Here is a 288,358-nt window from a genome sequence, read left to right on the forward strand (position 1 = left end):
GGCAGGGACAAACTATCTCTCCAGGAGCTGAGCAAAGGCACTTTAGTTTACAGTCGAGCAGAGGGGCAGGGTCCTCCAGGCAAGCCATTGAGTATGATTATAATAATAAAAGCAAATCAAAGAAACAGTTTCCAACATGGAGTCAGAACGGGCTTCCTCCCTGCAACAATATTTCAAAGACAGAATGGTTATGAAGAAGGAATTCATGGGGCCTGGACTCCATCTTAGGCCTGTTCGCGCTGATCACGCTCGGCCCCCTCTCTAATGGACTCTGAACTCTGTGCTTTGTGCCTGTGGAAACGACAATAGAAGGATAAGACCCCCTCCGGGCAGGGGAACCTTGAAGATCGTATCCAGGTTACTCATCGCCTAAGAGAAAACATACACTAATCACCCCTGTCTCTGGACAGGCCATAAATTTTTCTGTACCTATCGGAGTGTAACCTCGGGCTTATTGATTATTGGCCAATTGTTTAACTGTTTGAACACATAACACCTAAATGATGAGATTATTGTGATTGTATTTACCCTTCCTTTGTTTATGTAAGTCTCAAGGAATTTGGGGTGGTGAGTTTGGACACGTACACACGGGGTATAAAAGATTTTCACAAATGCTGGTCAGGGTACTTGGCTAAGAGGAGACTCTGCCTTGGGCCCGCCGGTGTAATAAACTGCCCTCCATTACCTGCATTGTCCTTCTGAGTGAGTTTGTTTCCCAAAACACGTGGCTATAACAGTTGTTCACTGGTCTCTTCACTTAAGTGCACAACCAACAACCAGAGTCCTATCCTATATGTGAAGCACTGTACTGCAGACTTTACATACATTTTCTTATTCACTTATGAACTCAGAGCTGAACTAGGAGGAAGACTAGAGGCCAGGACAGCAACGCAAACTATAGGAACTGTTGTAACTTCTTCATGTGCTTATCAGATTTCTTGTTACCTTTGCAACAGCCTACCCTTCCTAAAAATGACAACATCCTGTTCTTTTTCGGGGCACAAGAAAATTTTGGAAGGTTTGTGTAGAACAGAGTTCAGGGTTAGAGAATATGGTGGAAGCAAGAAGGGACTCCCTGAGGCAGTGGTGAGCTACTAAATGCTTTAAAGCTGACTGGGAAGCCCTGAGTTGTAACATTTGCTGGTTTGTTGGTTCCCTTGTTGTTAATTTTCTCACCACTTTCTCGTCAACCGATAAACGACATAGTGTCACTGAACATGGAATTGGGAAGAGAGGCTTTGTGAGCTGGTTGAGAGCCAGTTCCAGCATTCCCCCAAAAGAGAAGTGCTGGGAATTCCCCTGGGCCCAGAGATTGGAGCCACCTGGGGTCCATTTTATGTTCCTGTCTTAGCTTCATGCTTCTTAAAGCTAAGACTGTGACTATTCATCTTAACGTCCTAAGTTCTAGCACAGCATGTGACCCAGCATGCTTGTGAAGGGTCTGAAAAGCAAGAGCCTAGATCCCAAATTTGACCTTTATTACTGTTAGAGTGTTTGTCCTAGAGGATGTCACTTAAACCTCATTTTCCTTATGTGAAATATTGGAATTTAAAATAATTCTGTTCCCATGTCATTTCTGGCTCTGAGACAGTATGAAAAAAAGTATTAATTTTCTTCAATTAAGATGCATGTAAAATCACTATTGGGCTTCCCTGGTGGCTCAGCTGGTGAAGAATCCACCTGCAATGCAGGAGACCTGGCTTCAGTCTCTGGGTTGGGAAGATCCCCTGGAGAAGGGACCAGCTACCCACTCCAGTATGCTGGCCTGGAGAATTCCATGGACTTGTATAGTCCATGGGGTCACAAAGGGTCAGACACGACTGAGTGACTTTCACTTTCACTTTCAAACTCACTACTGTATATAAAATAGATAACCAAAAAGTGCCTACTGTATAGCACAAGGAACTATGCTCAATGTTTTACAATAATGTATAAAGAAAAAGAATCTGAAAAGTATGCATATATATAAAGAATAATATATAAGAATATATTATATTCTGAATACATATATATATATCTGAATCACTTTGTTGTACACCTGCAACTAACACAACATTATAAATCAACTATACTTCAGTTTTTTAAAAAAAGTTGCATGTGTACAGTGTTTCCCAGATTTTTCAGATTTTTTTTTCAAATTGAGAACAGTGGTTAGTTTGATAGAAATTATAATTAGTAGACTCATGCGGGCTCTGGAATGATAAATGCTTCCTTTTCTGGTGCTTAAAGGACACTGGATGTTTTGTCAGGTAGAGATTTTATAAGCCACATCTTTGTTGTACAAAAACAGCACATTTGTCTTTAAAAACTAAGCTTCACTTCATTCTTAAACTCCCATTCTTAAACTCTCTCTAAAAGCAAATGTAATTGTACAAAATCAAAGAAAACTCCACTGAATTCTGCAATTTCCCAAGCAATTCAGGGCCTTTCTCTCATTTTGGCTCAGCCAGGTTTGTGAACTTTCATTTTCACTTCTGCAAATGGAGGATTCAGAATTCATAGGAGCAGCATCAATTTGCTCTGAAGGCTGTTTGCAAACACATATGGGAATGGAACAGATTATCCTGAAATGACTAAGTTAGCAACGCCTGTCATCTCTCTGAGAAGAGACCCTGGGCCTTGGTCACATGTCAGGCTGAAATTGATGGGGGCTTCCTAGACTCCAGTTAGCAACCTATGTCTCTCCACATGGATGAGGTTGCTCTTGGAGAGGGTAGTGTCCCTTGTCTGCCCCAAGGACCTTTTGCAAGGATTTATATTTGAAGCAGGAGCCTCACACAGGATGTAGTCAGACAGAGTGGACTCAAATAGAACCAGCTCCTCCTGATTAGAAGAGACAACGTGGAAATTTCTAAAGTGCTCCTTAGGGCTTAGGATCAACCTCAAGGAGGAAGAAAGAGAAAAAAGCCTGAGAGAGTCTTTCTGAATCATCATAAACCTGAATGAGAAAATGGCTGCATTTCATACAGTTTAACTTAGAAACAAGTAGATTTTCTTTTCTTTTTTTGGCTGCACGATGTGGCATGTGCGATCTTAGTTTCCTCAACCAGGAATCAGTGGTGAGGACACGAGCCCTAACCACTGGACCGCCAGGGAATCCCTTACATTGTTTTCCTTATAGTCTAGAATTGTGGCTGATCGCCAGAAATCAACCTTGATTATTGAGTTGGTAATTCCTACTTGATAAAATAATAATTTATTTTAGCATTTTGTTAGAAATTTTCACCGAATATGTCTAGTTCCTCTTTTTTTGAAGTGGGCAACTTTTCCATTTCTAGATTCTCAATATTGCCTCTGTTTTCTGCAATTATGCAATGATTACAAAAATGAGCAATAGTCACATTTGCAGTTCTCAGTTCTTTGGGAAGGAATTCATCTGTCTGGAGATTTGTGTTTATTTAAAGCCACTAAGAGCTTTATTGCCAATTGTCTTCTATGTATCCTGAGTTTCCATTCCTTTGCCCTCATGTTGTCAAGCCTTTCCAGCTTGAAGATGACTGCTCCTTGTGGATTATGATGCCCTTTATACTGAATGGGCTTCCCTGGTAGCTCAAATGGTAAAGAATCTGCCTTCAATGCAGGAGACCTGGGTTCAGTCACTGAGTCAGGAAGATCCCCTGGAGAAGGAATGGTTACCCACTCCCGTATTCCTGCCTGGAGAATTCCGTGGACAGAGGAGCCTGGTGAGCAATAATTGTCCATGGGGCCCCAAAGAGTCAGACATGACTGAGCCACTAACACTTTTACACTTTATACTGAATAAATAGATAACATTAACACAGTTAGCATGAGTTGTGATTGGTAAATGAAGGGTTATAATTGAATGCAGTCCTGTAGATCATACAATCCAAGTGAAGTGGGAAATTAATATAAATATGCAAATTAACCTGACCAAGAACACTTAAATTGCTCTAAGTTTTATAGTTTTGCAGTTTCAATTATTTGGATACATTAAGTGCTCTAGTTTGTCCCTTTACAGTTCAATGTAGATGTTTATCTGCAAAGAAAAGACAGTGTGGTCAGATCCTTAGTTAGAATTTTGATTCCCTGCTAACTGGCCAAAAATGTCCAAATCAAAGAATTAAGGGAAGCTTTTATTTTTTCCTATTTGAATTTTCTTGTATTAAGGACAAACTTCATAGGTTCTAATGTTTAAAAATATATAGAGTGAATTTAAAAATTTTTTTCTATTATAAAAATGATACATGCTCATTATAAAAAATTGATACAAGTATAAAGTGTTAAGAAAAGCAGTTCCAACAAGGTCCTCCTGTAGAGCACAGGGAACTCTGCTCAATGTTATGTGGCAGCCTGGATGGGAAGGGAGCTGAGGGGAGAATGGATACGTGTATGTGTATGGTTGAATTCCTTCTTTGTTCACCTGAAATTATTACAACATTGTTGGTTAATCTTCTATACCCCAATACAAAATAAAAATTTAAAAAAAGCATTTAATTAAACATTTGCTGCACTGATACTACCAGAAACAAATAAACAAAATATTAATTTAAAATACAAAAAGAAGACAGTCCCCCTACCAACCCTTAGTGGATAAAAATGGCCTTGACAGTCTGTACTGTCTTCTCTAAAGTTTGTCAGAGGGTTTCAGTTAGTTTTTTTAGCATCAAATCTCCAGAGAAACCAATATGATCATCCTTATAAAATATAATTACAAATTGTTGTCAATTGTCAATAGACAATGCTGTAAACAGCCATTTTAAATAATTTTACGTTTATTTTCTATCCACAAACACTTTCCACAAAGAATTACAGGAAGCTTTTGAAGTCCTAATAAATTTTCAATCTTCCTGCCTCCCTAGAACCCTTTTCCTGAGGGCAGAGGTAGTTCACCAGGACACTAGGACACTAGGAAGCCTAAACTTCAAGGTCTTGGAGCAGCCCAAGCAATGTCTTCCCACAGCCACGTTCACAAAAGGATAACAGTTAACTGCAATCTTCCCAGACCACTGAGTTGTTTCTCTCTGACCATCTGTTTTCACATTTATTCTCCTGTCAGGAGGCCTTGGAGTGTCTGTGAACATTTTGGGGATCTTGAGAGCAGATGTAGGTCGGTACCGTTGTCTATGAACCTTTCAATCAGTTGAACGATAGCTGGCTTTTGCTATGTGGTGTGATTTCAGGTATGGTGTGTGACACAAAGCTGCAGTATTGCAGGTGTGCTGTGATACACCAGTACTCAGTGCAGGAAGCAGGTGGGTCCTAAGGAGAAACATGGCTTGAAATTATAGACTTGAAAGCTAATTTGTGGAAGATTATTTCAATCATTGAATGTGTACAGTTTTAAGCAGAGGATTTCATTCTTGTTGATTCCTCAAAGTATAAGCTCTTACAGGTCCAGAATAGACTCAATAAAACAGCATATACAGTTATAAACCTACCATACGTTTGATAGGAACTACTGAAGTAGAATCTGTCAGAGTTAATCTGCATTTGCTGGACAAAAAGCTGCAGTCGCTTTACAAACAGGAAGAAAGCCTGTGGTGGGGGCATAGGGGTGGTGGTGGTTTATCCCTCTCAGTCATTAATTAAAGAAAACATTTCAACTGGTCTTATTAGAAAAATGAATTATCTCTTTGTTCTTTCTATAGATTGCTATTTTAAAAAATTATCACCATATAAAAAGCTGATTGGAGAAGGAAATGGCAACCCACTCCAGTATTCTTGCCTGGAGAATCCCAGGGATGGGGTGGGCTGCCGTCTATGGGGTCGCACCGAGTCAGACACAGCTGAAGCGACTTAGCAGATAAAGGAACATGCAACCAAAAAATGTAGAGGAAAGCTATTACAGAACTATGTTAGTATTTATTTCCAAAAATCTTTTTGTTATTTTCTGGATTTTTGCAACGTCCTAGGTATTTTTCAGCTTCTTATAATTTGTAATTTGCGGTGATTTATTGTCTCATTCTGAACAAATATTCACTTTGTTACCTTTGGTATTGTGATCTTTTATTCTTTTTCTTAAAAACATCTCCCACAAACCCCAAATCTCTCTTCACAGCCCACTTTATTTCTAACTGGGGCATTCTTTATTATTCTCACAGAGGAACACATATCAAGTATTATTTATTGAGAAGTTATGATGTACAAAAGTGTTTCATAGCTATGGTTTGACTTGAGGAAATTTGCTCAGATTCCCTGAGCTGAAGATTATCTAAAAAACAAAGTACACTTTGGCTTATAGCACTGCTTTCCAGATTCAGCGAGGTTAAATGATACACATGGGAATATGTTCTAAATCAAGTGCTATTTAAATAGTTGACCTGGCATATAGGCCACTATGAGAATGGACCACCCTTTCTTGTGTTCTGGCTCTGTCTTACTAGTGACATTTTCTTGGATCTACTCATTTCTTCACTTGTAAAAAGGGAGAAAATGTATCCAATTCATAAGATTGTTTGTTATCAGCATTAAATGGGTAATCGACATTGCCATTATTATTAATATTATTGAATTGGAGCTCTTATTCATTGCCAAAATCAATGCCAAATAATGCCTCTAAAGAACTTCAGAGAGTTATAGAGCCCTTTCAAAATTAGCGTATTGCTTTTTATTAAAATGTATTAATTATTACTTTTGTACTTTTCATTTGTATGAGATTCACTTATTTTGGCAGCCATGAATATTATACTAGCTTTTAGTTTTGTAATTGATGGTGTTCTGACTTTTTAGCTTGAGCAATATGAATAAGAAATATAGTAATACAGCATGTAGCAGAGTCTTAAATATTTTGTCACATCACTTATATTGTGAAGACATGTCAGGTCAAAGAGACAATAGCAGGCGCTATTAAATATCCAGGGCCTTGTAGGCATCAAAAAATTTTGCAGACAATTTGGCAAGACAAATTAATAAACCATCTTTCTTTTCTACCAAGTTTTTAAAAATGTTTTTTCTTATTTTTTCTTAACTCACTGATTTCAAAAGAATAGAATTCAAGAGTAACCCTTATAAAAAGAGGTTTCCCAAATTTATGCTCTTTTTCTTTCTTACCCCGTAGGAGAGATTTCTCTTACTGTCAATTAAAATTCTCCCCACTGATAGCTGTATTTCACATATAGTTAACCAGGGAAATTGTCTGAGAGCTATCTTTGGGGTGTCTAGTGTAGTCCGTGGGGTCGCTAAGAGTCGGACACCACTGAGCGACTTCACTTTCACTTTTCACTTTCACGCATTGGAGAAGGAAATGGCAACCCACTCCAGTGTTCTTGCCTGGAGAATCCCAGGGATGGGGGAGCCTGGTGGGCTGCTGTCTGTGGGGTCGCACAGAGTTGAACATGACTGAAGCGACTTAGCAGCAGTGTAGCATCAGAGATGAGACAACAAGATAGAGGCAGAGGATTAGGAGAAGATGACCACATTTGCTAGCACTAAAAAAATAAGGATAGGAGATGCTGCGTACCTGTACAGTAAGCACTTGAGTCTGGTTTCCTGGTAACAGCATCCTTCCATGCTTCTCCCTCATACGGTATGTTTCTTTTTTGCAGTGAATTTCCACCTCTATGGCTTCATGTTAAATGGTCCAGTTACTACTACTGGAAAACAAAGCACCTCTAATTCAGTGGTATGAAACTACTGTTTTACCATGCCCACAGGTTCTGGAGGCCACGAATTTTGACTGAGTACAGCAGAGATACTTTTATCTGTTCCATAAATATAAGGCCTTTATTGGGAAGAGTAGAACAGCTAGTGATGATCTGCATGGTTGAGAGGAGGAGTCATCTGGAAGCTTTTTCACTCACACGTCGACTTCTGGGCTGGAGGAATTCAAGTTTGGCTTCACCTGGAACCACTGACCAGAAAGTCTGTTTCTGGCCTCTGCATATGGCTGGGGTCTCCTCTTAACAAGGTTGCCGTGAGAATTCAGGACTCCAAAAATGTGTTCTCCGGGGAGTAAGGTGAAAGATGCGAGGACTTTTATCACCAAACTCAGAAGCGACATAGTGTCACTTCTGTCATACTCTATTGGTCAGAGCAGTTATAAGCCCACCCAGATGCCAAGAAAGGAAACATAGACCCCACTTCTTAATTGAAAAGGTGTCAAAATTTTTTCAGCTATTTTTTTAAAAGCTGTCTCAGGATACAGCTTCACTTTAACAACTGGGGATCAGGGGTAAATGCACATAATTGACTTTCCTGGGCCACCCATAGCAAGATAGCAAACTTGGTGAGACAAGTGAGATGTGATCTCTTAAATTATTTACTTATTTATTTTTATTTTTTATGTTTTGGTTGGGCTGTGCAGCATGTGAGATTTTAGCTGTCTGACCAGGGATTGAACCTGCGTCCTCTGCATTGGAAGCATGGAGTCTTAAACACTGGATCACCAGGGATCTGATGCAATCTAAGAGAGGCAATAGTCTGTACTAGAAAGGGCTTTGTGTGGAAGGGACTGATGAGTCAAAATCTTGTATTTTATGCTTGATGTTTTGCCTTAAAGGATCTTTTCTCTGGTCAGGGTAAATAAAACGTGTTAACATCCATGGTTGGCATGAAGGTCCACTGAGACAATGTGAAGACCAATGTGTGGCTTTTATTAGCATGCCTGATCTCCAAGGCAAATCTAAGGCAGAAAAAGATCAAAATTCACTAGTCCCTGAATATCCAGTCTGAGTTAGGTTAATTAATCACAGATTACACCTAGAAGGGAAATGATGACATTAAAAATTCAGCTTTAGGAGAAGCTTTGTGACTGGCAGTTGGGGGTATGATTCACTTAAAGACTTAAGTTACCCTTTCGGCCTGTCGTGCATTATGACCACATATCAGATTGATCAGTGACATAAAGGCATAATAATACAAAAAAAAATTTATTAAGAGCTTTCGTGTTCCAAGTATCATGTTAAATACTTCACAACAGATTTAATCCTAACAACTGTATTATTCATATCTACGTGTTAGAATGGAGAAACTGAGATTTATGGGAATTATGTATTTGATGAAGTTCTGGAAGCATGTAAGATATGGAGATAGGATTTGAACCCAAATAGCATATATTGTACTGGCCAATGATTGGCTTCCCTTGTGGCTCAGTTGATAAAGAATCTACCTGCATTGCAGGAGACCTGGGTTTGATCCCAGAAGATACACTGGAGAAGGAAATGGCAACTCACTCCAGTATTCTTGTCTGGAGAATCCCATGGACAAAGGAGCCTGGCGGGCTACAGTCCATGGGGCCAACAAGCGTCAGACATGACTGAGCGACTAAACCACCACCATACTGACTAAAGATACAAAGTGAAAGTGAAAGTCGTTCAGTCGTGTTGGACTCTGCAATCCCACGGACTGTAGCCCTCCTTTCTCCAGGGCATCTTTCTGACTCAGGGATTGAATCCAGGTCTCTTGTGTTGGCAGGCAGATTCTTTACCATCTGAGCCACCAGGGAAGCCCGATGATACAAAGTCTTGCTTATTTGATAGCCCTTTTTGAAATATGCCAACATGACATTCAATTATCTAATTAACTTAATTCAATAAATATTTATTAGTAAAATATCTTTTTTAAAGTTTAGGATTTGTAACAGAATGATTTTTAAGACTGAGATATAATTGATCTATAAAATTTTACAACTTGTTGATCTGATACATATATGCTACAATATAATTACCATTTTTGTGTTAGCTAATACCTCCATTATCACATAATTATCACTTTTATTTGGGCAGGACATTTTGTGATACAGTCTCTTATCAACTTAGATATACAACACAGTCTTGCTAACTATAACCTCCATGATTCTAGATGGAGGATTTTCAGATTTAGGTACTGATTTCCAGAACTTAGGTATCTTGTCAGTTTGTACCCCTGGACCAACAAACAATATAAGAAACAATATTCTTAAAATCCATCCTGTAAAATGACTTCAGACACCAAGATACCAATCTTGTATTGTATTTTAACTGCTCCAAAATGATTAATTTTTACTTTAATCTTTTTCAAATAGAAAATAATTTACATTAACTTCCCTGATAGCTCAGTTGGTGAAGAATCCACTGCAATGCAGGAGACCCTGGTTCAATTCCTGGGTCAGGAAGATCCACTGGAGAAGGGATAGGCTACCCACTCCAGTATTCTTGGTCTTCCCTTGTGGCTCAGCTGGTAAAGAATCTGCCTGCAGTGTGGGAGACCTGGGCTCAATCTCTGGGTTGGGAAAATCCCCCGGAGAAGGGAAATTCTACCCAATACAGTATTCTGGTCTGGAGAATTCCATGGACTGTATAGTCCTTGGGGTCACAAAGAGTCGGACACAGCTGAGCGACTTTCACTTTCATTTTACTTTATGTTTGTAGCTAATGATGATTTCAAAAAATTACTTGTAAACGTATGTCCCTTCAAATTTACAAGCAAATGTTTACTACAGTGAGTACCTAAAATTCCACAAGCCATCTTCATCTGCATTTGATTCTAGAATTTAATGTTGAAAGTATTTTCTCTTGGAATTTTGAAGGCACTTGGCCTTTGTCATCAACAAGTTCATGTTGCTATTAGGGTGTCTGCTTTCTTTCTTTTTTAAAAAATAATTTACCGATTAATTTGTTTTTGGTTGCATTGGTCTTCCTGCTTACCTGCGCTTTTTCTAGTTTGTGGGGAGTGGGGGCTCCTCTCTAGTGGTGGTGCTCAGGTTTCTCTTGTTGCGGAACTTGGGCCCTAGGTGCACGGGTTTCATTAATTGTGGCACGTGGGCTCTAGAACGCAGCTTCAGTGGTTGTGGTGCATGGGCTTAGTTGCTCCACAGCACGTGGAATCTTCCCAGACCAGGGATCGAACCTGTGTCTCCTACATTGGCAGATGGATTCTTATCCACTGTACCATCAGGGAAGTCCTTGGGATGTCTGCTTTCTTATCTTTGTTTTTGATCTTCTTTTCCTCTCTGGAAATGTTTTGAATTTCTTCTTTATTCCTGATGTTCTAAAATTTCAAAATAATTTTGCTTTGTGTGTTTATTTTCAATTCAACGTGCTGGACACTCACTAAATCTTTCATTTTCCTTTAGCTTTGTTACAAGAGTTTCTTGACTTTGTCAGCCAAGCATGTTATTTACTGTTATTATATTTCAAGAATGATATTTTTAAATTTATGAAATGTGTTTCCAAACCACTTTGTTTTAAATGTACCGTAACAGCACTTAGTGGATTTTAGTTAATACCCAGAATGAGAATCTTTTTGTTATTATAGTTGACTTCGAACCATTTGTTCATTGATGAGACATATATATTCTGATCCTAAATTTACTCTTTTATTTAATGTTATGCTCTTTGCTTTTCATTTATTTTGCTAGGTATGTGATGGGATTCTTTAAGCTGAAAGTCAGAGTGTCATGGGCAAATACAGCATGATATTGGAGTTTGTTAATTTCATAACCTAAGGACTAAATCATCCTTTATTTAGGATCCACCTTTCCCATCAATCCTACAGTCGTAGAATAATGCTGAGTTTCTGTTATGTATTAATAGATATTGTTTATTTGACATTTCACAGTTGGTTACTATATAGAGCCTGTCAGGGATCAAATTTATTTAATTCTCTCCAATGCTTAATGTTATTAGGCTTTATAAAAAATATTTTTATTGAGTGAATAAGTGGTAAGAGTAACCCATTCAGAGAATAGTTTTTTAAAAAAATAACATATTTTCTCCAAATTAATTTTTATTTGTGCGCTATATGGTGCAAATACATTAGAAAACTCAAATACAATCTACAGAATAGGGAGGAGAAAGACAGCTGCAAGCACTTCTTGGGTTATGGATCTTTTAAAGAATATGCACTCCTCATAGTTGAATTACACTACTATTTTTCTCTGCGAGTCCTCCAATTTGTGATAGAAATCAGTAAGGGAAATTTTCCTTATAGAAACTTACTCTATGATCTCAATTGAGCCCATCTGTTCCATAAATAACAAAATGCCTATAAAAAAAATAACATAAATGTCCCTTACCCAATTGTCATACTTGTCACATTATTAGATCTCTTTTAAACACTTGAGACTTCCCAGGTGGTGCTACTGGAAAAGAATCCACCTGCCAATGCAGTGACACAAGAGACGTGAGTTTGATCCCTGGGTCAGGAAGATCTCCTGAAGGAAGAAATGGCACCCCAATCCAGTATTCTTGCCTGGAAAAATTCCATGGACAAAGGAGCCTAGTGGGTTACAGTCCATGGGGTCACATGACTGAGCACATTCATATCATATCTGTTACACAATTTTCATACTTACCACATTATTAGATCTCTTTTAAACAAGACAGGTATTTAAATAGTTAAATGACACAGCTTAAAGTATAACCTAAGATTTTCCCAACTTAACCTTGCTTTGTTTTTCTTTCTGTCTCCCTTTAATTAGCCTGGTGGCGTGAGTTCAAGATCTTAAGTCCCCTGTGAGCCTCGACCAAGGTCCTGGCTCATTAATGTTGAAGTCTATCCAAGTTTCTCACAATTTCCTCCTTAAATGTAATGCATATCGAACTCTTTAGAAAGGAGAGATCTAAGATGATTTAGATCTGGCTTTTCATGAATCCAAAATAACATGCTCTGTAGAGTTTATTAACACTTCTTATATGAAAGTTGATTAGCACTTGTCACTAGACAGTTTCTGGGCAACCACTCCATTGCCTCAGGTTCACTCTAGAGAGTTCTCCCTCTCCCCCTCTCCCTCTCCTTAATCTCTTGCTTCCTTTTTTCACATTTTCTTCCTTCATGTTTAGATGAGAAGGAACAAATTCACCGTGTGTTAGTCCTTGACAATACTTCTATTAGCCTTTCCTGGGTCTCCTGGGTTTCTGATGAGCAGCAGAGAGGCAGGGAAGTTGGCCAGGAGGTAAAAGTGAAGAGAGTGGGGTACATGTGTGCCAGTCCTTAAAAGACATCAATAGCCTGTGCCAAGCCTGGGATAGTTTATTAGTCATTTAAGTGGATATTTCAGTCATGGGATCACCATTTGGTTCTAACAATAGAATAGAAGAGCTCTGAGAAGATCACATAGCTGATCACTCTGTCTGCTTTCTTCTTTCCCTTGCACCACCACTCTGGCCAGACACCGCTCTGGTGAACAAATCACATGGGAGGAGACTGTCAAAGAAACAATATACACACTAGATAATTTACTTATCTCAGATTCCTGGTGACTCAGACTGTAAAGAATCTGCCTGCAATGCAAGAAACCCGAGTTCAAACCCTGGATCCGGAAGATGCCCTGGAGAAGGGAATGGCCACCTACTCCAGTATTCTTCCCTGGGAAATCCCACTGACAGAGGAGCCTGGTGGGCTACAGTCCATGGGGTCGCAAAGAGTCGAACATAACTGAGCAACTAACACTTTCACTTTCAGGATCTTAAAAGGTGCTAAGTGCCAGGAAGAAAAGTTAAAGCAGGGAAGGTGACAAGGAGTGCTAAAAAAAAAGGAGCAAAATTATAGACTTTACCCAAACCTACTGAATCAGAATATCCAAGGGTGTGAGGAGCAGGTATCTGAATTATGAACAAGCTCCCCACAGATTCATGTTGCATTCCAAACTTTGAGCATCACTGATCTAAATAAAATTCTTTGTGTTGCACAATATGTTATAAGAAAGAATAAATACAAACCTTCTTCTCCAAAAGTTTCACAGATTTTGTAGTTTTTTGAAATTTTTTTTGGTTTTGGCTGCAATGAGTCTTTGTTGCAGTGCATGGGCTTAGTTGCTCCCTCTGTATGTGGGATCACACAGTTCCCTGACCAAGGATTGAACCCACATCCCTGTACTGGGAGGTGGATTGTTAGCCACCAGGGAAGTCCCCATTGAAGCTTTCTTCATTTGCTTTTCTGCTAAACAATTTTTGAAAATTACAGCATCCTCGTGATCTTTTCCATGGGTCTCCTGAAGGTTGGTTTTCAGAGGAAATGGTGAAGTCAAGAATACTAGCAATCTCTGTCAGTAAGTAAGATATCCAGTCCCATTACTTCATGGCAAGTAGATGGGGAAAAAGTGGGAAAAAAAGTGGAGACAGTGACAGATTTTTTTGGGCTATAAAACACTGCAGATGGTGACTGCAGACATGAAATTAAAAGACACTTGCTCCTTGGAAGGAAAGCTATGACAAACCTAGACAATGTATTAAAAAGCAGAGACATCACTTAGCTGACAAAAGTTGTATAGTTACAGCTATGATTTTTCCAGTAGTCATGTATGGATTTAAGAGTTGGACCATAAAGAAGGCTGAGGGTGAAAAATTAAAGCTTTTGAATTGTGATGCTAGAGAAAATTCTGGAGAGTCCCTTGGACAGCAAAGAGATCAAACCATTCAATCCTAAAGGAAATCAATCCTGAATATTTATTGGAAGGACTGATGCTGAAGCTGAAACTCCAGTACTTTGGCCACTTGATGGGAAGAGCCCACTCATTGGAAAAGACCCTGGTGATGTGAAGGATTGAGGGCAGGAGGAGAAGAGAATGACAGAGATTGACAGATTGACAGAGAATGACAGAGGATGAGATGATTGGATGGCATCATGGACCCAATGGACCTGAGTTTGAGCAAACTCCAGGAGATGATGAAGGATAGGGAAGCCTGTCATGCTGCATTCCATGGGGTTGCAAAGAGTTGGACACGATTTGATTACTGAACAACAAAGTAAGACACACTGATTGGTTTTGATAAAACAACCCAGATAAGACGATACTTAGACAACAATGAGTTATCATAACAAAATAATTAACTGTCATATTACTTTATTCAATTACATAGAAGTGCTTTTCTTTGGACTCGAGGATGCAATTCAATTTCCTTTTGCTAAATGCACGGATGGTCATAAATTTTTATTATCTTTATCTATGGAAACAGACTACTCTGGATAATTCTAACATCATATGACTTGTTGACTAAACATTTGGACAGCCCAGTAAATCTTGATGAACTTTGTCCAGTGTTCTTATTAGTGAAAGATTAAAAACTGAGGTATACAGCGAATGATTTAATAAGTAACCCCTGCTCTTTGGAGACAGTAGGATTAGGGCTTGCTGTAGGGAAACATGGTGGAAGCATAACTCTTTTCTTTCAGCTGCCCTTAGCAACCTCGGGTTTTTGTTTAAGTGGGTCCTAGCATATTCATATGAGCTGGATGTTTGTGCAGGACATGCGGAAGCATTTTTCTCCTGACTGCTATCTGAGCTATGGGAAATAAGATAAAATGAAGACAGGAAATGAGTAGGACATTTACCATTAGTTTTACAGTAAGAGTGGGTTATCAGTTTAACTCTTTTCTTAAAAAATTATTGAACACCAACATTACTTTTAGATTTTAAGCATACAACTTGAATACATTCTGCTTTAACTTTGGGTCCAAGCAAAGAGGGCAGACTAGGATTTTAACTGATGAAATAAATATATTCTCTTTTCTGTCTAGAGAATCTGGCTCTTCAGTGAATGATTCTTAACTTTGAATTTGCTGGTATTTTGTTATAGAACTTGGGAAGCTAAATAAGTGAGAGGCATTTTGATATAGTTGAAAAAAATCTGGAGCTAGGTTTAGAAAACCTGAGTTTGAAGTAATATTACTACCAATTACCTCCGTAGCATTCATTTTTCATTGGCAAAAGCTGGAGTAATATCTAAATCCTAGAACTATTGGGAGGATTAAATAAAATAATATGCAAAGGCAGCTGGCATAGTAGCTAGCATATAGAAGAAGCTCAACTGATACTAGTTCATAAAACATGATATGACATGGCATGAAGTTTCATCCAATAACCAATGCATATTATTCAGTTGGTGAAACTTTCTATACCTACCTGGAGGAGGACTTTCATATGGGAAATGAAGGGAATTTATTACCAATGATTTTAGCAGAGATTTTATACTTACTTCTAACTTTTGAAAGCTGCAATTTCTGGACATAATCATACCAACTAAATACAAAGACCTCTGGGGCAACGTGTCACAAAATAGCATCCATGCATTTTAATAATGCTCTTCATAAAGGGCAAATCTGCTTCATAAGACAAACCCAACACTCTGTATGCTTGATTCTACTAGTTCCCAAGAGAAAAGAAAATGCTGGTCAGTGTGTGCGGGTAGGTAGCAGAAGAGGCTGGTGTGTGTATGTGTGCGCGTGCGCATGCGTGTGTGTATAGGGGTGGAGTGTTTATCAAGACTCTGGGTTTAAAGCTTTATAAATGCATGGATAACAAGAGCAAGGTCACAATGTTGACCATTAGAACTTAACTGCTCCGTGTTAACTCACTTTTTCAAGTCTGGGAGACTGTTAGCAACTTGGGGCCCTGCCCTAGAGAATGGGAGGATTGCTGTTATTAGATCTTTTTAGTTTCTGGCTGTCAGGGTACATATGAAAGCAGCAATGAAGTTTATCACTTTCAAACAACATAGAATAGACATGTGCCCTGGCTTTTCCTCATTATTTGGTAATATACTTGATCCTGTGATAGAACACTTGTTTGCCTGTGAGGCAGAAAAATGAAATACTCACCTTCCAGACCAACAGGGCCTTCATGTCACTGTGACTATCCAGCTGTGATGCATGCCCTTCCAGGCTACAGATTGCTAAGCTTGGCACCGCACTTAGACTAAGAAGACAGAGTTTGGAGTATGAGATCAATTTTCAGACTGTCTCCTTGTACAAAAAACAATCTTAGAGGGTCTTTTATAAAACACAGTTCCTTTTTTAAAAGTCCTGTGTTGATATAGAATTGAGCTTGCAAACCTCTTTTAAAATCAGTCTTTACTTATTAAATATTTCATCAACTCTTTCCAATGTGAGGATATAAACTTCAAAAGATTAGAAGTGGAAAATGAAGGAGTTCAGTTCTAACACAGTAACATTATTCCCAAATCAGATCATTTTTAAGACATCACTATTGTCTTTAGCCCATTAGTAAGAATGTTTTATACATTTCAGTTTGGTTTTTAATTGCTCCTCAGGGGAAAAGTTTGTTAGATTTGGACCGTTTTATGAAAAATTTACCCATAGGTATGGAATATAAACCGCTAGTGTCACAGAATCAGTTTGTCTTAAGGCATTTTTCCCTATAAAGGAATATAGATCTATTCAGCGAAGTGATTTATTTCAAGGCAATTCACTCAAATTGTATACAGGGTAAGACACTGTGGGAAGGATGATGAAGAGGGGTAAACAAAATAGTCCAAGGTCTTCTCCATAATTGACAGGCTCTCAGAAAAGATGATGCTGTGAAAATGCTACACTCAACATGTCAGCAAATTTGGAAAACTCAGCAATGGCCATATGACTGGAAAATGTCAGTTTTCATTCCAATCCCAAAGAAAGGCAATGCCAAAGAATGCTCAAACTACCGCACAATTGCACTTGTCTCACACACTAGTAAAATGCTCAAAATTCTCCAAGCCAGGCTTCAGCAATACGTGAACCGTGAACTTCCAGATGTTCAAGCTGGTTTTAGAAAAGGCAGAGGAACCAGAGATCAAATTGCCAATATCTGCTGGATCATCGAAAAAACAAGAGAGTTTCAGAAAAACATCTACCTCTACTTTATTGACTGTGCCAAAGCCTTTGACTGTGTGGATCACAATTAACTGTGGAAAATTCTGAAGGAGATGGGAATACCAGACCACCTGATCTGCCTCTTGAAAAACCTGTATGCAGGTCAGGAAGCAACAGTTAGAACTGGACATGGAACAACAGACTGGTTCCAAATAGGAAAAGGAGTCCGTCAAGGCTGTATATTGTCACCCTGCTTATTTAACTTATATGCAGAGTACATCATGAGAAACGCTGGGCTGGAGGAAGCACAAGCTGGAATCAAGATTGCTGGGAGAAATATCAATAACCTCAGATATGCAGATGACACCACCATTATGGCAGAAAGTGAAGAAGAACTAGAGAGCCTCTTGATGAAAGTGAAAGAGGAGAGTGAAAAAGTTGGCTTAAAGCTCAACATTCAGAAAACTAAGATCATGGCATCTGGTCCCATCACTTCATGGCAAATAGATGGGGAAACAGTGGAAACAGTGGCTGACTTTATTTTTCTGGGCTTCAAAATCACTGCTGATGGTGACTGCAGCCATGAAATTAAAAGACACTTACTACTTGGAGGGAAAGTTATGACCAACCTAGACAGCATATTAAAAAGCAGAGACTTTACTTTGCCGACAAAGGTCCGTCTAGTCAAGGCTATGGTTTTTCCAGTGGTCATGTATGGATGTGAGATTTGGACTATATAGAAAGCTGAGTGCCGAAGAATTAATGCTTTTGAACTGTGGTGTTGGATAAGACTCTTGAGAGTCCCTTGGACTGCAAGGAGATCCAACCAGTCCATCCTAAAGGAGATCAGTCCTGGGTATTCATTGGAAGGACTGATGTTGAAGCTGAGACTCCAATAGTTTGGCCACCTGATGGGAAGAGCTGACTCATTGGAAAAGACCCTGATGCTGGGAAAGATTGAGGGCAGGAGGAGAAGGGGACAGTAGAGGATGAGGTGGCTGGATGGCATCATCAACTCGATGGACATGGGTTTGGTTGGACTCCGGGAGTTGGTGATGGACAGGGAGGCCTGGCATGCTGCGATTCATGGGGTCACAAAAAGTCAGACACGACTGAGCGACTGAACTGAACTGAACTGAATGGGTAAATAGGTTACAGTTAAATGGCTAAAAGTTCACACTGCCCATACAGGGGCCCAGGTTCCATCTCTGGTCAGGGAAGTAGACTCTACATGCTGCAACCAAGGGTTTGCATGCTGCAACTATTAATAAAATGATCCTACATGCTGCAATGAGGATTGAAGATCCCAAATGCCACAACTAAGGCCCAGTGCAGCCATATAAATAGATAAAAATTTTAAAATGGTAAAGCGGTGCAACATTGTAGGATTCTGTGCCAGATGAAATGTACAAGCAGAAAGTGTTCTAGGAATGGAAGTCCAGCCAGCCAGATCAGGTTTCTGGGATGAGCAAAGATTATATTACTCTCCTTGAGGCCTATGGACATTGCTTAAAAGGAAAGAAGGATGGACCGAAGCAGGTGGAAAGTGGTGTGAGTTTTATAGACTTGAACTTGGCATAGCAACAAGTAGGGCTTATAGATCCAAAATGCCATGGTGGAAGTTTTTCTTCAGCTGGGCTCAACAGTCCTGAGTCTCCCAGTTATCTGATACAATCCCTCCATCTACCTAAGTGGGGATCTTTCTTCTTTAGGTAAAGTCAAGTTGGTATCAGTGATGAACAGAATAGCCCAGTGACTTTGTTTCTCTGCTCCATATTATTAACGTTTTCATGCTTAGTTGCTTCAGTCTTGTCCACATCTTTAAGACCTCATGGACTGTAGCCTGCCAGGCTCCTCTGTCCATGGGATTTCTCAGGCAAGAATACTGGAGTGGGTTGCCATTTCCTTCTCCACATATTAATAGGGTGAAATTAAGTCTGAGTCGTCAGGCAGATAGGCTTTATTTAATGTCCCAGTAAGGATTTTGGATGTAATGTAGGCTCTGTCATTGATGACCATCCATATTCTCTCTTTCCACAGATGATGCTTATTGTTGGGGCCAAAGCACATACTGGAGACTTGTGTCTGGCCCTCATTAGAATTAAGTGTTACAGGCTTTGGGGTGGATGTGGGTTTAGAGCTAAGGATGACTTGAGTTAAAGGGGATTCTTAGAGCAAGCAGGGCAAACAAAATCTTCAGTCTCAACTCTTTTCACTAATGTTCTCTTCACCTATTAAGATTTCTCTTTCAGAAACAATGTGTAATTACAAAATATGAAAATGAGTCTTCAGCATGTTCCTCCTGTGCCAGTCATCTGGCAGTACTATTCTTGGTAACAGAAGCATATTTTTGCTATTATTTGTTAGTGTTGTGGCCACATGTCACTATCTTCCAGCATTTTGGGGGGTGGGTACAAGAGTGAAACAGAACTGAGTTTCTTTTCCTTCCATCTCAGGCATAAAAGCGAGGATGTGAAACAATACAGGGCAGGAGGATGCAAACTTGGCAAAGTAATGCTCTGGGAGAGTCCTTTAAAAAAAAAATAAATCAACCCAAATGACTCTCAAGGTAAAAAGGAAACTTCTCTCACTTCATCTCTTGTTCAAAGAAGTTTCTGCAACCAAATCTGGAAGAGATGCATCATTTCTTCAACTTTAAGTCAGAAAAAATAAAGATCTATGGTTAGATCCATTTCATTATTAGAAGTTAAAACAAATGGATAAGGCCCATGGGACCTAAACAAAGTCAAGAATCCGAGGTTCGAACACTTGTGGTTCTCAGAAGACGGCTTCTGCACGTGCCCTTTCAGCAAGGGAGCATCTGGTGTTGACACTGTTGAAAGTTCATTCCTTTTGGTATCTGCACCTCAGAGCAGCAAGAAAACCAGGGGCCCCAAATGCTTGGTCAGCTGGAGTCGGATGGTTATGTATAGGGTCCCCTGACCCCAGGTGCAGCTGCATGGCTTTCCCCTGTGATTCAGTCATGCACACAGCGGTTGGGGATCTGAAGAGGTATCACTTCTATTTCAGCCCTCCTGACTCTTCCTTCTCACCAGCTCTGCCCATAGCCTGGCACTCCACCACTTGGCCGGCCATCTTGCCTGGTGTTTTTGATAATATTAATAGAATTTATTATTCAAACGCCATCTAAAACAAAACATTTTCTGAGATGATTTTGTGACTCTAGATCCTTATAAAGATGGCTTCTGCTGAAAGGAATGGGCAAGAGTCCTTTTTACCTAACTTAAGAGTGTTTGCCTTCACCTCAACTCAGGAAAAGGCCACAAGTGTTTTGTTTTGTTTTTTTTTAAATAATGTAGGGTAATGTGCTGCAAATGTCATTCTGGAATGACAAAATAAGGTGACAATGCTCCTAGTCACTAAATCACAACTGAAATGAAGGAAGAGTGACTTTAAATAAGCTACTTCCTGCGTCCATGTGTGCTCAGTTGCTTCAGTCATGTCCAGCTCTTTGTGACCCCATGGACTGTAGCCCACCAGGCTCCTCTGCCCATAGGATTCTCCAGGAAAGACTACTGGAGTGGGTTGCCAAGCCCTCCTCCAGGGGATCTTCCTGACCCAGAGATCGAACCTGCATATCCTGTGTCTCCTGCATTGCAGACAGATTCTTTTACCACTGAGCCACCTGGGAAGCCCAAGCTACCTTTTACAGTAACGTAAAACTTTTAAACAGAGAAGTCACTATCCCCCTAACAGAGTCTGAAACGCTCTGTAGTTGTTTTGCATTCAGAACTTTTATTTAAATTCTTCTTTTGTTAGACATGTTTTTTTGTTTTTTTTTTTAATTAATTTACATATTTTTATCCTTGGATGCACTGGGTCTTCGTTGCTGCACTTGGGCTTTCTCTAGTTGTGGCTAGCAGAGGCTACTCTAGTTGTGGTGTGCAGCCTTCTCACTGCGATGGCTTCTCTTGTTGCGGAGCGCAGGCTCTAGGTGTGTGGCCTTCTGTAGTTGAAGGCCCTGACATCTGGGATCTTCTTGGACCGGGGATTGAACTTGTGTATCCTGCATTGGCAGGCAGATTCTTAATCACTGGATCACCAGGGAAGTCCCTAGACATGATTTCTATTAGAAAACAGGCCACTCTGATTTATATTCATATAAAACTTGGTCCAGAGTATAGTAAAGAAAATGCTTCACTTTCCTATATTTAAATAAAGAGATTTTTCCCCCAAAAAAGAAAACTGAATAGAATTCAGTGTTCCATTCGATAGAAATTTAAACATACATATATGTATTTTATATATATATGTGTAGAAATTAAAAAAATATATATATATGTATTAGAATTTAGAAAGTGGTTTCCTGCAAGTGCATTCCAGTGCCAAGTTCTAAATGTTTTATTTTGCTCACAAGATTTTTGGATTCTTTAACATGTAACAGATTTGAAAAAATCAAAAACAAAGAAGGGAGAGAGAGAGAGAAATGTCATTCAGTAAACTGTTGAAAGAAAAATCCATATTTCACATCTAGTTATGTGAAAAAACACCGATTTTCCCCTGTGGCCTATTGAAACAAATGGTTGGGAACAGGACCTTGCTTTTGTATTCAGAAAATATATATTTCACACTTTAGGTAGACGCTGAACATGATAAACAATGTGTCTGGGGAAGAAGTGGGAAAGATTTTGCTGCTTCAGTAAGAAAGGCATGCATGTCCACATCAGAACAGATTGGAGGAGGGAAGAGGGAAGTATTGATACAAAAAGAAAAGAATTCCCTTAATAGGAGGAGTGAGAGAGGCCCACGGGGTTAGAGGCATTCCCTGGATTTCTCTCTAAAGACACTTACTAACACATATAGTGATGATGGACATGCTGATTCTGAGCTATGCTTCCTAGTGAGCTTAGTGAATGGAGCATTTTTGTGTGCATTTGCCTGTAAACTTCTGGAAAGTTTACATCCAGACTTTGATGATGTATCACATACTCTGTCAGACCAATGCATTTGTCTTTTAGAGACCTGCTAGATGATCCTGATTGAAGTCATTTGTCTAAAATTCCTATTCAAAGCCCCAGGCTGACAATGAAGACAACCACTTGCATCCTCAAATGGCTTCATTGGTATCTCCAAGAGAACCCCAGTAAGATCCTTTTCTCTGTCTTTGCTTTCCTCCACTGGAATCTCTAAGTGCCCTTTCCAGGCCTTCCAAGGACTGAGGCTCTCTCACACTGATACACAGTCCAACAGACTCAAGGGGGTGTGATATCTCAAACCCATACCTGTCAGTTTTATATTAATAATATTAGAATTACTAGTCATTCTATATTATTAGCAATCTTAGTAATTACTAATATTATTAATAACTTTAGTATGTTAAAATTAAAGGGAGCAGGAACGTTAGTGTTAGTAGCTCAGTCATGTACAACTCTTTGTGACCCCATGGACTACTGTCAGGCTCCTGTGGCATGTTAGATTTATTAGTAATATATTACCAATATAAAAATATATAATATACAATATTTATTTTAGTGAATATATTATATTTACTGAATGAATGACTAATCTATTGCTAATCAGTCATGTCTGACTCTTTGAGATTCCATGGACCACCAGGCTCCGACTCTTTGAGATTCCATGGCCCACGAGGCTCTTTGTCCATGGGATTTCCCAAGCAAGAAGACTGGAATGGGTAGGCATTCCCTTCTCCAGGATATCTTCTTGACCCAGGGATTGAACCCAGGTCTCCTGCATTGCAGGCAGATTCTTCACAGTCTGTGAGCTTTCAAGGAAGCCCAATATAAATAGTAGTAATTATAAAATAAAAATATTAGTAACAGATTAGTTTTTTGTTCAGTAAATAATTTTTGAATGCTCATTTGGCAGACATTCTTTTAGATCTGTGAACAAACTGTTAATAAAAGAGTCACACGTTATGAATGCAGAAGGTTCCATTTTACTGCAGAAAAACAAAATGAACAATAACCATAATACATAAGCAAATTAAGTAGTTGATGACTGTGATGGAAAAATAAAAAGTGGAGCAGGACAAGGGAAATAAGTAGCCCTGGGGGGATGAGGGGCAGGGTGTAATTTTAAATGAGGCAAGCATCATTGCAAAGTTGACGCTGAGCAAGGCTTGAAGGAGAAGAAGGAATAACTGGTGGACAATAGATCCAGGTAGTGGAAGCAGCCAGTGCAAAAGGGCAGAAGGCAAAGAGCTAGCTGGTGTCTTCACCAAACAGCAAAGAGGCTACTGCAGCTGGCACAGAGGAACCAGGGAAGAGGGAAAGAAGGTGAGGTCAGGACTTCCCTGGTGGTTCAGTGGTTAAGACTCCAAGCTCCCCAGGTAAGAGGCTCAGGTTCAGTCCCTGGTCAGAGAACCAGATCCCATGTGCTGCAACTAAGACCCAGCCCAGCTAAATAAAAAAAAAAAGTATATTAAAAAAAAGGAAGAAGATGAGGTTAAGAACCAGAAAACAAGGGGTGCAGAGTAGTCAAACTGATCATAGTGCCCCATAGGACGTTACAAGGATTGGGGGGTCTTCTTGTGAGTGAAATTGGAAGCTACAATAGGGTTTTAGTAAAGGGAGGCATGGTCTCATTTATGTTTTAAAAGGATTTCTCTGCCTAATGGGGACAGAGTATAAGGGGGAGAGAAGAGAGACTGAAAAAGCAGTCAGGAGGCTGCTCCAATCATCGGGTACAGGATGAGGTGGCCTGGACCTAGTGGTAGCAGTGATGGTGAGAGCGATTCTGAAGTGACTGCCAACAGGATTTCCACATTAATTTGATTACATCAAACCCTGCAGGACTCCTGAATGGCATCCTTTGAGGACCACTCCTCTAGTGCTATTTGGTTTGGGGAATGTCTGTCTGTGGACTTCCTCGATGGCTCAATGGTACAGAATCCTCCTACAATGCAGGAGTCACAGGAGATGTAGTTTCGATCTCTGGGTCGGGAAGATCCCCTGGAGGAGGAAGTGGCAACCCACTCCCATGGACAGAGGAGCCTGTCAGGCTACGGTCCACGGACCTTAGCAACTGAACAACAACAACAATTGAGTGCTTACTAAATGCCAGGTGTTGTGTTAAACACTTTTACACAGATCATCCTATTAAACCGTCTCAACAACCATGTAAAGCTACTATTATTATCCCTTCTTACTAGACGAGGATATTGAGGCTAATAAAAGGGGAATTACCTACCTAAGTTTATCTCATAAGCAGCAGAACAAGGAGTCAAGCCCAAGTTTGTCTGGAGCTCTGAAGTACTTTGCTTTCCATTTAATCCTCACTCCCAATCCCCCAATCGTGGTGTTAGAGAAGACTCTTTAGAGTCCCTTGGATAGCAAGGAAATCAAGCCAGTCAATCCTAAAGGAAATCCACCTTGAATATTCATTGGAAGGACTGACGCTGAAGCTCCAATACTTTTGGCTACCTGGTGCAAAGAGTTGGAAAAAACCATCATTGGAAAAAACCCTGATACTGAGAAAGATTGAGGACAGGAGGAGAAGAAGGTGGCAGAGAATGAGATGGCTAGATACCATCCCCGACTCAAGGGACATGAATTTGAGCAAAGTGGGAGATAGTGAAGGATAGGAGAACCTGGCATGCTGCAGTCCACGGGGTCCCAAAGAGTCAGACAGCTTAGAGACTGAACAACAGCAACAACCCCATCCTCCAAAAAGCTGTGTGGAAAGAATTACTGTCTCCATGTAAGTTTAACAGCTTTCCATTCGATTTACTGTTATTTTTTATTGCTAGTATGTATGTGTGTGTACTTGCATGTAGAGAAATTGAGTGTATGCCATAGTATCAAGTATGATGCCATGAGCATAGCTAGGGTGGAATAAATACAAGTTGATTGATTTTGTGCTGTGCTGCTTTATGAGGGCATCTTATACCACATCCAGGGTCAGATTCCACTTCTTGATGCCCCCAGAGTGTCCATTGTATACTGTGTGCTCCAGAAATCTTATCCACAGTGTATGCTGGTTAATCTATTTCTATCTTTGTGATTCTGCTATGACTCTTTCAGTTCTCACCCAGACCCAGCTATTTTGTCTGCTGTGACTCTTATGAGAAGAAACAAACATTATTTTTTGTCTAGAACATTTTTATTGTATTCCCAGCTGGGCGGATAAAAATGAATCTGACATCAGGGTTCAAACAACAGCAGTGTTCACATGGACTTGCTTTCCCTATCTTCAGCAATTTCATGAGATTTGTAAATGTATAGTACCCTCAGCAGCTTCAACAGGTCCTGCATGGGAACTGGAAAGAGCAATTTGAGCTAGATCAAGGAAACAAGGCCAGAGGTTACTGGATAATGTAAATAAGAGACATATGCTTAGCTGCTAATCTAGGGGTCAGAAGCACAGGTTGGACTTCTCAAGAACTTAGGCGATCTTGTAAAGAGTTATATGTCAGTTACATACTAGCTTCTTGCTTTCTATTGAATAATCTACTCTTGGCCCATACTGAGAGCTCTACTTCTGAAAAAAAAAAAACAAGTAAACAATAAGAGCAAGAAGACACTAAAAACCATACATTCACCTACTACTTTATGAAATATTCTTCTCTTATCCTAATTTAAAAATGTTGATTTTCTTGACCCATGATAGAGTCTATATTAGTCAGCTCAGGCTGCAATAACAAAATGCCATTGACTGGGTGGTTTAAACAATAGAAATGTATCTCTTACATTTCTGGAGGCTGGAAGTCAGGATCCAGATGCTGGCTGATTCAGTTCTCGGTGAGGACTCTCTTCCTGGGTTACAGTCTTGCTATGTCTTCACAGGCAGAGAGAGAGAGAGACAGAGAGAAAGAGAGAGAGAGAGAGAAAGAGAAAGAATCTGAACCTGAATTTCTCTCTTCCTCTTCTTACAAGGACACCAGTCCTATTCAATCAGGGCCCTAACCATATAATATCATTTAATCTTACTTATTTCAGCAAAGGTCCTATCTTTAAATACAGTATCATTGAGACCTTGAGCCTCAACATATGAATTTTGGATGGCCAGAATTCAGCCCGTTGTAGGGTCTATCTTTGTGATTTATCTTAAGACTGGGGTCTATTTATTGAATAGTTAAATATAAATTTTCTTTATCTGTAGAATAGTGCTCTCACTAGTGATTGTTTAGGAGTAATAGATCTATTTCTGAAATGGCAGAGCATTGTATTATTCCTATTTTAAGATGATACGAACAGTAACTTTAACAGTGAAAGCAGATGTTTTAAACCTGCCTTGGGAGCCTGAATGCTACTGTTATTATTGAGTCATGAGAAAATCTCGTAAACAATTTAAAAAATCCCTAAAATGATGAGAGATCGTGACGGATAGGGAAGCCTGGTGTGCTGCAGTTCATGGAGTCGCAGTCAGACAACTGAAAAACAACAACAAAAATGATGAGACAAATCTATTCTACTATTAGCTCTGGGATACAGACCATCTTTTTCAGGTATACTAATTTCCTTCATTGATCACTGATCATAAAGTAATACTATTCCAAGCTAACTTTTAATATCCATATTATTAAAAACCACTATATCCTTGGCTTTATACTGTAGTCAAAATAAAATCATGTCATTAAAACAACAGTGACAGGAGGAAAAAGAATTCTGTTGATTCTTGTTTAGGCACTAACTTACTAAAGCCATCTTCATCTTCATAAAGCCATCCTCACCCCAAAGATGTCTTCACCTACCCTATGTCTACACGAATTCCTAGACACCAGACAGGTTTAGGGAAATAGCTGGTCAATATAATCAGAGAGAAAATGAGAGTAGTCACATTTATTTTTTGGATCACATATATGTAGTCACGATTGTACTGTATATTATCCCACTTGAGTCAAACATACAAATTGTGATTTTTAAAGGCACTTTGAGCTGCCAAGTTTGGATTCTTTTGAAACAACTTTGAAAAAAAGGAAGCTTTTTAAAAGAGATTTTTCCAGCTCAACCTCTTTTTGGTGACTGAAACAGTTATTGTAGAAGGAAGGTAAAAATAAGAAAGAACCCACATTCTGCAGGATCTGGGCTAGAATGAGATGCCAAGTTTTATCATGTTGTTTCAAGCTTCTCACCAATATCACCCCATTCTAGGTTTAGATTATTTTTGAAATATACTTCATGTTCTTTCTCTACCCAATAAAACATTCCTCCACCAGTGATACTGGAAACATTTGCTGATGAAAGTTTGAGATCCATAAGTAGAGTAAGTCCCCTACATACGAACCTTCAAAATATGAACTTTCAAAGATGTTAACCATGTGGATGCCACATAACACATGTTAACACATGTGGATGCCAGCCCCCATGTGCCAGCTATTGCACTGGACTACTATAATTTTCAAGGTTCTGTACTGTAAGATTAAAAATGACTTTTTCATGTTTCTTTGTTTTTATGTATGTATTATTAGTGTGAAAAGTACAGTATAGTACTATTACATTACAGTACTATGTAGACAATGGTGTTAGTTGGGTACCTAGGTTAACTTTGTTGGATTTGAGAACAAATTGGACTTGAGAACAAGCTTTTGGAAATGGACTCTTCCACATGTAGGGGGACTTACTGTATTCTAAAGAGAAAATGAGAATTTGCTTTTCCTTGATTTACTGAGAACTGTGTGGGCATTATGTTTGAAATTACTGTATTCAGTTTTTTTTTTTCTTATAAACTTATAGCTTTTAATTTTTAAGTTATAACTTGGTGGGGAGGGGGGTTAAAGAATGTTCCTAAGCATCTTAAGTTTTTACGTATTAGTTCCATTCCTCCATCACAACTATTTTGCTTTATGTTCCTGTCTTGAAATTGTGAAACTGCATTTCCCTCACTCACTAGCCCAGAAGAATCTGTCTCTAACTAGATTTAGTGATCGCTGTTAGTGAGAAAATCATATGTGCCTATGCGTGTATCTTCAGAAAGGAATTGGTGAGCTGTCACTATTTGTTTTGAAGGCTCTAGAAACCCAAAAATATATTTGCATATCATATTTTAAAAAACATATTGCAATCATTTTCTATTTCTAAGTGGCATGTGATGTAAAACAGCTCAGATGTTTCAAAAATGGGGCAGATGTATAAGAAAACATGTGTATGTGAAAGACTTAAATTTAGTTTTGAGTTTTGATAAATAGCATGAGATCTTCAGAGAATCTGAATATTTCCCAATGTGTGATAAACTGAGGGTGCTGTCATATTTATGTGGCTGTATGGTCAAACTCAAGCCTGAGAAATAGCTTGGTTTTCTCATGCAGAGTGAGCAGAGTCAGATCATTGTGTTGTTGAACTGAATTAAGATATTGTGGATACTATATATATATATACATATGTGTATATACACACACACATATATACATGGGTTTCCCAGGTGGCTCAGTGGTGAGGAATCCCCCTGTCAATGCAGGAGACCTGGGTTTGATCCCTGGGTTGGGAAGATCCCCTGCATAAGGAAATGGCAACCCACTCAAGTATTCTTATCTGAGAATCCCATGGATAGCAGAGCCTGGTGGGCTACAGTCTATGGGGTAGCAAAAATTTGGACATGACTTAGGCACTAAACGCTTCCCTGGTGGCTCAGATGGTAAAGCGTCTGCCTACAATGCGGGAAACCCGGGTTCAATCCCTGGGTCGGGAAGATCTCCTGGAGAAGGAAATGGCAACCCACTCCAGTATTCTTGCCTGGAAAATCCCATGGACGGAGGAGCCTGGTAGGCTATAGTCCATGGGATCACAGAGTCGGACATGACTGAGCGACTTCACTTTCTTTTCTTTCTTTAGCCACTAAACAACAACAACATATATATATATATGTATATATATATATATATATATGTGTGTGTATATATATACACATATATATGCATGCATCTGCATTATATAACTATAAAAATAAGTATAATATAAAATCACATATTAATATATAAATAAGATAATATGTATACAAATTGAGGTGCTCAATTCTGTGAGAACTACAAAGATGAATAAGAGAGTGTGCTGGGGGAGGGAAGCAGGTAAATACTTAAATAACTCTGATTAGAAAATGACCAGGACTTTTACAAAGAATCAGAAGACTTTAGATTCTAGGTAAGAAAGTCCTTACCTAGAAAAGGTAAAGAGACACTGAGATCCATGTTCCCAAAACAACAAACAGATACTCCGAACAAAACACAGCAAGGCAAAAATGAATCCACTTTGCCTCCTTCACCGTTGTTTCTAGGACCCTTGATGAGCCTAGAGAGGGACAGCTCCTAAGAGTCTTGAATTTCAGAACCAAGTTGCATGGGTTCAAATACCTGCTCCATGTCTTCCTTATTGTGCTACCTGGAGAAATGACTTACCTTCTCTGTGTCTTTGTTTCTACTTCTGTAAATTGGAGGTGAGAATAGTGCATACCTCGTGGAATGTCATGAGGATTAAGGGAGTAAATATATGTAAAATATTCAGAAACAGGTAAGTGACATAATTCAGATGGTAGACCTTGTCCTAAATACAGATGTTGGGGAGAATGGGGGCGAGGAGAGGAACAGAAAGGACTTTCTTTTGATTCTCCAGCTTTAAACTCTTTAAAAAAATAGAGGGACTTCCCTGGTGGTCCAGTGGTTAAGACTCTGCACTTCCAATGCAGGGAGGGAGGAAGAGTTCAATCCCTGATCGGGGAACTGAGATACCACATGCTGCATAGTACAGCCAAAAAATAAATAAACAAAATCTTTAAAAAATTGGGTGATACTACGTTAGTAAAACATCAAGCTTGCAACTTCAGCACTAATAGCCCCAAGAAATGCAAGCGTGATTGTCATAGTCACATCACAGAGGCTCCAAGATGGCTTTACTGAGGATGAAAATTCATTTTCTGAATCAAATTGCAGAGGAACAGATGAGTTAACATTGTTTTATGGACCTTTGACGTTCTGACATTTGAGTCAGAAAGGAGAAAACACCCAGCCTCTACTTTATATGTTATTTTCTCCCTTTTATCTGAGAACCACAATATTTCTTCTTGAGTCAGTAGGGATTTCAGAATGTGCAAAATGCTCCCTAGGCTATTGGGTACTTTTCGAAGCAGCATTTAGGTTATTATAGCAAAACACAACGAAACTTAAAAAAAAAAAAATAGATGTGCTTTATAAGTAACTGTCAAAAAATTACTTTCTTTTTAAGATGTAAATTAGACATCTTGGACTGTTTTCAAGATTTTTCTATAGAGTACTTTGAAAGATACAACAAAAACAACTCAAAACCCTCTCGGTAATTTCCAGATAAATGCCTCCAATAAAGTGTGTGTTTAGGCCTTTCAGGCTATGTTATTAAACTGGCAACTCTTCTCTCCTTCAAATATGCTAGGGTTTTATTTCTCTGTCTCTCTCTCTGACTCTCTCTGATCTCTTCCTCCCACTCCCCACCTTAACATTTTAGAGTGAAGCAAGAGATATCTTTGTGCCTTTTAGGTATTCAAAAGGCATATATTATTTCTTTCCTTAGGATGACACATTTTGTTTTTATTGATTAACATTTCCCTGGAAGAAGTTGTTGGGAAGGAGAAAATTTACCTCTTGAGTAATGATAAAATCAACCCAAGACAGACTAATAGGAGAAAAAGAAACAAATTTTAATTCATGGGGGTGGAAATCTCAAAAAAATGGCACCTAAGAAGTGGCAGGGGCTTCCCTGGTGGCTCAGAGGTGAAGAATCTGCCTGAAGGGCAAGAGGCCTTCTGCAACAAATGAGACTCTGTTTCGAAGCCTGGGTCAGGAAGATCCCCTGGAGAAGGAAATGGCAACCCACTCCAGTATCCTTGCCTGGGAAATCTCATGGACAGAGGAGCCTGGTGGGCTACCAGTCAAGAGTCTGACACGACTTAGTGACTAAACAACCACCACCAAGAAGTGGCCAAAGTAAGCAACTTTTATACTTTTTCGACGAAGAAAAAAAATTTAAAAATTTGTAAGAAAAGTGACAAGACAAAGAATTGTAGGTTTTGAGTGCTCAATTAATGAAAAATCTAAACAGAGTTTGTGCTTGAGGTAATAAATTTTAAAAGTAACAATGCACATATAAACATTTATGTATAGCCTTTAATGTGAATATATGTTTTATATTGGGATTGCAAAAGAGTCAGACACGACTTAGCCACTAATAAAAAAAAAAAACAACAAATGTTTTTAATACACATGTACACATGGAGTAGGAGTAGGTCCTTGAATTGCTAGGTCATATGGTAAGGTTATGCTTAAATTTAGGGGGAACTGATAGATTGTTTTCAAAAGTCGCTGCCACTGCCCTATTTTAAAATACTACCAATTAAACTGACTTCAATAGTTGTTGTTCCATTGTGTCCGTCTCTTTGAGACCCAATAGATTGCAGCATGCCAGGCTTCCCTGTCCTTTACTATCTCCTGGAATTTGCTCAAATTCATGTTCATTGAGTCGATGATGCCATCCAACAATCTCATCCTCTGTCGCCCCCTTCTCCTCCGGCTCTCAATCTTTCCCAGCATCAGGGTCTTTTCCAATGAGTCAGCTCTTTGCATTAGGTGGCCAAAGTATTGGAGCTTCAACTTCAGCATCAGTTCTTCTAATGAATATTCTGGGTTAATTTTCTTTAGGATTGACTGGTTTTATCTCCCCGTTGTCCAAGGGACTCTCAAAAGTCTTGTCCGGCACCACAGTTTGAAAGCATCAATTCTTTGGTACCAACTTTCTTTATGGTCCAAGTCTTATATTGGTACATGTCTACTGGAAAAACCATAGCTTTGACTGGATGGACATTTGTCAGCCAAATGATGTCTCTGTTTTTGAATATGCTGTCTGTGTTTGTCATAGCTTTTCTTCCAAGGAACAAGCGTCTTTTAATTTCATGACTACAGTCACCATCTGCAGTGATTTTGGAGCCCAAGAAAAATTAAAAGTCTGTTATTGTTTCCGTTTGTTCCCTATCTATTTGCCATGAAGTGATAGGACCAGATGCCATGATTTTAGTTTTTTGAATATTGAGTTTTAAGCCAGCTTTTTCACTCTCTTCTTTCTCCTTCATCAAGAGGCTCTTTAATTCCTCTTTGCTGTATGCCATTAGGGTGGTGTTATCTGCATAACTGAGGTTACTGATATTTCTCCCATCAATTTTGATTCCAGCTTGTGATTCATCCAGCCAGCATTTTGCATGATGTACTCTGCATATAAGTTAGATAACTGGAGTGACAATAAACAGCCTTGAAGAAAAAAGAAAATGAATAAATATAATTTACTATTTTACAAAATAAAGTAGTAAAATAAAATAGTGCCAACTATGCATGAGGCTTTATAATTTCTCTAAATTCATTCCAAATTTTTGTCTTTTAAAAATTTTAGCCTTTGTACTGGGTGTGATGTGTACCAAATTTTAGTTTTGATTTGTGTTCCTTGAACAACTAATGACATTGAGCTTCCTTTGGTCTTTTGTGTATTTTCTTTGCAAGAAATGCCTGCTTAAATGCTATGTCCATTTTCAATTATATTATTTGTTTTTCTATTGTTTTTATTGAAATATAATGCTTTATGCATTATTTGTAATATCTAAAGAGTAAAAAAGCCAAAATATTCATCAATTGATGAATAGATAAGCAATTATTCATTGAAATATTATTCAAAAATAAGAAAGAATGAGTAATGATACATGCTAAATATGCATAACTCTTGAAAGCAGTATGCTATGTGAAAGAAGCCAGTCACAAAATACCAGATATTGTATAACACCATTCATATTAAACGTTAACATGAATGTTAACACGCAAATTCATTGAGACAGAAGACAGATTAGTAGTCACCAGAGGCTTAGAAGAAGGGAGAAAGGAGGAGCTGTTAATGGGTACAGTGCTTATTTTGGGGGTGGTAGAAATGTTTCAAAATAACGGTGATGACTGCACACATTTGTAAGTACAGTTGACCCTAGAACAACATGGATTCAAATTTCATGGGTCCTAAGTTGGGAAGATCCTCCGGAGGAGAGCATGGCAACCCACTTCAGTATTCTTGCCTGGAGAATCTCATGGACAGAGAAGCCTGGCAGGCTACAGTCCATAGGATTTCAAAGAGTTCTACTCCACGGAAGCGACTTAGCACACACGCACTTATCCATGGATGTTTTTTGGTGATACGAAAGAACTACATGATCGTAATTAGTTGAATTCACAGATGCAGGACTGTGGACACGAAGGACTAACTGTGTAGTTATATCTGTATTTTTAGTGGCAGTGGGTCGACTTCCCTAACCATTGCATTGTTTAAGGATCAACTGGATATGAAAAGTCACTGAACTATACAATTTTAAAAGGTGAACTTTGTGGTTGTGAATTATATTAAAAAGTTAAAAAAGTAACAGTGTTTATTTATCTAGACTTCTTAGACCTAATTCCCTATCTCCGTATCATCCAATTAAGGGTGACCTTCAAGACTTCCCTGGCAGCCCAGTGGTTGAGACTCCGTGTCTCCACTGCAAGGGGCACAAGTTCGATCTCCACATGCCACGCAGCGTGGCCAAAAAAAAAAAAAAGGTGTCCTTCTACCTCCAGATGGGGACGGTGCCTCTTTCATATGAGAGATTTACTTCTGTTTCAGGAAGACAGAAAGGAGGGTTAAAGTGTGCCTTTTGCTTTGGCCATTTCTTAACCTACTTTAATTTAAAACAATTAATATGCCATTGTGGCACATTTGGGGTGCCCAAACTACATTTGGGACTTGCCCAAAGTGCCAGCAAAGTCTTGGAGGGAGGCAAGGTTAGGTGGACATTTGTACTTTAACTATTGGCCGAAATGTAATAGTTGATGTGAATCAGTAGTGCTATCTTTCTAAAGTCACAGGACACATAAAATCATTTATCCCATCAGCAAAGAAAAAAAAAAAAGGCAAGATTTGAAGCAACAATCTTTTAGTTATGAAGAAATAGGAATTCAGAGGTTTTACATATCAGACTTAGAAAATCTGATTACTTGATGTTTAAGCGCACTAAAAGGCTTTGTGATTAAAATCGATAGGAAGAGAAAAATGTTTGTATGTACTTAAGTGGTTCAAATACTTTGCCTCTTTGATTGATTACCGAATGGTTATTGCAACTAAGTGAGTTAAATTGAATAACTTAACAGGGAAACAGCAACAGTCATGTTTTCAAAGTGGACATGGCTCAGTCAGTAAGTCGTGTCCAACTCTTTGTGACCCGATAGACTGTAGCCTGCCCGGTTCCTCAGTCCATGGGATTTTCCTGACAAGATTATTGGAGTGAGTTGCCATTTCCTCCTCCACCATATCTTTCTGACCCAGGGATCAAACACATGTCTCTTGCATTGCAGGTGGGTTCTTTACCACAGAGCCACCAGGGAAGCCCTTCAAAGTGGTTGAAGGTGAAAATGAAAGTCGCTCAGTCGTGTCCAGCTCTTTGTGACCCCATGGACTGTCCATGGAATTCTCCAGGCCTGAATACGGGAGTGGGTAGCCTTTCCCTTCTCCAGGGGATCTTCCCAACCCAGGAATCGAACCCAGGTCTCCCGCATTACAGGCAGATTCTTTACTAGGAGACACAAGGGAAGCCCCTCAAAGTGGTTGATTGCTGCCAAAATTTATTAAAATATGTATGCTTATGAAGAAACTACATTTCTATTAGAAAATCTCCATGTGATATCTAACTACATCCCAAACTCCTAACAGCATCCAACACGGGTAGAAAAGTACACGGAAGAGACTGACAGACCTATGCAACAGTGCAGGTAAGTTTGCCTGAATGATCAGGTAGACAAGTGAGCCTCGGCTCTTCTAGAAAGAGACAGTGAACTAGAAGAACTAGAGGGATCTGGAAAAGAGCCCACCTATAAAGGAAGGTGAAAAAGGAAGCTGTCAGGAAAGACAGAAATTGACTTTTGTAGTAAACAAGTTACTATTTCCACACGCCCGGTCCTAACTTCTAACTGTTGGCATCAGCCTCCCCTGCGGGCTTTCTGACTGCCAGGGGAGGCTGGAAGTCAAGGGGAATTAACTGTCCCTAAGACAGGGGAGTTATTGCCCTCAACCAATCACTAATGGGAGTTTGTGGACAAAACACCCAGCTCCCTACAAGTATAACTCTGAGGAGCAACCTGCACTGAGTCCTAGACCTCCCAGTGGGGTAAGAGCCTCTTGCTTGAAGTGGTAACGGGCTAGATCTTTTTCCTCTTCACTGACTTCCTTCTCCTGGTTGTTCTCTTCTCTGCACTCGGCAGGGTTTCCTGGCACCATCTCCTAGCTAAACTGCTTACACTGGACTCTTGTCTCAGGGTTGGCCTCAGGAAGAACACAGACTAAGACAACTCTGCCCAGCAAAGTACTTGGAGAAGAGGAGGACGCTTCTTGTCAAAAGAAGGAAAACGGACATATTTATACATTTCCTTCTTTCTCTCCACAAAGGCTGCCTATGGACACAGATTGTTGTTCAGTCACTAAGTAGTGTCCGACTCTTTGTGACCCCGTGGACTGAAGCACACCAGGCTTCCCTGTCCATCACCATCTCGCAAAGCTTGCTCAAACTCATGTCCATTGAGTCAGTGATGCCATCCAACCATCTCATCCTCTGTCATCCCCTTCTCCTCCTGCCCTCAATCTTTCCCAGCATCAAAGTCGTTTCCAAAGAGTCGGCTCTTGGCATCAGGTGGCCAAAATATTGGAACTTCAGCTTCAGCATCAGTCCTTCCAATGAATATTCAGGGTTGATTTCCTTTAGGATTGACTGGTTTGATCTCCTTGCTGTCCAAGGGACTCTCAGGGTCTCTCCTAAGATTGCAGTCACAAGGCTGCTGTCATCTGAAGGCTTGACTGGGGCTATAGGATCCCTTCCAAGCCTACATCCCAAACTCCTAACAGTGTCCAACAGGGGTAGCCGTATGACTCTTGGCTGGAGGCTGGAGGCCTCAGTCTCTTGCCACCTGGGCCTTTCCATAGGAAGGCTCATAACTGCTTATGGAGGAAGCCATAAGCAGTCATCCAAGAGGGACAAAGGAAAAGCAGAGAGCTGTGTGGTAGCTTTTATGTTGTTTCCATTTTCAGCAGTTATAAAATAGACTGTGATGAACATCTACACAATTATATATTTTAGACATTCATAGTTTCTTTAACATATAGTTTTAGAAGTAGAATTGTGTTCACACTGTCATCATGAGCCAAATCTCATCTCCTCTGAGGGGCCTACCACAGCCAGTGTCAAGTAGACCATTCTGCTCTCACTCTTTATCCAATTGTTCTATTTCATGTTCTATAAAATTATTTTTGTCTCAAAGAATTTTAATCATTTACAAATTTCTTCTGATGAACTGTAAGCTCCATGAAGATAAAGACTTTGCTTGATTCAACGGTTACTTTACTGTATTTCTGGAATTCAGAATAGTACTTGGCATGTGTAATCTGTTCAATAAATTTCTGATTCTTAAATTAACACGTGTGTTTCTTGTTTTCCTGCCATCTGTCTATCACTATTGTTAAGAAAAAAATCTTTAAAAAAGTAGAAACTGACATCTTGCTGATAGTATCTTTCATGTCTTTGATCAATGTTTAGGTTGAAGCTTTTTAAAAAAAATGTGTTGATTGATGCCTGTAGTTCTAATTTTAAAAGTTGTTCTTTCATATTCTTTTCCTAGCTCAAAACATGGAGGCATTGTTTATTTTTCTATTGATCTTTTCCAATTGATTCTTTTCCATCTCTTTATATTTTGACTCTTTGCCTGCCATTTATTTTGCCAGGGCAAATTGTTCTGAATTAATTTCTCTAGGCAGGTCATTGCAGGCACTGACTTTTCAATTCCAAGACGACAGTGACAGAGACTGATAGTTAAATTAGAATGGCTGAAAGGGCTCTTCCTGTTCTTGGAAGAGCAGTTACAGCTGCTATTTGCAGAATCAGAGCCTTTTGCTCACTTGGAGTTTCATGAGTGAGCCTGAGGTCTTTAAAATTTCTTCCCCATCTGACCAACGTGACAAAGCTGGGCCTCATCATTTGAAGCTGTGCTTCAGGGAATCCTTAAAATAGTCCTCCTGCCCCATCCTGCTGGTGGCTGCCCTACTTTAACTCACAATTATGAAAGTTCCTTGGGTGTCTGGTGGTCATCTGTTTCCCAGACGGGGTCAGTTCCATAAAGCTGTGCCAAGATGCATGTCACTTTACTGCTGGAGTCCTTGGCAGGCCATTTCCTGTTCAGTAGGCTCACAGGGAATTCCACTGGAAATGCTCATGTAAGAAGAGACTTCCAAGGTTGGTATACCTCCCAACAAGTTCAGAGCTGGGCTTTAAGTCTTGAAGTCATGCTGTCTGCTGGTATCTCAAAGGACTTAGCCTTCTTTGTTCAGGCTTCTTCTTCATCAATCTATGCAATATTGGACTGACAACTTGCTGACACATCCTGGGGATTGATTTTCCCTCTGCATGGCTGAAGAAACTCTTGAAAATATGAGTATATTCTTCTGAGGCAGTTTCAGTTCAGTTCAGTGGCTCATGGACTTTGCAACCCTATGGACTACAACACACCAGGCCTCCCTGTCCATTGCCAACTCCCAAAGTTTACTCAAACTCATGTCCATTGAGTCGTGTTATCCAACCATCTCGTCTTCTGTCGTCCCCTTCTCCTCCTGCCTTCAATCTTTCCCAGCATCAGGGTCTTTTCAAATTAGTCAGCTCCTCGCATCAGGTGGCCAAAGTATTGGAGTTTCAGCTTCAGCATCAGTCTTTCCAATGAATATTCAGGACTGATTTCCTTTAGGATGGACTGGTTTGATCTCCTTGCAGTCCAACAGTCCTTGCAGTCTGAGGCAGTTTAGCCTATCTTGATATGCTCTATTATTCTCTTTCTCTTTTTCTCTTTCTCTCTCTTCTATCTTTCTCTGAAGAAAAGGAGAATGGATTATGACAAGTGGCAAAATACAAGTAAATATGGTCAGTAACTCTGACCTATTCTTTAGGTGATGAGGAATTATGGAGAAGGAAATGGCAACCCACTCTAGTATTCTTGCCTGGAAAATCCTGTGGATAGAAGAGCTTGGCAGGCTACAGTCCATGGGGTTGCAGAGTCGGACTGAAGCATCTTAGCAGCAGCAGAATAGATTTTAAATGAAACCATCACAACAGCTTCCTCTTTGAATTAAAAAAAAAAAAAAGCAGGGAAATAGTAAGACGTTTAAACTTCAGCTCCATGCTAATTTTCCAGTTATTATAAAATGAGATAATTAGAGTTGGGCAAGGATGGACCAGCAAGTAAACAAAGATCTTCATGTTGCCATTTAATTGGGCTGACCTCATGATGCTCAGTGAACTTTATAAGGGCATAACTGGAATGTGTAAATGGAGCATTTCAAAATCAAACTGAGTCTTCTATAAAAGTTGTGTTAAAAATTCAAAAACTCTTCACTATGCTTTTATTTTTATTGACTTGGCCTTGGTTTAACTATAATTGAATCAGGCCAGTGATAGACTCTTCTACTCATAGAAGATTGCCAAATTGTTCTTCTTGAATTGTTAATACAGATGTGAAATTGAGGTCAAGCCGTTAATTTTCTTTTTGTTTTTAATTGAAAACAGTATGGCTTTGGGTGTTTCTTTCTAAGAAAAAGCAGTATGAGCCATAATCTTTTGGTTTCCTTTTCTGAGAGAGCACCTTAACTGGGGCCATGGTCATGGTTATTTTCATCTCCACTTGGGCTACAGCTGAGAATCTGAATGGATGTAGAGTATAACTTCACCACATCTGACGTTTTTTGGGACCCCATGGACTGTAGCCCACCAGGCTCCTCTGTTCATGGGATTCTCCAGGCAAGAACACTGAATGGGTTGCCATTTCCTCCTGCTGGGTATCTTCCTGACCCGGGGATCAAACCTGTGTCTCTTGCATCTCCTGCACTGGCAGCCAGATTCTTTACCACTAGCACCACCTGGGAAGCCCATAGCTTCAGAGGTCCTGGTAGAAACTTTGTGTGGGAAATTACTGGCTATAAAGGATGCCTGGGCTTATGTGGTTTACTGCTAGTATACCCCTCCATCTGCCTGAGGGAAACAACTTCTGTTTTAAAAATTAACTCTACTAACTTTTTGAGTCTGATCTTTTCTGCTTTGCAGAGAGCAAAGAGCTGTGCCTCCAAGCGTAGCTGAAGAGCTGATACCCCACAGTGTCAAGGTATAGGGTCAAGGTATACAACACTGTAGCTTATCCATCAAAAGACCTATGCTTTAAGACGTGCTGCAGTAGGGGCCATTACAGCAAGAATCTAAAACCAGCGGGACTATTGTTCTGTCTTCTTAAAAATGGGATTGTTGGGACTTCCCTAGTGGTTCAATGGTTAAGACTCTCAGCGCTTCCAAGGCCGGGGACTTGGGTTCTATCCCTGGTCATGGAACTAAGATCCCACATGACACTGGGAGCAACCAGAGGAAAAAAAAAAGAAATGGGATTGTTACCTACCATGCTACAAACAATTAGCTCCTTCATCTAGGAAGACTTCTTTGAAAAGCTGATGGTTTTCGTGTCATTCTTAGTTGTACTTGAGTACTACAATTATTCTTTCTATATGATTTGGAATTGTTGGAGGCAGGACATTTAATATAAAGTGGAATATAACAGCACAGCATTTTAATTGGACCAGTGGTACAGACTGCATGGCTCTTACCATCATACCACTTCAGCAGTGACCTGGAGATGACTGATACTGCCTTCGGAGAGCTAATTTGCTCTTCCCAACCCTACATTCAGTGGTGTCATCTTGGTAGCTTGAAATGAACCACAGTGGTGAGTCAGGTGTGAGTCAGTGCTTAGTGGCTGAGTCATGTCTGACTCTTTGCGACCCCAAGGACTGTGGCCCACCAGGCTCCTCTGTCCATGGGGTTCTCCAGGTACGAATACTGGAGTGGGTTGCCATTTCCTCTTCCAGGGGATCTTCCTGACCCAGGAATCAAACCCACAACTCTTGTGTCTCCTGTATTGGCAGGAGGGTTCTTTAGCACTGAGTCACCTGGGAGCAAGTTTACAAATCAGTAGTACCTCTCTCCTTCCCCCACCACAAGAGGCCCAATGGTTAAACATTTCTCAGCATATCTCGGTTTCTGGTTCACAGATGAAAGCAGGAGGACAAAGGTAAATCGTGAAAATCCACCACCGGAAGCCTTCATGAAGGTGAAAATGATGCAACTTTTTGCATTTGATGCAACGTGATGCAACAGCTGCTTCAGTGATGCCACAACTCACGGAAGCTGAGATATAAGGGCTGAGAAGTGCTTTTGAACAAGCACAAGAAAACAGGCAGATCTAACTGGGTTTTTTTGCAAAATTACTACAGTGAAAAATGACACATTTGTGTGCTTAGTTGTCACCACTCAAATTAGTCCTGAAGCCTCTTCTTGAAATCAGTTCCAGATAAATGTTTATGAAGCACGTACACATTTTATTATTTCATAGTCTGAGACATAAGTAAGATGCAAAATGCTAAAATATCTCAGTCCTCACCACACTCTGACAAGTGGCTGGTGATGTCAGCTGGCATTCCTCCATGAACTCCTCGGTCCCTCTGCTGCTGGGGTTCCCAGCAAGACTGCCAACGTTCCATTATCTTCACTTGAGTGGCATTGGGAAGATGAGCCATCTCGGTTCCCAATCATATACGTAACCAAAAAATGAATCATCCGTCTCCACTTGCAGCAGTCTCCCAAAACCTAATCAGAATTCCTGTGGGGCTGCCCTTTATGGGATCCAGGGAGGAGAAGTCCTCTCTGCACGGTAGGGGGCGCTGAAGGGAACACATGGTTTCTTTCCCTGACACTCTGTGCTCCCCTAAGAGATGAAGTCTTTCTTGCTCCTATTTCTCCTCTTCCATTGTTGAGGGGTGAGTAGAGGGGGAGTAGAAATGCCTTGTCTTAACACCTCAGGCCTTGGAGAGGTAATTGGATCCGGCTTCTCACAGTTCTCTTAGGAACTTAGCACTTCTTTTCTCAGCCAGGGCCAGAACTGTTTAAAAAAACCAGAGTCTCTCCGAGCACCTAATACCAAGAATCTTGTTGCAAAAATTGTTTGTTTGTTTGTTTTACAGCTTTTATGCTTGGAAATCCAGTGTGTGAAAGAAATGGAAGCAATGCAACACATCAGATTTTTAAATGCTATGACAGAAGAGTAAGAGGTGAGGTGGGGGGGTGTGTTTGTGTGTGTGGGGGTGTGTATGTACATGCTTGCATATGGAGGAATCAGGACTTGCCTCTTTTCAGCAGCTCTCAGAAGTCTCCTCAGGGCTGCTTGTATTACTGTTCATTCATTGTTCGATCTATGATTTTATCATCTACTCCCTAATCTTTTGAGGGGGATCTATGATTTTGTCTACTATGTTTTATTGAATACGTTTAATCTATGATTTGATCTACTCCCTAATCTCTATCATATTTTACACACTTCTCTCTTAGTAGTCCTCTGGCATTTGGAAAGTAAATGTAGAAGTTCAAGGAGAGAAGAAAAGCTTTGAGAAACTGTGTGGTAAGTAACATCGACTCATTTTTATCCTGTTGGGAGAATCACATTCACATAATGGCTGCCACCGATATAAAACAGATGGACACAGTTTTAGAAAAATGGTAGGAATGTTAGAAATTTGGTTCTTATCACAATTTCCCTCTTTCTGTGGGGTCAGTGACAGCGTCTGAGGTGCCAGAAACATTTTACTTAGAACTGGCTTTAATTGCGGAGAAGGCAATGGCACCCCACTCCAGTACTCTTGCCTGGAAAATCCCATGGACGGAGGAGCCTGGTAGGCTGCAGTCCATGGGGTCGCTAAGAGTCGGACACGACTGAGCGGCTTCACTTTCACTTTTCCCTTTCATGCGCTGGAGAAGGAAATGGCACCCCACTCCAGTATTCTTGCCTGGAGAATCTAGGGACGGCGGAGCCTGGTGGGCTGCCATCTATAGGGTCGCACAGAGTCGGACACGACTGAAGCAACTTAGCAGTAGCAGCAGCAGGCTTTAATTGAGGGATAAGATCAGAGCTTCACGTAGAAAGACTGGAGTCAGGAAAGACCGGGAAAGAAGGGAGACAGAACTCCAGAGGATGGCAGTGGTGAAAGCAAGGGCAGGAGAGATGGACTTGAGGCTGATCTGGATTAAAAGGCAGGATGAGTGGAAGAAAGGGCACTGTTGGGAGGAAGATATCTAATTAAACTGAGTTCTACCATACGAAGCCAGCCCCTGGGAAGTGCTGACCCAGACTACAAAATGATTGGCTTGGGGATGCAAACCACTGCATAAATTATATTCAATGAACAACACATGGGAAAGGTCTTAGACGCATACCTGATGCATAATGGAAATTCAACTAGTATTAGTTTTCCTTCCCTTTCTGCTCTTGATGATGCTACCAGGTGGCACAGAAAACACATTGTGTGAGTTTGGGTCAAGACATCACCGACAATATTGTCTCAGCAGCATTTCTAATGGGGGTAAAATTTGAACTTAACGTGTGAAATGCCGAGTGAGAAAAATAGCAGTCATGTATCAGGAGAGAAATAAAACCACAGCCTCAGCTGGAGCTGAGAAAGAAGTACTAGGGGTCTAGTTTCCCTTGGGGGAAGTGGGACGATCTAATATCCCTAGGGGCCCATCCATGAGCTCATGACCATGACTCTGAGAGGCAAGCCAAGCCTGGGAAAGAATGTTGGGAAGTCATAAAACAATCAGGTGATGTGGGAGTCCATAGATAAGGAATCTTAGCATTTGGAGGCATTCAGGAATTAAATCCAGTTTCTAGCTAAGGAGGCAAGGATTCACAGGACAATGAAAGGGGCAGAGATAGGAAGCTGCCTGCTTTTAGGTGCCCTCTCAGTAGGGTTTAGGAGTACTGAGCTTGGGCTCTTGGAATCTTCTGCTACGTCACGGGGTCTAGAGTGTTTCAATTGTTTGCATTGCCTTTTTAGGGTTCCTTCCAATTATGAAATTTACACCTATCAGAGAAAAAAAGCTTAAAATGAAACTTTCCTCTTTACTCTTTAACCACTCCCTCAATCTATATTTAGATATTTAGATACACTCACACACACACACCAAATCCTGATGCTGGGAAAGACTGAAGCAAAAAGAGAAGAGGGTGGCGGAGGATGACATGGTTAGATAGCACCACGGACTCAACGGACATGAACTTGAGCAAACTCCTGGAGACAGTAGAGGACAGGGAAGCCTGGTGTGCTGCAGTCCATGGGGTCGCAAAGAGCCGGACATGACTGAGCAACTTGACAACAATCTAGTTATTGATTTCCCACTACCTTGAAAACCCTTCATACCTGCTTGATCAGATGTCACTTTATGAAGCCTTCTCTGACTAATGCCTGTAGGACAGTTAAGCTTTCATACTGCATTGGAACAATTTAAGACTTCAGAAAACTGGTTTGTGTAATGGACCTGCAACACACTTTTGAAATAATGTTGAATCCATTATCTTCCTATTCATTCGCAAAATAGTTGTTTGTTGTTTTCTGCCGCTCACATTCCACTCCTCTTTTTTTTTTTGATAACGATGCCTTATTTAATTTGGAGAGAATTCTCTCCCTTCCTTTGTGTATGCTATCATTTGGTGATGCCAATCAACATGTCTTGCTACCTTCTAGTCTCGAGGTGGGTGTGTGAACCACAGCAGCCAAGTAGACAATAATGGAACTCTCTCTAGCTATTGAAGCAGAAGGGGATTTATTACAGGCAACCAGCCTTCCAGGAAGCACTGCCAGGATAAGACTGGAGTGCAGAAAGAATGTCTCCCACCAGGAAGCTGAGGAATTAGGAAGCCACCATGCCAACTTCTGGTGCCCACTGCCACTGTGAGCTCCAGGAATACGCCTCCTTAGCTGTGACCTGCCAGAATAGAAGCCACTGCCAGAGGTGTTGGTTCTAGAGCTGTGACACCTGCTGGGATTGCACCAACAATACAGAGGGACCATGCCTCCCTTAATAAGGGAGTGGTTGGATATTGGGACCCTGGCCAGGGCTATTGCAGAAAAATCAAACCCCCTGATATTCATGCTCTGGAGTAGAAATTGCAGAAGCTGCACAAATGTGGGCTCCACCTCACTTCTGCCTTTCCAGGCACACACAAGTGTGTGTGACTGGCTGAGTAATAATTATCTTCTGGAACACTGGCTGCAAGAGAGACTGCAGAATAGAGTTTTTAGCATTCTAGCCTCTACTATGAATGAAGGGACCTTGAAATGGGGCAGAATGAATAGCGAACATCGATCCATCATGTGAGCAATGTTCCCTGCCCTCACACTTGGACTCTGGAGCCTAGTGACTAAAGGACAGAAGAGTGCTTGGAGCCAGTTAGTGCCAGTGCAGTGTCCTGGAGATCTGCCAGTTAGATCCCCCCCAAGACCCTGGTTCCTGTCTTTCCAGGCTTCTGCTTCTGTAGGTTTCCCGTTGGGAGCCCCACTCTGACCTCAGTACCATTTCCCTTTTGCCTGCAGTGAGCCAAACACGAGTTCTGGTATTTATATAATCAAGGCTAAGCACCGAAGAATTGGATGCTTTCGAACTGTGGTGCTGGACAAGACTCTGGAGAGTCCCCTGGACAGCAAGGAGTCCAAACCAGTTAATCCTAAAGGAAATCAACCCTGAGTATTCATTGGAAGGATTGATGCTGAAGGTAGAGCTCCATTACTTGGCTACCTGATTTGAAGAGCCGACTCATTGGAAAAGACCCTGATGCTGGGAAAGATTGAAGGCAAAAGGAGAAGGCGGTGGCAGAGGATGAGATGGTTGGATGGCACTATCGATTCAATGCATATGAGTTTGAGCAAACTCTGGGAGATAGTGAAGGACAGGGAAGCCTGATGTGCTGTAGTCCATGGGGTTGCAAAGAGTCGGACACTACTGAACAACAACAACAATATATTTATACTCAAAGACCTTAACTGATACATGATTGGACATTGTTTTGCAGTGTCAGCAATCCCCAAATTCTTGCTGAATGCACGTGTCAAGCTCTGCATTTAGATCTGGCTCTTGGAATTCTAGTGTCCTAGAACTCAAAAGCCAGAGAAGTCCTCAGTGATAAGCTTATTCAAACTTTTTTGTTAAGAGATGAATTTGAAGTACAGAGAGCAGCTAAACTCATTTCTTTTCTTAACAGACACATTTCTTTATTAACATTATAAGGATTCTTCCTGAAATATTTTATCTTTATAACAGCACAGTCCTAATTTTAATAACATAGAAATATCCTTAGAGGAAAAAGGTAGATAAACAACACTTTAACAAAATTTAAAGTAACATAGGCTTTGGTTTGTTCTTGTCATTAGCTAATAATTTTATTATAGGATTTGTAGCCAGACTTGTGAAAATCTATAAACATCTTACAGAAATTTCTTTGATAAAGAAAACCATGCTCAGTGGAAAGCTTTTGGGGTTTTTAACCCTCAGTGGAAAGGGCTTTTGGGGTTTTTAATGCAGCCATTGATCTCCTATTCTTAAATTTGAAAACTACAAGGAGCCCATCTGTCAAAACTTACTGTAATATAAACTTTGCAAATGGTCCAGCCACAATCTTACATCCCATGAAGACTGCAAAACAGGCTCCATGTCCTCCCTGCAAAAATGCTTTTGGATGAAAAATGTTTAACCAGGATTTTTATAGTAGTGGCCCAAAGACTTTGAAAAACATCCTCAAGAAGCTACTACAGGAACTTCCAATTTAATGAATTTTAACAGCTGTTCTGCCACTAGACTTCCAAGTGGAATTTGATTTCCCTCGAGGCAATTCTATTAATTTGTTTTTATTATTTTAGGATAGCTAATACGGGTTAGCTGGCTGGGTTCTGACACTAGGTACAGTGTGGGTGGCAAGGCAATTCTGGTACTAATCAGTACTCCTCTGAGCCCTTCCCCACAAGACCACCCAGACGGTGGACTGTGCTAGGCTGCAGCGTGAGCAGTGCCAAGTTACCCTGTCTGGTACCAAGGAGTGTAGCAGTTCTGCCAAGCACTCTGGAGAGGTACTCAGGAAGATGGGACACTCAGCAGTGTCAGGAGATGATGGTGAAGGAATATTATTTCATCTCTGCTTCTAATGTGCCCGCCATCCCTCAAGCGTTCAAGCCTTGACCTGTTGCAGTGTGCTTGTAACACAAGGACCACAGAGCCGTGCTTGAATCCAACTCGGCCTGAGGACTGAACTGTGGCTTCCGAGTCTGTATCAGAAAATTAAGGGTAATGATAATTGCCCTTCTGATTCTCAGTGCTATTGTATATGTAGGAAATAAAGGTGAACACATTTTTATCTTTTAAATTCATTCGTTCAGTTTTTTGAGGGCCAAGACTTTATTTATATATCTTTATGAGCTTTCCTCATAGCTCAGTCGGTCAAGAATCTCCCTGCAATGCAAGAGACCCGGGTTCGATTCCTGAGTGGGGAAGATCCCCTGGAGAAAGAAATGGCAACCCACTCCAGTATTCTTGCCTGCGGAATCCCATGGGCAGAGCTGGCAGGCTACAGTCCATGGTGTCGCAAGAGTCAGACACGACTCAGCGACTAAACCAAACTACCATTTTTAACTGGAGGATAATTGCTTTATAATGTTGTGTTGGTTTTTGCAGTACAACAACATGAGTCAGCCATAAGTACATTTATATACCCCCTGCCTCTTGAGCCTCCCTTCCTTCCACTGCCCTGCCTCTACCCCATCCAACCCTGCTAAGTCATCACAGAGTGTGGGGCTGGGCTTGCTGTCTTCTACGGCAGCTTCTCACTAGCTATCTATTTTACACGTGGTACTGTATGTACATCAGTGCTACTCTCTCAGTTCATCCCACCCACTCGTTCCCCCACTGTGTCCGCAAGTCCTTTCTCTTTGTCTGCATCTCTGTTCTTGCTCTGCAAATAGGCTGAATACATTTTGAAAAGAAATGCTTCTATCACACTTCACAAAAGTTTTCCTTAAACAGCGATCTAATTTGAAGATTACCTAAGAACTTTCTGTCTTAAAGATCACTTCCTTCTCCATACAATAAGGTTGAGATCACGGTTCTTTTTTTTTTTTTCTTTTTTAACAATGTAATTGTCAAAGGTGAAAAGGAAAGAAGTTAGCATATTTGGATATTTTCTCCCTTTTTTCTTTCTCTGCTGTATCACAAGGTTTGCAGAATCTTAGTTCCCTGACCAGGGATAGAACCCGTGACCCCTGCAGTGGAAGCAAAGAGTCCTAGCCACTGGACTACCAGGAAAGTCCCAGAATATTTCTTTGAAGAATCTGAACAGTCAATAGGAATTCTCTGAGTGACTAATTTAATACTTTAAGTTCATTAAAAAAGTCTTTACATGACGATATAAAGCATAGTTTAGTTTTCTTAGCCAAATTTACCTGTTAGCTTCTAACAATCAAAGTAAGAATGATGAATGTGAATTGTTAACTAAATGTTCAAATGGTTGAAATAATGCATTCTGGCATAATAACATGGGCTTTGTGTGTAAAGTATATACATACATGAGAGTGTGTAAAGAAAGAATCATATTGTACAGTTGAACTTGTTCCTTGTGTTTGTGTTGGGTTACATCTCTATCATACCAAGTCATTTCTTAGGTTTCCCAGACTCAGCATCAAGCTTTACGCTACAATTAATTGAATCATAAATGATTTCTCAGTGAATAAAACAACTCTGATATTTTTGTTTTTATTGCCCTCTTTGTAAACCCAAGCTTTTATTTGATTATTGTTGCTGATTTTTGGAGTAGGGAGTCCTGAAAAGATATGGATGTGGCTAGAGACTTTTAAAAACATATTTGTTTTTTAATTTCAAAAAGTGTGCATATTTGCTATAAAAAAAGTAAAAAATTCAGCAAAGCATCATCAAGGAAGTAGAAATCAGCCAAAATAGTACTATTTAGAGCCAGCCATTTCTAACATTCTGGTATAATTTTTTTCTTTTTATTTCCTTGTATAAATACATTTTTGGTTTTTTAAATATGTACTACTTTGTGACTGTTGTCATTAAATAATATTTACCAGTCAATCCTAAAGGAAATCAACCCTGAATATTCATTGGAAGGACTGATGCTGAAGCTGAAGCTCCAATATTCTGGCCACCTGATGCAAAGAGCCAACTCACTAGAAAAGACCCTGATGCTGGCAAAGACTGAAAGCAAAAGGAGAAAAGGGCAGCAGAGGATGAGATAGTTAAGCATCATTGATTCAATGGACGTGAGTTTGAGCAAACTCCTGGATATAGTGAAAGACAGGGAAGCCTGGCATACTGCAGTCTCTGGGGTTGCAAAGAGTTGGACACAACTGAGTGACTAATAAGGACTGAAACTACTAAGAATCAAAGGGAGCAGGACAAGGAAGAGAAAGAAGCCAAGCAGGAATTCGGGAAAAGTCTGACAACAGGTAGCTTCAGCCTGCTACTTCAGGGGACTCAGGAGTGTGTTTGACCTCAGAGATGGCCTGAGTCGGAGAGCTGGGTTTTCATGCTCATGCCCGGTCAGTGAGAGTGAGAGTGATGCCCTGAGGATGAGGGTGGGGAGGTGAAGCAGGGCATAAACTCCCAAGCTCTCTGACCTCTTCCCCTTTATGCACAACGGCTCCAGTAGTTTCAGGAAAGTGCTCTGAAGTCATGAGTACAGGCTATTAGAAGCAAAAGCTGAGAGGCACACAGAAGCAGTCAAAGGGGCCTGAGAGGCTCTGGGTGGAATGTTGATGGTATTCACTATAGTGTTAAACACCCAAAAGAAAGATGCAAAGTTTCAACAGATTTGGAAATAGGGAAGAACATTCTAGACCTGTGCTGTTGAAAGGCTGTTGCTGAACCCACGAAAAGACGCCAGGATTCTTGGCCTCCGGAAGAGAAGAATTCAACCTGGGGCCAGAGACGAGGCTTGATCGCTCAGAGCTTTTGTGCAATAGAGTTTATTAAAGTATAAAAGGGATAGAGAAAGCTTCTGACATAGACATCAGAAGGGGGCAGAAAGAGTACCCACTTGCTAGTGTCGGAGAAGGCAATGGCACCCCACTCCAGTACTCTTGCCTGGGAAACCTCATGGATGGAGGAGCCTGGTAGGCTGCAGCCCATGGGGTCGTGAAGAGTCGGACACGACTGAGCGACTTCACTTTCACTTTTCACTTTCATGCACTGGAGGAGGAAATGGCAACCGACTCCAGTATTCTTGCCTGGAGAATCCCAGGGACAGAGGAGCCTGGTGGGCTGCCGTCTATGGGGTCGCACATAGTCGGACACGACTGACGCGACTTAGCAGCAGCAGCAGTGTTAGCAATGGAATTATATACTCTCAAATTAGTTATTACAGTGAATCAAAAGAATGTCTGGAGGTTGTAAAGACCTCACCAGACTTACTGCCATAATTTACATTTTAAGATAACAGAATTAGCCAGAAGGTTTTTTCAGAGACTGTCCTCAAGCAGGATACATTATTGTTATATAATCCAAAGGAATAGCAACCCACTCCGGTGTTCTTGCTTGGAGAATCCCAGGAACGGCGGAGCCTGGTGGGCTGCCGTCCATGGGGTCGCACAGAGTCGGACACGACTGAAGTGACTTAGCAGTTAGCAGCTTAGCAGCAAGGAATGTAGAGGGAAAAAAAGTTTGTCCTTTCTTCCTCCTTGAGAATTCCGGACCTGTCTCTCCTTGGGGACCCCTAGACTTCCTATCAACCTGCCTAGGAATTGACTCTCTCACTGTTCTATATATCAGCCTTTAGTCACATGTGGCTAGGGGCTACTGTACTGGTTCAGGTACATACAGAACATTTTTACCAACAGAAAAAGTTCTATTGGACTGTACTGTATCTAGAATGAGAATAGTATGAATAAAATCATGGAAACACAGATAAGCAACTAGTTTAACAGGGTCATAATGAAGACAGATGACTGGAATAGAGGATGTGGTCAAATTTTAAAAAGCTTTGGAAGCATTGATCCTATACCATCTCTATACCTGGTGTTATGCTAGATCTCTTTGTGCCCCTAGCTGAAAATTTGGTCTCTAATTTGGTCTTTCTTCTCCTTTGGCTCCTTCTCCAACCATTTATCTATCTATTGTGCCACTGCCTCCTTTCAGCTCCAGGCTTGAATCTTAAATCCTGATTCAATGGTTTAGACTTTCTATCTAGCATTTTAAATTTCCTTCCCTCTCATATCAACTACTTCCTATTTAGCTCCAATTTGTATATAAAGCCAGCCAATTTGTATATAAAACTATATATATATATATATAAACTATATATATATAACACACACTAGGAAAGATAGGAGGTATGTGTATGTGCTCAGTCACTCAGTCATCCATGCAGTCATAAAAATAGGAGGTAGACTGAATCAAATCAGGTGAAAGGATTCAGGAGTCACAAGCATGTTGGATAGACTGTGTGAAAGATGCTCTTGAATTAGCATCATTAAAGTGGCCATACTCCCTAAAGCACTCTACAGATTTAATGCAATACTTTTCAAAATACCCATGACATATTTCACAGAAATAGAACAAATAATCCTAAAATTTATATGAAGCCAATAAAAGACCCAGAATTGCCAAAGCAATCCTGAGGAAAAAGAACAGAGGAGGTGGCATTACCCTCCTAGACTCCAGACAATACTACAAAGCTACAAGAATCAAAACAGCATAGTATTGGCATGAAAACTGGCATATGAATCAGTGGAACAGAATAGAAAACCCAGAAATAAACCCACACACCTATGGACAATTAATCTTTGATAAATGAGGAGAGAATATATACAATTTGGAAGAGACAGTCGCTTTAGCAAGTGGTGTTGGGAAAGTTGGACCTCTGCATATAAATCAATGAAGCTAGGACACATCTTCACACCATATAAAAAAATAAACTCAAAATGGCTTGAAGACTGAAATACAAGACATGACACCATAAAACTAGAAGAAAAAATTCTCTGACATAAATCATACCAATGTTTTCTGAGATCAGTCTCCCAAAGCAATGCATGTAAAAGCAAAAATAAACAAATAGGATCTAATCAAACTTATAAGCTTTTGCACAGTAATGGAAACCATAAACAAAATGAAAAGACAATATATGGAATGGGAGATAATATTTGCAAATAATGTGACTTACAAGGGCTTTAGTTTCAAAATATACAAACAGCTCCTACAACTCAATAATAAAGCAAAATAGAACAAAAACAACGGAACTGAAAAATGGGTAGCAGTCCTAAATGCACATTTTCCAAAGAAGACATACAGAAGGTCAATAGGCACATGAAAAGATGCTCATCATTGCTAACTGTTAGAGAAATGCAAATCAAAACAACAATGAAGTATTACCTCATACCTGTCAGAATGGTCATCATTAAAAAGTCTACAAATAGTAAGTGCTGGAGAGGATGTGGAGAAAAGAGAACACTTTTACACTGTTGATGGGAATGCAAACTGGTGCAGCCACTATGGAAAACAGTGTGGAGATTCCTCAAAAACTAAAAATAGAGCTTCCATATGATCCAGCAATCCAACTCCTTAACATATATCCAGATAAAACTATAGTTTGAAAAGATACACGCAGCCCAACGTTCATAGCAGCACTATTTACAATAACCAAGACATGGAAACAACCTATGCTCAGTTGTTCAGTTGTGTCTGACTCTTTGCGACCACATGGATTGCAGACCACCAGCCTCCTCTGTCCATGAGATTTTTCAGGCAAGAATACTGGAGTGGGTTGCATTTCCTTTTCCAGGGGATCTTCCCAACCCAGGGATCAATCTGGCATCTCCTCTATCTCCTGCATTGCAGGTGGATTCTTTACTACTGAGCCAACAGGGAAGTCAATAAGTAAGACATGGAAACAACCTAAATGTCTATCAATAGAAGGCACAGTGGTAAAGAATCTGCCTCTAATGCAGGAGACACAAGAGATGCACTTTCAATCTCTGGGTCGGGAAGATCCCCTGAGTAGGAATGGCAACCCACTCCAGTATTCTTGTCTGGAAATTCAATGGACAGAGGAGCCTGGATGGCTTCACTCCATGAGGGCACAAAGAGTCAGACATGATTGAGCACAGCACAGCAGATGAATGGATGAAAATGCGGTATACGCACGTGCACGTGCACACACACACACACACACACACACACACACACACAAGACGGAATATTGCTCGGCCACAAAAAGGAATGAAATAATGCCATTTGCAGCAACAAGGATGAACCTAGAGATTATCATACTAAGTTAAGTGAGGAGGAAAAAGGCAAATATCATAAGATATCACTTATATGTGAAATCTAAAATATGACACAAATGAACTTATCTATGAAACATAAACAATATCATGGACAAAGGGAACAGACTTGTAATTGCCAAGGGTGGGTAGGGGAGTGAGGGAGGGATGGATTGGAATTTTAGAATTAGTAGATGCAAACCATTATATATATAATGGATAAACAACAAGGTTCTACTGTATAGCATACGTAACTAATTTCAATATCCTGTGATAAATAATAATGAAAAAGAATATAAAAAAGAATATGTATGTATAACTGAGTCACTTGGCTGTATAGCAGAAATTAAACACAGTATTGTAAATCAACTATATCTCAACAAAATTTAAAAAATGAGTCAGTGGGGATGGAGAAATGAAAGAAACAAATCAGACAGGAGATAATTAATGGAAAAAAGAAAACTTTAGGGAAAATAATCTCTTCCTTAATTTCTAGTAGATTTATTTCCTCTCAACACTATCTGCTATAAAAGGAGACCAAGGCTACTGTATCACTAAGTCCTTGTTGTTCCATATGCTTCCCGTAGAGTAAAATCTTAACTCCATGCTTTCCTCAACCTACATTTTTTTCTACATGTGAATTTATAAGAGAAGAAAATGAGAAGACAACAAGCTTCAATCATGGAATATTTTATCTTTAAAAATTTAATTGTGGTAATATGCATGTAGCAAAATGTACAGTCTTGACCATTTTTAGGTGTACCTATGGTTCAATATGTCATTTACGTTGTTGTGCATAATTTTTCATCTGGCAAAATGGAAACTCTGTACCAAGTAAACAGCAATTTCCAATCAAACCCCACTCCTACTCCTGGAAATCACTCTTTCTCTTTCAGTAAAATTGACTGTGTACTCTCAGTATCTCATGTAAGTAGAAGCATATAGTATTTGTCTTTTTGTGACTGGCTTATTTCACTTAGATTAGTGTCTTCACAGTTCATCCATATTGTAGCTTGTGACAGAATTTCCTTCCTTTTTAAGGCTAGATAAAATTCCACTGGATGAATAAGCTGAGTAATATTTCATTGTATGTATATATCACATTTTGTTTATCCAATTATCTGTCAATAGGTATTAATATGTGGTTTGCATCCATATTCTAGCTATTATGAATTAAACTGCTATATTCCTAAATCATGGAATTTTTACAAATAGATCTTTTAGAATATAGCCTTAGCTTGGTACCAGTGGGGCTTCCCTGAGAGCTCAGTTGGTAAAGAATCAGCCTGCAAGGCAGGAGACCCAGGTTCCATTCCTGCATCAGAAAGATCCTCTGGAGAAGGGACAGGCTACCCACTCCAGTATTCTTGGGCTTCCCTCGTGGCTCAGCTGGTAAAGAATCCGCCTGCAATGCAGGAGATCTGGGTTCAATCCGTGGGTTGGGAAGATCCCCTGGAGAAGGGAAAGGCTACCCACTCCAGTATTCTGGCCTGAAGAATTCCATGGACTGTATAGTCCATGGGGTCACAAAGAGTCAGACACAACTGAGAGACTTTCACTTTCACTTTTTCACTTGATACCAGTAACCGTCTTCTTTAACATCACTCAATATATATATATACTAATAATCATAATGGTTGGGCTTCCCTGATGGCTCAGTGGGTAAAGAATCCACCTGCAATGCAGGAGACTCAGGAGATTCAGGTTCAATCCCTGGATTGGGAAGATACCATGGAGGAGGAAAATGGCAACCCACTCCAGTATTCTTGCCTGAAAAATCCCAGGGATGGAGGAGCCTGGTGGGTTACGGTCCATGGGGTTGCAAAGAGTCAGACAGGACTGAGTGACTAAACACACAATCATAATGGTAACCTAAAAGCTGGTCAAGATATTTAAAGCTACTAACAGCATTGTCTTGGAGGTCAGATTCCTTATTCAGATATTTCTGTTTTTGTGTTAAATTTCCAAGGCCCTACATTCACAGTGATTACAAATTCAAAAGGCTATTTTTAAGATATTTAATAGCTTACTCTCTTTTAGGTTACCATTTTTAAAGAAATAATGAAATTGTGTTCAGTATACTATGAGTCCCAAAGCAGAGAACACTAGTTTAACATGTTAGCATGATTCTCAAGAAATAAGCATTGAAATAAAAATCGATTATGGGTAACATTTTAACTTACCAGAATATTCACTTAATCAGAACATAGTAAGTATGCCAATGCTTATTGACAATACTGCAACTGTGAAGATCTGTGCTTCAAAGGATGTGAACCCTTGTTTTAATCAAATGTTGAAAGACTAAAAATGGCATTTGAGTGTGGTTAATTATGTCCTCAGTCACATGCAAGAACAACATGATTTCAAATAGGTCCTTTCAGGACTGAACTTAATACGGGGGGGGGGCGAATCTTTTTAGAAAGATGAAGCGTTCCTCAGGCAATTCAGCCAAGTTTCACCAACCGTAATTTTTACTGTTATGAATGCCTTCTCTCAGGATTTTTGTTCCTTTTTTTGGACTCTGTGAAATTGCATGGCAAGGTCTTTTTTGCACCACACACTCACTTGTGGTCCCAAGCCAACCAAAGGCCTTGCAGTGCATCTGTGTAGCTGATAAACAAGCTCACGGCACAGTCACAGGGGACAACAGAAAGCCCTGACTTTCTAAATGACAGTGTTCTCTTCAGCGTGGATGAAGGAATGTTTGATAGTGAATGAAACAGAAAATATCCAGGCATGTAAGTGCATCATTTGGGGAAAAAAAATGTAGTCCATCTATTAGTTTCATTGAACAAAACTGAATGACAGTACAGCTTGATTCACAGTCTTAATTTTTCAGTCCTTTTTGGCTTGTCAAGGTATTTATATTCGACCTGTAAAGCCCCCGTAAATTCTTCTCCATTAAAGAGCAAGTGCTTATTATCATATACTGATCTTCTACTTCTCCGTTTAAACTTCTCAGTGTGAGAATCAGCAGAGCTGCCTTCCTGGATAAAAAAGACTTGATTTTATATTTTCTGTATGTCAGCACTCTTTAAAAAGAGGCATGACAAATACAAGGGACCAAGATGCAAAAATTGGAGCCTGCTGGCAAAGCTTGTGCTCATGGCCAGCAAGCGTCCATGATTTCCTACTAAACCCATCTCTGAGTGGGTAATATCTGTTCTCTTTCATTCCAGTTCCTTTCTAAGGGATATAATTTTGTCACATGGGCACTGTCCACTAAACCAGCCTGAACAGACGGTGAGTTGTACAACTGTGTACATGGGCAAGGGCCTTGGGAGGAATTTGAGGCTGTGGTACACAGTGACCCCAAATGGGGAGGGATTTCCTGGAAACTGAACTTTAGCTGAAACCCAGGAGTTTAAAAAAGGTAAGAAAGTAAATGTCAGTTTATACCACTGGAATAAGTTATTGACAGTGGATTAGGGGGTAAAAATCATAGTAATTATCTACACATCCCTATCAACTATGTCTTTTTTGTAATTTAATAATATTTCCACTGGGTTTTGAAATGGTTTCTCAATGTTCACATTTGTGTGTGTATGAAAACAGAATATATTTTTAAAAATAAGTGAAAACATAAAACATAAAATGTTTGGTTGTCTGTCCAGTTTATTTTCCTGACTACTTTTTTTGGGTTCACAAATCTCAATGGGAACTCTGTAGACTAATTAGTCACATGATTCTTACTGACTTGAAAACCATAAAGATATTTGCAAAAGATGAAGCATGTCATTGTGTTCCTTTCTTCTTTTATCTACTCTGAAGCCATCTACGTGCTTTTAGGAAAGACTTTCTTCCCTTCACTTTGGCCAGTGTAACATACAGGGTAGGTGCATGTGCAACTCTGGGTCTACATCTTAAATTTTTTTGCCCTGAGAACATTCAGAAGGAAGTAGAGGAAATATGAAAAACTATCATAGATGTCTTTCTCAGAAGATCTGGATTCAAGTTCTAGCTCAATTACTCAGCAGCCCTGTGATCTTGAGTCTGTAGTCTAAGGATAAAAATACCTGCCTCACAAAGTTATTTACTGGATTAAGTGAGATGGTAGATGTGAAGCACTGAGTAAGCTGAAACATACCACACAAATGTAAGACATTACCAATAAAATTTCTGGGTTTTCTTTGTGTTAGTCATTCAGTCGAGTACAACTCTTTGTGACCCCATGGAGTGTAGCCCACCAGGCTCCTCTGTCCATGGGATTCTCCAGGCAAGAATACTGGAGTGGGTTGCCACTTCCTTCTCCAAGATCTGGGTAGGCAGGCTCAAAGGACATCAAGCTAAAGAATTCATATTCTGGCCTTAAAAGTACTGCACTGAAATGATGAAAATACACATATATACTCACCTAGAGCCAGACATCCTGGAATGTGAAGTCAAGTGGGCCTTAGGAAGCATCGCTACAAAGCTAGTGGAGGTGATGAATTCCAGTTGAGCTATTTCAAATTCCAAAAGATGATGCTGTGAAAGTGCTGCACTCAATATGCCAGCAAATTTGGAAAATTCAGCAGTGGCCACAGGACTGGAAAAGGTCAGTTTTCATCCCAATCCCAAAGAAAGGCAATGCCAAAGAATGCTCAAACTACTGCACAATTGCACTCATCTCACACGCTAGTAAAGTAATGCTCAAAATTCTCCAAGCCAGGCTTCAGCAATATGTGAACCGTGAACTTCCAGATGTTCAAGCTGGTTTTAGAAAAGGCAGAGGAACCAGAGATCAAATTGCCAACATCCGATGGATCATTGTAAAAGCAAGAGTACCAGAAAAACATCTATTTCTGCTTTATTGACTATGCCAAAGCCTTTGACTGTGTGGATCACAATAAACTGGAAAATTCTGAAAAAGATGGGAATACCAGACCACCCGACCTGCCTCTTGAAAACTCTGTATGCAGGTCAGGAAGCAACAGTTAGAACTGGACATGAAACAACAGACTGGTTCCAAATAGGAAAAGGAGTATGTCAAGGGTGTATATTGTCACCCGGCTTATTTAACTTATATGCAGAGTACATCATGAGAAACGCTGGGCTGGAAGAAGCATAAGCTGGAATCAAGATCACTGGGAGAAATATCAATAACCTCAGATATGCAGATGACACCACCCTTATGGCAGAAAGTGAAGAAGAACTAAAGAGCCTCTTGATGAAAGTGAAAGAGGAGAGTGAAAAAGTTGACTTAAAGCTCAACATTCAGAAAACTAAGATCGTGGCATCTGGTCCCATCACCTCATGGCAAGATGGGGAATCAGTGAAAACAGTGAGAGACTTTATTTTTGGGGCTCCAAAATCACTGCAGATGGTGATCGCAGCCATGAAATTAAAAGACGCTTACTCCTTGGAAGGAAAGTTATGACCAATCTAGACAGCAGCATATTAAAAAGCAGAGACATTACTTGGTCAACAAAGTTCTGTCTAGTCAAGGCTATGGTTTTTCCAGTGGTCATGTTTGGATGTGAGAGTTGGACTATAAAGAAAGCTGAGCACCGAAGAATTGATGCTTTTGAACTGTGGTGTTGGAGAAGACTCTTGAGAGTCCCTTAGACTGCAAGGGATCCAAGCAGTCCATCCTAAAGGAGATCAGTCCTGGGTGTTCATTGGAGGGTCTGATGTTGAAGCTGGAACTCCAATACTTTGGCCACCTGATGTGAAGAGCTGACTCATTTGAAAAGACCCTGATGCTGGGAAAGATTGAGGGCAGGAGGAGAAGGGGATGACAGAAGATGAGATGGTTGGATGGCATCACCGACTCAATGGAGATGAATTTGGGTGGGCTCCGGGAGTTGGTGTTGGACAGGGAGGCCTGGCGTGCAGCAGCTCATGGGGTTGCAAAGTGTCGGAAATGACTGAGTGACTGAACTGATACACACACATATAAATAATTTCTTGACTAGATACTGTTCAAATCATGACTTGATTAATCTCCTCTAAATCCTCCAAGGTAGTCAATATTATCCTATTGTAAAGATATGGAAAAATGCTTGACTGGGTTACCTTGGTTGTATTCCTTTTCTTTTATTTTTTTGGCCTCACAGCACAGCCCGCAGGATGGATCCCCAACCAGGGATTGAATCCGAGCGTCCACCACAGGGGTGGAAGCATGAATTATTATTTTTTTAACTTTTTATTTTGTATTGGACTATAGATAATTAACAGTGTTATGATAGTTTCAGGTGGACAGCAAAGGGACTCAGCCATACATATACATGTATCTGTTCTCCCCACAAATTCCCCTCCTCTTCAGGCTCCAAATAACATTGAGCAGAGTTCCATGTGGTAGGAACTCTACAGTAGGTCTTTGCTGGTTCCATTTTAACTATGGCAGTGTGTACATGTCTATCTCAAACACCCTAACTATCCCTTCTACTCTGGCAACCATAGCTTTTTTCTCTAAGTCTGTGAGTCTGTTTCTGTTTTATAAATAAGTTCATTTGTATCATTTCTTTTTAGATTTCCCATGTAAGAAATGTCATATGATATTTCTCCTTCTCTGACTTACTATGCTCAGTTTAACAATCTCTAGGTCCATCCATGCTGCTCACCACAGGAACAGGGCACTGGAAGTGTTGATTCTTAACCTCTGGACCGCCAGGGAAGTTTCTGTATTTCTAATCAGTGGTAAAATGAGGATTCAACCACTGGTCTTGATGGCCTGCTGCCTAGGGCATTCTACCAGCTACGTTATGATACAGACTGTGTTCCCAAGAACTCTATGCAATATTTTAAGAACTCCAGAAACAGTCTAATGATACTACCGTAGATTCTGATGGCTCATGTTTGTGACAGATGTTCATAGGATTTTTGAGATTCAGAGCAGAAGATAATCAGGGGGCATTTGAGTACTTACTGTAAGCCAGACACAGCTCTAAATAATGTTTACATATTGCTCATTTAATTCTTTTAACCCCCCAAAATAAGCTGTCTATCCACACTTTACTAAGGGCTGAGCTTCCCAGGTGGCTCAGCGATAAAGAATCTGCCTGCCAATGCAGGTGACGCCAGAGATGTGGGTTCTATCCCTGGGTCGGGAAGATCCCCTGGAGAAGAAAGTGGCAGCCCACTCCAGTATTCTTGCCTGGAGAATCCAGTGGACAGAGACAGCAGATTCTGAGGGTGAAAGCATTTTTACCTATACTTAAAACACACACACATCCCAAATTTATGTGAATTTCTGAGGATATCTGAAGCCTAAACAGATTTTCAAGCCATTTTCAAATATAAGTGATCTTCATGTATCTAGTGATACAGGCAGTCACAGATGGTATTTGATGCCCCAAAGAGTGGCCCCAGGACAAAACCTACCTTAGAATTATTCTGACCCTCACAATGACTGATTAGTTTAGCTGAGATGAGTTACATTTATCATTATAACTGTCAAAATCATTCATTTGAATTAATGTTCTATGTCTCGGCCCCTGGAATCCTAGTGCTCACAGACTGAGAAAGCTATTTTCCAAATAACAAAACAGGGAAAGGTAAAACTACAATTCTGGCTGCTGTTACTGAGTGCACATTTTATTTGTTTGTTTTTAGACAAACTGAAATTTCTGGACAGAGAAACATTTCTCTCCAGATTTCTGGAAAATCTGTTGAGTGGGAAAGAAGTGTTTTCTGAACAGGAAAGACTGCTGGGACTCTTAAACAGGGGGTGATTTTTGCAAGAATGTAGACATCAAAGTCTCTTCAACCTAGAAAGCTCTGGAGAAAAAAACTGTCTAATATGGTCTGGTACCTAGACTTTCTGCTCAGGAAGGATGGCATCAAGAAATGCTTCCTTGTTGGTTCTGGCAAAAATCAAGGAAATTAGATAAGAAAGAGACCTCTGAGGGAGTGAGAGCATTTCCAGAATAAGGATGAAAGTAAAATGAAGCTGGAGAAACTCTCATGTCCTCCAATGCACAAAGATAAAAAGAAACTTAAAAAAAGAAGAAGAAAAAGAGCAGTTATTACACTACCAGGGATGAAGGACAGAAATGGCCCCAATCAAAGTGATAGTTATATACCAAAGCAACATTCCTCAGCTACAGATTATTAAGACTAAAGGTCAAAGCACAAGAGAATTTCTGGGCAGCCTGATGCTGACAGTAAGGCTCTTATCTGGTGTAGTCAATTGGCGAGCATAGATGAAATTATCTAAGGTTACTCCACATCCATAAACCAGATAAATATTGTATATTAACAAACTGAATTGGAGTCAGGTAGAAAGCAGCAGGCTTCCTGGAACATAGGAAATAACAGACACCCAGGGAAAGCCAATGCAGGAAGGAAAGCCATGTAACCCTCAAGGAGTGGCAAAACCTAGCCAAGTACTCAGACAGCCACAAGGGGAAAATGTCGATCCTTTGAATCTGAATGGGCTTCCCTGGTGGCTCAGACAGTAAATAATCTACCTACAATTTAGGAGACTGGGATTGGGTTCCTAGATTGGGAAGATGCCCTGGAGAAGGGCATGGCAACCCACTCCAGTATTCTCGCCTTGAGAATTCCATGGACAGAGGAACCTGGAGGGCTACAGGCCATGGGGTCGCAAAGAGCTGGACATAACTGAGCAACTAACACCTTCACTTTCTTGAAGCTGAACAGTTACTAGCCCTCAACGGAGTGAGAAACTGTGGTGGTAGGAACACAATAATACCTTTGAGAGCAGGAGTGTTTGTGATTTTTCGCTAAAGTATCCCCAAGAAACTACATTTTTGCAAAAATACTTTCAAAATAAAAATTAAGTGGCATATATCATTGACTCAGTTTAAATTGCATGTTAGAGCATGAGTAATGCTCCTTTGACAGCAAAAACATCTCAAGTCTCAACACTTCTCATATATGCGAATGAGATTAATTCAGTTTAAATCAGAATCACAAATGATCAGTTTCCAGCATGAGAGTAGTAAGGTTTCTTAACCAAGTAAAACTTTTAAAACATTTCTTGGTCACATTTTTAGCTACGCTTAAATATGTAGGAAATATTAAAACAAGAAAATATGGAACTCTAAGTAAAGGCAAATTAACTAGAAAAACTTCCTCCTAGGTGAAGAAACTGCCCTTCAAAGCAACAGCTGGCTGGGAGATTCACAAGAGCTTTGAGATATTGCCAAAAATATTAGGATACCCTGGGGAATACTAAGTCAAATTTGATGCCCAAACACATTTAACACTTTCTGTCAAAAAGGAGAATTGCTCACTTCAATATTTACTCAGTTGGGGAAACATTTCTGACATGCATGAAATTTAACTTCACAAGGCTGAGTTTCCTCTTGTGAAAATATTGGTATTTAGAGATGAACATAACACATAAACCTAAATAAACCATGCTTTCCACCTATGTAAGGTTGCTGTGAGATGTGCTTGATGTGATTTTTAAGAAAATAGGCCCCGTCAAACTCAGATAAGAACACACCTTGAAGAACATACTTTTGGCAGAGATATTGATTCAGTTCAGTTCAGTCGCTCAGTCCTGTCCGACTCTTTGCGACCCCATGAACTGCAGCACATCAGGCCTCCCTGTCCACCTCTAACACCCTGAGTCCACTCAAACCCATGTCCATCGAGTCAATGATGCCATCCAACCATCTCATCCTCTGTCGTCCCCTTCTCCTCCTGCCCTCAATCTTTCCCAGCATCAGGGCCTTTCCCAATGAGTCAGCTCTTCGCATCAGGTGGCCAAAGTATTAGAGTTTCAGCTTCAACATCAGTTCTTCCAATGAATACCCAGGACTGATCTCCTTTAGGATGGACTGGTTGGATCTCCTTGCAATCCAAGGGACTCTCAAGAGTCTTCTCCAACACCATAGTTCAAAAGCATCAATTCTTCGGCGCTCAGCTTTCTTTCTTTCTTTTTTAGTAGGATTTATTTATTTATTTTAATTTTAAATTAGTTTATTTATCTATCTTTAAACTTTACAATATTGCATTTGTTTTGCCATACATTGACATGAATCCACCATGCGTGTACATGTTTTCCCATTCCAGAACTCCCCTCCCTCTTCCCTCCCCATCCCATCCCTCCAGGTCATCCTGGTGCACCAGCCCTGAGCGCCCTGTATCATGCATCGAATCTGGACAGGCGATTCGGCTTTCTTTATAGTCCAACTCTCACATCCAAACATGACCACTGGAAAAACCATAGCCTTGACTAGACGGACCTTTGTTGACAAAGTAATGTCTCTGCTTTTTAATATGTCTATGTTGGTCATAACTTTCCTTCCAAGGAGTAAGCGTCTTTTAATTTCATGGCTGCAGTCACCATCTGCAGTGATTTTGGAGCCCAGAAAAATAAAGTCTCTCACTGTTTCCACTGTTTCCCCATCTATCTGCCATGAAGTGATGGAACTGGATGCCATGATCTTAGTTTTCTGAATGTTGAGCTTTAAGCCAACTTTTTCACTCTCCTCTTTCACTTTCATCAAGAGGCTCTTTAGTTCTTCTTTGCTTTCTGCCATAAGGGTGATGTCATCTGCATATCTGAGGTTATTGATATTTCTCCCAGTGATCTTGATTCCAGCTTGTGCTTCTTCTAGCCCAGAATTTCTCATGATGTACTATGCATATAAGTTAAATAAGCCGGGTGACAATATACACCCTTGACATACTCCTTTTCCTATTTGGAACCAGTCTGTTGTTTCATGTCCAGTTCTAACTGTTGCTTCCTGACCTGCATACAGGTTTTTCAAGAGGCAGGTCGGGTGGTCTGGTATTCCCATCTCTTTCAGAATTTTCCACAGTTTATTGTGATCCACACAGTCAAAGGCTTTGGCATAGACAATGAAGCAGAAATAGATGTTTTTCTGGTACTCTCTTGCTTTTTCAATGATTCATCGGATGTTGGCAATTTGATCTCTGGTTCCTCTGCCTTTTCTAAAACCAGCTTGAACATCTGGAAGTTCACGGTTCACGTATTGCTGAAGCCTGGCCTGGAGAATTTTAAGCATTACTTTACTAGCGTGTGAGATGAGTGCCGTTGTGTGGTAGTTTGAGCATTCTTTGGCATTGCCTTTCTTTGGGATTGGGATGAAAACTGACCTTTTCCAGTCCTGTGGCCACTGCTGAGTTTTCCAGATTTGCTGGCCTATCGAGTGTAGCACTTTCACAGCGTCATCTTTTAGGATTTGAAATAGCTCAATTGGAATTCCATCACCTCTACTAGCTTTGCTCACAGTGACGCTTCCTAAGGCCCACTTGACTTCCCATTCTAGGATGTCTGGCTCTAGGTGAGTGATAACACCATCGTGATTGTCTGGGTCATGAAGATCTTTTTTGTACAATTCTTCTGTGTATTCTTGCCACCTCTTCTTAATAGCTTCTGCATTGGTTAGGTCCCTACCATTTCTGTCCTTTATTGAGCCCACCTTTGCATGAAATGTTCCCTTGGTATCTCTAATTTTCTTGAAAAGATCTCTAGTCTTTCCCATTCTATTGTTTTCCTCTATTTCTTTGCACTGATCACTGGGGAAGGCTTTCTTATCTCTCCTTGCTATTCTTTGGAACTCTGCATTCAATTGGGTATATCTTTCCTTTTCTCCTTTGCTTTTCACTTCCCATCTTTTCACAGCTATTTGTAAGGCTTCCTCAGACAGCCATTTTGCTTTTTTGCATGTCTTTTTCTTGAGGATGGTCTTGTTCCTGTCTCCTGTACAATGTCACAAACCTCCATCCATAGTTCATCTGGTATTCTATCAGATCTAGTCCTTTAAATCTATTTCTCATTTCTACTGTATAGTCATACGGGATTTGATGTAGTTCATACCTGAATGGTCTAGTGGTTTTCCCTACTTTCTTCAATTTCAGTCTGAATTTGACAATAAGGAGTTCATGATCTGAGCCACAGTCCGCTCCTGGTCTTGTTTTTGCTGACTATATAGAGCTTCTCCATCTTTGGCTACAAAGAATATAATCGATCTGATTTTGGTGTTGACCATCTGGTGATGTCCATGTGTAGAGTCTTCTCTTGTGTTGTTGGAAGAGGGTGTTTGCTATTACCAGTGCTTTCTCTTGGCAAAACTCTATTATCCTTTGCCTTGCTTCATTCTGTACTCCAAGGCCAAATTTTCCTGTTATTCCAGATGTTTCTTGACTTCCTACTTTTGCATTCCAGTCCCCTATAATGAAAAGGGTATCTTTTTGGGGTGTTAGTTCTAGAAGATCTTGTAGGTCTTCATAGAACTGTTCAACTTCAGCTTCCTCGGTGTTATTGGTCATGACATAGACTTGAATTACCGTGATATTGAATGGTTTGCCTTGGAAACGAACAAAGATCATTCTGTTGTTTTTGAGATTGCATCCAAGTACTGCATTTCGGACTCTTTTGTTGACTATGATGGCTACTCCATTTCTTCTAAGGTATTCCTGCCCACAGTAGTAGATCAAATGGTCATTTGAGTTAAATTCACCCATTCCAATACATCTTAGTTCACCGATTCCTAGAATGTCGATGTTCACTCTTGTCATCTCCTGTTTGACCACTTCCAATTTGCCCTGATTCATAGACCTAACATTCCAGGTTCCTATGCAATATTGCTCTTTATAGCATCGAATCTTGCTTCTATCACCAGTCCCATCCACAACTGGGTGTTGTTTTTGCTTTGGCTCCATCCCTTCATTCTTTCTGGAGTTATTTCTCCACTGATCTCCAGTAGCATATTGGGCACCTACTGACCTGGGGAGCTCATCTTTCAGTGTCCTATCTTTTTGCCTTTTCATACTGTTCATGGGGTTCTCAAGGCAAGAATACTGAAGTGGTTTGCATTCCCTTCTCCAGTGGACCACGTTCTGTCAGACCTCTCCACCATGACCCGTCTGTCTTGGGTGGCCCCACACGGCATGGCTTAGTTTCCTTGAGTTAGACACGGCTGTGGTCCATGTGATCAGATTGACTAGTTGTCCGTGACTGTAGTTTCAGCCTGTCTGCCCCCTGGTCCGCTCTCTCAGTGCCTACTGTCTTACCTGGGTTTCTCTTACCTTGGAGGCGGGGTTTCTCTTCAGGGCTGGTCCGATAAAGCGCAGCCGCCGCCCCGTATCTCGGACTCGCAGTAGCTCCTCTCGGCCGCCGCCCCTGACCTCCGGCCCGGGGTAGCTCCTGTCGGCCATGCTCAGTGTGTGCCGCAATCTGGGTTTGAAGTGATCGCTGCTATTGGAGCTCCCAAAGGAAAAACCTGAAAGAAAGAGTTCAACAGTTGTGGTAGTTGTGGCACGCTATCACTCTTGCTATCTTCTATTGAGCAAAACAGAGCCAGTGCAGATTCAACAGTTAAGAAAATAGACTCCACTTCTTCCTGGAAGGAGATACAGGGTATTGTGGTCTTGTTTGCCATCTATCACCATAGCCATCTGACATTATGGCACCAAAGCTTCCCACAGATCAGACATGTAGGTCAACATTATGTTTCAATATCAATTCTGGAAACCTCTTGAACAGACTCCATCAAAATTATATTGAGGCCAATGTCCAAAAAGTAAGGACTAGGTTGTTAAACATCATAGATGCTTTTAAGTACATTCTATCCCTATAAACAAAGTTTGTTTCAAGTAGATGCTAATGTACAAGGCTGGATTCCCTGATTGAAGAAACAAAGAAAATGAAATCTCTATTCAATAGTCTGGTTATATCTTAATTTTTACAGATAGAATTAAGCAATTAGAGTAGCACTGACAATATATGCACTTCCTTGTGTAAACTAGATAGCTATTGGGAGCTGCCATATAGCACAGGGAGCTCAACTCTGTGCTCTGTGGTGACCTAGATGGGTGGGCTGGAGGGGTCAGAGGGAGGCTCAAGAGGGTGGTGAATATATGCATACATACGGCTAATTCACGCTGTTGAACAGCAGAAACTAATACAATATTATAAAACAGTTATATTCCAATAAAAATAAAAGAAGCAATTAAAGAGCTATTGTAAGTCATTGGATTTCCCAGGTGGTACTAGTGGTAAAGAATCTGCCTGCCAATGCAGGAGACACAAGAAACACAGGTTCAGTCCCTGGGATGGGAAGATCTCCTAGAGGAGGGCATGGTGACCCACTTCAGTATTCTTGCCTGGAGGATCCCATGGACAGAGGAGCTTGGCAGGCTATAGTCCATGGGGTTGCAAAGAGTCGGACATGTCTGAAGTGACTTAGCGTGCATGTGGTAAGTCATTACTTGTTGAAGCTTGCCTTTCCCTTTCAGATTATTGAAAGCAGAGTTTATCTGCATTGTTTTAACACAACGGACTGTCTGGACCCTTTAATAATGACTTCTTAAAGTGTCCTCCATTGATCGCTAATTCTTTAATGCACTTACTTATTGTATAAATAAGAGTAAGGGTCTTATTACTTGCAGGCTCCCAGTAACACATCAGTGAACAAAATGACCTTGATCTTTGCTCTTACAGAACTTTAGTAAAGAAGAAGAAATTAAGTCAATAAAAGAACACATACAAATATAATTAAACTTGTAAAATTTTATGTGACTATTACATAAAGTGTGTAATAAAGGATTAATCATTCAATAAATGTATGTCTATTGGCTTATTAGCCAGTTAATGTGCCAGGCACAGGGAATACCAAAGTGAATGAGTCAGAGATACCTCTTTTTTTTATCTTTTTTTGAAAAAAAATTATTTTTTTAATTGGTGGAAAATTGCTTTACAATTTTGTGTTGGTTTCTTCTGAGCCACCTGGGAAGTCCCAGTACAACAATGCAAATCAGTCAATTATGCATGTTTGCTCAGTTACTCAATTGTGTCCAACTCTTTGAGACCCCATGGACTGTAGCCCAGCAGACTTCTCTATCCAAGTTCATTCTTAACTAGGTTTTACCATTTTTCTAGATTCCATATACACGCATTAATATATGATACTTGACTTTCTCTTTCTGACTTACTTCACTTCGTATAAGAGGCTCTAGGTTCATCCAACTCACTATGACTGAGTCAAATTCATTCCTTTTTATGGCTGAGTAATATTCCATTGTATAAATGTACCACAACTTCTTTATCCATTCATCTATCAGTGGACATCTAGGTTGCTTCCTTGCTCTGGCTGTTGTAAATATTGCTTCAATGAACATTGAGGTACCTGTGTATTTTAATAATTATGGTTTTCTCAGGGTATGTACTCAGTAGTGGGATTGCTAGGTCCTATGGTAGATTTATTCCTAGTTTTTTAAGGAAAGAGATGCCTCTTTTTTTATGGAGCTCACTTTCTAGTATGAGAGAGAGTCCCAAGGACCAATTATTTAATTAATTACAAATGAACAAAGACTTAACAGTAACTCATGATGCATGTTGTAGGAAATCAAAGAAGGGGAAAAAAGTGAGGACATCTTTAGAGGTTGTGAGCTGGTAAGATTTCCTAGAGAAGGTGATATTTAAGCCGAGATCTGAAGATGAAAGAAGCTGTCATTTTAGGAAGAGGTAGAAAATGTTCAAGCAGAGAAAACAGGAAGTGCAAAGTCCCCAGGGTGAAAGATCATGACAGGATGAAGAAGGAATCTTAGTGGAAATCTAATGACCAGTGCTGTTGAGGGCAGGGCAAAAGCTGGGTCATGGGGCTTTCATGGAACAGTGAGAGAAGTGTGGATTTTATTCTAAAGAAGTGGAAAGCCACAGAAGATTTTTAAGTAGAGAGTGATCTGACCTATTCTGAGAACTGTCTGCTGCGGTGTGGAGGATGGACTGAAAAGACCTGAAGTAGGAGGAGTGATACCAGTGATGAAGGTGCTGCAGGAGTTTAGGTAAAGGGTGATGGAGCCCAGAACTGGGCCACGGAATGGAGGAATAGAGGAACAAGTGGGACATTAACAAGAAGGAGTGATAAAGAGGAGGAGGGTCAAGAAGTCATCCCTAAGGAAGGTAAACAGAAGAGGAAACATACAGGTGGAAGGTTAGGATACACCTTCATTCACACAGTGAAGGCAAGATTAAATTAAGACCTATGGAAGACTTAGATTCTGAAAAGGCTACTGTTTTCTTCTTCCCTAAGAAACATGTAATACTGATGTAATTCAAAAGCAAAACAGAAACTAAACCACAAAATAAGTGGAAGTAATTCTACCAGACTCAAAAATTTCCCACTATGACTATGGGCTTTCCAGGTGTGCTAGTGGTAAAGAACCCACCTGCCAATGCAGGAGACATAAGAGATTCGGGTTTGATCCTTGGGTCTGGAAGATCCCTTGGAGGAGGGCATGGCAACTTACCCCAGTATTCTTGCCTGGATATTCTCGTGGACAGAGGAACCTGGCAGGCTACAGTCCATAGGATCTCAAAGAGTCACAACTGAAGTGACTTAGCACACACATGACTATGTTGATGCTTTCACTTTTAACATTTCAAATGTCAACTAATTTCAAGGTAGCTTTGTTGATCGAGATCTGCTGAGTCTTTTTGTTTAATCTATGCTTTAAAAAAGACCCTGGGAAGGATAAGTGTTTGGAGGGTTTTTGACTGCCTCCAGAGAACCTCCAAATCGCTCAGTCGTGTCCGACTCTTTGCCACCCCATGGACTGTAGCCTACCGGGCTCTTCCGTCCATGGGATTTTCCAGGCAAGAATACTGGAGTGGGTTGCCATAAAGGCAATACAAAAGAATGCTCGACCTACCACACAGTTGCACTCATCTCATACACTAGCAGAGTAATGCTCAAAATTCTCCAAGCCAGGCTTTAACAGTATGTGAACTGTGAAATTCCAGATGTTCAAGCTGGATTTAGAAAAGGTAGAGGAACCAGAGATCAAATTGCCAACATTTGTTGAATCATCGAAAAGGCAAGAGAGCTCCAGAAAAACATCTACTTCTGCTTTATTGACTATGCCAAAGCGTTTGACTGTGTGGATCACAACAAACTGTGGGGAATTCTTCAAGAGATAGGAATACCAGACCACCTGATCTGCCTCCCGAGAAATCTGTATGCAGGTCATGAAGCAATAGTTAGAACTGGACATGGAACAACAGACTGGTTCCAAATCAGGAAGGGAGTATGTCAAGGTTGTATACTGTCACCCTGCTTATTTAACTTATATGCAGAGTACATCACGAGAAATGCTGGACTGGATGAGGCACAAGCTGGAATCAAGATTGCTGGGAGAAATATCAATAACCTCAGATATGCGGATGACACCACCCTTATGGCAGAAAGCAAAGAAGAACTAAAGAGCCTTGTGATGAAAGTGAAAGAGGAGAGTAAAAAAGTTGGCTTAAAACTCACCATTCAGAAAACTAAGATCATGGCATCTAGTCCCATCACTTCATGGAAAATAGATGGGAAAACAAAGGAAACAGTGAGAGACTTTATTTTTCTGGGCTCCAAAATCACTGCAGATGGTGACTGCAGCCATGAAATTAAAAGACGCTTGCTCCTTGGAAGAAAAGTTATGACCAACCTAGACAGCATATTAAAAAGCAGAGACATTACTTTGTCAACAAAGGTCCGTCTAGTCAAGGCTATGGTTTTTCCAGTGGTCATGTTTGGATGTGAGAGTTGGACTATAAAGAAAGCTGAGCGCTGAAGAATTGATGCTTTTGAACTGTGGTGTTGGACAAGACTCTTAAGAGTCCCTCAGACTGCAAGGAGATCAAACCAGTTAATCCTAAAGGAAATCAGTCCTGAATATTCATTGGAAGGACTGATGCTGAAGCTGAAACTCCAATACTTTGGCCACCTGATGTGAAGAATTGATTCATCTGAAAAGACCCTGATTCTGGAAATGATTGAAGGTGAGAGGAGAAGGGGACGACAGAGGATGAGATGGTTGATGACATCCCTGACTCAATGGACATGAGTTTGAGTAAGGTCTGGGAGTTGGTGATGGACAGGGAAGCCTGGTGTGCTGCAGTCCGTGGGGTTGCAGAGAGTCAGACATGACTGAATGATTGAACTGAACTGAACTTAGGCTGCCTCCTACTGATGGAGGGATATCAGCCTAGAGCAGACCATGCAGTGACCTGCAGGCTAAATTGGGGACTAGAATTTAAGAACAAAAAAGGAGGAGGTGACTCACTGTGGGGTCCTGAACCAGGCTAACAGCAGGATGGAGATGACCTTGGAGCAGCACCCGGACAATGCAATGAAGAAGCCATCCACTGCTGAAGTCCTGTGAATAGGCTCACAGGGACTCAGTCTGGGCTGCTTGGGACCCTGTAAGATGAGCGTGCCAAGTAATACCTGTTCTAGCCCAGCAAGCAGCTAAACTAACCTCAGATCTCACTGGTATTCCAATGGTGTATGAGAATCAGGGAACACTGTGATGCAGAACACAACGGCAATGCAGTGACAATGCACAAAATGCCCTCTTGATGTCTCTTATCCGTTCCCCAGCAGCCTGTCACGGGGGTCCAATCATACCTTATGTTAAATATCTTACAGAACTATTAAGAGTTCCAGCAGTTGGGCCATTCATGGAATGTGTGTTGGACACTTCTCCATTAATTTTAGAGTAACCTGCTTTTGACTATGGATTGACTTCTCAAAATACTAGTTAAGAAAAGATCATGTTTTGAAGGTTCAGGTCATGTTGTAAAGAGAATTTTGTTACGTTTAATAAATTTGGTTAGCGACCCCATGGATTGTAGCCCACCAGGCTCCTCTGTCCATGGGAATTTCCAGGCAAGAACATTGGCGTGAGTTGCCATTTCCTTCTCCAGGGGATCTTCCTGACACAGGGATCGAGCCCATGTCTCTTGCATCTCCTGCATTGGCAGGCGGATTCTTTACCATTATACCACCTGGGAAGCCCCAACACACAATGCACAAGAGGAGGGGAGGGAAGAACAAAGAAGGCTATTAGACAGCAAGAGGGGAGCAGGAGTTCAGCCTGGACGTGACTGCTCTGACCCCTGGTCGGGGGGCATGGGTGTGGCTGGATTACAGGGGCTGACGGTAGTGGAACAAAGTTTTCCATCAGTCAGAAGCCAGGTCAGAGGATTCTGAAGGCCAGTTCTGATGAGAAAATGAATACCCTACCTACTCTACTATTTTTGAAAATACATTAATTTTTCTACCATTTCTCTATTTTGTCCGGAGCAAAGCAGAGTTGTGAGTTACTTTAGTTGGTGTGAATAAAATGTCAGAGGCAATGTATCGGTCTAATGACTTCTTCAAAAGAACTGAAAAATGTCATCATTTTTATATTTGAAAATTCACTCCTCACTTTGTTCTGTATGGTTTGTTCTGTATGGTTTGTTCTGTTTGTTCTGTTTTGATCTGTATGGTTTGCTTTAAAGATAATACTGTAGCTACCCTGGCCTGTATGGCTTGCCATGGCTTTTAACCAAACTTGTTAAAATTCCTACCTGTAATGATTCATTTTTGATCATACCAACTTTATTTTTTTTTTGCATTTTTATTTTCCTTGACTCTCCTATGAGGCTATAAGCTCCTTTTCAATATTTCAATTATCCAATTCTTTGGTCCACAGGTTTCAGAAACTTGGAGTGAGGAACCTGTTTGTCTTTGTAGCTTGAGCTAAAGCACAATGCATGTAACAAAACAGATGCCCAGTCTGCTTGTGGAATGTAATTTGGACAGTCCTGCCCACAGGGAGATTCTGGGTGATTTGGGGAGTCAGCTGCATTGAAAATGACATACATGGGACTTCCTTGTTGGTCCAGTGGTTAAGACGCGCCAAGCTTCCAATGCAAGGGGCTCAGGTTTGATCCCTAATGGGGCAATTAAGATCCTCCATGCTAGGAGGCCAAAACAAACAAACAAACAACACAGTGTTGTTGTAAGTGGAACAGGGGAAGTATATGATGATACAGAAGTAGGGGAGAGAAAGAGAGGAAGATGATTTATGTTCGGAAGTGTTAGGGAGAGTATGAAAAAGGAGATGATTCCAGGGGAGCCAGTGGGGAAGGACTCCCGGGTGGAGGAAACACCATCCAAAGAAGAAGCAAGACGTGTTCAGAGATTTTAATTCCACAATTCTTGAATAGGCTAAAACGTACTGAGAAGAAGGAGCTATAGGAGGAGACAAAATTGATATGCAGGAGCAAAAACATCCAACGCTTTGTAGGTCGTGTGACAGAGTTTGGACTTTGTCTGGCAGGCTATGAGACAGGGGGCAGGGAAAGCTCTTAGTGTGGATAAGCTAAGTCTCAGTAATATGAGCCTGCTAAGTCTCAGAGCAATCAGACTTGCATTCTGCCAAGAGCACTTTGGCAGTTATAGCTGGAGTGAGTTCAAGTGCACTGGTGAATTGACTTAGGAAGGTGCTATGATAACAAAGTAGATGGGAGAAGTCTAGGACTTTCAGCAAAGCAGAGGCCATAGAAATGAAGAGGCCAGTCAGTTCAAGAGATTTATAAGATGGAGTGGGCAAGATCTGATGACTAGATATGAGGATCTGGAGAGAAGGACTCAAGAAAAAGGGAAAGATTCATGGCTTAAAAGACAGGTGAAGATGGTCCTGCCCACCCAGGTAGGGAATACAGGACTGGTTGTGGGAGGATGAGCAAGCTGATAGTAGACGGGACAAATTGATCCTTTGGGCCTTAAAAAAAAAAAAAAAAGGAATATTTTTCCATTCAGAATCTTTTCATTTTTTCTTTTTTTTGTTAATTTATGTTTATTTACTAATTTATTTGTTTTTGGCCATACCTCACAGCAGCACATGGGATCTTAGTTCGCCTGCCAGGGATCAAACTTGTGCCCCTTGCGTTGGAAATGCAGAGTCTTAACCACTGGACCTCCAGGGAAGTCCCTCTTTGGGACACTTTGAGTGTGCGGTAAGTAGAAGACACTGCACCTCAGTGTCCATGTATAACTGTCCAGACCAAGGTAGTTTTTCAAAAGTATATTTCATAACATTCATGCCTTTGTTATCCCTGTATAGCATCCTCTATAGTGCATTGTTATTCATATTGCCTCTGAGAAAATCTACATTTTCTCCTGTGCTTTCCACACCCATTAATGGTGACATGTTCTCCCCACTTAGCCAAGCTCATCACCTCAGTGTCGATCTCAAGTCTTCTTTCTCACTAGTCACATCCAACAGGTCACTCAGAATGTCCTGATCACTCCCTCCTCCCCTCTTTCTGGTCACTGCTTAGTCCAGCATACCTGCCCACAGCCATAGGCATCATATCCCCAGTCAGCTTCTTTCTCTAGACTCTTATAGTGATTTTCTAATTACTATTTCTGCCTTTAATATTTGCCCTGGACCATTCACTACTCATTCTATCACCAGAGCAGCCTTTTTTATAACACAAATCTTATCACTTTGTTACTTGGAAAGATCAGCAGCTGCTCAATTCCTAAATGGTTACGTACAAATACCTTGATAGCTCAGAGTTTGGCTCAAATTTGTTTTCTGTACAGAGAAAATTAGACCTCACTTCACAAATGATACCTAAATTGACTTTAAACATTGTGAGTAAAAGGCACTCTGATATATGGGTTTTATGACTCTGCATTATTTTAGGTAGGTATTAGCTACGTGAAAGAGGAACTCTGCACTTACACAACATACCTATGATAGTCAAATTCATAGAGTCAGCCCTGGTACCTTGGAAGATGCCAGGGACCAGGGGTAGGGAGAGGGCTTGGAGAGTTAGTGTTTAATGGGGATGGAGTTTCAGTTTAGGAAAGTGACAAATTTGGGAGATGGATGATGGTGAGATTGCACAGCAATGTGAATGTACTTAGTGCCATTGAGCTAAAATAGTATATTTTAGATCATCTAACTTTTACCACAATAAAAAATATTTTAAAAAGAAAAGAAAGAAAAAAAAGAAAAAAGAAAAAAAAAAAGAAGAAAAAAAAAAGAAAAAAAAGAAAAAAATAAAAAAAAAGAGAAAAAAAAGAGGAAAAAAAAAGAAAAAAAAAATAAAAAGAAAAGAAAAGAATGAGGGACTTTGTCTCACTCCTCCCACCACCACCACCAACACACACACACACACACACACACACACAAACACATACAGTTAGATTTGGTTCTCCAATTCATTTATAATTAATTAATTATGGATTGAATTGTATCCCACCAAAAATATATATTGAAGTCCTAATCCCTGGTACCTGGGAATGTGACTGTACATGGAAATTGGTCTTTGCTGATGGGATCAAGTTAAGATGAGGCCATTAGGGTGGGTTCTAGTCCAATATAACTTAGGTCCTTATCAAAAGGGGAAATTTGGACAAGAGTCACAAAGGAAGAATTCTACCTGATGACGGAGGCACTGTAGCTACAAGACAAGGAATGCCAAGGATCGACAGCAACCCAAGAGGTAAGAAGGATGGGACAATATCCGTTCAGTTCAGTCGTTCAGTTGTGTCCAACTCTTTGCAACCCCATGGACTGCAGCATGTCAGGCTTCCGCGGCCATCACCAACTCCCAGAGCCTGCTCCAACTCATGTCCATCGAGTCGGTGATGCCATCCAACCATCTCATCCTCTGTCATTCCCTTCTCCTCCTGCCTTCAATCTTCCCCAACACTGGGATCTTTTCCAATGAGTCAGTTCTTTGCGTCAGGTGGCCAAAGTATTGGAGCTTCAACTTTGGCATCAGTCCTTCCAATGAATATTCAGGACTGATTTTGTGGGATAATATAATTCTCTTCTCTTAACCACCTGGTCTGTGGAGTTTTTAAAGGCAGCCCTGGGGAGCTAATACAGATACCAGATTTCATGGGAAGCAAAGTGGCCACACAGCCTAGCTTCTCCCAGCCACTAGCATTTCTGGTGGGGACAGCTGCTCTGGTGGTTCTGTCCCTGCTTGGCAAAGGTGCCTTGGATCTAGAAAAAGTGCCACCCCTGCACTTTCATGTGTAAACTTACAGCACCATCCCTGAAGAATTTACAATCTCTGGTCTTCTGTTCAAGAGAATGTTTACAAATTTGACGTTCAGGCTTTTTTCTGGTTCTTTTTTTTTTTTTCCCCCAGCTGCAAGGCATGTGCAGTATCAGTTCCCTGTACAGGGATTGGACCCATGTTCCCCACACTGGAAGTGCAGAGTCTCCACCACTGGATCTCCAGGGAAGCCCTCTTCTGGTTCTTGATGCAAACTCAACATTGACAAAGCCACGACCTCCTTCATGGGGAGAAATGACAGTAAGTGTCAGGAATCTCTGAGTCACATCTTTACCTCCAGCTCACTGGAAAGCCCACTTCCATGCAGACTCACTTTTTGATTAAAAACTGTGAAATGTTACCCAGACTTATTCTCAGAAAGCTGCTCCTATCTGTCTTTTTTCATCATCTTGATTTACTTTACCAAAGGCTTTTACATTTTTCTTTGTAGTTGGTGCAAGGGATGATATTTATGAACGAATGAAAGAAATGAAAATCCTGATCTTACCTCAATAAGGACCTGTGGTCCTTTTACTTGACCAACTTTATCAATTTTATTTCATTTGTTTCCAGGACACACTAGCTTTTGCATGTGTATTTTTCCTTACCCAGAATGTATTTCTGGTTCATTTCCACCTAAACAAAGCCTTCACTTCCCCAACTATGATAATCAACACTGTCCTGGGTATTACACAGACATGATCCCCTTAGTATTCACAACCTTGTGATTTAGGCTGAAAGAGGTTAGAATGACATGGAATTAGCACTGGAACTTGGTTCTTTCAGATTACAGAATCAATGTTCCTGTTTCTTGGCCTTTTGTCAAGTCAGAAATCTTCCTTAACTTCCCTAGCCAAATATTCACTTTCTCCTCCAAGTTCCTATAGAGTCTTGCACTGATTTTTATTATGATAAGTCACAATATTTTATATTTTAATTACTTACGTGGGTTTGCAGTCCCAGTTGATTGAATTTCCAAGACAGGAAATGGCTCTTTTCCCACCTGCTTTAATTATGGCACCTAGTAAGTGCGCTCCAAATAGTTGTTGAATGGATCAGAGCATGTTGAATAAAAACACACATGAATTATAAAGTCACAGCATTTTCTATTTGACTGTGAACTTCTAGACAATAGAGACCTGGCCTTTTTAAAATTTTGAATCTCTGGAGTTGAATGAAAGTCTGTTGGCTGATTGATTTAGTCAGGGGATGATTTGGGTGAATGAATGATTAGAGCTGCCTGGAAGCCCAGCATGTGGCAGTTTTCCCTCCGTATTTTATAAGATTTAGGAGCAAGTGATAAAAGATCATACAAAAAGGCAAAAATCTGTCTAACCTCTATTAAGCTCAGATTGATTGCAGCTAATCCAGCTTTGGGCTTCTCCAATGGCTCCAAGGTAAAGAAGCTGCCTGACAACGCAGGAGGTGTGGGTTTGATCCCTGGGCTGGAAGATCCCTTAGAGAAGGAAATGACAACCCACTCCAGTATTCTTGCCTGGGAAATCCCATGGACAGAGGAGTCTGGTGGGCTACAGTAAATGGGGTCACAAAGAGTCGGACACGACTTAGTGACTAAACAATAACAACAGCAATCCAGCTTCATGATGAGGACTACAATCTAATTTCAAGATCAAGAAAATGAAAGTACTAAAATTGAGGAAGAGTTTCGTTATTTCATTCATGTATTCATTCATTCACTTACTTATACTTGGACATTGAGATAGCACCCCAGAGCTGAGTAATTCACAGGTCTGGTTTTTGTTTTTTTTTTCCACCCAGTTATTTTAAGCCTGTGCTTGGGAAGTCAAAGGCAACCACTGTGGTAAGATGCCTTTAAAACTATACATGACATATAAAAGAGCATGGGGATTAGAAATGAAAATCGTGGTTCTCAAAGTGTGGCCTGGAGACCCATGGGAGTCCCCAAGAGCTTTTCAGGGAGTCACAGATCAGAATTATTATTATGGAAATATGGAGCCCTTATTTGCCTTTTTCATTCCCATCCAGTGCACTTTCCTAGGCACTATACAGTATGCTGTGTAACAACAGGTTGAATGCAGAAGTGGATATGCAAATCCAGCTATCTTCTAGTAAGCCAAACATAAAGATTAATAAAACCATAAAACAATGTTTCTCTTCACTATTCTTTTGTAAGTAGTTATTTCTCATAAAATGATGTCATTTGTGTTAATATTTAATGACTGCATAGTAGTTATTTTAAGACAAATTCTTATAACCATTTCTCAGTTTTAATTTTGAATATGATAAATATTGATAGATATAATCCACATAAACGAAAATATGCTGGGAGCCTCAATAATTTTAAGACTGTTAAAGTCTTCTGAGACAAAAAATGTGAGAACCACTGACTTAGATAAACATGGACTCACAAGAAGTTTCAGACCCGCTGCCTTCTCACTGCCTAGAGAACTTCCCTCTGGCTAGAGTGTAGGCTGGGTGCAGAGGCAGAAAGTGAACCATTTATATGGATCTGGACATCAGCCCCCTTCTCTACTTCATTCCTCTAAACCTCTTCTCTCCACAAGGGCAATGCTACTTCTGCTTCACCAGGAACCTGCAACTGGAACCAGATATTGACTTTCTGGCCTGAGGCCAAACTCTGACGTCCATTCTCCCTCCTGTGAGTCCCTCAAAGCCTTCTTCTCCCAGCACCAGGGAGCCTCAACTCCTACGGAAAATCTGTTCAAGGGCGAGTCATTACAATCATCTCCTGGAGAGTGTGCTAATTATGTACTTTCTGAAATGTTCCCTCAATAAAAGAGCCATTCAGTGATGGAGAAAAAGAAAATAACTCTTCATCACAGTTGCAGAATTTCTAATAAAAATCTATAGTTAAAAAAGAAATCGATCCCCAAACATTTTCACTTTTATTAAATTTCCAAAAACAAAGTCGTGTTCACCTCTGGTCTTAACGTGTAAGTAGCCTAGCAACATGTATACATCCACTGAAGAACTAATTATCGGGACTTCCCTGATGGTCCACTGGTTAAGACTTCGCCTTCCAATGCAGTGGGGTGTGGGTTTGATTCTTAGTTGGGAAACTAAGATCCCATATGCCTTGGGGCCAAAAAATCAAAACATAAAACAGAAGCAATGTTGTAGCAAATTTAATAAAGGCTTTAAAATGGTTCACATCAACATTAAAAAAAAAAAACTTATTATTGATCTGGCTTAGAAGATATTGTGCATCCTATGGTGAGCCCCTGATAAATAGTTAACAGAATCTTGGCCTGTATAAAATGAAGCAGAAATAAGAACAAATATAAGACCCTGTTTTAAATGGACCACAGTGACCATTAAATTGGTGGTTTGCTCCCAATTCGAGTCTCTAAAGGAAAACTACACATGTAAATTGCCAAGTCAGTAACAAATAGCATGGGCAGAGAAAAGGCGAGGGTGACATAGCTTAGGTTTATCTGTGGTGATCCCAATCGGCCAGATCATAATAAACAGCGACATCTGACAATGTGCTAAGACAGAAGACTACGTGGTCTTATTTTACTGGCTTCTTCATGCAACACGCTGGCTTAATACAGGCCTGAAGATGATTTATTATTTGCTGTCTTTGAGCAGATGGTTCTGCCTGGCATGATGGTGTCGAATGAGCTCACTTAGGGGTACACTGTTTACACAGATCTGAAAAACAATTTGACCCATTGAAGTACTGAAACAAGATTCTCATTTCCCCTTATTTCAGGGAAATACTATTGCTGACTGATTAAATGAAACCTTTCATGTCTGGAGGACTTTCTGAGAGGAAGTATCGGTTACAGACACTCTGAGTTTGGGAAAAAGGACAACTTTATATCTCTACTGAAGTCCTAATGGATTTGGTTCCTCTTGAATGGTTATGTGGAAAGATAAATATAGTTTAAGCCAGGTTTTTGCTGTTTAAATGACAGGGTGAGCAAATAATAGCCCGTATCCAATGGTACAACACTCTAAAAGAGCCAAGTGAGAAGCAATAATAACAGTCAAGTTATCTTCATCTATCTTTCATTACTTTGGAAGCAAAGTACTCACCACTTCTAATACAGTTAGTGTATAACAACATAGTAAACAACAAATGAAACAAACCAAAACAAAACTTGCATACTATTAACAAACAGCTTATTCTATCCTGGCTATTGCTAGATAAGCATGGGTGTTCTTTTTTTAATTTACAGCTAGAGTTGCCATTTATAGAATTGTTGCTATGTGCTATTTCCATTTGTTGGGTGTATGACATCTGAGTCCAAAACAGCTAGCCCATCTCTAGTTACTGTACCCAAGGTTGTCCTATGGGATTGAATTATTTCCTAACATTCCAGAACAGTGTTGCCTTCTGGCTAGAAGTAATGCCTAAAAGGGTATTTAATGTTCCTCTTTTATGAATGGACTTCCACCGAATGATTACATGAAGAACTAATCTGGGCCACATAGAAGTTTACAGTTTAATCTTCAAACAGGTATATAAACATAAGAAAATAAAACTGATAAGAGCCGTGACACAGGCAAAGCCTCAACTAGATTCTAATGTTAGGGAAACAGGCTTAGGGGCAAACCCAGGGCTGTGTGGCTGTCCAGAGGACAAGCACAGACCAAGGTAAGTGTATTTGCTTCTCCTGTATTCCTCCCCTTGCACGCAGCTGCAACATAGCATATAGGAAAGCATCATGGTCTCTCATCTTTCAATCTTTAAAATCATCTTCTTCCACAAAAATTTTCCATCAGGCTATAAGCATGTCTTAGCCCTTGAATCTCCAAACCAATTACCCTTCAGAGGTCTGAGTAAGAGTGATAATAGCGTTACTAGAGTGGCCACAGAAGGAGGGCAGGGCTGCGCTCAGGGGTCTTGCCACTCGAAGTGGGATTCGTGGACCAGCAGCAGTGGTATCACCTAGGAGTTTATGAAAAATGCCATGCAGCATCTCAGGCCCCTCCCAGACCTGCTGAGTCAGAACCTGCATTAACAAGCTCCTCAGGTGATCAGATGCCCTGGTCTAGGGCTGCCTAAGAAGCTAGCGTATTCCTCTAGTATGGATATCTCCCAAGGCAAGCTACAAAATACAGCCTGAGCTGCTGGAAAGCCATGTTAAAGATTTGGGACTTTATGGTAAGAGCAGCGGGAAGGACTTGAAGATAATATTTTGGGATTTTTATAGGCCCTATGCACTCTGATTTTTGGATGCTCCACTTTCAGAGCATATTAAGTAAATTTATTGACATCTGATTCAAAATGCAGACATTTTTTTGAAAAAAATATTAAAAATTTAGTGATTTTAAAAATTGCATTTTGGGGCTTCCCTGGTGGCTCAGTGGTAAAGAATCTGCCTGCCAATGCAGGAGACATGAGTTCGATCCCTGATCCGAGAAGATGCCACATGACGCAGAACATCTAAGCTTGTACGCCACAACTATTGAGCCTGTGCTCTAGAGCCTGAGAGCCACCACTCCTGAAGCCCATGTACTCTAGAACCTGTGCTCTGCAATAAGAGAAGCCACTGCAACGTGAAGCCCTCACAACGCAACTAGAGAGTGGCCCTCCTGCTTGCTGCAACTGGAGAGAAGCCTGAGAACAGCAACAAAGACCCGGTCCAGCCAAAAATAAAGAAATCATTAAAAAAAAAAAAAAAAGAGAATCTGCCTGCCATCGCAGGAGACACAAATTCAGTCCTGGTCTGGGAAAATTATACACACCTTGGAGCAACTAAACCCATGCGTCACAATGACTGAAGGCTGCACACCCTAGAGCAACAAAAGGAACAGTGGCCTCTGCTCTCCGCAACTAGAGAAAAGCCCACACAGTAAGGAAGCCCCGGCACAGTCAAAAATAAATAAACAAGCAAATACATAGATAAATAAATAAAATTATATATAAAAATTAAGCTTTTATATGGCTAAATTATTTTTTGTTTTCTCACTTAAAATTGATTATATATTTATATGCATATACATACAAATATACACACATATTCACACATATACTTGAGTTGCTAGTTAGCATAATGTCATGCTTTGTAGATATTTAATTCAACATTCTATATTTTCCTCTTTTGTAGCATGGGGGGTGGGCAATGAGTTTTATTTCAGGTCCCATACAGTTCCACAGGTCCTTGCTCACATATGGCCCTAAGCACTGTGGCTGCATGCCTATTAAATTAATGGGCTTTGAGCAGAGAAGTGACAAAATCTGCTTTATGTTCTAAAAAGATCACTTTGACAGCAGTGCAAGGGGTGGGCTGGGGGTTGGTGTGGGGGCAGAAATGGCCACTTGGAGATGACGAGGTGCCTCCCACAGCAACTTAGGCAAGAGAGGATGCTGATGGTGGTGATGGAGGGAGCCTCCTGACCTCAGAGAGCCTCCTGTGTGGCAGAACTGTCAGGACCTTGTAATAAATCTTTCATGGAGAGTGAGAGAGAGACGGAGACAGGAATGACTCCCTGAATTTCAAACTAAGAAATCTAACTGGAAAATGGTTTACTCTTAAAAGAGACACTAAAAGGAGTCATTAGTTCTTGGGAACAAGATGTTACTTTACTTTTGGGCATGTTGATATTGGGTGACTAGTATCTGGGTGGAAGTATTTATCATAAAGGCGGCTAAACAATCTGTTCTGGCTCACAGAAGAGAAGTAGGAACTGGAAATGTGGATTTGGGAGTCACCAGCAGGCAGAAGGGGATGGAAATGAGGGGGTCTTTCACTTCTCTCCATCTTCACTGCAGAACTGAAAGGGGGCACTATTTTTAAGAAATCAGTCACTCACAAAGAGGAAAGACAACCTTGCTTAGGGCAGCAAAGACTTTCAATATTTATGGTTAGAGACAGAGTTGTTGGCAAAGGAGAGTGGTAAGGAGAGTCTTCTCTTGTGAAGAAGGAGAGAAACTCCAGAGAAAATGTCATCCCTGAGGCCACTGCTGTGAGGAGTACCTGCATCCAATGCTGCTGAGAGGTCAACTAAGATACACATATTTCTAAGGAAAATAGAACCTGGTGATTTCAGGAAAAGTACATTCGGAAGGGTTGTGGGAAGCAAGATTACTGAGCATGGTAGACAGAAGAACAGCTCTCCCAAAAGTTCATATTGTCTAGAACCTGGGAAGATATTATACATGCACAAAAGGACTTTGCAGATGTGACTAAGGTAAGGATCTCAAGATGAGGAGGTTATCCTGGATTATCTGGGTGAGCTGCATATAATGACAGGGGCCCTTATAAGTGAAAGAGGGAGTCAGGGGGGTCAGTCAGAGACAGCTTTGAAGATGCTAAGCTGCTGGCTTTGAAGATGGAGGGGACCCTGAGCCAAGAAATGTGGAAACTTCCAAAAGCCTCAAGAGGGTAAGACAACAGATTCTCCTCCACAATCTCCGGAAAGAACACAATCTTGATAACACCTGATTTTGGCCTAGTGAGACCCATTTCAGAGTTCTGACCTCAAGAACTGTAAGAAAATAATGGTGTGTTGTTACTTGGTTTAAACCACTAACTTTGTGCTCATTTCTTACAGCAGCTTTAAGAAACTGATACACTGAAGGTCAAAGAAATGACTGAGGAAATTTAAGGAGGAGCTGTATATAATATAGGGCTTCCCTGGTGGCTCAGACCATAAAGAACCCGCCTGCAATGCAGGAGACCCAGGTTTGATCCCTGGGTGGGGAAGATCCCCTGGAAAAGGGAATGGCTACCCACTCCAGTATTCTTGCCTGGAGAATTCCATACACAGAGGAGCCTGGTGGGCCACAGTCCATGGAGTTGCAGAGTTGGACACAGTATATGATATAATGGAAGAAGTCCTTCTTAAGGTGAGAGAAATTATAAACTATAAGGTGAGAGGGACTTTAGTTCCTAGCACCAAAGAACTGATGCTTTTGAATTGTGGTGCTAGAGAAGACTCTTGAGAGTCTCCTGGACTGCAAGGTGATCAAACCAGTCAATCCTAAAGGAAATCAACAGTGAATATTCTTTGGCAGGACAGATGCTGAAGCTAAAGCTCCAATACTTTGGTCACCTGATCAGAAGAACCAACTGGAAAAGACCCTGATGCTGGGAAAGACTGAAAGCAAAAGAAGAAAAGGGTGGCAGAGAATGAGATGGTTAGATAGCATCACCAACTCAATGAATGTGAGTTTGTGCAAACTGCAGGAGACAGTGGAGGACAGGGAAGCCTGGCGTCTGCAGTCCATGGGGTTGCAAAGAGCTGGACATGACTTAGCGACTGAACAACAACAGAAATAGAATTTCAAGTGGGCTCTACGTAATCGTAATTTGAAGAAATTGTGAAAGACCGCCCTCTAGAATGGTTTTACCAGTTTAATATCCTACCATGGCCCCAGAATTTAAGTTCCATGAGTGCAGGGCTTATATATACCTTGCCCCACGGCAAGTGTTCATTGTCCAAGTACAAGAAAGAGGAGGTGAGAAGAGTGCTTCCTCCAGAAGGGGGCTTCATCTGGCCATTTCAGGGTACCAGCTTGGGGAGAAGTACCAAGAGTGTGAAATAACGGACTACATGCTAAATTGAGTAAGAAGCAGGGGAAAGGCAGGGGAAAGGAAATAGAGAGTCAGAGAACTAGAGGTCACTTTAAGGTTAAATGCACAGGAAGATAAAACAACTGAGCAAATAAGCTTGAAGAGTGGAAAGTTGGGGTCACAGAGTTTAAGGGCTTATCTCAGCCTGGGTTCTCTAGGAAACAGAGCCTGAGGCAATGCTCACGTGCTAATTCGTAATAACGGGGTGTAATCCTAAGGGCACAGGACTGAGAGAGAATTCAGGGAGAGAAGGAGAAAAAGCAGATTGAAGGTGATGTATTACCAGTCTGTCCACAGCCTCTCTAGAAAATGAACCTGGTTGCTGAGTCATGCTTGAGAAGCCAGAAGTACAGAACCACTGCGTCTCTGAACAGCTCCTGGGTGGGCAGGAAGGGTGAGCAATTACCTGCGGGCTTCTTCCTGGCTCCTCTCTCTCAGTGGTCAGAATCGGCTCCACAGGACATTCATCCCACTGTATCTCTAGGGTGTGTTTGGGGCCCCTCCAGGCAGCTACCAGGGCAGCCAAAACTTCTGCGGGTTCAGTCGTTAGGGGCACACTGAGGGAAACCGCACAGGCGGTACCTCTGGCCAGGTACCACACTAACCATTTGCATGAGTTATTTTATGACAGGAGATCCTGATAAGGAACACGAAACTAATAAACCGCCTCCCGACTGGAAGACTTCAGAAAAGGTCAAAAGGAGATGCCATGTGTCCGATCACCTCCCAGAATCCTTCTCGCTGGCATCCATCTTGGCTGAGCACAGGGTAGCACCCTGAGTCAGAACGACTGGCCAAAGACAACCTGGAAATTAATCCTATCACCATAAAAACCTTAGACTTCAAGCTGTGTGGCAGAGCAGTTCTCCTGGGTTCCCTTGCCCTCCTGTTCTCTGCCCGGTGCCCCTTCCCAATAAAATCTCTTGCTCTGTCTGCATGTGTGTCTCTTCAGACAATTCATTCCCGGGTGTTAGACAAAAGGCCACTTTAGGGCCCTGAAAGGGGTGCCCCTTCCTGCAATATAGTCAGCTCAGACCTGGGAGCTAGAACCACTGAGGCACCCTGAGGTGGGTGTTAGGGTGGCCATGCTGGTCTGGTCTTCCCTCCAGAGGACTCTGAGGTCGATTGGCAGTGTTCACTGGGGCCTCACAACCAGGGGAATGGCAGGAGACACTGCCGAGACCACTGTGTCTGAGAAGAAAGGCGAAGAGCTAAAGCCTTGCAGGCAGAGAGGGCCCAGCTGATCTGAGGTGCATATTGTACCTCCATGATTTTAGAGGAGATTCCAGGTCTAACTGTGGCAGTGAATGCCTGAAGTTGAGTGGACATAAAGGTTATTAGAGAAAAAAAAGTGATGGATAAATGTTCCCCGTGGATTTTGAAATAGCACAGGACATGGTATGCCAAACACTGTGAGCCTAGTGCCCTAGTTAGCGCACACTGGCTACACCCGTAACTAGAAAAAAAAATCACTACTGAGGAATGTCAGTGCACCTGGGACTGAAACTCGGTACATGCTGATAAAAACAGAACATTAAATGTATTTATACGTTGGTCTTTTGTAGTAAAATTAATCATTACCTGTTTGTTAATTAGGCGGGTTATTGAATTCTAAATTGTGCCAATTGTCCAAACAACTATCTTTATTCCAGAAGGAAAATCAAGAGCACATTTCAAATTCTTTCTATAGAATTTTAGAACCTTAAGTACAGTTCTGCTAGGTAATAAGTCATAACTCTCTCTATCCCTAGGATTTGGACTTTCAATGAGTGCTGTGAGAGACTCGGCAGAGACGTTCAGATGTGAACCATGCCCTCCAGGTGTTTACAGTCAAGTAGGGGAGATAAGAAATGCAGATAGACAACTGCAATGTAAAGTAGAAAGAGATACTTTGGCCACCTGATGTGAAAAGCCAACTCACTGGAAAAGACCCTGGGAAAGACTGAGGGCAGGAAGAGAAGGAGGTGTTAGAGGATGAGAGGGTTGAATGGCATCACTGACTCAACAGACGTGAGTTTGAACAAACTCTGAGAGACAGTGAAGGAAAAGAAAGCCTGGTATGCTACAGTCCACGGGGTTGCAAAGCATTGGACATGACTGAGAGACTGAACAACAACAAGAGATAAGTAGCACTAGAAGGGCTGAGGTAGAGTGCAGTTCTGAAGAAAGGGAATACTCTGAGAAGTGATCACTGAAGCTATGAGAAGAGAGAGAGAGAGGAAAGAAGGAAGGGATGGAGGGAGAGAGGGAAGAAAGGAAGCTAAGGACAGAGAGGGGCTAAGGACAGAATCCAGGGAAAGTTCAGGATGAGTGGGACTAGGTAAAGGAGGAAGGGCTTTCAAGGAGGGCATGGGCAAGAGACTGATCAGTTCAAAATGGGGAATACATGTAGGCTCCGGCTGCTGCCTGGAGGGGCCTGGAAACTGCCCTAATGCACGTGAGTCAACAGGCATGAGGCTCATCCTCCTCCCCACTGGTCATCAGTGGGGAGGGGTCTGGCAAATTTGAAGCCATGGTCCTCTTGCAGAGGTGCACCAGGCCTGGACGATTGGGTAATGTGAGTAATAGATTCCCACAGGGTTCTTTCTCAAGTCTCTAGTATCTTGGTAACTAGTTTTTGTGTTTTATTTTTTGTTGTTTTTTTAATGAAGACCTATTTCTTTATTTACTGGCTGTGGTGGCTCTTTGTGGCTGCTCAGGCTTTCTCAAGTTGCAGACAGTGGGGACTACTCTTTGCTGTGGTTTTCGGGCTTCTCACTGTGGTAGCTTCTCTTGTTGCGGAGCATGGGCTCTAGAGCTTGGCCTTAGTAGCTGCAGCTCGAGGGCTGTGGAGCACAGGCTCAGTAGACGTGATGCACGGGATTAGTTGCTCCATGGCATGTGGGATCTCCTGGACCAGGGATCGAACCAGTGACTCCTGCATTGCAAGGCAAATTCTTAACCACTGGACCACCAGGGAAAACTTTTGGTTGTTTTTTAAGAAAACTGAGATAGTAGATTAAAGAGTAAAATTGGGGGGGGGTGCTTTTTGCTTTATAGAAAGACTTGAGCTATGTATATCCCAAAGATACAAGAGTTAACACAGCAAAATCCCTGCTCTGATGTCCAAGAAAGAAGAGAGACAAGCTGACAAGCCTTTACAACTTGGGGCAACACACTGCTGTGGCCATACACCCACTATTCTGCAGAATTAGAGCTAATTCTCAGAAGGAAGGGCTTCCCTGGTGGCTCAGCTGGTAAAGAATCCACCTGCAATGCAGGAGGCCTGGGTTTGATCCCTAGGTTGGGAAGATCCCCTGGAGAAGCAATACTGGAGTGGCCACCCACTCCAGTATTCCGGCCTGAAGAATTCCATGGACTGTATCATTCACTTGGTCGTGCCCATCCATCAGACACAACTGAGCGACTTTCACTTGGAAGAAATGGCTTTGAGGCGAAGAAAAGGATTGTGAGCTGCAGGGAGGCAGAGAGGTTAGCAGAAACATGGTATTGGAATCAACAGGTCCCATTTCATGAGCATATCAAGGATGCTGGTCCCTGGAGAGCAAAAATGCCACGGCAAATAGTAGTATTTTTCTTGGGTTAAGCTTTGGTAATGCTACAGTGAAAGAAGGGCACAGTGACCTAAGGCTCTGGCTTTAGAAACTGAAATGGTTGCTCACCAGGTCAGTGTGGTGAGATATGCAAACGTGCAGATGAATGAAAGAAGACAGAAGGGAGCAGAAGCAAAGAGACAGGGAGAAATGAGTGGGAACCAAGATGGTGGCTGTACTCCTCTCAGGTCCTTAGACGGGCTTCATCTGGCGGCACAAAGGAGAGAGCTCCGCTTGCATCGAGGGATGCTCTGAATTGAGCTCAAATGATGTGAGCACAAAGACTGATCTGATGGGGTGGTCAAGTGCCAAGGCAACTACAAAGTCTCCAGTGAGGATATTTATCCCAAGAGAATAGGACATTGGCTAAATGAACCTGAACCAGAACTCAGCTGTGCGGAGCCTTGGGAGTCTAGAGTTCAGGAGAAGTAACCTGTTCCCAGCTCAGTCTCTTGGATGCAAGTCCATATGAGGAAAAGAAAGTAAGAGAAACCGATTTCTCTAAAACACCGAAGCTGTTGAAGAGCTTCTCTGCATGTAACACAAAGATGGGCATTTTACTCTACCACATCTCAAGCCAGCTCCAAGGTTTGACACCCTAGCCCTCTGGTGACAGAGCCTGGCAGGGACTGTGACACCCAGTGGAGCAGAGGTACACCCAGGACTGGAGGATTTATTCATGAACACGTGTCCTGCACTAACCAGTGGGCCCAGAGGAACCTTGCGGATGCAGTCTGGAGCAGGCGCTGCTCCTCAGTCAATGGTGGGAAAAGAACAGTGGATTCTGGTGTCTCATCATCTCCATAGAGGCAGAAATCAAGATTTTAGGCTCTTGAATCACATCAATTGGCTCTGAGACTTCTAAACTCTGTAAACTTAATCATGTTATTTAGCTGTTTGAGCTGGTTTCCATGGGTACACTTAACTTTTGGGGTTCATGTAGCAAATGAGAAATTGCATGTATACCTTTAACATGTGGCACAGTCAGATTGCACACAGGATTTCCGTCTGCCTGAAGGTGTGTCCTCCTCGCTCCTGGCTGACTCTTACTCATCTTCAGTTTTAAATGTCATTTTTTTTTTTTTTCCTGAGGCATCATCCCTGAGCTCCTGTAGCCAACTTTAAATTGGCTCCCCAACATCCATTGCCACCTTCTCCTTTTTATTTAGGTATCCACTCCTCAAAGAAGGCAGTCCTGAAAAGTTCAACCAATCACAGTAATGCCCCCTCCGCCCCCAGCCCCCTTGCCAGCATTCAGACGTGGGTATGTGATTTAGTTTGGACTGATGGTGAGTGAGAAGTCGGTTAGAAGCTTCTGAGAAAGATTTTCCCACTCTTGAAAAAATAATACTGTTACCATGGGGCACTGTGAAGACTGTCTGTCTCAGCAAGAGCTGTTCTGCTTTCCTGGGACCATAGGTCGGGCAGCCCCAAGTACCAGGCTGCCAAGTTGGAGATGGCAGCGGAGAATAACCCAAGAGGGCCTGGGGCCTTCCTGACAGCACTGAGCTGAACTCACCAGAGCCTCTTGACCTTGGGACTTCTTGCCATATGAAACAAATTTCCTTATCATTGAAGACCTTTTAAATTGGTTTAATTATTAATTGTAGCCTCCCATGTCTAATTTATGACCTCATCATTTTTACTCTCATATTTTCCTACCTAGCATGTATCACATATATAGTTAATGCTATGTTTATTTATTTGACGTCTGGTTCCCTCTCTGGATTCTCAAGTGCTGAGATTGCATGTTGACTTTGTTCATCATTGAATTCTCAGATTTTTGCACTGGACCGGAGTCATAGAAACTACTCAAGCACATTTGCGGGGAAGAATGAATAAAGAGCTCAAACATGGTCCCTTTTCTCCTCCTCTTCCTCACCCTCTGCCTTGTTCTCTACAATTCAGCGTTGTTGACAGAGCTCAGGATCACCAGGAAGGAACCTAAGTTCTCCCTCAGACTCAGACCCTGGGCAGCAGCCTGTACTCCATCAGTGCCTTTCAAGTTTTATCTCAAGGAACAGTAATAAAATACATATTATAGGGCTGAGCCAGTACACACACACATTTACATATTTAACTAAAACTAAAGGTTTATAGAGCATATTTACTTGTACTATGCCTAATGTCCCTGATATTTTTATCCTATTCTAGTTCATTAGGAAAAGGCAAGCTCTGGCCCAAAATACCAATTTTTAGACCCATTAACTAGCTACCCACAGCGCCCCCCCTCAACCTCCCCTAAGAACTAAATTAAATGTAAGGACTGAAAATCTTTGATTTTCTCTTTTTTTTGTTTAACTGTTCATAAAAATTCAGGGCATTGACTTAAATGGCCATTATTACAGTGACTTAATGACTTCATTATTTTCTTTTTTCCTATGGAATTCTTTTCCATCCCCATGTCCTCCAGTTGGGCTATTTCGAGGACCTGAGTGAAGTGGAAAGACTCTGGCATATGTTCCTGAAAAACTACTCTGTACTTTGGCTGATTTTTTTTTTTTTCCAGTTAGCGGCACATAAACACACACAAAAACCAGGACCACATCTTCCCTTCTTTGAAATGTAATGGCCCTATTCAACATATTTTACGTGGGCCCAATTTCTCTATAAGTTTATGTACGTCCTAGTGCAGAACGGTGTTCCATGAGTCCCACTGCCCACCCTGTGGTTTAATACCCAAGGGAGCTGGGTTCCAACATTCTCTAGAGGCGCAGTGAATAGACCCTCACTGTATGTACTTCTCTTTCCTGCGCACAGAAACTGCCCTTGTCTTCCGCGGATTTTACCAGTGAAATTCCTCTGGAGGCAGGAGCAAAGGGCACAAACTTCACGGAGATCTCACAACTCCAGGGCACAGCAAATAATGCGGTGGGGGTTATATATATATTTAGAAAACCATAATGTGAGCCTCAGGGGGAAAAAACAAAACAAAACATGTAGTGAAAAGGCGACGGGGAGAGCATTACCAGCTTGGGTGATCAAGAGAGCTCCCTGCCAGGAGACCTACAGATTCCGAAGGTCCCTGGAAACTCGGTGCAAACCGCTGCCCTCTCCCCGCATCATGTGAACGGGCAAACTACAGGCAAGTTATATGGCTCCAGAGTCCGGGAAAGAGCGCGTGGCCAGTCTCTCCGGGGTCACATGTCTTCTAGAAGGGCACTCGTGTGACAGCGGAGAAGAGCACGTCCAGGTACGTGCGCCTGTTTGCGCTCTGGGATCAAAGGCGAGGTGGGAGACAGCTTGCAGAGAAAACAGACCTGGGGGTGGGGGTGGGGGGGCTGGTATGGGGCTGGGGGTGGGGAGGAGAGAGGTAGAAGGAAAAGATGAACACCTCCCTGAACTTTCCTCTCCTCTCGTCCCACACACTTGAAATAGAAATAATAATAACAACATGATTTTTTTTTTTTTGCTTACAACCGCGATGTTATCTCCCTCCTTAAGCTGCCCCACTCTGGAGGGGATGGGTATAAAGTGCAGACTGCGGCTGCCGCCGCTAGCGTATCTCGAGAGTAAAGGTTGGGGCCGGTGCGGGTGCGCGCGCGGGTGACCCCACCTCCAGGGAAGCCGGCTCCCTGATCTTGCCCGCCACCGCCCCGACTGACCCCCACCCCCTCCTTCTCCTCCTCGCCTCTCCTCCCTCCTTCCCTCCCTCTCTCTCCCTCCCCGCGCTTCTCCTCTGCACCGGCCCCCGCGGTGGAGCCAGGCGGCAGCACCCGAGCCGCCGCAGCTCCTGCCCGCAGAGCGCTCGCCGGCCACCCGGCTCCGACGTAGCCCGAGTGGCGGCGCCGGCAGCCCCGGGCCCGTGCCCCGCGCCCGGCCGGGGTTGGCTACACTGATCCGCGCCTGGCTGGGGCGCCGCGGGCTGCTGGGGAGGCAGGGCGGCGAGGGAGCGGACGCCGAGAAGCAGGGGCGGCGGCGGCGCCGAGGGGACCAGCTGCGCACCTGGAAAGTTACCCGGCTGTCTGGTGAGGCTGGCGGGAGGGGGGCTCGGGCCGCCGGGGGGACGCCGGGTGGGCAAGGGTCCGGGTGCGCGCGGGTGCCGGCTGGGCGCGCGGTGCGCCTCGGTTCCACACCCAGCGGCTCCCGCGCCTGGGCTGCTGGCGTGTGGACGTGTGCACGCGGTGCGTTGGCTCCGGGGTGGCAGCCGGCCGGGAGCTCCCGGAGGCAGACGGAGGCTACTGGATTTCCAGAAGCTCGACTGGGGAAGGGAGGGGCGCGCTCAGCCAGGGTGGAGAGTCATCGGGTTCTCACGCCTTCAGCCCGGGGCGGCCGGCGAGACTGCTGCTCGGGGCTGGGGGGCTTGGCCAGGCGGTCAGGACGTGCGCTCCCGGCTCCGCTTCTCCAAGCTCCGGGGAGCGGCTGGGAGGCGAGGACTTGTAAACTTGTGTAGGTGGCCTGTGTCACTCTCGGCACCTTGAGGCGCTTTCACATTTTTTTTTTTTTTTTTGCTCTGTTTTTCCTGGTGAAGAAACAAGAGCGAACAAAAACGAATCTATCACTTTGGAGATGAGAAAAAAAGCAAGGGGTTCGAGTTTGAGACGAACTAGGGTACAGATGCATAGCAGTTGACCCTGGCTGAAAATACAAAGAAACCATGCAGGCAAAATGAACACGTAGAAAGGATGACGTTCTGTTCATCTCGTCGCCTAAGTCCCCAGGGGCCTCTTTATGAAGGAAGCGAGCTGCAGACACCTACCTGCCTGCGCTCCCCCTCCCCCAACAGTTCCTCAGAAATTGTTTCTTTTCTTTGCAAGTTTCTATTTAACTCTTGGAGAAGGCGATCATCCCACATAACATACAGCGACTGTTGTCAGTACTACTCCTTAGTTTTTACACAGGAGGGTAGGAGATCATTTGGTAGAGAATTCTCTTTGTAGAATTAGAGGCCCCCTTCCCCAGTGGAACATTGTGCAACTAAAATAAAGGACATAAAAAGATGGTACAGAGAGATCTTTCTCTTTTACCTAAAATGCTGCATTTCAGTCCTTTGAAATCTTTACAAGTGCGGGCTAATCCACCTCCTAGTGCAGGCATATGTTGTCTGGATGCTGCCCAAGTCTTCTGATCCCATATTGTCTTGCTTCCTCTAGGCTATTTCTCTATCAATTATCTCCTCATCTCCTCTGTTTTCATTTTCTCTGTATTCACTGGTTCATTATTTCAGGCTTACAGGAACTCTCAAGTTTTCACTTTTCTAAAAATCCACTGCATGAACCATGGTACCATCTTGAAGTCCCTACTCTCAGTGTCACCTCTTTCCAGGGTTCTTGGTGATCTGGTTTCTATCCCAGGTCTTCTGTGAAAGACTAAATTCAGTATATTTCCTTCTGATCTCATTTGCTGTGGTAGGTTTGTGGGTTGTCAACTGCAGCCTGCTCACCTCTTGGAAATCTTATCTTTATGGCTTTATCTTATCTTTCTGGATCTGTTATTGTACAACTGTTCCTTCTCTGTCTTTATTTGCATCTCCTTCTCCTCTTCTCCTATAAATATTATTCACAAGTACTCTCTAAATGTAGGTACATGACAACAGAGGCATTTTCCCCTTTTTCCCTTAGTGATCTCATTTATTAATACTCATGGGACTTCAGTTCTTACTTCTACCAAGTATTCTTTTGCCTTGACCTTTCTTTTCTGCCCTCTGCTAGACATTTCCACCTTGATGACCCACAGGCACTTCAACAAACTCAACAAATGTGTATATGGACTCATCTCCTTCCCCATACAGCATGCTTGTTCTCTTGACTGTGGTCAGTGTCACAGAGCCTAGCCCATAGATGGTGCTCTACTTGTTTTTAATGAATGAATGAGTTCATAGTACCGCCTTCCTTCCAGCCTGCCAAGATCAAAACATTGGAATCTTTTTTTGACTCCTGTCTTGTGTGCACCCACTTAATTACTACATGCTTCCCTGGTGGCTCAGACAGTAAAGAATCTGTTTGCAATACAGAGGACCTGGATTCAATCTCTGGGTTGGGAAGACCCCCAGGAGAAAGGAATGGCTACCCATTCCAGTATTCTTGCCTGGAGAATCCCATGGACAGAGAAGCCTGGTGGGCTGCAGTCCATGTATCCCAAAGAGTTGGACATGACTGAGCAATCAATACTTTATACTACTTTTATTTTAGAGATTCGTCCCTGCAGTATTACTCCAACCATCTTTTACAGTTAATCCCTCTGCATTCCTCTCCCTAACCCAATAGCTTCTTCTTACCATGTCTAGTTTTCCTCTCATACTCCATATAGACCTAAACATTCTTCCTCTCTTCATTGCCCATCTCTTCGGCACCTTTATCTACTTCTTCAGCTTCAGCCTCTACTTATGATTGCTAAGTATTTTCAGCTCCCCTTTTTGAGTTGCTAGTTCTTCATTTCTTACCACCTACTACTGAACTTCTTGACCTTAAAGTTTTCACAGTTTCCACAAACTGTCCAAAATCACATTCGCTGTCATATCCCTCAAATCTGCCCCTCATTTTGGTTAATAACATCCTCTCTTACCCAGTTGCTGTAATGGAAACTTCTAAATCTTTATTCTTCTTCTTGTGCATGTGTAGTAAGTCGCTTCAGTTGTGTCTGACTTTTTGCGACCCTATGGATTGTAGCCCGCCATGGTCCTCTGACCGTGGGATTCTCCAGGCAAGAAATACTGGAGTGGGTTTGCCATGCCCTCCTCCAGGGGATCTTTCTGACCCAGGGATCGAACCTGTGTCTCTTATGTCTCCTGCATTGGCAGGCAGGTTCTTTACCACTAGTGCCACCTAGGAAGCCCATTCTTCTTATCATTGCTCAAATTCCATCAGCTACCATCTCTGGATCTACACCTATAAAATTGCATTTCTGTGCATTTACCTACTTACCTGAGACTGTGGCACCCCCAAAATAGCTGAATGAAATGCCACAACATATGGGATATGTAGTACTTATACAATTCACTGTAAACATTCTGAGAGGTGTTTACATGGTGGGTGGGGTGGTGTGGGGCACTGCAAGATATAGCCTCAGGAGTAGCTGAAACTTTGGCACAATAAGAAGCTCATATGACTGCCTGACAAGAGAAAATAACTCCCCAGTTTAAGATGCCATGGCCAAAGAAAACAAGCAGTAGATTCAAAACTGAGCCCAGAGTTAACAGTCACAAGGTCAGATGCTTTTAGTTGTGTAATTGATATGAAATTGAGCTGTTTCTCACAAGGGCAACTCTTTCTGTTTGCTTCAGGCAGGAGCAGCCGGGTTTATATACTCAGTGATGTTTAATTATTTTCTGAAAGACATTTGGTGAGACAAGTTAAGAGTAACACCAGATGCATCAGTTTCATATCTACTTGAAAAACTATCTGGAGAAGCCTGCATAATTCATGTGACTTCAGGCTAACCTGCCCATTTCATGAAAAAGAACCTTTTCTACTTTTCATGATTTATTGAAAGGAAGGCAATTGCAGAGTTTTTGCCTTTAGCCATATCTTTGGCCAAATACTCTATGATAGTGTTTTTCTCTTTTGGCTACCATGGAAATGGTCCATTTTTTCTTGAGTTCAAGATATTAGGATCCGGTTGACATTCTTTCTGATGTTTTGTCATCCCCCTTTACTTGGATTGATGCAGTAGCCTATGATTTTGTCTTTTTTCCTCTAAGCTCTTTTCACTCTGTTTCATATTAATTGCCAGAAAATCTGTTTAGTTTTCTAAAGAACAAACCCGATCATATTACTTGAAAAAAGCTAGACCTACACTAAAATCCAGATACCATAAATGGCATATGAAAATTTTCAGTATTTTATTCTGGTTTCTTACTTTTTCAACTTTACTTCTCATCACTCTCCTTCACCCATCATACATTTCAGCCTAGTCCCTGAATATACTATCAACTTCCTTGCATTCACTCCTAGGACATGTTTCATTTTTTTAATTAATAGAATTTCTTTTTTTAGAGCAGTTTTAGGTTTACAGAAAAATAAGGTAAAAAACACAGAGAGGTTCCATAGTCTTCCTTCCTCTTCCCTATTAACATCTTGAATCATGTGATAAAAATTTTTTTTTTACAACTGATGAACAAATATGGAAAATTATTAACTGAAGTCCATAGTTTACATTAGAGTTCACTCTTTTTGTTGTTCAGTTCTGTAGGCTTGGACAAATATATAATGACATGTTTCCACCATAACAGTATCATACAGAATAGCTTCAGAGCCCAATAATTCCCCTGAACTCCATCTATTCATTCCTGTCTCCCTCTCTCCAGTCTCCTGGAAACAACTTTTCTTTTTACTGTTTCCAGATTTCACCTTTTCCTAGAATGTCGTACAAGAGTTAACATCATACAGGTTTTACAGACTGACTTCTTTCACTTTGCAATGTGCCTTTAAAATTCTTCCATGACTTTTCAGGGCTTGATAGTTATTACTTTTCACCACAGAATAATCGTCCATGGTCTGGATACATCACAGTTTGTTCATCCATCCACTGAAGGACATTTAATTGCTTGCAAGCTTTGGCAACTATGAGTAAAACTGCTGTAAACATCTATGTACTGGTTTTGGTGAGGGCTTATATTTTCATTGTTTTTATTTGAGATTCACTAATGATATTTGGTATTGAGCATCATTTCATATCCTTATATGTTACATGTGCATCTTCTTTGGTGATGTGTGTTTGTTTAAATCTTTTGCCCATTTTCCAGCTGGATTGTTTGCTTTCCTGTTGTTAAATATTAAGAATTCCTCGTGTATTTTGGATAGTAGTTCTTTATTAGTTATGTGGTTCTAGATTCTTTCTCCTAGTTTGTGGCTTTTTGTTTCTTTGTTTTTTTTTTTTCTTTTTTCAGAGCAGAAGTTATTAATTTTAATCAAGTCCAACTTATCAATTTTCCCCATCATAAATTGTGCTTTCGGTGTTTTATCTCAAAAGTCATCACTAAACTCAAGATCACTTCTATTTTTTCCTGTTGTCTACTAGCAGTTTTATAGTTTGTGTTTCACAAATTTTGAGGCTTTTGATCCATTTTGAACTAATTTTTGTGGAAGATAAATCTTTTTCTAGATTCATTGTTTTGGCGTATGGATTTCCAGTTGTTCCAATACAATTTATTTAAAGAGACTATTCTTTCCCCATTGAATTATCTTTGCTCCTTTATAAAAGATCAGTTGACTAAATTTTTGTCGGTCTGTTTCTGGGCTCTCTATTCTGTACCATTGATCTATTGTTTATGCTTTCACCAATACATTTGCTTGGTTATTGCAGCCTAATGTAAGTCTTGAAGTCTGGTAGTACCAGCTCTCTGACTTTGTTCTCCTATAATGTCTTGTTGCTTTAGTATATATTTGTTGGTAAGTTTTTCCACTAAAATGAGTTATTTTATTGGGTGAATAATGTTAACAGTAATAACAATAGTAATATTTAATGCTTATCAAACACTCACTATATATCAAGCACTGTGCTAAATTCTTATCATGATTTATCTCATTTAACCCTCTGATGACTGCAAATTATATGCAGGATTATTTTATCTGTCCATCTGTCTATGTGTCTGTTTATCTCTTCCGTCATTCACACTCATGCCCGATATCATGGCCAAGGGCATATGAATACTAATTGAAAGTGCTTGCACTGGGACTCTGACTCAATAACATTAGCGAGCACTGTACCATCTCCTGTATTTACAGATATGAAAGTGAAAGTGAAAGTGAAGTTGCTCAGTCGTGTCCGACTCTTTGCGACCCCATGGACTGTAGCCCACCAGGTTCCTCCATCCATGGAATTTTCTAGGCAAGAATACTGGAGTGGGTTGCCATTTCCTTCTTCAGGGGATCTTGCCAATCCAGGGATCGAACCTGGGTCTCCCGCACTGCGGGCAAACGCTTTACCATCTGAGCCACCAGGGAATCCCATTTACAGATATATATATATCAGAATCCAGATGGGTAAAGAGAAACAGAGATACTGTCTCTATCAGAGCTGAGATTTTGGTTTCAAACTACTTTAGAGCTGGAGGGAAAACAGACAACAAAGGCTAATTCCTACCACACTGGCTGTCAGGTGTTAATCTGCCTGCAGGAGCCTCCACAGTTTGTTTTCCTTTTCCTGTGTCTCTTCTAATTACCTCTGCTGCATGACATTTCCTACATCACGATTAAATTAATGTAATAATAATTTATAACTTTATATAGTTTTCCTCTCTTTTCCTAAATGCCACTGCTCATTATATTCCTCATTCCTGTCCCTGGCTGCAGAAGAATATCTCCTTCAAAGTGAACTACGTTTTTTTTTTTTGTTGTTGTTGTTGTCTTCAAAGATATTTAAGTGGGCCCTTTTGGTTTAAGGTTTTCAGGGCAACCTGTGTAAATAGATAGAGGCTACATGAAGGAATTGCAGAGGAGGAGTCCTTGCAGTCCTAGAACCTGGGCTGGGACATTCATGAAGCTTTCTATTCTCCATCTTTTTGTGGGGCTTCTCTTCACTAGGAGGGTATCCCAGGATGTTTGTTCCAGAATGACTTTTTTCCTTAATCCAGATAGAGTAAGCACACCCCTCTCTCTCACCCCTATAATTTTCATCTTTAAAACCCTCTTGTCTGGAAGACATCCAGTCTACTAGAGCTCTTCCCCATTCAGTAACAATGCCCTTTGGACATTTCCTCACACCAAGTCACCAAATGCCTTGCTAGTCACATCCTGTAAAAGCTACTTGGTACCTACTACACCCAGATAGGGGTTCCGTCCTAGCTCAGTCAGTAAAGAATTAGCCTGCAATACTGGAGATCTGGGTTCGATTCCTGGGTGAGGAAGGTCCCCTGGAGAAGGAAATGGCAACCCATTCCAGTATTCTTGCCTTGAGAATCCCATGAACAGAGGAGCCTGGCGGGCTCCAGTTCATGGGGTTGCAAGAATCTGACATGACTTAGCGACTAAACCACCACACGCCAGATAATGCACAGGATACCTTACAAGCATAATCTTCATAATAAATCTATAAGATGAATATGTAAATTTTCTAGGCTGGAAAATCGAGAAATTGAAGTAATTTATAGAAGTTTACACAGCTGGGAAAAGGCAGGTTGTTTTCTTACCCTGGCTGGCTTGATTCCATTGCTTATGTTAAATCCTGATCTTTGTCTCCATGCTTATTTCTTGTACTTTGAAAACAAACAAACAAACTCATAGAAAAAGAGATTAGATTTGTGGTTACCAGAGGTGGGGAGTGGGTAGGATGTAGGCACTCAAAAGGTACAGACATCCAGTTGTAAGATAATTAAGTATTAGGGGTGTCATACACAATATGATAAATATAATTAACACTGCTGTGTTATATATGTTATATATGAAAAGCCGTTAAGAGAAGAAATCCCAAGAGTTCTCATCACAAGGAAATTTTTTTCTATTTCTTTAAGTTTGTATCTGTGTGAGATGGTGGATGTTCATTAAAATTATTGTGGTAATCATTTTGTGATATGTATAAGTCAAATCATTATGCTGTAAACCTTACATTTATACAGTGCTGTATGTCAATTGTATTTCAATAAAGCTGGAAGGAAAAAATTCCTGATCTTTATCTCCAAGGTCATTTCTTCTTACTTTACACGCTGTTCTCTGATTATAAGAATGATCTAAGAACCGATAGTTGCTAGATAGATAGAACAACATCCTGTGGTTCAATTGTGACTAGTAATACATATTTGAGAAATGGCTTTTCTCTCTTAATGACTGATACAGACAGGAAACAAAGTGAGTCTAATTAGGTTTTATGAAGCCAGACACTTGAAGCTTTGCCTTGAGAGACACCACAATTGAAATAGGTGAACTAAGAAATCAGACTTAGTATTTATTGAGTCCTTTGGTAGTTTCCTTACATATCTTAAATTAGTGACCTGGAAGATGGGTTAGTTATTTCATTTCATTTCATCCCTCTTTGCAATTCTAAACAGTTCCAAAGATTTATTCAGTTTGCAAACTGATGTCTTTAAAACCACAGAATAGCTGGATATTTAAAATGGATAACCAACAAGGACCTACTGTATAGCATATGGAATTCTGCTCAATGTTATGTGGCAGTCTGGATGAGAGGGGAGTTTGGGGAGGATGGATACATGCATTAATATATGTATGGCTGAGTCCCTTTGCTGTTCACCTGAAACTATTACAACATTGTTTGTTAATCCACTACACCCGAATACAAAATAAAAAGTTTAAAAACAAGCAAAAACCAGAGAATAGTTGGTGTTTTGGGAGGATTTAACCACCTATACCTAATTGTGGTTCGAGTTTGCGAAATTATTGAATTGGTACAGAATGTTTTGACTACCATCCCTAGAGCAAAATGATCCTAAGCTTTTTCATATTTAGAATGCTAGAACTCTTCTCTGCGTCAAATTTGACTTCAGATTCATGGAACTGTGCCCCTGGTATAGTACATGACACTTAGTTAGGTTTTAGGAAGCAATTGTTTCTATAAATAAAGAATGAGTTGTTCAGTTCAGTTCAGTTCAGTTGCTCAGTCGTGTCTGACTCTTTGCGAGCCCATGAACCGCAGCACGCCAGGCCTCCCTGTCCATCACCAACTCCCAGAGTCGACCCAAACCCGTGTCCATTGAGTCGGTGATGCCATCCATCTCATCCTCTGTCGTCCCTTTCTCCTCCTGCCCCCAATCCTTCCCAGCATTAGGGTCTTTTCCAATGAGTCAACTCTTTGCATGAGGTGGCCAAAGTATTGGAGCTTCAGCTTCAACATCATTCCTTCCAGTGAACACCCAGGACTGATCTCCTTTAGGATGGACTGGTTGGATCTCCTTGCAGTCCAAGGGACTCTCAAGAGTCTTCTCTCAACACCACAGTTCAAAAGCATCAATTCTTTGGTGCTCAGCTTTCTTCACCGTCCAACTCTCACATCCATAGATGACCACTGGAAAAACCATAGCCTTGACTAGACAGACCTTTGTTGGCAAAGTAATGTCTCTGCTTTTTAATGAGTTGTTAGTTTAGTTTAATATAAGATTTAAACGTTTTTGTGCTTACTTTTGTTCTTTATAAGACAATTTCTTCCCCCCCACCCATTCCTCTCCCTTTATCCTGCCTTGGATTAGAAATGTTTGTCCATGAACCAGAAAAGCACATCTAGAAAATATTTCACTGCTGCGTGTTAGAAACTTGTGGACACATTAATTTAAGATCCCTTTGGGGGCACCCTTCTTATGCTTGTCATTCTCATTCAAGTTTATTCTCAAGTCCCAATCTCACATCTTCTGAATTGCTTATTCAGGTTACCTTGGTGTCCAGGTCCACATCTTTGAATTCAAGTCTCCTTAACCTTTTTATATATTCCTAATATATAAGAACAGTAAATGCTGCCAAGTCAACAGAAGCTTAAAGGTTAAACCTGCCACATCTCTGCAACATATTAAGGCAGTTCTCTGGAGGCTGATGTTTATTAATGCCTACTTTGAACCTGAGTTCTATGAAGAATGTCTGGGTATTGCAAGATGGCTTTTATAAGTATATTTATTTTCTGTTTCTACCTTCTATCTTAGGAGACCTGCATTAGCTACTGGGATGCATCTGTTTGAAACTTAGAGGCTGTTTGTGTCTTTGTCATTGTTGTCTTTGTTTTAGAGGTCACAATGATTCTGGTAGAGCCAGTGAAATCAGTCTAAGCATTTCATTTCTCTCTGAGCTGAAACTTGGAGAGAGAGAGAGTGAGGAAAGAATATGTGGGATTTATAACTTCAAAGTTCCATCATTCTCTTCATATATTAGATAATGAGCAGTCATTCAGACTTAGTTTACAAGTTTCTTGGGTGATGGCTGTCAAAAATCACACACACAAAAGTATGGAATTTCAATAGCTAGCGTAAAAAGACTTAAACCTTATGATACTTAATCAAAGCAGTATTTTCCAGTCTTCAGCCTTTTGAGTTCTCTTTTTTGACTTTGCTCATATGTGTTTACTAACCACAGATGACTTCTTTTCTGCTTTCATTGAATTGACTCAGAAAAGCTAAATACCTAACTAAACCTCAAATTTTTCTGGTGCCAATTATTTATAATTTGTAATGAATGTTAAAACAAATACATAGCTATTGAACCGAAAAGAAACATTTCTGAATCAACTAAAATCTTGCCTCCCATTCCCTAATCTGCATTTTACCTCCTGACACTTACTGGAGGAGTAACTAACTGCTTTGGGGCCTACACTGAGGATATTCTTTTCAGGAAAATAATAGAGCATTGGACCATAGGTTGTCATTTTTTGGGACAATCTTGGTTTTGGGATATAAAGTATAGAATATCGAAGAATCCTCATCCTTGTTTTTACCTTCTGGTAACTGCCGTCCAGCAGCTTCCTGGGTGGCCTTAGTGGTAAAGAGCCTACCTGCTAATCCAGGAGATGTAAGAGACACAGGTTCGATCCCTGGGTAAGGAAGATCCCCTGGAGGAGGGCATGGCAACCCACTCCAATATTCTTGCCTGGAGAATCCTATGGACAGAGGAAGCTGGCAGAATATAGTCCATGGGGTTGTAAAGAGTCGGACCCTACTGAAGCGACTTAGCACGCAGGCACTCATGTACAAACTGCCATCCACATGTTTGTAACAGCGAGCATTGTCAGAAAAGCCAAACTTAGGTTTGATGCATGAGACAGGGTGCTCAGAGCTGGTGCACTGGGATGTCCTTGAGGGATGGGATGGGATGTGGAGGGAGGTGGGAGGGAGGGTCAAGATGGGGAACACATGTACACCCATGGCTGACTCATGTGAATGTATGGCAAAACCCACCACAATATTGTAAAGTAATTAGCCTCCAATTAAAATAAATTTAAAAAAAAAGAAAAGAAAAGCCAAACTTAATAGGCACCTATGGCTGGAGAAAAGTGCTAATGAGGCAACCCCAGCTCTGCCTCCTTCCACCCGGAGCAATGCAGATGTGTTGTTTTCTAAATCAGGGGAAGCTTTCTCAGTGGAGCTGCTCAGGGAGCTGTGAGCATTGTGACATTAACAAGGCTGCTGCTGCGGTAGTTGCTCCTTGGCATTCTGTCTTGGCCATGCTGACATCCGAATGGCAGTTCTATTGTGATGCTTTTGACAGCTGTCCAGAGAGAACGACCAAAGAGAACAGCAGGTAACGCAGGCAGTTTGTGCAAAATGCTTAGGTGTGATACTTTTGCCAGCAATGGGATGGGAGAGAAGGAACCCAAGCGCCAGCCCTCATGGAGGAACCAATGAAATCAATCCATGGCTTTCCTTCTGGAAGGGTGGGGAATTTATTGCTTACCGAACAGCCATGAGTGCTGTGTTTCCATTTATGAAACAGAGTAGAACTAGAGGCGGAGAAGGCAATGGCACCCCACTCCAGTACTCTTGCCTGGAAAATCCCATGGACGGAGGAGCCTGGTGGGCTACGGTCCACGGGGTCGCTAAGAGTCTGACACGACTGAGCGACCTCACTTTCACTTTTCCCTTTCACGCACTGGAGAAGGAAATGGCAACCCACTCCAGTGTTCTTGCCTGGAGAATCCCAGGGACGGGGGAGCCTGGTGGGCTGCCGTCTATGGGGTCGCACAGAGTCGGACACGACTGAAGCGACTTAGCAGCAGCAGCAGCAGAACACGACTGAAGCGACTTAGCAGCAGCAGCAGCAGAACTAGAGGAGCAGTGGGGGCCGCTGGAAAGTGAAACTCCACGGCATGCATGTGTACTAAGCTGCTTCAGTCGTATCTGACTCTTTGTGACCCTGTGGACCATAGCCTGCCAGGCTCCTCTGTCTCCAGGCAAGAATTCTGAAGTGGGTTGCCATGCTGTCCTCCAGGAGATCCTCCCGACCCAGGGATCGAACCTTCATCTCTTACATTTCCTACATTGGCAGGCGGGTTCTGTACCACTCGCGCCACCTGGGAAGCCGGAAACTCCACTAGGTAACCTCCGATTCTGTGCCCTCTCTCAGGTCCTTGAGCAAAATGGGAAATGGTTCGGTGAAACCCAAACACTCCAAGAATCCAGATGGGCACCCCGGGAACCTCACTGCCAGCGCCCTCCGGAGCAGGGTGACAGAGCTGGAAAGAGAGCTGAGGAGGAAGGATGCTGAGATCCAGGAGCGGGAGTACCACCTGAAGGAGCTGCGGGAGCAGCTGTCCAAACAGACTGTGGCCATCGCGGAGCTCACAGAGGAGCTCCAGAACAAGTGCATCCAGCTGAACAAGCTTCAGGATGTGGTGCATCTGCAGGGAGGAAGCCTGCCCCGGGCGTCCCCGGACAAAGTGCCTCTTGAGGTTCAGCGGAAGACCTCGGGATTGGTCTCCCTCCACAGCAGGAGGGGAGCGAAGGCTGGAGTGTCCGCCGAGCCGACCACCCGAACCTATGACCTCAACAAACCCCCCGAATTTTCCTTTGAGAAAGCAAGAGTCAGAAAGGACTCCAGGTAAGACGTTCCCTCAGCTTTTTGTCTCCGATGGCGTTCATATGATGAAATGTTAGAGTGCTATTTACTGAGTCTCGTCAGTGGGCAAGAGTGTATGAACCTTTTCAGATTTTGGATAGAGGGGCTGAGGAAGTGGTTTGCTTTGCAACAGAGTCTCCCTTGAATCAGGACTTCTTTTGAAAGCAGAACTTGTGCGGTACCCCGACTTTGATTGTGATTTGTATAACCGAGGGGCTGAGCTTACAAAAGTCATTTCCCTAATCTTGAAAACCCTAGAGAAGTGAAAAGGTAGTTTTAGGAAGTCTACCCTTCTCTCTTCCTATAGAAGTGGACTCAACGGTATACACAAATCACACAGGATTAAGAATATGTATAGCAAAAGTCACTTCTTAGCACTTTAGTCTGTAAGCGTCATGAAAAAGGGATAAGCTGGTACCTCTAAGGGGGATGAATTCATTCATTCATCCCACAGTTTCACTTGAGCACTGTCCTCTGCCAGCCTCTGTGTTAGATGCTAAGTATATATTAGTGAATAAATAGACACAGAGCCTCTCTCATGCGGGGATGGTATACATAGAAACAAGTAAACACTGTGTAATTGTTAATTAAGACAAATTATATGATGAAACAGACAGCATAGTGGGTGGTATCTGGGGTTGAGGGTGAGAAGGGCAAGGAGGCAACAGAGTTAGGATTGTCACAGAGGCTGGGCAGAGGAGGTGACCTTGAACTGAGACCCAAAGGAGAAAAAGGAACATAGACCAGAGGGAGCATTTCAGGCATGGGCAACAATTACAAGCTAGAAGTAATTTTAAAATTAAGGATCTTTAAAAGAAATGTAATTATTTACCACAATCTTCTCCTGTGTGCATGTGTGTATGTATGTGTGTGTGTGTGTGTATCTTTTTCTGGCTAAAGAATGAATTTCCTAACCAGGAAAGATTGACTAGAAACATCATGAATTAGGGTCTCCTTTCTGCCCTGTTTTTAAGTGAGTAAAATTTCTTAGTCGAAATTAGATATTTTGCCTTGGTTGTCTTGTCTGAGCCTGGATCCCTCTTTCAAAATGCAAGATTTGTGAAATGAAAACAACTTTTAATTTATTCAGATATAAGTAATGTAAGTCAATATAAAACATCTGAGTTAAACAAATAAGTGATTAATTTTGACAACAGGATTATAAAGGGAGGTTTAATTCATCAGTTTGTTGACAGTGCTTGGCACATAGTGAATGATCGATAAATATTTGTTAAGGAAACAAGTCATGCTGGAGTGTTAATCATAATACTGTGTGGCTGAAAGAATCTGTTTAATATTGGAGTTTAGAAGAGTTTTTTTTTAAGCCAAGAGTTTATTAGTTGGTTTTGAAAAGTCTTATCTATTCCCATTGCAAACATAATAATTATTTATTTTTAATATGAATTCAGAAATAAATTCAGATATGAATTCAGAAATTATAAATGCTGCTTACAAACTTATACTTGTTTTTTAACTGAACATCATAGTATTCTCTTTTGATGTATAAGGTATATATGTACGTAATAATGATCATATGTTATGCATTATATTTGGGCTTCCCATGTGGCTTTGTGGTAAAGAATCTGCCTGCCAATGCAGGAGACACAAGAGACTCGGGTTCAATCCCTGGGCCGGGAAGATCCCTTGGAGGAGGAAATGGAAACCCACTCCAGTATTCTTGCCTCAGAAATCTCATGTACAGAAGAGCCTGGTGGGCTGCAGTCCATGGGGTTGCAAAGAGTCCAACATGACTGAGACTGAGCATGCATGCATGCACAAGTACATTATATTACTGTATAGTGTTTATTGTTGTTGAATCACTAAGTTGTATCCAACTGTTTGTGACCCCATGGACTGCACACCGGGCTTCCTGTCCTTCACTGTCTCCTGGAGTTGGCTTAAACTCATGTCCATTGAGTCAGTGATGCCATCCAACCATCTGCATCCTCTGTCGTCCACTTCTCCTCCTGCCCTCAGTCTTTCCCAGCATCTGGGTGTTTTCTAATGAATCGGCTCTTTGCATCAGGTGGATAAAGTATTGGGGCTTCAGCTTCAGCATCAGTCCTTCCAATGAATATTCAGAGTTGATTTCCTTTAGGTTTGATCGGTTTGATCTCCTTGCTGTCCAGGAGACTGCCAAGAGTCTTCTCCAGCACCACAGTTTGAAAGCATCAGTTCTTCAGCACTCAACCTTTAAGGTCCAACTCTCACATCTGCACCTGACTACTGGAAAAACCGTAGCTTTGACTATATGAACTTTTGTCGGCAAAGTGATGTCTCTGCTTTTTAATATGCTGTCTAGGTTTGTCATAGCTTTCCTTTTAAGGAGCAAGCATCTTTTAATTTCATGGCTGCAGACATAGTCTGCAGTGATTTTGGAGCCCAAGAAAATAAAATCTATCCTTGCTTCCACATTTCCCCTTCTATTTGCCATGAACTGATGGGACTGGATGCCATGATCTTAGTTTTTTGAATGTTGAGTTTTAAGCCAGCTTTTTCACTCTCCTCTTTCAAGAGTCTCTTTAGTTCCTCCTTGCTTTCTGTCATTAGGGTGGTATCATCTGCATATCTGAGGTTGTTGAGATTTCTCCCAGCAAACTTTACTGTATATACAAGCCCATTGCTATCTGGAAGAATTTCTGTGGGTAATTAATGTATTGTGCTTATGTATAGTATACATAATTTTTGGAGGTAATAATTTTTGTTGGTAAATGATATATTGTGCTTATGTAAGGTATACATTTACCTTACATAAGCACAATATGTTATGTATGTATACTATACCTAAGCACAATATATTATTTACCCACAAAAATTCTTTCAGATAGCAATGTGCTTGTATATCTAGAAGTGTGAGAGAAGGTAGTAGCAGTTCATCTTCTTTGACCATCTTCCTACATACATATCCCACCAGACTGCACTTCATGAAGGAAGATTATTTTCAATTACTTTGTTCCAAAGATTTATGTCCATTTGAGTCATACTTCTGGTGTTAGGTAACAAAACCATTCAAGATAAATGCATTCCTCTTGATTTTTATAAGCTCGATTAAAACAAGATAAAGGAAATCAGCAGCTAGGCACAGTTCATTGTTGGGCCAAACCACCTCTGTAGTGAGTGGGACACAGGAGAAGAAAGACTTTACAGCCCTTGAATAAGGATGAGCAATGATTCCCCTCAAACATCTTAAAGCCAAGCCCAGCGAGTACAAGTTTGCACTGGGGACCCGATGAAGAAACAGGATAATTGATTCTGTAATGATTAAGTCCTAAAGAGACCAGGTTAAATCCTTCATGTCTTCATCATCCCTTTATGCTTTCATAGAGCCTTTTGGTTCTAAATTGAAAAATTAATTAGAATATGGGAGCTACTCTTTTTCATTGACTGGTTTTTGTTTTATTTCCCCTTGCAGACATCTATGCCTCAATTTTCCCTTCCAAAATGTCTTTCCCCTTAAGTCTGAAATAATGGGCTAAACACAGATAGCTGACATCACCAATTCAGAGATTTAAAGCGTTCCAGTTTTTTGGAAGTTCTCAGTATTACAATTCACTTTCCATTTTCCAGTAGTTCCAGTTTGAGAGAAAGGCTTTAAGTAAAGTTTGAGTATTTTAATTTATAAATTTTGTAAGAAATAACTTTCAGAAGTTAGAAAAGATGGGACTGCCATTCACTGATACAATGATTATGGGCAGTATCCATTGGTTTGGCTACTTTTCCAAGCAACGCCTATTAGACATTAGAGAATTTTCAGATATCAGTTAAAATGGTGCCTTCATTTATTGGGTTGGCCAAAAAGTTCATTAGAGTTTTTCTGTAAGATGATTCAGAAAAACCCAAACTAACTTTTTGGCCAACCCCGTATTTTTAGGGTCTCATGATTTATTTGTTGAACTTTATAAAGTTTTCTGGCTGAGTTCATGACTAAACTTGTCTCTGCTAATAGGTGCCAACTACATTTTGGATCAGGTCCCCCTCTACACCCTCAATCTGAAAGCCATTGGGTGTCTATTTTGCCTTTTTGTCAAAAAGGAGGTCTCTGATGAGTACTTAACAGTGAGCAAGAAAGTGAGGGGAGACTCCGAGCTCTCCTGCAATCAATAGCATGAGGGAGATGGGTAGTACCGAGAGAAACCAGAGAACAACATCTGGGGGGAATGGCACATGTAGAACTTGAAGGTTCAGATTCAGGAATTCATGCTGCTGCTGCTAAGTCGCTTCAGTCGTGTCCAACTCTGTGCAACCTCATAGATGGCAGCCCTCCAGGGTCCCCCGTCCCTGGGATTCTCCAGGCAAGAACATTGGAGTGGGTTGACACTTCCTTCTCCAATGCATGAAAGTGAAAAGTGAAAGCAAGGACGCTCAGTCGTGTTCAACTCTTAGCGACCCCATAGACTGCAGCCTACCAGGCTCCTCTGTCCATGGGATTTTCCAGGCAAGAGGACTGGAGTGGGGTGCCATTGCCTTCTCCAGGAATTCATGAGAGACTCCCAAACCCATGTCACCGCAGTCTGTGAGTTTGCTGAGGCCCCTGGGCTCAAATGTACTATAAATGGCACGTGAACCTAAGCAATTGCCAGGCAGCCCAATCATGCCATCTCTGTGTACTTGTAGGGCCGGAAGGGGTAGCTTAAATGGTATAGTTACACCTCCCTGCTTTATTTGGAGGAACTTCTATGCTCTAGTGGCATTGGAGAACTCTTGAAATTTGTCTCTTGAAAAATTCAAAGGGCTACTTTTTAAGATCAGGTTCTAGAATAACCCAGTGCTGTCCCAGAGAATTTTCTGCAGTGATGGAAATGTCCTATAACCTGTGTTGCCCGATACAGTAGCCAATAGCATGAATGTGGCTGTTGAGCCCTAGACATGTGGCCAGTGCCCTGAGGAAATGAATTTTTAGTTTCAACTTATTTTAAAATTGGATAGCCACATGGGTCTAATGACCACTGTATTGGATACTGCAGTTCTGGATGATGTAGTTTCGACTGTAACCGCTATCTCCTGAGGTTGGAATAATGACCTAGTGATGTTTGGGAGAACATTATAGACAAGATAAGACCTGTGTTCAGTATCAGGACAGAGTCATAGAAAATGAGAATGAGCCAGTTGAATTGGGGTGGACACCATGTCATCTTCAACTGCATGAACCTGAAATCGATCACAGTCTTTCATAGGGACGTGGCTGTGTGCCCACTGACCATTTGAGATTGTCAGAAACATACAGCTGTGTGGGCATGTAGCCCATTTTATAGGCCCTCAGCCTTACTGAACTATCATAAATCATGATGAGTCAGAGCGTTATAGTATATCAAACACTCTGATCTCTGATTTAAATTTATTATGATAACTAAAAAAGGTTTACAGCTGGAAGAACCTTAGCAATTGTTTCACGCTTTTCCCCTTCTGGAGAAGTGAGGAAACAGGTGCAGGGGAGTTGCAGAATAAACCATGGTAAGTTGCAGAGCTGAGATTAGAACCCAAGATTCATGACTTTGAAATCAGTTCTTTCTCTCTAAAAGCCTGGTGTTACTTGAAAACTGGTTTTGCCTCTTAGTGAGTGTCAAGCTCAAAGACATTACCAAGCCAAAGAGTGAGAGAAGGAAGGATTTATTACTTGCAGCAGTAAAGAGAACACCAGGGATATTTCTCAAAGCAGTAGGTCCCTAACAGCAAAACTGGGCAAGTTTTAAGCTAAGGGTGCATGCGTATTTATGAACAGACTTGAGCAGTGTGTGCCTATTCATGGAGGACCTGGAGCAGAGGCAAATTCAGCATAGAGCTGGAGCAAAGACTGAGAGAGTCCTGGCTCTAACTGATTAAAATCAACAAAGGTCAGCAAAGGTCAACATCATCATTCCTTAGGTTCCAGTTAGTCTGGTGGTTGAGACTCAAGGGAGTTTTGGATCCTGCAGAATAGTTCAAGAATGTGCTTCTGTCTGATCTTTATTTTTGAAACAGAACCTGGAAATCTTTACAACTGATTTATTGTCTCTGATATGGTTAAGTTATATTCTGGCCTGATCGAGAGCAAGGATTGGGACCAGGCTTAGATCACAAAATGGTTTAAGGCTTAAAATGGCTTCTCCTGTGTCAACAAAGTGATAGCTGGTTCTCGGGGTCCCCCACTCTATCTGCTTACACAAGTGTTCTTAAAGCAACCCACAAAGATTACAGGCCTCCAGTCAGGTTAGTTTGGGCACCAGTCTGCTCTATTTTGACACGCTCTCTTCACTGGTAGGAAGAACAATGGTGCTTCCTGGCTTCTTCCAAGCAGAGTTGAGTGGAGCTTATCCGTTTCATTAATATTCACCAGGTGCTGGATCCTCAGAGCTCAGGCCTGTGTGAAAAGGACACAGAGAATGGTTTTGATCTGGTGATACAGACTGTGATATATCTGGAGGGGCAGGAATGGGTTCCAAAATGAGCGCAGTACTTCTCAAGGCTGAGAACTGAATATCAAGGGCAAAGGTGGGCAAGAAAGAGCTCAGATCACATTTCTGTCCATGCTTGACCTGCCTCGAACACCAAGACAACCGTGTCTCCAGAGGTCAGACCTTTTACTGAAATTAAATTTTCTATGTAGACGTTGTTTAGCAAACTTCAGCACCGGCAGAACAAAATTACAAGCTCATGCAGAATGTCTGGTGGAACACAGGCAGATTAATCAGAGACATCTGGCAAGTTACTGGTATGACTGCCTTTCACTAAGAACGCTTAAGCTATCATTTGAAACTATTGTTCTTCCTTGAAAAGGAAAGATAAAACAAAGACTTGCTGTTTGACTTCAGATGTTGACTCTAGTGTTCGGAAGGACAATTAGTCTCATTTGTCACTCCCACCCCAGGAGCAGGATAGGTAAAAGTGGAACATGCTTGTGAGTCACCCTTTTAAACAAGATATGGAAAAACAGCAAGGAAGAGTATGTTTGTTATCATTTGTTCTTCATTTCTAAAGCAGTGCTGAACATTTCAATCTGCCTTATAAAAATGTAGCTCTTCTACTGAGCAAAAGTAGTTCCACGGAATGATCATGATTATAGTAATAACAACAATTATACATCACTAATGATATTCCAGACACCACTCTGAGTGCTTTGCAAATATGGAATTATTTAATCCTCAAAGTAAAAATATGAGATGTATATTATTATTATCACAATAATAATAGATATGATTATTATATACCATTTTATGTATGAGGAAACTGAGGCATACAAAATTAAATAATTGCCTGAGGTTACACAGCTTGTACTATTGGAAGTGGGATTCAAAACCAAGAAATGTGCTATCTATTCGAGGGACTTCTTTGGTGATCTAGTGGCTAAGGCTCTGTGCTCCCAATGCAGGGGGCCCAGGTTCGGTCCCTGGTCAGGGAACTAGATCCCATATGCTGCAGCTAAGACCTGATGCAGCCAAATAAATAAATATTAAAAAAAAAAGTCTGTTCAAAGCAAAGACTGACTGCATAGCACAGAACTATATTCAATATCTCATAATAACCTAAACTGGAAAAGAATCTGCAAAAGAACATTTTATATACATATTTATATTATGTATATATACATGCTGAATCACTTTTGCTGTATCAGTTCAGTTCAGTTGCTCAGTCGTGTCTGACTCTTTGCGACCCTGTGGACTGCAGTATGCCAGGCTTCCCTGTCCATCACCAACTCCCAGAGCTCACTCAAACTTATGTCCATTGAGTCAGTGATGTCATCCACCCATCTCACCCTCTGTCGTTCCCTTCTCCTGCCTTCAGTCATTCCCAGCATCAGGGTCTTTTCAAATAAGTCAGTTCTTCAAATCAAGTTGCGAAAGGATTGGAGTTTCAGCTTCAACATCAGTCCTTCCAATGAATATTCAGATCTGATTTCCTTTAGGATGGACTGGTTTGATCTCCTTGCAGCCCAGGGGACTCTCAAGAGTCTTCTCCAACACCACAGTTCAAAAGCATCAATTCTTTGGCACTCAGCTTTCCTTATAGTCCAACTCTCATATCCATACATGACTACTGGAAAAATCATAGCCTTGACTTCAGTTCAGTTCAGTCGCTCAGTCCTGTCCGACTCTGTGACCCCATGAACTGCAGCATGCCAGGCCTCCCTATCCATCACCAACTCCTAGAGTTTACCCAAATTCACGTCCATCGAGTCAGTGATGTTATCCAGCCATCTCATCCTCTGCTGTCCCCTTCTCCTCCTGCCTCCAATCCTTCCCAGCATCAGGGTCTTTTCCAATGAGTCAACTCTTCGCATGAGGTGGCCAAAGTATTGGAGTTTCATCTTCAACATCAGTGCTTCCAAAGAACACCCAGGACTGATCTCCTTTAGGATGGACTGGTTTGATCTCCTTGCAGCCCAGGGGACTCTCAAGAGTCTTCTCCAACACCACAGTTCAAAAGCATCAATTCTTTGGCGCTCAGCTTTCTTCACAGTCCAACTCTCATATCCGTACATGACTAATGGAAAAACCATAGCCTTGACTAGACGGACCTTTGTTGGCAAAGTAATGTCTCTGCTTTTTAATATGCTATCTAGGTTGGTCATAACTTTCCTTTCAAGGAATAAGCATCTTTTAATCTCATGGCTGCAGTCACCATCTGCAGTGATTTTGAAGCCCCCCAAAATAAAGTCTGCCACTGTTTCCACTGTTTCCTCATCTATTTGCCATGAAGTGATGGGATCAGATGCCATGATCTTAGTTTTCTGAATGTTGAGCTTTAAGCCAACTTTTTCACTCTCCTCTTTCACTTTCATCAAAAGGCTCTTTAGTTCTTCACTTTCTGCCATAAGGGTGGTGTCATCTGCATGTCTGAGGTTATTGATATTTCTCTCAGCAATCTTGATTCCAGCTTGTTCTTCCTCCAGCCCAGCATTTCTCATGATGTACTCTGCATATAAGTTAAATAAGCAGAGTGACAATATACAGCCTTGACGTACTCCTTTTCCTATTTGGAACCAGTCTGTTGTTCCATGTCCAGTTCTAACTGTTGCTTCCTCACCTGCATACAGGTTTCTCAAGAGGCAGGTCAGGTGGTATTCAAGTCAAGTATACTCCAAAAAAAATAAAAGTCGATTGTAACAACTCAAATATACCAAAATGAAAATTAGAGGAGGGTTCTTTATATTTTAGTTGATTGGCCTTATAAAAAATTAGATATATAGTTAGAAAGAAAGAAAATGAAGTCACTCAGTAGTATCTGACTCTTTGCGACCCTGTGGACTGTAGCCTACCAGGATCCTCCATCCATGGGATTCTCCAGGAAAGAATACTGGAGTGGGTTGCCATTTCCTTCTCCAGGTGATCTTCCTGACCCTGGGATCGAACCCGGATCTCCCTCATTCAGGCAGACGCTTTACCCTCTGAGCCACCAAATAGATACACTTCTAATTTTTTTAGTATGGTTGCAAACAGCTCCCTGCTATTGTTATTTTTTCCTGAAAACTGTGGTTCGAGAAAGTGATGCTCTGTTATCAGTTTTCAGTGGAGGAAAGTTTTGCTGAGTGTGGAAGGGAAACAAACCTTTTTTTCTTCCAGGAGGTAGTGACTTAGATGTTGCTGTTTTGAGAGGATCTTTATTTACATTTTACATAGATTATTGAGGATTTTTAAGAGTGTATGTGCAGACTCCTAATTATCAGTTGGACAGTTAACAACATTCATGCATATGCTTCTGACTATTGTCTTAACCTATGTCTTCAGATGAGCAAAAAAAAAAAAAGAAAGAAAAAAAGAAGAAGCTCTCAGTAAATACAAGGGAAGGAAAAAGAGAAAGGTCCAGTTGTGAGGTGATATGATGGCCTTGAAGCTGTGGGTGAAGGGATCTGGATTTTGTGCCTGCTAAAAGTTGTCAGAATGCTTGAAATCAGAAGGTTATGTTTAATAGCAATAATGTGCCTTTAGACATCCAGCTCAGAGCTGGCTACTCAGGAATGGGGTGAGAAGACCAAGTGTTTGGCTAACTGCTAGAGGTGTGTAGTTTTCTGTTCATTAGCTCATGGAGACTGGGGACTCACCTGGTGAGGTGGGTGTTAACATTAACCTTGGACCAAAGGTGAAATGAAAGGTCAGAGGCATTCAACAGCTTGCTCAAGGTCATCTGCTGAAGCAAGTTGCCAATGCGAGTCTGCCTGGTGGAGAAAGTTGTGTTCTCTACCACCATATGCAGCCTGCAAAGTGAATGGTTCTCCTTGGGGTTGGGCAGTGGTGGGGGAGGGGAGGGCGAGTGCTGTTCAGCTTCAGCACCCAGCCCCTGTCACTTCCTACCCTGCCTTTTCTTCCTTCTCTCTAGAAGCCAAAGGGCCTGGGCTCTTCTCCCCCTGCACCCCGCTGAATCCTCTGTCAACCTCTCAAATTACCTTCAGCTTGGTTTATAGTCACCCTCTGTTCTTTCTCACTTTATCCTCACATTTCCCAGTCTATTGGTCGCTAGATGTTAGGGAAAATGTTTAATTAAGCCTCAGAAAACATTCTGGACTCGAGGACTAATCATTGTGAAGAATCAAAAATCTAAGCGCTTTTTGTAAGTTCCGAGCTAACTTGGAGCCCCCTTGCCCTCGCCTGGTGTTTGACATTCCTGAGTTATAGCATGTTCTGTGATATTTTTATATTACACAAAACCCACAGCCATTTTTGACCCAGTATCTTTGGCTGGATAATTCCCTTTACATCTTCAGATGAACATATTCAGTTCAACAAATGTTTATTGAGTACTGAAGTCTTTAATTTTGTTCTTTTCTTTCTTAGTTCTTTTTGTCTTCTCTCCCTCATTTCTTTCTCTTACACGTTTATTTTGTTTGCTTCTAATTTGCTTCCACTATCAGCATTAGACTAGTATCAGTGGCCATAAGTACCAATTTCTAGTACCTAATATAGGCCAGGCAAGCCTGCTGGGTGAGTGTTATTGTATGAGGCTTACCAAGCATAAGTAACTAGCCCATGTTGGTCTTCAGTAGTTCCTGAAGCTGGGTAACCCTCACCTAGATGCCGAGACAGCTGCCACTTAATCAGAACAACTCTGAAACCTGCACTCATTATATTTTGCCTGCTCTCTTTTTAATTTATAGGATATTTATAGCAGTTTGTGGATCTGCTTGCCTCTAAATAAGTTACTCCAGGTGAATATAGCAGGGCTGGCTTTGTTGTTGTTGTTGTTTTAATTTTTATTGGTGTATAGTTGATTTAAAATGTGTTAGTTTCTGCTGTGCAGCAAAGTGAATCAGTTATACATATATCCACTCTTTTTTAGATTTGTTTCCCGTATAAATCACTGAAAAAGTGAAAGTGAAATTGTTAGTTGCTCAGTATGTCTGGCTCTGCAACTCCATGGACTGTAACCTGACAGACTCCTCTGTCCATGGAATTCTCCAGGCAAGAATACTGGAGTGGTTAACCATTTCTTTCTCTAGGGGATCTTCCTGACCCAGGCATCAAACCCAGGTCTCCTGCATTGCAGACAGAGTCTTTACTGTTTGAGCCACCAGGGAAGCCCATAGTCATTGCAGAGTATTAAGCAGAGCTCCTGTGCTATACAGCAGGTCCTTATTCGTATCCTTTTATATCTAGTAGTATGTATATGTCGTCCCAATCTTCCAATTTCTCTCTCCTTCCCCACCTTGCCCCTTGGTAACCGTAAGTTTGTTTTCTGTATCTGTGACTCGATTTTGGTTTTGTAAGTTCAATAATTTGATGTTTGTCTTTCTCTGTCTGACTTAATATGATCATCTCTAGGTCGATCCATGTTGCTGCAAATGGCATTATTTCATTCTTTTTGATGGCTGAGTAATATTCCATGGTATATATGTACTACATCTTCTTTATCCATTCCTCTGTTAATGGACATCTGGGTTGCTTCCATGTCCTGGCTATTGCGAATAGATAGGAGGGTTGGCTTTGAATGACTGTCCTGGGGGCTGAGCAGAGCCTGCAGCCCTCCTCACTAATGACTTTTAAGTGTCTTCTGAAATGAGTTATTCTTTCCTGACCCATTTTTTCCTTCACACACATTTCATGCCATTCCAGACACTGCCTATTTCATTTCTAGAGTGCCAGGAGAGTGTGGCAGAAATAGTGTGAATGAGAAGACAGTGGCCTTTTCTCCTAGCCTGTCCGATCAGAGGGAGGCATCATCGCTGATTTCTGCCAGTGCAGTCAGTTTCCAGAGCTGCAAAGTCTGAGCAGTTTAGTTCCTATTGCTGACCTTTTCTAGCATTTTAAACTGCAGTTGAATTCTCAAGAAGGGGGAAAAAAATCTAAAGCCAAGGGAAAGTTTTTAGACTCTGGAAATACCTTCTATGTGAAAGATAACATTTGTTGTAATTATCCTTTAACTAAACCTTTTTCTTTTTTAAAGTCTTATTTTAAGATAATTTGTCTGCTCCCCTCCATGCCAACTATCCTTAGAAGCATTGTTGAGTTGTAGATTTTTCAGCATAGTTTTGCTTGATAGAGTTTTTTGTTTTTGTTTTTCAAGATCTATGGTCAGGAATGGCCAGGAGATAACTTATATGTAATTCATATTAAAGTGTGAATGATCAGGAACTCCCGGTTTCCTTTTAATTTTTCTAGGAGTATTTGTCATGACACATTCATTGTAATTAGTAAATTTCAGGCACCAATTTTTATCAAGCTCTGAGAAATATGGAGGAAAATATTGGTAGCTTCTAGTCTCTTTTCTCCAGATGAGGTGAGAAAAAGAAGTAAAAAGTGAGCAGGGAAAGATACTACTTGATATTTCTTGGAACTAGAAACTCAGAGGAACTCGGGTGTGTTCATTTTCTATTGTTGGATAACAAGTTATCACAGATTTAGCAGCTTAAAGCAATGCAATGCATATTTGTTATCTTAGCATTTCTGTGGGTCAGGAGTCAAGGCTATGATTTCATCTGCTTAGAGTTTCACAAGGCTGCAGTCAAGGTATCCACCAGCTGTGTTCCTTTTTAGAGCTTTCTCTAAAAGGAGGATGTCCTTCTCTAAGCTCCAGTGATTGTTGACAGAATTCATTGCCTTGTGGTGGTAGGACTGAGGTGCCCATTTTCTTGCTGGCTGGCAGCCAGGGGATGCTCTCAATTCCTGGTGTGAGGTCTGCCCACAGTTCCTGGTCATATATGTCCTACACAGGGGCCATCTCCCAACAAGGCCACTTACTGCTTCTGGCCACCTGGAGAATCTCTTATTACTATTGGCTAATAAGATGAAGTCTCATATAACATACACTGGCCAACCCTAGCATCACAGTTGCCATATTCTGTTGGCAAGGAGCAAGTCTCAGATTCCCTCTCCACTCAAGGGGAACGGATTACATAAGAACATGACACCAGATGGATAGAGATTATGGGGCCGTCTTGGAATTCTGCACACCATACCAGCTCCTTTGCATCTCTGGTGTGAGTTTCTCTGGCAAAGAATGTTGGCCATGCTGGATATGTAAAGCCATATATAAAAAGCCTAGAGTCTTGTACATGCATATTCATAGCAGCATATTCATATGACCCAAATGGCCACTGATGGATGAATAGATAAAAAGAATGGAGTGTATGCATATGATGAGTTATTATTTAGCCTTAAAAGAACGTGGGGAAATCCTTCCTTTTCATGCTACAATATGAATGAACCTTGAAGTCATTATGCTAAGTGAAATAAGTCAGCCTCAAAATAACAAATATTATATTATTCCAGTTTATTTTAGGTACCTAGAGAGTCAGATTCCTAGATACATAAAATAGAATGGGTTTCCAGGGGCTGGGAGGAGTTATTGTTTAAGTTATTGTTTGATGGGTACAGAGTTTTAGTTTGGGAAGATGAGAAAAGTTCTAGGGATGGACAGTGGCAACAGTTGCAAAATAATGGGAATGAGCGTAATGCCACTGACCTATGCACTTAAAAATAGTTGAGATGGTACAGTTTGTGTTGTGTAATTTACCACAATAGAAAAAAATAAACGCCTGAGGCTGATTTGACAGCATATCCCTAAGTGTCAGGCTGTTTCCGATTCCATACAGGATGCTGGGAAGAAGGAGATAAGAGCAATGATTGTCACTTTCCTGTATTTATCGGTTACCTAATAAAGGACAAACAGATATAGCAAAGTCTTGTGAAAAATGAACATCAATTGATTATTAATTAATCAGCTGCTAATTTCTTAATAGTAACTGATTGATTGCTTCTTGAGCCTTCAATGGAGGCTTGTTCCCAGCACTGTGGGAAAATAGAAGGAAAAAAGCAGCTTCGGACTCCCTTGTGTTTTCTTGTTTGCAGCTGTAATTCTTAAGTGCAAATGCACATTGTAATCACCAGGGGAGTAGTAAAAAATACTGATGTCCTGGTGCAACCCCGAAGGAATCTGATTAAATCGATTTGAGGTGAGGACCTTGGGTATCAGGATTTACAGGCGGTCCCTTGATAATTCTAATGTGCAGTGACAATTGAGAACCATTTTGTAATAGGAACAGGCCTTCCTGCAGCTGACCCCAGAAATATTCAATTTGACACTTTAAGAGCAATGCTCATTACCGACGTCTAAGAGAACTATTTACCATTTCTACTTAATTACCATGCAGCACAATGATGATAATGCCCATCATTGTGTGTGTCGGATTAATGGCCTTATAAGCTGTGGTTGTTTTCAACATTTCATTGTTCAACTCTATTCTTGGATGCTCCCAGGAACTGGATCATCTGCATACATTTAAGAAAGGGAGAGAGAAATGTTGTAAGCATGATGTAACAGTAAACATGATTAAATTACAACTGTACTTAATTACATGGGCCATATAGGGAAGAGGGTTGACAGGAGGAAGTCATGCTCATTTTCTGATTACCCATGGAATGACCTCATCTTTTCATGTTAGCTTCTCAAATTATAAACGTGTGCATTTGTTAGCTATTATTTCTTGTTGGTTTATTACTCAAAAAGTTTGGAAAGTGAAAAGTGAAACTGTTAGTCAGTCAGTCATGTCAGACTCTTTGTGACCCCAGGGACTGTAGCCCGCCAGGCTCCTCTGTTCATGGGGATTCTCCAGGCAGGAATACTGGAATGGGTTGCCATGCCCTCCTCCGGGGAATCTTCCCAACCCAGGGATTGAACCCAAGTCTTCTGCATTGTGGGCAGATTCTTTACCATCTGAGCCACCAGAGAAGCCTTATCTTGCTTATTTTCTGTGCCTGTTTTGTGGGTGACTGGCATTTCCCATTTCCACTCTTCTCTCTGTACCCAGATTTTTTAAGCTGGAAATTGAATGTGCTTTAGTGTTCGTTCTGTTGAGTCCCTACGTTGTGCCAGGTGCCATTCTGGATTTTAGGTAGAGGATGAGGAAAGTGTAATTATACCCTTGAAGATCACAATCTCTTTGGGGAAATTAAAATGTATGGCAGTCTTGTGTGATTGATGTCCTGAGAGATGGGTGTATGAAGGAGGGAAGGAGCACCCTTTGCTTTGTGGGATCAAGGAAACCTGCATGGAAGAGCCAGCGTTGACCTGGGCTTTGAGGAGGAGTGGGTGGCCGGGAGACAAAGTGGCCTGGCACATCTGGGGATCTGTGAGCCTGGGGTACCCTGAGCATAGGGAGGCTGAACAGGCGAGGGGTCTGGACTGTCAGAAGTTTTACTCACATCGTGAAGAGTCTCCTTTAATAAATAGCAGAGGATCTCAAGTATAGGGCTTTTAGAGTTGTTTTAACTCAAAGATTTTTAAGTTGCTGTTAACTTGCTGACCTATAATAGTACCACTATTGCTTCTGTAATATATTTTATGTGCCAGGCCATATTCTTAGTGCTCTGTATGGTTAACTAACTTAATTCTCATAGAAATCCTATGACCTGTGGACTGTGTTTATTGTCATTTTACAGCTGAGAAAACTTGAGATTAAGTGACTTGCCCAGGGTTCCACAACTCATAAGGGACCGAATTAGGAATCAAGCCCTGGTATTACAGCTTTAGATCTTGGGCGCTCAACAAATATGCCTTATCATATGCTTTCTATTTGTGTATACGATTAAGCTGTGAAATGCCACACAAGTAAATTTGCCTTGGCCTTTGTGCTCACAAGAAATACTTGACAGATAAGAAAGTAGGTGGAGGCCCCTGGTCCCTACTGGGCACTGAGCTTTGTGCAAAGAAGTTTGCAAGACACATTCTATGACCTGACAAAAACAAACAGTGAGAACACAGGCCTGTAGTAAACAGGACCAGTGAAGGAAGATTGAGAGCCTAGCTTAACAAGAACTGTCAGTGGACTTTGACAAATTAAACTTCCTGAAGCAACAGAGAGGACAGGAATTTATTGCTTCAAAGAATGTTGATTATATGAGTTGGGGGTATAAAAGGATTACAAAAGGATTACAAATGGACCCTGCCACTGATGGGCATAAATTCGAGATCCAGCCCTATTGGAGGAACTTTGAACTGAGCATAGGGGCTTTGCAGTGCTTCTTTGGGGTTTCCAGAACTTTTCCCCATCCCACTCTCCCGCACACAAAAGCATGCTGTAATTACTACTATTGCCAACTACAACTATTACTGCCATTTATTACGCATATATTGGCATCTTATCTTAGTTAATGTGCATAGTATCCGTATGACATGAGTTATGATTACTCAGCTCTGTTTACAGGGGAGAAATCTGAGGTTGAGAAAGGTTAAGCGACTTGACCAAGGTCTCACAGCTAGGAAGTGGCAGAGCTGGGATTTGAACCTAGGATCTTCTGCCTCCAAAGCCATATACGTATTTTAGCTTTTAAATGAATTTTTAATTGATGTGCTCAAATCATAAAATGAACACACCCATGTAACCTCCAAACAGATCAGGAAATAGAATCTTCCTTACCAGAACCTCAGAAGCCCCTCTGCTCCCTTGCAATCCCTAAACATTATGTATTTCAAATGTGTGTGTGTCATGCCCCACTCTTTGTGACTTTATAGACTGTAGCCCTCCAGGCTCCTCTAGCCATGGGATTCTCCAGGCAAGAATACTGGAGTGGGTTTCCATGCCCTCCTCCAGGGGATCTTCCTGGCCCAGGGATCAAACCCGCATCTCTTACATCTCTTGCATTGACAGGCAGATTCTTTACACCTACCGCCACCTGGGAAGCCCACTTCAAAGGTAGCACTGGTATTACCAAAGATTACTATGCCTATTTTTTAGCTTTATGTTAATGGAATTATAGAGTATGGACCTTATGGAGTCTGACTTCTTTAGTTTATATACTGAGAGTCATTTATGCTGTTGTGTGTAGCAATGGTTCGCTATTATCATTGCTCTATAGTGCTTTGGAAAAGACCCTAATGCTGGGAAGGATTGGGGGCAGGAGGAGAACGGGACGACAGAGGATAAGATGGCTGGATGGCATCACCGACTTTATGGACATGGGTTTGGGTAGACTCCGGGAGTTGGTGATGGACAGGGAGGCCTGGCGTGCTGCGATTCATGGGGTTGCAAAGAGTCGGACAGGACTGAGCGACTGAACTGAACTGATAGTGCTTGTTGCATGACTGTGCCACAGTTTATCAGTTCTACTTATTGATAGACTTTTGGTCGATTCTGGTGTTTAGCAAATTTAAATAATGCTGCCATGAACAGTTTTGCACATGTCTTTTTATTTATATATGATTTATGATGGGTGTATACCTAGGAGCGGGCTTCCCAGGTGGCTCAGTGGTAAAGAATCCACCTGCCACGCAGGAGACGTGGGTTTGATTCCTGGGTCAAGAAGATTTCCTGGAGAAGAAAATGGCAACCCACTCCACTATTCTTGCCTGAGAAATCCCATGAACAGAGGAGCCTAGCGGGCTATAATCAACTCATAGGGTAACAAAGAGTCAGACACGATTTAACAACTAAACAACAATGAACATACTTAGGAGTGGAATTTCTGGGTGATACATTTTATCTAAGTTCACATTTAATATAGATTGCCAAATACTGTGAGTAGTTTTCCAAAATGGTTGAACAAATAGACACCCTACCAGCACTGTATGAGTGTTGTTATTCTCCACCATTACTGGCATTTAGCATTGTCAGTTTTTTTTATTTTAGCTGTTCTGGTGGGTATGTTTACAGTATGTTTATGTTGTGCTGTCTCATTGTGACTTTGACTTGCTTCTTCTTGATATTTAACAAGGGTGAATGCTTTTTAATTTATGTATTCTCCATTGATGTCTGCTTTCCCCCTGTAGCTTTGTAATACAACTGTTGTCATAAATCAATGACAATGTCCATGTATGTTTGGATGGCTTTTAGGTCTCTCTGTGCAGGTCTAAAGGTCTTTTTGTCCATCCTTGTGCCAAGAGTATAGTCTCTCAATTATTTTGATTAATAATAATTCTCAATATCCATTACTTTAAGTCTTTTAGTTTTGTTATTGTTCTTCAATGTTGTGATGCTATTCTTAGGCTTTCTTATGACTAAGAATTTTAGAAATTGCTTGTCAATTTTCATAAAAAAATTTTTTAGGATATTTATTGAGATTTCATTGAATCTGATCAATTTGAATATGATTGACATCATTAAAAAAATTGTCTTCTCATTCATGATCTGCTAATATGCCTCCATTTATTTAGATATTCTTTCATTTCTCTTATTATTTTGTACTTTGTAGAAGGCTTACACATTTTTGTTATATATAATCTTATGTGGTCGATATTTTTGATCTTTTAAAAATGATGTCATTTAAAAATTTGCATTTTTACTTTGCTACTGGGATATAGAAATACAACTGAATTTGCTTATTGACCTTGAACCCAGCAAGATTATTGAAATCAGTTTTTAATTTTGATAGTTTTACCTGTACATTCTTTTGAGTTTTCCATTCATATAACCATGTGCTTTAGAAAGAATGGCAGTTTTATTACTTCTTTTCCTGTGTTTATATCTTTGATACACTTTTTTCCTTTTTGCTTCATTTATTCTTTTTGTATTAAATTTGCTCAGACTCTTGATTCAGGGTGAAATTGAAGTGTCCCATTTCTAATATCTGAAGGAAAGTATTTCCAGAACATGATATGATACTTTCTGTTTTTGTTTTGTTTTACAGATTTTTTTTTAAATCAGATTAAGAAAATTCCCTTCTATTCCTAATTTACTAAGTGCTTTTTTTAAAAAAAAAAAATTAAAACATATATGGGTGTTTAATTTTATCAAATACTTTTTCTTCATTCAATAAGATTTTGCTATGTATTTTACTCCTTTACCCTTTCATTGTGGTTAATTATGTTGATTTTTTAGTCTGGTCTAGATGTGTTTGTTTTTGACCTTTGTACCTATCTTTATTAGGGATATTAACCTTTAATTTTTCTTGTAATATGGGTTTTTGTTATTAGGCCATTCTTGCATTAAAAAATAAGTTGGAAAAATTTCTTTTTTCTATTTTCTGGAAAGGATTATATAAGCTTAATAATGTTTTTTTCCTTAAAAATCTGGAAAACTTAATGTCACCTAGGTCTAGAATTTTCTTTGTGGAATAGTTTTTTATCTATTTATTGCTAATCAGATTTTCTCTTTTTTTTAAATTTCAGTGTTGGTATACTATATTTTTCTGGGGAATTTTCTTTTAATCTTAATTTTAAAAATAGTTATTATACTATCCCCTCATTTTTCATATTTCTAATGTCTACGTTGATGTCTCTTTTCTCATTTCCAACATTGGCAATTATTCTTTCTCCCCACCATCCTTTCTCCCCCGCTGCCCCATTCTCCATGAATTTGTCAATTCTATTAGACTTTTCAAATAAAGTATTTTGAGCTGTTTTGATTCTCTTCATTGCACTTTTTCCTTCTGTGTTATTTTCTGCTTTTTTTGTTATTTCCTTTCCCTTTTTTGAGCTCACTTGCTTTTCTTTTTCTAGCTCTTTAAATCACTTTCACTTAAGTTGCTCATTTTTAATCTTTTCTTTTGTAATCTAGTTAATAGTGTAAGTTTTTCCCCTTAGTTTTGAATTAACTGAATCCCACAAGTTTTGAAAAATCACATTTTTATCATTTATTTCAAAATTTTATCTGATTACTTTATGATTTAATCTTTCTTAATCAGTGGGCTGCTCAGAAATTTATTACTCAGTTCTCAAACATTTGAGGATTTTCTGATTATTTTTTATTGATTTTGTTTCTGATCCCTAGCTTAAAGTTTTAGCTTCTATTGTTTTCAAAGAATATGCTTGTATTATTCAATCTTGTGAAATTTGTTAGATTTGCTTTATGATCCTCATATGGTCAGTTCTCATGAAGGTTCCACGTGTAATTGAAAAGAATGTGTATTCTGAATTTGTTGGAATACAGCTTTTTAAAGTGTCAATTAGGTCAAGAAATTAAGTAAAGTTTGATAGTCAAGTGTTTAGATCTTCTATTTTCTAACTACTTTTTCCCTGCTTATTCTATTAGTTACTTAGAGGGATGTGTTAAATCTCCCAAAATGGTTGTGTTTGTCTATTTCTTCTTTTAATTTGGTCAGTTTTTTTTTTGTCAATTTGATGATATCTAATTAGATGGATAAAGATTTAAAAATATATGTATCTTCCTGATGCTATCAATATAAAATATTGCTCTTTGTTTCTAGAAATAATATCTTTCATTAAAGCCTACTTTCCTGTATCAAGGAAAATTTTCTTTACATAGGCAGAACTTGTTTTATTGTGCATTCACTTTATTGCACTTTAATATATTGCATTTTTTACAAATTGAAAATTTGTGACAACCCCATGTCCATCAAGTTTATAGGTGCCCCATTTTTCCAACAGTTTGCTCACTTCATATCTTTGCATCATAGTTTGAAAATTCTCACAGTATTTCAAACTTTTTATTACTGTATTTGTTATGGTGATTTGTGATCAGTGATCTTTGATATTACTACTATGAGTTACTGAAGGCTCAGATGATGGTTAGCATGTTTTCACAAGAAAGTATTTTTTAATTAATGTGTGTACATTTTTTTAAGACATAATGCTGTTGCACACTTAATAGTCTACAATATAGTGTAAAGATAACTTTTATATGCTCTGATAAACCAAAAAATTTATGTGACTCACTTTGTTACAATATTTGTTTTATTGTGGCTGTCTGGAACTGAACCTGCAGTATCTCTGTGGTATGCCTATAATTGGGCTTCCCTCGTGGCTCAGACTCTAAAGAATCTGCCAATAATGAAGAAGACTGGGATTTGATCCTTGGGTCAGGAAGATCTCCTGGAGAAGGAAACGGCTACCTCCTTCAGTATTCTTGCCTGGAGAATCCCATGGACAGAAGGTCTTGGTGGGCTACAGTCCATAGGGTTGCAAAGAGTTGGACATGACTGAGTGACTAAAACACACCCATGCCTATAGCTGGTGTTTACATAGTATATCATTTTCTGCCTATTTTGAAGTTTTCTATATCATTATCTTTAAGGTATACTTCTTATAAGCAACCTCTTTTTATCAATCTGACAATCTGGTCTTTGAATTGAGATATTTAATATATTTATATTTAATATAAATAAAAAATGTTTGGGTTTAACTTTAGCATCTTACTATTTGTTTCACTTTGATTTCTTTTTTCTTTACCTCCCATTTTCTTGAATTAATTAAGTATATTTATTATTCCATTTTCTCTTCTGCTAGCTTTCTAGTTAAACATTCTTAGACTAATCTTGTAGGAGTTACCCAAATTGTAACATACATTCTTAGTTTATTCAATTTCCAATATAGATTAGTACTTTTATCAATACCAAGACCTTAAATTTATATTAACTTCATCTACTGATCATACAATTTTGGCTCTTGTTTTCATATATTTATTGTGTGTTTCAAACTCTACAAGGTATTATTCTTATTTTTTAAATATTTGTTTTTATTTATTTGGCTGCCCCAGGTCTTATGAATAGTTGTGGCATGTGAGATCTTTTAGCTGTGACATGCAAACTCTTAGCTACAGCATGTGGGATCTAGTTCACTGACCAGGAATTCAACCCAGGAATCCCCCTGCGTTGGGAGCACAGAGTCTTAGCCCCTTGACTACCAGGGAAGTCCCCTCTACAAGGTATTATTATTACTCTTTTATGAAGATGAGCTTCCTTTAGTCACCCACATTTTACTTTTCCCATTCTTTCTTTCTTCTAACATCTGGGATCATTTTCGTTCTCTGTTAAGTCTGTTGCCAATGGAATTGTATTTGGAATATATATTCATTTTCCTTTAATTTTTAAAGGCTCTTTTCACTGGGTAAAGATATTGAACTAGGCACTCTGAAGCACTTTGAAGATATTCCATTGTCTTTTGGTCTCCATAATTTATGTTGGCGAGTAAGTCAGTCCTATTATTGGTCATTTGAAGGTAATAGTGCCTGTTTTCTCCAGCTGCTTTATAAATTTTTCTTTTATATTGGTTTTCAATAATTTGGCTATGATGGGACTAAACATGCTTTTTTATGTATATATTTTATTTGGCATTTGTTGTGCATCTTATCCATAGCTTGGTACATTTTCACTGATTTAAGAAAATTCTTAGATATGATGCTTTCATAGATTGTTTCAGACTAATTTTTTCCCTTTGTTTGGGGTCCAGTTACATATATGCTCAACTTCTCTATCATGCTTTATATGTCTCCTATGTTTTGCTTTTGTTTTTATTGTTCTTCTTTCTATCCTAGATTTTATCCAGTATTCTATCTGGATATATTCTGCCTGCCCAATTCATTTTCTAATCTTTTTCAGCTGTGATTTTTTAGATTTTAAACCCATCTATTGAGTTCTAAACTTCAGATATTGTATGTTTAAATTCTAGAGTCTCTATATGATTCATAAAAAGATTCATTTTCTCAGTTGACATTTTCTATTTTATCCTTGATTGTCTTAAACATAGTTATACTAAAGTTTTTACCTGATACATACAATTTTTTAATCTACTGTGGATCTGTTTCTGTTGTCTTTTTTCTCTTCATCTTTATCCATTTGATCTTTTCTCCTGGTATGCCTGGTAATTTTTTATGTCATGCCAGGTACTCCATATAGAAAAAATGTGGAGAAAATTTGAGGCCTAGGTTTTGTGACCATCTTACAGAAAGATTTACCTTTGCTTCTCACAGGCAGTTAAGCAGGGGGACAAATAATTTTAGCCAAAATAGGATTTGTAGTTTTAAAGTTAGTTTTTTGTTCTTTTATTCCTGTGTGGGTTAGTCTTTACTTCTAGGTTACAGCTCTTTTGATGTCCCATCTGTGATCCTAGGTTTATTAGGACCTATCTTGGTATGTCTTAAACACTGACTTGTGTCTTCCAAACTCTTTGAGGCTGCCAAAACTCTGCTCAGTGCTGCCTACACATCAGTAAATGCCTTAAAGGGAAAAGAAGAGGTGAATATCAAGTTCATGTTCTCTTGTTGATCATCTTTCATCAAGCTATTGCTGTGTTGATAGGTCTCCAATGCTATCAAGCAGGTTTGTAAATATATATTTCAATCAGCTTTTATGCTTGTTTTATGTGAGCAGGGAGAGCTGTGCTTATAATGGCTGGCCTATATCATAGTTAGAGAAAGAGTGGCAAAGTTCTTACACTTAATCACTACTGTATGTAGCTTCATAAACAGAAAATTCAAGACAAGACTCACTTGTCCAAGACTTTATGAATTACTTTGGAGAAAAACTCATAGAACTCTTTTCTAAAAGAATATTACAATGTGTTTATGTACTAAACTAAGTTAAAAGGATCTAGAAACTCTTTGAGGCTGTGGACCATGCTTAATTGCTTTTTATGTCTTTACTAAATGCTTAGTAAATTTGTTGAGGTGAATGGGCATGAAAATACATGTTCTAGGAGTTTGGGATAGAATAACAGGATGTGTGAGCTACTGTATGTAGGCAGCATTGGTCACAAGGGATTTTTTGTTAGATGTATAATATTTGGTAGGTCGAGGGGAAAAGAAACCAAGTTCAAGGAGAAAACATGTGCCAAGTCTGAAGATGAAGCTGGCAGGCATAGGAGACAATGAGGTTACCAGTCTATCTGTAACAAAAGGTTTGTTTTGAATGTATAGAGTGGATGCATGTGATGAGAAATGTGGGAATACCACATTGTGGGATGTTGATTTTCTTCTACGGGCAAAAGGCTTTTCATAATACTTCCATGCCATGTTAATAGAAGCTAAGCCAAACAAAGAAATAAAGAAGACATTGAGGTTTGGAAAACATTGATTTAAACAGATTTGTTTACGGCAAGATTTCTTTGAATCTTTAAAGTGTGCATGGTGAATTCCCAAAATTTTCTAAACTCAACAGACTTTTGTGTATAAAGGAACAGTGCTTCTGGGAACATGTTTTGGGAAATTGGGATATGTGGGCATTGAGGAAATACTTGCTGGAATATGACACTAGCATGAAAGGCTTGTGAAAGCTGGAGCTTTTATGGTATTGTTCACAGATTTCCCCCAAGAAGAACATCTTGCAAAAGTCTTTTTTCACTTTATATTAATTGAGTGAATTAATGGTTTTAGTGGATAAAGGAAGAATGAGATCAGAGTGAAGTCAGTTTTTTACCAAGATTAATCTGATAGAGTTGGACTATCAAGAAAGTGGAGCACCAAAGAATTGACACTTTTGAACTGTGGGGTTGGAGAAGACTCTTGAGAGTCCCTTGAACTGCAAGGAGATCCAACCAGTCCATCCTAAAGGAAATCAGTCCTGAATATTCATTGGAAGGACTCATGCTGAAGCTGAAACTCCAATACTTTGGCCACCTGATTTGAAGAACTGACTCATTTGAAAAGACCCGGATGCTGGGAAGGATTGAGGGCGGGAGGAGAAGGGGACGACAGAGGATGAGATGGTTGGATGGCATCACCGACTCATTGGACATGAGTTTGAGTAAACTCAGGGAGTTGGTGATGGACAGGGAAGCTTGGTGTGCTGCAGTCCATGGGGTCACAAAGAGTTGGACACAACTGAGTGACTGAACTGACTGACACAGGTAAGAGATTAGAAGCTGAAAAGCCAAAAGGAAGCTGTTAAAATGATCCAGACCTAAGGATTTTTTTCTTGGATGTGGTGACATCCTTGGAAGTGGAAACTAAAATGGGTAACAGTGATATTTTGTAAAGAGAACTCACAAGATTTGGTGATAGATTAAATGAAAGAGGAAGGAAGTTTTCAAGGTACTCCGAGAGTCTGGATGACTCTGAGGCTGATGGAGTCACTATAGGGAAGAAGGAATTTCTATACAAGACTGTTTTGTTTCCTTCATGGAGCCTATGACTTGATGAAGAGGATCATAAAGTAGTAATTCCATGAACTTTTTTACTTTGGGTTGGAGAACCTTTTTTCTTTCTTTTGTTTTAAATTTGGCCACACCATGAATCATGTGAGGTCTTAGTTCCCCAACCAGGGTTTGAATCCTGGGCCCCGGCAGTAAAAGTGCTGAATCCTAACCACTGGACTGCCAGAGAAATCCCTTGAGAACTCATTGTGTAGAAAAGATCACAATTTTTAAACAACAAAGCTAGGAATGGGAGAGAGTTTGAATGAAAGTGAAGTGAAGTGAAGTGACTCAGTCATGTCCGACTCTTTGTGACCCCATGGACTGCAACCTCCCAGGCTCCTCCATCCATGGGATTTTCCAGGCAAGAGTACTGGAGTGGGTTGCCATTTTCTCCTCCAGGGGATCTTCCTGACTCAGTGATTGAACTTGGGTCTCCCACATTGCAGGCAGATGCTTTACCCTCTAAGAAAATACAGAACAAAACTCTGATTTTAAAACTAAACAAAACACTATATTTGAGTGAAAGCAAATGCATTGTGTAAAGTTTCTGACTTAGCCCACAAGGCAACTTTCCTTCCAGCACATAATTCTAAGATAACTACCAATAAAGTACGTTAAATAGAACATTTGAAATTTATGGTGACGATGATTAGGTAATTTCTTTGAGCTACTTTTTTTCCAAAAGAAACTAAAGTGTTCTAGGATTATCAAGAAATGGACCTCTGATTTGGGGACTAAATATGCTATGGGATTATAAATGTAAGTTCTGTCTAGTCTAGACATACTAAGAGTCAAAACATAAACAAAACCAAACTATCACCATCACCTTCTATGTCTGATCAAACCTTATGAGTACAAGGGAGGTGACTTCTCCAGCTCAGAAGGAGATGGAATGGGAGCAGCACAGTCTTCAGACTCATAGACTTAGATTTAAATCCTGGGGGAGAAGAGTTGCTTTTCAGCTTTTAGTCTGTGTGCGCATTCTTAGTCCTTCAGTCATGTCTGACTCTTTGCGACCCTATGGACTGTAGCCCGTCAGGCTCCTCTGTCCAGAATACTGGAATGGATTGTCATGCCTTCCTCCAAGTGATCTTCCCGACCCAGGAATCGAACCGCAATCTCTTAAGTCTCCTGCATTTGACAGGCGGTTCTTTACTGCTAGTGCCACTTGGGAAGCCCAGCTTTTAGTCTACTTATCTAAAAGTAGAAATAGTCACTATCTCACAGAATAGTAGTGAGGGTTAAATAAGATAAAAATGACTAGTACCATAGGAATTAGGTATGTGTATACACTAATGAATGAGTACTGTGTTATAGTCTCTTAAATAACCTTCTATCAACTAGACCTGCCCCTTTTCCATTTAAAAATCATATGTTCATTAGTATTACACCTAGAGTTCTTGAAGGTTGCTGCATTTGTGATGATGACAATTAAGAGTGATGATAAAATTGATTCATCATGATTAACAGAAAAATATTCAGAAATATTTTCGAAGGATTTCCAAATAATGGATGGTAGTTATAAGGGTCAAGTGTTGATGGAGCTAGAAAAGAATTTTTGTCCTTGCTGGAAAAGTTGTAAATTGTTGTTGTTGTTATTCAGTCACTAAGTCGTGTCCAACTCTGGGACTCCATGGACTATAGACCACCAGGCTTCCCTGTCCTTCACTATCTCCTAGGGTTGGCTGAAACTCATATTCATTGAGTAGGTGACTCCATCCAACCGTCTCATCCTCTGTCACCCACTTCTCCTCCTGCCTTCAGTCTTTCCCAGCATCAGGGTCTTTTCCAATGAGTCTGCTCTTCGCATCAGGTTGCCAAAGTACTGGAGCTTCAGCATCAGTCCTTCCAATGAATATTCAGGGTTGAAATCCTTTAGGATTGACTGGTTAAAGTTGTAAACACATGGGTAGTAATATTAAGAATAAAGATGTTTTTCACTAATTGTAACTCAACATCTCCTTTCCATTACATCAGTGAGAAGAAGCTCATTACAGACGCCCTTAATAAAAATCAATTTCTGAAGAGATTGGATCCTCAACAGATCAAAGACATGGTGGAATGCATGTATGGGAGAAACTACCAGCAGGGGAGTTACATTATTAAGCAAGGAGAACCAGGAAACCATATCTTTGTACTGGCAGGTGGGTTTCACAGATTTTTACAGTTATCATATAACAAATATTTGCCTATCATTTAATGCTTTTTTGTACATATCTATAAAAATGCAAAATTGGTTGTTCTATTTGTAGAAAACATAACAGATTGAGTTCATGAAATAGTAATATTTGTTGGTCGAATCACCCTGATGTTAGTAATTAATATTTATGGAATGCTTTCTATATGTCCAGCATCCTACTGAGTAGTTAATAGAGAGATCTCATTTCAGCTCACTAATTCTGTTAGGCAAGTGCTAATATCTTCATGTTACTAATGTGAACTATGTCACAGAGAGGTTAAGTAACTTACCCAAGGCCACACAGCTCATTAGTGGTGGAGACAGAATGCAAATTAAAAAATCTGATTTGAGAGTTCATACTTATTAATCACAATGACACTTAACAACTTCAGAAAGGTGTTTTAGAATATTCAGAATACCACTGCTTATGCTGACCTTTTACACTGTTGTACCTTGGAAAAGAAAACAGTTATTTTTGTGGCTCTGTTAAATAGTTTGGTTATATACCAATGATTTCAAAAGATCATTTAGGTGCATTTAGCCAACAGATGGACTTCCTAGGTGGTGCACACAATCGATAAGTCAAATGAAATGGCTTAAGATTAAGGCTGGTGTATTTAGAACCATTTAAAGGAATTCCTCCATATCCAATCACTTGATCATGCTTCCATGCTGGGTAGATCATAATAGTTAGAAGGAAAAGGATTTATTTCTCGGATGGATGTCAAATGCATATCAAATCTTGTAGTGGAATTCAACATTTTTTTTTTTTAGATACAGAAGCAAGAAATTATCTGAACAGGACTTGTCGTTATTGAATGCTTTGTCAAATTCTGAATTGCCTCAACTTTTTGAGTTTTAGGGAAAAAAGTTAACTAGCTTGCCCAGATGGACTGCTAACCCGGAATGTGCTGTGGCCTTTTACTTTGCTTCCTGGACATCTAAACAATGCTTTTTCAAATTTATAAATTTTTATTTATGGTCAAATATGATCAAAGCCCATATTTGGGCTTTGGGCGTTCTGAGGGAGACATATGTGAATAAGACATGATTTCTATGGGAAGTTACATTCTGGTAAGCATTACAAGTTTAGACAGATCTGTGTTAGCAAGGAGGGGAGAAAAGAATCACAGAAACCAAGAAACAAAGATGAGCAATGCTTTTATGATTCTTGTTTCCTTGAGGCCTTAAGTGTGGAGCAAAAGTTGCCTATCCATACAAATTAATATGCATGTATTATTCTATCAGATTTCCTGGGTGGCGCTAGTGATAAAGAACCCGCCTGCCAATGCAAGAGACGTAGGAGATGTGGGTTCGATCCCTGGGTCAGGAAGATCCCCTGGAAGAGGGCATGGCAACCCACTCCAGTATTCTTGCCTAGAGAATCCCTATGGACAGAGGAGCTGGCATGTTACAGTCCATGGGGTCACAAAGAGTTGGACATGACTGAAGCGACTTAGCATGCACTCACGCATTTTATTCTATTGGCAATGTGTAAAAGGTTGTTTTCTATATTTTGATTCTTTAAACTTGACAGTTTCATAGTTATTAGTGTATTATTTGCCATATACATGTTTGTAGACACCCTTAAAATTATAGTCATCCCCAAGTAATTATTCTACCCAAGAAGTGAATCGTATTCTTAATTTAGCCAGCATTCCAGTTTTAGGAATAGGTGACCCTGAGCAATTTCCCCCTCTTTCAGCTTTTCTCTTGGCTATTTCACTTCTGCTTTAGCAACACTAGAACATTCAGGCAAGAGTAAATAGATGCTTAAGTCAACCAATATTTATGAAACCTGCTAGGAAGGATTAGAAACTCATGTCAGCTTATCTTGTTCCTTGCTAATGACTCTGATGAAAGGCTTGGGGAGAGAAGACATTGAAAAGATAGATGTCAGTATCAGTATAGTTACTGAAGTCAGGGCTATAGCACACATGGAAATGAAAATTAGGTGATTTCATATTTGAATTAATTACAGTGTTATCTAAGAGTCGGATTGTGTGATTGAACTGATTGAGCAAATTAGTTCATTAATTCAAAATCTCCCCTTTATAAAATATAGCAAGAATAGCAAATAGTAAAAGCATACTTAGCTTAAACTTTTGGTATTCCATATCATATTTGGTGTGGCTCAAATCCCATGAGCCATAACCAATTAGGAAAACACTTGAAATGCATAAAGATCCATGATAGCAACTCAGCAGTACAGCTAAGTGGTTTTGACGAAATAGAATTTTGCTATAATGAGAAATTATTAAATTGCATATCTAACTTATAAGATTTGGAGCCAAAACGGAGTTTATTTCTTACTATAGTGTAAGTTCTAGCAGAGTAAATATCTTCTCTGTTTGTCTACCCTATCTGTCTGGCATGCAGACTAGCTCCTGGCACAACATAGGTATTTAGATCAGGTGTATTGAATGACCGGGTAGACAGAGCTGACCCAGAGCTGTTGTACTTAGCTGTGAATTAGGAGAAGGAAAGACCAATTCTTCAAGGGAAAGAGAAATAACCCCACCATTTTCTTCCTCTAAGAATATAGGTCTTATTACATATGGTTTTGGTTAGCTAATGGGCTTCTCTGGTGGTTCATACAGTAAAGAATCTGCCTGCAATGCAGGAGACCAAGGTTCAATCCCTAGGTCAGGAAGATCCGCTGGAGAAGGGAATGACTACCCATTCCAGTATTCTTGCCTGGAGAATTCCACGGACAGAGGAGCCTGGTGGACTACAGCCCATGGTGTCACAAAGAGTTGGACAGGACCCAGCAACTAACACTTGATTAACTAGGTTTTATTTGCACTTGTTTGAAGAGAAAGGAGAGAATTACCCAGGCAGAAGAACTGTGAAGAAGTTGCCTCTCCTTTCCCCCAACCTCTGCTCAGCTGAAGACTGTTGTCAAGTGCTCTTTCTTTTTTATGACTTTAGTTTTAGAACAGTGTTAGGTTTGCCGAATAATTGATAGGAAGGAACAGAGATTTCCCATATACGCTCTTCCCATATCCATAGCCTCTCCTGTTATTAACATCACTCACTAGCAAGGTATTTTTTTTTAATAACAAAAGATGAACCTACATTGACACATTATAATCATTTGAAGTCCATCCTTGGTGTTGTACAGTCTGTAGGTTGAGACAGTGTATAATGACATAGCCATTATTATAATATCATGCAGAGTGTTTTCACTGTGCTGAAAATCCCCTGTGCTCTGCCTATTCATCTTCCCCCTAACTGTTGGCAACCGCTAATCTTTTAATTTTCTCCATCATTTTCCCTTTTCTATAATGTTATATAGTTGGAATTCTGCATTATTTAGCCTTTACAGATTGACTTCTTTCACTTAGTAATATGCGTTTAAGGTTCCTCCTTGTCTTTTCATGGATTAGTATCTCATCTCTTTTTAGCACTGAATAGTATTTCATTGTCTGGATGTATCACAGTTTTGGGCTTCCCTGGTGGCTCAGATGGTAAAGAATCTGCCTGCAATTCAGGAGACCTGGGTTCGATCCCTAAGTCAGGTGGATCCCCTGGAGAGGAAAATGGCAACCCACTCCAGTATTCTTGCCCGGAGAATTCCATGAACAGAGGAGCCTGAAGCCTGGTGGGCTACAGTCCATGGGGTCCCAAAGAGTTGGACACGACTGAGTGACTAACACAGACGTTCACACACACACCACAATTTATCCATTTACCTACTGAAGGGCATCTCGGTCATTTCTAGGTTTTGACCATTATGAATAAAGCTGCTGTAAACATCTGTGTGTAGGTTTTTGTGTAGACCTAAGTTTTCAGCTCCTTTGAATAAATACTAAGGAGCACAGTTGCTGGATTGTACGGTGAGAGTGTGTTTAATTTTGTAAGAAACCACCAAACGGTGTTCCAAATTGGGTGTACCATTTTGCATTCCCACCAGCAGGGTATGAGAGCTCCCGTTGCTCCACGTCCTCTCCAACACATGGTGTTGTCAATGTTCTCGATTTTGGCCATTCTATTAGGTGTAGAGTGGTATCTCATTGTTGTTTTAATTTGTTTTTCCCTGATAAATGTGATGTGGAGCATCTTTTCATAAGCTTGTTTGCCATCTGTATGTCTTCTTTGGTGAGTGTCTGTTAAAGTCTTTGGCCTATGTTTTAATTGGGTTGTTTTCTTACTGATGAACTTTAAGAGTTCTTTGCATTAATGTATTTTGTAAAACAGTTCTTTATCAGATGTAACTTTTGCAAAACTATTTTCTCTCAGTCTGTGGCTTATCTTTTAATTCTCTTGCTATTATTTTTCTCCAGCACTCTTCTTAGTGACTTCATTTATTAATTCACTTCAATGAATGAGGGCTTACGCCATGAACAAGGCATGATGAAGTAACTTACCCAAGGTCACACAGCCAGTGACTAGTCAGAGCCAGGCAAGCTGACTCCAGGGCCAGCATACTTCTCAGTTGTGACAAGTTAGTCTTTCTACCAGTTGTACCAGTCTTTCTACCAGTCTACAGCCACCTTTGTTGTGTTTTCAAGACATGCGGTGACTGTTGTGTTTCTTGTACAAAAGAAGTAGTTTCATGTGCTACATTTTTCAGCAAGTAGAATGGATTTAAATGAAACACTTGCCATCTACTGCTTCAGGGAAAGAGCTTTGTAATGATAATAATACTGACTATATACATACATATATGTGTATATATATATGTACAGATGTATATATGTACGTGTGTGTGTGTGTATATATATATATATATATATTTTTTTTTTTTTGTGGCTGCTCTGCGCAGTTTGCAGGACCTTAGTTCGCAACCAGGGATCAGACCCATGCCCCCTGTAGTGGAAGCGCAGAGTCCTCACTCCTGGACCACCAGGAAATTCCTAAGAGCTAACACTTATATGGCACTTGTGTGCCATCTGTGGTTCTGTGATCCTACTTATAGTAACTTATTTACTTATCACCACCACAGGAAGTAAATGTTATTAATTTTATCTCTGTTATTGACAAGGAACCCATGCAGAGTGGGTACCTCTTAATGCTAATCAACTAATAGAGAGTGGGCTTCAGTCTGCATTCCTAACCACTTTATTATAAGGAAAATCATAAGATATCTCACCTGGATGCTTTGTGTACCTTCTGCTTGTTTTAATTTATGGGATCTCAGTGGATTTTGATTATTTGTGTTTTCTTACACTCGATAGAGGGTCGACTAGAGGTGTTCCAAGGGGAGAAATTGCTGTCATCCATCCCTATGTGGACCACGTTTGGGGAGCTAGCCATTTTATACAACTGTACAAGGACTGCCTCTGTGAAAGGTAACAGAAGAAGAAATGCTGTAGTTTTCACTTGCTACACAATGTTAAAGGCAATCTAAGTCACTGTTGCATCCTGAGTCTTTTTGTCTCCTGCTGTGCTCCTTATGCTCTTATTAATAGAAAGGTAATGCTCATAAAAGGATTTATATTGAAGCACTTGTCTGAATGATTCAAGCTTAAAAAAACCTTTCCATTGGATACCTGTATTTAAAATATGAATATGGCTTTAAACATAATTGATTCTAGTATTTGCTTTAGTTGCCAGTGTCAGCTTTTTACTATGTAGATGTTTGTCTTTGGCTCATCCAGAATGTTTGCTTTCTATTCTCCATGAGGTGATGACCATATTATAAATCAGAAAAAGTAATTATACCAATAAAATGTGTAAATATCAAAAAGGATATGAATTAATTAATGAGAGTTTTCCTGAGTGATTTTTGAGATTAGTTCAATTGCTTCTCCTTAGGGTTCTCGTTTTTGTTGACTTTATTCATGGTCATATCATGTTTTCTTCTGAATTAACTTAGATCTAGTGTTTCTCAGTGTCTGGGACTAGGTTATCTGTGTGAGCACTGTCACAGTATTTGATAAAAATGCAGATGCTAAGACTCCACTCCAAACAATCTCTGGCAGTGGGGCCCGGGGATCTTTATTTTTAACAAGAATGTCAAAATAATTCTAATTCACTCTGAAGTTTAGTAAACCAGAGATTTTGATTTTGGTTTATTCTGTAGGCTCTCATCACTGCTATAAAAAAAAAAAAATCTCACTATCATGATTTCATATAGATTTTTTGGAGTGACTAGTTCTGCTTCTCTTCTTTTTTAGATTATATTCTTGCTTTTAATGTCTTTCCTATGAAACGGCTGTCTCAAAAACTGTCTTGCATAATCTCTTTGAAAGTGATTTTATATATTTTATGTAAAAGTAACCATAGAGATTCTTAAAATATATTGGCTCTCGTTAGCAACAGTGTCTAAACAACATAAAAAGACATAAAAACAGACTCACAAGCAGAGACCTTTAACTTTCAATTATCTGCTTGTGAATTCTTCACTTTCTGGAATAGATGCAGGCTGGGTGGCTTTCTTTTGTACCACAGCCCAAACCTAAAATACATCCTGATGATGCAGTGTGTAATTAAGAATTGCAAACTAATTTTAATATCATCCTAAGCAAAACATAATTAGAATGGAAATCTTTTGCTGCTCACTTCCAAATCATGGTTGATTTCAAAGCCAAAAATGATTTTATAAAATTACCTACTTTTTACATCACTACTTCCTTCCATTTTGCATGTTTAAATAATGCGTTTTCCAAGAAAGATAATTTTATGACAGTACATGAAAAATTTATTGATTAACATATTGGAATGTTTTCTTAATGTAAGAGTTCAACAGTGTTTTATTATTTTCTTGATTTTTCTAAAGCTATTACCAATGTTAAAACATGGGCACTAGATCGAGAGGTATTCCAGAATATAATGAGAAGGACAGCTCAAGCTAGAGATGAACAGTACAGAAACTTCCTCAGAAGGTAAGAGTAACGCATTGATGGCAGAAAGAGAAGGTGGTCTAGTCATATTGTGGGTTATGTTGGTTTTATCAGAGTAATTATTTTACTGCAGCTTTTCTTATTTAAGCATTTTCCACATGATTAAGCCAAAGGAACACAAGTATTCTCTTGCAGTAAATGCCACTATATATGGAAATTTGTGTTTCATTCCCATTAGCCTTTTCACTGATTTATTTCTCTTGCTAATTTTGCCCTTGTGTTGATGGAATCATTTCACATAGTATAGAATAATGTCCAAAAAATTCCTAAAATATTCATTTGAGTTGCTCAGTTGACTTTTAAAGATATCCTATAATTTGAAAGTCGATAACAAAAGGTAATAATGCTTTGCTTAAAGTAATATTAAATTATTTTACTGTCCTTATTTGCTTTACCTGAGACATTTTCTCATTGGCATAGCCACACTATCTTCCAAATCACTATTATTTGTAGCAAATTAACTTGCCAAAAATGTTATTATGCTTGCCATCATGACATGGATCCTTGAAACATATGCATTTTGTAAACAGTTCTGAACCCCCAACTACTTGAACGCATTAAATTATAGAGAAACAAGTACGTATTTAGCTAAAAAAAAGTCAGCAACACATTAAAAACATCTTTTGGAAAGTATAAGTTTCTTATTTAAAATCTTTCTGTGTGTTTTGGGGGAGATTTGACAGTCTCTGAAGCTGCAATGTGTACTGTAATGATATGTAACCTATGATAAATGATAATAACAATAAAATACCCTGCAGTTTTCAAAAATAAATTCTGAGTTCTTTTTAAGTATAATTTAGTTTATCTTGCATAACTATCCTGCAGAATCAATGATTTTAGGAATGGACAGTGCCTAGCCCATAGTGAGGACTCAGTGAATACTGAACAGAGGCATTGTTCATCAGTAGAACATTGCAGGCATTGAGGTTTTTCATATGGACTCTCTTTGATGTTCTTTCCCAGACACAATAATGACTCCTGGAAGAGAGCTGCAGCAATGACAAGCAAGTGCCTTACCTATATGCCAATCAATGCCTTAACCATCAGGTTGTGGGGTCTACCTGAGTATTTGTGTTAGTCGCTCAGTTGTGTCCTACTCTTTGCCACTCCATGGACTGTAGCCCACCAGGCTCTTCTGTCCATGGAATTCTCCAAGCAAGAATACTGGAGTGGATTGCCATTCCCTTCTCCAGGCGATCTTTCTGACCCAGGGATTGAATCTGGGTCTCCTGCATCGCAGGCAGATTCTTTACTGTCTGAGCCACAGGTTATCTCACAATCCAGCAACTGAGCAACACAGATCTGTATTTAAAACTAATGCAAGGACCAAACGGGGATACACAGATAAACCAGTGTCTATGGGTTGCATCATGTCTGAGATAAAACCTGAGCCACTAGGCATTAGTGGTTCATTCCCTTGAAATCTACCGTGTTCTGCCTCAGTGGAAGGAACTCAAGAGAATTTACTAGTGCACGTTCCTTCCTTCCTTTTTACTTTCCTTTCTTCTTTTTGTTATCTCATTCATACATTTTTTCAACCAATATATATTCCAGGCCTAAACATTGTGAATTCAGTGGTGAACAAGATAAACCTAATCTATGCCTTCATAGATGGGAGACAGATTAAAGATTTTTTCTCATATTAATTTCCTTACCAACCCCCAAGGGTAATAAGCTTAGAGGAGATATTTTTCACTAACATTATAGATCCCAATTTGGACCAGAATTAGAACTTTCATGATTGGCATGTGTTATCAATTAAACCAAAGGAACAAAAAGTATTCCCTTGCAGTAAATGCCAGTATACAGAAAGAAAAGTTCTGGTTAACCCTTTTACCTTTTCATCTATAAGAAGACATATTAGAGAAATACATTTGTCTTTGTTTCATAATATACAACAAGCTCTTTTTCCTTTTACATCTTCTTCCTTGATGGCTCAGTGGTAAAGAATCCACCTGCAGTACAGGAGATGCAGGTTTGATCCCTGGGTTGGGAAGATTGCCTGGAGAACGAAATGACAACCCACTCCAGTATTCTTGCATGAAAAATCCCATGGACTGAAGGAGCCTGGCGAGCTACAGTCCATAGGTTGCAAAGAGTCAGACAGTACACTGACTGAGCACATTATGAAATATTTGACATATATCAAATGGTGCACAGTACATATGTAAGTTATAAAATATAATAACAGAATGAGTGCCTTCAAGCTACTGCCCAATATAAGTAGAAAGTTAGCAGTGCTGTTGGGGTTCTCATATGCTCTCCTAAGGTCATTTTCTAGCCTTCCTTGGGGTATCTTCTCTCCTTGGATTAGTCTATATTCTGAAGTTTGGTAATCATAACCTTGGTATTCCTTATTATTTTGCCTCTAACTTGGTTTAGCCTACTTTTGAATTTTACAAAATTGGTTTTATTTTTGCAAGTCAATTTTTTTACTCAATACCTTTTATTAAGGTTCATCTACTTGGCATTCCTTATTATTTTGCCCGTAGCTTGGTTTAGCCTAGTTTTGAATTTTGCAAAATTGGTATTATTTTTGCAAGTCAATTTTTTTACTCAATTCCTTTTATTAAGGTTCATCTACTTGGTTAGTGCAGTCATTTCTTCTATTGTAGAGTTCTGTCATCTGACTCAACCACAGTGCATTTACTGCTCTACCATTGGGGGTGTTCCAGTGTTTTGCAATTACAAATGATTCAGATGCAAAAGTTCTTAGACACAGCTCCTGGCTACATGCCTCCTGAAGCACTGTGCAAGAATCAGTTTAGAGCTCTCTTTTTGAAAATCAGACCCAATTGTGTATTTATAGAGGAGCATCGTTTTTTCCTTAGCGGTGTCAAATTTTAGATGGTAAGAAAAAAAGTATTTACTTTATAGAAATTCTATCAACAGTCCTGAGTGAAAATGGGTAAAGTAGAAATTTCTTTAAAAATACAATTTAATCATATTGATTAGTTAATAATACTGAGTGGAATTTTTATTTTTGTTTTTTCAAATAATTTCAATGTTCTTTTCCTTCTCTGTTTATTATTATTATCTGTAAAAATGTTCTTATTACATGCCTCTGGCTACCATTAATTTTAAAAGATTGTACAATATGACTAATAATCAAAGATCATTTCCATGCTAATTCCTATATTCCCCCTGGATTCAGTCTTAACTTAATTACAGGATTTAGATGAAAATCTGATCCTCCTCTAGAAGTGGAGGACCTCATTCATGCTAATAAAAGAGATATTGAGATGTGGAACACATTTCTGGATGTGATTCACTTTGAAAGCCAACAATAAATGTAAACATTTTCTTTTCTCCAAACAGAATTTGATCATTTTCTCTTCATGGCATCTTACAATTTTTATTTATTTGCCTAGGATAAATGTCTGCTGTTTTATGTGATCATATAATTTCAGTATATTTGAAATATGTATTTGAAATTCAGTTATTTATATATGATATATATGGAGGTTTACTTTGGAAAAATTAAAATATTTGTTTTAAATGCATGTATAAATCTACGTAGAGGTGTGTATTTGTAGTTTAATTCAGGAAGATAATTAAATAAAGATTTCTTTTTAATTTTGAAGTGTATCCTTGCTGAAGAATTTACCTGAAGATAAATTAACCAAGATCATTGACTGCTTGGAAGTGGTAAGAAATTATAAAGTAAAAAAATATATTTCATTAAAAGATTGTATAATCTTGTCATTATTAGCCTTGTAAATGAATAAAAAGGGAAAGATGGTAATCACTAGTCTACAGAAATCAGAAAACTTTTTCACAGTAGAAAAACTTTAGGCTAACTCACACTGAATTAACAGCCTGGATTGGGATTCAGGGACTTTTCTGAAATATATAAAAGAAAATTGGATTTGCATGTGTAAAGATTTACATATTTTAATCTTTTTTAGTATATTTTATAAAACTAATCTGTCTTACTCAAGAGGCATTTGATTTTCAGCAATTAACATCACAGTCCTTTACAGAATATTCCTAGTATGAAGGAGTCAGTGATGCATAAGTAGGTAATGGAGCAGAGAAAGGATATTATTGGGAGTTTCCTGACAAGCTTCTGAATCAAGCTATGAAACACTCCATACTTGAAAACTCTAGGCTATGAAAAGACATTTGAAAAAAAACCAAACAAACCCTGCACTTAAGAAGCACTTTACCTATTTTAACATCTAGGGAAAAGAGGCATATTGGAATGTGTTCAAAAACTCATATTGGGGATCACACAGATGGTTGGTTCTAGTCCAAGCGTAGTCAAGTCTTTTCATGAATAATGCTTTTCTGACATGTACCTTGGATTCTAATAATATGCATTATATGAAAACCTCTTCAGAGATTAATATTCAAAGTAAATAACTTCTAACTTTTTTTGGGGGGGGTTAATTTCATTGAAACCCAAATGGCTTTTAGGGAATTTAAAGGTAGTATGGAATAGGAAGGGAATCACATGTCGACTTTAAGCTTTTATAAAGCTGTTCTCAGTGGGAGACAGAAAAAAAAACCCCCTCCAGACTGATTGTTGACAGATTCATGCCTCTGTCAATCACAATATACAACGGAAACTAATATCTGTTGAGAAGGGAACACCAACCATTTCTTCCTTAAGTGTAAGTGACACCAGTAATGTTTCCATTTACAATTCATGGAACCCATCCAGCCATTTATCAAGGACAGGCCATGGTGACCCAGTGCCTGGCCTGTGTCCCCAGAGCACTCAGATATGAAGTCATTTTCAAGAAGACTGCTTGCGTGCATCTCATGGGATTTTCTCAGTGTAACATAACCCAATCACAGATGTTACAAATTAATAATTCATCCTAATTTCTGAGTGTTTTTTTTTTTTGGAGCTGGAGAGGCCGTGTATTTTTTTGTGAACTGAGGAAATCTGTTTTTAATATAATACTAATAGAGTAGATTCACCAGAGGGGAATTCCATGCTGACAGCAAATATTAAAATTTAGTATCATTAAAAATAAATGGTAAATTAGACATATTTATAGCAGCCACAGGCAATAGCTACAGAATATATAGGGGGCGGAGGGGCTTCAACCTAGTATTAATTAACACACAGTTCGAGTTTGAAAGTCTCATCATTTAAAACACCCTAGAAAGGCTTTATTATATATTCGCCTTTGCAGACAGCAGCACAGCTTACAAAGGGCTCTTTATTCATACCTGGCAAACAAATGTGTCTCTGTAATGTGTGAAAATTCTCAAATTCGAAAGTGATTAACAAGGGAGTCATGGAATCTATTTAGCGCTAAGAAAAGTACATAATTTACCAGCATAGCTTGGACTAATAACCCATCAGCAGGGTCCTGACAGCAGCCAATCACTAATGCATTGGAGTTATGACAGAGCCCCCGCTGAACTCCAGGGCCAGCTGTCCCACAGACTGGCTCCATAATCTTTGAGAAAAACAGGCTGAATCTGGTATACTATTTAGGAGTTGATTTGGGTGGTATTAAGTTTTTGTGCAGAGGGTGCACGGGGAGCATCGGAATTTCCCATCACCAACCAGTAGATCTGATGAGTTTGTTAAGACTTTGTCTGTTGAACTCCTGGACCAAATGGGCTGAATGTGCGGTATTCCAAAAGCATTTCTTGTTTTAGCGTAAATCATCCAGAGCATTCAATTCTAGAGGCAGACATCACGCTTTAAACCTCTTCTCGTGTTCTAATGAGAAAAGGAGGGTGGAAAGAGTAGCAACATATTTACTGGTGTGTTTTAAGAGTTAACTGATGTACATCCTAAAACATGTCACAGATTCCAAATGTAGTGTAACTGTTAATGATGATGAAAATGACAATGTGACTTCTGCACCTGGCAGTTGTATAGTATAAAGGACAGGAGAGGGAACAGTTTCTGTTTCCTCTGGTGGCAATGATCCAGGAAGTGTGGGATTTGAGTGTGTGGTGGATGGAAAAGTCACCTAACTTTTTGTTATGGAGATTTGGTAATTTGACCCAGTGGCTCTGGCACTTCGACTCTGACATGCCTCTTTCATGAAACGAGGTGTAGTAAGAGTGGGGTGGGGGTAGGGAGTGTGGCATGTCCTTGTCCTTAATCAGATCACCAGTGGTGCTGCTTAAAAGGCAGATTCCCTCTAGAAATATGGTACTGATGAACCTATTTGCAAAGCAGGAATAGGGCCACAGAAAAAGAGAAGAGACTTGTGGACACAGCAGAGGAAGGAGAGGATGGGACGAATTGAGAGAGTAGCATTAATATACACTACCGTGTATAAGATAGCTAGCTAGTGGGAACCTGCTCTATTACAAAGAGACCTCAGCCTGATGCTCTGTGATGATCCAGAGGGGTGGGATTGGGGAGAAGGGGGTGGGAGGGAGGCTCAAGAGGGAGGGAATATATGTATACATATAGCTGATTCACGCTCTTGTGTAAAGCAATTATCCTCCAATAAAAAACAGGCAGGTTCCCACATACTACCTCAACACTTACTGAATCAGAAACTCTGGGGTAAGGACTCAGATTTCCACACTTTAGCCATACAATTTTTAGGCTTATTAAAGTTTAAAGTTATGAAAAGAATACATGTATTTTGGGTTTGCCACAGTCTGCCTCTTCATTCACAAGATTTCCATTTTTTATCATTTTTGGAAAGTCTAATCTTCCTTTCTTATATTTCCTGCTAACACTTGCATAAGCCAGTGAGTTTTTTCTCAATTTAATGATTACACCCAGAACCATAAGAAAGTTGAGATAATTTGTGGATTTTGCCAGTTTATGGACCTGCTAGTTAAAGTCTGGGCTGCTCGGTGAGAAAGTTAACTAGTCCAAAGTCTGGAGATTAGGGTTTGTGGTTAAGTGTCTGTCCATCGCAGATGCCAGTTGCGGTGGGGATAAAGGTCTCCTCATCTATCAAATAAAGGCGTGGTAGGCCGCATATCTAAGGGCTTTCTCAGTGTTTCACAAAATTCCGTACTGTGGGTTCACCCAAATGGAGGAATTTCTGTTGGTTTTCATTTTGTAGGCTCTGATAAGGCATCAGATACTAAATTATGCCTGAATGGTTGACAGGGTTCACCTGATCCAGATGTGTTTGATTTAAAATTTCTGCGATAAATAACTTGGACAAGTGAAAACCAGCTGGTAACAAACCCAAATAACTGAATACAGTGCGTGTGTTTTAATTTATCTATTTTAATTGGAGGATAATCATTTTACAATAGTGTGATGGTTTTTGCTATTCTGTATACAGTTTTTTTAAACAATCAACTTAGGTACATGGTCACATGATGCAGGGTATGTGTGTGTGTAAGTGTATGTGTGTGTGATCGTACTTCTGTGTATCATCAATATGTATTTGTAATGAAGATTTCTAGCCACACACTGAAGAAGCTAAGACAATCATAGGCTTTCTTCTTTGTCTTTGCCTTCTATCAACTTGGATTTTAATTCTAGTTTCATATTTTCTATTTACAGACACTCAGGCTGTAGCATTTTGCTGTCACAGAATGAGCATTTTCTTTACATAGAAAACTCTTTCATCTTCAACTGTTGCTGTTTATGGTCTTCTTCTGACCTCTGCCTCTCAGTCTGGCCTGGAATTGATTTCCTTTTTTTTCTGTCTTGCCATAATACTAAATAATTACTCTCAGGGTTTTTAGACATCTTCTTTCAAAACATCTTTTTTAGACTGTAGGGCACAACTCATTAGTAGGTCATCAAATCCATTTAGAGGAGCAATTAAAAAAATCAGATTAGTAAGCATAGGTATTTTTCAAATATGTTTGTTTTATACACATGTATGTGTCCATGCTCATATGTGTGTATGTGGGCATACATGTAAAATGTGTTTAATTACTGTAGGCCAGAGTAAAAAATGTTCGAAAACCATTGCTTCACAGGGCAGGGTCTATGGCTTCTTGCTCCTCTAAGGGACCCCTTTGCAGTGTAACCACAGGACAATAAACCGCACTGTTTGTAGTTCTCTTTTTGGTCTTGGTGACCACCCTGGCTAGACTGGCTACACTCCCCAGTTGACAAACACTGGCCAGTCTGGCATCATAGCCAGTACTTACCACTATATATTTTTGGTCTGACCTACATCCCCAGCCTTTTCTGATCTATGAAGTTACTGTCAACACACTGGGAGGTATTATTTATCTTCCTCCCATGGTTTTGGGTGACAAAGACCCATCACTAGGAAAATTACTGTTAGGAATCTTGCCGCTTAGGAAACAACAAAGCTCTTTCTCAGTGTTCCCTTTCCAGCTTCTCCCTCTTGGCTTATCTGACAGATAGAAATTAAAGCTGCACATCCACGCAGACCAGAGGCTATATAATAACTGAAGGAACAGCCTATTAGCAATTCAGAAACTCTCCAGATTCCTTCGATTCCCCGTGGGTAATGGGGGCTGTGATTGAGAAGGGAACAGGAGAGATGGAGAGCAAATTGACTGAAACAGGAGTGTGTCACATGTCACTCCTAAACCCAGCAGTTTCAGTAAAGAGAACCTTAGCTCTATCATGAAGATGCTTGGACTGAGGTATCATGGTCACTCAACCTTCCTGGATCACAGTCATCTCAACAGTAAAATCATGCTTGAATGGAGTGAACATTTGTGATAGAGCTAAAATGAGAAATTTGAGTAAGCAGCCTGTGATGTAAAAAACCCAAAATATTATTTTTCAAGTAAAATAGAAGTTTGTTTCTTGCCCACATAGCAGTCCAGGCAGAATGGTCCTGGGTGGCTACACAGAATCCTTCAGGAACTTGAGCTGGTGGCTACTCTTCCATCTTCAACATGGTCCCTCTCCCAAGATCTCTCCTGGTCATGCTATTGCCACTGGGGTACAAGTATGAAGGCACATTTCTGGAACGGATCATGGGCTTGGCATGGAAATGGCATGTGTCACTTCTATTCAGACTTTTACAGCTAGAAGTTAATCCTGTGGCCACAGCTAATAGCAGGAAGGCTGGGGAATGCGGTTTCCCTGTGGAAAACATTGATGACCAACTCACAGCCTCTTTCACAGGAATTAACAGTCCCCAACTTGACTGTCTCACCTAGTCCTCACACATTGTTAGGAGTGGTAGATCATACCATCTCAATTCGACAGAATAGGAAACTGAGGTCAGATTTAAGTAACAGCTAAGCAAACCATTCTCATCCTCCTCCTTAACATAGCAATCATTAATCATTTGCTATGTTTCAGGTGCTTTTAATTCATTAAAAATTATTGTCTTTAATTGACTTCTGGTGGTAGGCAAAAATGGACTCCCTCCAAAGTGTCTAGACCTTAAATCCTGGAACATGAATGTGTTGTGTTACATGGCATAAGCAGCTTCAAATATGTAATTAAGGTTTCTAGTGAAGTGAAGTGAAGTGGAAGTTGCTCAGTCATGTCTGACTCTTTGTGACCCCATGGACTATAGCCTGCTAGGCTCCTCTGTCCATGGAATTCTCCAGGCAAGAATACTGGAGTGGGTTGCCATTTCCTTCTCCAGGGATCTTCTTGACCCAGGGATTGAACCCAAGTCTCCTGCATTGCAGGCAGACTCTTTACTGACTGAGGTACAAGGGAAGCCCAATGAAAGTGAAAGTCACTCAGTCCTGTCCGACTCTTTATGACCCCATGGCCTATACAGTCCATGGAGTTCTCCAGGCCAGAATACTGGAGTGGGTAGCTTTTTCCCTTCTTCAGCGGATATTCCCAACTCAGGAATCGAACTGGGGTCTCCTGCCTTGCAGGCGGGTTCTTTATCAACTGAGCTATCAGGGAAGCCCTGAGTACTGCCAAGAATACTGGAGTGGGTTGCCATGCCCTCCTCCAGGGGATCTTCCCAACCCAGGGATGGAACCTGAATCTCTTAACAGCTCCTGCATTGGCAGGCAGGTTCTTTACCACTAGCGCCACCTGGGAAGCCCAATTAAGGTTTAGGACCTTAAAATAGGGAGATTACCTTCGACTGTCTAGGTGGGTCAAATATTATTACATGAACGAGCCCTTATGAGCAGAGAATTTTCTCTGGTTGGAGTCAGAGAGATGCAGCAGAAGTGAAAGTTAGAGAGATTCCAAGTGTATGAAAAATGCCATGTGCAACTGCTGGTTCTGAAACATAGCAGGCTCCATGAAAGGACAGGAAAGAGGTCTCTGGGTGCTAAGAGGCAGCCCCCAGCTCACAGCCTACAGGGAAATGGAACCATGTTCTACAACCTCCATGAACTACATTCTGCCAACAATATGATTAAACTTGAGAGCAAGTTTTTTCCTGGAGCCTCCAGAAAGGAACACAGCCGTACTGACACACCTTGAGTTCAATCTTGAGAGATCCGGAACACAGAAATTCTGTTGAGCTACACCATGCCTCAACTCTCTGACACACAGAAACTGAGATAATAAATGGAGGCTGTTCCAAGCCACTAAGTATGTGTGGTTATTTTCTTACAGATGCAATAGAAAAATAATGTACTTATATTCTCTCAATCTTTGAAAGTAAATGTTATTTGAATTTTATGGATTGATGAAAGTGAAAAAGCAGAACTGAGATTTGAATCTATATTTCAATGGCTTGAAAGTACTTTTTCCCCGAAGATACTGTGCTTCCTACCATAAGACATTGAAATGTCTTGCAAAATGTACACTGTGCTATGTAAATAAAAGGCATGTTTATTAATATCAGTATAAGTATGGTATACTTATTCCGTAAGTGTAAATCTGTTTTAAGTGTAAATGACCAAAAAAGGTATTGAAATATAGCAGACACAAAAGTAGTGTTGTTTGGATTTCATTTTCAACTCTAAAAGAAAATAAGGGAGCTATTATGTTGCTCTTTATGCTTCTTACAAAAATTAAATAAGTCCATTTTTGCTTGTATAAATTAAGATATCCATCTTAGTTCTATGACTCTGAGGCAATATCAAATTAAAGGAAAGTAGGGATGGACAGTTTAATCCATCTTGTATTTTCTAAGAGACTGAATTACTCTTTTGGTCTGACAGGTGGATGAATTACTTTTCTCTGCCTAAAAATTCTCTGATTACACACACTTATACGAGGGGAACAAAGAAATAAGTGATAATTTGAGATTTCGCGAGTTTAAACTTTGTTGAAGAACAGAATTTACATGTAAAAACTTCTAATGCCAACCTTTCATGATATAAATCTTTGGAGAGAATCCATATGAAAGAGCTCCTTTCATATAGATTGTGTATAATGTTCCCAACCATTGCTCTGCAAGAAATAAGAATTGTGACTGATATTCTTCCATACCCACTGGGGATAGTATTTTCAATTTATACGATAATGTTTGCCCTTTTTCTAAACTCTAGACCCAGTTTCAGATTGTTGCAGCTCCCTAAACAGTTTATATTTAGATTATTTGGGGGAAGCTCACTTGCGTATCTCTGATAATTACCTTGCTCTCATTTCTCTTCATGTCTTCTGTGTCCATGCCTGACAGTATTCCAGGTGAATATTTTTTGTGTGTATGTGAAAGATAAACATAAATGCAGGTAAACAAGCAAAAGTCTTCTTACTTTTCCATGACTTTTGACTACAATATTTAAGCAGATCACAGCAAAAAATAGCAGAAATGGGTGTGGCATGTTCATTTCAAAAACACAAGTTCTGTCTTATTTATGTCTTCATCTGTATATCTCTGCTGCATCTAACCTTTTCTTTTTCTTTCATCCCAATAGGAATACTATGACAAAGGAGATTACATTATTAGAGAGGGCGAGGAAGGAAGTACGTTTTTCATTTTAGCAAAAGGAAAGGTAAATATTAATTAAAGCTTACTTAAAGTAAATCTAAAGAAGCATTTCAAATCTGTTTGCCATAAAAGCAGCAGTGTTGTGCATTGCAGCCTAAGTCGTCTGTCTGCGTTGAGCAGGTAACAGAGTTTCTGCTCAGAAGACACCTGGGGAAGTGAGGGTTGGAGGAGGGGGAAGGGGGGGCGGTCTGAGCACTGGGTTTGGGGCCACAGGAGACTTATCATGGGTTCTGGCTGCAATAATAATTTCTTAGTGACCTTAGTCAGGTCACTTGACTTTCCTTGGACCTCATTTCATTGTGTGTAAAATGACTGGGTTATTTCTAAAGGTTCCTTCCGGCTATGATTGTGTGATTCTCGCCCAAGGGTTCAAGATCAAGGGCTATAATATCTTCCCATCCCACAGGCAGACAAACAACAGGTAGAGAATGAACTAGATAACCGACAGAACAATCAGGCATCATGCAGGAAAAGAATATGATTGAGAACTTGAATTCATACACAGTAGCTCAAGTTGATTTAGATGCTGATGAAAATTTTACAGTAATATATGCCACATATTTACACTAATATATGCAATATATTCCTTCACCTAGATATTGAGTGGATAACATGTTGCCAGTTGTTCCTAGGTTGACTCTTTGCAAAAAGCATTTGTGAAATACTGAAGAAAAGGATAAAATCTTAAGCATCTATGTCTCTGAAGTGTCAGCTTTTTACTGACACCCTTTGTTCCCCAGAAGAGTTTATCATCAGAGAGTTAGACACTGCCCTTTGTAAACTGCTTTGTGGTTGAACTTTGGACAGAGCCCCCAGCAATGGAAAAAAATTAACAAAATAGTTTCAGAAACTCTTTTCATCATTTCTCCCCAACCTAGACCTCATGGTTTGAAAGAATTCTGGTTAATAAACAAATTGCATTTATCATTTAAACTTTTTGAAATTTATTAATAAATGTTCATCAGAACTTCAAACCAGCACAAAGCAACCCTTCCTAGCACGTTGAACTGGAGTAATTCTAGCCACAAAAAGGAATATTGACGTTTTTTGTTTGACTCTGGCTTCCTGGACTGTGGAAGACTAGACACTGAGACTCTCATGAAAGTTGTGGACTCTCTTCCATATACACATTTTTCTTTCGGTGTTAGAGGGTACACAGAAATCAACAAGTTAGTCAGGAACATGAGATTCAGAATTCCTGATATTCAGTCTTTTTCTTGATTGATTTGTCAACCCCATTTGGTTTTTTGAAAAAATAAATTTCCCATAGGGCCATTATTATTTTCCTTGAGCATCCCTAGGAAGAAATAACTGGATTCATGTAAAATACTTTGAGCAATGAGATTTGAATGAAAGCTTCCTCTTAGAAAAGGTGGAGTCATTTGATCATGTTGAATCACAGGATTTTTCAGCCCATCCAAATGAAATGACTGTAGTTAGATGATTGTAACTACTGCAAGAATAAAGCACAGACTTGTCTTTTTTCCTTGTTGAGTCAAGTTTATATAGATCAGGAGAGTCTGGTTAAATGGATATGTGTTCAGATTCTCCTTTTTTTTTTTTCTTCTTCTCTCTCTCTTTTCTTATATTGTTTGACATCATTTAGGTAAAAGTCACCCAAAGTACTGAAGGCCATGATCAACCACAGCTAATAAAAACACTGCAGAAAGGAGAATATTTTGGAGAAAAAGCTCTTATCAGGTGAGTTCATGAATTCGTATACCACACTTAAATAATTCTTTGGTTGTTTTACATGTGTACTTCCTATCCATGTAGAGTTGTCAAACAGAGCTACCAATTATCCAGGAAATAAACAGCAATTTTACTGACTTCTAAAAATTACATTGTTAAGCAGGAAATAAGTGTACTAATTTTCCACATGAAGAAATTCATGAAGTCTTCTAAGTTTGCTAGTGAAAATAAAATTGGCGCTCTATTAGAAGTTTTAGTTTAAAAGAGAGAAAGAAATTGAAATTTTTAATTTTCCTGTAAGAACGTGTTTTTATATATTCCTGTTTTACCTTTAAAAATGATCAAATAATGACTTCCCATATTTTTGTGATTTTTATTTTTTTTATTTTATTTTTTTATTTTTTTTTAGTTCTACCAGTTTATTGCTACCAACCCATCTCCCTCCACCCTCATGCACGCGTGCTCAGTCATGTAACCCCATGGACTGCAGCCCACCAGGCTCCTCTGTCCATGAACTTTTCCAGGCAAGAATACTGGAGTGGGTTGCCATTTCCTTCTCCAATTTTTGTGATTTTAAATCATTATGTCAAAAGTAGTGTTTTCTTAAGGATTTTTATAGGCTCATTTTGCAAGTTTTAAAAACAGCTCAAAATAGTGTATTTGACGTTTCTACCTGAACCTTTGGCCTTTTGAGATATGAGTTTATTTACTGTTGACCTAACTTATGGAAAAACATTTGTAAAGATTAATCAAACATCTCAGGAGGCATTATGTGCTTCCTGGAATTCAGGAAACAATCTCAAGTCTGAAGAAAAAGTTTCTTAAATAAGATAACTTTATAAAAGATCAAGTTAGAATTTTGAGCAACACACTTTTTTTTTTGAATTACATGTTTTTAAATGAATTACTTGTTTTTAAATGAATGCTTGAAATTAGTTAAGAAAAGACTTAAAATTTATGTTATTACTAAATACTTTTAATTTCATCTTTATACTTATAAAAATGAGTAGCGTTTCTGCTCACATTACTTCCTTTTTAATTTTTGTCTGTGACTCCTACAAGTTCTGCTAATGGACATGTTAGGATTACATTAAGTACAGAGCAATGAAAAAATCTTCATACATTACCTGAAAACAAATTTAGTTCTTTAAAAATCATAAAGCTCTTGGTTTTTAAAGAAAATTAAACTACTTAAAAACTTAGTAAGCTAAGTTATGGTTATTTTGTAAACAATTTAAAAATTGAATTTAAAGACACGTTGAATTTTTGGTTTCCATTTTCTAGCTGGTAATGAACTTGTTTCAATAACAGGGAAATAATCCTTTTTTTTGTTTGCTCTTTTATGAGAGAATGTGAATACACTCATGTAATACAATCATGTAATATCATTATTCAAGACTTCAATGTGTTTGTTCTTAACATTAGCACATTACTTTTCTCATACCCCCAAGCAAAATTACTAAAGTCCAAAAGTGAAGAGAACTTTATAAATACACCATAGACTCAAAATAACTCTTTGAAAGGAAAAATGCTGTCTGGTTATGCTGGATCTGAAATAATTTATGCTCTCTGTTGCAGCCAGCCAATTATAGTATTTTCCCATGAGAAACATGGAAATTTATATTTAATAAAAACACTGTGCTCCCCAAAGCATTTAAAACATAAAGCTAGAATCAATGAGAAGGAGAGTTGGATATATATATTTTTCATTTTTGTGTATTTTTATGCTGTCACTTTTTAGGGCCACTGACTGATTCAGTATTCCTTATATTCTGTGTATTTCCATGATTTGATGTTAAATAGCCCCAGGAGTTCCGTCAGCATTTTATGTGCAAAAATAAATCCATGACACTTACACAGTTATTGTGAAAGAAACATGTGTATTTGTAAATATCTAATACTTATAAACTTTTTGTAGAGGATATTCCTAGTCAAAATCATGACACTGACAAGTGAAAAGGATGCCATGCTTCTTTTTTTTTTTGAACTTACAAATCAAATAATTGACCCATATCCAGGATCGTATCTGTATAGATATCTACACACATACAAGTCAAGAATAAACTCCTCAGCTCCCAACTCAAAAGCACATTAAGGTGAAATGTTTTCACCAATGTTTTCTAGCAAGGACCCTGTAAACTTGAGAGGGGCTGTGGGTTATGTCTGAAGGTCTCTGGAAGCCAGTGATGTGGATAGGGGGCTTCTCCGGAATGAGAGATAGGCTGTCAAAGTTTTCCCTGTCCTGTCACTAATGGAAGATGAGGGAACTCTACTTTGTGTGATGCCATTTTTAGTGAAGTTGTTAAAAGCAGTCTTAATATGCTTGCTGCTATAGGCTACCTTAAATGCAGTAGCTTTCAGAGCACTGGGTATCATATGGATGTACCTTTCCTCGGGGTCTCTAGTTTGTGACTAATAGAGGAAGAAAAATAATATAAATAAAAGTACCTACAGAAATACTTTCCCCGATGCTTGACCCTTGGTATTCATTAGGTAATTAAATTTACCATCATTAGATCATATGCCATAACTCATTGTATTTAAGGGAACAACTGTAAGAGTCACTAATATATTGTGTACCCCTGAGAAAGAAAGACAATGCTATTAATTACACTGTGACTCACTGTCAGTTGTAAGACATGTTTTGATTTCAGGGATTTTCATGGAAACTGTACATCTTAGACTATAAAATGAAAGGGTTTAATATTACTTTAATTCACTGGGTGATACGGCACTTTCTTTGGGTTTTCTTCTTGTTTGGTTCATGATAAGTTACTCATTCAAGGTTTTTCTTATAAATTTCTTTGATCAGTTCAGTTCACTTTTGGCTGCTTATTAATTAGCAGTTCCTGTTTGATCAGAGGAGAGCTATTTTAGTTGCGCTGGCACAGAACACAGAATGAAATTCCATACACGGTTGCGCTCACTGACTCCTTGACATTCCCAGTGCATTTATCTTATTCTCCTCTGGATTCCTCGTGCACATCATATTTTTAGGACACATTTCAAATCCTTTTTTGGGGGGAGGAAGGGGTGGAGTGTAAATTATGATGTTACAAAAACACATCATCTTTGGAAGGTTTAAGTGATGCTGTTTCATATCAGTTGCAGATTCCCTAATAAAAATAGATGTTTAATTTCTCACTAGAAAATTGACTTTCCTGTTTTTGTCTGCAGTGAAGATGTCAGATCAGCTAACATTATCGCCGAAGAAAATGATGTTGCATGCCTGGTTATCGATCGAGAGTGAGTATATGATGTTCTTAGAGAATGCCGGCAATTGCCACCTATGAAGACTTGGCCTTCTGTTACTCCAAAGGCCCATCTGTCTTCCCATTCATCACCATTTGGAAATGCTGGCCAATCCTCAGCTGCGAGGACATTCTATTAAAATTCATGGGAAGAAACCAGGCCTTCTGATCTGAATCTGTCTGTGGCAGCGGCAGATGCTGACGGGCTAAATATTTTGTGAGCAGAGTTTGTACATAAATATCAGCAATAGACTGATTTAAATTCTGCATCTTCCAGAGAAACAAGCTTGTTAGGACTCATGGATTTTTCTGCACACCACACACTGAAGAGTTTCATAATTTATTTGTAAAATGCTCTAAGCAGTCAAAAATTTAACAAAACCTATCTCTCTCAAAATATAAAATGCTTATTAGCTAGATATATTTCCAGAGAAGTTTTAATTTAACATTTGTAGTAATTTGGAAGAGATGTGTGTCAACATTAATCTATAAGTGTCTGAGGTTATTTTTTAGAATATCTCAGTTTGTGTCCTTAACTCACTTCGAATCATATTTGAATCTGACTCCTTCAACCTGTCATTAATCAGTTGACTATTTGATGACTATCTAGACATAAAAAAGGAAATTCAAGTATACCAGAGCTAGGCCATGTGTAGTCAAAGAAACAGGGCATACTCTTATGAAATGCTGATATGAAATAGTATAATGATGAGTGTCACAGAAGTATGTAATTCATTGATAATTAAGTAAAATATTTATTGAACATAGCATCATAGAGATTTAGAGCTGGAAAGAATTTGGGGTTATTTTATAAAATCTGTTTATTATGAAAAGTTTCAAACATATTAAAAAATAGACAGGATGATATTGTGTCATGCAGGTACAGCAATTATCATTTAAAACCTTATCTGTACCACTTTGCCATCTCCTTCCTATCTTCTCCATACTATTTTCAAGCAAATCAGAAACATAAAATTATTTCATCTATGAATTTTAGTAGCATCTCTAAAAGCTAAGTGTTATTTGTAATACATGACCACAATAACATAACATGCCTAAAAAATTAGCAATTTTTATTTATTTAATTGTATTTTAATTGAGGTATAATTGACATATAACATTATACTAGTTTCAGGGGTACAACATAATCATCCAATATACGTATATATTGCAAAATGATCACTACAGTAAGTCTAGTTAACATCCATCATCACACATAGAATAACAATTCTTAGTATCACTTTGAGATTCTTTAATCTTTCCCTTACAGGTAAGAAAGTGAGTTCAAGTCAGTTCAAGAACTGCCCCAATAGTATCATCTGAAATGGAGCAAAGGCTCCTGCCCAGGTCTTCTAGTTCCTTTTAACAGTCTTTCCACCATGCCATTAGGTTCCCACAGCATGTGTTCAGAAAGAGACGCAGTCACAGTGTAGTGAAGTGGGAAAAGTTTTACTTTATTTTTTAAGTGTAGAATTGGGGCTTAAAATTCATAGGAGCTTTCTAGGCAAAGAGGAAATGTAGAAGTCTTTCCAGGCAAAGTAAAACTTAAAAAAAAAAAAAGACATGGAGTTAGAAAGTGCAAGTATGTTCAGATGAAGGTAATCTTTGGTGGCAGCTCTCAAATATATTGATATGGTATTGCCCCGACGATGCATTGTTTTCCATGTGAGTTCTTTAAAAATACATGCATGCACTAAGGAGCTTTAGCTGTGTGTATGTGGTAAGATCTTATCAATTGCTCTGAAATGCTAGGATTAAAAGTTTATTGTAATCACTTAGCCAAATGTTTGTGCAATATCTCATGTATTCATAATCCATATAAAGGATAGAGTGGTTTTTATAGATTTTATAAATTATTTGGAAACTTATACTTTTCAAATGCATAATTTACATGTGCATAGTTGAGATTCTTATAACATACAAGATACTGACCTGTTAGACACAGTGAGACATTAAAAGTTACATGAATTTATTCTGTGTGTGAGAGAAACTGGATGTCAGGTATGACTGAGTTGACCTACATCCTGAATTTCCTGGGACAGTTCTGGTTATTCTAGTCCCATTCTTTCTGAAAAGCATTCATTTTGGATAATAAATTGTATGATCATTGTAGTTATCACTAAGGCTAGATTAAGATCCCATGATAATTTTCCTGTAGTACCCTCACACCATTGTTCACACTTGATATGATGGCTTTGTTTGGCATCTGTCTTCCCACATTTTAGTTCCTTCCTGAGAACAAAAACCTTTACTTTGTTCACAGCAACTGCTGTTGCTGTGCCAGCATTTGACAGAGTCCTTGGCATACAAGAAATGATCCAGATGTTGTCTGAATAAAGGGAGGGCACCATCCTTGCAATGCAATGTAGTGGCTGAAAGCCTATGGCTCTTTATTTCTTCTTTTCTAATTCATCATTTTTAAAAATACATATTTGAAGATTACAACTAGAATGTTATAGCTGTTTAAACTTGACTTTTGTTTGCAGAGATTTTCTAGAGAACTCTAACACCGATGTCACTTACAGTTAAAAAATAAAATTTGTTTACAACAATACTTCAATTAGTTTCATAGCAAGGTAATGGTGACGTATACAAGAAGTATTTACTTTTACTTGAAAATTTCAACTGTTGGAAATTTGAGATAACATTGTTTTGTTTCTCACTTCTCTAGTCAGCAAAGGACAGTTCACAGAGCAGGGTAGAGAAGAGATTAGATTTGAATGGGGAATGAAAAATATCCAGACTTCCATAGTGGTCCATTGATTTAGACTTCACTTTCCATTACTGGAGGTGTGGGTTCGATACCTGGTTGGGGAACTAAGAGCCCATGTGCCTCACAGCCACAAATCCAAAACATAAAACGGAAACATTATTGTAACAAATTCAATAAAAACTTTTAAAATAGCCCCTGTCAAAAAATCTAAAAAAAAAACAAACAGATATACTTAATAATGTAAGTATAGGTTGGTGATCAGTTAAATGTGGATAGACGTCTTCAGGGCTAGGCAGTCAGTATGTGGCACCAGTACGTTAATAAGATGGTTTATTAGTTTTAGGTAGTTTGAGGTAAATTTTCATTCCTTTCATTTTGTTATGTCCAAGAGCTTAAGATTTACTGGGGAGCGTAAAGCATGGTTTCTAGAAGAATACTGTTTTTTGTGGGGAGGAGCACCACGAATCAAGGTAGATTGTGTGGGGTGCAGGATGCACTGGAAGGATAATCCAGAAGATGGATTTGTTAGGTGAGGAAGGGAATTATTTTTTCTCATGGGCAATTCCCTATGTAAGAATTCCCAGAGAGGGGGAACTGAGGACAGGGCGATTAGATGGGACCAGTAACAAGCCTGTGATCCCTGAGGGGAGGGAAGTCAAGGGAAAGATGTTGGCTGAGCCTCAGAGAATCATTAAGGTAAAATATTTGGACTTAATCATTTAGGAATGTAAAATAAGTAGTATTATCTAGGGCCAAAGAAGAGGTAAATTTTATTTTTGATTTTAAAAATAAATAGCTTAATTTGATTAAGCAAATTATAAAAATCTGTAATGCATGTAACCTGTTGATGCAGTAAACAAATCATGTAGCCTATTTCCTTTCCACTCTCTTTTTTAGAAAGTATTTTTTAAATGTTTGTTGATTCATAAGCTCATGATATACTGTTTTTGTTTACAGTAACAAGTCAATTGTTGTTTTGGGGGGTTTTTGTTTGTTTTTAACTTTCTATTTTGTATTAAAGTATAGCCTATTAACAGTGTTGTGATAGTTTCAGGTAGACAGCTAAGGGACTCAGCCATATATATATACATGTATCCATTCTCCCCCAAACTCTCCTCCCAGTAAACAAATCATGTAGCCTATTTCCACAGTCTTTTAAAAAAAAAAAAAGACCAATATTGATAAATCTGAACCACAAGGCAGAAAATTACAGAAATGTTGTCTCTTCTCACTGATAGCCTCTTTGCTTTCAGAAACTCACGGCGTCAATTATGTAACTTCCAATAACTATTCTACCTACATGTGATGGCAACTTGAATGTAAAGAAGTTATTGAAAAACAGTTTGCAAAGTTTTGAATAACCATACAAATAGGCTTTCCTGAGCTTAAGAAGAATGGCAAGTTGCAGTGGTTAACTCTCAGCCTTGAGCTTTTTATTTTGTTTTATTCATTTTATTCATTTAGAACATTCAACCAAACAGTGGGAACTTTTGAAGAACTCCAAAAATATCTTGAAGGGTATGTGGCAAACCTGAACCGGGATGATGAAAAAAGACATGCGAAGTAAGTGGAGATATTTTTCTAAGCTGGCTGTGACTTCTGGCAGTTGATGAAGAAGGGGACTGAAGGGTGTGATTGGTAACTTTTAGTCTGTTGTCACTAGAAAATTTGGGAGGGTTGTTTTAAACTGTTCTTCCGCAAAAAGGATACCAATTACCTCTATTGTAGATATTATTTTAGTCTGTAAGTATTTTCTTATTTTTGGTGATGAGTAGTAATGTTTGGGGGAAATTTCCTGATAGGAGGCCTTGGGAAAGAGTTCTTTACATTGACTGGTGACTTGGTTCAAAAGGGTATTAATTCAGAAAAGAAGTCTCTCTTGCCTGTAGAAATCAAACAGGAATTCCAAGGAATAGCATAGGCCGTTCAGAGCCTGGCTTATTTCAGAATATAAGGGAGTGGGCCTTCCCTGGCAGTCTAGTGGTTAAGACTTCACCTTCCAATGCAAGGGATGCAGGTTCAATCCCTGGCCAGGGAGCTAGGATCCCATATGCCTTGTGGCCGGAAAACCAAAACATAAAACAGAAACAATATTCTAACAAATTCAATAAAGACTTTAAAAATGGCCCACACCAAAAAAAATTTTTTGAAAATTTAAGGGAGCTATCGCCCAAGTGGTTTTGTGTTGGGTTCTAAATGTAATAATACTGATGGAAATGCTTTTTGGTTCATAGGAAAAAAATTGTTTGTAAAATTAAAATTATTTGAAAATCCTTTGCTAAAACATTTTGTAGAATGAATACTTAAGCATGTATTCACCAGACAGTACCATTAAAGTTGAAGAGTCAAAAGTTCTGGAAGACTGATATTTGAGTTAAATTAGAGCATTCAGGCAGACTGCATATTTTTTTTTCTTGCAAGAAATATGTTTGCAGTTTTTGTGCCAAAGGTCTTTTGTAGTAAGAATGGTTCATGAATATATAACCCAGAGCAGTAAACTTTAATTAAGAAGGGAAAATGAGTATTTCCAAATAACAATACTTGAGCGTAAAGTAAGAAATGTATTTTTCATGTTTCACAAAGCAGTTATTCTGGTTCAGCCAGAGAAATCTTCAAAATCTCACAAAAAGAGCAAAATATGGCAAAGATTCTCAGTGCAGTATCATCCTGTAGGTGCAGCAAAGGAAATGGCTCTCTTTTCTGGTTTTCTTTTCTCTCATTGACTCTGTTTTTTAAACCGCTTTATTGAGATGCTTCTCAAATACCAAACAATTCACCTACTTTTACCACTCACTGACTCAATCTGACATTTGTCTTTTTTATTGTGTGTGAGTGTATCTGTTTTTTATTTGTATTTTCTGTTGATTTTCTCCCCAGATGTAACTGAATCTGATCCTATAAAAGTTGAGATAAGCTCTATGGCAACTATGGGCAGTAATTACTGGCAGAAGTAAGACTGTTGTAAGGGTGGGATTTATATGTGCTGTGACCCCTGCTTTGCCTAAGGGAGCGTATGTAAAGTTTCTCTTTTCTCATACAGGAGATCCATGTCTAGCTGGAAGCTGTCCAAAGCACTCTCTTTGGAGATGATTCAACTGAAGGAGAAAGTGGCCAGATTTTCCTCATCATCCCCCTTCCAGAACCTTGAGATTATCACAACACTGGGCGTTGGTGGGTTCGGAAGAGTTGAGCTTGTAAGGGGTTTACGTTTCAAGCATCTGAGAGAAGCCTTTTGACTTTTGTTTTGTTTTGTATTCTAGTGTATCTTGGAAGAATATATGCATTGTTATTGCTATCCAAACGTTACTTTGAACTAAAATTGAGAGTACAGTTTTCACTCTATTTTATAATAGTGGGTGTGTACTACTAAATAACTTGTAATAATATAGCTGCTATTTCAGGCTACTTATGCCACAACCTTTTGTGATATTTTTTTTTCTTGAGGGCAGCTATTAGAGAATATACCAAGTAACTTTTCCCATAGACTATAAAACATACAGTGTGTATTTCTTAGCAGCAACATTTATATATACATATACTCATCATGCATTAACTCTATGTAAAGCAAACAAAAATGTGTCCAGTGAAAGGGTCACAGAGATGAAATCTTAATACTATGGCTTCATTTCTTAAACAATTCCTCTGCCATGTCTGAATTTGGCTTTCATGGTTCTATTTTTGGGTTGCTCAAAATTTTCTATCCAAATTAAAAAAAAAAAGTTGAATGCAAGGGGATGTTTGAAGAGCAGCCTTCTGTAGTGCTGATCAAGACAGCTGGGAATTTATAGTCTGGTTTCAGCTGCATCTTCTATATCACACCCCTCTGAGCTTTATAATCAGCTTCCAAGGAGTAGCAGAGCCATGCAGTCAGATGCTCTGAAGAAACTATGGAATGGTGACCTGTGACTTTACAGGGTAGAGATGATGAACCCTTGGTGACTACTGAGCCCTTCCTTGCCCAGCAGATCTGTAACCATTCACTGTCCATTAACCTTGGGAACTATGATAACACCTCCATCTGCTGGGTGGCCTGGGTGTGAGCAAATCTGAAATGCTGCCAGGAGACTCCGAACAGGACACTCTACACCAAGTCAATACTTCATCTCTTTTGGGCAAAGGGGGTCAGAAATGATTTCTTAATAGGCCAGAGAGTTTGTAGTGTTTCTTATGCCATATGGAGGGATAAGAGGGCCATGTGCTGTATTTTTCATCAAAATTGTGGCAAACAATTGAATTAACAATGCTGAGGTTTGTTTTAATATGGTTAGATAATAATAATTAAAACAATAATCCCACCATTGATTTGAAAGTCTGGGCATCAACTAGTGGCAAACTCTGAGCGAAACTGAGGGAGCAACCAACTCTGCACAATTTCATTATTTGTCGAAGATAGTCTGCTTATGGAGTTTTAAGCCTATCTGAATAAATACTTATTAAATTTCTGAAATTTCCTTTTAAGGAAAATCCTATTTGTTCATCTAAAGCATGGTCTCCAATAGAACTTTCTGCGCTAATGGCAGTGTTCTGTATCCACGTGTCCAATAGCATAGCTGCTGGCTAAATGTGACTAGAGAGCTTTTGAAATGTGGACAGTGCAAATGAAGGAACTGAATTTTTAATTTTAATCAATTTAAAATTAAATAGCTTTTTGTGACTAGTGGCTAGCATATTGGATCATACAGATATGAATCTTGGATTAAATAGGTTTTAGTTTGAAACTCAAAAGAAGTAACTATTACGAAAGAGCAGCTTTTGGCAATTCTGAACCAAGCTTTTCATGTCATATACTCAAAACCAAAGAGATTTCTATACACTCAGACTTCTAACTAGAATATTTTTCTTGTTTCAATATAAACATTCTAGAACCATATTCCAACTATGTGAATTCTTTTGGAAATTACAATGAAAAGGAAATGTGTACACCTGGATAAAATTCAGCTCCTAGAGGAATAAAGTGCGAAAAGCTTCCATGCTATTTAACTGTGAAAGAATTTGAACTCCTGCTGGTTCATTTGTTTTACATAGATACTGCAGATCTTTCCTAGTAAGTTCATTTTGAGGGCTCGTTCTCTTCTTCCCTAGGTTAAAGTGAAAAATGAGAACGTTGCTTTTGCTATGAAGTGTATAAGGAAGAAGCACATCGTTGACACAAAGCAGCAGGAGCATGTCTACTCAGAAAAGAAGATCCTGGAAGAGCTATGCTCACCCTTCATTGTGAAGTAAGTGAGCGTTTCGTTCCCAGAATCTTGGTATCTTAGGCTCTTCTTTGGAGTTCTTCTATGCAAGAGCATGGAGGAGGAAGGGGAGGCCCTTCTCCGAATTCTCCAGCCTAGTCACAGCGACGATACATAAAATACTGGAAGTTTGAGAACTGAAGTCAGAATCCAGATTTTTTCATTCTTGAGTAAACCTCAGGAAAGTTTGTGTGGGTGTGTATGTGTGTGTGTGTGAATATAAAATTATTGTTTTAATAAACTGAATTGATTATTTAATTCAGATCTAATGCAGAATTTGGGAAACAAGAATTCATTCAGAACCCCTCAGGCGACGTGCTGAGTTGAATTTCTGCAAAAAGTGGTATTTGGACACATTCAGGCTGCCAGGGAGCTGGTCCCTGCAGTTGTTAGTTGCTTAGTGGTATCTGGCTCTTTGCAAGCTGACGGACTGTAGCCTGCCAGGCTCCTCTGTCCATGGAGTTCTCCAGGCAAGAATACTGGAGTGGGTTCCCATTCCTTTCTCCAGGGGATCTTCCCGATCTAGGGATCAAACCTGGGTCTCCTGCACTGAAGGCAAATTCTTTACCGTCTGAGCCACCAGAGAAGCCTGGTCCTTGCAATGCCGGATGCCAAAAGAAACACTTCCCTATAGTTACTGTTCTTTCTGTAGCTATCACCAGAGATTGGAAGAGAAACGTATTCTAAGCCATGGCTCTCTTGTGAATTCATGGGTTAGTGGTGTAGGCCAGGTAAGGCACATATTTTCAAACCTGCTTTCATGCCCCTAGAGTGTAGCTTTAGAGATTTCTGGGTGAGGTAAAGTGCCTTTGTAATGAGGAGAATTTATGCTTTTTGATCAAATGCCTTGAGAGAGTCTTTCTCCCTATCCATATTCTCAGACCCATATTTTTTCAAGATTAAAAAAAGTCTGAACCCAGGCGATACTGGCAATAAAGTCATCCAATTATTTTTATATAAACTATATGTCCCTCCCCTCTTTTAATCAATAATTCATTAAAAACTATCATGAACAGCTTCAGGGCATGGATTAGATTTTATTCATTTTTTTATTTCCTGCCCTTTGCAAAGTAGCTGGCATAGAGTAGGGCAATAATCATATTAAGAATAAATGTTAATGACAACATTTATTATTGAGAAAGTAACATGTGCCAGGCAGTCTTCTAAGCAAAATTTTAAAATATATATCTTATATAATATATTTAAAGTGTATATTATATTATTATTATATTTATAGTGAAGATAAAAGTGAATGTTGCTCAGTCGTGTCCGACTCTGTGATCCCACGGACTGTAGCCCGCCAGGCTTCTCTGTTCATGGAGTTCTTCAGGCAAAAATACTGGAGTGGATAGCCATTCCCTTCTCCAGAGGTTTTTCCCAACCCAGGGATTGAACCCAGGTCTCCTGCATTGATGGCAGATTCTTTACCTGCTGAGCTACCAAGGAAGGCTATATTTACATTATATTATATAATTTATATGTATCTTGTGATTTATTTATATTGTATATATAAAATAAATAATATAATTACATATAATCAATATGTAATCAAATGAATATATATATTTGTTATGATCGTCATAATAAAACAGATAAATGTTATGATTTTCCTCATTTAAAAAGAGCAGTGATGTTGGTGGGAATGCAAACTAGTACAGCCACTATGGAGAACAGTGTGGAGATTCCTTATAAAACTGGGAATAGAACTGCCATATGACCCAGCAATCCCACTGCTGGGCATACACACCGAGGAAACCAGAATTGAAAGAGACGCGTGTACCCCAATGTTCATCGCAGCACTGTTTACAATAGCCAGGACATGGAAGCAACCTAGATGTCCATCAGCAGACGAATGGATAAGGAAGCTGTGGTACATATACACAATGGAATATTACTCAGCCCTTAAAAAAATACATTTGAATCGGTTCTATTGAGATGGATGAAACTGGAGCCCATTATACAGAGTGAAGTAAGCCAGAAAGAAAAACACCAATACAGTATACTAATGCATATATATGGAATTTGAAAGATGGTAACGATAACCCTATATGCGAGACAGAATAAGAGACACAGATGCATAGAACAGTCTTATGGACTCTGAGGGAGAAGGTGAGGGTGGGACGTTCTGGGAGAATAGCATTGAAACATGTATATTATCATATGTGAAACAGAAGACCATTCCATGTTCGATGCATGAGACAAATGCTCAGGGCTAGGGCAATGGGATGACCCAGAGGGATGGGATGGGGAGGGAGGTGGGAGGGGGGTCAGGAAGGGGAACACATGTAAACCCATGGCTGATTCATGTCAATGTATGGCAAAAACTACTACAATATTGTAAAGTAATTAGCTCCCAACTAAAATAAATAAATTTATTTAAAAAAAAAAAAAAAAAAGAGCAGTGAGAAAACTGACGTCACTTAGCTAACAAATGGCCAGTCAGGGACTCAAGCCTAGGCAGCTTGGATCCAGAGCCCATACTGAACCACTTACTAGATTACTTCTGCTGTCTGTGCGTGGTATAGCTGTCGTGCTATCTGCATTAGCCTGGTGCTAGGGAGACAGGGGCATCTCTTGAGCAAGACCCAGAAACTGCTTTCCCCCAGCATTGTGATATGGTACCCTGCCCACATCCCACGTCTGGATGGAGACTGTCATTCCTCCAGCTTCTGGGAGTCTTGCCAGCTGGGGACTCTAATTCCCTCTCCAGCCATTACTCTAAGGTGAAGAGAACCACCTGGCCCCATACCCTTTCTCCAGGTACATCCTGCATCCAGTGATGGTACAAGTCCTTGAAGCTGAGGCTTTTGTAAAATTACAGGCCAGCTCTCCCTCTGCCCAAGTCTGCTTCCTTCCTCCCCTGTGGGTGTTGGTCCCAAGAGCATTCCGCACTAAACTGACTGCTTACAAATTTCTGTCTTAGAGTCTGTTTCCTAATACCAACTAGAAGACATAAAACATAGGCATGAGTAACTGTTAATCAAAGTGAAAGTGAAAGTTGCTCAGTCGTGTCCAACTCTTTGCAACCCTATGGACTGTATATTCCATGGAATTCTCCAGGCCAGAATACTGGAGTAAGTAGCCTTTCCCTTCTCCAGGGAATCTTCCCAACCCAGAGATTGAACCCAGGTCTCCTGCATTGCACGCAGATTCTTTACCAACTGAGCCACAAGGGAAGCCCAAGAACACTGGAGTGGGTAGCCTATCCCTTCTCCAGCTAATCTTCCTGACCCAGGAATCGAACCAGGGTCTCCTACATTACAGGCTGATTCTTTACCGACTGAGCTCTCAGAGAAGCCGTGATATGCAAGGCAGATCTTAAAGAAGACCATGCAGACATCTCAGGGTTTGGGGAGGAAGGGAAGGCTGTATTTAGTAAGGGGGTTAAGGAGCTACTTAGTCAGGAAGGTGGTCCCAGCGCTTGATCTTGAGGGGTGGATAACACTTTTATTACCATGGAACTGAGATTAAGAAAGTCCATGGGTAGTGTGAACGGGAGTCCAAGTAAAGGGATCAGCAGATGAGAAACCAGGGGAGCAGGAAGGATCAGAGTGTTCAGTGAGCATCCAGTGTCTTTGTAAGATGTTTGGAAGGAGACGAGGACCATCCTTCAAAAAGTTATTGATGACGCTCTTTAGCAAACTTGAAGACGTTTTAAAATGGGACTTCTAATAATAATCATGTTTTTCTTTATTTTCACAGATTATATCGTACCTTCAAGGACAATAAATATGTATACATGCTTCTGGAGGCCTGCTTAGGTGGGGAGCTGTGGAGTATATTAAGAGACAGGTAATGAAAAAGAATTATACACGGTAACTTTTGTGTATTCCTGCCTGGTCTAAAGGATGCTGTATTCATGACCATTTAAAGAGACATGAAGAAAGTCATTAAGAAATGAGTCTAAGGGACTTCCTTGGCTCTCCAGTGGTTAAGACTTTGCCTTCCAATGCAGGGGGCACAGGTTCAGTCCCTGGTTGTGAGGCTTAAATCCCAGATGCCTCATGGCCAAAAAAACCAAAGCGTGAAACAGAAGCAATATTGTAACAGATTCAATAAAGACTTTTAAAAAATGGTCCCTATAAAGAATCTTAAAAAATGTCTTACAAAAGAGAAATGAATCTAAGAACAAATTGATAAACAAGTAGTAACAGTGATATTTTATGAGCTAACATTGTAATCATGTAATAGGCCCCCTGTACCAGTAGTCACTGTCATTCTCATATTAGGGATTAAAGAAGGCCAGGCTTAAGAGTGTCAACCATCCATATCACATGGTTAATATGAGGCAGAGTATAAATCCAGATGTTACTGACTCTGAATCTTGAGAAGGGAGATGACGAAAGGGGTGGAGAGTGGTGAAGTTGGGGCTGAAAAGCAGAGTGACATGTCTGCAAAGATTCAGCTTCACAAAAGGAGTGATTTCCACACAATCAAAAGCATAGGTGTTCACTGAGCTCCACCTACTTACAAGTCTTCCTAGTTGACGATATGGGGGTTTTCTAAACAATGTAAACTTTTCTAACCCCAAACCATATAAAGTTTTCCTCCAGTGAGTTTGGATTATATTTTGGGAGATAATGCAATATACAATTTTAAAACATTTCATTTAATGTGAAAAATAAATGTGATGAAGAAGTTGGCAATTCATAACTAAATGTCCAATAAGTGTTATGGGCACTGAGCTCAGAAGAGAGGAAAGAGAGAAAAATGTGATGGTTGTGAAAGGCCCTGAGCTAAACGCTGAAGACAAAATTTGGAAAGACAGGAAGAGAACTGATTTAAGAATCAGGAAAGTTGGAGTAGGATTAGGTCTTTTACTTGCTGAGTGAGAGCAGAGTTTGAATAGAAAACAGGGCAACAGAAGAGGTAGCTTTGCATTAGGTTGTGGAGGTTAATGCCAGGTCAGACATTTAGGCAGCATTCCCTGGGCCAGTTGTTCTCAACCCTGGCTTCACATCACAATCTTATGGGAGCTTTAACACAGTAAAAATGCTGTGCCCTGATGCCAAACACTTTTATTTGGTTCACCTGCAATAGGTCCAGAAAATGATTTTTAGCTGCCTTTCAGGCAATTCTATGGAGAAGCCAATGGCACCCCGCTCCAGTACTCTTGCCTGGAAAATCCCATGGACGGAGGAGCCTGGTAGGCTGCAGTCCATGGGGTCACTAAGAGTCAGACACGACTGAGCGACTTCACTTTCACTTTTCACTCTCATGCATTGGAGAAGGAAATGGCAACCCACTCCAGTGTTCTTGCCTGGAGAATCCCAGAGACGGCAGAGCCTGGTGGGCTGCCATCTATGGGGTCACACAGAGTCGGACATGACTGAAGTGACTTAGCAGCAGCAGCAGGCAATTCTAATGTGCATTCGGTTGAAAATCACATACCTAAGTAATAACAGACTTTTGAGCATCCAAGCAGAGATTTATCTGTTGTACTAGGAACAAACTGATGGATGGATCAGGATGAGGTAAGCCTGGATGGGTTGTGGAGACTTGCATGATACCTACAGAAGCATCTGCATCTCCCATTATTGCTTTAACAGGCAAATCTTTTTAGAATATCTAAGTCTATTTAGTGGTGGTAGTTCTTAGTACCCGTTAGGCACTTTGCCATATCCATAAATCAGCCTTGTTAAGTCAGTAGTAAACCCATTTTAAGACAGGTATCTGAGGGTCAGAACAGCCAAACAACTTGCCTGAGGATTCAGTAAGGGGAAGAAGCAGGACTCCAAGGTGGTTTCTCTTATTCCGAAGCCACAGCTTTCTATTATGTGCTGTACTTAGTTGCTTCAGTCATGTCTGACTCTTTGAGACCTCATGCACTGTAGCCCGCCAGACTCCTCTGTCCATGGGGATTCTCCAGGCAAGAATACTGGAGTGGTTTGCCATGACCTCCTCCAGGGGATCTTCCCAACCCAGGGATCAAACCCATGTCTCCCACATTGCTGGCAGATTCTTTACCATCTGAGCCACAAGGGAAGCCAAAGTGTAATAGCTTTCTATTATACCATGCAGCAAATCACCACCACATTTTAATAATTTAGCATGTAAACCTACACACAAGTGCCGACACAGGGCAACTCTGATATCATCACGGTGCACCAAAGAGGAAAGAGTCATGAACCTGTTTCTACATGGGTTATATTGCAAAGTATACAAACAGGAAATGGAAATGAACACTGGAGTCATTTTAGTCAAGCAATCAAGTGCAGTAATCTGGTTCAACCTCTCTATTGAAATCGTTGCATTTTCTCCAGAGTTTTCCAAAGATGTCTTTAAAAAGTCTTGTTTTCTTATCCTTTCCATTTTGTATGTTCAGATGTGATTACCAGAAACAATCGTTTGAATGTAGACATTTTAATTTCAGTAAATTTTAGTAAAGTGGTTCTTGTTGGCATCAAGCATTCACTTAAATTTCTTTATGATCTGATTCATTGGCACTATGAAGGATTTTTTAGTGCTAATGCCTTATAAAACATTTATATTGCATAAATATACAATATGATAATTGACACCTAGAATCTGCAACAAGGATGTCTAGAGTATTAAGAAGGAAAATGGTTTCATTGCAGAGGCAGCTTTGATGAACCCACCTCCAAGTTCTGTGTTGCTTGTGTGACAGAAGCATTCGATTACCTGCATCGACTAGGTATTATCTACAGAGATCTGAAACCAGAAAACTTAATTCTAGATGCTGAGGGCTATCTTAAATTGGTAAGACAAATTCTTATCCTGTGAGACATTTCTAAACATAAAGTTGCGCTGTAGTTGCAATTCTCTCTTTCTTTAAACTTTTATTTTAAATTAAAAAAATGTTTATGTTTAATTGGTGGATAATTGTTTACAATGTTTTGTTGGTTTCTGCCATACAGCAAGGTGAATGAGTCATAAGTATACATATATCCCCTCCCTCTGGAGTCACTCTTCCACTCCAACCCCTGCGCCCCCAGCCATTCCCACTCCTCTAAGCTGACACAGAGCATCAGGCTGAGCTACCTGTGTTATACAGCAGCTTCCCACTAGATCTCTGTTTAACACATGGTAATGTGTATGTTTCAAATGCTAGTTTCTCAGTTTGCCCCATCCCTTTTCTTCCCTTGCTGTGTCCACCAGTTGGTTCTCTATTCCTGCATTGCAAATAGGTACATCAGTACCATTTTTACAAAGCAATCATCTTTTAATTTTGGTTCACTTGTTATTTTTACTTTGGGAGATATGGCCTTTTAAATCAGCATACTTAACACAGGGAATGATGTTACAAGTACATTCTTTCTAGCCTAGGAATTGAATGTTTCACCATTCCCCCCTCCCCAACTAGGATTCAGATAATAGAATTGCTTTAAAATTGGATTTTGTTAGCATATTAATGTTAGCATAAAATATTACCATTTTAGTGTTTGTTAGCATTCTTAATTTTTTATTGGAATAGAGTTGATTTACAATGTTGTATTAATTTCTGCTGTACAGCAAAGTGAGTCAGTTATACACACACATATATCTACTCTTTTTAGATTCTGTTCCCATATAAGTCATTACAGAGTATTGAATAAAGTTCCCTGTGCTATTCAGTAGGTTCTTATTAGTTACCTATTCCACATATAGTAGTTTGTGTGGCAGAGAAGGCAATGGCATCCCACTCCAGTACTCTTGCCTGGAAAATCCCATGGGTGGAGGAGCCTGGTAGGCTGCAGTCCATGGGCTCTCGAAGAGTCAGACACGACTGAGCGACTTCACTTTCACTTTTCACTTAAATGTATTGGAGAAGGAAATGGCAACCCACTCCAGTGTTCTTGCCTGGAGAATCCCAGGGATGGAGGAGCCTGGTGGACTGTGGTCTATGAGGTCGCACAGAGTCAGACATGACTGAAGCAACTTAGCAGCAGCAGCAGTTTGTGTGGGCTTCCCTGGTAGCACAGACAGTAAAGAATCTCCCTGCAATGTAGGAGACCTGAGTTCGATCCCTGGGTCATGAAGATCCCCTGGAGAAGGGAATGGCTACCCACTCCAGTATTCTTGCCTGGAGAATTCCATGGACAAACATGACTGAGCAACTAAAGCTTTCACTTTTTTCTTCATATGTCAATCCCAGTCTCCTAATTTATCCCTTCCCTGCTTCCTGCCCTGATAATCATAAGTTTGTTTTCTACATCTTTGACTAAGTTTCTGTTTTGTAAATAGGTTTATTTGTACTATTTCTTTAGAGTCAACATACAAGCAATATCATGTGATATTTGTCTTTCACTATCTGACTTACTTCACTCAGCATGACAATCACTAGGTCCATCCATATCACTGCCAATGGTATTATTTTGTTCTTTTATAGGGCTAAGTTATATTCCATTGTATATATGTACCATATCTTCTTTATTCATTCCTCTGTTGATGGCCATTTAGGTTGCTTCCATGTCCTGAATACTGTAAATATTGCTGCAATGAACATTGGGGTACATGTATCTTTTTGAATTATGGTTTTCTTCGGATATATGCCCAGGAGTGGGATTGTTTGATCATATGATAGGTCTGTTTTAGTTTTTAAAGGAATCTTCATACTGTTCTCCATAGTGGCTGTACCAACATACACTCCCACTGATAGTGTAAGAGGGTTCCCTGCTCTCCACACCTTCTCCAGTGTTTATTGTTTGTAGATTTTTTTGTTTTTATTAAATAAATTTATTTATTTTAGTTGGGGGCTAATTACTTTACAATATTGTAGTAGTTTTGCCATACATGGACATGAATCAGCCATGGGTTTACATGTGTTCCCCTTCCTGGACCCCCCTCCCACCTCCCCAATGACCATTCTGACCAGTGTGAGATGATACTTTATTATAGTGTGATTTGCATTTCTCTAATGATTAGTGATGTTGTACATCTTTTCATGTGCCTCTTGGCCATCTGTATGTCATTAACATTTCTGTATAACGATTTTAAGTAGGTTTTAATAAATTCCTGCTACATAGAGCGGTTTGCTGTGAGGAATAAGAAAAGAAGATAGTAGGGCTTCTGTCCCAAGATAGCTACTGTCTGAAGAAGGAGAAAAGATACACATATGAATGTTGGTAGTTTAAAAAAAATATTTTTAAATGATTCTAAGGTCAAGCAGGGCTGAGAATCAGAACACAAGGTCTGATTCTATAGGTCCCTTAGGGACGGAGACTTTCCTTGTCATGCATCTTTGTAATGGATACAATGCCTAACATTAAGCCCCTTGCATGTCACAAGACAGAAAAAAAATGCTACCATTCTTGTAAACTCCTTTAGGTACAAAACTATAAGAGAATTGCATGCTCAGTTTCTTAGTCATGTCTGACTCTTTGCAACCCCAGGCGCTGTAGCCCACCAGGCTCTTCTGTCCATGGGAATTTTGGGGACAAGAATACTGGAGTGGGTAGCCATTTCCTTTTCCAGATAAGAGAACTGGGTGGTCATAATTGAGGAGAAACCAGGCATTTTGGATCTCAGGAGAGAACCCCATCAGGATGGGGAACCCAGGCTGACTGTAACTGAGTCCATCTTGTCAGGAGCTCAAGGACATTAAACCATGCCTGAACTTAACATTTACAAAGATATTAAAAGTTTCTCATATCAGAACATTAATAATAGCTACCACTTAATGTATAAAGCTACTGTGCTGAACATTTTGCAGTTAATAGGTTTAACAATTGATGAGGTAGGTTTTATCATTCACATGTTATAGTGTGCAGTTTAGCCTTAAGAACTGAATTTATTATGTATAGTTGCTAAGCAATTTCTCTCCATAGGAAAGGAGTAAAGTAAGTTCTTTCCTGTGAAATCTGGCTAACTTCCAAGAAATGTTTTGATCCATTCAAGGTTTACTTTATCTATGAAAGACAGCTTTGAGAACTGGTGAGGTGCTAACTCAAGGCCTTGATCACTTGTCTTCTTCACAATTCCCTCATTTGCTATGCCTCTTACAGCTCTTCAGAGAAGCCTTTTGGAATATTCTAGAAGTAAAATCATCATGAGGGATGCAGAGATGCAGATTATCCATTAAATTCATTCTTTTTTAATAGCTGTTTTTAAGAAATTGGGTATCATATTCTGCCTTGGTAGGTATAGAGGTCTATAAGCATCTCTTCTGTAGCCATTGTAATCCAGCTAGCTAACTCATTTGCCAACCAGCCAAATGAAGAGTAGTAACGAAAGCTTTCAGAGATTAAAAAGTGAGTGTTGAATATTTCCATTTCTACCTATATATCAAGCTAGATATGATATGCTGAAATTCTCTTACTACAAAAACTCTCAAGTACTGGAAGAAACATTAAAAGCAGTATTATATGCATGGCTGAGTTTATAAGACAATATTTGGATTCCCCTGAGGCTGAGAACCAAGCTTGGGCAGTAGTGAAAGGTGGAACTCAAACACTGAACCTCCTGTCTTGTGGTCACCCAGCAATCCTAGGTGGCCTAGAGAGGTTTTATTTTAGTTGCTGTACCCTCTGGAAACAGGAGACCAAGTTTTGGACCTGGGCAATGTGGGAAGTTGAATCAGAGAACATTGTCCAGAGCTAGGGATCATACAGATTGTGCTCTCAGAGAAACAGAAAATGGGAGGGAAATCAAATTTCTAAAGGCAGAGTACATGCAAGAAGACATGCTTTTCTCATTATTGGGCTCTTGGTAGAGGAACCAAAGAGTTTCCTCGAATACTTGGCCATAGGCTGGCTTTCATGGTTTTTTGGTGCCCAGTCTTCCAGGATGAAAATGCCCAAGCAAAAATTTAAATGAAAAGGGAGCCATGTTGGTAGCATGACCAAGTATATTCTCTCTGGAAGAATGTTCTCTCAATTCAAGATACAGCGAATTCCCAGAGATGAACTTCCAGGGAATATAAACGCATGCCAATAAAATAAAATAAAAATATGTGTGAGGCAATAAGGTGCCAGGAGCATTATTTAGCAGGAATGTAAGAATTTCATAAATTGGAGTAATCAGATACAAAATGTAAAACAAATGTGACTAAGCCTTTTAAAAGTAAGAGAGGAACTAACAAATGAGTGAGGAACAGAACCTCTCAAAAAAGATCTAACCAGTTTAGAAAAAAATAACAAATAAAACTTCTATTAAGAAATTCTGAATATCATAATTGAAATTAAATATTAAATGGAATTTTCATTAATGGTGGAATAGCTTGCATTGGACTAATCTTGCTGAGGTTAATTATGATACATGTATAAAAGTGTGTGAAAACATCAGAGAGCAACAAGAAATAGACGTTCAAACTTTGAAAAAAAGGAGCAACACTGGGTGAAATGCACATTAATGCAGCTGTTCATTTCAAAGCACTCCTTGTTGTATAAGATATGGAGGATAAACCTTTAGTTAACATTGTATCTAACAGTGAAATAGTGAATATTTTCTATTTAGATTGTGAACAAGACTATTTTCTTTCACCAGTTTTTTCAGCATTGTAACAGAGATATTAGCAAAATAAATGAAATGCAAAAAAGAAGTGAAAGGCCAAAAATTAGAAAGGAAGAAGCTACCTATCTTTATTTGAAGACAACATGATTGTTTATGTAGAAAAGCATGAAGAATCTACCAAGAAATTCTAGAAAGGAAAAATAAATAGAGCAGGATTACAGGTACAAAGTCAATATACAAATAAAAATTTATTAAATAATTTTTATGTGCTAACAGTAAATATTCAAGAATGAAATTAAAATGCCATTTGTAATATCAAAAATTATTGAATAAATTTACTGTATAAGACCCCTACATTGAAAAATACAAAATTTTGTTGACAGAAAACTAGCTAATGGCAAAATATTCTATGTTCATAAATTGTATAACTCCATAGTTGATAAGATGTTCAGTCTCCTCCAATTGATCTACATATTTAAGGCCATTGCAATAAAAAGTGGAGCAGCCATTTTTAGAAACAGATATTTATTCTAAAATTTACAAAGAAATGTAGTTTAGGAAAGTCAATAAACACTTTGAAAAAAGAAGAATAAAAGAGGAATTTATAATAACTGATGATATTATAAAGCTCACTATAAAGCTGTAGTAATCAAAGCAGTATGATAACAGTGTAAGGACAAATGGCTTAATCTAACAGAATAAAGTCCAGAAATAGACATATATAGTTAAATGACTTTTGGAAAAGGATGAGAGGCTAGTTTTCTCAACAAGTATTGTGGAAAGAATTGGATATATATGGCAACAGAAAAGGAACATGACTTGCACTTAACATTATATAAAAAAAATTAAATCAAGCTGGATCATGGACCCATAAAGCATCCAAAAGTAAATGTAAACATAAGATGATATCTTTACAACATGGAATAGTTAGAGATTTCTTAGAACACAAGTAGCATAGAGTAGGTAGCTTAAACAACAATTTATTTAGTTCTGGAGTCTGGGAAGTTCAAGGTCAAGGTGTTGGCTGATCTGATGTGTGGTCAAGGCCAACTTCCTGGCTTATAGACAACTGTCCTCTCTCTTCTTTGCATGGAGGAGAGGGAGAGAGAGAGAGTGCTCTCTTCTGTCTCTTCTTACAGAGCTACTAATTCCTTCATGAGGGTTTCACCTTATGACCTAATTAGCTCCCAAGGGCTTTACCCTCAGATACTATCACACTGAGGATTAGGGTTTCAACATACATGTTTAGGGAGAGGGGCACAATCATGTAGTCCTTAATAATTAGGCTTCATCAAAATTAAAACATTCTCAACATCAAAATACATTGTTAAGAAAATGAATAGTCATACCACAAACTGGTAGAAAATACTTGCAATGTATCATTACATGACAAAAGATTTGTATCCAGAAATATATAAAAAAACTCAATAATAAAAGACAATCCAATTTGTAAAAAATGATCAAAGATCTTGAAAAATTACAAGGGAAGACATAAGAATGGTCAATAAGTAATATCAATAGTCATTAGGAAAAGCAAGTTAAAACCATAAGGATGTGCCATTTCACACCCTCTAGAATAACTATAATTTTAAAGATTGACAATACTAAGTGTTGGTGAGGAAATTTTCCTAAATTTCTAGTAGGAAAACAAAATTAGAAAACTGTTTAAAGAATGATTTGTCCGTTTCTCATCAAGTCAAACATACACCTATTCTATGACAAGAAATTCTATTCCTTGGAAGAAATTTCACTCCTTGGTATTTATCCAAAAAAATTGAAATAATGTTTCAAAAATTTTGGACAAGAATGTTCATAACAGCTTTTTCCTGAAAGTCCCAAATCAGAAAGAGCCACAATACTCATCACCAATTGAATGTTTAAATACGTAGTAGTGCATCATTAACCAAACTCTTCTCCATAGTATAAAGTAATGAATTAGTATGGACTTCCCTTGTGGCTCAGAGACCTGGGTTCGATCCCTGAGTTGGGAAGATCCCCTAGAGAAGGGAAAGGCTACCCACTCCAGAATTCTGGCCTGGAGAATTCCATGGACTGCATAGTCCATGAGGTTGCAAAGAGCTGGACACGACTGAGTGACTTTCACTTTCAACTTTTCAACAATGAATTAGTATAGGTAACAACATGAATAAATTTTAAAAAGCATGTTGAGCAAAAAGAAGACAGATACAGAAGACTAGCCTCTACTAGCCTCTTCATGATTACATTTATTTGAAGTTGTAGAATAGATGGTAGAAATTAATACAATGGTAGCCTCTGGGAGGATCATTTGACTGCAGAAGGGCAGGAGGGAACTTTCTGAGATAATGCGAATGTCTATCTCTTGACCATATGGTGGTTGTGGTTACAAGACTATAATCTGCATCAAAATTCAATGAATTGTGCTCCCCAAATCTGTACATTTTATTGCTTATAAATTATACATCAATTTGAAAAATGGGAAGGTTAAATAGATGATTCACAAGTAAAGAGAAAAATCAGTGACTTGAAAGATGAAATTTCAGAATAAAGCATAGAGGCTCAAAAAGATGGGAAATAAGAGAAATGAAGAGACTTGGAGAATAGAGTGAGATGTTCTTAAAATGTTCAATTGGAGTCCAAGATAAAAATATAGAGAATGAGAGAAAAGTACTTAAAGAAATGATGGCTGAGAATTTTCCAGAAATTATTTAAAATAAAAAAGACCATTGAGGTAAAAGAAGTCCAACAAATCCCAACTGAGACAAATTGTATTTATTGTAGATTCTGCTTTTGTATAACAGATCATTCCAAAATTTAATGGCTTAAAACAATAAGAATCTTGGTTGAACTCTCATGGTTTCTGCAGATCAAGAGTTTGGGAGTGGTTCAACTGGATGGTTCTGACTTAGGGTCTCTCAGGAAGTTTCTGTCAAGTGTTGGCTGGGGCCACAGTCACCTGGAGGCTTGACTCAGGCTAGAGGATCCACATTCAAGGTGACTCACGCCTCTGGCTGGCAAACTAGTGTTGGCTGTTGGTTGGGGACCTTAGTTCTTTTCCATATGAATTTTCTCTTTCTGGATTGAACGTCCTTGAGGCATGGTGGTGGCTGGCTTGCCCCAGCATGAGTCATTTGAGAGACCTAGGAGTAGCTACACTGCCTTCCAAAACTCAGAGTCACACTGACACTTCCCTGTGTCTTCCGTTGGCCACATGGGGCCAGCCTGATTCACTGTCAGAGAGGTCACCTCTGAATACCAGGAGAAGGGGATCATTGAGGCTGTCTTGGATGTTGGCTATTATAATACGGTGCAGAACCAAAACTAAGAGAAAATTTTAAAAGCTATAGAAGAGAAATAACAGTTTGCACATAAAGGAGTAAAAATTTTACTTTCAGTTGACATCTCAACAGCAACCATAGCAACCAGGATGCAATGGAATAATATCTTAAAATTTCAAGAGAAAATAACCAACAAACTTGACTTACAAATCTAGAGAAATTATCTTTCAAGAGGGGTGAAATAAAAATAAAAATCTTTTTAAACAAAGATAAAGAGTGTTAACCACCTACATCCAAAGGATGTGTTAAGGGAAATGGAAAATCCCTGATGAAAGGTTTGAGATGTAGTAGGGCATGGTAACTATAGAAAAATGGTAAACATGTGGTTAGATTTTTCCAAATTATGCTCTAATGTAATAATTATCACTACTGTGTAGTATTTAAAGTGAGAAAATGCTAAATAACTGAAAAATAGCAGCATATAAACTGAGAGTAGATGTAATTGGAATCAAAGTGGAAGAAGATGTCAATCATTTTAAAAGAAGGCAACAAAGGAAAACAGGAAGCCTAGAAAAAAAAATCAAAGAGAAAACACAATCTGAAAGGAGAAAGAAATCTAATGTATGTAAATAGACTTCACTGTTCAGATAAAAACCAAACACTGCCAAATAGACTTCAAAAATAAAAATCAGCTACATGAGGTTTACAAGAGACAGACCAGAACATGAAGGTGCAGACAGGTTGAAATGAAAAGGATAGAAAAGAATATGTCTGGGAAATATTGAACAAACTGAAAAGCAGGTTTCATTATATTGGTATCAGGGAAGAAGTATTTCTAGAGATAGAGAGGGTTACCATATGATGATGAAGAGCTCATTTTACCATGATGATGTAAAAGTCCTGATCTTTTAATTACTTATGAAAATGCTTCAAAAGTAAGGAGCTGAATTTGACAGAACTCGTAAGAAGAAATGAACAACTGTAGGAAAATAGGACTATACCTCTCACAGAAACTGAAAGAACATTCAGACTGAAAATCACTAAAACTTTAGAATACGTGTACAACACGATTAATCAACTTGCTATAATTGATTTGTAGAATATTGTTCCCAATATTTAGATGATGCCATTTACCACATTTGATCATATACTGGGTCATCAAGCAAGTTTCAGCAAATAAAAAAAAAGAAATTGGCTGACAGTCTAGCAGTGCTTCTTCTGCCTAAAGGTTCCTGAGGGGGTCGCAGTAGGGGTGAGGGCAGTGCAGTCTAGTGGTCTAGTGCCCAGCATGTCAGGAATGCATACCTGGGTGGACACTGGGCAGCCCAGACTTGGGCACTAATGAACTTGAGGATGAAATACTCCTTAAAGGATGACCTTGGCCTTATTCTTCAAATTTTAACAAGTGGCATTTTCATCTCCCTTTATCATTTCTTAGCAATATCAGTGAGAGTTCAGATATCTAAGGACTATAGTAAAGAAAGTCTCCCCCCAACCCCCAGGAAAGACTAACCAGCTAAAGCCTGGAAAAAAGACCTAAGTAGGAAAAAGGTCTGGATTTTCAAAGTGTCTCCCTAGAGACTACAGAGGCTTGCTCTTTGGTTTTATTTACAGAGAATATGTTTGTATGAGGGATGAAGACTTTACTCTTCTTCGCTGATTCATGATTGAGAATGCCACCCTGGTTCAGTCCCACCAGGAGCCCATGTGGTCCAAGCTGTCTCCATCGGGAAAAATACTAGGTTGGAGATTAAGGATTAGCAGATACTACTAATGGACCAAGGAGATTCTCACATCACTAACACTTATCTGCCCATCCAATATTTTCCTAAATTTTTCTTTCAAGGCTAAAGGAGAGCTATTGAAGGCAATCATGATCGAGTCCTCCTTCTGGTTATCATGAATGAATCAGAGGTGATACTAAGATGTAGAACAGTATGCAAAGAATTAAAAAATGACCTTGTTCTCAACCCAAGCAGAATTTATACAGCAGCTAGCCTTCTGCAGGAAAAAACTTGTATATAGTAGCTAGACTTCTGCAGGAAAAACTTGGTTGTAATCCAATAAATCTCAGCTGTCTTTCATCAGTAAATGTTCTGTATGATTATGCTATTAACTCATGTGAGTAATACACCTCATGTGACCACAGAATACCTTAATCTTATTCCTGTTGAGTATTGTATAAGAAAACACATTAAATGTTGATATTATTGTCTATTTCTTTATGATCTCTCTGCCCCTCTACCCTGAATGCCTCATAATGGCAGACTATGTTACAGTATTTACTGCTAGACTTAGTACACTGCTTAGCACAGAAGAATGAATGAAAGGCCAATGAGGCAGTTTGCTCCTTACTCCCGAAATAAAGACGTAAAGGTTTTGTTCAGTGACGTCAAAGTATGTAACATAAAAATCAATTACAAAATCTAAAGTTCAGGAAGAAACCACTTAAAAATTCATCTTGTTGGAATTTTAAGGATATTTCAAAACAATTCAAGGATCAGTGAACAAGAGATTTTAGTGAGATTATAGAACTGAGTTGCACAATAGAGAATACTACATATCAACACATATGTGTTGCAACTAAATGATAGTGGGAATAATGTTTATAACTTTTCATGTTTCAGGTAGGAAATAAAGAAAGCTAAAAATTAAGTAAGCATTCAACTTCAGAAGATGGAAAAGGGGGAAAAAAGAAAGGAAAAGGAAAAAATAACATGAATGAATTAAACATAAAATAAAAGGATACAGAACCAGGATGTCTTGGAAAGACTAATAAAACTAACAAACAAAAGAAAAAGAGATGTATTACAGATAAATGTTATTATAAGTGAACATGACTATAGTTATAGCATAGATTCACATGAATTAGAAATTATTTGAGCAACTCTATTGCTATATATAATACAGTATAAGTGTGTGTGTATGTGTGTGTTAAGTTACTTCAGTTGTGTCTGACTCTTTGTGACCCCATGGTCTGTAGCCCTCCAGGCTCCTTTGTCAATGGGATTCTCCAGGCATGAATACTGGAGTGGGTTGCCATACCCTCCTCCAGGGGATCTTCTCAATCCACGGATGGAACCAGCATCTCTTTCGTGTTTTGCATTGGCAGGGGAGTTCTTTACCACTAGCACCACCTGGGAAGCCCTAATAGAGTATACAGTATATATAAATGGTTGAGCTCTTTGAGAGTTCTCTTCCTGGTTTGCAGATGGCCATCTTCTCTGTGTCCTCACGTGGTGGAGAGAGAGAGAAATAGATCATCTTTCTTGTGTTTTTTCTTCTAAGGGCACAAACCCATTCATGAGGACCTCACCCTTATAACCTGATTACTCCTAAAGACCCCTCCTCCAGATATCATCACAGTGAGGACTAGAGTTTCAAGAGGAATCTTAGACACAGATGTTCAGTCCATAACACGTGAGATCCAGAAATTTACTTCAAGGATTTTCAATATGAATCTTATACAGATTCTTCAGAAAACAATGAAAGATAATTTCCATCTTATTCTATGAAGCTAGTGTAAATTTGATTCTTCAAATGAAATGCCTAAGGAAGGCAAATTAATGTCCAATTTCACTCATGAATTTAATGTAAAACTTATAAGCAAAATATTAGCAAACTGAATACTATAATTAATACAAATCATAACTAAGGCTGGCTATATCTCAGGAAAGCAAGCACTGATTTTAACACTAAAATTTTATCAAACCACATCACCACTTAATAGATTAAAAAAGAAAAACAATTACATATAATAATTACCTCAATAGCTACAGAGACAATTTTGATGTTTCTACATTCAGTCATGATGAATTCTCTTAGCAAACTAGGAATAGAAATAAATTTTATTAATCCAATGAAAGATACCTAACAAAAATTTAGAGTAAACATAATGATGAAATATTTGAAGTTATGCTCTTAAAAGTCGTAAGAGTTTCTATTCAACATTTTATCAGAGGTTCTACCCAGTGCAGTCAGATATAGATAAAATTTTTAAAAAAGGGTGGAATATAAACAACAAAACCTATTTTCCCATGTGACATGATTAACTGCAGAAATCCAGAATGTCAACAGCAAATTATCAGAATTTAGCAGAAAGGTCAATATGGCTGCTAAATGTGAGATTAGTAAAGCAAGAACTCAGTGTATTTTTAAATACCAGAAGCATAGTTGATAAATAGGAATACAAATGCCATTTACAAAAAGCATAAGTATATGTATGTTTATATCATATAAATAAAATATGTATCTAGCAATGAATCTGGCAAAATGTGTAGAAGCTTTATTGAGAAGCTTATACAAAGTTATAGAAAGATATTAAAAGACCTAAAATAATAGATTCATTCTCTCTTCTTTGGGGCACAGAGCTAGAGAACATCCTCCCCCATCCCCCGCCTTTTGTATGGCTTGTTGTGATGGTGTTTCATACTTCTATCTCATGAAATGTGAGCTGACCTGCTGGGCACCACCGTCAGACCTGGGCTGATGGTGTGTGGTGCAGCTGACCTGGGCTGATGGTGTGTGGTGCAGCTGACTTCTATTCAGTCTTTCTGGCTTGTGGCCAATGAACACAGCTGACTGGAGGTTGGCAGAGCCCTCAGATGGAAAGAGTCTGTGTCCCTGAGCCACTACTTGGAGATTTCCCTACTGCTCAGGAAAAGCCATTATGTGAGGAAGAAGGAAATTAATGTAGAGTTTAAGGATTTATGCTTTCTTGATGTTTGTTGCTGTGGCTAGCATTACCCTCGCTCACTCAGAAAGATGTACTCAGTTGAAAAACAGGAAGAGTCAACATTCTAAAGGTATCAATAGCTTCCAAAGAATCTGCAGATTTGATCCACTTCCAGTGGAATTCCAGGAGAGCTTTCCCTGAAGCTTGGCAAAAGCTGATTCTAGAGTTTATACAGACTGACCAAGGGCCAAGAACAGCCAAGACTTTTCTGAGGGCAGATGACAACATGGGGGAGGAAAACTCTCTCAGAAATCAGAACAAATTATAATGCTCTAGCTCAAATTAATTACCAGCAGGGCACCAGTACAAATTAAAACCACGGTATAATACATTCTATAAATCACTAGACCATTCAGGTATGACCTAAATCAATCCCTTATGATTATACAGTGGAAGTGAGAAATAGATTCAAGGGACTAGATCTGATAGACAGAGCGCCTGATGAACTATGGACAGAGGTTCATGACACTGTACAGGAGACAGGGATCAAGACCACCCCCAAGAAAAAGAAATGCAAAACCCAAAATGGCTGTCTGAGGAGGCCTTAGAAATAGCTGTGAAAAGAAGAGAAACAAAAAGCAAAGGAGAAAAGGAAAGATATACCCATTTGAATGCAGAGTTCCAAAGAATAGCAAGGAGAGATAAGAAAGCCTTCCCCAGCGATCAGTGCAAAGAAATAGAGGAAAACAATAGAATGGAAAAGACTAGAGATCTCTTCAAGAAAATTAGAGATACCAAGGGAACATTTCATGCAAAGATGGGCTCAATAGAGGACAGAAATGGTAGGGACCTAACAGAAGCAGAAGATATTAAGAAGAGGTGGCAAGAAAACACAGAAGAACTGTACAAAAAAGACCTTCATGACCCAGACAATCACGATGGTGTGATCACTCACCTAGAGACAGACATCCTGGAATGTGAAGTCAAGCAGGCCTTAGGAAGCATCACTATGAACAAAGCTAGTAGAGGTGATGGAATTCCGGCTGAGCTATTTCAAATCCTAAAAGATGATTCTATGAAAGTGTTGCACTCAATATGCCAGCAAATCTGGAAAACTCAGCAATGGCCACAGGACTGGAAAAGGTCAGTTTTCATCCCAATCCCAAAGAAAGGCAATGCCAAAGAATGCTCAAACTACCGCACAATTGCACTCATCTCACACGGTAGTAAAGTAATGCTCAAAATTCTCCAAGCCAGGCTTCAGCAATATGTGAACCGTGAACTTCCAGATGTTCAAACTGGTTTTAGAAAAGGCAGAGGAACCAGAGATCAAATTGCCAACATCCGCTGGACCATCAAAAAAGCAAGAGAGTTCCAGAAAAACATCTATTTCTGCTTTACTAACTATGCCAAAGCCTTTGACTGTGTGGATCACAATACACTGTGGAAAATTCTGAAAGAGATGGGAATACCAGACCACCTGATCTGCCTCTTGAGAAACCTGTATGCAGGTCAGGAAGCAACAGTTAGAACTGGACATGGAACAACAGACTGGTTCCAAATAGGAAAAGGAGTATGTCAAGGCTGTACATTGTCACCTTACTTATTTAACTTCTATGCAGAGTACATCATAAAAAATGCTGGGCTGGAAGAAGCACAAGCTGGAATCAAGATTGGTGGGAGAAACATCAATAACCTCAGATATGCAGATGATACCACCCTTATGGCAGAAAGTGAAGAATGACTAAAGAGCCTCTTGATGAAAGTGAAAGAGGAGAGTGAAAAAGTTGGCTTAAAACTCAACATTCAGAAAACTAAGATCATGGCATCCGGTCCCATCACTTCATGCCAAATAGATGGGGAAAGAGTGTCAGACTTTATTTTTTTGGGGCTCCAAAATCACTGCAGGTGGTGATTGCAGCCATGAAATTAAAAGACGCTTACTCCTTGGAAGGAAGGTTATGGCCAACCTAGATAGCATATTAAAAAGCAGCATATTAAAAAGCAGAGACACTACTTTGCCAACAAAGGCCCATTTAGCCAAAGCTATGGTTTTTCCAGTGGTCATGTATGGATGTGAGAGTTGGACTATAAAGAAAGCTGAGTGCCGTAGAATTGATGCTTTTGAACTGTGGTGTTGAAGACTCTTGAGAGTCCCCTGGACTGCAAGGAGATCCAACCAGTCCATCCTAAAAGAGATCAGTCCTAGGTGTTCATTGGAAGGACTGATGTTGAAGCTGAAACTCCAATACTTTGGCCACATGATATGAAGAGCTGACTCATTGGAAAAGACCCTGATGCTGGGTAAGATTGAAGGCAGGAGGAGAAGGGGACGACAGCGGATGAGATGGTTGGATGGCATCACCGACTCAATGGATATGAGTTTGGGTAAACTCCAGGATTTGGTGATGGACAGGGAGGCCTGGCATGCTGTGGTTCATGGGGTTGCAAAGAGTTGTACACAACTGAGTTACTGAACTGAGTGATACAATACTTAGTAGCTTATTCACTCTTGTCCAACTCTTTGCGACCCCATGGGACAACAGCCTGCCAGGCTCCTGTGTCCATGGGGATTCTCCAGGCAAGAATACTGGAGTGGGTTGCCATGACCTCTGCCAGGGGGTCTTCCCAACCCAGAGGTTGAACCCAGGTCTCCCACATTGCAGGCAGGTTCTTTACCATATGAGCCACCAGAAAAGTTTATAGGTGGCAAAAAATAAAAGTTGATGTCCCTAAAGGATGGGGCAGATATAGGGCAATAGGAACTCTTAAACACTGTTGCTGGTGAAGGAGTTGCTTATATAGTACCTAAGGAAATTAACTTGAAAATGTGTAGTGAAGTTGAACATACCATATCATTGACCCAGAAATTCTACCTTACACATGTCCAGTAAGCAAGATGGGAAATGATGCTAATAGAAACTTTTCTTTGTGATAACACACTAATAGATAAAGGACAAATTTCCATCTATGGCATCATGATGGAAAATCATTTTTCAAAAAAATTTAGAACATTTATAGCATATTCTTTCAATGGTATATGATACAGCAGTATAAACGTACTCCAATATGGGCTAAATTCAAAAATACAGTTTTAAGTGAAAAAAGGCAATTTGTCCAAGAAGTGATAAGATTTATCTAAAATTTTTTAAAATAATAACTATATATCCTTTTCCAGTATTCTAGCCTGGAGAATCCCATGAACAGAGGAGCCTAGTGAAAAGTTGTTGTTGAACCCACGAAAAGACTCCAGGATTCTTGGCCTCTGGAGGAGAAGAATTCAATCCGGGGCCAGAGACAAGGCTTGATTGCTCAGAGCTTTTGTGCAATAGAGTTTATTAAAGTATAAAAGGGATAGAGAAAGCTTCTGACATAGACATCAGAATTGGGCAGAAAGAGTACCCTCTTGCTAGCGTTAGCAGTGGAATTATATACTCTCAAATTAGTTATTACAGTGAATCAAAAGAATGTCTGGAGGTTGTAAAGACCTCACCAGACCTACTCCCATATTTACAATTTAAAATAACAGAATTAGCCAGAAGGTTTTTTCCAGAGACTGTCCTCAAGCAGGATACATTATTGTTATATAATCCTAAGGAATGTAGAGGAAAAAAAATAGTTTGTCCTTTCTTCCTTCTTGAGAATTCCAGACCCCTCTCTCTCCTTGGGAACCCCTGGACTTCTTATCAACCTGCCTAGGAAATGACTCTCTCACTAGGGGGCTACAGTCCATAGGGTCGCAAAGAGCTGGACATGACTGAAGTGGCCTATAGAAGTATAGATAGACTGGATCATGTAAGGATAATTAGACATGTGGGAAAATTAGAAGTAAAGACAAGCAAATGATAAACACAAAAATCAGGGTAATGGTGACCGCCTGGCAAGGGGTAGGAGGACAGTGTGATAGGAGGACAGTGTGACAGGAGAGCAGTGTGGCAGGAACAAAGAGTGCTTCTGTACCAGTTCTGTTCTAATTACTAAACTGATGGTGGACACAGAGGTGTTTTTATTGTCATGCATTAAAACTTGCATATATGTCACATTATTTTATATGCGTCAAGTATTTCCTAACTTGAAAACTAAAAGTAACCACTGACTCTAACTGTGTACTTTTTGCCAGACCGTTATTAGCTGTACTTATTAAGTGACAGTGAAGATTATCCCAACAATGTGCTTAACATATCTTGTTCCTTTTCCCTTAAAAATCTACTTACTCATGAATTTACATATAATGGGAAGGTTACTTTGGACCCTGATTACAGTCTCATCTCAAGTTTCCATAATCTCCCTAGACTTTAATTTTGTCATCTTTAACATCTGCATATAGTTGCTAATTCATTTTTGGTGAAGATTATACAAATACATCATATTGAAACATGTTAAGGGTTATCACTTCATTCAGATTCTTTCACCAAACACATGTTGAACATCTGTTGTGCTACAAATGCTGTAGGGGGCAAAAAATTATTAGAATGCAATGCCTCTCCCCAAGGAGCTAGATTTATTACCAGGCAACTAGAAGATGGTGCCAAAGGGGAGGTCATTTTGGAACAGAATCTGTTAAAGAACTGCGTAAGAGAAAAGAATTGATTCTGTAAATTCAAGGAAGGTTTCAAAGAGGCAGTGTCATGTGAGATGAACCTCCAGTGATTTTATTTTTATTTGGCTGAGTCAGGTCTTAGTTGTGACACAGGGGATCTTAGTTGCATCATGCAAGATCTTTCATTGCAGCCCACAGACCCTCTAGTTGTGGCATGCAGGCTCCAGAGCACTGGGGCTTATTTGCTTCGAGGCAGGGGGCTCTTAGTTCCTCAACTAGGGATTGAACCTGCATCCCCTGCGTTGCAAGATGGATTCTTAATCACCGGACCACCAAGGAAGTCCGTAGTTTGATTTTTTTGTTTGTTCTCATGTATGCAAAGCACCCCATTATCCTTTCCACTTTTGACTAAGCCCTCTAAGTCTCAGGGGAGTCACCAGAGCTCCAGAAAGAATGGGATGTTGCTGCAAAAGACTCATGCATCCCATACTTTTGCCTCTCTCACTCGCTGTTGCCTCAGTGGAAGCCATCCACTCTTGTCCGTTTCAGTGGATGGACTTTAGTATCACAAGAACATGAAATCCTCTTTGGTTATTGGTGGACAGAATAAACAGATTCCATTTTACCCTTGTCTAGACTTGGGCAAAGAAAGTGCCCTGAAAATGCCATATAAATATTTTTTTTGGAATGTTGTGTCCCATGAATCATCTGGCTTAACTAGACTGGTCATTTTGTATCCTTTTTTTATGTGACCAAGAGAACCAATATCTAACAAATTCTCTGTCCCGGAGAGAAACTTCTGGGAAAAAGCTAGCACTTATTGGATACTGGCTCCAACAAGCCACAGTGCTAATTTTTTTCTTTTTTTCTTTCTGAATGAACCAATCATTGCTATAGGTATAGAAACATCCTAGAACCTTCTAGTTTATTAAAATCTTCCCAGGCAATGTTTTTAAGCTTTCAGCGGAATGTTAAGTTGCCTTTCATAATGAGAATTTAATAGTGACAAGGGAAAACCTGAGTGTAGCTTCTCCAGAGATTCTTCTTAAAAGCTCACTTCTGCTAGGAAAAAAACTTTTTTAAAAAGAGGAGGTCTCTATTTTCTTTTCTTCTAGAATGATCCTTTTGAAACATTAGTCATGTCATGCACATCTCTTCTCTTAATCCTCCAATGGCCTCCTAGAAAAAAAGTCTGAAGTTCTTTCTGTGGTTTACTGGGCCACTCCACAATTTTGCCCTCACTTCCTGCCTCTTCCCCTCACACACTATGGCCCAGCCACAGTGTCCGTCTTGCCAATCCTTGATCTTCACCACACATGTTCCTGAAGGCTAGGGCCTTGGTGCTAGCTCTTTATCTGTGAGGATCACTCTTGCTCAGATTTTTTACAGAGCTCTCATTTTTATTTCATGCAGATTTCTGCTCAAATCTGCATAAATGCTACCTCCCCAGTGAGGCTTTTCTGATCACCCTGTTTAGAGTATAATTCATATTGATCTCAGTACCTGTTTATATGTTTCTCCATAGCATATGTTACTATCTGGTAATATTATGTATGCTATTATGTATTGTCAAAATTTTAATTGAAGTGTAGTTGATTTATAGTGTTGTGTTAGTTTCAGGTGTACAGCAAAGTCATTTTGATTTTTTCAGATTCTTTTCCCTTGTAGGTTATTATAAAATACTGAGCAGAGTTCCCTGTGCTACACAGTAGGGAACTTGTAGGGAACAATAAGTAGGTCCTTATTGGGTATATGATATTATATTTTTATTTATGTTTTCTTTCTCTTAAATGTAAACTCTAAGAAGATTGGGGGTTTGTCTGTACCCTAGTGTTTGGTACATAGTGGTTTTCAATAAATATTCATTGAATAAAGGAAAGAACTTACATTTCTGTTGCCTAGGAGAGAAAGGGTTAAAGAAAAGTTTGAGGCTTTGTGGTGGTATCCATGCTGGCTCAAAACAGAGGTAGTGTGGATTTTTATAGAAAATACACAGAGTTTCACATCAGAAGATCTGGAAACTTTTATTTGGCACCTCACTCAGAGAGGTCTGAGTGTCAATTTTCTCCAACCAGATGGTTTAGACTAAAGCTGATAAGATCAAAGGAGATAAAGAAAGTGGAAAGTTTTCATAAATCTTAAATTTTAATGTAATTACTGCCATCTCTTTCAATCAGTATGTAAGTACAAAAGCAAAACCAGATACTCAAATTAAAATGTATCACTTTTAAAAATGTATCCTCAATATCTGATGAACTTTCAGTCATCATTAGAAGGAAAACTTACTTGCAATTTAAAAAATGAGTTGAAAGACTGCTATAAAACAACAAAATATAATATTTCCATATGCATTCATGAAAATGCAGTTATAAGCATTTTTTTCTTGTCTCCTAAATTTGTGTTTAAAAAATTAGCTAAGATTTTCATATTGGTTCTTCCTCTCAGGAGTAAGTAGATATGCTAGTCTCAGCAAGTTGCAAATTTTAATTTCATAATATTCTCAGCCATCTCTTAGGTATAATCATTGTGAGTCCTTTTGGGTAGATGAAAGAAAACAGTTAAAACATGCTTCAAATTAGGTTGTTTAAATTCCCTCTTTCTAATAAGGAAATATTAGGAAAAAATTTCTAGTACATAACAAAAAGCATTAGTACAAAGATCAATTTCTAAGAGATTTTTAAAAGTAAGACAAATATTTTAAATATTAATATTTGAATAAAGAAATGAGGGCTGGATTTTATAGTTGACTGATTCATGTTTTTTTTAGATGAGGGCCTACTTTGATGTTAACCTGATTTATTTAATTTTTTTAGTCAAGATTACTGCCACATTATTGAGATAGTCCATGTGTAATGAAGCTATTAAAATGTGCATGTTGACACCCAGGTATAATTTGTGTGTGTTTACTTGAGAGAGGTGGAGGGTGGTTTTACTAAAATAATGTCTGTATGTATTTGGAGATGAAAGGTACATGCGAAGTCACCCATGTGGAAGGAAACCAACTGTTTGTTTTGCAGGGCAGGACTTCAGTCATATACACAGTCTCGATTCGAAGAGTGGGTCTTCTGTGCTCCAGACTTATTTCCAGTCTCTATTCTGTGCACAGAATTCATTGAATAGAGTCTCAGAGAAGTCGAGGGACCTATTCTGAAAAGACAGATGAGGGCAGTGCCCATACATCACCCTGGGAGAGTTCCCAACCCTCAGTCAGCACTGAACTCAGATGTCAGCTCCTAATGGCATCTTCCCCAGCCATCTTCTTCCTGAGGTTCCAGAAGTTCATGTCTTTGGGCTCTCTGAGTTTACACTTTGCATCATCTTCTGTATCATGTCTCACATGGCATTTTATTAATCATGTCTGTTTAAGCAATCCCAGTACTCCAAAGTTCTTTTAGTCCACTTTGTATCTATAGCACAGAGCTCGGCCAATTGTAATTGCTGACTGTAGTTTTTCAGAATAAACAAGTTAATCCAAGTGCTACCCATCACCCACCACCCTGAGAGGGACTGAGTGTGTCAGAGTCCAGCCAAAGTTGAGATGGGATGATCTTGGCTTTTGCTTCCAACTCCCAACATTTAGAAGGTGCAGACATTGTGTACAAAGGTTTTTCAAGACTGTGTAGAATTTTAAGCCCTTTTTTTCTCAACAATGGTTCCCTTCCCAAATCCTCAATTTCCTTTTATGATAACGCTTGAAGTGCAAAAGGGTCAGTCACTTCCCCCTTCTCTTCTTTTCCTAATGAATACCACTATTGATATTGAAAATTACTGGTCTGCTTGCCCTGAACTTCACTTTGGTTGCAAGGATCTCCCCTTCCTAAAGGGCTTCCCAGGTGGCACTAATGGTGAAGAATCCACCTGCCAATATAGGAGATGCAAGAGACGCAGGTTCAATCTATGGGTTGGGAAAATCCCCTGGAGAAGGAAATGGCAACCCACTTCAGTATTCTTGCCTGAGAAATCCCATGTACAGAGGAGCTTGGCGGGCTACATACAGTCCATGGGCTCTCAAAGAGTTGGACACGACTTAGTGACTGAGCACAGCACACAGCCCCTTTCCTAAACCAACCCTCTAGTCTTCTTGGAGTCCTGGGTGTAGAGATGTGTGCATGGGACTTTCTCCAGTGTAATGAGGTTTACCCTTGGCCCTGAATGAGAGGGTCAGTGTTTGTGTGTATGTGTGTGTGGTGTGAAGGGGAGGGTGGAGGCAAAGAAAGAAGACTGAAGAAGTTAAAGTGAAAGTTGCTCAGTCATGTCCAACTCTTTGCAACCCCATGGACTATACAGTCCATGGAATTCTCCAGGCCAGAATACTGGAGTGGGTAGTCTTTCCCTTCACCAGGGGATCTTTCCAACCCAGAGATCAAACCCAGGTCTCCAACATTGCAGGTGGATTCTTTACCAGCTGAGCCACAAGGGAAGCCCAAGAATACTGGAGTGGGTAGCCTATCCCTTCTCCAGTGGATCTTCTTGACCCAGGAATGGAACCAGGTCTCCTGCATTCAGGCGGATTCTTTACCACCTGGCTATCAGGGAAACTCTTAAGAAGTTAAAGGGAGACTTAAAGAAGAATGTGAGTTTTACCGTCTTTGAAGATTTCTTTGATTTTCTTTTCCAGGTTGACTTTGGATTTGCTAAGAAAATAGGATCTGGACAGAAAACATGGACATTCTGTGGAACTCCAGAGTATGTAGCTCCGGAAGTCATTCTCAACAAAGGACATGACTTCAGTGTGGATTTTTGGTCCCTGGGAATTCTAGTGTATGAGCTCCTAACGGGCAAGTAAGTACCTTCAAGTTGTGTTCAGCCTCTTCTTCAGAGAACTGCAAAAATAACTTACTCATGATAATATATATATAAGAATTTAACATTTTGGAAGTGTTTTTGATTAAGCATGATGCCTTTTCCTCTTCACATTATGTCCTATATAGCATGCTTTCTAGGTTATAACATTTTGAAAATATTCAGGAAGGTACAGCAAAAGAGTACAAAACTGCTATAGTGTACCTGTAAAGGCTTCCCAGGTGGCGCTTGTGGCAAAGAACCCTCCTGCCAATCCAGGAGACAAAGAGACACGAGTTCGATCCCTGGATTGGAAGGATCCCCTGCAAGAGGGCATGGCAACTCACTCCAGTATTCTTGCCTGGAGAATCCCATGGACAACAGAGCCTGGGAGGTTATAATCTGTAGAGTCGCAAAGAGTAGGACACAACTGAAGCGACTTAGAACTCATGCATGCACCTAGAGGGTCAAGGCCTGTTGTTACAGATACTATATGAAGAATAATTAATACTTAACTATATACTTTTATATTAAGTATAATTTTACTTAATATATACTTCTATATATTATATATATGCTAATATACTAATGTATATATGTTATTGTTGTGGTCCTTTAATGGGCCGGAACTTGGGGGTACAGAGTCGACTGATAAGAAAGTAAAAGAGGGAAGAAAAGAGGCTGATATTCCCTGGTTTACACAGTATGCCAATATAACTCTAGGACAAAGAGCTAGCACCGTCTACGTAGGCTCAGGGCTCCCTCTCGAAGAGGTCTCGAAAGCCCAGGCAAATAAGTAGACATGATGGACACCCGTGCTCCGTGGCAGCAGCCTGAAATGGAGAGAGGGAGAGAGCAAGAGGGAGAGAGTGAGAGCGAGAGCGAGGGAGAGAGAAAATGAGGAAAGACACGGGGACCAGTGCTCTGGTGGAACAAAGGCATTTATTCAGCATATTGTGGGCATATATATACTCTCTTACCAGACAGCCCTTTTTAGCAGAGATAGGGATCAGAAATCTAACAAGTCATCTAGAAAGCCGGGAGGCTAGAATCATTCTCTAGAGAGGGGGTTGTAAAAGTAACTTTACATATCAGAAAGGAGGAGACTTGTAAATGGCTGCTGTTCACCACATGGAATTTCCATACGAATGAGATAAATGAATTTCTATTATCCCCGAAAGCCGGCTTGCCAGCTGTCTGGCACCTGTATTCAGGTGCTGTTAAGGAACATAGAATTCATGCAAGACTGAAAACAGCACACAGGAAGCCTCCTGTTAAATGTATCCTGACATATTATATATATTTATATATTTTATATATATGACTATATACTTTTATATTAAGTATAATTAATACTGAACTATAACTTCACTATGTTAAGTGAAGGTTTTGGGACTTCATCATCAAAATAAGAAAAAGAATTGAAGTTGTGGGCTGTTATTATTTCCTCATATATTTTTTTCAGTTGAGAAAATAGCAGATATATTTCCATTAAGTCCATTGATCAATTAAATTTAGCCATATTCTTCCATCTTCCCGATAAATCATTAAACAGAAATGCTAAGAGAAAGAAGCATTGCTGGATTTAAATTTTAATCCCTGTGTCAACTGCTTTCTAGAGGTGCTAATGAACAGAGACAAGACATAGCAGGAGTTTTACAAGTTAAAATTGGATTGTCATTCCTGAAGTGATAAAGAGCTATATATTAATGAATTCGGGATCCCAAATAGTCATGCCTGCACACACACACTTATACACATATGTGCACAAACACATATTACCTCACATTTATAGAGCCTTTGACAGCTTACAAAGCATTTATATCTGTTTTATCTAGTTTTGTTTTCACAAACTTATATGGAAGTTAAAGCAGGAATTTTTGTTATCTTAAGGTTTAAATTTGTATTATGATTATTTTATGATTTAAATGTTATGGATTAGAAGACTGGATCAGAGATCTACTCGCTAAGACAAGGGATTTAATCTCAGGTCTTCTGACTCCAAATGAGACATGTTTTTTATTAAACACATATGCCTTACACAAATGAGTTTTTAGTATAATGCATGGATGTACCCACAGCACTCAGGTTAGTTTTCTACCTCCGTTTATCATTAACTGATTTGGTCATCCTTTTAAGCTTTTACAACCAAATATCCTCAGTCTTGATTTCAGGAAGGATTTGCATATGGAACGACATAAAAAATGCTGGAATGAGCCCAGTTCAGGGGATTCAAGGCTCAACACATACTTTACCAAAGGAGAGTTTCCTGGAATGTTCTTGAACTTTATACACTGCAGATTTCAGTATTGGATTATGTGTGGCTCTGTTCTTTATCCTTGTCTGCATGAAAGATTATTTGATGTTATCTATAATATCAAATATTTTCAAATATTCATTGCTTAAGATTTTGAAGGAAAGAAGAGAAAAATGTCTTGGTAGTCATTCACAGAGAAAATTGCTTAAGGTCTCAGGACATGAGGATTTCTATTTCAAGAATTGGTTTTCTTGTCTCTGGAAAATAAGTCAGCTGCATTTCTAACAGATACATGATGGCTCTTGTAGGTACATGGAGAATATGCATTTCAGTCTTCATCAGTTGGAATACATTGTTACAAGAAGTGTGGAAATAAAGTGAGGAAATAAGAAAGGGGGAATGATTCTCAATAATTTGGAATTGCCAAAATGGTCTTGAGTTTGAGAGTGGGGGATGGGTGGGAGGGAGATTCAAGAGGGAGGGAGATATAAGTATATTTACAGCTGATTCAAGTTGTTGTACAGCTTGTACAACCAACACAACATTGTAAAGCAAGTATCCTCCAATTAAAAATAAAATATGAAAAAGAAGTTGAGAAATCATTTTTATAAAGCTTTTCTGGGATAGGGTATGGGGACAGTTCATTTTAAATGCCCTAATGTCAGGAGGTAAATGAAGATAAGAAAAGAACTGAAAAACCAAACCAAAACACAACACAACCTACTTGTAAATATATAAATAAGTTGAAGGTGTTAGAGTAATGTTTTTTGTTTCCTACATCTTTTTATTTATGAATGAAACATAGGTTATTGAAAAGTCGGTGCACCAAACTTGTTTCAAGTTTATTACAAAGAGTGGGAGCTCTCAGTATCCTACCATCTCAGGTGTGACTAAAATACGGCAGAGTTGTTTGTGAAAATCATCTTTAATTTTCAAAAATCAAATGACACAACAGTGTAGGTATGAAAGTGTTTTTAAAAGCAGAGTCTATGCATTAACATGTTATCCAAATTCAGTGGTTCATTCCCAATGCTTTCTTTTTTTTTAATCCATTTATTTATTATAATTAGAGACTAATTACTTTACAATATTGTAGTGGTTTTTGCCATACATTGACATGAATCAGACATGGGTGTACATATGCCCCCTCATGTCGAACCCCCCCTCCCACCTCCCTCCCCATCCCATCCCTCTGAGTTGTCCCAGTGCACCAGCTTTGAGTGCCCTGTTTCATTCATCGGACTTGGAGTGGTCATCTGTTTCACATACGGTATTATACGTGTTTCAACGCTATTCTTTCAAATCATCCCACCCTCAGCTTCTCCCATAGAGTCCAAAAGTCTGTTCTTTATATCTGTGTCTCTTGCTGTCTCGCATACAGGGTCATCATTACCATCTTTCTAAATTCCATATATATATACATCAATATGTTGTACTGGTGTTTTTCTTTCTGACTTATTTCACTCTGTATAATAAGCTCCAGTTTCATCCACCTCATTAGAACTGACTCAAATGTGTTTTTAATAGCTGAATAATATTCCATTGTGTGTATGTACCACAACTTTCTTATCCATTCGTCTGCCAATAGACATCTAGGTAGCTTCCATCTCCTAGTTATTGTAAACTTTCTTACTCATTGTTGCAACAGTTGCCTTGAAATACTCTCTTTTCTGTCCCCATGCTAGAGTCTCCAGCTCAGTGTCTGTTGCTGGATCCTTCTTGTCATCCTGACCTCAGGTCACTTCAGTCCTTGACCTGTTTTCTACCTATTCACTCTTTGGGTGATAACATCAAGTCCCCTGGCCATAAATGCTGTCTAAGGACTCCTCAGAACCACACCTCCAGCCCTAGTCTTGTCTCTGAATGCCAGACTCCTAAGTTCAACTGTTTGCTTAGCATCTCTATTTGGATGTTCAAGACATAACTCTTGATTCTCTTCTTCATAACCTGCTCTGAACCCTGTACTCCCAGCCCACTCCAGTCTTAGTAAAAGTAGCTCAGATCCTTAGATCAAAACACTGTGTGCTTAGTTGCTCAGTCACTCAGTCATGTCTAACTCTTTACAACCCCATGGACTGTAGCCCACCAGGCTCCTCTGTCAATAGGGATTCTCCAGGCCAGAATACTGGAGTGGGTTGCCATGCCCTTCTCCAAGGGATCTTCCCAACCCATGGGTTGAACCCAGGTCTCCCGCATTGCAGGTGGATTCTTTACAGTCTGAGCCACCAGGGAAGCCCAAGAATACTGGAATGGGTAGCCTATCCCTTCTCCAGGGGATCTTCCCAACCCAGGAATCGAACAAGTGTCTCCTGCATTGCACGTGGATTCTTTACCAGCTGAGCTACCAAAGAAACCCCCAAAACACTTTAGCATCATTCTTGAATCCTTGCTTTCTCCTGCATACCACATTCACCCCATTAGCAAATCCTGTTGACTTCACCATCAAAATAATCTGGAATCCAATCACATTTCCACCTTCACCACTAATGTTCTAGTCCGAGCTACCAGGCCTGCCTTCCCCCACCACTGGAACCATCACAGTTTATTTTCAGCACTTTTTTGTTGTTTTTTGCTTTTTCCTACCTTTTGGTCATACCGCCTGGCACGCAGGTCTTAGTTGCCTGACCAGCAATTGACTCCAGGACCCCTCCAGTGGAAGCATGGAATCTTAACCACTGGACCACCAGAGAAGTCCCTCAACACATTTTTAAAAACCTTACTTTGGGTTTTGTAAATTAGAACATATTCCCAGGTCCTTCCCACAGCCCACTAGGTCTATACAGTCATGTGACCCTCATCTCTTATCCTGCTGTCCTGCTTACTGACTCCACCAGCAACACTGCCCTCCTCCCTGTTCCAAGAATAACCCATGTCCACTCCTGACTCCTTGCTGTCTTGGAATTCTTTGTCTACAAGAGAACAGTGTGACTCATTCTCATCTCTGCTCAATTGTCAGCATATGAGAGAGGCTTAGTGGGTTGCCATTTCCTTCTCTAAGGGATCTTCCCGACCCAGGGATTAAATCCATGTCTTCTGCCTTGGCAGGTGGGTTTACCACTGAACCACCAGGGAAGCCCTTTTCCTGTCTATTGTGTCTAAAAACATCACACCTCTCTCTCACTCTCTGTCCTCCCCTTTATTTTTCTTTTTAGTGATTATCACCACTTGATAGATTACCTTTATGTCTATGTGTGTATGTGTGTATTGTAGGTGGTATTCAAGTAATGAGATTATTTTCTAGCATATGTGCAGATTTTCTATAAAACAACCTATAAGAGAGAGGGAAGGAGGAAAAGAGGGAGGGTGGAATATTAGTTGTTAATGTGTCTCAGATGTGGGCCCTAATGTCCTATTTTGGCTTTTCTCTAGCCCTCCTTTTTCTGGGATTGACCAAATGATGACCTACAATCTGATTCTCAAAGGCATTGAAAAAATGGATTTTCCCAGAAAGATAACAAGACGACCTGAGGATCTCATTCGGAGGCTTTGCAGGTGAAAATGACTATTAAAAATCCTTCGTTCTTACTTAGGGAAGGTGTGAAGACTTCTTATTTCTGCTGCCATTTTAAAGTTAGATATGTATTTACTTATAGTACTTTTCTATGTAGCTAGATTATATTTAAAGAAAATCATTTCTACTTTGGGCTTCCCAGGTGGATAGTGGTAAAGAATCCGCCTGCCAGTGCAGGAGACATAAGAGACACGGGTTTGATCCCTGAGTTGGAAAGATCCCCTGGAGGAGGGCATGGCAACCCACTCCAGTATTCCTGAAGAATCCCATGGACAGAGGAACATGGCAGTCCATAAGATTGCAAAGAGTCAGATATGACTGAAGTGACTTAGCATGCATCTACATATTTTCTATTTTATGGTCTGTACTAGGAGTTTGAATTTCCTTCATATGATAGAACCACAGTACCTTCTTATAGTTTAAAAGTTATCCAGATTGTTCAGGTTATGTTTGAGAATCATCTTTGTCTGCTGTAGAGAAAAACAAAACCACAAAACTTACCATAATGAAGGAGTAATTTATAGCCTCCGTTATTTTGAGAGAAAATCAGCGGCGATGATAAAATGTTGCTGTATGCCCTCTTTCAGCCTTCAGTTTTTTAAAAAAAATACTCCTCTGATGTTATTGCAAATTACTGCAGATTTCTATTTAACATTAAAAGTAATTTGTTGGAGAATGGAAGACTTCTAGAATTTTGTTTCAACTTAATTTTGTTGCTTTTTTTTTAAAACATTTTGAACATTTTTTGCACATACAAACTTTCAAAAGAGCATTAAAATTTAGTAAATTTAGGACAGGAAACCTTGCTGCTGGTTGTCCACAGAAATTTCTTCACGTTTCTAAAATTTTAACTCCATTGTAAATGATTCTCTAAAGATTTCCTTGGTCTTCTTAGCAAAATTGGTAAGATATAATAGCATCCTCCTATTCTTCTAAGCATTTATTCCTAGCTCATTTAAAGCACTGGGATATATACCTATCTATATATCGAATCTATATCTAAGTGTCTATAGGTATATAGTGAAAGTGAAAGTCATATCCGACTCTTTGTGACCCCATGGTCTATACAGTCTGTGGACTTCTCTAGGCCAGAATACTGGAATGGGTAGCCTTTCCCTTCTCCAGGGGATCTTCCCAGATCTCCCACATTGCAAGCGGATTCTTTACCAGCTGAGCCACAGAGGAAGCCCATATGTAGCCTATAGCTATATACTGGGATATATAGATACATATATTCATATTTCTGACTGTAATTGGACTGTGGCTCCCCCAGAGAGGGCACATGTTTTCCATCTCCCTATACACAAATGTGCCTGGTTTATACATATTACTGACAAAATGAATGCATGGATAAAGAAAAAGCATTAAATTTTAATGTAAAATTCACTCAAGCATAATTATTATAAGCTGACTTAAAATTTTTATTGTAGGCAAAATCCAACAGAAAGACTGGGAAATCTGAAGAATGGAATCAATGACATTAAGAAACACAGGTACATATTTCTCTGCCCAGAAAATATAGAAATGTTTTTTAAATGTGGTCATCTTGAAGCTTTTCTCAATATGCTGCAAACAGCCCTCTCCAGACACTCAGTTTACCCTTTTTGGTGCTTTATTTCTCATCTGTGTTATACTAGCTGCAGTTACAATGATCAATCTCAACATGATTTTGCCAGTGCTGGAAATTTGTATCAAGTATGGATGAAGTTACAAAACAAATCACAAAACTACACGTCCAGGTTATAGCAACTTAGCTTTTTATCTGCTGCTATCTTTATTATTTTCTAATATTATCTTGGATTCTGTAAAGGAATCAAGTTCTAATTTTGACATTTGATTTGCAGTTAAAGTAAGATACTATCATTGCTGTCCATATTCAAGAGAATGGGTCAACTAAATCAGCTACTAAATAGCATTCCATTTCAGTTTAATTAATATTATATATTAATTTTAAACATAATTTTCCTTTGACTAGCTTTCCACATTTTAAAGTCTCATAAAGTACTTTACTTTTTTGGGTAAGGTACATTGATTTCCACAAAACCTCAAACCATGTTTTATCCTTATGTAGTAATCTAATATGTACCTTTTCAGGTCTGTGAATTTCTAAAACTGGCCTTTAAAACCATCAATAACCTGCACAACATAAAATCTCTGATTTGTTTGCGTATGTGGAAGTTCAAGCCTTAGAGTTGTTTGTTTGTTTGTTTGTTTTTAATCTATGCCTGGCTAAATCCTGCCATCCTCAAGATGTTTTGCTTTTGTGCTTGATTTACAAATAGAGACTATCACCGCTTGATAATACAAAAAAATAAATTTGAGAATTTCATTTTTGAAAACCTTTGAGCACACTTTCAGAGAGGAAAACACCTCTAAATATTTTACTTCTCTCTGGATGTTTTTACTGAAGAATTAGAGGCAAATCACCACAGGGTGAAAATAAAGGGAGAGATGCTGCTGAATAGAAACACTGTCCATTTTTCTGAACAGTAGTGGTGCAGCTCAAAAAAAAAAAAAAAAAAAAAAATTCCCGGGCTGCCAACCCTGCTCTATCTATTCATGAACTTTCTTGAAATAAAGCCATGTATTCAACATTGTAAATTTATATTGGGCTCTTCCGTAAGGAGTCAGGATATATCAGGAAGGGGGTGGGGAGCAGGGAAGAGATGGAGACAGACAGACACATCTGTGGATTTCAGAGACATCAAAATGCTTAGAGTATTTTACTGTTCTTTATTATTAGAGCCTTTGGATTGTCTTCAGTGTAAAGTTCATTATTTACCTTAGATTCCAATTTATCTCTCTTCCTACATGCTGTTATCACAGTTTCTTCTCTCATGATAAAAAGACACATAAATATACCATTCTTACTGAACAAACAAAAGTCCTGTGAATTAAAGTCCCTCTTCCGATGTTTTGTCCTCTTTTGTCTCATTAAAGAAGCATCTACATGGTTGCTCTGAGGTAGTTGGAAAATAGAAGTGATATAATTGTTAACAGGTTTCAGTTTTATCTCTTGCTTCTTATTTACCTGAGGCTCATTTAAATGTAACTCTCAAATTGGCATTGTATGTACATGCAAATTGATGCTAAAGGATTTTCTCACCTTAGTGTGGTAATGAAGAATTTTGAATTTCCTTCCCCATAGGGATTAATTTGTCCATGCTTTTTAACAGACAGGATGTTTTTTGCCAAGTAGCTGAAGCATCCCTGTGTAGGGCAGAGTTCACTAGTAAGATGTACCAAATTTACACAGTGCCTTCTGGTGAGCCCAGGGAGCTTAAAACCATTATTTCATCTTATTTTTATAGTGCTTCTTAAGATACAAAGTTGGGGAATGGGGGACTGAAAAATAGATCTCTCTCTGCTTTCAAATAAGAGTGTTCTAGAACCTTCTGTAAGTCTCCAAGGCATATATAGCTTCTCTACCCAGGATATTCTTGGATTTTTTTTTTTTTTTTTTTTTTTGAGAAAACATTCTTTCTGGACTTCCCTGGAGGTCCAGTGGTTAAGACTCCATGCTTCCAATGCAGGGAACACAGGTTCAATCCCTGGCCAGGTAACTAAGATCCCCACATGCCACACATTGCTGCCTAAATAAATAAACAAAATTTTTCTAAAATTTGCCATCAGATTTTCCAACTCCTCTCTTAAGTAAAACATTTTTTTTCTTAGAAAGCCATTTACTTCAGTTTTGTATTTAAAAACAATACAGGTAAACCTGCTCTATTGTTAAATGTTTGTACAGTCTGTGTAAAATCATCTTTCCTAAAAATAGAGTTCCTCTCTCTCCTTTTTGTGAGTTAACTTATTAACTAGGTACCAGTCATGCCAGTCCAAAGAGAGATAATATATTTGTAGGGTACAATTAAATCTTTCCTGCTAGGTCCAGGAGTAATTTGTTTGCAGTCTCATAATGTTACCTTTAATATTTCAAGTCTCTAGAATTTTACTCTCAAGAATAGCTACAAGTCTTCTAAAATTGAAGAAGCAATTTATGTGCCGTTGCTGCTAATATTTCTTTAGTGAATATTTTTCACACACGAGTGCATGCTGGCACTTGGATTACTTAAAATGTGGTTAGTGTCAAAAAGGCCAAGTGTTAAGTGAATAACCACTCATGTTAAGTAAATATTGCCATAAGTCAAATTGTAACAAGTACTCAACAAGAAATGCATAGGCTCTTTGATTCAGTGGAGTAACAGTAATGATTTTTATTAATATTTATGGAGTAGCTTCTGGGTAGAGAGCATTGTAAAATATGTGAAAAGGAATTGTGGCAGACTTTGGTGGTAAAAGAAAAGAATCCACAGAACTGTGTGCCCAGAAATCCCTAAAAATGGAGCCTCAGTCTGTCCAAAGAAGCTGATGGGTGGATCAAGCAGAAGACTTGTGCGGTTTTGCAGCAAGGACAGGGGAAGTCATACAGCTAGCACTGCTGTCTGACTCTCACTCTTTGCTTAAAGACTCAGCAGCTTAGACAAAATGGCACTCTGGGTGAAGAATGGCATGGCATCTGAAATGGAATGTACTAGAGCCTGCCCTCTCTGTTTTTAGTACTTTTTCTCTTGCTAAGCTTACACTTGGGATGGGAAATCCAGTCCAGGAGTGACCCCAAACCAATTCCACGAGTGGGAAGAAATTGAAAAAGGTAGAAAAATGTAACTGCGGGTCCAGTTGACAGACAGAAGAATGTGAAGGTCTCAAAATCTCCCAGCCTGCCTTCTCACACCTCCCACCATCCTCCCATTGCCACCTTACCCCTGCCCCGTGGATAGTCGTCACATAGCGGCCATAATTGTCTTAATATGCATAGATCACATCACTTCCTTTGAGCTTTCTACTGGTTTTCCCCTAAGCATAAAATCTTGATTCTTTTCTATGTTCTATAAGACCCTACAGGATCTGGCCTTGGACTGGTTCTCAGACACAATATGTTTTTCTAGTTTTCCCTCCATTCACTACACTTCTACTCATTTCATCACTTTCTTCCATTTAGAAAGCCATTGACACAAATCTATCCATGGCTTCTCCATTCTCTTCATTGTGGCTTTAATTCAAATATCACTTCTTCAGATATCACTCTGACTAAAAAGCAGTACCTCCCAATCCATCCCCATCCCAGTCAACCTCTACCATTTTATTCTCTTATGTCTTCTCTTTATTCTCTACTATTTATTAGTATGTGAAACTAATGTAAGTATTTGTAGTGCTTACTTGTTTGTTTGCTTGTCACCTCCTACCAAAATAAAAATATCTTAAAAGCAGGGTCTTTGTTGTTTTTGATGCCTGGGACCAAATTGACTTTCTGTACTTTTATTTTTAAGCCCTGGACTGGTGCTTTTTCTTTTCTTTTCTTTTCTTTTTTTTCAGGTTTTTATTTTGTATTGGGGATATAGCCAATTAACAATGTTGTGATAATTTCAGTGAACAGGGAAGGGACTCAGCCATACGTATTCATGTATCCATTTTCCCCCTAAACCCCCTTCCATCCAGGCTGCCACATAACATTGAGCAGAGTTCCCTGTGCTATACAGTAGGTCCTTGTTGGTTATCCATTTTATTAATAAGTATATAGCAGTGTATACATTTTTCTTGGCTGACTGAAGTAACCTCAGTGTCCCAACAGAAAAGATCAGTATTATATAGAACAGTATTACTCCATGTGCTTCATAAGATTCTAAGAGACAGTACATTTTTTCTGTCTGAGACAAGCAAGGTCTCCTCATTTCTAGTGTTGAATCTTCATTTCATCAAGTCTGGTATGTATCCTAAAGACCATATCACTCCTTTTAGATTAATGATTTGGAAGCAATAATGAACGAACTTCATCTGGCCTCCAGCTTCATCCCATTACAGATAACAGGAAGATACTTTTTCTCCTGGAGCTTTTTAGATACATTTCATCAAGAGCATCACAATATGGCAATGTGATGTTGTAAGACAGGATAAAGATCCTATGTAAACATGTCCTCTTGTTGTAGACTCATTAAGTTATTCAACAGACATTTATTTGAGCCCCTGTTTTGTTCCAAGTGGGCTTCCCAAGTGGCCCTGAAAGTGAAGTCGCTCAGTCGTGTCCAACTCTTTGCAAAACCATGGACTGTAGCCTACCAGGTTCCTCCGTCCATTGGATTTTCCAGGCAAGAATACTGGAGTGGGTTGCCATTTCTTCTCCAGGAGATCTTCCCAACACAGGGATTGAACCCGGGTCTCCCGCATTATAGGCAGACGCTTTACCATTTGAGCCACCGTGGTAAAGAACTCACCTGCCAGTGAGATTCAGATTTGATCCCTTGGTTGGAAAGATCCCCTGGAGAAGGAAATGGCAACCCACTCCAGTTTTCTTGCCTGGAGAATCCCATGGACAGAGGAGCCTGGCAGGCTGCCATCCACAGGGTCGCAAAAAGAGTCAGACACAACTGAAGCAACTTAGCACGCACTGTTCCAACTGTTAGTGACACTTCTTTGGAAACGAGCTTGCATCCCTGCTATCACGGAGCTTGCATTCTGGTTGGGGAGAAAGAAAGTAAAGACGATATTATAATTAAATAAACTGCATAGTAGAGATATTAGGGAGCGTTAAGGAGAGACAATAGAGAAAGGATGGGATGTATGTGAGGGTAAGGAGGTGGGGAATGGGGAAGGGTTGCCATGTTAGACTGGATGGCCAAAGAAGGCCTCTCTAAGAAATGACCTTTGAGAAAATATCTGATACTGTTGAGGAAGCAAATCATGTGGAAGTCTGGGGAAAGATTCATTCACTTACAAGGGCTTACATGCAAAGGCCTTGAATTGCGAGCATCCCTAGCTTGTTGGGGGCTTACCTTGTGACTCAGCTGGTAAAGAATCTGCCTGCAATGCGGGAGACCTGGGTTCAATCCCTGGGTTGGGAAGATCCCCTGGAGAAGGGAAAGGCTACCCATTCCAGTATTCTGGCCTAGAGAATTCCATGGACTGTATAGTCCATGGGGTCGCAAAGAGTCGGACACGACTGAGCGAGTTTCACCTCACTTCACTAGCTTGTTGGAAGAATGTTGAGGAGACAAAGGAGCAAAACAGAGAGAAAGAGAAAAGTAGGACAGTGGTAAGGTGAGGGAAGGCTGGTGGTTGAAAGAATGATTTTGTAAGTCTATGGGTTATAATAAAGACATGGTGAAGACTTTGCCTTTTACACTGAGTGAAATTGAAAGCATTAAACAGCTTTGAACAAAGGCATGTGACCTGACTTACATTTTCAATGATTGCCTTTGCTGCTGGGTTGTTTCCCATGGACAAAAGCAGGAGGACTTGTTTGCATGCATGCATGTGCTCAATTGTGTCCGACTCTTTGTGACCCCATGGACTGTAGCCCTCCAGGCTCCTCTGTCCATGGGATTCTCCAGGCAAGAATCAGTGCAGTTCAGTTCAGTTTAGTCTCTCAGTCGTGTCCGACTCTTTGTGACCCCATGAATCACAGCACGCCAGGCCTCCCTGTCCATCACCAACTCCCTGAGTCCACCCAAACCCATGTCCATCGAGTCGGTGATGCCATCCAGCCATCTCATACTCTGTCATCCCCTTCTCTTCCTGCCCCCAATACTTCCCAGCATCAGGGTCTTTTCCAGTGAGTCAGCTCTTCATATCAGGTGGCCAAAGTACTGGAGTTTCAGCTTCAACATCAGTCCTTCCAATGAACACCCAGGACTGATCTCCTTTAGGATGGACTGGTTGGATCTCCTTGCAGTCCAAGGGACTCTCAAGAGTCTTCTCCAACACCACAGTTCAAAAGCATCAATTCTTTGGCACTCAGCTTTCTTCACCATCCAACTCACACATCCATACATGGCTACTGGAAAAACCATAGCCTTGACTAGATGGACATTTGCTGGCAAAGTAATGTCTCTGCTTTTAAATATGCTATCTAGGTTGGTCATAATCTTCCTTCCAAAGAGTAAGCGTCTTTTATTTTCATGGCTGCAATTACCATCTGCAGTGATTTTGGTGCCCAAAAAAATAAAATCTGACACTGTTTCCACTGTTTCCCCATCTATTTCCCATGAAATAGAAGGGGAAGCGTGGTGTCATCTGCATATCTGAGGTTATTGATATTTCTCCCGGGCAAGAATACTGAAGGGGATTGCCATTTCCTAGTCCAGGGGATCTTCCTCATCCAGGGATTGAACCCACATCTCTTGAGTCTCCTGCATTGGCAGGGGGATTCTTTTACCACTGAGTGACCTGGGAAGCCCAGAGGACCTATTAGGAGGTTATTATAATAATACAGGCAAGAAGTACTAATGGTTTGGTGCATGCTGGTAGAATGGAGGTATTGAATATTTGTAGGATTCTGAATACGAATGCATTTTGAAGGTAATGCTGACTAAATTTGCTCATGAACTGAGACAGGATGTGAGACAAAGGATAACTACAAAGTCTTTTTGGTTTGAACAACTGGAAGAGTTGAGACAAATTTATCGGGGAAAACTTGGAGCTTCAATGTGGGCCTGATTGTTGATAGATACCCATTAGACATTCGTTGGGGTGATAGTGAATGGCAGTTATGGATATTAGTCTATAAAGCAATGGGGTGGGGAGATCTTGAATGGAAATAGAAATTTGAGAGTAATCAGTTTATACACGCTATTTAAAGCCATAAGACTGAATGAGATTACCTACGAAGTGATTGTACAAGAGACAGGAATCAAGACCATCCCCAAGAAAAAGAAATGCAAAAAAGCAAAATGACTGTCTGAGGAGGCCTTAGAAATAGCCCTGAAAAGGATGGAAGCGAAAAGCAAAGGAGAAAAGGAAAGATATACCCATTTGAATGCAGAGTTCCAAAGAATAGCAAGGAGAGATAAGAAAGCCTTCCTTAGCGATCAATGCAAAGAAATAGAGGAAAACGATAGAATGGGAAAGACTAGAGATATCTTCAAGAAAATTAGAGATACCAAGGGAACATTTCATGCAAAGATGGGCTCAATAAAGGACAAAATAGTAGGGACCTAACCGAAGCAGAAGATATTAAGAAGAGGTGGCAAGAATACACAGAAGAATTGTACAAAAACGATCTTCACGACCCAGACAATCATGATGGTATGATCACTCTCCTAGAGCCAGACATCCTGGAATGTGAAGTCAAGTGGGCCTTAGGCAGCATCAATATGAACAAAGCTAGTGGAGGTGATGGAATTCCAGTTGAGCTATTTCAAATGCTGAAAGATGATGCTGTAAAAGTGCTACACTCTATATGCCAGCAAATATGGAAAACTTAGCAGTGGCCACAGGACTGGAAGAGGTCAGTTTTCATTCCAATCTCAAAGAAAGGCAATGCCAAACAAAACTCAAACTACTGCACAATTGCACTCATCTCACACGCTAGTAAAGTAATGCTTAAAATTGTCCAAGCCAGGCCTCAGCAATACGTGAACCATGAACTTCCAGATATTCAAACTGGTTTTAGAAAAGTCAGAGGAACCAGAGATCAAATTGCCAACATCCGATGGATCATCGAAAAAGCAAGAGAGTTCCAGAAAAACATCTATTTCTGCTTTATTGACTATGCCAAAGCCTTTGTGTGGATCACAATAAACTGTGAAAATCCTGAAAGAGATGGGAATACCAGACCACCTGACCTGCCTCTTGAGAAACCTGTATGCAGGTCAGGAAGCAACAGTTAGAACTGGACATGGAACAACAGACTGGTTCCAAATAGGGAAAGGAGTACGTCAAGGCTGTATATTGTCACCCTACTTATTTAACTTCTATGCAGAGTACATCATGAGAAACGCTGGGCTGGATGAAGCACCAGCTGGAATGAAGATTGCCGGGAGAAATATCAATAACCTCAGATATGCAGATGACACCACCCTTATGGCAGAAGTGAAGAAGAACTAAAGAGCCTCTTGATGAAAGTGAAAGGAGAGAGTGAAAAAGTTGGCTTAAAGCTCAACATTCAGAAAACTAAGATCATGGCATCTGGTCCCATCACTTCATGGCAGATAGATGGGGAAACAGTGGAAACAGTGGCTGACTTAATTTTTTGGGGCTCCAAAATCACTGCAGATGGTGACTACAGCCATGAAATTAAAAGACACTTACTCCTTGGAAGGAAAGTTATGACCAACCTAGGTAGCATATTAAAAAACAGAGACATTACTTTGCCAACAAAGGTCCATCTAGTCAAGGCTATGGTTTTACCAGTGGTCATGTATGGATGTGAGAGTTGGACTATAAAGAAAGCTGAGCACCGAAGAATTGATGCTTTTGAACTGTGGTGTTGGAGAAGACTCTTGAGAGTCCCTTGGACTGCAAGGAGATCCAACCAGTCCATCCTAGGGGAGATCAGTCCTGGGTGTTCATTGGAAGGAGTGATGTTGAAGCTGAAACTCCAATACTTTGGCCACCTGATGCGAAGAGTTGACTCATTGGAAAAGACCCTGATGCTAGGAAAGATTGAGGGCAGGAGGAGAAGGGGACGACAGAGTATGAGATGGCTGGATAGCATCACCGACTCGATGGACATGGGTTTGGGTGGACTCAGGGAGTTGGTGATGGACAGGGAGGCCTGGCATGCTGCGGTTCATGGGGTCGCAAAGAGTCAGACATGACTGAGCGACTGAACTGAGGGTAGTTTAAAAATGAACAGGTGCAGTGACTGAGCTCCAGAGCACACCAACTTCATATGGAAATAGCAGTGGAAAATGAGAAAAAGGACTCAGGAAGGTAGGAAGCAAGCCAGAACAAGAGTATGTCTCTGGAGCCAAGCAAAGGAAGTGTGTGGGTAATTGTGAGTGATCGGTAAGTGTGAGTGATGAGCTGAGGCAAATGCTGCTAGCGGTGAGGTTAAAACTGAGAATCTAGGCAATTTCATGGAGTGAAATCTGACTGAAGTGTGCCCAGGAGAAAATGGGTAGTGTTGACTGAAGCAAAACACACAACCTAAAAGTTGCAAGTTAGGTTTTATTCAAAGACCTTACTGAGAATGATAGCCTGGGAGGTAGCCTCTGAGCTATCTCTGAGAAACTACTCCAGAGAGGTAAGGGAGAAGCTGGGATATATAGGAGTTTTTGCTTAAGAGAAAAGCATATAGTAGGACATCAGAAGATTATTGCTGAAACAGAGTAGGACAATATAGGGGTAGAGGAGTAAGAGTTGACCTACAAACTGTTAGATATTAGGTAAAGAACAAGCTACAAGGATATATTGTACAACACAGGAAATATAGCCAATTTTGTAATAACTATAAATGGAGTATAACCTTTCAAAGCTGTGAATCACTATATTGTACATCTGTAACATAATACTGTACGGCAACTATACTTCAATTTAAAAAAGAGAGAAAAAGCATTTACTGCTAATCACGAATAAAAGACATTGCAAGTCAATGATTTTACTGCTTTTCTATATATGAGAAGATGCCAGAGTCTGGGCACCTTGAAACTATTCTTTAAATATATATCTTAACTATCTAGTGCCAATATTATGTTTTTTTCCACCCCAAATTACTTGCCAGGTGGCTACAGTGGCTGATGGCTTCAGTGCAGGCAACATTCAGTGTTTACTGGAATAGCAGGCAGCAATTTTTTTTGTCAGCAGTTGATACAGTGATTAGGTTACTCTTTCAAGTTTTCTTCCAATGAGAAGAGAGAACTGGAGTGAGAGTTGGAGAAAAGTTCAGGTAAAGGGAGAGTGCTTTGTGGTTGCAAGAATTTCATTGTTTCCACACTGATCTGAATGTAGCAGGAGAGAAGATTCAGGAGAGGTGAGATTTTAAGGAGCATGTTTGAATAGAGAATGTCTACAGGATCAAGTACACAGTAGAGGAGCTGACCTCAACTGGAAGCAAAGGCAGTGCATTCATGGCACAGGAGAGAAGGAAACACACAGATGTGGGTACATAGGCAGGTACTGGAGAAGAAAATGGCAACCCACTCCAGTATTCTTGCCTGAAACATCTCATGGACAGAGGAAGCCCGGCAGGCTACAGCCCTTGGGGTGGCAAAGAGTCAGACATGACAGCTCCTGAACTTGCATGCAGCATGATGCTGGTGAAAAATTGTAGGAGTTCCCTTTTCTGCTCCAATTTTCTTCGTGAACTGGGAAGCCAGGCTATCATTTGGGAATAAGGATGGAGAGGAGGTTCTGGAAGTTTGAGGAGAGAGGACAAAGAATGAATTATGAGTCTAAGAGGGTGTGGCAATGAGTGGAAAAACAGGGAGATCTAGACTGACTGCTGGAGAGATTAAAGCCCCCTCCCCGGAAGGTGGTGGGCATGGATTTAATGTGAGGTACGCGCGCGCGCGCGCGCGCGCGCGTGTGTGTGTGTGTGTGTGTGTGTGTGCGTGCGCGCGCACAGTGAGTATTTCTCTCTGATCACTTGCAGCTATACTGTTGCAGGCAGGAAGCAGGCAACAGAATGGGTTGACAGATAACATGACATGCTAATAGTGTATCAAATCAGTAATATTCCTCTGTGCTTTTCTCATTTCTCAGGTGGTTAAATGGTTTTAATTGGGAGGGACTGAAAGCACGGAATCTTCCATCACCTTTACAAAGAGAGGTATGGTAGCTACTATATTATTCTCTTGATTTTTTGTTAGGTATTTGTTTTTGTAAACAGATTTTAAGTGTGTGATCATGTGTGCACACTCGAGTGTGTGTGCATAATAGATCTTAAAAATTTTAAGTTTTTAAATTTAAGTAAAAATGTCATTGCAGTTGTGATTCTATGCGAATATGATTCTATTACCTGTTCAATGGACCTTAGCTCAACTCTTAGGAAGCATTACATGTGAATCTAAGTAATGAAGGAGACAAGATTGGATCCCTGGGTCAGGAAGATCTCCTGGAGAAGGGAATGGCTACTCACTCCAATAGTCTTGCCTGGAGAATTCCATGAACAGAGTAGGCTGGTGGGCTGTGTAGTCTATGGAGTCAAAAAGAGTTGGACACAACTGAGTGACTAACACTTTCATTTCTAAGTCCCAAGGTCACCAGTGTCAGTCAGGCTGAAAGATGGTTCTAGAAATATAATATGAACCTATATGCAATTTAAAATCTTCCAGTAGCCATATTTAAAAGCGTTAAAAGAAATAGGTGAAATTAATTTTAATTATTGTACTACATTAAGGATTATTATTTCAACATGTGAAAATGAAAGTGAAAATCTCTCAGTCATGTCTGACTCTCTGTGACCCCATGGACTATACAGTCCATGGAATTCTCCAGGCTAGAGTACTGGAGTGGGTAGCCATTCCCATATCCAGGGGATCTTCCCAACCCAGGGATTGAACCCAGGTCTCCCGCATTGCAGGCAGATTCTTTACCAGCTGAGCCACCAGGGAAGCCCTTGGTAGCACCAGGGAAGCCCTTACATGTTACATTTCAAATTGTAACCAAGACAAAATACTAATGAGATGTTTCTAAATTATTCAAAAATCTGAAGTGAATTTTCCACTTCTCATCACATCTTAATTCCGACTAGCTACATTTCCAGTGCTCAGTCCCCATGTGTTGCTTTTTGGACAGAAATAATTATTTTTTAAATAATTTTAAAATACAGACAGAAATATTATATCATTCCTTTTCTCTCTGAATGCCTATCTCCATATTTCCATTATATTTTTCTTATAAAATTTTATCCTAATGTAAAAAAAAGTTTTTATGCTGGAAAGCCTTCTATTGCTCATCCTTTAAAGACTTTAAATTTTAATTTTTTTTAATTTAAAATTTTTGTGAGAGTAAAGATTTGTCTGGCAAAACAGTTATTTCTTCTGGATTCAGTTATAATTACATTTTTGTAAGATGCAGTATCAAACAATATAAATACATTATAAATTTTGAAGTAATAAACAAAATGCTTTGAAAAGAAATTATTTAATGTACTTGAGGATAAATATTATTTATTAAAAAGTGGAACCGGATTCTATATCAATACTATTTCTCTTAAAAATTATTTTTATATATTGAGTTGGTCAAAAAGTTCATTCAGGTTTTTCCATACCATCTTCCAGAAAACCCAAACGAACGTTTTGGCCAGTCCAATAGATGAACATGCTAATAGTTGTGTTCACGTAAATAAATAAACGAGAGTGAAGGGTTTTGTAATAAAAATGTCACTTTGAACACCTGAGTAATCTCCTTGTCTCTCCCAAAACTCATTATGATGGATTATAAATAGTATTTTTCAGTTATATACCAGCTGATAATTCAATTAGATACTAATGAAAATTGTTTGAAGACTAAAAATTGGAAACCACTTGATTTACAGAATAAATAACTGAACACCAGAGTCATTTAATTGTTTCAACAAAGTCATTCAAAACTAACATTTTGAATTTTCCCACTGTTTGAACTTCTGGAGACTTTATATGGGTCAATTAACCATATGAAATTTTGATTGATGAGAAGCATACAAAGTGAAAGAAGGATTCTGGCCCATTTAAAAAAAAATTTCCTTTTAAAATATTTTCCAGTTTGAAAAATAAAGACATCATTTTTTCACCTTTTCTTTCAGAAATAACTTCTCAGGCCAGGTAGCTCCTATCAAAGGTAGTTCTGTCATCTGATCCATTTGTTCTAAAAGGGAGATATCATGATGTTGAGAGTGTGATTCAAAACTGATAACTGGTCATCTTTTCCTGATACGTACCTTACAAGTGGCTGCAGTATAAAAATCAGTGTTCAGATACAGAGAGCATTCCCATATGTTCTAGCATGCTTTGTCAACATTATCCTCACCTTTGGTTTCATCTTTTCTCTACTAGCTCAGTGGACCCACAGATCACAGCTACTTTGACAAGTATCCTCCTGAAAGGGGGGTGCCTCCAGATGAGCTGTCAGGCTGGGATAAAGACTTCTGAGAGAAGAAACGATGATCACTGCCTACAGAATCAAGAGGACTAGAAGTCTTAGCAATTCAACACTGACCATTTCTCTTTGGAGTTTGACACTATCTTTTGGAAGACCATTAGAGAAAAGAAATCCCTGCCCATGATCTGGGGGTGGGAGAGAGTGGGTGCAGAGGTGGTTCTGAATCATAACGTTTCATTTAGATGCTGTGAATTATTCATGTGTTCCATTCTTTGCTTTTCTCAAATGTTGAAGGCTGTCTTAGTCTCCTCTTCGAAGTCAGAACCATTTTTGTTAAAGGACATCATCTTCTCTGCAGTCTATTGCTCCGTCCTTATCATTCTTGTCTCATTTAAGTCCTAGTAAGGTTTAAAAAATGTATTGTCCTTGAGCAACTAAGTCATTCAAATAGAAAGAAGAACAAGGGTTAATTTTGGAAAATTTCCCTTTCTCAACAACCTCACATAAGCATCATGGCATCTTGAAATTGTGGTTTGCAGGAAACTTGGTAGTCAATAGAAATTCTTGATTTTTACCTGCATTCAACCTAGAAATAAATTAATATGCTTCTGAAACTAGTCTGGGGAAAGGCAAATTTGAATATTAGTCCTTGGTACCACTTCCTAACATAAATGAGTTAATTCTTCCTTCCAGGTAATTATATTGTATTGGAGAACTTAGAAAAAAATAAACAAAGCAAAAAATATTTTTTATTTTCCTGTGACCAGCTGTGGTACCTCAGAGACTTTGCAAAAGTCTTGTGAAAGGTGGTTGTAACGTGTGGTTAATTGATGGGCCTTTGGAAAAGTTTTATCTTACATATTAAATATTTTCACAATCAATTTAGAAAACACGCAGAAACTATATTGTGAAGGCTTTTCCTTCCCCTTACCTGTGGAGGAGAAAAACTTCCAAAAGGTCAAAATGTTGACTCTTTGAGACTCTGAGATATTTAGGCCAGTTCTGTGACTGTTGCTATTAATAAACCAAGAGTATAGAATAAACACAGTTAATTTTTAATGAAAATCCCATTGGCAAATATTGATGCAAACCAAAATCACTGTTGCATTAATAATTTTTGAAAAAGATGTGTGAGTCATGAGACTGTTTATAATTTTAGATGTTTAAGGCAGGCCAGCCGCTTGAGAAGTAATGCCCAGTAAGAAGGACACCCGACATCAAGTCCCCTCCTGTCTCCTCTGTAGTCTTCCAAATGATGGGTAGATTTGTTTCAATAGCATTGAATGCCAGTGCCTAAGAACTTTGCTAGTAGAATGTTTTTATGTATCAGTCATGATTATTCTCCTACCCTCCTTTCCAAATGGATAGGAAGCTGACTTTCCACCTTTCTGATCTAGCAGAGTAAAAATAACATTTCTTCTGTGTTAAAAAGTTCCATTAATGAAGCTCCTGCATTATTCAAGCTCCTGGTTATATTTCCATATGCTGATGTTCCATAGGAAAAACAACTTCTACCCACACTCCACCCATATTTTCAGCATTCGGAGAATCAGTTATCTGCTTTCTGAAGTGTTAAAACAGATGAGTGAGGCCCCACCCAAGAAGGTGCATCCTTAACAAATTATATTTCCACATTTAGAATCTTTTTGCTGAACCAAAGAATTTTTGTTTCCTAGAGTAGTATTTTTAAAGTTGTATTGTACATAGATGAAGCATTTTTAATAGGATCGACGTAACCCGCTTAACGAATTTCTAAGATTTTTTAAAGAGTTTTATTTGCATTTGGTTTGTAAGCACTGTATGTTTTCCATGTACATATTTTTCAATTACCCACCTATAAATGTAGGAAATTTATGTATTAGGTTAATATTAGAACTGTACAGTTATATTAGCAATGGTTTTCTCAAAGGTGGTCAGTAGTTGTAATTCAAAAACAACTTACATATATACAAGTAAAAACCAACTTAGAGTACTACAAGTTTACTTTGGCTATGACTGGCCATGTCATTATATAATCTCCACATGTGATTTTATTGGGTTTCCTTTAGAGTACTTTATAAAGATGAAGAAATGAGAGACCTAACCATAATACAATCCCAATTCTATTTTGTAGCTGGATGACCTTGGGAAAATGACTTCACTTTTTTGAGTACCAGCTTTCTCACCTGTAGAAAAAGGAACAGTAAAATAATACCTATTTTAGGGGCCTGTTTTGGGGAGTAAGTTGATAGAGAGTCCTTTACCAATTTCAATGAAATAATCAATGCTGCATAGATGGAAACTACTGTTACTATCTCTGTTAGAATTAAAGGGGCCTTAATAACCATTATGTCCTGACCTTTGTGTATCATCGGTATCTGTATGCACAACTGTATCAATTAAATACAATGTCAGTCTTTTCTTTTTCTTTTAAATCATGAAGTAAAGATAGTTAAGCTTTAGTGCATATGAAGAGTTAATCCTCACCAAAATGAAGTGCTTATTAAGAGCTCACTGCTCACCTAAGTTTCTAAATTTTAACTTTTTATAAATTAGATATGTAGGTATTCTTAGAAAATACAGAAAATTATTCCCCTATATACAGATCCTTTGTATTCCTAATCATTAAATCATTCCTAATCTGTCTTTTCTGGGTACAAAGTTGATTTTTCATTCTTGAGCCTCTTCTCTGTGGAGTCAGCTTTTCACAATGATAATTTCCTATTTTCTCTAAATATTAAAATGTCTGGGGTGGGGAGAGTGTTGTGATGAAAAGGAAACGATTTGGAGTAAAATACTATGGGTTTGAATCCCTGCTCTTCCCAGATATGTGTGACCTTGAATAACAAACCATGTATTTATTCATCTATAACTTAGAGGTGGTACATTTAAAGTTTTGGAACATTGGGCCAGAATATTATTACTCGTAGGTCATTGATAATAACCATTTGGAAATAAATATATACATATATATCTTTTGGTATAATAATAAACTCTTGTTTTTTATTGCCAAGTATTACACTAGGAGTATTTACATCATTATTTCATTCACACAAGATTCTAAAATAATTATAAAAATACTGATTATTAATTGGCTTGAAAGCTAAATATTGGCCTCAAATATGCCTTTAATTTTCAATTTAGCTGTGATAGTTTTGCATGGCTTAGTTCCAGTTGCTATAATAATATAACAAATTCACCCACAACTTCTTAATTGAGCTTCCCTGGTGGCTCAGATTGTAAAGAATCCACCTGCAGTGTTGGAGACCTGGGTTCAACCCCTGGATTGGGAAGATCCCCTGGATATGGGAATAGCCACCCACTTCAGTACTCTGGTCTGGAGAATTCCATGGACAGAGGAGCCTGGCAGGCTATAGTCCATGGGGTCTCAAAGAGTTGGAGACAACTGAGTGACTTCCACTCACTCACTTCTTAGTTGCTTGGATTCTTCTTCTAGATTCTGTGGGTCAGGAATTTGGACAGCACATGGCAAAGACGGCTTGTCTCTGCACCACAGTATCTGGGACATCAGGTGGAAAGTTTCAAAGACTGGGATGACGCAGTGGATGAGAGCTAGAATTACCTGAAGCCTTGTTCACTCCTGTATCTGGAGCCCAGGCTGGGACTACTCAAAGACTAGGACTGCTGTCCAGCATGCCTACACGCAATCCTCAACATAGTTTGGATTCCTCACATTATGACATCATTAGAGTAGTCAGACTCTTTTTGTGGGGCTTTGAAAACGAGTGTTTCAGCCAACAAGGAGAAGCAACACTAAACTCTGTAAGCCAGCATTGGAGTCACATCACATCACTTCTGCCATATTCTATGGGTGGAAGCACAAGCCCACGCAATTTGTGGGGAGGGAACAGAGGCTCCATTTCTTAATGAGAGTTTCAAAGAATTTGCAAGAAAGTTTCAAAACCACCACAACCCGCTGTCTGGCCACAGGCTACTTATATTACTACCTTGTGCAAAATCAATTCATTCCCTCTCAAGAGCCTCGATAAACAGATCATCTCATGACATCAGACTCAAACTCAAGGTCTGGAATCTTGTCATCTAAGTTCCATTCAGGTGTGGATTAAGACACCTCAGAGGTGATTCCTTGTATATATTCTTTTAGGTCAAAACACCTGTGACCTAAGTTAACAAGACATCTATTCTCACACTCACAGTGCTGAATGGTGAGACAACCAAAGGATAACCACAACAGATCCTTGCATTCCAAGAGCGAGACAATTAGAGGCACATAGCCATCCATAGAATTCTGAAATTTAGTCTGATGCATGTTACCATTTCACTGCTTAGGGCTCAGTCCCACTCCCTGTGAGCTGTTTGCCATAGCTCTTGGCTCCACCTTGTAGAATCTTGGTTTTGCCTCTGAGTTACCTTCTTTTTTTCCTATAAGATATGGCTGGTATTTGCCACTGAGCAGACTTCTTAGCCTGTTTCCTGACTGTACATGTTTGATGATAGAGACGCTTTTTTCAATTTGTCTCTCTTTCTTTACTCCAAGCTGTTATGTTTTGTTTAAAAACTTGGTGCGTTTCCTATGTATGAATTCATGATCCACTCCATTAGGCAAAAGCTACACTCACAAATCTTCTCTGTGAAGACGTTATGGAAATAATGATGCTTAGAAGTTCTATTTTTAAAAAATAGAAGATGTGTATAGTACGTGCTTAAGATATTGAGAAAGCCTTTTGCCTATTTGAAAGGCTTGGTGGTCAGCCTCAAAGGGGCTTTCCAGGGACCTCCCTGGTGATCCAGTGGCTGAGACTCTGTGTTCCCAATGCTGCGGGCCCAGGTTTAATATCTGGTCAGGGAACTAGATCCCACAACCACAACTAACAGATACCACATATCACCGGGAAGATTGCAGATCTTGTGTGCCACAACAAGTGAATAAATGAATAAGACACAAATGAATAAATGAATATTTAAAAACAACAACAGAAAAAGAGAGATGCCTTTCAATGATTCCAGCTTACGGTGTTCATGCCCTTTATAATCACCTTCCCTTGAATATTGACTGAATCTAGTTGCATCCTACAAATAGAATAAAAGTGATGGGGAGTCACTTCTGAGATTATGTTGCAAAGTGAATCTGCTTCTGTCCTGCCCACCTTCGCTTTCTCTCTCATTTGCTTGCTCCGGTGGAAGCCAGCTGCCATGACATGAACTTCTCTATGGAGGAAGTCAAGTGGCAAATAACTAAGGAAACCACTGGCCAACAGCAAATAAGGAAATGAGGCCCCCAGTCCCACAACCTGTGATGAACCGAATCCTGCCAACAACTGCATGTAGATTCTCCTTTGGTTGAGCCTCTGGATGAAAATATAACCTTAGCGAGTACTTGGTCAAGGCCTAGTGAGAGTCCATGAGCCAAATGAGCCAGAGAAGCAACTCTCAGATTTGGGACCTGTAGAAACGGTGAGATAAGAAATGCGTGTGTGGAATTAAACCACTAGGTTGGGAAGGAAAGACAGACATCAAGTAGGGCAACAAGAACAAAGCAGACATGAGAAAACGAACTGGCAAACCAGACACGTAAAGACAGATGAGAATCTGCGTCTGTCTTTCAAGGTTGCCAGTCTTGGCCATACGGGTGGCTTGTAGGATAAGCTGACACTTTTATATACCTGGCTCAGCATTGGCAGATGCCAAAGGAGCAATTTGGCTGGAATTGGAGGAACCACCAGCCTGGCTACTGCCCTTCACCACCAATGTGAGCCAGTATATCAACCAAAATGTGCACGAGGTGCAACTGTGCCTGGTCTTGCACCGATCTCTAGCCTATAAATATGACTGCTACTCACTGACATTTCAGGTGTCTCACAGATACATGCAGAAGTCTCTTGTGGCAAAGCCAGATGCAAAACTGCATAGAGAAGGGAAATCTGGGGAATATATTTCTGGCTTAGCTAAATTAACACAGTACAAAGTCACTCCATTTCAAACCTATATATATCATTATTCTTATTTTTATTCTTTTTCTTATGTAATATATTTAGAATCTTTAACTAATAAGATTTGCTTCCTGTCTTTCAACTCTTTTTCACTTATCAGTGTATGCAGAGCACAGGCCACATGACTCACCTGAAACCAGCAATAGCAGTTTGTCTCTGGCAGTTTAGACAAGCTCTACACTGAGTTTGAGCTGGAGCGTTTTCAGTTTTGGAAAGCATAAAACCAAAATATTTTTGTTTATTTAATTGTTTGTTATGAATTTAAAATGGTATAATAAAAATAGCAAGAAATTTGTTTTTGATAAATATTAACTTCCTCAGGAAAAAAACCAAGTGGACATGCATTAAGAAAATAAGAAGCAGGACTTCCCTGGTGGTCCAGTGGTTAAGAATCCACTTGCCAATGCAGGGGATATGAGTTTGATCCCTGGTCTGGGAAGATTCTACATGCCACAGGATGACTAAGCCTGTACGCCAAAACTATGGAAGCCCATGCCTAGAGCCCGTGCTCGGCAACAAGAGAAGCCACCAAAATGAGAGGCCCTTGCACCACAACTAGAGAGTAGACCCCACTCACAGCAACTAGAGAAAGCCCATGTGCAGCAACAAAAACCCAGTTCAGCCAAAAATAAATAATAAATTTATTTTTTTAAAAAAGGAAAAGAAAATAAGAAGCAGAAGAAAATATGATGAGCTCAAGTAAGAATATTGGCAATGCATCAATCCTGGAAACCAAGTAGGCCGAACAGGGTAAGAAGAGTGAAAATATTAAGGTATACCTCAGTTCAGTTCCAGAGAAGGCAATGGCACCCCACTCCAGTACTCTTGCCTGGAAAAATCCCATGGACGGAGGAGCCTGGTAGGCTACAGTCCATGGGGTCGCTAAGAGTCGGACACGACTGTGCGACTTCACTTTCACTTTTCCCTTTCATGCACTGGAGAAGGAAATGGCAACCCACTCCAGTGTTCTTGCCCAGAGAATCCCAGGGATGGCGGAGCCTGGTGGGCTGCTGTCTATGGGGTCGCACAGAGTCGGACACGACTAAAGCGACTTAGCAGCAGCAGCAGCAGCAGTTCAGTTCAGTTCAGTTCAGTCACTCAGTCATGTCCGACTCTTTGCAACCCCATGAACCACAGCACGCCGGGCCTCCCTGTCCATCACCAACTCCCTGAGTCCACCCAAACCCATGTCCATCGAGTCAATGATGCCATCCAGCCATCTCATCCTCTGTCGTCCCCTTCTCTTGCCCTCAATCTTGCCCAGCATGAGGGTCTTTTCCAATGAGTCAGCTCTTCGCATCAGGTGGCTGAACTATTGGAGTTTCAGCTTCAACAACAGTCCTTCCAATGAACACCCAAGACTGATTTCCTTTAGAATAGACTGGTTGAATCTTCTTGCAGTCCAAGGGACTCTCAAGAGTCTTCTCCAACACCACAATTCAAAAGCATCAATTCTTCGGCACTCAGCTTTCTTTATAGTCTAACTCTCACATCCATACATGACCACTGGAAAAATCATAGCCTTGACTAGACGGATCTTTGTTGGCAAAGTAATGTCTCTGCTTTTTAATATGCTATCTAGGTTGGTCACAACTTTCCTTCCAAGGAGTAAGCATCTTTTAATTTCATGGCTGCAGTCACCATCTGCAGTGATTTTGGAGCCCAGAAAAATAAAGTCAGCCACTGTTTCCACTGTTTCCCCATCTATCTGCCATGAAGTGATGGAACTGGATGCCATGATCTTAGTTTTCTGAATGTTGAGCTTTAAGCCAACTTTTTCACTCTTCTCTTTCACTTTCATCAAGAGCCTCTTTAGTTCTTCTTCACTTTCTCCCATAAGGGTGGTGTCATCTGCATATCTGAGGTTATTGATATTTCTCCCAGCAATCTTGATTCCAGCTTGTGCTTCTTCCAGCCCAGAGTTTCTCATGATGTACTCTGCATATAAGTTATACATCTCATGATGTACTCTGCATATAAGTTGGAAAAGGAAATGGCAACCCACTCCAGTGTTCTTGCCTGGAGAATCCCAGGGACGGGAGAGCCTGGTGGGCTGCCGTCTTTGGGGTCGCACAGAGTTGGACACGACTGATGCGACTTAGCAGCATATAAGTTAAATAAGCAGAGTGACAATATACAGCCTTGACATACTCCTTTTCCTATTTGGAACCAGTCTGTTGTTCCATGTCCAGTTCTAACTGTTGCTTCCTGACCTGTATACAGGTTTCTCAAGAGGCAGGTCAGGTGGTCTGGTATTCCCATCTCTTTCAGGATTTTCCACATGTTATTGTGATTCACACAGTCAAAGGCTTTGGCATAGTCAATAAAGCAGAAATAGATGTTTTTCTGGTACTCTCTTGCTTTTTCGATGATCCATCGGATGTTGGCAATTTGATCTCTGGTTCCTCTGTCTTTTCTAAAACCAGCTTGAACATCTGGAAGTTCACAGTTCATGTATTGCTGAAGCCTGGCTTGGACAATTTTAAGCATTACTTTACTAGCGTGTGAGATGAGTGCAATTGTGCAGTAGTTTGAGCATTCTTTGGCATTGCCTTTCTTTGAGATTGGAATGAAAACTGACCTTTTCCAGTCCTGTGGCCACTGCTGAGTTTTCCAGATTTGCTGGCACATTGAGTGCAACACTTTTACAGCATCATCTTTCAGGATTTGAAATAGCTCAACTGGAATTCCATCACCTCCACTAGCTTTGTTCGTAGTGATGCTTCCTAAGGCCCACTTGACTTCACATTCCAGGATGTCTGTCTCTAGGTGAGTGATCACACCATCGTGATTGTCTGGGTTGTGAAGAACTTTTTTGTACAATTCTTCTGTGTATTCTTGCCACCTCTTCTTAATATCTTCTGCTTCTGTTAGGTCCCTATCATTTCTGTCCTTTATTGAGCCCATCTTTGCATGAAATATTCCCTTGGTATCTCTAATTTGTTTGAAAAGATCTCTAGTCTTTCCCATTCTATTGTTTTCCTCTATTTCTTTGCATTGATCACTGAGGAAAGCTTTCTTCTCTCTCCTTGCTATTCTTGGAACTCTGCATTCAAATGGGTATATCTTTCCTTTTCTCCTTTGCTTTTCGCTTCCCATCTTTTCACAGCTATTTGTAAGGCCTCCTCAGACAGCCATTTTGCTTTTTTGCATTTCTTTTTCTTGGGGATGATCTTGATTCCTGTCTCCTGTACAATGTCATGAACTTCCATCCATAGTTCATCAGGTATTCTGTCTATCAGATCTAGTCCTTAAAATCTATTTCTCACTTCTACTGTATAGTCATAAGGGATTTGATTTAGGTCATACCTGAATGGTCTAGTGGTTTTCTCCACTTTCTTCAGTTTCAGTCTGAATTTGGCAATAAGGAGTTCATGATCTGATCCACAGTCAGCTCCCAGTCTTGTTTTTGCTGACTGTATAGAGCTTCTCCGTCTTTTGCTGCAAAGAATATAATCAATCTGATTTTGGTGTTGACCATCTGGTGATGTCCATGTGTAGAGTCTTCTCTTGTGTTGTTGGAAGAGGGTGTTTTCTATGACCAGTGCGTTCTCTTGGCAGAACTCTATTAGCCTTTGCCCTGCTTCATTCTATACTCCAAGGCCAAATTTTCCTGTTATTCCAGATGTTTCTTGACTTCCTACTTTTGCATTCCAGTCCCCTATACCTAGAGATACTTAAAAATTCAATCCACAAATCAAGGCCAAAGAAAGTAAAGAAAGGCTAATAAAAATATTTGTATATATGTATATATATATATTCTTGATCAAAGGGATTAAGGGGAACCCTCTTATACTCAGGCATAGTGAATGTGAAGAAAAATATTTAATGCCTTTCTTAATTGATTCATTCAACACTTATTAATTAAGCACTGTTCCAGGCACTCTTCTAGGCACTGAGGGTACAGCAGAAGGACCAAATTCATAGTCCTATGTGAATCTATATTCACATTTATTGGATGGCCTGGTAGGTGAACAGTGATGATCTCAAAGCAGTGTGATCATGGATATTTTTATCTATTGCTACATTTTATACATTGAACTTCTATTTTATGATCAAGAACATTTACTTTAAAATGTACACTTGAAACAGAGCTAGGCTAGATACCAGAAAAATCATTGAAAAAAGAAAGGACTGGGGAACATCAAATACAAAGTCCACTCCATGAACTCACTATAAAGGCAAGTGACTGACATACCCTATCAGGCTTGTCCAGCATTAAGCTTTTACTTAAATATTTGCCTCAAACTTTTACAGATGCAAGTTGAGGCTTTCACTTGTTAGCAGCAGGTTATTTACTTTACTGGGTGTTTTAAGCTATTTTTAGATAATATCTAGTTATGTGTCTGCCAAACTTTCTGAATCTTGTCCCCCCTCACCTTCCCCATCATCCTCAGGCAGAGTATCTTCTGACATCAAATTCTCTCCACTAAATACATATGCATAAATTACTTAACTAGTTAATGAACCAGCTGATTGAAGGATTCTCTCAACACATATTTGTGTGTCTTCTCTGTACTAGATCTTGTGATTACCAGTGACCAACATAGACCAGACTCTAAGTTCAGATACCTACATGGTTGCTATGTGTTTGACTGATGTTCATGGCAGGAGTCTAGGGCTTGAGAAGCCGTCATTTGTTCTCTCTAGGCTGAGACAAGGCCCAAGCCCTCCCTCAATGACTCAGCTTCCTTGTGGTTACTGCTGGCACTGAAGACCTTTAGGGATTGACTGTGTGGTCCCTACCAGCTTTACTTGACCTGCTCACTACAAAGCCACCTACTAAGGTGATGCTCTCTGAGGAGCAACCTAGCAGACCTTCAGAATTATAGGTTTTGTTTTCACGATGCAGAAACCGCAGGGACCTAGGATGAACTAGCTCAGAGTCTCGGCTTCCCAGGTATCTCAGTGGTAAAGAATTTGCCTGCCAATTCAGGAGACACGGCTTCTAAACCTGGGTTGGGAAGATCCCTTGGAGTAGGAAATGGCATGCTACTCCCAGTGTTTTCGCTTGGGAAATCTCATGGACAGAGGAGCCTGGCAGGCTACAGTCCATGGGGTCACAAACAGTCAGACACGACTGGGCACACATGCACTCGTACTGCAGGCCGTGCTGTGTCCCCAAAGTTACTGTGCTGACATTTATTCTAGAGCAGCTTGTCTTGAGTCCCAAACATGGGAGGAAGGGCTTCCTCTCCTCCTTCCTTTCACAGTTCCCTCTGGCTAGAAAAGGGTAGGCTTTTCCCTCTTTCCTTCTCTCTGGACTTTCCTTACATACACAAAATTCTCTAGTCTCTTAACAAGGCCTGATCCTTTATAAGCTAAAGGAGATGGAGGAATTTAGATAATCCTTTCTCAGGACCAAAGCTTGACTTTTGACTTCCAGAAGCTTAATGTCAGCTGAGATTTTCTCTGCTACTCTACTGGAGCTCATCCTAATTGGCAGGTGGATGCTTCTAGAAAAGAACCAAGATTTAGTCTCAGAAAGGCAAAAACAAGAACATGTAAGTAATTCAAAAGGAGAGATATTTACTCTGTGAAAATAAACAAACAAACTGTTTTTCATCACAGTGATAAACTCTGTTAATATAGTTAAATAGGCTAATGTGACAGACTGAGCCTGAGGAGAGGTGAGAATGGCTTTGAATAACTGGTAAGGAAATGCTTTCCTGCGTAAGTGACATTTGAGATGAGATTTGAATGCTAAAAGGGAAACAACCTTGATACAGTCTAGGAAGAAGTGTTCCATACACACACAAAAATAAACGCAAAAACTGTTGGGGGTATTAATGAATTTGGCATGTTGAGGGAACAGGAAGAAGTCTTGTAAGTTTCCAGAATAATGAGAGCTCAGAGAGGTAAGCAGGACCAGATTAGGAAAACTTCCTAGACCACAGTAAAGTGCTTGGGTTTATCCCAAAAGAAATATGAAGCCACTTGATTTTTTTTTTCCTTTAGAACAGGAGAGTGACTTGAGCTGATATATGTTTTCAAAAGATCATACTGGTGACTGTGCTCTGAAAGAGCATAGATAGGGGAGTGATGGAAGCAGACAGACCAGTTAGCAGGCTGTTGAATTATTTAGTTCAAGGGAAAACTAATGGGAACTGATTCAGACTAGAATGTCAGATGGGTCACATAAAAGGAGTGATGGGTAGATTGAGGCTGTGTTTTGGAAAGAAGTAACAGGTCACAGGCTTGGATGGGAAGAATGAGATAAAGAGAAGAAGAAATAAGAATTCTTGAGATTTTTCAAGGTTCTAGGTGAGTAAATAGATGTATACAGGTATATGTATGGGTATAGACATATGTACCTGTAAGTACATATATATGTGTGTATATGAATACATATAATTTAAAAACATTCCTCTTCTAAGAAAAGCATGTGGTCTCAGTTATTTTTCAGGTGAGATTGCCAGATATTGGTGATTACATTGTTCAAGGTTAAAAAAAAAGGAAAAGGATTAATATCTTAAGCATTTAAGTGACAGGCAATGTGCTAAGTACATTATTAATGTTATCTCAGGGTTTCTCTGGTGGCTCAGTGGTAAAGAATCTGCCTGCCAAGGCAGGAGACACAGGTTCGATCCCTGGTCTGGGAAGATCCCACATGCCCCGGAACAGCTAAGCCCACATGTCACAACTACTGAGCCTGTGCTCTGGGGCCTGTGCTCCACAACAAGAGAAGACATCACACTGAGAAGCCCAAGCACCATAGCTAGTGGGTAGCCCCTGCTCGCCGCTAGAGAAAAGCCTGAGCAATAACGAAGACCCAGCAAAGCCAAAAATAGGTAAATGAAATTACAAAAAATAAAACAAATAAAAAATAAATGCTATCTCAGTTGAACTTTATGCCTCAATTTTATGAAGCAATTGTTTCTACTACTTAGTAGATGAGGAAAATTTACCCTGGAGGGAAAATAAACTAACACACTTCAAACATGTGTTCAGCCAACATTTTTAAAGGACTTTCGGTGTGCGTTATATTCATAGTTGAAGGTCAGCATGGATTTAAAAAAACTGGAAAAAACAGTTCTAAATCCTACACATTGTATGGTATATTTTCTGGGTGCAAAACTAGTTAAAAGACCATGCCTTTCATGGACTAATTTAAACCAGACATAACAGCAGTGCTCAAAAATATCCTCAAGCATATGTTGCTCCAGGTGCCAGTCAAAATATGTACATCATATAAAAGTAATGTTGTAGTGGTTTTAGATGGTGGAGTGTTTTAGCTTTAATCCTTCTTCACGCTAAGTTCAATTTCTGCTACTGTTTTAGCTTTTATTTTTTGGAATGAAGCAGAGTTGGGATACCAGCTGCTCTAAAAATCATCTTCACTTCCTAGATATATCACATCTTTCCTTTGCAAGAGTCTGCATACCCTTCTTCTATGGAATAGATCCAATCTACAGACCCAAGGGAAGCTTTCCTAGCCCTCTGTGGTTAGTTTTCTTTACTTTTTTCCAACTCAAACTCAATTCTGCTTATTCCTAGCAGGGTTGTGTCATCAAATTTATCTTATGGTTTTCACATACGTCTTACTGGTTTATTTTTGCTTCTATGACTTGCATTCATGCAAATGAATGCATACTTGCAAGTATGCAAATATGAGGATAAGTGAGCAAGGTTATTTTTAGTGGGAAGAAGTATATATTCAAAAGGTTGTTGACTACTCAGGGAAGTTACCTATAGAATCATGTTATGAACCAATTTATCCTTTTCTCCAACTTCTCTCTAGATGGAAAGGGTAACCTAAAGATATATGGAAACACATCAGAAATCCATACAAGCCAAGTGTGGAAATATAGACTAATAGAAACAATAAGCAATACCATTTGGGCTCAAAATAATGTGTTGCTATCAAGAGAAAAAATGTACTTTCTTGTAAACTAGTGCTTGTGTGCGTGCTAAGTCATTTCAGTCATGTCCGACTGTTTGCAACCCCATGGATTGTAGCCCGCCAGGCCCCTCTGTCCAAGGGATTCTCCAGGCAAAAATACTGGAGTGGGTTGCCATTTCCTACTCTAGGGGATCTTCCCAACACAGGGATTAAACCAGTGTCTCTTATGTTTCTTGCATTGGCAGGTGGGTTCTTTACCATTAGTGCCACCCAAACTAGGGGACTGCCAATATTTTTGGAGTGTGTAGCCTCCCAAGTAAACAGTTTCAGGCCTGGAGTAAAATTCTAACTTGCTTGCTAAATACTGGGTCACCACTCTACTCACACCTTCCTCTTCCACTTGCCAGATTGTATTCATCTTTTAATTTGTTTTATTACCTGAATTAAAGCTCACATCTACTTCTACTCTTATCCAAAATCTGGGCATTTATATTTTCAACTTTTACTATGTTAGATTTTTTGTACTTGCTGCAAGCATGTCTGAAAGGCAATTCCTAATCTTTCATCCCCCAAACCCTGCTCTTCTCACCAGTTCTCTAGCAAGAAGGTCAAAGAGTGCCAAACTTGGCCTCCGTGGTGTAACAGGCCAACTAACCTATATAAAGATACAACTATCAATTCAACACTTTGGACTTAATCCTCTATTTAGGACTCTGGTATTCACTCTGTCTTCATTCTTCACAACTGCTCTCTATCAAATCAAACTTTCACCAGTTTTCTCAATTCCTTTGGCCCATCACTCCTTACAAATGACTCCACCTCCTTTATACTTATTATTTTTAATATTACCTGTGTAACTGTAACTCCAAGTTCTTATCTCCATACCAGACCTTACTGCTAAGCTGCAGGCCAGCAGGTTTCTGATCGCATCCACCTAAATTTTCTAGTGACCATAAACTCAGTTCAAAACATAACTCCTCATTCCGCATCTCTTGTCTCTGTTCACGGTAACACCATCTCGTTGGGTTTATTTGAGCTCTTTAGAATTGTTCTTCTTGTTTCCACTCTACATCTCTATCAGTTACCACTTTACTTCTATTAATGTTTATTTATTTTTTTTCCAAAACACAAATTTAATGACAGAAAATTGTCAAATTCATTTCACTTAAAAGCACTTCATCCAAATTAAAATTGTTATATGTTAAATTAAATTTTGGAGAAAGTGTTTTTAGATTTATCAAAGAGGTACTTGGTGCGCTAAAAAGTAGATTGGAAAAAATAACCAAGTATACAACGCAATAAAATTAGAACCAATAATAGAACCAAACAACTATTCAGTAGGAAATTACATTTTTTTTTTCCAAATGACTCTGAGTTTTAAAGATGACTTTAAAACATAAAGTTTCAAGGTAGAAATTAATTTAAAAAAATGAGTAATACATTTCAAAAACCTATGGGATATAGTTAAATAGTACTCAGAGGAAAATGGTTATTCTTATATGAGCCTGCTAAAACACTGTAAGAATTTAAAATAAGTTAACTCCATGACTGAACTTTCCAGGTGACTCAGTGGTAAAGAATCTACCTGCCAATGCAGGAGATATAAGAGACACAGTTATGCTCAGTCGTGTCCAACTCTTTGTGACACTATGGTCTGTAGCCCACCAGGCTCCTCTATCCATGGAATTATCCAGGTAAGAATATTGGAGTGGGTTGCCATTTCCTTCTCCAGGGGATCCTCCAGGACCAGGGATCGAACCTGTGTCTCTGGCATCTCCTGCATTGGGAGGTGGATTCTTTGCTACTGCACCACTGGTGAAGATATATATATATATATCAGAAAGATTTTGTTTTGACCTAAAAATCTTCTTCTGTCTTGTAAGTCATACTTATGGTACTCTACTTCCATGTGGTTAAATGGCTGATTATTTTCCTAAGCCTCCTTTAAATGTCTCCATCATTCTCAAGCTAAGTAATGTGAAGGTGGATGCAGGGGGACTCTGTCACATTTGTTACCAACTTGAGCTATTTAGAGGTGAACAATATTAGACATATTAACGTATATAAGATGCTATTTTCTGTATTTTTAACCAAGGATTAAGTTGACTCAACTGATGGTTAGCCCCCCAGGGAAGATGGGGCAATTTGTTTTTATACAAGTGAAATGGAATGATTTTGAATTTTAAAAAAACTCAAGTACTCAGGGTAAGAACTGACATTCTGGGTATTGTTTGCTCTACTTTCAGGCGCATCTGATTGGTGTTTCTATTTGATAGGTTGGGGAAATGCATGGTATGACTGTTAAAAATTGCACAAATTTAATAAGTATTCAAAGTATAGAAAAAGACGGCATTTGCAAAATTTGCCACATTCTCTGTGAAAACTGATCAGATAATAATGTGACAAAAGGCACTCCTGAATATCATTTCCTGAAAAAGTTTTAATTGAATATGTGTGATCAAGAGGAATTCCATTGTAGATCCATTTGGCATTTAATCCTTTAAATAAAGAGGTGAAACTATTTCTTGATTTTTTTTGTTATTATTTCAGTGCAGCAATATTCTCTCACCAGGCAAATCTAATAACTCATAATACTTTTTTAAAGATTAATTTTTATTGGAGTAAAAAATAGAGTAGATAGAGTTGCTTTACAAAACAAAGTAGAAATAGAAACATAGACATAGAAAACAAATGTATGGATACTAAGGGAAAAGAGGGGAGGGGAGGAATTGGGAGATCGGGATTGAGACATATATGCTATTGATACTAGGCATGAAATAGATTAAAAAATGAGAACATACTATATAACGCAGGGGAGTCTACTTAATGCACTGTGGTGACCTGAATGGAAACTCAGAATGCTTTTGGGGCAGAAATATCTGACTGAGAACAGATATCTGACTGAGGGATGCACAGAACACTCTTTCTCTTTAAAAACAATAAGGGTAAAGGAGAGAGAGGGAGTAAGAGAGGCAGAGAAAGTAGGAGTCTGTCTGTGCTCAGTCGCGTCCTACTCTTTGTGACCCCATGGACTGTGGCCCACCAGGCTCCTCTGTCTTTGAGATTTCCCAGGCAAGAATACTGGAGTGCGTTGGCATTTCCTCCCCCTCCAGGGGATCATCCCAACCCAGGGATCGAACCCATGTCTCCAGTGTCTCCTACATTGGCAGGCAGATTCTTTACCACTCCGACACCTGGGAAGCACTGGGATGAGCATCTGGGATTCACAGAATACTCTTTCTCTTTAAGAACAATAAAAATAAAGGAGAGAGTTAGGAGGAGGAGAGGAAGTAGGAGTCTAGGAACATTTAAATACAGCCTCTTTGAAATTCACTGAAGAGCTTCACAAAAGGATACTTTGTTCACAACACAGAGAAAGACAAAACCCTTTGATCTCCAGGGTTGTCTAGAATCGTCCCCTTTGGAAGCAAGGGCTGTCTGAGAACTTGTGCACTATGGCCAGTCACACTCTGGGTAACTGTGGAAGCTGGGATGCCCTTCAACAAGCAGTGCTGGTGCTTCAGACTAATAACTGGACTCCATCTAGTGGTCATAACAACACACCGGGCTCTAGCTCTTCCAGAAAGAGACCTCACACCAAAGCAAATCGACCAGTCCTGTTCTTGAGATTCGACTTACAGCTGTGGTCAGAGGGGGCTGAAAGGACCAAATAAAACAACAGCAACAACAAAACACAGAGTCTCAGGTGCTCTGCTACCCTCCTTTTGCAGGTAGGAGCCTGTGTGGCTGAGACCCTGTTGGTCCTATGGTACTTTTCTCACTGGGATGGTTTGTGTGACATGTTTTATTATCATGTGAAACAAGAGAGGATGGTGGGCACAGTACTAAGTGAAGCCTCAGGAGCATCATCTCTGCTGTGTGACTTCTGGTAGGTCCTGGGGCTACACCTCTGAGGGACCAAGTTGGTGTGTCTAAGATGAGAAGGTGAGATGCAAAGGTTTTCACCACTTGTCTATTTAATACCTGCCAGGTCCTCTGTTGAGTGCTTTGTGAGGCTCAAGGATTTTAAAGTTCAAGAAAGAGATAAATGTTTAATGGGTAAATATCTAAAATACTTTCTGAAAGTTAATAAATTTCATACCCAAACATCACAAGAGTTCCTTGGAGGTGTCTGAGGGTTAGATAATTACTCATAGGTGTAGGAATGAGGAGGTGATAAGAATATTGAACTGTCTCTGTGTCTGTGACTGTCCATGGCTGTATTCTTGTCCATATCTATTCTTTCTGTATGTACACTTATGTAAATATATACATATAAATACATACACACATACCTCATAATCAATTTAAAAAATTCACAATCTGCAAAAGACAGATGACCACTCAGGGAAAACCTTGGGAACATGAGTAACAGGTAAAAATTTTATATCATTAATGTATGAAGAATTCTTACAAATGAATAATTAAAGAAAAGATTCCTTAGAGATAAAATGAGCAAAGGACATAAACAGGTCATTCTCAGAAAAGAATTACCAAGAATCAAAAGTCTGTTAAACACATATTTAAAATTACCAGCAAAGAGATACATTAAATTAATTTTTAAGCAATGAAATTAGTTTTAATTGCTATTTAATTATGCAATTATCTAAAGTTAATTGTTAGTAACAGTAAATTTTAAAATTCTTGTCAGAGGAGCAAATTAATCACTAATACTGAATGCACCATAGTGTCCTTCCATACAGGAGTGATGGAGTGTGTATTCGCTGACCTATCTAAATAAAGCCTGACTATATGAATCAAAGTGGAAAAGATTCCACTTTTAGTATATCTAAAAGAAACAACTGGATGGACAGCTACACAGACATGTATTTGTAATAACCTTTGTTGTAGCATTTTGTATAGTAGTAAAGGAAATAGCAAATAACCAACAACAAACTACCAACTCTAAATATTTTACTATTTAGGAATGGTTGAGTAATTGGGATAGAGCCACATATTAGACTACTATACTACAATGAAAAAATTTTATAGATTTACACATATAACACAAAATATTTATAGTACATTAAGGAGATTGAGCTTAGAAAAGAATATATATAGTATGTCACAATTTTATTTTTAATAATACAAAGAATAGTATATGCATATGAATTACCATGGAAAAATATCCAAAAAGATATAAATTAAAACTTTATATTTTAACAAAAGTTTAATGAGAGCTTCCCTGGTGGCTCAAACGGTAAAGAGTCTGCCTGCAATGCAGGAAACTGGAGTTTGACCCCTGGGTTGGGAAGATCCCCTGGAGAAGGAAATGGCAACCCACTCCTGTACACTTGCCAGGAGAATTCCAAGGACAGAGGATCCTGGCGAGCCCTAGGCCATGGGGTTGCAAAGAGTTGGACATGACTGAGTGACTAACATTTCATTTCATTTCATTACCATGGAAAAATATCCAGAAAGATACATTAAAACAGTACTGTAGTCTCTTGGTGATGAAATTACAATATTCGCTTTCTTTTTATGTCTTTCTTGGTTGTCTGTATTTCCCACAATCATGATAAATTGCTTTTATTATCAGATAAGCCAATTAAGCAACATTTATTGAAGATGGGAATAAAGTTGGAGCAACTGGGGCAAATTTCCACAAAAATCTCTAACTACGTCTTCCGCAACATTTCCTAATCTGAACGTGTAATTTCCTGCTTTGGTTTATTGCACTATAGAGGTAAATAAAGGAACTAATGAAAGAGATGTATCTTTCACAAACCATAAAAGTTCCATTTCACTGTAAAAAAAATTTCTCTTCTCATATCCCTTAGGCATGATAATATGCAAGGAGGTAAAAAGGAAACTTGCAAAGACACAAAGGAGGTCTCTGAAGAGGACTGGGTAACAAAGACTTTGCATGGTCTGGACACATCCCCTTGGCCTGCAGCCACCCCTCCATATGGTAGTGTGTGTGCTGTGGTCAAAGCAGGTGTCAGAGCTGAAGAAATGGCCAGTGAGAGCTGAGTGTAGACAAGGGGGTGGTAGGGATGGCTGAGGATACCGTCTCTTCCTGGGTTCAGGGTGACCACAGTGGTGAGCATCCTGTCTACATTTATGGAGCAGGTCCTGATTGTCTCCCACCTGTTTCTCTGTGCCGTACTTAGCATCTCAGTTGTGTCCGACTCTTTGCAACCCCATGGAGTGTAGCCTGCCAGGCTCCTCTATCCATGGGGATTCTCCAGGCAAGAATACTGGAGTGGGTTGCCATGCCCTCTTCCAGGGGATCTTCTTGACCCAGGGATCAAATCCAGGTCCCTCAAATTGCAGGCAGATTCTTTCCTGTCTGAGTCACCAGGGAAGCCTTGAGCTTCTCTAGGGATAGTCTTCTTTAGTCCTTAATATTGTTGTCAGACTTACTCCACTAGATGCTATGAAGATCCCAAATCCTAACATTACCGTTTAATATCTATGTGATGCTTGGGCAAGTAACTGAATTCCCTAAAATTTCATTTCCCTCATCTGAAGAGCAGGAGTAATATCATTGCCTCTAATTCTCATGAAGGGTGTGGTGGTGACAGCACCTAGCCCTATGCTTGCATGAGTCACGTGTTCCAGAAATGAAAATTAAACTATGTACTGTATATTAAAGTGAAGCAAGTATTAACCTCCATTAGACATAAGTTGGGTGACCATATCACTTATCAAACAAATGAGATTGATTTTGAGGGTACAAGGAGGTGCTTCATTAAGCCAATGCAAGATTAATTTGGGAACTGACTAGGGCAAGATAAGATGGATGGTCATTCTGGTTATAAATTTGTTAATCTGATTTCCTCGAACTGTACAGCATTCACAATGGCTGGTGTTTTATCAGCACGGAATCTGGATGGTTTCCTTAGAGGACGTGGGTTGGGAGAATGCGATGTTGCCCTGAGGACAAGTCTATGCTGCATTCCTATCATTGGCTTACACATTAGCGTCCCCTCAGTGTGCCATGTGACTTTACATCCTTGGTGCCTAGCATATTGTATGTGCTCAGTAAATGATTATAGAATTTATGACCAGATGCCTTGGAACAATTAGTCTCAGATGCCAGGAAATGGCTCCTGCATTTTCTGGGTGGTTCCTGGCTGTAAGCCCAGCTTTCTAGCAGTTGGATAATTGTACTGTGATGGTCAGCCTGAGGCAGCAACAATCAATTCTATTGCCTGTTGGGTCCAGAATAGAGGTTGCTGACTGCTGCTCTCTGTATGATGTGCTGGGAATTTTTGAGAGTGTAGGATACCACCTGGTCTTCTTGGCATCTTGGCCTGTCCCTTTGCCTTGCCTGCTGAATCACCTGCCCACTAGACTGTTAGCACTTTGAGAGCAAGCACCAAAATGATCTTGTTTAAGCTTGTATTTCCAGCTTTGACAGAGTGCCTGGCACAATGCTCCGTAAGTAACTGTGGAATGGATACATAAAAATAGCAATAATGAAATAATTATGAAATAAAAGAGTCAAAAAAATGAAAGGTGGAAAGAATTTGTAATTTGCTATCTAAATTTAGAAAATATACTTATCATCTTTGGGTCTCATTTTCAATATCCATAGAATTGGAATAATAAAATCTCACAGAATGGCATTCTTTATATCAGTTGTCATAAGTTGTAAGCACCATTTATAGAGCAAATCTGTCAGTCATAATGGTTACACTGCTCTAATTCAGATTTGAATCAGAATTCAAATGGAGTCTATCTACCTTTTATTAACTTTTAGATCTTTAACGTTTACTTAACTTTTCCAAGTCTTGGGTTCTGCTGTTGTAAAGATTAAACTAACTGTTGTGAAAAGAAATTAGTATTGTCCATTCCTTAGCAAATAAAATGTACTTTTAGCATTATTATTCGTATTGAAAATTTTGGAATTTTATGACTTTTGTTTCTATTATTTGCATAATACCTGTAAAATAAGACTACTATTAACATTCTTATTCACAATTAGAAAACCATGAAGATTTATTGGGTTTGGATTACTGGGAATTCAGCATGAATTGATAGATACAGTGCATAGAAACCAATAGCATTAATAAGTAAAAGATGTATAGTATTTTACAGTGCACAAAATATTTCCACAAGAAGAAGATTCACAATGCTGGAATAAACTATGGGCTGTCAGTAGGTTTCCATGCCTTACTCTGGATTGCATTTATTCCTTACAATATTATTTGGGAGTTCCCATGAACACTAAAAGCCATGTGTAACTCATTTACCTGGCTGATTTAAGAGGCGTTTGATAGTTTCCAAAAGTTTCCACTCTCTCTTTCCTAGCCAGAAAATCAGAATGCAGGTGCATCAGAGAGACGGGAGGGAGTTTAATGTAGATTTGTTGGGTGGGAGAGAGTATTTGGAAAAGCACTTTGTGTAAACTGTGTGTGTACGGGTGTGTATGTGTGCACGAACACATAGGCATCTCTGTCTCTTCACCACACACGAGAAAGAGTAACAGCACGGCCAGAGTTCTTCTGCATCCAGTGAGGGGAAAGCTGTGATAAGGAGAAGCGTAACTGTTTGTTCTGAGCCACGGAAGGATTCCAAAGCAAGTGCTTGCAACTCTTCACTCTCCAGTCTTATACGATTCTTGTTTAAATCTACAAGCTTTCTAAGTAAACAAGTCTATGTATTACGGATTTCTCCATCAGAATTTATGAACACTTCTCAACCTTAACACTGGAGGTATCCACATTATCATCTTGATTACCTATCGTTGCTCAGTTTGTGCTTCAAAAAATCTTACTTCAGTTATGAACTTCTCTAAACTGACTTGTAAACAAGAATGAAAAAATATCCACAATTTCTGGTTTAGTGTTGGAAATGGCTGCCTTTCTGACATAGTTATTTTTAAATAATTGTTTTAACTGCTCATTTTCATTTATCCATTCATCTCTGTAGTCGAGATACTGAGCGAAAAAATCCTAGAGCTACCTACACATTTCAAATACATAAGTAAGACTATATTTCACACACATGACCTCATTCTTAGTCTAGAGACATTAGTACCTCCAGTCAGTTGACACAGGCTTGTGCACTCTGGAAAGTTAAAAACAATTTTTAAAAAGGGTTTTAGAGGGACATAAATCCTTCAGAGGGTTTTCCTGGTTCCTCAGAGGTAAAGAATCTGCCTGCCAATGCAAGAGTTGCGGGTTCGATAACTGGTCCAGAGAAAGAGCCTCTGGGGAAAAAAATGTCAGTCCATTCCAGTATCCTCACCCGGGAAATCTAGTGGACAGAGGAGCCTGGCTTGCTACAATACATGGGGTTGCAAAGAGCCAGATGCAACTTAGCGACTGAACAACAACAACAAAAGTCCTTCACAAAACAAAAAGCAAGTATATTCTCTTTGGGTTATAGAGACTGACAATTTCCCTTCGGCTTCTCTGGGCAAAGACCCACATCACATGGAGAAGCAACTGGTGAGTTTGAACCTGACTGCTTTTGTTTAGTTTATACCAACTTTCTATTTTAGCCTTGAAAATGGCTACCCTTCTGACATAATTATTTAAAAATATTTATTACTTATTTTAATAGCAATCAACCCACAGCTCAAAGGAACGAGGAGGGACAAGAAATTTGGAGAACCATTTCACCTCTTTGTAAGATAGAAGTATGTAATATAATTTTTACAGTACTGTGATTTTCTTTCCTGTAACAGTTTACATGGTGGTACTAAAGGCTTTTCATTTGTCAAGTCATTTCCTTATAGAAAAATGGATGAACAGAGTTATCATAAAGGAACTGAGGGACTTCTCTGGCCATCCAGTGGTTAAGACTTCGCCTTCCAGTGCAGAAGGTCGGGTCTAATCCCTGGTCAGGGAGCTAAGATCCTGCATTCCTTGCCGCCAAAAAACCAAAGCATAAAATGGAAGCAATATTATAACATTCAATAAAGACTTGAAAAAATGGTCCACATCAAAAAAAAATCTTAAAAAGGAATTCAGATAACTGTTGATGAAAAATAGGGTGAAACGGTTTAACAGTTTTTAACTTATCTATCATCTGTGTGTATGTGTGCGCGCACATATTCCAAATGTTCAAAAAGGGCTGAAGACTAATTTCTTGCAAAAGTGGACTGAATGGATCAGAAATAACTGGGGAAGATCTAATGTTATCATACGAAGTTGTTTAGAATCTAGGGAAAGGTGTTGGATGCTTTCTGTGGGAAGTCATGTAAGTCCTGAAAGAGTGGCTCAGCTGGATTTGGTAATTAACATCTATATCATAAATAGCAGGTGAGGAAAAACTGGATCCAGTGCCAGGAGGAATGCTCTGAGGCAGATTTTATTTTAGAGTGTGATTAACACATTAAATTAAGTAAGAAGTAAATAGGGGTTAATAAACTATACTTGTAATTGTTTTTTAATTTTAGTTATCCAGGAGGGTGCTGCATCTTTTAAAGCCTGCATATTGACCAACGGTCTCAGATAAATATTATATCTTTATATATTTTATATAAATATATGCAAAAAGCTGACTCATTAGAGGACCTAATGCTGGGAAAGATTGAAGGGGCAGGAGGAGAAGGGGCTGACAGAAGACAGGATGGCTGGATGGCATCACTGCATCACCAAGTCAATGGACATGAGTTTGAGCAAACTCCGGGTGAAGGACAAGGAAGCCTGGTGTGCTGCAGTCCATGGTGTCGCAAAGAGTCGGCACAATTAAGTGACTGAACAACAACAACAACAACAAAATATATATATATACATCTTTCTATTTTGGGGCTTCCCTGGTGGTGCTAGTGGTAAAGAACCTTGCTGCCAATGAAGAAGATGCAAGAAACTTGGGTTTTATCCCTGGGTCAGGAAGATCCCCTGGAGAAGTAAATGGCAACCCACTCCAGTATTCTTGCCTGGAGAATCCCACGGACAGAGCAGCTTGGCCGGCTACAGTCCATAGGGTCACAGAGAGTTGGACACGACTGAAGGGACTTAGCACACATGCCGGCATGAACGTCTTTCTATTTTATATGTATTATATTTTATCTTTATATCTTTGATAGTGCACCACATCCAGATGAGGGACATAAAATGGAAAACATCTTTCTAAAGATTCAAAGTAAAACTACTTCCTATTTATCCCTTAAATCATCACTGTCCAAGAGAACTTTCTGTGATGGTGTAATGTCCTATGTCTGTGCTGTTCAGTAAGTTAGCCACTAGACAGATGTGGCTACTGGGCACTTGAAATGTGGTTTGTTAGGCTAAGGAACTGAATTTTTAATTTTATTCCATTTTAATTTTTTTAAAGTTTTTTTGACGTGGACCATTTTTAGAAGTCTTTATTGAATTTGTTGCAATATTACTTCTGCTTTATGTTTTGATTTTTTTGGCCCCAAGGCATGTCAGATCTTAGTTTCCCAACCAGAGATCAAACCCTCATCCCCTGCACTGGATGGTGAAGTCTTAATCACTGACGCTGTGCTGTGCCTAGTCTCTCAGTCGTGTCCGACTCTTTGTGACCCCATGGACTACAGCCCGCCAGGCTCCTCTGTCCATGGGGATTTTCCAGGCAAGAACACTGGAGTGGATTGCCATGCCCTCCTCCAGGGGATTTTCCCAACCCAGGAATTGAACCTGGGTCTCCCGCATCACAGGCAGATTCTTTACCTTCTGAGCCACTAGGGAAGCCCTAACCACTGGACGACCAGGCAAGTACCTATTCTGTTTTAATTAACTTGAAATTAAACAGCCACATATGGCTAGTGACCACTGTATTTGTGCAGGCTTAGATCCAAGCTCTCTTAACTCTTAGGTCCACTGAGGGAATTTTTCTGATGGTTTAGTATCAGATGCTAGACCTTTAAAACTTGGGCCAAAACTCAAACCTAAGTTGCCTGTCGTTCAAACTACTGAGGAGCCTCTTATTTAGGGTCCCTTCACTTTTAGCCATTACTGTTTATATCAATTTATGAATAAATTACTACTCAGGACCTCTTGTCATTGATCATCTAATGTTATTCAAATTTTTGGTGGTTCAAAACAGACACTTTCCTTTTCTTTTCTTGAGTAGGAGGCTTTATAAGCAAAATAATTATTTTTCATCAGTCATTAATGTCCAAGACTTGACTGTCATTTTCCTAGAAATTCAATAAATGTAAAAGAAAATTCTTTCAATCATTAAATATTGAATGTGTATTTTCAGTCATTCCATTTTACACTTATTTTTTTTTTTGTATCTTAATTAAGGTTTGTAGACCATCTATATGTGCTTGATAGCAATTCTTGGGCTGTTGAGCCTTCTCACAGATTCAGATTTATTCCAGAAAGCTGTAAGAGATCTAAGAAAGAATAATAGACTCCAATATTCTTTAAGATTTTTAAAAATATAAATAAAATATAACATTTTAATTTAAATCAACATACTTATGTTTGGGTGATTTGACCCTTGTTCACACACCATTGGGTCATTTTCTTATGTCTCTAATAAGTAGTTCAAGGCAGAATGCAGTAGAGGAGTCTGCCTTCTACAAGACAGAAATATCTCATCTTTATGATGAGTTCTAGATCTTAATTCTGTAACTAGTTGGAGGGGAATAGAATTTAGGAATAACTCCTATACGTAATAGTTTGCATCTGCTAATCCCAAACTCCTAGTATAGGCTGGATAAACAAGATCTTACTATACAGCATGCGGCTTCCCAGGTAGCTCAGTGGTAAAAGAATCCACTTGCCAATTTAGAACAGGCAGTTTCAATCCCTGGGCCAGGAAGACCCCCTGGAGGAGGAAATGGCAACCCACTCCAGCATTCTTGTCAGGAAAATCCCATGAGCAGAGGAGCCTGGCGGGCTATAGTCCACAAAGAGTTGGACACAGTTGAATGACTGAGCACTCATGCACTGTATGGCACAGGGAACTATATTTAATATCTTGTGATAAACAACAATGGAAAAGGATATAAAAAAGAATGTATATATGTGTATAACTGATACACTTTGCTGTACAGCAGAAATTAACACAACACTGTATTGGGTTGGCCAAAAAACTTCATGCAGCTTTTTCTGTTACATCTTATGGAAAAACTCAAATGAAGTTTTTTAGCCAATCCAATGAATCAACTATATTTTAATAAAAACAAAACAAAACCCCCAAACTCCTATACCACTCTGATAGAGGAAATAACTGCTGATGGCTTGAGAAGCAACGGGCAACTTCTAAGTGTTCTCAGCCTAACCTATCCACCCTTAAACTTCTCTTTGTGATATGTTGTTGTCCCTTGGAAGTGTTACAAAGTGAGCTTCAGATCAAAGGAAATAGAAAGCACAGCCCCAAAGGGCTCAGATATCTCTTGGGGCATCTTCCCCTGCCAGGCAGGCCATCCACCTCTACATTATAAAATTATCCAAACATGACCAACAGCTCCAAGTTTCCCCAACTCATGTTATTGACACCAGAGTATGGGCTCCAGTTTCCATAGAGTGTTTGTCAATGTGACTGTTTCGACTGCCAACATTTCGATATTGTGTCATTAATTTCTCCCATTTCTAACAAATAAGATGACTTAATGAAATTACATATGCTGGACCCAATTTTAAAAGTCCGTGCTTGTTCATATGTATGTATGTCAGTGTTTATAGTGATGGAAAATCTCCAGAAAGCAGAGCTGAAGTCCTATAAACACCAATATGTTTCTCTTAAATAAGTCCATTTTGGGAAAAGCTCTGTCACATGGTTCTTGCACATAATTGCCTCACCTCTGAACTGCTGCTTTCACATCTGGCCTGAGCCCCCGTGAGCTGGGGGTTGGTTTTGACTGGAACCTGATGGCAGTTTGCCTGTGTTTTGAGTCTGAAAATGCAGTTGGCTAATATTTTGAGTCAAGAAGTTGAAATATAGCCATCTAACTCCCTCCCTGCTTCAGTGACACTACAGTGGATCTAGCATCTGTGTGTGTGTGTGTGAACACAAGAGATATTGGGTATGGAGCTGGAATGAAGGAAATGTGGGGGAGGAAAAACACCTGCTACTCTCCAGTCTAACTTTCTCTAGGACTGGATTTCTTACTGCCCTCACAGCAGTGTTTCGGTGCCCCAGATAAAAAAGCGGACAAAATGAAAACCAAAATTGTCAAAAACAAGTTGTCACAAACCAACATTAGTACCCTTAAGTAAGTTTCCTATTCTAACCTTGTTAATTATCAGCAGCCTCCAATTTTTTCACGGGATGGACCGCTCCCTTCCTACAGGCTACTGCTCAAATACCCAGACAAACTTGAGGCAAATCAAACATGATTTTTTTCCAGTCCACAGGGTCTGGAGAAAATAGGTACAGTAAACAGGGCAGGGGAACTCTTCAAAGCAAATCCCAACAGCTACCTGTCATGATTACTGTATATTATATTGTGTTTGTCCCTTTTAGATTGATAATAAATGCTCTCTATGATTTCAAAAGTGCTAGAAGGCAGTTCAGATCACAATTTATGTTGGAGAAGTCACTTTACCCCATTCCTCACCTTTCTTGAATGGGGCTTTACTTCTACCCCATTTGCCAAGAGGGTGTCAACTACAGATTGGCACTTGCCAAGGGGATTTGCCATCTGCCTCTGCGAAGATTGAATCCCGTGCTACTGCAGCTGTTGACCTTCCACATGGCCAGAAGGGAGTTCAGGGTGGAGAGTGAGGCACTCTGTGCTCCAGAGAAACTGGTGAAACAGGTCTTTATATACTTGGATATTTTTAGGAACTGATTTCATGATCCCAATACTTGCATCTCCTCATATCTAGAAAAGTACTAAATCCCTCCATGGTGACATCTGTTCCTCGAGACTAGCAGAAAAAAAACTTTTGTAAAACAAGTGCTTGATTTCATTTCATAGCCACTTCACAAAATCACATATATTGACCTACCCCCACTACCTCTAGGTCCACAGAGTCAAAGCTATGGTTTTTCTGGTAGTCGTGTATGGATCTGAGAGTTGGACCATAAAGAAGGCTGAGTGCTGAAGCATTGATGCTTTCAAACTTCGGTGCTGAAGAAGACTCTTGAGAATCCTTTGGTCAGCAAGGAGATCGAACCAGTGAATCCTAAAGGAAATCAACCCAAAATATTCATTGGAAGGACTGGTGCTGAAACTGAAGCTCCACTACTTTGGCCACCAGATGCGAACAGTTTACTCATTAGAAAAGACCCTGATTCTGGGAAAGATTGAGGGCAGGGGGAGAATAGGGTGACAGAGGATGAGGTGGTTGGATGGCATCACCGACTCAGTGGGCATGAGTTTGAGCAAACTCAAGGAGATAGTGAAGGGCAGGGAAGGCTGACGTGTGTTGCAGTTCATGGTGTCACAAAGTGTCGGACGTGACTGAGCAACTGAACAACAACAACAACCACCACCTCTTTGGAGCAGTGTCTCAGAGCTATCTGAGGTTCTGTCTCCCAGGCTGCAGTTCTCCTTTTGTCCCCAAATGAAATAACTTGCAACTCTTGCATTGTGCATCTGTTTTTAGTTGACAAGGGAATGTGATGGAAGGCAAGTCCTGGGGGAGGAGTGGCCTCGCCAGGGGAAGAGGAGCAAAGATACCGGTGGTGACAGTCAGAACCAGCCATTCACCGATTGCTCCCCAGTTCTCAGTAGGGACAAGTTAAGACTGAAGATTACAGTCACTTGTGCTCTTATTCTCTTCATTTCTCTGAGCTGAATGGGAGGTAGTGGATGTGTGGCTCACTTTCCCACATGACAGCATTGCGGGGATTGGAGGAGTATCTGAGCTACTCCCTAACTCACATCTTCCACACAGGGAGCAACCAGTCCTTTGTCTGCTCTGTGAAGGATTGATGATGTGTGTTGTTGTCCAGTTGCTCAGTTGTGTCTGACTCTTTGCAACCCCCTGGACTACAGCACACCAGGCTTCCCTGTCCTTCACTATATCTCTGAGTTTGCTCAAACTCATGTCCACTGAGTCAGTGATGCCATCCAACCATCTCATCCTCTGTTGCCCCCTTCTCCTCCTGCCCTCAATCTTTCCCAGCATCAGAGTCTTTTCCAGTAAGTCAGGTCTTCATATCAGGTGGCCAAAGTATCATAGCTTCAGCATCAGTCCTTCCAATGAATTGAATACAGGATTGATTTCTTTTAGGATTGACTGGTTTGATCTCCTTGCTCTCCAAGGGACTCTCAAGAGTCTTCTCCAGCACCACAGTTGAAAAGCATCAATTCTTCGGCATCAGTGGAAGCAGAAAGGGCACAATTCAGCCCCTCTCTGACTTTCCCCTTTTCAGAATTATCTATTCAAAATACACATTTTGCCATCTTGCAGGACCTCAGCTCATAGGATAGTCTCTAACCACATGGAGATGGATAGGGAAGTTCAGCTCCAGGGGAAAGGCTTCAGATCCAAGCACTGATCAAGTGGTGCCTTTGTTTATCTCCTCCAAATTTTTCAGAACTCGGAGAGAATACGTATCTCTGATGGCTTTCTCTAAGTTCAGTTCAGTTGCTCAGTTGTGTCCGACTTTTTGTGACCCCATGGACTGCAGCACCCCAGGCCTCCCTGTCCATCACCAACTCCTGGAGTTTACCCAAAGTCATGTCCATTGAATTGGTGATGTCATCCAACCATCTCATCCTCTGTCGTCCCCTTCTCCTACTGCCCTCAATCTTTCCCAGCATCAGGGTCTTTTCCAATGAGTCAGCTCTTCATATCAGGTGGCCAAACTATTGGAGTTTCAGCTTCAACATCAGTCCTTCCAGTGAACACCCAGGACTGATCTCCTTTAGGATGAACTGGTTGGATTTCCTTGCAGTCCAAGGGACTCTCAAGAGTCTTCTCCAACACCACAGTTCAAAAGCATCAGTTCTTCGGCACTCAGCTTTCTTTATAGTTCAACTCTCACATCCACACATGACTACTGGAAAAACCATAGCCTTCACTAGATGGACTTTGTTGCTAAAGTAATGTCTCTGCTTTTTAATACGCTGTCTAGATTGGTCATAACTTTTCTCCCAAGGAGTAAGAGTCTTTTAATTTCATGGCTGCAGTCACCATCTGCAGTGATTTTGGAGCCCCCCAAAATAAAGTCTGTCACTGTTTCCATTGTTTCCCCATCTATTTGCCATGAAGTGATGGGACCAGATGCCACGATCTTAGTTTTCTGAATGTTGAGTTTTAAGCTAACTTTTTCACTCTCCTCTTTCACTTTCATCAAGAGGCTCTTTAGTTCTTCTTCGCTTTCTGCCATAAGGGTGGTGTCATCTGCATATCTGAGGTTATTAATATTTCTCCCAGCAGTCTGGATTCCACCTTGTGCTTCATCCAACCCAGTGTTTCTCATGATGTACTCTGCATTTAAGTTAAATAAGCAGGGTGACAATATACAGCCTTGACATACTCCTTTTCCTATTTGGAACAAGTCTGTTGTTCCACGTCCAGTTCTAACTGCTTCCTGACCTGCATACAGATTTCTCAAGAGGCAGGTCAGGTGGTCTGGTTTTCCCATCTCTTCCAGAATTTTCCACAGTTTATTGTGATCCACACAGTCAAAGGCTTTGGCATAGTCAATAAAGCAGAAATAGATGTTTTTCTGGAACTTTCTTGCTTTTTTGATGATCTGGTGGATATCGGCAATTTGATCTCTGGTTCCTCTGCCTTTTCTAAAACCAGCTTGAACACCTGGAAGTTCACGGTTCATGTATTGCTGATTGCTAGCCTGTGAGATGAGTGCAATTGTGCGGTAGTTTGAGCATTCTTTGGCATTGCCTTTCTTTGGGATTGGAATGAAAACTGACCTTTTTCAGATATCTGAAGCAGAGTAGAAAAGAAAAGGACAATTAGAGTGAGTCTCCCACGACTTGAATCTCAGTTCTGACACTAGCATGGCTTTAACCTCAGTTAAAACAGTGATTCTCCCTGATTAGTAAAATGAGGATAATCCCTGAGACCCTTCATCTCAGGATCAGGTGAAGTCTCATTCAGGGAAATGTATAAAATGCACTTAATATATCAAAATGCTAATATTCTGGAACATTTATTTTGGGCTATAGACACTTTTAAGTGTTGCAAGTAATCCTCACAACTCTGTAAAATAGACTCCGCATTTCCCTCTTGTCTTACACATGGAGACATGGAAGTACAGAGAGGGTTAATAACTTGCCCCAGGTCACACAGCTAATAAGAGACAGAGTTGGGATTCTAATTCTAGTCTGGCTCTAAGTCTGAGCCCCTAACTCCCCTTCTATACTCTCTAATTAATGACAGGTGAATCTAGTTTTAAAGACTTATTTTCCTATTAAAATGAGAGAATGAATGCGTGTGTGCTCAATTGTGTTCGACTTCTGGGACCCCATGGACTATAGTCTGCCAGGCTCCTCTGTCCATGGAATTCTCCAGGCAGGAATACTGGAGCAGATTGCCATTTCCTCCTTCAAGGGATCATCCCACCCCAGGATTGAACCTGCCTGTGTTTCCTGCACTGGCAAGTGGATTCTTTATCACTGGGTCACCTGGAAAGGTGACAGGCATGAAAGGTGGAGGATTCTCAAAAACACCATCACATGAGGGAAGTGAGAATCTCAGATCATCTAAGTTGAGGGTAGATTGAGCCATTCTCCTTGTCCTTTCTCACCTGCTGCTCACTCTCCCTTTCATCAATACTTTCGTTGCTTCTCCCTAAGACGTGACAGAGAAGGCAATGGCACCCCACTCCAGTACTCTTGCCTGGAAAATCCCATGGATGGAGGAGCCTGGTAGGCTGCAGTCCATGGGGTCGCTAAGAATCAGACACGACTGAGCGACTTCACTTTCACTTTTCCCTTTCATGCACTGGAGAAGGAAATGGCAACCCACTCCAGTATTCTTGCCTGGAGAATCCCAGGGACGGCGGAGCCTGGTGGGCTGCCGTCTCTGGGGTCGCACAGAGTCAGACACGACTGAAGTGACTAATCAGCAAGACGTGAACAGGACAAAAAAATGCCTATGAGTTGTGGTTTAGTAAGAATGTTTAGATCATAGAATCCAGTACAGTTGAGAAGGAAAGGATTTTAAAGATCATTGAAAGAGGAAACTGAGGCCACCAGGAGCTGAAGGAACATATAGCAAAGCACACAATCTCAGAGCTTAGCAATGCCAGGGCTAGAAGATATCAAATACAACTGAAACAATCAATTGCTGTTATTGTTCAGTTGCTAAGTTGTATCTGACTCTTTGTGACCCCATGGACTGCAGCATACCAGGCTTCCCTGTCCTTCACTGTCTCCTGGAGTTTGTTCAAATTCATGAATAGTATAACCAAAATTAAATTTAAAAACCCATACCATGAGAACATCCTTTTGTGTGTGTGTGTGTGTGAACATAAATGTATGAAGAAAAGACTTGTGGATTCTTAAATTTTGTGTGTTGTGGATCTAAAGATACAACCGTGGGGCACTGGGGCATTGTGGTTTTCCCCACAGTGGTTTCACCCACAGTGATAATGTTTTAGTATTACTTGCTGATATACACTTTATAATGGGTTTTCCAGTTGGTGCTAGTGGTAAATAACCTGCTTGCCAATGCAGGAGACATAAGAGATGCTGGTTCAGTCCCTGGGTGGGGAAGATTCCTTGGAGGAGGATATGGCAACCTACTCCAGTATTCTTGTCTGGAGAATCCCATGGACCGAGGAGCCCAAGGGGCTCCAGTCCATAGGGTTACATAGAGTTGGACATGACTGAAGTGACTTAGCACATACACATCCTTTTTATATTAGTTGCATATACCTAATCCAGTTCTGAGACTGTGGAAAACTTAGATATTGACGTTCTGTATCATCAAGTACATCTCCACTAGGTTTTGTACAATGTGAATAATCTTGAGTGCAAGCATCCCTTGTTTTTACGCTTCATAGATACTATATTTTTACAAATTGAAATTTTGTGACAACTGTGTCAAGAAAGACTGTTGGCACCAGTTTTCCAACAGCATCTGTATACTCTGTGTCTCAGTGTCACATTTTGGTAATTCTCACAATATTTAAAAGTTTTTCATTATTATTGTAATTGTTGTGATGATCCATGATCAGTCAAGTTCAATATTGTTATTGCAAAAATATCACACTTCACTGAAGGCTCAGATGATGGTTAGCATTTTTTAGCAATAAAGTATTTTTAATTAAGATCTGTATTTTTTTTTTTTTTAGAACTAATGGTAGTGCACACTTAATTTTATTTTTGTTCAGTCCCTCAGTCATGTCCGACTGAGACTCCATGGACTGCAGTGTACAGGCTTCCCTGTCCTTCATTGTCTCCCAGAGTTTGCTCAAATTTATGTCCATTGAGTCAGTGATGCTATCTAACAGTCCTTCCAGTGAAAATTCAGGGTTGATTTCCTTTAGGATTGACTGGTTTGCTCTCCTTGAGTCCAAGGGATTTTCAAGAGTATTAATAGACTATGATACAGTGTAAACATAATTTTCAAACAGACTTGAAAACCAAAAACTACGTGACTCACTTTGTTGCAATATTCGCTTCATTGTGGTGGTCTGGAAACAGCCCCACGACATCGCCAAGGTGTGTCTGTTCTAACTGATGTACAGGGTTATTTGGATTTGTACTGAGTGCTTCTTCTCAACCCAAACCTCCATCATATCTTCTGATAGCTATGAAGTCCTGTCCTAGGAGGTATTTCAAAGCAATTCCTCTGACAGGAGAACTGAATCAACAAACCACGACAGCGACTCTTTTGCAAGTCTTCAAGAGTCACAGATTTGATGAAAGTGAGAGAGGAGAGTGAAACAGTTGGCTTAAAGCTCAACATTTAGAAAATAAAGATCATGGCATCTGGTCCCATCACTTCATGAACTAGATGGAGAAACAGTGGAAACAGTGGCAGACTTTATTTTTGGGGGGGCTCCAAAATCACTGTGGATGGTGACTGCAGCCATGAAATTAAAAGACGCTTACTCACTGGAAGGAAAGTTATGACCAACATAGACAGCACATTAAAAAGCAGAGACATTACTTTGCCAACAAAGGTCTGTCTAGTCAAGGCTATGGTTTTTCCAGTGGTCATGTATGGATGTGAGAATTGGACTATAAAGAAAGCTGAGTGCTGAAGAATTGATGCTTTTGAACTGTGGTGTTGGAGAAGACTGTTGAGAGTCCCTTGGACTGCAAGGAGATCAAACCATTCCATCCTAAAGGAAACCAGCCCTGAATATTCATTGGAAGGACTGATGTTGAAGCTGAAACTCCAATACTTTGGCCACCTGATATGAAGAGCTGACTCATTGGAAAAGACCCTGATGCTGGGAAAGATTGAAGGCGGGAGGAGAAAGGGACAACAGAGGATGAGATGGTTGGTTGGCATCACCGATTCAATGGGCATGAGTTTGGGTAAACTTTGGGAGTTGGTGATGGACAGGGAGGCCTGGCATGCTGCAGTCCATGGGGTCGCAAAGAGTTGAACACAACTGAGCGACTGAACTGACTGAAGAGTCACAGAGCTGAGCACACTGATGGAATGAAGACCCAGTTGTGACTTGTCAAGGGTACATGTCATTCTAGTGGTAACAGGCAGTGCTGGTATTCTAACACAAGGCTTTTTAATCTCAAAAACACTGCTGTCCATGATGTTATGAAAGATTCTAATACCAGTTTTTTCAGTAGTTCGTCATATGGCACTAGGCATACTCAATAACTCAGTATATCAAAGTCAAAATTCTTTTGGTTGCCATTTACAGACATGTGCTCAAGCACTTGCTTAAGGAAGAGTAAGCACATTATTGAGTTTGCAGGGAAATCTTACATCATTCAAGGACAGGAAGTGCAGTGCCTCTCAGACAGGAGCAGAAACTGGAATATCTTGAGGAACAGGGCAGCTAATCTCCTTACTTTGTAAGAAGTAATGTATAACACTGAGCCTTTCATTCTTCTCTCACTGAACTGTCAGGGGCTCATCTTTGTTAGTGTCAAGGAACCCATCACTGTTGGTGGAAGCCAGTTTTCAGAGGAGGGCATGGTGAGTAGACATCCAAACAGATGCAAACCACAGCATGTCTACAGTTCCTCATTTGGAAAATGGGGAGACTGGTTTAAGATAATAATAGCAGTTGATAATAACTGAGTCTTCATTCTGTTCCAGGTGCTTGGCAACGTAATTTATGTGTGAAAGTGAAAAGTGAAAGTTGCTCAGTCAAGTCCAAGTCTTTGTGACCTCATAGTCTATACAGTCCATGGAATTCTCCAGGCCAGAATACTGGAGTGGGTAGCCTTTCCCTTCTCCAGGGGATCTTCCCAACCCATGGATCGAACCAGGATCTCCTGCATTGCAGGCAGATTCTTACCAATTGAGCTGTCAGGGAAGCCCAAAATTTGTGTGTATATCTCATTAAACTTTGTACAATCCTATGAGGCAAGAACTTTATTGTCCCATTTTATAGATGAGATAAGTGAGGCACAGAGAGGTTAAGGAATTTGTTCAACGTGATCTTTAAAGGGCCTGGTAGTTCCAAAACGCTATGGGTTTTAAATAGACACAGTCTGGCTAGATCAATTAAATGAGGGAGAATAATATGAAAGCATATTTTATTTCTTAACTTGAGGTCATTTTTCTTTTAGAGAGAAAGGTATAGCCTAAACAAAAATGGTGAAATACATCTCAATGATCAGATGAGTTAAATAGGTGCTTATCATCCTAAAATGTGTACATGGACATGTTAACAATGACAGATAAAGTTACTGTCAAAATAGTGATGTGTGCATTCACACAAAGTATCTCTAAGTGGAGTGTGTGGTTAAACAAGAAATGCCTGAGAGGGAGGGAGAGAGAGAGAAAAAAAAAAAAAGAAACGATTCAAGCTGAATTTCTGATATTCCCCTTATGGGTGAATATACATATATTGTTTCACAGTGTTAATTATGTTTCATGTTATGTTGTTAATAGGTTATGATGCTCCATTCATGACACTGAAAATGTTCGACTCTGTGCCCAAGTTTTGTTACCTCTTTTCAGATGCAACAATTTTTCAACTTTCTCAAGTTGTGAAAATGCATTCTTTCCCAATGATAAGTAGAAGAGAATGGGGAAGTGTTCAATTAAGCAATTTTATTTCCATACTGTATAGAGAAAAGCTCTCCATTACTGGAGGAAAGTGATACAAAGCCAGCAAAGCTTACACATCAGTAGTGAAGCGCCCTTCACAGTTTCACTGCAGTACGCTCCTTTAGTAACTGTACTAGAGAACTAGTTGTCATTCTGCCTGTAGTAACTGTAGTAAAAAGAACTTTTTCTTACCATCTAAATATGAAAATTATTACCATTATAGATAGGAAGGCAACAGTCATTAAATAAATTAAAAGCATCTTTAAAGTTTTTCCATATACATATATAATATATATTTTTTAAATTGCCATCAACTGTACAAGCATTCAGTTCTCAACTAGAACATTTACAGAAACTATTGTGAAAAGCTGAAGGGAAGGCTTGGTTTTTGGGAAAAAGGGATCAGTTAAGCACTATAACTACATTAAAATACAATTCCCAAGGGGAAAAAGATATACAGAGAAGTCAGACTTATCCAAGATATCTTATTTAATCTCGTATTTAATCTTACACATAAGGTGTGCAGAACTATTTTTTGACCCAACCTTGATTCAACCAAGTCGATATCCAGACATTACTTACTTGTTAGCACAGAGAAAAGTAAGACTAAAGTGAATAATGTAATTATATATAAAAAAAAATCTTTGTAAGCCAGATTGATAATAGCATTATACACATATGATTGCCTATGAAAATAATAAATGGGCAAAAAGGTTTTATTCTTCTGAAATGTTAAGGTAAAAAAATCCTAGCTTAATGAATAAATGATCAGCAGTTAATATATAGCTAGGTGAGTGTCAGAATTGATCAGGAATATTATAGTTCTGAGATTTTGAGAGTCCAATCTTCCAGTTTAAATTCTACAACCCCAAATCCTGTAAATGGTATATTATTTACACAGGCTACAACAAAATACTTTGATAATACTATACCAGCAGCCCCTGAATTTGAATTCAATAGAACAGTTATTGAAAGAAAAATTTATTTTCAATTAAGTGTGTGTGTGTGTCTCATATGTAGGAATGGGGGCGGTAGGGTGGTTGCAAGAGAAAGAGAGAGGAAAAGAAAGATGCATGATTTAGAAAATGGCATTATTAATATAAATGCAATTTCTCTTCTCATTAATGTCATTTTAAATCAGGAGATTTATAAAAAGTTTATATAGTAATTATACAGACATTAGTACCTAACAAATTGTGACATAGTCACTCAATTTTCCAACTATTTCATGTAAATTTTTATTACTTAAAATATTAACTCATTTACTTCAAACTCTGTTTCAAACCCCTAAAAAGTAATTTTCCTTTATTTTGGGGAACTAAATTTTTTCCCATTTATGCCATAATATGGCTTCAATGCAGGAGATAATTAATAATGGTTACAAGCTTGCTGAAAAATAACTACTAGTCAAAAGCTATTTTGATTGCTTAGAGCCAATCCAATGACTTTCACTGTTCTAATTTTGTCATATCAATTGCGTCAAAATTGGAAATAGTTATTATGTAGAGATTTTTTTTTTTGGCCATTATAGAATTTAATTTATAACAAGTGAGCATCAATTTAAATTTAATTTAAAGGTAACTGACAGACATCTGGAGAGAAGAAGGCTGAGAAAGAAAAATGGGAATTATTAAGAGATTTTGGTAGATACATCTCTAGAACAAACTAAATTAAGAATTTCACCCAATCTACCAATGAAATAAAAGTTATATTTATGGAAAGATCATGACCAGGATAGAGCAGCCACACACAGGGTCACTTCTATTATATAACTATGTTTCAAAGTTTTGATAACATTTAGTAGAAAATAATTTCATCCCTTATCTCATTTTGAATCTGTATGCTGCTGCTGCTGCTGCTGCTGCTAAGTCACTTCAGTCATGTCCGACTCTGTGTGACCCCATAGATGGCAGCCCACCAGGCTCCCCTGTCCCTGGGATTCTCCAGGCAAGAACACTGGAGTGGGTTGCCATTTCCTTCTCCAACGAATGAAAATGAAAAGTGAAAGTGAAGTCGCTCAGTCGTGTCCAACTCTTAGCGACCCCATGGACTACAGCCTACCAGGCTCCTCCATCCATGGGATTTTCCAGGCAAGAGTACTGGAGTGAGTTGCCGTTGCCTTCTCCAGTCTGTATGCTACCAGAACAAAAAATGCACTAGAAGAAACCATAGCAACTCAAGTACCAGAACTTCTTTCATCATTTAGCACAGGTGTTCTTCATTCATGGAGTCAACACACATTCCCAAAGTGTCAAAGAGCGGCTTTTCATGGTACTCTTTTTAATGGGTTTCCAATAAGACAGAAATACTATTTAAATGGCAGGGAATGCCATATTGGCAAACACAGAAGAACAGGATGTTTCTGCCTTTGGTTTATGAACAGCCATACTTGTAGGCTTTTAGCTCTATTATTACCATCCATTCAAGGAAGATATGTGTGACATAACAACTACTATAAACCCAAAATTTCAGTGGCAGAAGGACCTTCCAGCTTAACAAGTCTGCCCCTTTATCTTCACCAGTGAAGAGACTTAACACATGTCTTTCACAAAGTAGATGCTTAGTTAACATTAAGTTACTAACTACCACAGGTAACTATAGGCAGAGGCAGAACAAAACTCCATGTTTTCTGTGTCTTCTGATAACTTCACAGCCTCTGAAATGGCTTAGTTGATTCTAATCAGGTCAGACTGAACTTAGATAAGAATTAACCACAGAGAGAACGTCAACAACAATCCATGGCCTGAAAACATTCTGTCACACACATAAATATAGTGAGGAAAAGAATTTTGAAACAATTTCTCAAGGGCAAAAGTGTGAGAGGAGATATTTATGACAAATAGAAATGGGAAAAAAAGAAAAACAATAAATGTATAGATTGAACTCCCTTTCTTGCTGGATAATTTTTAGTGAACTTTACTTAAGAATAGATTCTGTGTCTGAACCAAAAGCCACGATCAACGTGAAAAAGTGTCTGGACATGGACATAGGTGAACAAGGATGTGGACTTGTGATTGTGATTAGATTGGTCACTTAAAGAAATCTCCAACAGTCCATCTTCTGAGCCTTGGTATCTATTGATTACTTTATAGGAAGCAAAGGCATATCAAGAGAATTAAACACTTAATTGCATGTTTAAGTTCAATTTCATAGAACAAATGAAAGCACTTGTGGAAGAGAGATACAGAAGAATAATTAGCCTGGGTTTTTGAAAATTGGGTTGCTGGTTGCCTTTCTTGTGAGGGCCCTGAAATGAAAACATCAATATTTCCAAATAAGTGGCTGAGTAAAGTGGTAACTCTTGCATACCCTCTTGGATCACTCTAACCATTTTGCTAAACTTCTCATAATTGAATGACGCTTGTCAGAACATGAAATGAAAAAAGCAAGAATCCCATGCAGACTGAATTATAAAATCATGTTAAGCCAATCTTCCAAAAGAGGGCACACGTCCCTGGGAATGTGTTCACATCCATACACACTGACACTCAACACACATCCTCCACTAAGCTAGTCACACAAGGATCTGTAAAGGAAAACACAGGTAAACAATAGTCTCCACAAATTTCAGATAAACATCAAAGCTGATTGAATTATTTGCTAAGTTGCTAAGGAATCTAAGGCAAGAAGCCTGCTTTAAAATATGAAATTATTCTATTTCTGTGAGCAGAGATCAATGATAAGCTATTGTTTGTTTCCAATCTATTTTCAAAGACCATTACAAAAATAAATCAGTGTGTTCTCTAACAGTTCTAAAAACAGTTTTAGTGATTGTTTTTCTTGTGTAATTATTTTTTTTAAAGAAAAAGATGTCCATATTTACTAAAATCTTGCATTGAGTTACATTCAGAAACAAATACAGTCCAGTTCTCCTTGGTGGAAATCATCAGTCTATTTGCTCATTCACCTTTGACTACTGAAAAATCTTTTGAAATGAAATGCATTGGCAGTGCAAAAAAAGTCCATAAAAATAAACTAATGATTGAGTTAAGCATCCAGATGAGTTCTTCACCAGGTTATCTGCAAGCACAGGACTCTACTGTCATGTTTGGATATACTTTAAGTACCACATTCTTATTTTCATCAAAGAATAAGATACTGAGTGAGGACATCTTTTCTGGCACACAGCAGGGCTCGGGAATTCCAGGAACGACCCCCACGGCTCTCACTATACTCTGGATGGTAGCATGATTTGATGGCTTCAAAGACTAGGAAAGAAAAGGGAGAAAACAGGTTAGGTGGAATGGCTTTTCCCCTCTCCAGCCCCCACTAAAAATATATATATGATGGATTTGGTTCAACAAATTAATAAAGCCCTCGGCATCATCACACATTCAGCCCAATCTCCAATATCACCATAACCAAAACGGTTGTCATTGACTAAGTGCTTACTCAGACTGATTGGTAAAGAATTCGCCTGCGATGCAGGAGACCTGGGCTCAATCTCTAGGTCGGGAAGATCCTCTGGAGAAGGGAATGGCAAACCACTCCAGTATTCTTGCCTGGAGAATTCCATGGACAAAGGAGCCTGGCAGGCTACAGTTTACGGGGTTGCAAAGAGTCAGACATGACTGAGTGACTAACACTTCGACTTTTTTTCAGGTGCCAGGCATGTTCTGTGTAGTATTTCTAATCCTTACCACATAACCACCATTTCTTACATTTTATAGATAGAGAAATAGACTTAAAAAGCTTAAATGACACATATAAAGTCATATAGACATGGACAGTGAGAACTCGAATCCGGTTTTCTAAGCAGGAATCATTTAATTAAAAATGATTTCGTCCTCAAACAGGGGATTAGTACATCCTAGGATATTTTCAGACCAGTCAATCCTAAAGAAAATCAGTCCTGAATATTAATGGGAAGGACTGATGCTGAAGCTCCAATACTTTGGGCCACCTGATGAGAAGAACTGACTCACTGGAAAAGACTCTGATGCTGGGAAAGATTGAAGGCAGGAGGAGAAGGGGACGACAGAGGATGAGATGGTTGGATGGCATCACAGACTGTATGGACATGAGTTTGAGCAGGCTGCAGGAGTTGGTGATGGACAGGGATGCCTGGTGTGCTGCAGTCCATGGGGTCACAAAGAGTCGGACACGACTGAGTGACTGAACGAAGGGTGTTTTCGATAACAGGATTGCAAGAGAAACAATTTGATCCTGAGCTACTCACAAAGAACGCTTAACAAGCACCAACTTAACATAGATTTTTGCCACTGCTATAGTGACATTTATATTTTGTTTTGAAAATAACACAAACATGTCAAGTGCGTGCTAAGTTACTTTAGTCTTGTCCAACTCTTTGCGACCTTATGGGCTATAGCTCGCCGGGCTCCTCTGTCCAAGGGATTCTTCATGCAAGATCTTCCTCATCCAGGGATCAAACCCATCTCTCTTTATGTCTCCTGCATTGGCATGCGGGTTCTTTACCACTAGCACCACCTGGGACGTCCCCAATGTCTAGAGGCATTGATTTATTTAATAGTTACCACCTGGATGAATGGATGCTGACTAAGAGGACTACACTGTTGGCCACTGGGGGTCACTGTTGCTCCATGGGTACAGACATTAATGCTGTAGCATTTGAGTCTTCTAGAAAACCTGGGGCATATCCCCTAGGGATAATCCAGGGGGCCTGAGGTTATCTTATGGCTGTCAGAAGTTTGACCAAAGAAGCCTGAGTGAGTAAAATCTGTTCCCAAGCAATGCCAAATGGGACCATTACCATACATGAGAGATGTCTGGTTTTATTTAGAGAGCCCTATCTAGCTCGGCTCAGCACTGAAGAACAGTCACTTTTCCAAGCCCAGAATGTTTAGGTATTGCCAGAGTGGTAAGACCTTCTTCCTGAGCAATGCCACACTTTTCAACATCAGTTCTCCCTGATGTCTCTTTTAAGCAGATGAAATCCATTAGAAAAAATTTAGAAACAGGTCTTTGGTAACTTGCCAGAGATCACATGTCAATTCAGGAGTGGGATTTAAGCCAAAACGCTGACTTTTGAATGTCAAGATTTTGAGCCACATTTCAGAGGCACCTCAGCCCCCGGTGAACTGGTATTCTAACTTTATACACCTAAAACTCCCAGTATGGGAAACTAAACATGTTGAAAGGTTAAGAGTACACATAAGCCAAAGGAGAAGCAAATAAGTAGAAAGTTGGCACACTGTTAAAAAATAATAGGACTGGGGGTGGGGGGCAGGAAAAAGGAAAAGCCGATTTGTCTCATCTCATCTTTCAATTTTAGTGAAAAAAAAATTCTATGCATTAGACTTCAACATGATTGCTAACAGGCACAAATTACCTTGAAGTTAGTATTGATGATGGCCAGCTCCTTTATCTACTCTTTTTTTCCTGGAGACTTTAAGTGTATGTTAAAAAGAGTAATTAACTTGCAATTAATTAACTTTGCAAAGAAAGGTATTTTCTCCCCTTAAGGATAAGAAGTCTCTGTTCTATTACGCATCTCCTATGTCCTGTGGCATCAACACTATGCATGTAATTGACAAACTCCAATTGTACTATAGCCACTGTACCAGTGGCCACTGTTTGCTATTTCATCAGTATCAGGTGATTTCTTAAGAAAACTTTTGCAGCCATCCACTTTTCTCTATGGATTTATTTTTAAATTCAGTCATCCAAACGGCATATGATAACACCCCAAAGGATTTTTTAAAAGCCATAGATTTTCTGACAATATTTTGTTACTGTTTTACTGACTCCTATACAATTTAATTTTCATATATTTAAGTAGGCAAGGACTTGATCCATAAATCCTGCTGTGCACTGCTTGTCCTCGGTGCTTGGAGCAGAGCAGGCTCTCTAGGCACTGAATAAATACTTGCCAAATGGATGAAATACTTATAAATAATAACATACCCTCCATTGCACCTATTTCTGTGGAAATAATTCCCATCAACAAAAATAAAAGGCTCTGAGCTAATGACCCAGCACAGATATGGAAAATATTCATGGGTGTTCCCTAGGAAAATTCCTGTCCTGTTTTAAAGCTCTAACTCACAAATGAGCAGTTTCTGGTGGGCTCACTGGAATCCAGCAAGCCCTTGAGTGTTGGCGGTGTGTTTTATCAGGAACCTCTCAGTTTTCTAGGGAGTTGTCCCCTTTCTTTCTCACTGTGAAATCAAGCTGGAATAATGACCAGGAATAATTAAGCCATGCACAAAAGATCCATGTGATCATTTGCTAATGTGGTACATTTGCCAGTCTATCATTTCCATTTGTTTTTGCATTCCGATTATGTTTCTCAGGTCTCGCTTCACAGCAGCTTAAGAAACCTAGTGATGACAAATGCAAACCTGTGTTTTTTTCCTCCCCGCGCACTCTCAGTTGCTCAGTCGTGTCTGACTCTTCACAACCCCATGGACTGTAGTCCAGCAGGCTCCTCTGTCCATGTGATTCTCCAGGCAAAAATACTGGAGTGGGTTGCCATTTCCTCCTCCAGGGGATCCTCCCGACCAGAGGGATTGAACCCATGTCTCCTCTGTCTCTTGCATTAGCAGGCAGATTCTTTACCACTGAGCCATCTGGGAAGCCCTCTTCTTCCCCTGTCTCACTTTTTAATGCGGGTGAAACAGGGCATCGGCATCTATTTAGGTCTTTTTTTTTTTTCTTTTTGCTTAGGTAACTCAATACATCAAGATTTAGGATTTTTAGAGTTCATCTTCATGATCAGAGATTGAAATTGGAAACCTCAGGACATTAATTGAGGCTGCATCATTTTGAACTCATTCCATGTGAATTTCTTGTTTAGACAGGATGCTTGGTTCAAAGTGTTTAGCTTCTTTGCTCCATAATTCTTTGTCTTTGCTGTTCCCAACCTTTGCATCACTCCATGCAAAAATACCTTCCCTCCTCCAATCCTTGATTGGTTCCCTTGGACCTCTTGTCAGCAACAATGGCTCAATCATTTTCATTTGAAATCTCTGTTTTCCATCTCTGGTGGTGAGGGGAGGCCAAGGTCTAAGACTTGGCTACAGCTATATGGGTATTTTTCATCTCATGGCAGAGTGCCAGGGGTCTCTCCCTGGGGGAACAGATTGGCTGTAAGGGCTAGAAATCAGAAAAATCCAAGCTGGCGTGGCTGTGAATGAAATCTGCCTTGCTCAGGCCCTCACCTGCCAAGCGGCGGGTGATGTCCTCGGGTTGAATTCGATTACAAGTGCATTAGCAGGGGAGAGAATGTCATCAGCTCTGAGCCTTCATTCCTGACTCGGGCCATGGGGCTTTGCTCCATGCTCTCCCAGTCCAGCCCACATGGGTGTGATAGCCTAGAAACTATCTAATTGGAATCAGGGAAAGGGCAAAGCCTGGAATTTGGGAAAGGCAGAACACAGCTGTTCTGAATTACAGACAGGTTGTCGACTTTTGCAGATGAAGAGCCCGGCTCTAGAGAGTCAGGCTCTCACTGGGGAGGCCAGAAGGAAAGAGGGCCAGCCGAGGAGTCTGGCTTGGGAGAACTTTTCTCTGGGGCAGAATGTGTATCTATAGTCTGAAAGGTCTTTGGCGTCTCACTTATTCCACATGCATTTGTACTGATCTGGTCAGAGGCCTTATCTTCCTCTGTGGTTCAAAAACTATATTTTTGTTTGAATGGTTGACTCTGGTTACCATGCTGGACACTGGGCTGATAACAGCAACAGTGATGTCACAGCGTCATACCACTTCAAGCTTCCCATCATTTTGCTGACTGTACCACTTGAAAGACACAAAGCCTGTAAGGCTTACAGGGAATCAGTAGAAAGCTTCAAAAGTTAAGCAGGTCCACACAAGGTGATGAAAGACTGAGATGGCCATGTCACAGCCAGACTTCCACTCGAAACTCGGCAAAAGGAAATCTCCAACTGGGAGAGAAGACTCCACCCTTATCCCTGTTACATCTCCCCGTGGTTTGAATGCCATTCCAAGGTTTGACAAGTACTATCATGGGCTTCTCTGGTGGCTCAGATGGTAAAGAATCTGCCTGCAATGTGGGAGACCTGGGTTCGATCCCCGGGCCAGGGAGATCCCCTAGAAGAGGGCATGGCAACTCACTCCAATATTCTTGCCTGGAGAATCCCATGGACAGAGGAGCCTGGTGGGCTACAGTCCATGGGGTCACATAGAGAGTCGGACACGACCGAGCGACTAAGCACAGCATCACGTGTTCAGTTATATAATGGATGCTCTCTTGATTCTATTACCCACCAAAGATCTTATGAACGATTGGGCTGAAGGGAGAATCCTATTTAAAGCCTTGTGACATTTAAAAAGGGATAAGAAACATTTACAAAACTTATCCTTGTCTTATACCTTTTATTCTTTTTTAAAGTTTTATTTCATTTTATCTATTTGATCATGCTGCACAGCATGTGGGATCTTAGTTCCCCAAGGAGGAACTGAACCCATGCTCCCTGCATTGGAATCACAGACTCTTAACCACTGCATCACCGGAGAAGTCACACAATTTTTATTCTTTTGATCCCTATTCCTGTGTTTTTTTCCAGTTTCCTACATTGGGTTTTCTATTCTCCTCAGTCTCAGCCATGGCCATTAATAATGGCAAAAATTCATTGAGTGTCTACTCAGCACAAGGTACTCTATGATCTCATTTTCCCATCATTTTTATAATGCGGATACTGTGATATTTTTATTTACCCCAGTACCTGTTTCAAAGATGAGAAAACTAACATATAGAAAGTTAGAAGAACTTCCCCATCTCAAAACCACCATGGGTAAGAAGTGGAGCCAAGTTTTAAGCCAAAAGGATTCAACAACTCAAAGGATGGTTTGCAGACCAACAGCATCAGTAACATCTAGAGGCTTGTTAGATACGCCAAATCTTGGGCTCTGCCCTAGAAACTGCTGGATCAGAACCTACAAATTAACAAGATCCCCAGGCAATCTGCAGGCACCTTAAGGTTAAGAAATCCAGCTATGATCAATCTGCTGTTGCTGCTGCTAAGTCGCTTTAGTCGTGTCCAACTCTGTGCGACTCCATAGACGGCAGCCCACCAGGGTCCCCCATCCCTGGGATTCTCCAGGCAAGAACACTGGAGTGGGTTGCCACTTCCTTCTCCAGTACATGAAAGTGAAAAGTGAAAGCGAAGTCACTCAGTCGTGTCCGACTCTTAGCGACCCCATAGACTGCAGCCTACCAGGCTCCTCCGTCCATGGGATTTTCCAGGCAAGAATACTGGAGTGGGTTGCCATTGCCTTCTCCATATGATCAAGCAGGTACTCTTTAATCATCCTGTTACACTAACATACTTCTTTCCTTAAATTTATCTGTTATATTTTTAACTTTGGAGAAGGAAATGGCAACCCACTCCAGTATTCTTGCCTAGAAAATCCTGTGGACAGAGGAGCCTGGTGGGCTGCTGTCCATAGGGTCGCACAGAGTCGGACATGACTGAAGTGACCTAGCAGTAGCAGCAGCATTCTTAACTTATCCCTCATATGTTTTTAAATTGTTATTCCTTAGATCACTGAGGACTATGATGAAGATCTATGGAAGCAGCAGCAAGGTTTTTGAACAGGAAAAACAAGCAGAGCCATAACAGATGGGAGAGGCAAATTGGGGCAATTATGGAGACCAACCCAGGTCAGCTAACTGACTGAATATCTCCACGTGATCATGGCTTTCTGGGTCCTAAAATCTGGAGTCAAGAGGAAAGAGGAAAACTTCCTCAGGCAACCTAGAAAAAACATTCACAGTTTAGGAGAGAGAGGAATTATTTGGAAGACTCAGAGACCCACTTAAAATCAGTCATCCTAAGTTTAGAGATATTTTGAATCCATTTCTGCCTCTCAGTGCCACAAAGCAAGCCACACTGTAGAATAAAGATCCATTACTGCCTGTTATTCTTGGCATCTTTGTTGTGGGTTTTAAATGCTGTCCCAGTTTGATCAAGTTTCTATTGATCAATAAAATGTCCTTTATAATCTTTAGACAAGATAAGGATGTTTATATCATTATAAATGTCTACAGTCTCTACTTTTATTTGGGTTGACAAAACCTGGAATCCACAAGGTCTAGAAAATGTAGAAAGCTTATCCTTCTGAGACATCCTAACAGGAAAATGGGATTTCAATCAAGTTCTTGGCCCTGAGGCTGATCTGGCCTCGCTTAGTCGACCTTCTGCTTTATGTGTGTGTTACCTTTAGCATTCCAGTGATCACAAACCTGTAACATGAACATGCTCCTTTAAAGACCTATAGGCAGAAGTTGGTCACTTTTCGTGGCAAAGGGTTTTTCTCCATTAACATACAATAGCAGAACTTGATTCATGTCAAGTTTTGCAAAAAACAAAAACAAAACAACAACAACAAAAAAACACTCGTATTTATCCTCTGAATTCTATTGCCAGGATCACTTTTCACTGTATAACAGAGATTCAAATTGTTATGGGCTAAGAATGGAAGTGTAGCAATAAGCTTAACTGAAGGCCAGGGGGGCACCAATATGTTTTATTAATTCTAAATTCAAAGAGTACAGTCACTTGGACTTGCTGTGCAGGACAGAGGTTGGATTGGGGAGGCTTCTGAGAATATATTTGTCAGGATACTGAGTACTGATAGGTTAAAGGTTCAGTCCCTATTGATTTTAGAAGAGCCATGGATTAGCTCTAAGCGGTTAAAATGAGTCTTAGAAGTTGACAGAGTCATTGTGCCCTATTCTGACTCCAATTTTGATATTTATCAGGGAAGCAAATGAAATAAGCATCTGGTGGATTTCATGAGACAAGTTTTCCTAGCCCAACCCTGATTCTAACCCCCATGACAACAATTCATCTCACAAGAGACTATCAAAAATGTTCTGTATCAGGACATCAATCCGATTAGTCCTTCCTTTTGCTCTCATGACATTCACTCATTCCCTAAATACCCCCTCAAAGGTCAGCCTCCTACCACTGGGGGCTTCCTTGTTGCGGACAGGCATAAATTCACATGTGATCATATAGCTGAATACACACTGTGTTTGGAAGCAGTGCAAAAAACATGTTTTACGCATACATTGTTTTCTCATATCCTTCTTCATACCAATATTGACTTCATATTACTTCAACAACCAGTAAAGAAAAACTAAACATAACATGTTACCTATTACACTTTAGAATGCAATAAATAAAGGTCCAGATGGATTTTGTAAATGAAAACACACATTCAATTTGGGTCTTTCCATGCTATGGAAATGGGAAGGACAGAACAAAAAACAATGGCTACCTTTGGCATGGGGAACTGGCACGCTCCGGAGCAGTAATAGGCATCGAAGGACTTGGGGGAGATAATCCATTCGCTCCAGCCAATATCTGCGAAGTCCACTTTAAGGTACCGTCTGGCACAATTCCGGGGTTCGATCCATTGCTTTCTTCTTGCCTTCTTCAGGGTCTGTTCATCAAACTGGAGCGTCTGGCTCTTCTGTTGAGGTCCCTTTCTCTGTTTCTTTTTGTTCTTACTCTTGTCGGGGGGCTGAGTCTGAAGAGTCTTGTAAGGCTTCCTCTCCTCCCATACCGCATCCTCCTTGTACTGATATTCTGCCCCAGGAAGCTCATTGTTCTGCAGGGGCAGAAGGACCCCTGTAGAGCGCTTCCTCCTTCTCCGTTCAATAGAAAGGGCAGCCCTGCTGTGGCTGTCCAGTTTGGGCACAGCTCCAGTGGGGAAATTCCGGTGTCCTTGTAAGCTTGACACCACACTCTCCGGCTCAGAAATGGCAGCATCATTGGCATACACCAAGATATAAGGCTCAGGACTGGGTGTCATCTTCTTTGGCAGCTGGTGTCCTTTGGTAGTAATGTTAAATCCTATGAGAAACTCCTCGTTTTCCTTGGCTTTCCTCAAAAGTTGGGTGATATCTTTCGACAGCCAGGACACAAAGTCTCGATGAGGTTTCCCTCCATCTACTGAAAGATGACCCAGGAGTTGACTTTGGTTTCCATTGGATTTGAGGATCCATGCAGAGAGGTCAATCTGAATGTGTTTCCTCTGGGCATCATGTGAGCATTCCTGGGACACAGAACAACTCAGGCTGATATTTATCAGCTCTCTGATATAGAAATACAGTGTGGCAGATAAAATGTTTTCTGACTTAGTTAGAGAAGTCAGGTTAAAAATATGCAGTTCCTTGTTTTCAAGGGTTCCTAGGAAGGGAAAAAAAAAGGAAGTAAACAGGAGTAAACAGGACTCTCTACTTCACATCATATACAAAGATTAACTCAAAATAAATGAATGACCTAAATATAAGCACTAAAATCATAAAATTCTTAGAAGAAAATATAGGAGTAAAATCTTCATGGCTTTGGATTTGATAGTCGGTTCTTACATATGACACTCAAAGTGCAAGTAAAAAAATAAGAGAAATAAAGAATAGATAAATTGATAAAACAGATAAACTGGATAAAATTCATAAAAATCTCAAATTATGTGCATCAAAAGATGTTATCAAGAAAGTTTGTACAACCTGCAGAATGGAGAAAATATTTTCAAATCATATATAATATATAATAAAACCTAGGATCCAGGATGGGCTTTCCTGATAGGTCAGCTGGTAAGGAATCTGCCTGCAATTCAGGAGACCCCAGTTCCATTCCTGGGTTGGGAAGATCCCGTGGAGAAGGGATAGGCTACCCACTCCAGTATTCTTGGGCTTCCCTGGTGGCTCAGATGATAAAGAATCTGCCTGTAATGCAGGAGACCTGAGTTCAGTCTCTGGGTTGGGAAGATCCCCTGGAGAAGGGCATGCAACCCACTCCTGTATTCTTGCCTGGAGAATTCTTATGGACAGAGAAGCCCGGCAGGCTACATACAGTCCATGAGGCCGCAGAGTTGGACGTGACTGAGTGACTAAGCACAGCATAGCATCCAGAATATAAAAATAACTCTTACAACTCAACAACAAGTAGACAAACAAACCAATAAAAAAATGACCAAAGGATTCAAACAGACATTTCTCCAAAGAAGACATACAAACAGCCAACAAGCACAGGAAAAGATGCTCAATATCATTAGTCACCAGAAAAATGTAAATCAAAACCTCCATGAGGTACCATTTGACACACATTTGACATTTATAATAATAAACAACAAAATAGCAAGTGTTAGGATGTGGAGAAATTGGAACACTTTTACATTGCTGGTTGGAATGTAAAATGGTTCAGCTGTTGTGGGAAACAGCTTGACAATTCCTCAAAAAGTTCAACACAGAAATGGCACATGACCCCACAATACTCCAGGTATAAACCCCAAAGAATTGAAAACAGGTATTCAAATAAATACATGTATACACATGTTTATAACAGCACTACTCTCCACAACAGCCAAAAGGCAGAAACAACTCAATGTCCATCAATGGATTAATGGATAAATAAATGTGATATTATCTGCAAGAAGATCCAACCAGTCCATCCTAAAGGAGATCAGTCCTGAATATTCATTGGAAGGACTGATGTTGAAGCTGAAACTCCAATATCTTGGCCACCTGATGCCAAGAGCTGACTCATTTGAAAAGACCCTGATGCTGGGAAAGATTGAAGGCAGGAAGAGAAGGGGACGACAGAGGATGAGATGGTTGGATGGCATCACTGACTCAATGGGCATGAATTTGAGTAAACTCTGGGAGTTGGTGATGGACAGGGAGGCCTGGAGTGCTGCAGTCCACGGGGTCGCAAAGAGTCAGACACGACTGAGCAACTGAACTGAACTGAATTGTGATATAGTCATATAATGGAATATTATTCAGCAATAAAGAGGAATAAGGGGTTGACACATCATATAGTGTGGATGAACCTTGAAAATATTAACCTTGTGCTAAATGAAAGAAGTCAGACATAAACGTCTCATGTTGTATGATTCCATTTATGTGAAATATCCCAAAAAGGTAAATCCAGTGAGACAGAATGCAGACTGGTGTTTGCCAGGGGCTGAGGGGAGGGAGTAATGTGGAGAAAGTGCTTAATGGGTAGGGGGTTTTTCTTTGGGATAACAGAATATTTTACAACTAGATAAACTTGGTGATTGCCTAACATTGTGAAACTACCAAATGTTCCTGAGCTATTTACTTAAAAATAGTTATGTTTAAATTATGTAATTTCCATTTCAGCTAAACAAAAGATAACAGGAGTAATTTTACAAACTGAGTAAAGATGAAAGCAAGGATCAGCCGTATTTACTAATATTCTCTTTCCTTTACTGAAATGCAAATCATAAACTTAGTGGTATGAGATCTGAGAGCACTGACCTCTCTTAATGAGACTACCAAAAACTATTCCTATAAATCTGGTACAGTGTCATAATAGTGTCTTATCTGAAGCAGTGTCCAGCCTCCTGGTTACAAGCATCAGTGGAAGTAAGTTCACATTGATTCAAGTTCTGGCTCAGCCACTTATTAACTGTGTAACTGGGCAAGTGAGTGTTCTCATTCATTAAATGGAATAATAGTCCTGTCATCAGAATTAAGGGCTTCCCAGGTGGTACGAGTGATAAAGAACCTGCTTGCCAAAGCAGGAGACATAAGAGACATAGGTTCAATCCCTGGGTTAGGAAGATACCCTGGAAGAGGGCATGGTAACCCACTCCAATATCCTTGCCTGGAGAATTCCTTGGATAGAGAAGTCTGGTGGGCTACAGTCCATAGGGTTGCAAAAGAGTCCCATGCGACTGAATTGACTTAGCATGCATTCAATCAGAATTAAGTGAGATGTGTGTAAATCAATTCACAAAGGGTCCAGAAAGTGTTTCTTAAGTATAAATTATTATTATTATTATTATTATAAGTGCTGATATTAACCATAAATTGGGGATTATACTTTCTATCTGCCTTACAAAATTAAGGGTGCAGGATGAGGGTGGGTAAGCAAGACCATATAGCTCTATCTTCAGATAATGTATCTGAAAAAAAAAACTGAGTCATGCATTTGAAAGTGTCATGAAGATAATGCTGTTTGTGGAGCTTGTCTAAAGTTTATGGGATTAGGGGCTTCCCTGGTGGTCCAGTGGTTAGGAATCCACCTTGCAATGCAGGGGAGGTAGGTTCGATCCCTTGTCAGAGAAATAAGATCCCACATGCCATGGAGCAACTAAGCCTGCACTCTGTTATCTACTGAGCAGCCTGTGCTCTGGAGCCCTAGTGCCACAAGGAAAGATCCTACATGATACAACGAAGATCCCGTGAGCTCAACTAAGACCTGATGCAGCCAAATACATAAATAAATTTTAATAAAATAAAAAAATAAAGCTTATGACATCACATGAATTTAAGAGGGGAATTGCTTCTCTAGAGCTCGATGAAATTATTGAAACTAAGCAACTGTATTTCCAATTTTTCAAATGCAGAAATGAGGAGTAACAGAATGGGTGACTGATTAGCAGGGACAGAAGCTGGTTCCTGCTCTTGAGATCATCTCATGAGCTAATGGTAAAGCTGAAGTTACACTCAAGAATCCCCAGTCCTGGGATGGGGCACCAGAGATTGAACCCTCTTCCACACACTTGTTTCATATACAGATTTGTTTCGGAAACATATGTGCAATTGTGAAATTATGTTATTGATCAGAAACATATTTCAGTAAAAACAAAATATTTTAGCAAGATCGGAAAGTTAAAATGCATTCATTGAGTCCCCAAGTACAGGGGAAGTGCATTTGGGACACATTTCTCACTCCTTTCAAACATGGTGTGAAGGAAAAGGGGGAAACTTCCATTTGTGAAGGTTTGTATAATCCATGACACCAGCATAATATTTTATAGACCTTTATTAGAAAGCCATGGCATCAGCCTTGTTCAGACTCTAGCTCTGATTTATACCAGTTACCAGAGCATATACTTTTACCCAAATGGAAGTTAAAATGGAAGGAAAAGAAGTCACTCTCTTCTAAGTATGTGGCAATCGGATGGTTGCCAAAGGAACACACTGGAGTGAGGAAATGAACTCTGAGGGATGTGGGGGGTGGTGTCTTACTGGGGAAACCAGTCTTGCCCTTTCCCTCTACATTTGGCTTCAAAATATTTCCTTCTTACAAACACTTTGTGTCCTGCAGTTAACCGGCCTCCACCTTGAGTCTAACCTTTGATATCATCTCATGAGTGTCTCTGGAGAAGGCAATGGCACCCCACTCCAGTACTCTTGCCTGGAAAATCCCATGGACGGAGGAGCCTGGTAGGCTGCAGTCCATGGGGTCGCTGAGAGTCGGACACGACTGAGCGACTTCACTTTCACTTTTCCCTTTCATGCACTGGAGAAGGAAATGGCAACCCACTCCAGTATTCTTGCCTGGAGCATCCCAGGGATGGCGGAGCCTGGTGGGCTGCCGTCTATGGGGTCGCACAGAGTCGGACACGACTGAAGCGACTTAGTAGCAGCAGCAGCAGCAGCAGCATGAGTGTCTCATAACCTACCATATACCTCTTCTGATGGCTTTAATTTTAATTCATCGCCTTCCTTTGAAATCAGAGCCCTATGGCCCAGGCTCAGCCCTACCACGGTGGCTCAGTAGGTAAAGAATCTGCCTAGCAAGGCAGGCGACAAGGGTTTGATCCCTGGGTTGGGAAGATCCCCTGGAGAAAAATGGCAACCCACTCTAGTATTCTTGCCTGATAATCCCATGGACAGAGGAACCTGGTGGGTTACAGTTCATGGGGTCACAAGAGTTGGACATGACTTTAGTGATTAATCCACCACTAGCACCACCATGCCCAAGAGCTGTGCTCAGGCAAATTATCTAAACTCTTCAAGTCTTAGTTTACTTACCTGTAAAATGAGCCCAATAGTATCAGCAGAGTTGCTCTGAGAATTAATTGAAAGAGTGTAGGTAATGTATACAACATATAGGACAAAATTCAATGAATGTTAGCTAACTAGAACAGCAATGTCCAAGTAGGCACTTAAGTTTGAATTCAGATGTGCTGTAAGTGTAAAACACACACTTAGTTTCGAGCCCTTAGCACAAAAATGAGTATAAAATATCAAACGAATATTTTACATTGATCACGTGTTGAAATCGTACCATTTGGAAACACTGGGCTAAATATTGTGACCATTGTGATTTATACCAAGAAATCGGAGAAGGCAATGGCACCCCACTCCAGTACTCTTGCCTGGAAAATCCCATGGATGGAGGAGGCTGGTAGGCTGCAGTCCATGGGGTCACTAAGAGTCGGACATGACTGAAGTGTCTTAGCAGCAGCAGCAGCAGCATACCAAGAAATATGTATTTGGTCTTTGTCTCTGTTTCAGGGCCAGAATTCCTAAAACCTTTGGAACTGTCTAAGTGATGAGAGCCATAAAGTGTCTGTTTTATGCTAATGGGGTGATTTTGGAGGCCAACTAATCTGGGCTTCCCAGGTAACTCAGTGGTAAAGAATCTGCCTGCCAATGCAGGTGACAGGGATTCCATTCCTGGGTTGGGAAGATCCCCTGGAGAAGGAAATGGCAACCCACTTTGTATTCTTGCCTGGGAAATTCCATGAACAGAGGCCTGGTGGGCTGCAGTCCATGGGGTCTCAAAGAGTCAGATGCAACTGAGCAACTGAAGACCCACAAAGAATGGGAGTCGGTGGCCTGGGAACTTAACCCTGTGATTAGGGGTTTGGCATTTTCAGTCTCACCCTTAACCCCAGATGTCTGGGTGGGGAGAGGAGCTGGAAATTAAATTAGTCACCAATGGCTAATGACTTAATCAGCCATGACTACATAATGAAGCCTCCATACAAATATAAAAAATACCAAAAAGAAGGTTTGGAAGCTTCTGGGTTGGTGAACATGTGGAGACTGGGGAAAATGATGCTCCTGGTGACAGCATGGAATCCCCAAGCCCTTCCTCTACCTTGCCCTGTGCATCTTTCACCTGGCTGTTCCTGAGCTGAATCCTATACTAAAGTGGGAATCTAGTGATTAACTGCATTTCCTGAGGTATGTGAACCTCTCTAGCAAATTAATCAAACCCAGGGAGGAGGTTGTGGGAACTTCCAATCTGTAGCCATAAACACAGGTAGGTCATAAGCACAGGAAACAATCTGGGTTTGGGACTGGCATCTGAAGTGGAGGACAGTCTTGGAGGACTGAGCCCTTTATCTATGGAATGTGGATGCTCTCTTTAGGTAGATAGTGTCAGAATTCAGTTGAATTCTCAGACACCCTTTTGGTGTTTGAGTATGGCTTGCTGGTGTGGGTGTAGAACATTTAAAATGTAATATATTATTGAAATTAATCTCACCATTTGTTTTTCATATTTTTAATGAGGCTACTAAAAATTTTAAATTGCATATGTGGCTCACATTTGCGGTTCAAAGTAAATTTCTCCTGGACAGTGGAATGACCACCATTTTTGTGGTCATGTGGTCCACAAGGAAAGAAAAACGGCATTTTTTTTTTCCAAATGCAGGGAAGAATTAGGAATTTGCTAAACATGAACATGCAAACCAAAATGTAAGTTGGGCAAGAGATTATTTTCTTGGAAAGCAACACACCTTCCTTTATTAAGGACATATTTCTGTGGTTAGTCGCTCAGTCTTGTCCCATTGCTTGTGACCCCATGGACTGCAGCCTGGCAGGCTCCTCTGTCCATGGGAATTTCCAGGCAAGAACACTTGAGTGGGTTGCCATTTTCTTCTCCAGGGATCATCCTGACCCAGAGATCAAACCGTCTCTCCTGCGTTGGCAGGCAGATTCTTTACTGCTAAGGCATGGGGAAGCCCAAATTAACTATACTTCAGTGAAAAAGAAAAAAAGAATGAGGGCAAAAGGGATTGTTGGGGAGGCGATAAGAGGAGCACACTGTAGTCATCTGTGGTGCTGGATATCTGGAAGCTTTTGCATAAGCAATATTTCCAATGTTTTAAATGGAGACTTATAAAAAAAATCCCAAATTAACCTAGCTATTCGAAGTCCTTACAGACATATCAGCTGTCTAAATTCAGAAAAGGAATAGATAGGGACTTCCCTGGTGGTCCAATGGTTAAGAATTTGCCTTCTTTAAAAAAAAAAAAAGAAGACTCTGGCTTTCAATGCAGGGGACGTGGGTTCGATCCCTGGTAGGGGCGCTACCACATGCTGCAGGGCAACTAAAGCTTCACACCACTAGAGACCTCCTGTGCAATTACAGAAAGTCCGTGTGCCATAACCAAGACTCAGAACAGCCAGAAAAAATTTAAAAAAAAATTTTAGAAAAATTTTAAAATTAAAAAAAATTTTTTTTAAAAGAAAAGGAATGGCCAATTGACATTTAGCTCCTAACTAACAGCATTATATGACCCCTGGCACTCAAAGCCTTTGCCATTCCCACCCAGGTGAAGGAAAACATTAGCTCTGCCTATCCTAGATTTCCCTCCTCCCCACCTTTTTTAAAACAGTAAATCTCCACCATTTCACAAACTATTCCTTGATTTCTTTATCCCATACTTTATTTTTGTCTTCTCTGAATTTAAAGCATTTCATTTCCATACAAGTCAATGCTCTCTTCCCCAAAACAAGTCAACAAATACTTCCCTGAAGGCTGAAATATATGCTAATAATATCTGTTCCATTACTCTCATGTCTTTTTCGATTTTATATTAATTTAACTGTTCAAAAAAGTATCTTTTCCTATACTTAAGAGCAGGAGTTCTGCAATAGACTTCTCTCTCTTCACCATGCAAAGCACAGATTTGTCTGTGAAAAAGATGTCTATGTTGGCATATCAGTGAATGGAAAATGCTTTCCTGTTCACTTTTTCCATTCTTCTGAAATATTCTGATACTCACCTATTTGGAATCAATGAATTCGAAAATGGAAGCATACTTTCTGATTAATAAGAGCAAAATATAATAATAATATTATTAAAACCAGTGGCAAGTGTTATCAGCTTACAGAACAGTGGTTTATGTATTTTCAGGCTGCGCTCTGTAGTCTTCAGGTACTAGAGAACATTAACTGTGTGCCACACCAGTTCACTCATATCTACAATTGCATGCTTATTCTGGGTGCTCTAACTTTAACTAGTTTATTAACATAAAAGAAAGTAGCTAGGAAAGTAACCTAGATGTCAGTCTTAAAGTTATTTCTTACACATTTGAGTTAGAGAATACCTGCTCTGGAGGAAAGAAAAAAAAAACAAAAAAACTTTAACCAATGACTTAAGAATTGTTTACAAATACTCGAGGGGCCATAGAGAGATCAGAGTTTTTCTTGTCAGTGTCAAAGATGAGAATTAGGTCTAAAGGTGATAGCTGCATGGAGGCAGAATCCAGGTTAAGGTAAATAATGACTGTCTAAGTGTGTAGACTGATGGTGAGACCCTTCTATGGGGCCAGGCAGACAGAAGAGAAATGACCATAATTCAAGACTTACTGAAGGATCTCTTTATAGTAGGGAAGGTGTGAAAGTTGAACTAGATAACCTCTTAGATCCCCTGCAAGGAACTACAATAGGCTTTAATTTCAGCTCTTTCCGAGGGAATGTTTTTGATGTCAAAATATAACTACCAATAGGTGGTGCTGTTTTCTTACTGTTTGCTGAGCGCTAGCATAAGCTTGGCTTTTCCCTGCTGAACGTACTTCTCCCATGGTCTGCTTAGAATGTGCCATTGACATAATATTCTGAATTCCAGAGTCATCATACCTGTGAATTGGAAAGGGGCTTAGAAGTCAGGTGAGTTTTAGAACAAGCCATACTGTTTGTTTGTGTTTTTTTTTTGGACAACTGTTAGGACTTTGCCACTTCTCCCTGAAATGCCTTCATCCAGCCTAGTTCTCCTTGGTGACACAGATTCCGTTTTTAAGGCAAAGCAGAGGCAAGCTTTTTACAACCTATTCCTTTCATTCAGACCCTGCTCCATTACTATTTTCATCATATTGTTATTTCTTCCTAAGACCCTAAGTTCCTTAAAGACAAAGCTCTGTAGTAATTATATCAGACTCTTCAGCCCCAAGCGTGGGGCTTAACTCTTAAGTAGTGCTCAGTAAATACTTCTTATACGAATAAACAGATTTAGTCCAACCTATTCATTGTAGAGGGCTTCCCCTGAGGATCAGCAATAAAGAATCTGCCTGCAGTGTAGGAGATGTAGGAAACTCGGGTTCAATCCCTGGATCGAGAGGATCTCCTGGAGGAGGGTGTAGCAACCCACTCCAGTATTCTCGCCTGGAGAATCTCATGGACAGAGGAGCCTGGTGGGCTACCATCCACAGGGTTGCAGAGTCGGACACAACTGAAGCGACTTAGCACGCACGCATACACATTCATTGTAGAAATGTGAAAATGAAGGACCATAAAAGTCAGCCAGCCAGTGAGCACTGATTTTGCAGAGGAACCCAGGTCTTCTATTACCTATATAAGAAAATTTTTTGGGGGGGGGGTCTGGTTATTAGATAAAGGCAGAACATTTATTTCTGTTTTTATCTGAAAAGAAAGCACCTGCTCCTCAAGAAACCCAGGACTCTGCAAAGAAACTAAGACCTGGGACCAGCCGTACTATTGTGACAGTTCAGTTCCTCTTAGAGAGGAGTCGAGGTGGTGCCCGGGGCGTGGGGAGTGGGAGGTCACCTTCGTGCTGGCCCACACAGAACGTTTTCAAAGGGAAATAGAATGTACAATGGAAAGCTTTCTATGTAAAGTCTGATTTTAAAACAAATAGACTAAATGAAATCTTGATGATTAGTTAAATCCCCAGGAAGCAGCGAAAACATTTTAGTCATACAGAAAATATGTAACTAAGAACAACTCTTTTTTTTCCCATCCCTCTCTCCAAACAAAGCACAGCTGCTAGAAATGCCGGGGTGCCTAGGACAGGGCTGTATATGCTCATAGTCACGGGTTGAATACTGTCTGTCGATTATGGCTCCAAGGCTACAGTTCCTCTATGCCACCTTCAGTTTCCCGGCATCAAGAGATGGAGAGATTCTAAATAGAACACGGTCAGAATGTTGTTTTTCTTGCAGAGTTCCAGTCAAATGACTGAGTTTTATGGGATCTCAAAACAACCATCCTCTATGTCCAAAGTAAAACACGGCCAAAGATGATATAATGTATGTTTTTCTAGAAGAGCAAAATGTTCACTAATCAGTTTATCTACCCTTACCCTCCACCCAAGGGCATTCCTAGACTATGAGCTCTCCGAGGGCAGACCCTTGTCCAGATAAATCTTTGAACTCCTAGCACTTTGCGTGGTCTGGAGCATTGGTATCCTGAAAAATATTTAAAAATATTTAACAATGAATGAGCCATAGTGCAAACTTACCAGCTTCTTGAGTGTTTCCTACTTCACACCAAAGTGAAAAAAAATTTAAGTTCCCAAAGTCAGCCAGAGGCCTTCTGGGGGATAAGTATCCTATTGAGTTTCACTTCATCAGGAGAAAAACATTACTAGAACAGTGTATAAAATAGAATGGCTTTGTCCCACATCTTCATGGTAAAATGTCTTAGGGGAAACTCTTAAACTGAAATTTCTTTCAGTTATTTTTAAAGCATCTGTTGCCTGGCTGATAGCGTACCTAGCGTACTAGGTAAGAACCTAGTCCCCTGAACACCTAATTGGGCTCAACTGAAATGTTTTCTGAGTGTCTACTGTGTGGCCACCTATGCCAGACTCTCAAAATACAAGCTTGAAATGAAATATGCTATTTGCCCTCCAGAAACTTGACCCCTGCCCTATCACCCATTTTCTAGCAAATCTACTAGCTCCCAAATCATGCAGCTGGGAAAGAAGGGTTAGACATCTTTATTAACTTACTTCTGAACTCCTCCCCAGGGTAAAGCTATCATAAAAACATTAATATACCATCCAAAGTGAAAGAAACTTACCCTTATGTAAATTAATAAACCATTTGTCCAGGGAAAGACCCACTAAAACTGCCAGATGAGAACAGAACTAGAAGGTTAATCAATCCTGAATTTCAGACACCAGTTATAAGATATTCAAAACTCCAGGGATGTTGAGTTTAGAGCAATGTCTCAGACATGTGTCAGAATCACCTTGCTGGCTTGTGAAAACCGAGGTTTCTGTGCCCACCCTCAGAGTATCATTCAGATGGTTGGGTGGACTGGAGGATTTCTAATAAGTTCCCTGGGTGATGTTGATGCTGCTAACTCAGGGATCATACTTTGAGAAAAACTAACTTCAAGAAATCACTATAAAAAGGTGCAACTCTGCTCCATGAAGCCACCAAGGTCAGGACAGAACCAGTAATTGCTTGAATGGAAATTTGGCATAGATTGTATTACAAGAGGACTACAACCTCTTCATGTTTACATTGCTATCCAGATATATCCTTTGTGCCACAAACAACTGCATGGTATTACTGTGTTAGGTAAGTTTAAGGTTTTGTGGGGAGCGAGAGAAAGACAGTGTCTCAAAGTATTAAGACTATCTCATTTACATGGGACTTCCAAATGCATTTTCTCATTCAATTTTTTTCAACTACATTTCACCATCTTTCTGTGAGACTAGCACAGTAGATATGACTTAACCCATTTGATAGATGATGAAATTAGGCCTGGAAATATTAGATGACTTTATTAATTAGCAATGCAGCCAAGATTACCATTTAGATCTCTTAATGCTCTTAATCCTAGATTCTCTAGGAATCGCTTCTCTTCTTGAAAACCATTTATCTTAACCCATACCTAAAGTCAGCAGTTATATTCCATTCAGTCTTTAGATTAATTCCATGCAATTAAATTTTTTCTTGGCAGGAAAAGCAAATAAGATCATGTTGGGCCTCAGTAGTTTTAACTTTGAATCAGAGGACTGGGCAGAAAATCTCTCATTACTAAAGCTATTGGATACAATTATTTTATAAAAGGAACATTTAACATTTACTCACTATAATATTTAAAGTCATGTTTAATATTTACTCACTCAGTAAAGTAAGAACATACTGAAGTTGGAAATATAGTAGGATCAGTTTGTCCAAACATTTTATTTATAATGCCCAAGCAAAACCAAGGCATTGCGTTACTGTGGTTCTACTGCCAAGAAACAATAGATCGTAAAGGAAGGTAGATTACTGTAGGATTCAATAAAACACCATAGTCAATTGGCTTTATGACTTACATGTGGACGTTTTAGACAAATAAAGAGACATTCATGCCTTTAATATCATCCCTGAAAATGTGTGTTACCAAGAGTGCTTTAGGTACCAATATCCTAGGACACAACCACTACTAACATATTACTAGACTAGTGGCTTTATGGATTTCTAAGTATATTCCATAGGTGAGGGCTCTTCGGTCACACTGCCATGGTTTACTATGCTCCAAAGTAGATATTACCCTGGTAAACTTGTGTCACTTGATTAATACTATGTCACTGTTTCCATTACAAAATTCTATTTTCATGGCTTAGGAACACAATCATAAAAATTCACTCTGAATTGAAACTTGGCATAGGAAAGTTCAAATAGAAACTATTTATGAAGCCAAGCTTCTTTCCATCATACCACTGAAATAAAGTTATCAAGATACTGATTTCTGTGCTGTGCTGTGCTAAATCGCTTCAGTCATGTCCGAGACTTTGTGCGACCTCATGGACTACATAGCCTGACAGGCTCCTGGGTCCATGGGATTCTCCAGGCAAGAATACTGGAGTGGGTTGCCATGCCTTTCTCCAGGGGATCTCCCAGACCCAAGGATTGAACCTGCGGCTCCCATGTCTCCTGTTTGGAAGGTGGTTGTTTACCACTAGCGCCATCTGGGAAGCCTAGGATATACATATTTAATGGATAGGAAAACCATCAATTTTAGGAGAAAAGTTCTGATATTAGGGCAGAAAAATCCTGAATAGCATATACAAAATTTCTCAATAATTTTCATTAGGCTTTTTGATAGGTATAAGTTTTATTATATCTAATAAATACAACAAACAATGGGATTATTTAAGGGCTTTGACAGGTATCTATAACCAAGGGATTGATGATGATAAAACATTAACAAAGTGATGAGTATGATCTCTAGTGAATTTTTCCACAAATAAAGGTTTTCTTTTAAAAGAATAATAACAGATTGATGTAAAATAATAAATACTAATCCTATAGAAGAAAATAATGAAGGAGAATTCATAAAAGCAGGCAAAATAAAATTTAATGACAGAGTCTCTAAAATTACATTCAGAGAAATTTAAAACATGAAATCAGGAAGATGGTCCAGTTGGCCCTTGGTATTCTCAGAGAACTGGTTGCAGGACCCCTGCAGATACCAAAATCCACAGATGTTTAAGTCCCTTAAATTAAATGGCATTGTATCTGCACATAATCTACATACATGCTCCTGTATACTTTAAATCATCTCTAGAGTATTTATTATTCAGCAAAATCAAGTTCTGCTTTCAGGAAATTTCTGAAATTTTTCCCTGTGAATATTTTTAATCTGTAGTTGGATCCCTGGTACCCAGGGATATGGAGGGCTAACTGTACAATGCCAACTGGACTCAAGTCCAAAAACTAACAGTGTAAGTAAATATCCTGAGTAAACAAATGAGAAATGAGATAATGTTCAGTCATAATATTCAGCTGAATTTTGCGTATCTTCTTTCTTGAGAAATTAGGAAGAATCTGAACCAGTGTTTCCCCAGATAGATGTCTCAGAACCACAATTCTCTGAAGTGCTCTCATGAGGAGAAAGTGATCCACTCTTAAGAGGGTTCATGAGCATTTAAAGGCCTTGAAAGTTCCCAAAGTAAACTGATAACTTTTCCCAAACTTACTTGATCATGTAATGCGATTTTATGTAACATCTTTTAACAACTTTTAAATATCCTCTTTTACAAAATCTTCTCCTAGAAAATCAGATAAGATGATTAGAAATTTTGAGATGAGCTCAGTATGTTTGAAAACTTGTCTGGCAAATATATCATGATGTCCATTTCTTCTTCCATTTAAATAAAAGTTTGGGCTTCCTTTCTTTATAGCCTCTTCCAAACATGAAATTGTGTAATTCCAAAATGTTTAAGATCAGGTCTGACATTCACATCTCTAGCTAATTTTTAGAAAAACCTGAACTGGGTCAATCAAATGCTTGTAAACTTCCACTGCTTAGATAAAATTTCTGTAACCCTTTTAATATATTCTCAATTATGTATGTAGTTTTAATGTACAAATATTCCCTGAGTGAATTATCTACTTAGGGGACTTTTTTCATTGACCCTCATGTTCTCCTGGTCTCTCTGAATGTGTCTAATCATACTAAAGAGATAAATTTAAATTATTTTTAATGTAACACTCTTTTTCTTTTCCATTAGCATAGATAATCTAGAATTCATGACATTATGGATTTTTAAATGTCAGAGATTGTAAAGCTGTCTTGATTATTATAGTAAAAACTTCATTAAGGGCTATCATGTATTCAAAGTAGAGTATAATTCAAAGCAGCTGCATATCCAGTTACCCCTCTCCAGATGTACTATTGTCCTCTGAATAAAACCATCAGATAATCTAAGTATTCTTTAATTTCAAGCCTAGTTTCTAGGTGCCAGAAATTTCTAGGTAACTCTGTTTTAATAATGTTGTAATAGCCCCTTGCCATCAAACCCACCAAAAATGATGCTTCCCCACCAGCCCATGCATTTTACAAAACTGACTCCTATTAGAATGATTGTTCAGCCCTTCACTACATCCTTTCTAAAGCCTTATATTTTAGCCTTGCACTTCAGAAACATGTCACATTATAATTCTTCATTTTTAAAGATTTTTGGTTACAGTAGGAAAGACTCTCCCCTTTTTCACTGAAGGAAAATATTCACTTTGGGGTCTGACTTTTCTCAACTTTCTTTTCTTTCTGTCTATAAAGTCTGTGTCATTTTTCTTTAAAGGTGACATAAATCCACTGAAATGCAATCTTTTGTAGTTATGTGTCATAAATTAAAATAATGATAGTTTCCTAATAAGAACATCTGTGCGTTAATCACTTTCCCTAAAGAGGTTAAATTTATGATTAAGAAAAATAAGATTAAGTGACTATGGAAATGATGAGAAACTAATGAACCCAAAGTATGTATCTTCAAGGATCAAGCCAGGAGAAAACCTCATGCAAAATATTCTTCTTTCATTACGTAGAAGCCAAGGACAACTTAAACTAAGACGAAAATAAAAGCTGATTTCATGTCCCTCTTGTCTTCCTTCGAGATGGTGTGTTTTTCTAAAGCCAAACTTCTCTGTCATCAATAATTTTGTAAATTATCTTTTACAAAGGGAAAGATAAAACCTATCTTTATATAAACACTTACACACCACAAAAAGATGTATGAGTACTCCAAACTTAACGGTTTTGGCACACCAACTGCATAGCACTGAGGGAGGAGAAAGGGGTTAGCAGAAGTGTATTTAGGATGAATGCCACCCACCATCAAGTAATGGTTTAAGTAGAAGGTAATCAGAGGGAGACCACAGCAGCTAAATTTCAACCAAAGATATTCTGGGTTTAGAACAATAAATAATTTTAATCAGGTATGTTCCAAGGAGCAAAGAGGGCTCTAAGGCTATAACTCAGCCTGAATAAGCATGGGGAAAGTCTGCCGAATCAGCAGCCACTCCATAGACAACAGCACACACCTGACCTTCCATTAAAATCTGTAACATCGTTGGTCCAGAGAAGCCCATATGTTTGAGAAACCTCAACACTGTGGACTGGAAAACATATCTAATTTATTAATGCAGACAGCGTCTTTCACCTACATCAGAACACGCGTCACAAGATGAAGGGTGTTAGGGAAATGCTGATGTGGATAAAGGAGAGAGACACAAGAAAGCCTTAGCACCTTCCTGGAGTTCTGCCTTATTAAAGCCAGAACTGCCTTTAATAAGGTCTTTTTAGTGTGTTAGTAACTAAACACTCTTGGAAGGAGTCCAACACTAGCCACCTCTCCAGGAGTCTCCAGTGTAGTAACAGGACACTTCAGCTTCCACAAAAACCAGTGTCTACATTTGATGAATAAGTCATTAAGACAGTCTCTAGGATGCTAAAGGAATTACTTTTCTTATCAGGGCGCACAGCCTTGTATATATGCTCTAAGCTGCAATTCATCATTTCAAGGGAACTTCTGGCCTCCATATCAGAGTTTATCACTTGATGGTCTAAGACTACAGAGAGGTTGATAAGGGACACTCTGAAATTATAATGCATAGAGTGAGCTGAAGGCAAAGAGTAAACGGAGCCTGAGATATTCAAATCCTTATCCATCTCTCACTCATGGTTTCCTCAGTCTAAAACAAACATACAAAAACACTATACAATAGGTGTGAATGAAACAAACTCACATGCCACTTCTAAACCTTGTGATTCATACTAAAAACTTGTGATTCATACTAAAAACTTGTGATTTCAAAAATACTATTCATCTCTTGGGTGCCTCGGAGACTCCCTAGGAATATTACCAAGAAAATGCATATAGAGGTAAGAATAATTAGATTATCTTCATTATTGCCACCTGCCTTGCCCGCCCAACTTCTCTGGTTTCTTCCACACTGGTTTTTTTTTCACAGAGCTCTGCCCTTGGAGTTGCACTAAAGTAAACAGGCCAGTCACTGGTGTGGTCAGCTGTCAGGACAGCCTTCTCAAGTGGCTGACACACTGTGGACGGCCAAGAGCAGGCTTCTCTTTCCTTAGCCGAGGCCACCTCCTTATAGATCATGCTCATGGTTTTCAGAAGAAAGCGAAATCTGATTCAGCTCAGGCTCCAGCTAAAGACTTCTGCATTAGAAAGCATAATTCACATTTATTGTAAATGTCATCAAGCCTAGGTGCTCTGGAGTGTATTTACAGTGTCAGCCTAGGGCTTTCCTTGATGGATGCTTTCGTGGTGTTCCTCTTTTCCAGGAGTCCTACATATCAAAGCTTTGGGAGATGTCTTTCTAGTGATTCTGACAGAATTGATAGAGCATGAGGCATGGCCTCCTAACTTGAAGATTCTTGGCTATTTTTCAACGGTTCACTGAGGACAGGCTTTGCAGTTACATTTCTCTTAATCGTGAATGCAGTGAACAAAAAAGCCGGGTGCATCCTCAAAGAATATAAACCGAGTTAGCATCCAGGAAACTTTCCCTCAAGCTGTTAGCACAGGGGAGGCAGGCTGTTAGCATAAGTTATTCGCTTCACCACAGGGGCCAGGAGAAACCTTGTTAAGCCATGAATTTCAGTCCACAGTGATCTGTGTGTTGAAAAATGGGATGAGCAAATTTTCATTGGCAGATTCCAAGAGGTGTTTACATCCACCGGCTGCTCCCCTCTGTCCCAACTCCTCCCAGGGTGGGTGGTACAGTCTCCTGTTTGCCCAGATGGGTTTTAAATAATCGAAACACCCGAGCACCTGGCTTAGTCTGCGTTGTTTGCTACCAAGGGACTATCAAGTAGAAAGTGTCAAATATAAACACAGAGGACGCCAGTTAAGGGGAGGTGGAAGGTCTGGAGAAGCGACTGTCTAAAGGGCTAAGGGGAAGGCGTCTAGTTCAAGTGTGATTTTTCTCTCTGGTGCCCTGGGGTTGGCATAAAATAACATCTGCCTCTAAGTAAACACGGCTATAGCCCTGTCCAAGGGAATTTCCGCTGACCGACTCAAGAAACATCAGCATAGGTTGCCCCAGGGGAGCTCCAGACACCCAGGGCAAGAGGACCCCGCTGGATAGGGTGGGGGGCAGCCCCTTTCTCGGTTTCCTGCACTTCCTTCCTCCAGCCGACCCGGTTCAGGTCTCGGCGCCCTTCTCTCCCACTTTTCCCTCTCTGTTCGGACTCTAGAGTTGGGCTGATTCTTGGGTGACGGGTGGAATGCGGGATGTGACTGCATCGAGAGGCTGTGGGGAGGGTGAGCTGCAGGGCGAGGGAGGGTCTCTAGGTAATGCGGGGGGCAGACGAGGAAGCCGTCGGGGGTGTCCCGGGAGACCCCTGGGACGGGATCGCGGAAAGGGGGCGCCCCGGGCACTCACCTGCGGCTCCGGCTCGAAAGCTGCGAACCGTGTTGCCCTCGTGCAGCGGCTGGGGGCGCAAAGGCGGCGAGCCCGGCTCCGAGGTTCCGGGCGTCCGCGCCTCCTCCGCTCGGCCGCCGCTGTACCTGTCGTAGAGCCTCAGCATGTGCTCCGACACCTGGTCGAGGGGCTGCAGCGGGGATTCGGGGCCGCCACCTGCCGCGCGGTCGCCCGGCACAGCCACGCGGAGCTCCGGGAAGGGCTGCCTGAGTCTCTGTCCCAGCGCCAGGCTCACGCACAAGCAGCCCAGCCACAGACGGAGCAGCCCGCGCGCCCCGGCCATCGCGAGGTCCGCTCCGCTGCTGCGTCCTGGGAGGAGGGGGGAAGTCCCTCCGAGGCGTGGACCGGGTGCCTCCGAGGTCCCTCCGGCGGCGGAGCCGAGGGTAGAAACTCCCAACCAGCTGGGGCGAGGGCGCCCGGAGCTCGGACGCTGCCCGAGCAGGACCACGATGGGTCCTACTCTTAGCGCCGGTCGATTGCGGGCCGGCAGGTGGGCTCTTCCCCGGCGGCCGCGCAGACCTCACCCGCGCAGGGCGCTGCCGGCGCCGTCTCCCCTCGGCCTCCCAGCCAGAGCTGAAGTCGCGGCGTGTGTGGCTGGCGTGTTTTCGGATCTGTCTGTACCCTACCTCCCCGCTTTATTTTCTGGAACACCCGGCCGAAGCGGGCGCGCGGGGCACGGGGACTTGGCGCTGCGTCGGGCGCGTAGCCGGAGCCGGGTGAGCGGAGCGCGGTCCGGAGGGTGCTTGCTCGCCTTTTGCAAGGATTGAAGCAGCCGCGGTGCGGCCGGTCCGAGTTTTGAGTGTTTGCGTGTGTGTGTGTGTGTGTACGTGTGTGCGTGTGCGTGTGTGTGTGTGGTGTGCAACAGAAGGAGGTGGGGGAGAGGGGGAAAGAGAGAGAGGGAGAGAGAGACCGACTCGGTTCCCTGGCTGATCTGTACCGTCCGCAGCCAGTCTCGCTCTCTCCCTCGCCCTAGAAGGCAGCAGGGACCGCGCTCTACCCCCGAGAGAAGGGAAGGGGGAAATAACCAGTTAGCCAGCAGAGGGAGGGCGAGAAGAGGAAGTAGGGGTGGGGGTGGTAGAGAGGAGGAAGGGCGGGGGGAAGGAGAAGGTCCAGGAAGAAAGAAAAGGAAGATGGCACGGGGTATTATTATTATTTTTTTTTTAATCTCTTCAGGAACATTGACTATGTCCTGGCCAGCAATAAGGGAGAGGAAAAATAAACTTCTTCCTGGATTCTTTCTCCTCTGATTCCAATCAAAATCAAGACGTGAACAGTGAACGCCAACCTCAGTTCCTTTCCTGGGCCTCTGGGGATCAGGTGGCAGACCAGGCGCCTGCACCTGTGCCGAGTTGCCAGTTCTCCCAGTCTCCCCGAGAGCTTACCCGTCAAAGCTCCTTCTCTTCTGCATCTTCCCTTTGCATCTCCTCCACTCTCCACCCAGTCCCCTATTCCCAGGAAATAAATATAGGCCAAGTCGACTCTATCCCGTCTTAAAACAAATAAACAAGCAAACACCCTGCAAACACCCACCCACCCCCACATTCCCCCTCAAGAGGATTCTCTGCAGGGTTATGGTGAAACAGAAGGATTTCTGGGAGAGGCTGAAATCCAGAGCGGACTTTGAGAGTTGCTAATCACGCCTTAGGTACTCACTGTTCTTTTGATATCAAGTGTGCTATCTTGAAACAAGTTTCACAATAAAGCCCATTTTACAGATGAGGAAACTGAGGCAAAGACTCTCCTAGATGGCAGAGCTGAGGTCCCAACTCAGGGAATCTGATTCCTGAACTCAAGCCTTTAATCATCCCTCTATCAATATTGAAGCTAGCATTTAAACTGAAGCTTCAGTGTGACAATTCATGTAAATATTCTTAGCAGAGGCTTTCCAGGTGGTGCTAGTGGTAAAGAACCCGGCTGCCAACGCAGGAGACATAAGCGACTCTGGTTTGATCCCTGGAATCTGGAAGATCCTCTGGAAGAGGGGACAGCAACCCACTCCAGTATTCCTGTCTGGAGAATCCCATGGACAGAGGAACCTGGCAGGCTACGGTCCATGGGCTTGCAAAGAATCGTACTTGATTGAAGCGACTTAACAGGCTGGCACATCTTTAGCACAGTGCCTGGTCTGGTGCAATAAAGACTTCAGTAAATGTCAGTTGCAACTTATCTGTTCCCTCGATGGGAGCAGAGTGGAGTTTATGAAAAAGAATATAGGCTGTGGGATCACAGTGGGCTTCCAAATTTCCATTTCTTCTTTGAAGGTGAATAAGGACACGTCCCTTTCAGAGTTTTGCTTGGATGACAATAGAAGACAGGGTTAAAGTGACTGGCACCCTGGCTAGCTTTCAGTGGAGACTCAATCTCTTTTTATCCCAAATTCATCCCAAATGTAGACGACATTCTCCCCACTCAGTCACTTCTCAACCTATTGCGGTTTGGATTTTGCCCTTGGCCACCCCTGGAACTGTTCTGCAGATAATAACACATACTTGAGGGGTGGTTGTGAGGATTAAGTGAGATCATGTGTGTGATCTTTGCCTGGCATCAAGAACATAATAGCTTTTGTGATTAATAATGAAGACACAATTGCAAAATTCAATAGGCCCTGGAAATTCTCTCCCTTTTTGGTTTTTCCCTGTGAATCTTTGGTTCTTTCCCTCTGCTTTTTGCTCTCTCTCAGTTCTGTGAGCTATCTCCTCTTTCTTGGCCTGCCTTCACTGTTCCTCACATCTTTATAACCCACCCAGGGAGGATACCTAATGAAGAAAAAAATCTTCTGCTTTGGTGATCTCCTCTGACCTTTGAATACATACATAGTTCTGGGTCTCTCCCAGACCCAGTCTGCACTGCTGAAATTTCACCTTCAAGCCTTTTGAAACTTTCCCCAAGACTTCCCTTCTTTTAGCTCTGGTGCATAGCTCCATAGGACTTCCCTGGTGGTTCAGATGGTAAGGAGTCTGCATAGCTCCATTGCTACTTCTGCTGCTTTATACTTGACAATTCTTCATTCGTAGAAGCTGTGCTATGACTGCTAGGGTTGACCACACATCTTCAATGCCTATCCTTACTTCTTCCTAGATGTACTTTCTCTTATGCTTCCATTTTCTTATTTGAGTTATAAGTGTAAACTAATAGTTAACATCAACAAGGTTGTTGTAAAAAAAAAAAAATCATGTGACAGTCTATGTCAAGAGATTAGTACATTTGCTAGGCACATAGCAAATGTTTTAGAAGAGTCAGCTATAAGCCAAGAGAATTACTTGTGTGTTTTTGTTTAACACAGAGGCCAGGCCATACCTATCTTTATATTTTAGTGACCAGCCATTACATTCAAAGTAAATGAGATGACAAGGAGATGTTAAGCAGGTAGAATGATCCCTAGCTGGACTCTCACCTGTAATTGCAAGAGTTGATAAAAGAAAAAGTGTGAATGGAATCTAGCACGCGGAAGAACATTTGTAGCAGCCAGATCCTGAGCCAAAAGTGGCTCATTTGCAACTAAACTACTTCATCTGTTTCAGATGAAGTCAGTAGCATCATGTTCATCAATGACAAACAAATGACATATGTCAGATACTCTGAGTGACTTCCTGGGGAACTGAATTAAAATCAAACTGAGGAACTTCCCTGGTGGTCCAGTGGTTAAGACTCCGAGCTTCCAATGCAGGGGGCACAGGTTCGATCCTTGGTCAGGGAACTAGATCCCACATACTTTGTGAGGTGGCCAAAAAAAAATTATAAATAAATAAATACAATTTATTAAAAAAAATCAAATTGAATTGGGAGTATTAGTTTCCTCATCACAGTACCATGAGATGCCATCTTATCCCTGGTGGTTCAGACGGTAAAGAATCTGCCTGCAATGCAGGAGACCTGGGTTTGATCCCTGGGTTGAAAAGACCCCCTGGAGGAGGGCATGGCAATCCCCTCCAGTATTCTTGCCTGCAGAATCCCATGGACAGAGGAGCCTGGCAGGGTCCATAGGGTCGCAAAGAGTTGGACACTGCTGAGTGGCACAGCACAGCATCAGAATACCTTGAGATGCCATCTTATGATACTTTAAGATTATAGGCCAATGTTTCTTTTATCAGAGTTCACAGATCTGGATGGATGAAGTTATCACAGAGTACTGGCATCTTTAGATGCCTTCTCCCAAAATGAGACAAATAATAGGATTCATGATTCTGGCTGAGTTTCTGGCTTATTTGATGCATGAAAGATTTGCAGCTATGCAAACAAGGAACTTCTGAATTGAATACAGTGGTGGTACATGGTTGGGTTTCTTATTGGGTCTGGTTGATTAAATTTTGTCTTAAATTGTAATAATAGGAATTTCCTATTTTTATCTCAGAGAGTAACTGTTATAGTCAACCACTGAATCAGACAGAGGACACTTATCAGTCTCTTTTCCTAAAAACAAGGAGAGTTGAAGAGACATTTCTATAATTTAAAATAACAGCAAACACAAATTTGGAATTTAGTGGCTTCTGTTGAGTTGAGTTCTACTTTTGACCACAAAATCAGGTCTATGTGTAAGTGTGTGTGTATATATATGTATATATACATATGAGTGAGTGAGTGAGTGATCCCAACCCAAGGATTGAACCCAGGTTTCCCGCATTGTAGGCAGATTCTTTACTGTCTGAGCCAGCAGGGAAGCCCGTATATATGCATATATACATGTCCTCTTGTTAGCCCTCTTAAGCAATATGTACATTTATTTTCTTAAATGTCCCATTGGCAATTATCATTGAATGCTTACAGAAGGCTGCAGTAGCAGTTGTGGGAAAAATATGTTAAGAAGAATGTGTTTTAGGCTTGGAGCATTTTAACCTTCTAGTAAGTGAATCAAGGAAATCTACATGAGAAAATTAACAAATACTGGGAGACTATAGACTGAAGTCACAATTTGCTGTGTCAGTTAAAAGGAGGAAATCAGTGGGAAATGGAGTAGCCAGAGAAGATTTCCTGGAAAAGAAGAGGCTTTATTTAGCCTTGAAAAATGAGTAGGACCTTAGACAAGTCAAACATAAAGGACTTACAATTTAGAAAAGAATATCTGTAAGAGATAAATTGCAAAAAGTAAGAATGAGTTTGCCATGTTAGTAAGGCTGTGTCTGTTGGGACAAAGGTTGATCTGATTTGATGAGAGTGTGTCTGCTGGAGAGTACAGGAAATAGAAGTGGATTGTAGGCTAGAATGAGTTTATGGAGGACCTTGAATACCAAATCAAGGAGAAAATAAGGAACTATAGAATGTTTTTGAGAAGAGCAAGCCAATGGTCTAACTCTCTAATGGTTGAACTTTATAAATGGTCTGGAAAGTTTTAATAACTAATCAATTTCCTGCCTCTGGAAGTAGGTAAATAACTTGGAGAAATTTTAGAACTAACTCAAATGCTGAAAGATTGATTAAAGATATTTAAAGCCTTATTAATTGCAAACTTAGTTGGTTGCAAGGATACATATATATGGGTTTGATTCACAGTGGCTTAAACATAGGGGTTTATTTTTCCTCCTATTGCAAGAAATCTGCAGTTAAGGAGTTGTTGGTATTTGTTCAGTGACTTGACAATGTCATTACTAATGTTTTTGAGACTCATCTTTTCTCTCTTTCTTGCTGCCTCAGGGTCACCACATGGCTCCTGCAACTCCAGCCATCGAGCTCTTGCTCAAGGAAGAAAGAAGGAGGAAAGGAAAGCACCAGTCGTATATTTTTCTGTTTCATCAAGAGAGGCAAAATCTTTCTCAGAGTTCTGACTGTTATCTATTAAATCTCATTGGTCTAAACCTTTTTTCATGGCCATCCTTGCCTGTAAGCATTCAAGATTATCTGAATGAGTGAAAGTGAAGTCACTCAGTTGTGTCTGACTTTTGGTGACTTCAGGGACTATAGCCTGCCAGGCTACTCCATCCATGGGATTTTCCAGGCAAGAATACTGGAGTGGGTTGCCATTTTCTTCTCCAGGGGATCTTCCCAACCCAGGGATGGAACCCGGGTCTCCCACACTGCAGGCAGACTCTCTACCGTCTAAGCCACCAGGGAAGCCCATATCTGAATGAGGGGGACTGGAAAATTAAGTGTCTTGTCTGGCCTGGGAACATTGCCACTTGAAAGTGGATCTAAATTCAGTTATCAAGGAAGAACTGCTGCTGCTAAGTCGCTTCAGTCGTGTCCGACTCTGTGCGACCCCATAGATGGCAGCCCACCAGGCTCCACCGTCCCTGGGATTCTCCAGGCAAGAACACTGGAGTGGGATGCCATTGTCTTCTCCCAAGGAAGAACAGACAATGGGAAATGTAAAGTAACTTACAAGGAATGTTATAAGGACCCTCCCAATGTAGAGAGTCTATGAATCTTCAATCCATTTATTATTTTCTACTCTTCCTATAAACTTGTCTAGTTCTTCTACACTCTAAGAACAAAATCAAACATCAAAACTCTTTTCCTTATGTATTTCACAAACTGTCATCCTATTCCCTTCTTTGATCTCTGAACTTATTTAAAAAGTAGTCTATACCTAATATCTCACTTTTTCATTACCTATAATCACATCACTTCATTTTGTTTCTTACCATCTGGAATAGGATCTTTGTACTCTACTGAAACTGTCCTTGTATTAGGCATTAAACTTCTATCAGCAATCCAATTGCCACCATCCCTACCTCCCCATCCCCCACCCCCCTGCCCCTTGAAGCTTCATTCTCATTTATCTTTAAGAGTTTGACACTATTTACCATCCTCTCCTGGAAACACTCTTGCTTTTTTTATCTTATCTATTCTGGTTTCTTCCTATCTCTTTGATTACACATATCTTTGTTTCATTCATTCAACAGATGCTTAGTGTCTGTTGTGTTCCTGATGCTTCAGCTGGTTTTGATAATACAGAGATGAAATTAAATGGTCCCTATCCTCTGGAAACCTAGTCTGCTGGGGAGACAGGAATATTATCACTTAAGAAACCTTAAAATAATTTTGAATGGGTGAATAGAGCAGCAAGTGCTACATAGAGGAGATGATACTTCAGTTGGGATTTGAAGGTTAAATAGGTGTTTTTCCAGGACAATTTGACATAGGATTTTCCAGGCAGAGGAAAGTAACAAGAACACAGAAGTAGGAGAGGCCTTTCTTCTGGGATCCTCTTACAACTTCATACCCATCTCTTTCTCTGATTATTTCCTCAGTTAACTCACTTTAGCTATGTACTTTTATTTACTTACCAGAAAGTCCCCCAAATGACTTTCCTACCCTAAACTTCCCTATAGAATTTAGGACTCCATCTTTTATAAGTTTTGTTGACATAGTAAATTCTGTGCCTCTGTAATGAAACTGAACCCCCAACCCACCTTCTTATTTTTGATTTCCATTCTCCCATGAATGGCATCCTTATCCTTCTAGTCATCTAGGTCCCAAGTCTTAGAGTCACATTTGCCTCTCTCTTTCTGATCACCATATCTAATCATTGCTAAGTCACATGAAGCTATCTTTTTGATATCTCTGCCATCTGTCCTTAATATTTTTATTGCCATCTCTTTCATTTAGTTGCTAATTTATTCTGATCTAGAAGAGTCATAGTCTCCGAACTGTATTTGATTTCCCCCTCACTCCAACTGTATTTGATTTCTATTGCTGCATAAGAAATACAAACTCAGAGGCATTCAACAACATCCATTTATTATGTTACAGTTCTGTAGATCAGATCTATGTGGGCTCATCTGGGTTTCTGCTCAGGGTCTCAGATTGAAGGTACTGAAAGTGTGGTGTTCTTATCTGAAAGTTCTGAGTAAGAATCTTCTTCCAAGCTCATTCATGTGTTGACAGAATCTAGTTCCTTACAGTGGTGGGACTGGAGTCTAATCTTCTTGTTGGCTATTACCAGATTTTGTTATCAGCTCCCAGAAGCCATCTGCCATTTCTACTATGTGGTCCTCTCCATCTTCAAACCAGTAAAGGAGAACTTCCTGCATGTTAAATACCTTCTAATCTCTCCAGAAAGAGTCCTTATCCTTTTAAAGGACTTGCTGAGGTCAGGCCCACCAGAGATAACCTCCCTTTTGTAAACTCAATTTTGCCGTATAGCATAAGTGAATCACCAAAGGGATCCCTAGCTTTGTCTTACACTGACAATGGAAACTGTACAAATGAGTGGGAATCAATTTAGAATCCTGCTTACCATTGTAACCGTCTAAACACTGCTACTAGATTTATCCTCCTACATCTTAGTTCGGTAACAATATTGCGTGCGTGTGTATGCTCAGTCCTATTTTGATCCTATAGACTGTAGCCCACCAGGCTCCTCTCTCCCTGGTGTTTCCCAGGCAAGAATACTGGAGTGGGTTGCCATTCCTTCTCCAGGGGATCTTCCCAAACCAGGGATTGAACCCACTCATCTCCTGTGTCTGCTGCATTGGCGGGCGGATTCTTTACCACTGATCTACCTGGGAAGCCCTTCAGTAACAGTATAAACTTTCTCAAAAATCTATAAGTAGATGCCCATTATGAACTAAATGCAAACAAAACAAAATAAATCCTCAGTTTGGTACTCATAAGCTTTCCACAATTTGTCCTCAACCTAATTGTCTGGTGTGTCTCTGTTCTCTCCCACATAGCCCCTGTGCTC

General features: G+C 40.0%; 2 protein-coding genes across 3 annotated transcripts; one reads left to right on the forward strand and one right to left on the reverse strand.

Moving 5' to 3' along the window:
* Positions 1-91,196: 91,196 nt before the first annotated feature.
* On the forward strand, positions 91,197-214,421 carry PRKG2 (protein kinase cGMP-dependent 2). Of its 2 annotated transcripts, none has more exons than XM_081505457.1 (19): positions 91,197-91,479; positions 103,444-103,917; positions 131,122-131,288; positions 136,504-136,617; positions 138,048-138,153; positions 141,756-141,819; positions 149,851-149,928; positions 151,531-151,625; positions 154,794-154,862; positions 159,045-159,143; positions 160,621-160,774; positions 162,663-162,799; positions 166,517-166,606; positions 169,393-169,534; positions 191,296-191,459; positions 197,086-197,208; positions 198,658-198,720; positions 209,705-209,771; positions 211,978-214,421. In XM_081505457.1, the coding sequence occupies exons 2-19, from the start codon at positions 103,457-103,459 to the stop codon at positions 212,071-212,073; spliced, it is 2,289 nt and encodes a 762-aa protein (XP_081361583.1). In that variant the 5' UTR covers positions 91,197-91,479; positions 103,444-103,456; the 3' UTR covers positions 212,074-214,421. The 2 variants fall into 2 exon arrangements, with proteins under 2 accessions (XP_081361583.1, XP_081361577.1); XM_081505451.1 differs by lacking the exon at positions 91,197-91,479 and adding an exon at positions 102,518-102,621.
* Positions 214,422-250,326: 35,905 nt separating this feature from the next.
* Positions 250,327-280,719, reverse strand: BMP3 (bone morphogenetic protein 3). Its single transcript, XM_081583798.1, has 3 exons — positions 279,700-280,719; positions 261,046-261,959; positions 250,327-253,025 (listed from the first exon to the last, which is right to left on the reverse strand). Exons 1-3 carry the CDS (start codon positions 280,019-280,021, stop codon positions 252,834-252,836), a joined length of 1,428 nt encoding a protein of 475 aa, XP_081439924.1. The 5' UTR covers positions 280,022-280,719; the 3' UTR covers positions 250,327-252,833.
* Positions 280,720-288,358: the final 7,639 nt, after the last annotated feature.

This window comes from Giraffa tippelskirchi, chromosome 1 (genome assembly GCF_054371585.1).
Source record: "Giraffa tippelskirchi isolate mGirTip1 chromosome 1, T2T-mGirTip1v1.2.pri, whole genome shotgun sequence".
Taxonomy (NCBI): domain Eukaryota; kingdom Metazoa; phylum Chordata; class Mammalia; order Artiodactyla; family Giraffidae; genus Giraffa; species Giraffa tippelskirchi.

Bases quoted from the DNA above. Each gene is read 5' to 3' on its own strand.
- PRKG2 (XM_081505451.1), top strand. From the start codon at position 102,545: ATGCTGACATCCGAATGGCAGTTCTATTGTGATGCTTTTGACAGCTGT. The intron at 160,775-162,662 runs GTAAGGGGTTTA...CTTCTTCCCTAG, and splicing joins GGTTCGGAAGAGTTGAGCTT to GTTAAAGTGAAAAATGAGAA. The intron at 162,800-166,516 runs GTAAGTGAGCGT...TTATTTTCACAG, and splicing joins TGCTCACCCTTCATTGTGAA to ATTATATCGTACCTTCAAGG.
- BMP3 (XM_081583798.1), bottom strand. From the start codon at position 280,021: ATGGCCGGGGCGCGCGGGCTGCTCCGTCTGTGGCTGGGCTGCTTGTGC. The intron at 261,960-279,699 runs GTGAGTGCCCGG...TTCCCTTCCTAG, and splicing joins CTTTCGAGCCGGAGCCGCAG to GAACCCTTGAAAACAAGGAA. The intron at 253,026-261,045 runs GTAGCCATTGTT...TTTCTTTCCTAG, and splicing joins GCCAGTTCCCCATGCCAAAG to TCTTTGAAGCCATCAAATCA.